This window comes from Ranitomeya imitator, chromosome 10 (assembly GCF_032444005.1).
Source record: "Ranitomeya imitator isolate aRanImi1 chromosome 10, aRanImi1.pri, whole genome shotgun sequence".
In the NCBI taxonomy this organism is placed as follows: domain Eukaryota; kingdom Metazoa; phylum Chordata; class Amphibia; order Anura; family Dendrobatidae; genus Ranitomeya; species Ranitomeya imitator.
In genome coordinates, this window is record NC_091291.1 from 118921692 (window position 1) to 119161224 (window position 239533).

The 239533-nt window shown below is 48.1% G+C and overlaps 3 protein-coding genes across 14 annotated transcripts; 1 reads left to right on the forward strand and 2 right to left on the reverse strand.

Annotated features, from left to right (window-relative positions):
• Nucleotides 1-1142: 1142 nt before the first annotated feature.
• Nucleotides 1143-74416, forward strand: MMP23B (matrix metallopeptidase 23B). Of its 4 annotated transcripts, none has more exons than XM_069742462.1 (9): nucleotides 1143-1428; nucleotides 1509-1648; nucleotides 9120-9235; nucleotides 13361-13500; nucleotides 70652-70819; nucleotides 71274-71438; nucleotides 71523-71633; nucleotides 71925-72051; nucleotides 72641-74416. In XM_069742462.1, the coding sequence occupies exons 2-9, from the start codon at nucleotides 1514-1516 to the stop codon at nucleotides 72813-72815; spliced, it is 1137 nt and encodes a 378-aa protein (XP_069598563.1). In that variant the 5' UTR covers nucleotides 1143-1428; nucleotides 1509-1513; the 3' UTR covers nucleotides 72816-74416. The 4 variants fall into 4 exon arrangements, with proteins under 4 accessions (XP_069598563.1, XP_069598562.1, XP_069598564.1 ...); XM_069742463.1 differs by having other exon boundaries at nucleotides 1292-1428; nucleotides 9124-9235; XM_069742461.1 differs by having other exon boundaries at nucleotides 1185-1648.
• A 12610-nt stretch (nucleotides 74417-87026) lies between these two features.
• LOC138651646 (cyclin-dependent kinase 11B-like) lies at nucleotides 87027-161448 on the reverse strand. Of its 8 annotated transcripts, none has more exons than XM_069741991.1 (22): nucleotides 161316-161448; nucleotides 149897-150022; nucleotides 149140-149255; nucleotides 141125-141258; nucleotides 140371-140509; nucleotides 123066-123116; nucleotides 115979-116106; nucleotides 114421-114531; nucleotides 112551-112673; nucleotides 111940-112035; nucleotides 110744-110884; nucleotides 109767-109832; nucleotides 108856-109046; nucleotides 108679-108769; nucleotides 104974-105095; nucleotides 91641-91746; nucleotides 91064-91185; nucleotides 90558-90665; nucleotides 90123-90239; nucleotides 89491-89639; nucleotides 89185-89374; nucleotides 87027-87362 (listed from the first exon to the last, which is right to left on the reverse strand). In XM_069741991.1, the coding sequence occupies exons 2-22, from the start codon at nucleotides 150005-150007 to the stop codon at nucleotides 87270-87272; spliced, it is 2505 nt and encodes an 834-aa protein (XP_069598092.1). In that variant the 5' UTR covers nucleotides 150008-150022; nucleotides 161316-161448; the 3' UTR covers nucleotides 87027-87269. The 8 variants fall into 8 exon arrangements, with proteins under 8 accessions (XP_069598092.1, XP_069598093.1, XP_069598091.1 ...); XM_069741992.1 differs by having other exon boundaries at nucleotides 109767-109829; nucleotides 110744-110887; XM_069741990.1 differs by having other exon boundaries at nucleotides 110744-110887.
• Nucleotides 161449-162639: 1191 nt separating this feature from the next.
• On the reverse strand, nucleotides 162640-229924 carry SLC35E2B (solute carrier family 35 member E2B). 2 transcript variants are annotated; one of them, XM_069741712.1, is made up of 9 exons: nucleotides 229848-229924; nucleotides 192880-193340; nucleotides 185452-185587; nucleotides 184272-184399; nucleotides 183460-183580; nucleotides 172597-172650; nucleotides 170989-171061; nucleotides 169362-169507; nucleotides 162640-167637 (listed from the first exon to the last, which is right to left on the reverse strand). In XM_069741712.1, the coding sequence occupies exons 2-9, from the start codon at nucleotides 193199-193201 to the stop codon at nucleotides 167406-167408; spliced, it is 1212 nt and encodes a 403-aa protein (XP_069597813.1). In that variant the 5' UTR covers nucleotides 193202-193340; nucleotides 229848-229924; the 3' UTR covers nucleotides 162640-167405. The 2 variants fall into 2 exon arrangements, with proteins under 2 accessions (XP_069597813.1, XP_069597815.1); XM_069741714.1 differs by having other exon boundaries at nucleotides 166914-167637; nucleotides 229645-229871.
• Between the last annotated feature and the right edge of the window lie 9609 nt (nucleotides 229925-239533).

A 239533-nucleotide genomic window follows, 5' to 3' on the forward strand; every position in this document is an offset into this window, starting at 1 on the left:
GCATGCCAAAATTAAAAAAAAAAAAAGTTTAAAAAAATAAAAGTTCAAATCGCCCTCTTTCACCCGAATCAAAATAAAACAATAAAAAAAAAAATCAAACCTACATATATTTGGTATCGCCGGGTTCAGAATCGCCCGATCTATCAATAAAAAAAAGGATTAACCTGATCGCTAGTCAGGAAAAAAATCAAAACGCCAAAATTACGTTTTTGTGGTCGGCACGAAATTGCATTAAAATGCAATAAAGGGTGATAAAAAAAAACGTATCTGCACAAAAATGGTATCATTAATAACGTCAGCTCGGCGCGCAAATAATAAGCCCTCAACGAGCCCAGATCACAAAAAATAGAGACGCTACGGGTATCGGAAAATGGCGCAATTTTTTTTTTTTTTTTTTTAGCAAAATTTGAATTTTTATTTCACCACTTAGATAACAAAGAACCTAGACATGTTTGGTGTCTATGAACTCGCAATGACCTGGAGAATCATAATATCAGGTCAGTTTTAGCATTTAGTGAACCTAGCAAAAAAGCCAAACAAAAAACTAGTGTGGGATTGCACTTTTTTTTGCAATTTCATCGCATTTGGAATTTTTTCCCCGTTTTCTGTTACACAACGTGGTAAAACCAATGGTGTCGTTCAAAAGTACAACTCGTCCCACAAAAAAATAAGCCCTATTGACGGAAAAAATAAAAAAGGTATGGCTCTGGGAACGAGAGGAGCGAAAAACGAAAAAAAAAAAAAAAAAGCTCCGGGGTTAAAGGCTTCTTTTTGTGCATCCTTTCATGATACTATTTTAGAAAAGTTTAGAACATGTTTGGGGGTCTTCCTGTGATGTTTATCCAGGCGCCACCTGTGCATCATATTATTAAAAGTTGGCAACAATAATATATATGGTAGACACAAGTATCTAAGCATGTAATTCACAACTATGTATCACACGTGGTAGATTACATAAGTCATATATCCGTCACATTTCATCGTCTGAGGTTTTTTTTTTACCATTTCTGGGTCTCTATACAGTGAACTGTCAGGAGCAGATTTATTCCTCCTGTTACAGAGAAGTAGACTGTACAGATCCTGATCCCCCCACTCTCGCCCCAACTCGGTCCCAGACCAAACCCTCCATTGCCTGTGAAAGAGGAGAACATTTGGCTTCAATTAGAAGGATAGTTGGCAGCTCTGACTCCCAGCCGGCATTTTAACGAAAGTAGGAGAAAGAAAGTACTTACAGGGAAACTTAGAGAGAGGATGATGAGGCAGGAACTCCAGGCAGTGCCCTGTACTGTCCCATCTCCAGACAGAATCATCTGAACCTACAGGAAAGGGAAGAAGACGACCCAACGAGGAGACACAACATTAGGGTGGAGGAAATCGGAGGAATGCAAGAATAATCAACCTGCAGGAGACAAGGGGGAATTAGGCAGCGTATGTAGCCGGGGTCCAGCTGCAAACCTGCTCCTAGAGGAACCAGAAACCATTCCTAAATTTTGGAATCTCTCAACCAGGTGCCATGGACTGTCAGAGAGATGGAGACGTCGGCGGCAGAGGAGGCAGATTCGCCTGGCCGCTGCTCGGATTACTTGGCGTCCTCGTATTGGTGGCGGGAATTGTCACTGCTTCATCACTGGTGTCATGGAAGACCCAGGTAAGAGTCAAACCCCGGGGTGTCCTTAAAAAAAAAAAAAAAAAAAAAATCAAAATTTGAGTAATTTTATTTTTCCAAAATTTTACAAATTTTTCAAATAATTTTTTTTTATTTTTTATTTTTATACATTTTTAGTTTTCAAGATCCTATTATATTTTACTCCCACCGGATTGTGATCTGTCCTGGCCATGTGATGGGACAAGGCAATATATATATATATATATATATATATATATATATATATATATATATATATATATATATATATATATATATATATATTACATGATAAGGACAGATCGTTATCCGCCGGGAGTAAAAGACAAATCCGCGTTCACACACGCTATAAATATTGCACTTTTTTTGAGCAGAAAATCCACTGAGGATAACAATCCCTGCAAAGTGGATGTGATTTCATGCAAACTCCTGTCCTCCTGTGTGCTTAATGAATGTGTAGAATTGCGCTTTTTTTGGTGCATTTTTTTTCCTCTATAAGCTTCTATATGGAGCTAGAAAAAAAATGGAAGTAAAAATCGCATTTTTAAGAGGAGAATGAAAAGTGCATAAAAAAAAAAATTCTCCGATTCTGCACTAAAAACGCATCAAATAAGAAGGAAAACGCATAAAAGAAACAGCAAAATGCAATAATCAAGAGAATATTCTTATTGCATATTATGGTGCAGACAACTACAAAATGCATGAAATAAAATGCAGCATTTATGTTACATGTGAACACTGCCTAAAAGTTCCCGCGGGGAGCGCAGCTGCAGGAAATGACATGCCTGCCTGGCACCAGCGGCACATAATGCATAATAGATGTGTGTTCTGCCACCTTTGTTCCGAGGCGCTGCTGTCACAAACTCTTATAAACTATTCACTGACTTAACTCACAATTAAGTATGAAATTCGCAACCAGAGATCATCCAGCTATGACGCATGATTGCAAATTTATGCCCCTCTGGTTCAGTAGCAAGGGTGTATCTATAGGGAATGCAGAGGTAGACCTAAATTCGATGGGAACTGTACTTTCAACAAACTTTGCAAGCTAATATAAGAAACTTTGTAATATACCTCATCAGAGAAATCTGCTTCCATCCCAACTTATGACATAATTATTCTTGTCCACTCTAAACCAGAAAAAAAAAACAGCTGAGAATTGTTGAGGACTTCCAACACAGTGAAGTGTCAGGTTACATAGACCTTTATACTCTACAGAGAGGGGAGGAGCAGACTGAGAAACCAGGTAGAGGAAGATGCTGAAAAAATCGTGTTGAGCTTTCTAGCAAGTCTTTTATTTCACTCCAGAGCTGGATTCACATCTATACTGCTCAGTACTGCTGTGTAATGTCCTCCATGCTGCTGCTGCATCTCTCCATTTGCTTAAAAAGACTTTTCAGCACGGAATGAGTCTTCAAACAAAGAATGGTGCACCATGGTGTAGCCAAATATGTAAGTGCACCTTCCCATTTGCTTGTTTTTCATGTATTTCTGCTCTTCTCTGGTTCTATGAAGTCAAAGCTGTCAATCAAAGAAGAAGGGGTTGGAGATAGGAGAAAACAAGCAGGTGGGAAGGTGCACTTCAATGTATGGCCACAACAGATTACCTGTACTTGGTTTGCATAGTCATTCTGTGCTCTTTTAGTACACATAGAGAAGCAGTAGCAGCATGGAGGACGTTATACAGCAGTACTGAGCATTGTAGATATGAATCCAGCTCTGGAGTGAAATAAGACTTGTTAGAAAGCTCAGCACAGAGTCTCTTTAAAAAAAAGTGATGAACAGCAGGCATCCACCTCTGTGTGCTGAGTTGTGTTGTGCGTTGTAGTCTCTTCCCACCATCTGAAAGTGGATTGCATATTAAAGATAACCATAAAATCCCGATGGGGCGGGCACCACCTCTATAGACCCTGTTTCCTAGGGCAAAAACTAGGACTGTGACACAACCCAAATGACCGGCATGATGCCCCATGTAAATATGATATATGATATCTGTAGCGGGTACAAGTAGTCACCGCTCCTAGTGATGTAATGTAATAGTCAATGATGAAGAGCGGGGCAACGCAGATTTGTGTTTGCTACATGATATTTATATTGTTAAAATTTAGAAATTGCAATTTGTCTTTTTTTGTGTATTTCCTCTTTTTTTGTATTGCAAATTAGAGAAACTGGAGAAAATGCAGATTATAATGGTCAGGTACAGATCTCTTCTTCGTGTGCACACACAGGGTTTACATTTTAAAGCAAATCTGTCATCAAGTTTTTGTAATCATAGAGCAGCATAATGTAGGGACAGAATCCCTGATTCAAGTGGCTTGTCACTTACTGGGCTGCTTGCTGTCATCTTGATAAATCAAAATTTTCTCATGCAGATCTAGCAAAGTTCATAGCCCTGTATAACCCCACTCACAATTATGATTGGCTGCGTTGTATGTACTTTAACAGAAGACGCCAATCAGTGGTAGGGGCAGGATTACACAGAGCAAGTTGACTAGGAGGCACCAGACAACTATTCCTGTAGTGATAATCTCCTGCTGATAAAACACTGATTTTATTAAGACTGCAACACACAGGCTGGTAAGTGATACATTACTGAAATCAGGCTCTCTGCGCCTACATTTTTTTAAAATCTCAGATTACATAGAAAACCTGCTATTGGATTCCATTTAAAGCCCCCTAATCCACATAAGATGAGAGTAGAATTTAACATTGCATATTGTAGAGGGTCATAAATTGAATATTCCAGCAGAATTGTGCCCATGTTCCTGGAGATGTCATTATTTTCTTCAGATGCTGGAGAACATGGACTGTAGTGCACAGCCTCGCGGCGTTACTGACCGCCGAGTTACGGGAGCATGAAGGCCTCTTTTCAGGAATAGGTCCGCACATATTGAGAACATTAGTTTTATAGGATTGCTCAAGTGTCGGACTTGTTTTAAAATCCCCGAGAGACCATTGCTGCACACTGAGGTGGTATCCCTGACCATAAAACTGTCTCATGATCGTTTTTTTTTTTAGTACTTTTAGAATCGACGTATATATATGACGGGTTCCTACTTGTTTGACTGACCATGGTGTGTATCTATACAATGGGGAAAATAAGCATTTTTATACACGGACAATTTTGCAAGTTTTCCCACCTACAAAGAATGGAGAGGTCTGTAATGTTTATCGTAGATACACTTCACCTGTGAGAGACAGAATCTAAAAATAAAAACCAGAAAATCACATTGTAGGATTTTTACATAATTAAATTGTATTTTATTGCATGATGTAAGTATTTGATCACCGACCAACCAGCGAGAATTTTGTCTCCCACTGTCCTGTTAGTTCTTCTTTAAGAAGCCTCCTACTCTGCACTCATTACCTGTATTAATTGCATCTGTTTAAACTCGTTACCTGTATAAAAGACCCCTGTCCACACACTCCAACCTCTCCACCATGGCCAAGACCAAAGAGCTGTCTAAGGACACCAGGGACAAAATTGTAGACCTGAACAAGGCTGGGATGGGCTACAGGAAAATAGGCAAGCAGCTTGGTGAGAAGGCAACAACTGTTGGTGCAATTGTTAGAAAATGGAAGAAACACAAGGTGACTGTCAATCTTCCTCGGTCTGCGGCTCCATGCAACATCTCGCTTCGTTGGGATAAGGATGATTCTGAGAAAGGTCAAGAATCAGCCCAGAACTACAATGGAGGACCTGGTCAATGACCTGAAGAGAGCTGGGACCACAGTCTCAAACATTACAGTTAGTAAAACACTATCCAATCATGGACTAAAATCCTGCTGGGCACGCAAGGTCCCCCTGCCCATGACAGAACATGTCCAGGCCCGTTTAAAGTTCACCAATGACCATTTGGACGATCCAGATGAGGCTTGGAAGAAGGTCATGTGGTCAGATGAGACCAAAATAGGCCTTTCTGGTATCAACTCCACTCGCTGTGTTTGGAGGAAGAAGAAGGATGAGTACAAAACCAAGAACACCATCCCAACCATGAAGCATGGTGGGGGAAACCTCATACTTTGGTGGTGCCAACAACCTCCTTCCCTCAGTAATAGCAGTGAAGATGGGTCATGGCTGGGTCTTCCAGCATGACAATGAGCTGAAACATATAGCCAGAGCAACTAAGGAGTGGCTTCATAACAAGCATTTCAAGGTCCTGTAGTGGCCTAGTCAGTCTCCTGACCTGAACCCAATAGAAAATCTTTGGAGGGAGCTGAAAGATCTGGAGCAAATCTGTATGGAGGAGTGGGCCAAAATCCCTACTGCAGTGCGTGCAAACTTGGTCAACAACTACAGGAAAAGTCTGACCTCTGCAATTGCAAACAAAGGTTTCTGTACCAAATGTTAAGTTCTGTTTTTCTATTGTATCAAATACTTATTTCATGCAAATTATGTAAAAATCATACAATGTGATTCTTTTTTTTTTAATTTTTAGATTCTGTCTCTCACAGGTGAAGTGTACCTATGATAAAAATCACAGACCTCTCCATTCTATGTAGGTTGGAAAAGTTGCAAATCGGCAGTATAGATAGATAGGTAAAACAATTGGAAAAACACACTTAATATCAGTATAGTGGGTGCAATGGGTGATGTCACAGCTCACCTCCTCCTCCTGTACAATGACTGATAACACCTCTATATACAGTAGATAACACAGGATCCACCATTCACAATAGGTGATATCACAGCTCACCTCCTCCTCCTGTACAATGACTGATAACACCTCTATATACAGTAGATAACACACGATCCACCATTCACAATAGGTGATGTCACAGCTCACCTCCTCCTCCTGTACAATGACTGATAACACCTCTATATACAGTAGATAACAGTGGGCTCAAGGCAGCTAAAGTCAGTGATTGGCTGCAGCGCTGTCAACATGACGTCAGCGCTGCAGACAATAGCAGACTTGGGGAAGGGAAGTAAACAGACTACAGGAGGGATGGTGGGGGTGTTCCTAATAACCTGACCTACAGGGTCTTCTCTGCTGACATATTCCCTGTAACTGCTCGGTGTGAACATCTAATACACGGTCACCCAGAGATCGTTGTACAATATATTGGCACAGTATTACACACCAATATTACACGTTATCCAGTAATCCGCTATCACTGTATGGTAGATCTCCTGTGCACGATGTGGCGGTATAGTATTGTTGGCGCTCGTCAGGCAATTAGTCCATATTAGTGGGATTCCGCCATCTGTTTCCGCACAGACGATTACGTCATCTCCTTGTAGGAGAAATCGCAGCTGGATGAGACCGCGCTGACCGGGACGTGTTTACGTTAGTGTAAAATTGCAGAGCTGGAGATTTGTGTCAGTGTAGCGGCAATTATTACTTATTATCATAGAGAGGAAGGAAAATGGAGATGACTGCCTGACAGGTGCGGTAATATCCACAGGAGAGCGGTGACCTAATCGTGTGATCACACCGGCTGCAAAAAACATCCGACGACATGTCTGATCTCTGGATATGTCCGATAGCTGGGGGTCTCGGGGGTCTCACTCTTAGACATATTCCCATTGAGAAAATGGCGTCGTAGGACCGTGCGATCCCTCCTTATGGGGTGCAAGAAATCTCAGGAGTGTCAATGGTTAGGATACCCATTTAAAGGGATTTTTCTGGATTTTCCCATGAATGATATCACCTACCCACAATGAGTAAATGTTGGATTGTGCACTGGGACCCCCACAGGACACAAGAACAGGGGTCCCAATCACCTATCCTTCCTTACTGTTTTTGGGTGCACTTATTGGGATGATGTATTCTGGTTTCTCGGTCGGCCCCATAGAATGACAGCAGTTATGCACAACCTGCTGCTAAGAGGAAGAACAGGGGATCGGGACCCCCAGAAAACAGAGTATGACGTATCCTGTGGATAAGTGATAAATGTCTGCTATGTCTATAGTGAAGCTCCTTTTTCAGTGACCAAATGCCCATAACTTTGCAGATTCTGCGTCTTGCAATGTCCTATAAAGTACCATGCCAGATACGTGAGCAGCAGCAGCCATCATTAAGCTTTCTATCTGGGTGACCGGCGATAGGGGCAGGCAGACCAGGCAGCTGCCTAGGGTCTCCACTTTTCCAGGGGCCCCCTGCTAGTGGCGTGCCTATTTCAGTACATGGTACGTTCTGGTCACAGAAAGTTCATCCTGTCCTATACTGCCTTTCCAAGTGACAGACTTGTTTTAGGACTTCCAGAAAAAATTTTACAAGAATTTCTGTTCCGAAGTTGGTTTTCTTCAAAATTGTCTGATATCGCTAATAAAGCATGTTTATGGGGGAGGCTTGTATGTAAGGAAAGTCACTAGTACAAGCCCCTGCATGGTTTCCCGATCTCTGCTCTGAGCGATATTCCAGATAGGAAGATTTATGCTGAGTCACGATTTCCCCGGAATGAAAATCTCAGCTTCAGCATCACACGTTCTGCAAGTATGGGATTATTCCCAGATCTGCCATAAATACAAGACAGCCTGGCTACAGTCAAAGCAAAAGCTGGAGAAAGGCAAACGGAGATCTCTGCAAAACCACAATGCCACGCGTTATATTTGGAAGATGCAGCGCGCCAGTAACAAGCAGATATAGGCATTTACAGATAAGGTTTTTTTACGTGGCACCCAAACTAGTCATTTAGCGTATATGTAATTTTATTACCCAATGTAAATCCCGCTGTTCTCCTGAATCCGATGTTGTTTTTCTTTTCTTTCTACGCCTCTCCGTTCCTGAGATATGGCCCTTTCTTCCCTGTATAAAAATCTAGTCGTTTATGCAAAGTGGGAGTGGTCAACAACTCTTCTTCTTTCTTTAGGACCACACCCAGTTGGATAAAATTCTTACTTTTCTATACAAGGAAGAGGAGGCCATATCTCATCAACTCTTCTCTATGGGAGCTTTCTTTAGGACCACACCCAGTAGGATAAAATTCTTACATTTCTATACAAGGAAGAGGAGGCCATATCTCATCAACTCTTCTCTATGGGAGCTTTCTTTAGGACCACACCCAGTTGGATAAAAATTTTTACATTTATATACAAGGTAGAGGAGGCCATATCTCAGGAACGGAGCGGCACAGAAACAAGAGAAAAACAACGTCGGATTCAGGAAAACGGCGACATTTACAATAGGGGAAAAATTTACGGTAAATATTTATGGCAAGTGGAAGATTCTTTTTAAAAGGACAATCAAGTTTAAAAAAAAATAAAACAAATTCTAGTAGCAACACTTGCCTTATTGCATTCCCTTTTTCTATAAGTTTCCCAAAATGAAGAAAAATCGCAGCAATACTCCAAATGTTGGTGAAGGAAAATTCTTAGTCTTTTATTTTACAAAGCGTTGCATGGACAAGGTTGTGCGGGCAAGGACAAGTGCAGATTATGCAGAAAAGAGAAACGGGACGATGGCCGTTTCGCGTTGTTCACCCTTCCACGGGTCCAGATCTTGTATCTGACATTTTAACTCTTTCTAAGGTAGATTCTGTGGTGGCTCCAGTCCCGGTTCTTCGCTTGCCGTATCACCTGAGGGCGAAACGTTACACTCTGACACCAGGGCTGCTGAAATGGGACCATTACAATCTGACATACAGGTGAGTGAACAGTTGTATATGTTCTTACATCAGCCCTACACACACAGAATGACTGCAAAAATGTAAAGATGATAATCGAGATACAGTGGCTTGCAAAACTGTTCACCCCATAGGCATTTTTTGTGTTTTGCTACTTCACAACCTGTAATTTCACAGTTTATTTTGAGGTTGGATCAGTTCATGTAAAGAACATGCCTACAACTGTGAACATTTGGGTTTCAACTTTTTGTAAAGCAAATAATAGGACAAAATAACTGTAGGGTTCAGTGTGCATAACTATTTACCCCCCTAAAGTCAGTACTTTGTAGAGCCTCCTTTTACAGCTGCACAACGCTTTGGATAAGTCTCTATGAGCTTTCCACATCTCACCACTGGGATTTTTGCCCGTTCCTCAAGACAAAACTGCTCCAGCTCCTTGATGTTCGATGGTTTCCTCTGGTGAACAGCAATCTTCAAGTCTGATCACAGATTCTCAATAGGATTAAGCTTTGTTTTGAGTAGGCAACTCCTAAACATTTACATGTTTCCCCTGAAAAACATCCCCACAGCATGATGCTGCCACCATATTTCACTGTGGGGATGGTGTTCTTGGTGCGGTAAGCTGTGCTGGTTTGGCGCAAGACACAGCATTTACCTTAGTGATCCAAAGACCCACATACGGCATTAGGGGAGCTTAGGGATAGGCACAGGTCATTGTTAGGAGGTGCCCCATCCCTCGTTCCCAATTGTTAGGGCCTTCCTCTCCCTTTTTCCATCCCATTGTGTGAGTGTTGTGCCGTCCGCTGGACCGACCCCTGTTGGGTCATGACATCTTGTTAATGGTGCTGCAGCCTCTGTTGGCTTTCAGAAAAGGTAAAGTGTATATACTGACAGACGTGTTACTCTTAGATTGCACACAGATGGATGTCCTGTAACTAAACATCGGACGTGTGAAGGTAATTGCTTGCGCCAGAAACTTTTAGGGGCTTCATAGCTAAGGTGGTAAATACATATGCACATGCAAATTTATAGTTAATTGATCCCATAGATTCCAATAAATTTGATTTATTGTACTTTTCGGACGCTTCGGATTATAAGACGCACCTCAAATTTTGAGGAGAAAAATATATTTTTTTTTTAATAAAATGGTGGTGCTTCTTATAATCCTTGCATCTTATTGCTTACCGGGGGTGGAGGTGGCTGCGGTGAAGCGTGGTTCCAGGGTCGCTGCTGGAGGAGGCAGGAGTGGGGTGATGCTGCAGGCCGCAGGCAGGGATTAGGGGGGCTCAGATGTGCGGTGCGCTGCTGCGGAGGTCTTGTGCTGCTGCTGGGTGTCCGGCGCTGCCCGGGGCTCTGCTGACATTTTGCGACAGGCCAGAGTCCCGGCACTTCCACGGTTCCATGTGCGGTGGTCTCTGGGAATATGGCCGCCGCAGATGGTGATCTCGGGATCAAGATCTCGAGAGATGAGATTTCAGCGCTGAGATCTCATCTCTCAAGATCTTGGTCCCGAGATTACCATCTGCGCATGCGCCGCCCCCGGCGGCTGCCATATTCCCGGAGACCACCGCACTTGGAACCATGGAAGTGCCGGGGCTCTGGCCTGTCGCAAAATGTCAGCAGAGCCCCGGGCAGCACCGGACACCCACACAGCACCGCTGGGCACCGGAGACACCCGCAGCACCAGCCAGCAACCGCCGGATACCCGGAGACACCCCCTCATCCCAGCCTGCGGCCTACACACACGGTATCGGTAAGGCATGTTCGCTTTCTAAGATGCACCCACCATTTTCACCAAATGATTGGGGGGAAAAAGTGCATCTTGCAAAGCGAAAAATAAGGTATATTTTTCTCACTTCACTTCACCAACTTAGACTATTTAGCGCTGATGTCACACACACAAAACAGATTACAAAAACATTTAAACACAGGTGATAATATAACAAAATAGGTAAAAAGCCAAGGGGGTGAATACTTTTGCAAGCCACTGTAAATTACATTAGAACTATATTATCCGCAATCGTTACACGTTACATCTGTGTGAGGGTTACACACTTGCAATAAATCCCAACATATGACTAACCCCTAATTGTATTTAATGGGGTGAAGCAACAAGTAGCTGCCATGGTTCGGATGATGGGCAGTGGTGTTCCAGCAAAAAACTCTGTGGCTTTGTCAATTATAGGGGTTCTGTTACCGCAACGTCTGACCTTAAAGGGACCACAGGTGCTAAAAGGGATTTTGCATTGGAAGCATTTAGTCGAATATCTAAGTGATGGGGGTCCGAGAACAAAGTCACTTTTGTATCTCCAGATTGCTTCCCACATGTGGAGCTCTACCTTGGAATTAGGGTCCAGGTTCCCCCAATATTTTGGAGACTCCGTGGTCAGACCCTCACTCATTAGAAAGACTTGTCAATCACTACCTGTCGGTGTGGAGCAGCCGAGGATCCTGAGCAGGGGACACCCCTGTATTAAAGGGGTTGTCAATCTTGTCCCTCCCAGCTTGCGGTTTGCCCGGGCATCAATGCGCTCCTGAAGATTGACCGTTCGGACCAGCGGCATGGATGCACCAATGGTCCGTGCTGTGCATCAGAGGAGCGCAGTGTCTAGTGATCCTGAGCGGTAAAGTAAGCACAAGCTCTTTATGCCTAATCTCTATTTCCACCCAGAGTCTGCCATCATTTGACTTTGACACATGGTTGTCGGAGTATCCTGCCACAATTTCCAGCATCTACCAATGGTCTAATGGGACCTGACTGGTTTACTTTGCTTTATGTGCGTGTAAGGAGATGCCCTGTTCCCCCCTGAAGACATCAATGTTATTATGATATGTCTTGTATAATGTGATAAGTGTTAATGATGTGCAAGGTGAGTTGTAAAATGTTCTGTTAGTGATAGATTGCGTTTGCCTTGCAATATTTTTGCACTGTACTGTGAGGAAACGGTTCTGCCCAGCAACAGACAGCAAATAAGGTAAGAAAGAGTTAATGTCTGGGAGTAGCCCATAGTGGGAGGGGTAGCAAGGCACAGAGAGAGTTTCCATCTAGAAGATCAGACAGGGCCTTGTAGTGATGTGCAGTTCGGCTCTTTTTGGTGATCCGACTCACTTGGTTCCGCTGATTAAGAGAGCTGGCTCGTTTGGATCCTAAATGGATCCCTATTAAATATGTGTTCACCGTGACTTTAATGCTGCCAAGATCCTGCCTACTTGCAAGCAGCCAATTAAAATGATGAGTGGGCGAGGTTTGGTTCATGTGGGTGGGTTTACATCTGCCGAACACGGTTATTTTACACCCAGTGAAAGCCATTAAGAGGATTTAGTGGCTCTCTCTGAGGTGCCAACTCCCGTCGTTCACACCAGGGAGCCATAGCTTTGTCTCAGGTCGTTCATGAACGACCCATCACTACTAGCTTGCCGTTAGAGCAGACATTTGATCTGAGTGCTCAGCAAGGCCATATGCAGTGGGTGACTTGTGGCAAAAGAAGGAGAGAGGAGACCAGATCTAAGATGGCGTGATCCTGAGGTGCTGCCTGAGACAAGAAACCTGGAACATTGTTGAGTCTAGAGACCGACCTTCTAACAGAGTGTTTCCCAAACACAAGGGTCTTGAGTATGAGACTTTTGAGGTTTGGGGCCCTGCCACTAAAGTAACGGGTCGAGACAGACTGGTACGTGAACTGAGCCGACTTTTCTGGGCAGATTCTCTCTAAGCTAAAGTTGATGATGCGGAACTGTTGAGTAAAGTACTGTTGTCTAAAGTGAACTGGTGGACTCATTGTGGAAAGTAGTCGTCATCAGGTCCTGGCCAGCCAAAGCCAATGGCAACATGTGTGGCCTACACAGGCGTAGCGCCCCCACAGCACAAGTCTACACACCCAGCCAGGACCGTGTCTTTCATGTAGCGTGCCCGGGCACTTGAAGTCAATCTCTCGCCCATGAAGAGTTGCGCCCCCCTTACAGCTGCACTTTCTCTTTTGGGTCAGCACAATGGACCTGCCATTAACCCTATTTGAATCAGAACGATTTGCAAATTTGCTTCATGTTTATTTTTTTATTTGGCAGTTGCAGACTCGGACATAAACGTTCAGATTTTTTTTTTCTAATATTCATCAACTTTTTTTTTTCTGCATTTTTTTTTTTCAGAATTGTGTCATTTCCAAGGAATTTAATTAATGAGAGCGATACCAGAAAAGGCATAGCGGAAGCGTATCGTATGTGGAGCGACGTGACGCCCTTCTACTTCAAGGAGGTTCCGGCGGACCAAGAAAGCGATATGAAGATTGGTAAATTGGCAGCTCGTTCTTGTAATTCACATAAATCTAGGAGCGTAACGTTCGTATTCTTTAGATGAGCTCTCTGATAAAATCATGGGTGATTTATTTGATCATTAAAAGGGTTATTTCCATTATATTAAGTTACAATAGGCAACGTTTGGGGTCCAACCCCTGGGACTCCCGGCAATTCCGAGAACCTTGAATGGAGCTGAGGTGGACATGCTCGATCTCCGCTCCATTAAAATAAATCCTGTTCTGATGGCTCGTCTTCATATGGGAAAATATCACAGAATAAAAGTCGAGACAGAAAAATTTGACATCCACTGCTTGAAGAATTTCTCTCCTAGGATTAGCGACGTTCAATAGAAAAAAACATGTGTCCGGCTTTGTCTCTCCCCAAATAAAAGCAAAACTCTTGTTTATATTATACTAGATGGTGGCCCAATTCAAACGCATCGGGTATTCTAGAACAGGGGTCCCCAACTCCAGTCCTCAAGGCCCACCAACAGGTCATGTTTTCAGGATTTCCTTTGCATTGCACAGGTGATGCAATTATTACCTGGGCAAGACTAAGGAAATCCTGAAAACATGACATGTTGGTGGGCCTTGAGGACTGGAGTTGGGGACCCCTGTTCTAGAATATGTATGTAGTTTATTTATGAAGATTTTAGAATAATACATTGAATACACAGGATTCGGCTGGCCGCGACCAATAAGTGAAGCGTGGTTCAAATCCCGCGCCAATTTGCGGCTGGACTGCGCCTGTCGCTGATTGTTCGCGGCCAGCCACGTAGTATATAGCACAGCCACATAGTATATAACAGCCCACGTAGTAAATAGCACAGCCATGTAGTACATAGCACAGCCACGTAGTATATAGGATAGCCCACGGAGTATATAGCACAGCCTCGTAGTATATAACACAGCCCACGGAGTATACAGCACAGCCACGCAGTATATAGCACAGCCCACGGAGTGTATAACAGCCTACATAGCATATAACACAGCCATGTAGTTTATAACAGCCCACATAGCATATAACACAGCCACGTAGTTTATAACAGCCCACGTAGCATATAACACAGCTCACGTAGTATATAACAGCCCACGCATGCAGTATAAGAGCCCACGTAGTGTATAACACAACCCACGTAGTGTATAACACAGCCCACGTAGTGTATAACACAGCCCACGTAGTGTATAACACAGCCCACGTAGTGTATAGCACAGCCCACGCAGTATATAACACAGCCCACGTAGTGTATAACACAGCCCACATAGTGTATAACACAGCCCACGTAGTGTATAACAGCCCACGTAGTATATAGCATAGCCCACGAGGTTATTTCCATTATATTAAGTTACAATAGGCAACGTTTGGGGTCCAACCCCTGGGACTCCCAGCAATTCCGAAAACAGGGCTCTGGAGCCCGAGAACCTTGAATGGAGCTGAGGTGGACATGCTCGATCTCCGCTCCATTAAAATAAAGCCTGTTCTGATGGCTCTTCATATGGGAAAATATCACAGAATACAGTAGTAGTATATAGGACAGCCCACGGAGTATATAGCACAGCCACGTAGTATATAACACAGCCCACGGAGTACAGTTAGGGCCAGAAATATTTGGACAGTGACACAATTTTCGCGAGTTGGGCTCTGCATGCCACCACATTGGATTTGAAATGAAACCTCTACAACAGAATTCAAGTGCAGATTGTAACGTTTAATTTGAAGGGTTGAACAAAAATATCTGATGGAAAATGTAGGAATTGTACACATTTCTTTACAAACACTCCACATTTTAGGAGGTCAAAAGTAATTGGACAAATAAACATAACCCAAACAAAATATTTTTATTTTCAATATTTTGTTGCAAATCCTTTGGAGGCAATCACTGCCTTAAGTCTGGAACCCATGGACATCACCAAACGCTGGGTTTCCTCCTTCTTAATGCTTTGCCAGGCCTTTACAGCCGCAGCCTTCAGGTCTTGCTTGTTTGTGGGTCTTTCCGTCTTAAGTCTGGATTTGAGCAAGTGAAATGCATGCTCAATTGGGTTTAGATCTGGAGATTGACTTGGCCATTGCAGAATGTTCCACTTTTGGGCACTCATGAACTCCTGGGTAGCTTTGGCTGTATGCTTGGGGTCATTGTCCATCTGTACTATGAAGCGCCGTCCAATCAACTTTGCAGCATTTGGCTGAATCTGGGCTGAAAGTATATCCCGATACACTTCAGAATTCATCCGGCTACTCTTGTCTGCTCTTATGTCATCAATAAACACAAGTGACCCAGTGCCATTGAAAGCCATGCATGCCCATGCCATCACGTTGCCTCCACCATGTTTTACAGAGGATGTGGTGTGCCTTGGATCATGTGCCGTTCCCTTTCTTCTCCAAACTTTTTTCTTCCCATCATTCTGGTACAGGTTGATCTTTGTCTCATCTGTCCATAGAATACTTTTCCAGAACTGAGCTGGCTTCTTGAGGTGTTTTTCTGTCTATTTTTGGTATTGATGAATGGTTTGCATCTAGATGTGAACCCTTTGTATTTACTGTCATGGAGTCTTCTCTTTACTGTTGACTTAGAGACAGATACACCTACTTCACTGAGAGTGTTCTGGACTTCAGTTGATGTTGTGAACGGGTTCTTCTTCACCAAATTAAGTATGCGGCGATCATCCACCACTGTTGTCATCCGTGGACGCCCAGGCCTTTTTGAGTTCCCAAGCTCACCAGTCAATTCCTTTTTTCTCAGAATGTACCCAACTGTTGATTTTGCTACTCCAAGCATGTCTGCTATCTCTGATGGATTTTTTCTTTTTTTTCAGCCTCAGGATGTTCTGCTTCACCTCAATTGAGAGTTCCTTTGACCGCATGTTGTCTGCTCACAGCAACAGCTTCCAAATGCAAAACCACACACCTGGAATCCACCCCTGACCTTTTAACTACTTCATTGATTACAGGTTAACGAGGGAGACGCCTTCAGAGTTAATTGCAGCCCTTAGAGTCCATTGTCCAATTACTTTTGGTCCCTTGAAAAAGAGGACGCTATGCATTACAGAGCTATGATTCCTAAACCCTTTCTCCGATTTGGATGTGGAAACTATCATATTGCAGCTGGGAGTGTGCACTTTCAGCCCATATTATATATATAATTGTATTTCTGAACATGTTTTTGTAAACAGCTAAAATAACAAAACTTGTGTCACTGTCCAAATATTTCTGGCCCTAACTGTATATAGCACAGCCACGCAGTATATAGTAGTATATGATTTGAACCACGCTTCGCTAATTGGTCGTGGCCAGCCGAATCCTGTGTATTCAATGTATTATTCTAAAATCTTCATAAATAAACTACATACATATTCTAGAATACCCGATGCGTTAGAATCGGGCCACCATCTAGTACAATATAAAGGTGATACTACAACTATGCACAGCAGTCGCAGTATCCACTATATATTGTATATACAGTAGTTTCAATGTGATATGTATTGAGCAGTCGCAGTGCCTCCTATGTGATATATGCATCATACAGTAAATGCAGTCTTAATTATATTGCAGATTTGTCTGTATATATAGTGTAGAAATATGTATATAGTATGGTGCTGTGTATATAGTGTGGAATTCACACTATATTCACTGCCACATCTCTACACTATATAGTATATACACCGCTCTATATTCCTTACCACGGTATATAACATGGAGCTGTGTATATAATAGATTCTAGCATATATTGTGGAGCTGTGTATACTTCTGTCCTGTATAAATGGTGGAATTCTCAGTATCTATTCTTATTATGTATGTATATATATCCTGTCCTGTATATATGCACTGCACGGTACCACTCCTCCTGTATATATACACTGCACGGTACCACTCCTCCTGTCCTGTATATATACACTGCACGGTACCACTCCTCCTGTCCTGTATATATACACTGCACAGTACCACTCCTCCTGTATATATACACTGCACAGTACCACTCCTTCTGTCCTGTATATATACACTGCACAGTACCGCTCCTTCTGTCCTGTATATATACACTGCACAGTACCGCTCCTCCTGTCCTGTATATATACACTGCACAGTACCGCTCCTCCTGTCCTGTATATATACACTGCACAGTACCACTCCTCCTGTCCTGTATATACACTGCACAGTACCACTCCTCCTGTCCTGTATATACACTGCACAGTACCACTCCTCCTGTACTGTATATACACTGCACAGTAGCACTCCTCCTGTATATATACACTGCACAGTACCACTCCTCCTGTATATATACACTGCACAGTGTCACGATTCCCCTGACCGCTGTCACAAATGGGTCAGGATTCACACCGTGACCGTCACCCCTACGTCACGGGTCGGGGCGACTTTAGGCCAACAGACGGCTATCACATGTGCAGGGGGGCTTATCTTAGTTATCCCTCCACTCCACGATGTGATGAAAAACCACACACAAGGCTATTGACCTCTTAGTTTACAGCAGGGGCTTATTCTAGGTATCCCACTGCTTTTCTATATACCACGAACTGCAGGGATTTATGTATATCCCGCTTACAGTTCCACTTAACACTTGCAGCTCTCTGGCGCCCCCCCTTACTCTCAGGTCAGATTAGGTACTGCACCCTGGGTAATTAGTCGCCAGGAAGGCTGCCTGCTATGTACTGGCTATTGGGCACGCTGCAGCGACGCGGTAAACTACTCCCACTCGGGCAGGAACAATAATTATCAAACCCGCAGTTGCTTCAGCATAATCCAACAGTCAGCGCACTTTCGCTGCCACCAGCTTCGATTAAGCGGGTCCGAAGCTAACCCAACACAACAGTAACAGTAGCGTATTTCCCTTCAGAAGACAGGGTAAGTTTAGAGCATGGATGAACGAACTAATATATAATAGTATATTCCATTGAAATTAATTAGGCAGTGCTTTATCAAAAATATTTTATAAAGAAGTTACAAATGAGACAATTGCAAATATGTACAAGGGTAATTATAACATAAAGGGAATAAATGAGAAAAAGCAACACTTACATGTTCAAAGCATGACAGGCAACCAGGCTAGGGCAGTTTTTCCCATACGTCCCAGCTCATTTGGACGTGAGCAGGGCTCTTCCAGGACAAGACAAGAAATCAAGCAGCAAGTGCCTCCTCAGAGCCTTCCAGACACTTAAAACATTAAGGCTGTGACATCACAGAAAGGCTGGCTTATCCAGACCCTCCTCTCTCTACATTCTGCCTAAACTTTAAACTATTCTCTCTGATTTCTATAACTTCACTACAAAACATGTCAGAGTCAGACCAAACCTATCATTCATCTCAGATTAACGTGAGCATTCTAATGAGATCAAATATGTCCTATCTGGGATACATATTTACAGAGAAAACCCTACTTCTTTACCAGACGGAGTTAGAAACCCGAGTTTCATGGGAGGTGTAGATACACCGAGTGAGACTACGAATATATATTTTCATGTTCCTAGCTTAAATCGTTTGCCTAATATCTAACAAAAACTAAACAAAGAATCTTTCCTGAATCCTGGAGCCACTTTTCCAGTTTGAACTAGAGAATGTGGGAGGGGTGAGGGACTTTCCTCTGAGCCTGGAATTTACGACCCCAGAGCAATAAAACCCCCTTCTAGCATCCAGTCCGTACCCCAGAGAGAAACAAGTAGAGTCAGCTAGTGAAGGGGGGGGTTTAGCCCACCTCATGGGCTGACGAGCAACTAAACTTATGTGATATTTCATACCATATCGTGACACACAGTACCACTCCTCCTGTCATGTATATATACACTGCACAGTACCACTCCTCCTGTCCTGTATATATACACTGCACAGTACCGCTCCTCCTGTCCTGTATATATACACACTGCACAGTACCACTCCTCCTGTCCTGTATATATACACTGCACGGTACCGCTCCTCCTGTCCTGTGTATATATACACTGCACAGTACCACTCCTCCTGTCCTGTATATATACACTGCACAGTACCACTCCTCCTGTCCTGTATATATACACTGCACAGCACCGCTCCTCCTGTCCTGTATATACACTGCACAGTACCACTCCTCCTGTATATATACACTGCACGGTACCGCTCCTCCTGTATATATACACTGCACAGCACCACTCCTCCTGTCCTGTATATGTACACTGCACAGCACCACTCCTCCTGTCCTGTATATATACACTGCACAGTACCACTCCTCCTGTCCTGTATATATACACTGCACGGTACCAATCCTCCTGTATCTATATATATAATTGTCTAAGGGTTTTTCCGTCTGTCTGTCTGTCTTTCTGTCTGTCCTGGAAATCCCGGCTCTCTGATTGGTCGAGGCCGCCAGGCCTCGACCAATCAGAGACCAGCACAGCATCGACGTAGAAATCCCGCGTCTCTGATTGGTCGAGGCCGCCAGGCCTCGACCAATCAGCAACGGGCACAGCGACGATGATGTCATAAAGGACGTAGACATCTCACGTTTCTGATTCAGCGACGGGCACAGTATCGACGTAGATGTCATAATGGTTGCCATGGCGACGATGATGTCATAAAGGTTGCCTCGACCAATCAGCGACTGGCACAGTCTGCCGCGAATTCTGGAATCATCATTGTCCATATACTACGGGGACATGCATATTCTAGAATACCCGAGGCGTTAGAATCGGGCCACAATCTAGTTGTATATATACACTAAACAATAACACTCCTCCTGTCCTGTATATATACACTGCCCGGTACCACTCCTCCTGTCCTGTATATATACACTGCCCGGTACCACTCCTCCTGTCCTGTATATATACACTGCCCGGTACCACTCCTCCTGTCCTGTATATACACTGCACAGTACCACTCCTGCTGTCCTGTATATACACTGCACAGTACCACTCCCCCTGTCCTGTATATATACACTGCACAGTACCACTCCTCTTGTCCTGTATATATACACTGCACAGTACCAGTCCTCCTGTCCTGTATATACATTGCACAGTACCACTCCTCCTGTCCTGTATATACACTGCACAGTACCGCTCCTCCTGTCCTGTATATACACTGCACAGTACCGCTCCCCCTGTCCTGTATACACTGCACAGTACCGCTCCCCCTGTCCTGTATATATACACTGCACAGTACCACTCCCCCTGTCCTGTATATACACACTGCGCAGTACCACTCCCCCTGTCCTGTATATATACACTGCGCAGTACCACTCCCCCTGTCCTGTATATATACACTGCACGGTACCACTCCTCCTGTCCTGTATATATACACTGCACAGTACCGCTCCTCCTGTCCTGTGTATATATACACTGCACAGTACCACTCCTCCTGTATATATACACTGCACAGTACCACTCCTCCTGTATATATACACTGCACAGTACCACTCCTCCTGTCCTGTATATATACACTGCACAGTACCGCTCCTCCTGTCCTGTATATATACACTGCACAGTACCACTCCTCCTGTATATATACACTGCACAGTACCACTCCTCCTGTATATATACACTGCACAGTACCACTCCTCCTGTCCTGTATATATACACTGTACATTATCACTCCTCCTGTCCTGTATATATACACTGCACAGTACCACTCCTCCTGTCCTGTATATATACACTGCACAGTACCACTCCTCCTGTCCTGTATATATACACTGTACATTATCACTCCTCCTGTCCTGTATATATACACTGTACATTATCACTCCTCCTGTCCTGTATATACACTGCACGGTACCACTCCTCCTGTATTGTATATATACACTGCACAGTACCACTCCCCCTGTCCTGTATATACACTGCGCAGTACCACTCCCCCTGTCCTGTATATACACTGCACAGTACCACTCCTCCTGTATATATACACTGCACAGCACCACTCCTCCTGTCCTGTATATACACTGCACAGTACTGCTCCTCCTGTATATATACACTGCACAGTACCGCTCCTCCTGTCCTGTGTATATATACACTGCACAGTACCACTCCTCCTGTATATATACACTGCACAGTACCACTCCTCCTGTATATATACACTGCACAGTACCACTCCTCCTGTCCTGTATATATACACTGCACAGTACCGCTCATCCTGTCCTGTATATATATCCTGCACAGTACCACTCCTCCTGTATATATACACTGCACAGTACCACTCCTCCTGTCCTGTATATATACACTGCACAGTACCACTCCTCCTGTCCTGTATATATACACTGTACATTATCACTCCTCCTGTCCTGTATATATACACTGCACAGTACCACTCCTCCTGTCCTGTATATATACACTGTACATTATCACTCCTCCTGTCCTGTATATATACACTGTACATTATCACTCCTCCTGTCCTGTATATACACTGCACGGTACCACTCCTCCTGTATTGTATATATACACTGCACAGTACCACTCCCCCTGTCCTGTATATACACTGCGCAGTACCACTCCCCCTGTCCTGTATATACACTGCACAGTACCACTCCTCCTGTATATATACACTGCGCAGTACCACTCCCCCTGTCCTGTATATACACTGCACAGTACCACTCCTCCTGTATATATACACTGCACAGCACCACTCCTCCTGTCCTGTATATACACTGCGCAGTACCACTCCCCCTGTCCTGTATATACACTGCACAGTACCACTCCTCCTGTATATATACACTGCACAGCACCACTCCTCCTGTCCTGTATATACATTGCACGGTACCACTCCTCCTGTATTGTATATATACACTGCACAGTACCACTCCTCCTGTCCTGTATATATACACTGCATGGTACCACTCCTCCTGTATTGTATATATAAACTGCACAGTACCACTCCTCCTGTCCTGTATATATACACTGCACAGTACCGCTCCTCCTGTCCTGTATATATACACTGCACAGTACCGCTCCGCCTGTCCTGTATATATACACTGCACAGTACCACTCCTCCTGTCCGGTATATATACTGCACAGTACCACTCCTCCTGTATATATACACTGCACAGTACCACTCCTCCTGTCCTGTATATATAAACTGCACGGTACCACTCCTCCTGTATATATACACTGCACAGTACCACTCCTCCTGTCCTGTATATATACACTGCCCGGTACCACTCCTCCTGTCCTGTATATACACTGCACAATACCACTCCTCCTGTCCTGTATATATACACTGCACAGTACCACTCCTCCTGTCCTGTATATATACACTGCACAGTACCACTCCTCCTGTCCTGTATATATACACTGCACAGTACCACTCCTCCTGTCCTGAATATATACACTGCCTGGTACCACTCCTCCTGTCCTGTATATACACTGCACGGTACCACTCCTCCTGTCCTGTATATACACTGCACGGTACCACTCCTCCTGTCCTGTATATATACACTGCACAGTACCACTCCTCCTGTATATATACACTGCCCGGTACCACTACTCCTGTCCTGTATATACACTGCACAATACCACTCCTCCTGTCCTGTATATATACACTACACAGTACCACTCCTCCTGTCCTGTATATATACACTGCACAGTACCGCTCCTCCTGTATATACACACTGCACAGTACCACTCCTCCTGTATATATACACTACAGAGCACCACTCCTCCTTTCCTGCATATATACACTGCACGGTACCACTCCTCCTGTATATATACACTGCACGGTACCACTCCTCCTGTCCTGTATATATACACTGCACAGTACCACTCCTCCTGTCCTGTATATATACACTGCACAGTACCACTCCTCCTGTATATATACACTGCACAGTACCACTTCTCCTGTCCTGTATATATACACTGCACAGTACCACTCCTCCTGTCCTGTATATATACACTGCACAGTACCACTCCTCCTGTCCTGTATATATACACTGCACAGTACTACTCCTCCTGTCCTGTATATATACACTACACAGTACCACTCCTCCTGTCCTGTATATATACACTGCACAGTACCACTCCTCCTGTCCTGTATATATACACTGCACAGTACCACTCCTCCTGTCCTGTATATATACACTGCACAGTACCACTCCTCCTGTCCTGTATATATACACTGCACAGTACCACTCCTCCTGTCCTGTATATATACACTACACAGTACCACTCCTCCTGTCCTGTATATATACACTGCACAGTACCACTCCTCCTGTCCTGTATATATACACTGCACAGTACCACTCCTCCTGTCCTGTATATATACACTGCACAGTACCACTCCTCCTGTCCTGTATATATACACTGCACAGTACCACTCCTCCTGTCCTGTATATATACACTGCACAGTACCACTCCTCCTGTCCTGTATATATACACTACACAGTACCACTCCTCCTGTCCTGTATATATACACTGCACAGTACCACTCCTCCTGTCCTGTATATATACACTGCACAGTACCACTCCTCCTGTATATATACACTGCACAGTACCACTTCTCCTGTCCTGTATATATACACTGCACAGTACCACTCCTCCTGTCCTGTATATATACACTGCACAGTACCACTCCTCCTGTCCTGTATATATACACTGCACAGTACTACTCCTCCTGTCCTGTATATATACACTGCACAGTACCACTCCTCCTGTCCTGTATATATACACTGCACAGTACCACTCCTCCTGTCCTGTATATATACACTGCACAGTACCACTCCTCCTGTCCTGTATATATACACTGCACAGTACCACTCCTCCTGTCCTGTATATATACACTGCACAGTACCACTCCTCCTGTCCTGTAAATATACACTGCACAGTACCACTCCTCCTGTCCTGTATATATACACTGCACAGTACCACTCCTCCTGTCCTGTATATATACACTGCACAGTACCGCTCCTCCTGTCCTGTATATATACACTGCACAGTACCGCTCCTCCTGTCCTGTATATATACACTGCACAGTACCGCTCCTCCTGTCCTGTATATATACACTGCACAGTACCGCTCCTCCTGTCCTGTATATATACACTGCACAGTACCGCTCCTCCTGTCCTGTATATATACACTGCACAGTACCACTCCTCCTGTATATATACACTGCACAGTACCACTTCTCCTGTCCTGTATATATACACTGCACAGTACCACTCCTCCTGTCCTGTATATATACACTGCACAGTACCACTCCTCCTGTCCTGTATATATACACTGCACAGTACTACTCCTCCTGTCCTGTATATATACACTACACAGTACCACTCCTCCTGTCCTGTATATATACACTGCACAGTACCTCTCCTCCTGTCCTGTATATATACACTGCACAGTACTACTCCTCCTGTCCTGTATATATACACTGCACAGTACCACTCCTCCTGTCATATATATATGCACTGCACAGTACTACTCCTCCTGTCCTTATATATACACTGCACAGTACCACTCCTCCTGTCCTGTATATATACACTGCACAGCACCACTCCTCCTGTCCTGTATATATATACACTGCACAGTACCACTCCTCCTGTCCTGTATATATACACTGCCCGGTACCACTCCTCCTGTCCTGTATATACACTGCACAATACCACTCCGCCTGTCCTGTATATATACACTGCACAGTACCACTCCTCCTGTCCTGTATATATACACTGCACAGTACCACTCCTCCTGTCCTGTATATATACACTACACAGTACCACTCCTCCTGTCCTGTATATATACACTGCACAGTACCACTCCTCCTGTCCTGTATATATACACTGCACAGTACCACTCCTCCTGTCCTGTATATATACACTGCACAGTACCACTCCTCCTGTCCTGTATATATACACTGCACAGTACCACTCCTCCTGTCCTGTATATATACACTGCACAGTACCACTCCTCCTGTCCTGTATATATACACTACACAGTACCACTCCTCCTGTCCTGTATATATACACTGCACAGTACCACTCCTCCTGTCCTGTATATATACACTGCACAGTACCACTCCTCCTGTCCTGTATATATACACTGCACAGTACCACTCCTCCTGTCCTGTAAATATACACTGCACAGTACCACTCCTCCTGTCCTGTATATATACACTGCACAGTACCACTCCTCCTGTCCTGTATATATACACTGCACAGTACCGCTCCTCCTGTCCTGTATATATACACTGCACAGTACCGCTCCTCCTGTCCTGTATATATACACTGCACAGTACCGCTCCTCCTGTCCTGTATATATACACTGCACAGTACCGCTCCTCCTGTCCTGTATATATACACTGCACAGTACCGCTCCTCCTGTCCTGTATATATACACTGCACAGTACCACTCCTCCTGTATATATACACTGCACAGTACCACTTCTCCTGTCCTGTATATATACACTGCACAGTACCACTCCTCCTGTCCTGTATATATACACTGCACAGTACCACTCCTCCTGTCCTGTATATATACACTGCACAGTACTACTCCTCCTGTCCTGTATATATACACTACACAGTACCACTCCTCCTGTCCTGTATATATACACTGCACAGTACCTCTCCTCCTGTCCTGTATATATACACTGCACAGTACTACTCCTCCTGTCCTGTATATATACACTGCACAGTACCACTCCTCCTGTCATATATATATGCACTGCACAGTACTACTCCTCCTGTCCTTATATATACACTGCACAGTACCACTCCTCCTGTCCTGTATATATACACTGCACAGCACCACTCCTCCTGTCCTGTATATATATACACTGCACAGTACCACTCCTCCTGTCCTGTATATATACACTGCCCGGTACCACTCCTCCTGTCCTGTATATACACTGCACAATACCACTCCTCCTGTCCTGTATATATACACTGCACAGTACCACTCCTCCTGTCCTGTATATATACACTGCACAGTACCACTCCTCCTGTCCTGTATATATACACTGCACAGTACCACTCCTCCTGTCCTGAATATATACACTGCCTGGTACCACTCCTCCTGTCCTGTATATACACTGCACAGTACCACTCCTCCTGTCCTGAATATATACACTGCCTGGTACCACTCCTCCTGTCCTGTATATACACTGCACGGTACCACTCCTCCTGTCCTGTATATACACTGCACGGTACCACTCCTCCTGTATTGTATATATACACTGCACGGTACTACTCCTCCTGTCCTGTATATATACACTGCACAGTACCACTCCTCCTGTCCTGTATATATACACTGCACAGTACCACTCCTCCTGTCCTGTATATATACACTGCACAGTACCACTCCCCCTGTCCTGTATATATACACTGCACGGTACCACTCCTCCTGTCCTGTATATACACTGCACGGTACCACTCCTCCTGTATTGTATATATACACTGCACGGTATTACTCCTCCTGTCCTGTATATATACACTGCACAGTACTACTCCTCCTGTCCTGTATATATACACTGCACAGTACCACTCCTCCTGTCCTGTATATACACTGCACAGTACCACTCCTCCTCTCCTGTATATATACACTGCACAGTACCACTCCTCCTCTCCTGTATATATACACTGCACAGTACCACTCCTCCTGTATATATACACTGCACAGTACCGCTCCTCCTGTCCTGTATATATACACTGCACAGTACCACTCCTCCTGTCCTGTATATACACTGCACGGTACCACTCCTCCTGTATATATACACTGCACGGTACCACTCCTGTCCTGTATATACACACTGCACAGTACCACTCCTCCTCTCCTGTATATACACTGCACAGTACCACTCCTCCTGTCCTGTATATATACACTGCACAGTACCACTCCTCCTGTCCTGTATATATACACTGCACAGTACCACTCCTCCTGTCCTGTATATATACACTGCACAGTACCACTTCCCCTGTCCTGTATATATACACTGCACAGTACCACTCCTCCTGTCCTGTATATATACACTGCACAGTATCACTCCTCCTGTCCTGTATATATACACTGCACAGTACCACTCCTCCTGTCCTGTATATATACACTGCACAGTACCACTCCTCCTCTCCTGTATATATACAGTGCACAGTACCACTCCTGCTGTCCTGTATATATACACTGCACAGTACCACTCCTCCTGTCCTGCATATACACACAGCACAGTACCACTCCTCCTGTCCTATATATATATACACTGCACAGTACCACTCCTCCTGTCCTTTATATATACACTGCACAGTACCACTCCTCCTGTCCTGTATATATACACTGCACAGTACCACTCCTGCTGTCCTGTATATATACACTGCACAGTACCACTCCTCCTGTCCTGTATATACACACAGCACAGTACCACTCCTCCTGTCCTATATATATATACTGCACAGTACCTCTCCTCCTGTCCTGTATATATACACTGCACAGTGCCACTCCTCCTGTCTTGTATATATACAATGCACAGTACCACTCCTCCTGTCCTGTATATATACACTGCACAGTACCACTCCTCCTGTCCTGCATATACACACAGCACAGTACCACTCCTCCTGTCCTATATATATACACTGCACAGTACCACTCCTCCTGTCCTTTATATATACACTGCACAGTACCACTCCTCCTGTCCTGTATATATACACTGCACAGTACCACTCCTGCTGTCCTGTATATATACACTGCACAGTACCACTCCTCCTGTCCTGTATATACACACAGCACAGTACCACTCCTCCTGTCCTATATATATATACTGCACAGTACCTCTCCTCCTGTCCTGTATATATACACTGCACAGTGCCACTCCTCCTGTCTTGTATATATACAATGCACAGTACCACTCCTCCTGTCCTGTATATATACACTGCACAGTACCACTCCTCCTGTATTGTATATATACACTGCACAATACCACTCCCCCGTCCTGTATATATACACTGCACAGTACCACTCCTCCTGTCCTGTATATACACTGCACAATACCACTCCTCCTGTCCTGTATATACACTGCACAGTACCACTCCTCCTCTCCTGTATATATACACTGCACAATACCACTCCCCCTGTCCTGTATATACACTGCACAGTACCACTCCCCCTGTCCTGTATTTATACACTGCACAGTACCAATCCTCCTCTCCTGTATATATACACTGCACAGTACCACTCCTCCTGTCCTGTATATATACACTGCACAGTACCACTCCTCCTGTCCTGTATATACACTGCACGGTACCACTCCTCCTGTATTGTGTATATACACTGCACAGTACCACTCCTCCTGTATATATACACTGCACGGTACCACTCCTGTCCTGTATATACACACTGCACAGTACCGCTCCTCCTGTCCTGTATATATATATATACACTGCACAGTACCACTCCTCCTGTATATATACACTGCACGGTACCACTCCTCTTGTCCTGTATATACACTGCACAGTACCGCTCCTCCTGTCCTGTATATACACTGCACAGTACCACTCCTCCTGTCCTGTATATATACACTGCACAGTACCACTCCTCCTGTCCTGTATATATACACTGCACAGTACCACTCCTCCTGTCCTGTATATATACACTGCACAGTACCACTTCCCCTGTCCTGTATATATACACTGCACAGTACCACTCCTCCTGTCCTGTATATATACACTGCACAGTATCACTCCTCCTGTCCTGTATATATACACTGCACAGTACCACTCCTCCTGTCCTGTATATATACACTGCACAGTACCACTCCTCCTGTCCTGTATATATACAGTGCACAGTACCACTCCTGCTGTCCTGTATATATACACTGCACAGTACCACTCCTCCTGTCCTGTATATACACACAGCACAGTACCACTCCTCCTGTCCTATATATATACACTGCACAGTACCACTCCTCCTGTCCTGTATATATACACTGCACAGTACCACTCCTGCTGTCCTGTATATATACACTGCACAGTACCACTCCTCCTGTCCTGTATATACACACAGCACAGTACCACTCCTCCTGTCCTATATATATATACTGCACAGTACCTCTCCTCCTGTCCTGTATATATACACTGCACAGTGCCACTCCTCCTGTCTTGTATATATACAATGCACAGTGCCACTCCTCCTGTCCTGTATATATACACTGCACGGTACCACTCCTCCTGTCCTGTATATATACACTGCACAGTACCACTCCTCCTGTCCTGTATATATACACTGCACAGTACCACTCCTCCTGTATTGTATATATACACTGCACAATACCACTCCCCCGTCCTGTATATATACACTGCACAGTACCACTCCTCCTGTATATATACACTGCACAGTACCACTCCTCCTGTCCTGTATATATATATCCTGCACAGTACCACTCCTCCTGTCCTGTATATATACACTGCACAGTACCACTCCTCCTGTCCTGTATATATACACTGCACAGTACCACTCCTCCTGTCCTGTATATATACACTGCACAGTACAACTCCTCCTGTATATATACACTGCACAGTACCACTCCTCCTGTCCTGTATATACACTGCACAGTACCACTCCTCCTGTCCTGTATATATACACTGCACAGCACCACTCCTCCTGTCCTGTATATATACACTGCATGTTACCACTCGTACTGTATTGTATATATACACTGCACGGTACCGCTCCTCCTGTCCTGTATATATACACTGCACGGTACCACTCCTCCTGTATTGTATATATACACTTCACGGTACTACTCCTCCTGTCCTGTATATATACACTGCACAGTACCACTCCTCCTGTCCTGTATATATACACTGCACAGTACCACTCCTCCTGTCATATATATATGCACTGCACAGTACTACTCCTCCTGTCCTGTATATATACACTGCACAGTACCACTCCCCCTGTCCTGTATATATACACTGCACAGTACCACTCCTCCTGTCCTGTATATATACACTGCATAGTACCGCTCCTCCTGTCCTGTATATATACACTGCACAGTACCACTCCTCCTGTCCTGTATATATACACTGCACGGTACCACTCCTCCTGTCCTGTATATATACACTGCACAGTACTACTCCTCCTGTCCTGTATATATAGACTGCACAATACCACTCCCCCTGTCCTGTATATACACTGCACAGTACCACTCCTCCTGTTCTGTATATATATCCTGCACAGTACCGCTCCTCCTGTCCTGTATATATACACTGCACAGTACCACTCCTCCTGTTCTGTATATATATCCTGCACAGTACCACTCCTCCTGTCCTGTATATATATCCTGCACAGTACCGCTCCCCCTGTCCAGTATATATACACTGCACAGTACCACTCCTCCTGTCCTGTATATATACACTGCACAGTACCGCTCCTCCTGTCCTGTATATATACACTGCACAGTACCACTCCTCCTGTGTATATATATATATATATATATATATATATATATATATATATATATATATACTGCACAGTACCACTCCTCCTGTCCTGTATATATACACTGCACAATACCACTCCTCCTGTCCTGTATACAGTGGGGCAAAAAAGTATTTAGTCAGTCAGCAATAGTGCAAGTTCCACCACTTAAAAAGATGAGAGGCGTCTGTAATTTGCATCATAGGTAGACCTCAACTATGGGAGACAAACAGAGAAAAAAAAATCCAGAAAATCACATTGTCTGTTTTTTTAACATTTTATTTGCATATTATGGTGGAAAATAAGTATTTGGTCAGAAACAAAATTTCATCTCAATACTTTGTAATATATCCTTTGTTGGCAATGACAGAGGTCAAACGTTTTCTGTAAGTCTTCACAAGGTTGCCACACACTGTTGTTGGTATGTTGGCCCATTCCTCCATGCAGATCTCCTCTAGAGCAGTGATGTTTTTGGCTTTTCGCTTGGCAACATGGACTTTCAACTCCCTCCAAAGGTTTTCTATAGGGTTGAGATCTGGAGACTGGCTAGGCCACTCCAGGACCTTGAAATGCTTCTTACGAAGCCACTCCTTCGTTGCCCTGGCGGTGTGCTTTGGATCATTGTCATGTTGAAAGACCCAGCCACGTTTCGTCTTCAATGCCCTTGCTGATGGAAGGAGGTTTGCACTCAAAATCTCACGATACATGGCCCCATTCATTCTTTCATGTACCCGGATCAGTCGTCCTGGCCCCTTTGCAGAGAAACAGCCCCAAAGCATGATGTTTCCACCACCATGCTTTACAGTAGGTATGGTGTTTGATGGATGCAACTCAGTATTCTTTTTCCTCCAAACACGACAAGTTGTGTTTCTACCAAACAGTTCCAGTTTGGTTTCATCAGACCATAGGACATTCTCCCAAAACTCCTCTGGATCATCCAAATGCTCTCTAGCAAACTTCAGACGGGCCCGGACATGTACTGGCTTAAGCAGTGGGACACGTCTGGCACTGCAGGATCTGAGTCCATGGTGGCGTAGTGTGTTACTTATGGTAGGCCTTGTTACATTGGTCCCAGCTCTCTGCAGTTCATTCACTAGGTCCCCCCGCGTGGTTCTGGGATTTCTGCTCACCGTTCTTGTGATCATTCTGACCACACGTGGTGGGATTTTTCGTGGAGCCCCAGATCGAGGGAGATTATCAGTGGTCTTGTATGTCTTCCATTTTCTAATTATTGCTCCCACTGTTGATTTCTTCACTCCAAGCTGGTTGGCTATTGCAGATTCAGTCTTCCCAGCCTGGTGCAGGGCTACAATTTTGTTTCTGGTGTCCTTTGACAGCTCTTTGGTCTTCACCATAGTGGAGTTTGGAGTCAGACTTTTTGAGGGTGTGCACAGGTGTCTTTTTATACTGATAACACGTTTAAACAGGTGCCATTACTACAGGTAATGAGTGGAGGAAAGAGGAGACTCTTAAAGAAGAAGTTACAGGTCTGTGAGAGCCAGATATCTTGATTGTTTGTTTCTGACCAAATACTTATTTTCCACCATAATATGCAAAAAAAAATGTTAAAAAAACAGACAATGTGATTTTCTGGATTTTTTTTTCTCAGTTTGTCTCCCATAGTTGAGGTCTACCTATGATGTAAATTACAGACGCCTCTCATCTTTTTAAGTGGTGGAACTTGCACTATTGCTGACTGACTAAATACTTTTTTGCCCCACTGTATATACACTGCACAGTACCACTCCTCCTGTCCTGTATATACACTGCACGGTACCACTCCTCCTGTCCTGTATATATACACTGCACAGTACCACTCCTCCTGTATATATACACTGCACGGTACCACTCCTCCTGTCCTGTATATATACACTGCACAGTACCGCTCCTCCTGTCCTGTGTATATATACACTGCACAGTACCACTCCTCCTGTATATATACACTGCACAGTACCACTCCTCCTGTATATATACACTGCACAGTACCACTCCCCCTGTCCTGTATATATATACACTGCACAGTACCACTCCTCCTGTCCTGTATATATACACTGCACAGTACCACTCCTCCTGTCCTGTATATATACACTGCACAGTACCGCTCCTCCTGTCCTGTATATATACACTGCACAATACCACTCCCCCTGTCCTGTATATATACACTGCACAGTACCACTCCTCCTGTCCTGTATATATACACTGCACGGTACCACTCCTCCTGTCCTGTATATATACACTGCACGGTACCACTCCTCCTGTCCTGTATATATACACTGCACAGTACCACTCCCCCTGTCCTGTATATATATATACACTGCACAGTGCCACTCCTCCTGTCCTGTATATATACACTGCACAGTACCACTTCCCCTGTCCTGTATATACACTGCACAGTACCACTCCTCCTGTTCTGTATATATACACTGCACAGTACCACTCCTCCTGTCCTGTATATATACACTGCACAGTACCACTCCTCCTGTCCTGTATATATACACTGCACAGTACCACTCCTCCTGTCCTGTATATATACACTGCACGGTACCACTCCTCCTGTCCTGTATATATACACTGCACGGTACCACTCCTCCTGTCCTGTATATATACACTGCACAGTACCACTCCCCCTGTCCTGTATATATATATACACTGCACAGTACCACTCCTTCTGTCCTGTATATATATATACACTGCACAGTACCACTCCCCCTGTCCTGTATATATATATACACTGCACAGTACCGCTCCTCCTGTCCTGTATATATACACTGCACAGTACCGCTCCTCCTGTCCTGTATATATACACTGCACAGTGCCACTCCTCCTGTCCTGTATATATACACTGCACAGTACCACTTCCCCTGTCCTGTATATACACTGCACAGTACCACTCCTCCTGTTCTGTATATATACACTGCACAGTACCACTCCTCCTGTCCTGTATATATACACTGCACAGCACCGCTCCTCCTGTCCTGTATATACACTGCACAGTACCACTCCTCCTGTCCTGTATATACACTGCACAGTACCACTCCTCCTGTATATATAAACTGCACGGTACCACTCCTCCTGTCCTGTATATATACACTGCACATACCACTCCTCCTGTCCTGTATATACACTGCACAGTACCACTCCTCCTGTTCTGTATATATACACTGCACAGTACCACTCCTCCTGTCCTGTATATATACACTGCACAGTATCACTCCTCCTGTCCTGTATATATACACTGCACAGTACCACTCCTCCTGTCCTGTATATATATCCTGCACAGTACCACTCCTCCTGTCCTGTATATATACACTGCACAATACCACTCCTCCTGTATATATACACTGCACAGTACCACTCCTCCTGTCCTGTATATATATCCTGCACAGTACCACTCCTCCTGTCCTGTATATATACACTGTACAGTACCACTACTCCTGTCCTGTATATATACACTGCACAGTACCACTAATCCTGTCCTGTATATATACACTGCACAGTACCACTCCTCCTGTCCTGTATATATACACTGCACAGTACCACTCCTCCTGTCCTGTATATACACTGCACGGTACCACTCCTCCTGTCCTGTATATACACTGCACGGTACCACTCCTCCTGTATTGTATATATACACTGCACGGTACTACTCCTCCTGTCCTGTATATATACACTGCACAGTACCACTCCTCCTGTATATATACACTGCACAGTACCACTCCTCCTGTCCTGTATATACACTGCACAGTACCACTCCTCCTGTCTGTATATATACACCGCACAGTACCGCTCCTCCTGTCCTGTATATATACACTGCACAGTACTACTCCTCCTGTCCTGTATATATACACTGCACAGCACCACTCCTCCTGTCCTGTATATACACACTGCACAGTACAACTCCTCCGGTATATATACACTGCACGGTACCACTCCCCCTGTCCTGTATATATACACTGCACGGTACCACTCCCCCTGTCCTGTATATACACACTGCACAGTACAACTCCTCCGGTATATATACACTGCACGGTACCACTCCTCCTGTCCTGTATATATACACTGCACAGTACCACTCCTCCTGTCCTGTATATACACTGCACAGTACCACTCCTCCTGTCCTGTATATATACACTGCACAGTACAACTCCTCCGGTATATATACACTGCACGGTACCACTCCTCCTGTCCTGTATATATACACTGCACGGTACCACTCCTCCTGTCCTGTATATATACACTGCACAGTACCACTCCTCCTGTCCTTTATATATACACTGCACAGTACCACTCCTCCAGTCCTGTATATATACACTGCACAGTACCACTCCTGCTGTCCTGTATATATACACTGCACAGTACCACTCCTCCTGTCCTGTATATACACACAGCACAGTACCACTCCTCCTCTCCTGTATATACACTGCACAGTACCACTCCTCCTGTCCTGTATATATACACTGCACAGTGCCACTCCTCCTGTCTTGTATATATACACTGCACAGTACCACTCCTCCTGTCCTGTATATATACACTGCACAGTACCACTCCTCCTGTATATATACACTGCACAGTACCACTCCTCCTGTATTGTATATATACACTGCACAATACCACTCCCCCTGTCCTGTATATATACACTGCACAGTACCACTCCTCCTGTATATATACACTGCACAGTACCACTCCTCCTGTCCTGTATATATATCCTGCACAGTACCACTCCTCCTGTCCTGTATATATACACTGCACAGTACCACTCCTCCTGTCCTGTATATATACACTGCACAGTACCACTCCCCCTGTCCTGTATATACACACTGCACAGTACAACTCCTCCTGTATATATAAACTGCACAGTACCACTCCTCCTGTCCTGTATATATACACTGCACAGTACCACTCCTCCTGTCCTGTATATATACACTGCACAGTACCGCTCCTCCTGTCCTGTATATATACACTGCACAGTACCACTCCTCCTGTCCTGTATATATAGACTGCACGGTACCACTCCTCCTGTCCTGTATATACACTGCACAGTACCACTCCTCCTGTCCTGTATATATACACTGCACAGTACCACTCCTCCTGTCCTGTATATACACTGCACAGTACCACTCCTCCTGTCCTGTATATACATTGCACAGCACCACTCCTCCTGTCCTGTATATATACACTGCATGTTACCACTCGTACTGTATTGTATATATACACTGCACGGTACCACTCCTCCTGTCCTGTATATATACACTGCACACTACCACTCCTCCTGTCCTGTATATATACACTGCACGGTACCACTCCTCCTGTCCTGTATATATACACTGCACGGTACCACTCCTCCTGTCCTGTATATATACACTGCACGGTACCACTCCTCCTGTCCTGTATATATACACTGCACGGTACCACTCCTCCTGTATATATACACTGCACAGTACCACTCCTCCTGTCCTGTATATATACACTGCACAGCACCACTCCTCCTGTCCTGTATATACACTGCACAGCACCACTCCTCCTGTCCTGTATATATACACTGCACAGCACCACTCCTCCTGTCCTGTATATACACTGCACAGCACCACTCCTCCTGTCCTGTATATATACACTGCACAGCACCGCTCCTCCTGTCCTGTATATACACTGCACAGTACCACTCCTCCTGTCCTGTATATATACACTGCACATACCACTCCTCCTGTCCTGTATATATACACTGCACAGTACCACTCCTCTTGTCCTGTATATATACACTGCACAGTACCAGTCCTCCTGTCCTGTATATATACACTGCACAGTACCACTCCTCCTGTCCTGTATATATACACTGCACAGTACCACTCCTCCTGTCCTGTGTATATATACACTGCACAGTACCACTCCTCCTGTCCTGTATATATACACTGCACAGCACCGCTCCTCCTGTCTTGTATATATATACTGCATATTACCACTCCTCCTGTTCTGTATATATACACTGCACGGTACCACTCCTCCTGTCCTGTATATATACACTGCACGGTACCACTCCTCCTGTCCTGTATATATACACTGCACGGTACCAGTCCCCCTGTCTTGTATATATACAATGTACAGTACCGCTCCTCCTGTCCTGTATATATACACTGCACAGTACCACTCCTCCTGTCCTGTATATATACCCTGCACAGTACCACTCCTCCTGTCCTGTATATATACACTGCACAGTACCACTCCTCCTGTCCTGTATATATACACTCCACAGTACCACTCCTCCTGTCCTGTATATATACACTGCACAGTACCGCTCCTCCTGTCCTGTATATATACACTGCACAGTGCCACTCCTCCTGTCCTGTATATATACACTGCACAGTACCACTTCCCCTGTCCTGTATATACACTGCACAGTACCACTCCTCCTGTTCTGTATATATACACTGCACAGTACCACTCCTCCTGTCCTGTGTATATATACACTGCACAGTACCACTCCTCCTGTCCTGTATATATACACTGCACAGCACCGCTCCTCCTGTCTTGTATATATATACTGCATATTACCACTCCTCCTGTTCTGTATATATACACTGCACGGTACCACTCCTCCTGTCCTGTATATATACACTGCACGGTACCACTCCTCCTGTCCTGTATATATACACTGCACGGTACCACTCCCCCTGTCTTGTATATATACAATGTACAGTACCGCTCCTCCTGTATATATACACTGCACAGTACCACTCCTCCTGTCCTGTATATATACACTGCACAGTACCACTCCTCCTGTCCTGTATATATACCCTGCACAGTACCACTCCTCCTGTCCTGTATATATACACTGCACAGTACCACTCCTCCTGTCCTGTATATATACACTCCACAGTACCACTCCTCCTGTCCTGTATATATACACTGCACAGTACCGCTCCTCCTGTCCTGTATATATACACTGCACAGTGCCACTCCTCCTGTCCTGTATATATACACTGCACAGTACCACTCCTCCTGTCCTGTATATACACTGCACAGTACCACTCCTCCTGTCCTGTATATATACCCTGCACAGTACCACTCCTCCTGTCCTGTATATATACACTGCACAGTACCACTCCTCCTGTCCTGTATATATACACTCCACAGTACCACTCCTCCTGTCCTGTATATATACACTGCACAGTACCGCTCCTCCTGTCCTGTATATATACACTGCACAGTGCCACTCCTCCTGTCCTGTATATATACACTGCACAGTACCACTCCTCCTGTCCTGTATATATACACTGCACAGTACCACTCCTCCTGTCCTGTATATATACACTGCACAGCACCGCTCCTCCTGTCCTGTATATACACTGCACAGTACCACTCCTCCTGTATATATACACTGCACGGTACCGCTCCTCCTGTATATATACACTGCACAGCACCACTCCTCCTGTCCTGTATATATACACTGCACGGTACCAATCCTCCTGTATCTATATATATAATTGTCTAAGGGTTTTTCCGTCTGTCTGTCTGTCTTTCTGTCTGTCTGTCTGTCCTGGAAATCCCGGCTCTCTGATTGGTCGAGGCCGCCAGGCCTCGACCAATCAGAGACCAGCACAGCATCGACGTAGAAATCCCGCGTCTCTGATTGGTCGAGGCCGCCAGGCCTCGACCAATCAGCAACGGGCACAGCGACGATGATGTCATAAAGGACGTAGACATCTCACGTTTCTGATTCAGCGACGGGCACAGTATCGACGTAGATGTCATAATGGTTGCCATGGCGACGATGATGTCATAAAGGTTGCCTCGACCAATCAGCGACTGGCACAGTCTGCCGCGAATTCTGGAATCATCATTGTCCATATACTACGGGGACATGCATATTCTAGAATACCCGATGCGTTAGAATCGGGCCACAATCTAGTTGTATATATACACTAAACAATAACACTCCTCCTGTCCTGTATATATACACTGCGCAGTACCACTCCCCCTGTCCTGTATATACACTGCACAGTACCACTCCTCCTGTCCTGTATATATACACTGCCCGGTACCACTCCTCCTGTCCTGTATATATACACTGCCCGGTACCACTCCTCCTGTCCTGTATATACACTGCACAGTACCACTCCTGCTGTCCTGTATATACACTGCACAGTACCACTCCCCCTGTCCTGTATATATACACTGCACAGTACCACTCCTCTTGTCCTGTATATATACACTGCACAGTACCAGTCCTCCTGTCCTGTATATATACACTGCACAGTACCACTCCTCCTGTCCTGTATATACACTGCACAGTACCACTCCTCCTGTCCTGTATATACACTGCACAGTACCGCTCCTCCTGTCCTGTATATACACTGCACAGTACCGCTCCCCCTGTCCTGTATACACTGCACAGTACCGCTCCTCCTGTCCTGTATATATACACTGCACAGCATCACTCCTCCTGTCCTGTATATATACACTGCACAGTACCGCTCCTCCCGTCCTGTATATATACACTGCACAGTACCACTCCTCCTGTCCTGTATATATACACTGCACAGTACCACTCCTCCTGTCCTGTATATACACTGCACAGTACCGCTCCCCCTGTCCTGTATACACTGCACAGTACCGCTCCCCCTGTCCTGTATATATACACTGCACAGTACCACTCCCCCTGTCCTGTATATACACACTGCGCAGTACCACTCCCCCTGTCCTGTATATATACACTGCGCAGTACCACTCCCCCTGTCCTGTATATATACACTGCACGGTACCACTCCTCCTGTCCTGTATATATACACTGCACAGTACCGCTCCTCCTGTCCTGTGTATATATACACTGCACAGTACCACTCCTCCTGTATATATACACTGCACAGTACCACTCCTCCTGTATATATACACTGCACAGTACCACTCCTCCTGTCCTGTATATATACACTGCACAGTACCGCTCCTCCTGTCCTGTATATATACACTGCACAGTACCACTCCTCCTGTATATATACACTGCACAGTACCACTCCTCCTGTATATATACACTGCACAGTACCACTCCTCCTGTCCTGTATATATACACTGTACATTATCACTCCTCCTGTCCTGTATATATACACTGCACAGTATCACTCCTCCTGTCCTGTATATATACACTGCACAGTACCACTCCTCCTGTCCTGTATATATACACTGTACATTATCACTCCTCCTGTCCTGTATATATACACTGTACATTATCACTCCTCCTGTCCTGTATATACACTGCACGGTACCACTCCTCCTGTATTGTATATATACACTGCACAGTACCACTCCCCCTGTCCTGTATATACACTGCGCAGTACCACTCCCCCTGTCCTGTATATACACTGCACAGTACCACTCCTCCTGTATATATACACTGCACAGCACCACTCCTCCTGTCCTGTATATACACTGCACAGTACTGCACCTCCTGTATATATACACTGCACAGTACCGCTCCTCCTGTCCTGTGTATATATACACTGCACAGTACCACTCCTCCTGTATATATACACTGCACAGTACCACTCCTCCTGTATATATACACTGCACAGTACCACTCCTCCTGTCCTGTATATATACACTGCACAGTACCACTCCTCCTGTCCTGTATATATACACTGCACAGTACCACTCCTCCTGTCCTGTATATATACACTGTACATTATCACTCCTCCTGTCCTGTATATATACACTGCACAGTACCACTCCTCCTGTCCTGTATATATACACTGCACAGTACCACTCCTCCTGTCCTGTATATATACACTGTACATTATCACTCCTCCTGTCCTGTATATATACACTGTACATTATCACTCCTCCTGTCCTGTATATACACTGCACGGTACCACTCCTCCTGTATTGTATATATACACTGCACAGTACCACTCCCCCTGTCCTGTATATACACTGCGCAGTACCACTCCCCCTGTCCTGTATATACACTGCACAGTACCACTCCTCCTGTATATATACACTGCGCAGTACCACTCCCCCTGTCCTGTATATACACTGCACAGTACCACTCCTCCTGTATATATACACTGCACAGCACCACTCCTCCTGTCCTGTATATACACTGCGCAGTACCACTCCCCCTGTCCTGTATATACACTGCACAGTACCACTCCTCCTGTATATATACACTGCACAGCACCACTCCTCCTGTCCTGTATATACATTGCACGGTACCACTCCTCCTGTATTGTATATATACACTGCACAGTACCACTCCTCCTGTCCTGTATATATACACTGCACGGTACCACTCCTCCTGTATTGTATATATAAACTGCACAGTACCACTCCTCCTGTCCTGTATATATACACTGCACAGTACAACTCCTCCTGTCCTGTATATACCCTGCACAGTACTGCTCCTCCTGTCCTGTATATATACACTGCACAGTACCGCTCCTCCTGTCCTGTATATATACACTGCACAGTACCACTCCTCCTGTCCGGTATATATACTGCACAGTACCACTCCTCCTGTATATATACACTGCACAGTACCACTCCTCCTGTCCTGTATATATAAACTGCACGGTACCACTCCTCCTGTATATATATACTGCACAGTACCACTCCCCCTGTCCTGTATATATACACTGCACGGTACCACTCCTCCTGTCCTGTATATATACACTGCACGGTACCACTCCTCCTGTCCGGTATATATACTGCACAGTACCACTCCTCCTGTATATATACACTGCACAGTACCACTCCTCCTGTCCTGTATATATAAACTGCACGGTACCACTCCTCCTGTATATATACACTGCACAGTACTACTCCTCCTGTCCTGTATATATACACTACACAGTACCACTCCTCCTGTCCTGTATATATACACTGCACAGTACCTCTCCTCCTGTCCTGTATATATACACTGCACAGTACTACTCCTCCTGTCCTGTATATATACACTGCACAGTACCACTCCTCCTGTCATATATATATGCACTGCACAGTACTACTCCTCCTGTCCTTATATATACACTGCACAGTACCACTCCTCCTGTCCTGTATATATACACTGCACAGCACCACTCCTCCTGTCCTGTATATATATACACTGCACAGTACCACTCCTCCTGTCCTGTATATATACACTGCCCGGTACCACTCCTCCTGTCCTGTATATACACTGCACAATACCACTCCTCCTGTCCTGTATATATACACTGCACAGTACCACTCCTCCTGTCCTGTATATATACACTGCACAGTACCACTCCTCCTGTCCTGTATATATACACTGCACAGTACCACTCCTCCTGTCCTGAATATATACACTGCCTGGTACCACTCCTCCTGTCCTGTATATACACTGCACAGTACCACTCCTCCTGTCCTGAATATATACACTGCCTGGTACCACTCCTCCTGTCCTGTATATACACTGCACGGTACCACTCCTCCTGTCCTGTATATACACTGCACGGTACCACTCCTCCTGTATTGTATATATACACTGCACGGTACTACTCCTCCTGTCCTGTATATATACACTGCACAGTACCACTCCTCCTGTCCTGTATATATACACTGCACAGTACCACTCCTCCTGTCCTGTATATATACACTGCACAGTACCACTCCCCCTGTCCTGTATATATACACTGCACGGTACCACTCCTCCTGTCCTGTATATACACTGCACGGTACCACTCCTCCTGTATTGTATATATACACTGCACGGTATTACTCCTCCTGTCCTGTATATATACACTGCACAGTACTACTCCTCCTGTCCTGTATATATACACTGCACAGTACCACTCCTCCTGTCCTGTATATACACTGCACAGTACCACTCCTCCTCTCCTGTATATATACACTGCACAATACCACTCCCCCTGTCCTGTATATACACTGCACAGTACCACTCCTCCTCTCCTGTATATATACACTGCACAGTACCACTCCTCCTGTATATATACACTGCACAGTACCGCTCCTCCTGTCCTGTATATATACACTGCACAGTACCACTCCTCCTGTCCTGTATATACACTGCACGGTACCACTCCTCCTGTATATATACACTGCACGGTACCACTCCTGTCCTGTATATACACACTGCACAGTACCACTCCTCCTCTCCTGTATATACACTGCACAGTACCACTCCTCCTGTCCTGTATATATACACTGCACAGTACCACTCCTCCTGTCCTGTATATATACACTGCACAGTACCACTCCTCCTGTCCTGTATATATACACTGCACAGTACCACTTCCCCTGTCCTGTATATATACACTGCACAGTACCACTCCTCCTGTCCTGTATATATACACTGCACAGTATCACTCCTCCTGTCCTGTATATATACACTGCACAGTACCACTCCTCCTGTCCTGTATATATACACTGCACAGTACCACTCCTCCTCTCCTGTATATATACAGTGCACAGTACCACTCCTGCTGTCCTGTATATATACACTGCACAGTACCACTCCTCCTGTCCTGCATATACACACAGCACAGTACCACTCCTCCTGTCCTATATATATACACTGCACAGTACCACTCCTCCTGTCCTTTATATATACACTGCACAGTACCACTCCTCCTGTCCTGTATATATACACTACACAGTACCACTCCTGCTGTCCTGTATATATACACTGCACAGTACCACTCCTCCTGTCCTGTATATACACACAGCACAGTACCACTCCTCCTGTCCTATATATATATACTGCACAGTACCTCTCCTCCTGTCCTGTATATATACACTGCACAGTGCCACTCCTCCTGTCTTGTATATATACAATGCACAGTACCACTCCTCCTGTCCTGTATATATACACTGCACAGTACCACTCCTCCTGTATTGTATATATACACTGCACAATACCACTCCCCCGTCCTGTATATATACACTGCACAGTACCACTCCTCCTGTATATATACACTGCACAGTACCACTCCTCCTGTCCTGTATATATCCTGCACAGTACCACTCCTCCTGTCCTGTATATATACACTGCACAGTACCACTCCTCCTGTCCTGTATATATACACTGCACAGCACCACTCCTCCTGTCCTGTATATATACACTGCACAGTACCACTCCTCCTGTCCTGTATATATACACTGCACAGTACCACTCCCCCTGTCCTGTATATACACACTGCACAGTACAACTCCTCCTGTATATATACACTGAACAGTACCACTCCTCCTGTCCTGTATATACACTGCACAATACCACTCCTCCTGTCCTGTATATACACTGCACAGTACCACTCCTCCTCTCCTGTATATATACACTGCACAATACCACTCCCCCTGTCCTGTATATATACACTGCACAGTACCACTCCTCCTGTCCTGTATATATACACTGCACAGTACCACTCCCCCTGTCCTGTATATACACACTGCACAGTACCACTCCTCCTGTATATATACACTGCACAGTACCACTCCTCCTGTCCTGTATATACACTGCACAATACCACTCCTCCTGTCCTGTATATACACTGCACAGTACCACTCCTCCTCTCCTGTATATATACACTGCACAATACCACTCCCCCTGTCCTGTATATACACTGCACAGTACCACTCCCCCTGTCCTGTATTTATACACTGCACAGTACCAATCCTCCTCTCCTGTATATATACACTGCACAGTACCACTCCTCCTGTATATATACACTGCACAGTACCGCTCCTCCTGTCCTGTATATATACACTGCACAGTACCACTCCTCCTGTCCTGTATATACACTGCACGGTACCACTCCTCCTGTATTGTGTATATACACTGCACAGTACCACTCCTCCTGTATATATACACTGCACGGTACCACTCCTGTCCTGTATATACACACTGCACAGTACCGCTCCTCCTGTCCTGTATATATATATATACACTGCACAGTACCACTCCTCCTGTATATATACACTGCACGGTACCACTCCTCCTGTCCTGTATATACACTGCACAGTACCGCTCCTCCTGTCCTGTATATACACTGCACAGTACCACTCCTCCTGTCCTGTATATACATTGCACAGCACCACTCCTCCTGTCCTGTATATATACACTGCATGTTACCACTCGTACTGTATTGTATATATACACTGCACGGTACCACTCCTCCTGTCCTGTATATATACACTGCACACTACCACTCCTCCTGTCCTGTATATATACACTGCACGGTACCACTCCTCCTGTCCTGTATATATACACTGCACGGTACCACTCCTCCTGTCCTGTATATATACACTGCACGGTACCACTCCTCCTGTCCTGTATATATACACTGCACGGTACCACTCCTCCTGTCCTGTATATATACACTGCACGGTACCACTCCTCCTGTATATATACACTGCACAGTACCACTCCTCCTGTCCTGTATATATACACTGCACAGCACCACTCCTCCTGTCCTGTATATACACTGCACAGCACCACTCCTCCTGTCCTGTATATATACACTGCACAGCACCACTCCTCCTGTCCTGTATATACACTGCACAGCACCACTCCTCCTGTCCTGTATATATACACTGCACAGCACCGCTCCTCCTGTCCTGTATATACACTGCACAGTACCACTCCTCCTGTCCTGTATATATACACTGCACATACCACTCCTCCTGTCCTGTATATATACACTGCACAGTACCACTCCTCTTGTCCTGTATATATACACTGCACAGTACCAGTCCTCCTGTCCTGTATATATACACTGCACAGTACCACTCCTCCTGTCCTGTATATATACACTGCACAGTACCACTCCTCCTGTCCTGTGTATATATACACTGCACAGTACCACTCCTCCTGTCCTGTATATATACACTGCACAGCACCGCTCCTCCTGTCTTGTATATATATACTGCATATTACCACTCCTCCTGTTCTGTATATATACACTGCACGGTACCACTCCTCCTGTCCTGTATATATACACTGCACGGTACCACTCCTCCTGTCCTGTATATATACACTGCACGGTACCAGTCCCCCTGTCTTGTATATATACAATGTACAGTACCGCTCCTCCTGTCCTGTATATATACACTGCACAGTACCACTCCTCCTGTCCTGTATATATACCCTGCACAGTACCACTCCTCCTGTCCTGTATATATACACTGCACAGTACCACTCCTCCTGTCCTGTATATATACACTCCACAGTACCACTCCTCCTGTCCTGTATATATACACTGCACAGTACCGCTCCTCCTGTCCTGTATATATACACTGCACAGTGCCACTCCTCCTGTCCTGTATATATACACTGCACAGTACCACTTCCCCTGTCCTGTATATACACTGCACAGTACCACTCCTCCTGTTCTGTATATATACACTGCACAGTACCACTCCTCCTGTCCTGTGTATATATACACTGCACAGTACCACTCCTCCTGTCCTGTATATATACACTGCACAGCACCGCTCCTCCTGTCTTGTATATATATACTGCATATTACCACTCCTCCTGTTCTGTATATATACACTGCACGGTACCACTCCTCCTGTCCTGTATATATACACTGCACGGTACCACTCCTCCTGTCCTGTATATATACACTGCACGGTACCACTCCCCCTGTCTTGTATATATACAATGTACAGTACCGCTCCTCCTGTATATATACACTGCACAGTACCACTCCTCCTGTCCTGTATATATACACTGCACAGTACCACTCCTCCTGTCCTGTATATATACCCTGCACAGTACCACTCCTCCTGTCCTGTATATATACACTGCACAGTACCACTCCTCCTGTCCTGTATATATACACTCCACAGTACCACTCCTCCTGTCCTGTATATATACACTGCACAGTACCGCTCCTCCTGTCCTGTATATATACACTGCACAGTGCCACTCCTCCTGTCCTGTATATATACACTGCACAGTACCACTCCTCCTGTCCTGTATATACACTGCACAGTACCACTCCTCCTGTCCTGTATATATACCCTGCACAGTACCACTCCTCCTGTCCTGTATATATACACTGCACAGTACCACTCCTCCTGTCCTGTATATATACACTCCACAGTACCACTCCTCCTGTCCTGTATATATACACTGCACAGTACCGCTCCTCCTGTCCTGTATATATACACTGCACAGTGCCACTCCTCCTGTCCTGTATATATACACTGCACAGTACCACTCCTCCTGTCCTGTATATATACACTGCACAGTACCACTCCTCCTGTCCTGTATATATACACTGCACAGCACCGCTCCTCCTGTCCTGTATATACACTGCACAGTACCACTCCTCCTGTATATATACACTGCACGGTACCGCTCCTCCTGTATATATACACTGCACAGCACCACTCCTCCTGTCCTGTATATATACACTGCACGGTACCAATCCTCCTGTATCTATATATATAATTGTCTAAGGGTTTTTCCGTCTGTCTGTCTGTCTTTCTGTCTGTCTGTCTGTCCTGGAAATCCCGGCTCTCTGATTGGTCGAGGCCGCCAGGCCTCGACCAATCAGAGACCAGCACAGCATCGACGTAGAAATCCCGCGTCTCTGATTGGTCGAGGCCGCCAGGCCTCGACCAATCAGCAACGGGCACAGCGACGATGATGTCATAAAGGACGTAGACATCTCACGTTTCTGATTCAGCGACGGGCACAGTATCGACGTAGATGTCATAATGGTTGCCATGGCGACGATGATGTCATAAAGGTTGCCTCGACCAATCAGCGACTGGCACAGTCTGCCGCGAATTCTGGAATCATCATTGTCCATATACTACGGGGACATGCATATTCTAGAATACCCGATGCGTTAGAATCGGGCCACAATCTAGTTGTATATATACACTAAACAATAACACTCCTCCTGTCCTGTATATATACACTGCGCAGTACCACTCCCCCTGTCCTGTATATACACTGCACAGTACCACTCCTCCTGTCCTGTATATATACACTGCCCGGTACCACTCCTCCTGTCCTGTATATATACACTGCCCGGTACCACTCCTCCTGTCCTGTATATACACTGCACAGTACCACTCCTGCTGTCCTGTATATACACTGCACAGTACCACTCCCCCTGTCCTGTATATATACACTGCACAGTACCACTCCTCTTGTCCTGTATATATACACTGCACAGTACCAGTCCTCCTGTCCTGTATATATACACTGCACAGTACCACTCCTCCTGTCCTGTATATACACTGCACAGTACCACTCCTCCTGTCCTGTATATACACTGCACAGTACCGCTCCTCCTGTCCTGTATATACACTGCACAGTACCGCTCCCCCTGTCCTGTATACACTGCACAGTACCGCTCCTCCTGTCCTGTATATATACACTGCACAGCATCACTCCTCCTGTCCTGTATATATACACTGCACAGTACCGCTCCTCCCGTCCTGTATATATACACTGCACAGTACCACTCCTCCTGTCCTGTATATATACACTGCACAGTACCACTCCTCCTGTCCTGTATATACACTGCACAGTACCGCTCCCCCTGTCCTGTATACACTGCACAGTACCGCTCCCCCTGTCCTGTATATATACACTGCACAGTACCACTCCCCCTGTCCTGTATATACACACTGCGCAGTACCACTCCCCCTGTCCTGTATATATACACTGCGCAGTACCACTCCCCCTGTCCTGTATATATACACTGCACGGTACCACTCCTCCTGTCCTGTATATATACACTGCACAGTACCGCTCCTCCTGTCCTGTGTATATATACACTGCACAGTACCACTCCTCCTGTATATATACACTGCACAGTACCACTCCTCCTGTATATATACACTGCACAGTACCACTCCTCCTGTCCTGTATATATACACTGCACAGTACCGCTCCTCCTGTCCTGTATATATACACTGCACAGTACCACTCCTCCTGTATATATACACTGCACAGTACCACTCCTCCTGTATATATACACTGCACAGTACCACTCCTCCTGTCCTGTATATATACACTGTACATTATCACTCCTCCTGTCCTGTATATATACACTGCACAGTACCACTCCTCCTGTCCTGTATATATACACTGCACAGTACCACTCCTCCTGTCCTGTATATATACACTGTACATTATCACTCCTCCTGTCCTGTATATATACACTGTACATTATCACTCCTCCTGTCCTGTATATACACTGCACGGTACCACTCCTCCTGTATTGTATATATACACTGCACAGTACCACTCCCCCTGTCCTGTATATACACTGCGCAGTACCACTCCCCCTGTCCTGTATATACACTGCACAGTACCACTCCTCCTGTATATATACACTGCACAGCACCACTCCTCCTGTCCTGTATATACACTGCACAGTACTGCTCCTCCTGTATATATACACTGCACAGTACCGCTCCTCCTGTCCTGTGTATATATACACTGCACAGTACCACTCCTCCTGTATATATACACTGCACAGTACCACTCCTCCTGTCCTGTATATATACACTGCACAGTACCGCTCATCCTGTCCTGTATATATATCCTGCACAGTACCACTCCTCCTGTATATATACACTGCACAGTACCACTCCTCCTGTCCTGTATATATACACTGCATAGTACCACTCCTCCTGTCCTGTATATATACACTGTACATTATCACTCCTCCTGTCCTGTATATATACACTGCACAGTACCACTCCTCCTGTCCTGTATATATACACTGCACAGTACCACTCCTCCTGTCCTGTATATATACACTGTACATTATCACTCCTCCTGTCCTGTATATATACACTGTACATTATCACTCCTCCTGTCCTGTATATACACTGCACGGTACCACTCCTCCTGTATTGTATATATACACTGCACAGTACCACTCCCCCTGTCCTGTATATACACTGCGCAGTACCACTCCCCCTGTCCTGTATATACACTGCACAGTACCACTCCTCCTGTATATATACACTGCGCAGTACCACTCCCCCTGTCCTGTATATACACTGCACAGTACCACTCCTCCTGTATATATACACTGCACAGCACCACTCCTCCTGTCCTGTATATACACTGCGCAGTACCACTCCCCCTGTCCTGTATATACACTGCACAGTACCACTCCTCCTGTATATATACACTGCACAGCACCACTCCTCCTGTCCTGTATATACATTGCACGGTACCACTCCTCCTGTATTGTATATATACACTGCACAGTACCACTCCTCCTGTCCTGTATATATACACTGCACGGTACCACTCCTCCTGTATTGTATATATAAACTGCACAGTACCACTCCTCCTGTCCTGTATATATACACTGCACAGTACCGCTCCTCCTGTCCTGTATATATACACTGCACAGTACCGCTCCGCCTGTCCTGTATATATACACTGCACAGTACAACTCCTCCTGTCCTGTATATACCCTGCACAGTACTGCTCCTCCTGTCCTGTATATATACACTGCACAGTACCGCTCCTCCTGTCCTGTATATATACACTGCACAGTACCACTCCTCCTGTCCGGTATATATACTGCACAGTACCACTCCTCCTGTATATATACACTGCACAGTACCACTCCTCCTGTCCTGTATATATAAACTGCACGGTACCACTCCTCCTGTATATATATACTGCACAGTACCACTCCCCCTGTCCTGTATATATACACTGCACGGTACCACTCCTCCTGTCCTGTATATATACACTGCACGGTACCACTCCTCCTGTCCGGTATATATACTGCACAGTACCACTCCTCCTGTATATATACACTGCACAGTACCACTCCTCCTGTCCTGTATATATAAACTGCACGGTACCACTCCTCCTGTATATATACACTGCACAGTACTACTCCTCCTGTCCTGTATATATACACTACACAGTACCACTCCTCCTGTCCTGTATATATACACTGCACAGTACCTCTCCTCCTGTCCTGTATATATACACTGCACAGTACTACTCCTCCTGTCCTGTATATATACACTGCACAGTACCACTCCTCCTGTCATATATATATGCACTGCACAGTACTACTCCTCCTGTCCTTATATATACACTGCACAGTACCACTCCTCCTGTCCTGTATATATACACTGCACAGCACCACTCCTCCTGTCCTGTATATATATACACTGCACAGTACCACTCCTCCTGTCCTGTATATATACACTGCCCGGTACCACTCCTCCTGTCCTGTATATACACTGCACAATACCACTCCTCCTGTCCTGTATATATACACTGCACAGTACCACTCCTCCTGTCCTGTATATATACACTGCACAGTACCACTCCTCCTGTCCTGTATATATACACTGCACAGTACCACTCCTCCTGTCCTGAATATATACACTGCCTGGTACCACTCCTCCTGTCCTGTATATACACTGCACAGTACCACTCCTCCTGTCCTGAATATATACACTGCCTGGTACCACTCCTCCTGTCCTGTATATACACTGCACGGTACCACTCCTCCTGTCCTGTATATACACTGCACGGTACCACTCCTCCTGTATTGTATATATACACTGCACGGTACTACTCCTCCTGTATTGTATATATACACTGCACGGTATTACTCCTCCTGTCCTGTATATATACACTGCACAGTACTACTCCTCCTGTCCTGTATATATACACTGCACAGTACCACTCCTCCTGTCCTGTATATACACTGCACAGTACCACTCCTCCTCTCCTGTATATATACACTGCACAATACCACTCCCCCTGTCCTGTATATACACTGCACAGTACCACTCCTCCTCTCCTGTATATATACACTGCACAGTACCACTCCTCCTGTATATATATACACTGCACAGTACCGCTCCTCCTGTCCTGTATATATACACTGCACAGTACCACTCCTCCTGTCCTGTATATACACTGCACGGTACCACTCCTCCTGTATATATACACTGCACGGTACCACTCCTGTCCTGTATATACACACTGCACAGTACCACTCCTCCTCTCCTGTATATACACTGCACAGTACCACTCCTCCTGTCCTGTATATATACACTGCACAGTACCACTCCTCCTGTCCTGTATATATACACTGCACAGTACCACTCCTCCTGTCCTGTATATATACACTGCACAGTACCACTTCCCCTGTCCTGTATATATACACTGCACAGTACCACTCCTCCTGTCCTGTATATATACACTGCACAGTATCACTCCTCCTGTCCTGTATATATACACTGCACAGTACCACTCCTCCTGTCCTGTATATATACACTGCACAGTACCACTCCTCCTCTCCTGTATATATACAGTGCACAGTACCACTCCTGCTGTCCTGTATATATACACTGCACAGTACCACTCCTCCTGTCCTGCATATACACACAGCACAGTACCACTCCTCCTGTCCTATATATATACACTGCACAGTACCACTCCTCCTGTCCTTTATATATACACTGCACAGTACCACTCCTCCTGTCCTGTATATATACACTGCACAGTACCACTCCTGCTGTCCTGTATATATACACTGCACAGTACCACTCCTCCTGTCCTGTATATACACACAGCACAGTACCACTCCTCCTGTCCTATATATATATACTGCACAGTACCTCTCCTCCTGTCCTGTATATATACACTGCACAGTGCCACTCCTCCTGTCTTGTATATATACAATGCACAGTACCACTCCTCCTGTCCTGTATATATACACTGCACAGTACCACTCCTCCTGTATTGTATATATACACTGCACAATACCACTCCCCCGTCCTGTATATATACACTGCACAGTACCACTCCTCCTGTATATATACACTGCACAGTACCACTCCTCCTGTCCTGTATATATCCTGCACAGTACCACTCCTCCTGTCCTGTATATATACACTGCACAGTACCACTCCTCCTGTCCTGTATATATACACTGCACAGCACCACTCCTCCTGTCCTGTATATATACACTGCACAGTACCACTCCTCCTGTCCTGTATATATACACTGCACAGTACCACTCCCCCTGTCCTGTATATACACACTGCACAGTACAACTCCTCCTGTATATATACACTGAACAGTACCACTCCTCCTGTCCTGTATATACACTGCACAATACCACTCCTCCTGTCCTGTATATACACTGCACAGTACCACTCCTCCTCTCCTGTATATATACACTGCACAATACCACTCCCCCTGTCCTGTATATATACACTGCACAGTACCACTCCTCCTGTCCTGTATATATACACTGCACAGTACCACTCCCCCTGTCCTGTATATACACACTGCACAGTACCACTCCTCCTGTATATATACACTGCACAGTACCACTCCTCCTGTCCTGTATATACACTGCACAATACCACTCCTCCTGTCCTGTATATACACTGCACAGTACCACTCCTCCTCTCCTGTATATATACACTGCACAATACCACTCCCCCTGTCCTGTATATACACTGCACAGTACCACTCCCCCTGTCCTGTATTTATACACTGCACAGTACCAATCCTCCTCTCCTGTATATATACACTGCACAGTACCACTCCTCCTGTATATATACACTGCACAGTACCGCTCCTCCTGTCCTGTATATATACACTGCACAGTACCACTCCTCCTGTCCTGTATATACACTGCACGGTACCACTCCTCCTGTATTGTGTATATACACTGCACAGTACCACTCCTCCTGTATATATACACTGCACGGTACCACTCCTGTCCTGTATATACACACTGCACAGTACCGCTCCTCCTGTCCTGTATATATATATATATACACTGCACAGTACCACTCCTCCTGTATATATACACTGCACGGTACCACTCCTCCTGTCCTGTATATACACTGCACAGTACCGCTCCTCCTGTCCTGTATATACACTGCACAGTACCACTCCTCCTGTCCTGTATATATACACTGCACAGTACCACTCCTCCTGTCCTGTATATATACACTGCACAGTACCACTCCTCCTGTCCTGTATATATACACTGCACAGTACCACTTCCCCTGTCCTGTATATATACACTGCACAGTACCACTCCTCCTGTCCTGTATATATACACTGCACAGTATCACTCCTCCTGTCCTGTATATATACACTGCACAGTACCACTCCTCCTGTCCTGTATATATACACTGCACAGTACCACTCCTCCTGTCCTGTATATATACAGTGCACAGTACCACTCCTGCTGTCCTGTATATATACACTGCACAGTACCACTCCTCCTGTCCTGTATATACACACAGCACAGTACCACTCCTCCTGTCCTATATATATACACTGCACAGTACCTTTCCTCCTGTCCTTTATATATACACTGCACAGTACCACTCCTCCTGTCCTGTATATATACACTGCACAGTACCACTCCTGCTGTCCTGTATATATACACTGCACAGTACCACTCCTCCTGTCCTGTATATACACACAGCACAGTACCACTCCTCCTGTCCTATATATATATACTGCACAGTACCTCTCCTCCTGTCCTGTATATATACACTGCACAGTGCCACTCCTCCTGTCTTGTATATATACAATGCACAGTACCACTCCTCCTGTCCTGTATATATACACTGCACAGTACCACTCCTCCTGTATTGTATATATACACTGCACAATACCACTCCCCCGTCCTGTATATATACACTGCACAGTACCACTCCTCCTGTATATATACACTGCACAGTACCACTCCTCCTGTCCTGTATATATATATCCTGCACAGTACCACTCCTCCTGTCCTGTATATATACACTGCACAGTACCGCTCCTCCTGTCCTGTATATACACACAGCACAGTACCACTCCTCCTGTCCTATATATATACACTGCACAGTACCACTCCTCCTGTCCTTTATATATACACTGCACAGTACCACTCCTCCTGTCCTGTATATATACACTGCACAGTACCACTCCTGCTGTCCTGTATATATACACTGCACAGTACCACTCCTCCTGTCCTGTATATACACACAGCACAGTACCACTCCTCCTGTCCTATATATATATACTGCACAGTACCTCTCCTCCTGTCCTGTATATATACACTGCACAGTGCCACTCCTCCTGTCTTGTATATATACAATGCACAGTACCACTCCTCCTGTCCTGTATATATACACTGCACAGTACCACTCCTCCTGTATTGTATATATACACTGCACAATACCACTCCCCCGTCCTGTATATATACACTGCACAGTACCACTCCTCCTGTATATATACACTGCACAGTACCACTCCTCCTGTCCTGTATATATATATCCTGCACAGTACCACTCCTCCTGTCCTGTATATATACACTGCACAGTACCACTCCTCCTGTCCTGTATATATACACTGCACAGTACCACTCCTCCTGTCCTGTATATATACACTGCACAGTACAACTCCTCCTGTATATATACACTGCACAGTACCACTCCTCCTGTCCTGTATATACACTGCACAGTACCACTCCTCCTGTCCTGTATATATACACTGCACAGCACCACTCCTCCTGTCCTGTATATATACACTGCATGTTACCACTCGTACTGTATTGTATATATACACTGCACGGTACCGCTCCTCCTGTCCTGTATATATACACTGCACGGTACCACTCCTCCTGTATTGTATATATACACTTCACGGTACTACTCCTCCTGTCCTGTATATATACACTGCACAGTACCACTCCTCCTGTCCTGTATATATACACTGCACAGTACCACTCCTCCTGTCATATATATATGCACTGCACAGTACTACTCCTCCTGTCCTGTATATATACACTGCACAGTACCACTCCCCCTGTCCTGTATATATACACTGCACAGTACCACTCCTCCTGTCCTGTATATATACACTGCATAGTACCGCTCCTCCTGTCCTGTATATATACACTGCACAGTACCACTCCTCCTGTCCTGTATATATACACTGCACGGTACCACTCCTCCTGTCCTGTATATATACACTGCACAATACCACTCCCCCTGTCCTGTATATACACTGCACAGTACCACTCCTCCTGTTCTGTATATATATCCTGCACAGTACCGCTCCTCCTGTCCTGTATATATACACTGCACAGTACCACTCCTCCTGTTCTGTATATATATCCTGCACAGTACCACTCCTCCTGTCCTGTATATATATCCTGCACAGTACCGCTCCCCCTGTCCAGTATATATACACTGCACAGTACCACTCCTCCTGTCCTGTATATATACACTGCACAGTACCGCTCCTCCTGTCCTGTATATATACACTGCACAGTACCACTCCTCCTGTGTATATATATATATATATATATATATATATATATACTGCACAGTACCACTCCTCCTGTCCTGTATATATACACTGCACAATACCACTCCTCCTGTCCTGTATACAGTGGGGCAAAAAAGTATTTAGTCAGTCAGCAATAGTGCAAGTTCCACCACTTAAAAAGATGAGAGGCGTCTGTAATTTGCATCATAGGTAGACCTCAACTATGGGAGACAAACTGAGAAAAAAAAATCCAGAAAATCACATTGTCTGTTTTTTTAACATTTTATTTGCATATTATGGTGGAAAATAAGTATTTGGTCAGAAACAAAATTTCATCTTAATACTTTGTAATATATCCTTTGTTGGCAATGACAGAGGTCAAACGTTTTCTGTAAGTCTTCACAAGGTTGCCACTCACTGTTGTTGGTATGTTGGCCCATTCCTCCATGCAGATCTCCTCTAGAGCAGTGATGTTTTTGGCTTTTCGCTTGGCAACATGGACTTTCAACTCCCTCCAAAGGTTTTCTATAGGGTTGAGATCTGGAGACTGGCTAGGCCACTCCAGGACCTTGAAATGCTTCTTACGAAGCCACTCCTTCGTTGCCCTGGCGGTGTGCTTTGGATCATTGTCATGTTGAAAGACCCAGCCACGTTTCGTCTTCAATGCCCTTGCTGATGGAAGGATGTTTGCACTCAAAATCTCACGATACATGGCCCCATTCATTCTTTCATGTACCCGGATCAGTCGTCCTGGCCCCTTTGCAGAGAAACAGCCCCAAAGCATGATGTTTCCACCACCATGCTTTACAGTAGGTATGGTGTTTGATGGATGCAACTCAGTATTCTTTTTCCTCCAAACACGACAAGTTGTGTTTCTACCAAACAGTTCCAGTTTGGTTTCATCAGACCATAGGACATTCTCCCAAAACTCCTCTGGATCATCCAAATGCTCTCTAGCAAACTTCAGACGGGCCCGGACATGTACTGGCTTAAGCAGTGGGACACGTCTGGCACTGCAGGATCTGAGTCCATGGTGGCGTAGTGTGTTACTTATGGTAGGCCTTGTTACATTGGTCCCAGCTCTCTGCAGTTCATTCACTAGGTCCCCCCGCGTGGTTCTGGGATTTCTGCTCACCGTTCTTGTGATCATTCTGACCACACGTGGTGGGATTTTTCGTGGAGCCCCAGATCGAGGGAGATTATCAGTGGTCTTGTATGTCTTCCATTTTCTAATTATTGCTCCCACTGTTGATTTCTTCACTCCAAGCTAGTTGGCTATTGCAGATTCAGTCTTCCCAGCCTGGTGGAGGGCTACAATTTTGTTTCTGGTGTCCTTTGACAGCTCTTTGGTCTTCACCATAGTGGAGTTTGGAGTCAGACTGTTTGAGGGTGTGCACAGGTGTCTTTTTATACTGATAACAAGTTTAAACACGTGCCATTACTACAGGTAATGAGTGGAGGAAAGAGGAGACTCTTAAAGAAGAAGTTACAGGTCTGTGAGAGCCAGAAATCTTGATTGTTTGTTTCTGACCAAATACTTATTTTCCACCATAATATGCAAAAAAAATGTTAAAAAAACAGACAATGTGATTTTCTGGATTTTTTTTTCTCAGTTTGTCTCCCATAGTTGAGGTCTACCTATGATGTAAATTACAGACGCCTCTCATCTTTTTAAGTGGTGGAACTTGCACTATTGCTGACTGACTAAATACTTTTTTGCCCCACTGTATATACACTGCACAGTACCACTCCTCCTGTCCTGTATATACACTGCACGGTACCACTCCTCCTGTCCTGTATATATACACTGCACAGTACCACTCCTCCTGTATATATACACTGCACGGTACCACTCCTCCTGTCCTGTATATATACACTGCACAGTACCGCTCCTCCTGTCCTGTGTATATATACACTGCACAGTACCACTCCTCCTGTATATATACACTGCACAGTACCACTCCCCCTGTCCTGTATATATATACACTGCACAGTACCACTCCTCCTGTCCTGTATATATACACTGCACAGTACCACTCCTCCTGTCCTGTATATATACACTGCACAGTACCGCTCCTCCTGTCCTGTATATATACACTGCACAATACCACTCCCCCTGTCCTGTATATATACACTGCACGGTACCACTCCTCCTGTCCTGTATATATACACTGCACGGTACCACTCCTCCTGTCCTGTATATATACACTGCACGGTACCACTCCTCCTGTCCTGTATATATACACTGCACAGTACCACTCCCCCTGTCCTGTATATATATATACACTGCACAGTACCACTCCTCCTGTCCTGTATATATACACTGCACAGTACCGCTCCTCCTGTCCTGTATATATACACTGCACAGTGCCACTCCTCCTGTCCTGTATATATACACTGCACAGTACCACTTCCCCTGTCCTGTATATACACTGCACAGTACCACTCCTCCTGTTCTGTATATATACACTGCACAGTACCACTCCTCCTGTCCTGTATATATACACTGCACGGTACCACTCCTCCTGTCCTGTATATACACACTGCACAGTACCACTCCCCCTGTCCTGTATATATATACACTGCACAGTACCACTCCTCCTGTCCTGTATATATACACTGCACAGTACCACTCCTCCTGTCCTGTATATATACACTGCACGGTACCACTCCTCCTGTCCTGTATATATACACTGCACGGTACCACTCCTCCTGTCCTGTATATATACACTGCACAGTACCACTCCCCCTGTCCTGTATATATATATACACTGCACAGTACCACTCCTCCTGTCCTGTATATATACACTGCACAGTACCGCTCCTCCTGTCCTGTATATATACACTGCACAGTGCCACTCCTCCTGTCCTGTATATATACACTGCACAGTACCACTTCCCCTGTCCTGTATATACACTGCACAGTACCACTCCTCCTGTTCTGTATATATACACTGCACAGTACCACTCCTCCTGTCCTGTATATATACACTGCACAGCTCCTCCTGTCCTGTATATACACTGCACAGTACCACTCCTCCTGTCCTGTATATACACTGCACAGTACCACTCCTCCTGTATATATAAACTGCACGGTACCACTCCTCCTGTCCTGTATATATACACTGCACATACCACTCCTCCTGTCCTGTATATACACTGCACAGTACCACTCCTCCTGTTCTGTATATATACACTGCACAGTATCACTCCTCCTGTCCTGTATATATACACTGCACAGTACCACTCCTCCTGTCCTGTATATATATCCTGCACAGTACCACTCCTCCTGTCCTGTATATATACACTGCACAATACCACTCCTCCTGTATATATACACTGCACAGTACCACTCCTCCTGTCCTGTATATATATCCTGCACAGTACCACTCCTCCTGTCCTGTATATATACACTGTACAGTACCACTACTCCTGTCCTGTATATATACACTGCACAGTACCACTCCTCCTGTCCTGTATATACACTGCACGGTACCACTCCTCCTGTCCTGTATATACACTGCACGGTACCACTCCTCCTGTATTGTATATATACACTGCACGGTACTACTCCTCCTGTCCTGTATATATACACTGCACAGTACCACTCCTCCTGTATATATACACTGCACAGTACCACTCCTCCTGTCCTGTATATACACTGCACAGTACCACTCCTCCTGTCTGTATATATACACCGCACAGTACCGCTCCTCCTGTCCTGTATATATACACTGCACAGTACTACTCCTCCTGTCCTGTATATATACACTGCACAGCACCACTCCTCCTGTCCTGTATATACACACTGCACAGTACAACTCCTCCGGTATATATACACTGCACGGTACCACTCCCCCTGTCCTGTATATATACACTGCACGGTACCACTCCCCCTGTCCTGTATATACACACTGCACAGTACAACTCCTCCGGTATATATACACTGCACGGTACCACTCCTCCTGTCCTGTATATATACACTGCACAGTACCACTCCTCCTGTCCTGTATATACACTGCACAGTACCACTCCTCCTGTCCTGTATATATACACTGCACAGTACAACTCCTCCGGTATATATACACTGCACGGTACCACTCCTCCTGTCCTGTATATATACACTGCACGGTACCACTCCTCCTGTCCTGTATATATACACTGCACAGCACCACTCCTCCTGTCCTGTATATATACACTGCACAGTACCGCTCCTCCTGTCCTGTATATACACTGCACAGTACCACTCCTCCTGTCCTGTATATATACACTGCACAGTACCACTCCTCCTGTCCTGTATATATACACTGCACAGTACCACTCCTCCTGTCCTTTATATATACACTGCACAGTACCACTCCTCCTGTCCTTTATATATACACTGCACAGTACCACTCCTCCAGTCCTGTATATATACACTGCACAGTACCACTCCTGCTGTCCTGTATATATACACTGCACAGTACCACTCCTCCTGTCCTGTATATACACACAGCACAGTACCACTCCTCCTCTCCTGTATATATACACTGCACAGTACCACTCCTCCTGTCCTGTATATATACACTGCACAGTGCCACTCCTCCTGTCTTGTATATATACACTGCACAGTACCACTCCTCCTGTCCTGTATATATACACTGCACAGTACCACTCCTCCTGTATATATACACTGCACAGTACCACTCCTCCTGTATTGTATATATACACTGCACAATACCACTCCCCCTGTCCTGTATATATACACTGCACAGTACCACTCCTCCTGTATATATACACTGCACAGTACCACTCCTCCTGTCCTGTATATATATCCTGCACAGTACCACTCCTCCTGTCCTGTATATATACACTGCACAGTACCACTCCTCCTGTCCTGTATATATACACTGCACAGTACCACTCCCCCTGTCCTGTATATACACACTGCACAGTACAACTCCTCCTGTATATATAAACTGCACAGTACCACTCCTCCTGTCCTGTATATATACACTGCACAGTACCACTCCTCCTGTCCTGTATATATACACTGCACAGTACCGCTCCTCCTGTCCTGTATATATACACTGCACAGTACCACTCCTCCTGTCCTGTATATATAGACTGCACGGTACCACTCCTCCTGTCCTGTATATACACTGCACAGTACCACTCCTCCTGTCCTGTATATATACACTGCACAGTACCACTCCTCCTGTCCTGTATATACACTGCACAGTACCACTCCTCCTGTCCTGTATATACATTGCACAGCACCACTCCTCCTGTCCTGTATATATACACTGCATGTTACCACTCGTACTGTATTGTATATATACACTGCACGGTACCACTCCTCCTGTCCTGTATATATACACTGCACACTACCACTCCTCCTGTCCTGTATATATACACTGCACGGTACCACTCCTCCTGTCCTGTATATATACACTGCACGGTACCACTCCTCCTGTCCTGTATATATACACTGCACGGTACCACTCCTCCTGTCCTGTATATATACACTGCACGGTACCACTCCTCCTGTCCTGTATATATACACTGCACGGTACCACTCCTCCTGTATATATACACTGCACAGTACCACTCCTCCTGTCCTGTATATATACACTGCACAGCACCACTCCTCCTGTCCTGTATATATACACTGCACAGCACCACTCCTCCTGTCCTGTATATACACTGCACAGCACCACTCCTCCTGTCCTGTATATATACACTGCACAGCACCGCTCCTCCTGTCCTGTATATACACTGCACAGTACCACTCCTCCTGTCCTGTATATATACACTGCACATACCACTCCTCCTGTCCTGTATATATACACTGCACAGTACCACTCCTCTTGTCCTGTATATATACACTGCACAGTACCACTCCTCCTGTCCTGTGTATATATACACTGCACAGTACCACTCCTCCTGTCCTGTATATATACACTGCACGGTACCACTCCTCCTGTCCTGTATATATACACTGCACGGTACCAGTCCCCCTGTCTTGTATATATACAATGTACAGTACCGCTCCTCCTGTATATATACACTGCACAGTACCACTCCTCCTGTCCTGTATATATACACTGCACAGTACCACTCCTCCTGTCCTGTATATATACCCTGCACAGTACCACTCCTCCTGTTCTGTATATATACACTGCACAGTACCACTCCTCCTGTCCTGTGTATATATACACTGCACAGTACCACTCCTCCTGTCCTGTATATATACACTGCACAGCACCGCTCCTCCTGTCTTGTATATATATACTGCATATTACCACTCCTCCTGTTCTGTATATATACACTGCACGGTACCACTCCTCCTGTCCTGTATATATACACTGCACGGTACCACTCCTCCTGTCCTGTATATATACACTGCACGGTACCACTCCCCCTGTCTTGTATATATACAATGTACAGTACCGCTCCTCCTGTATATATACACTGCACAGTACCACTCCTCCTGTCCTGTATATATACACTGCACAGTACCACTCCTCCTGTCCTGTATATATACCCTGCACAGTACCACTCCTCCTGTCCTGTATATATACACTGCACAGTACCACTCCTCCTGTCCTGTATATATACACTCCACAGTACCACTCCTCCTGTCCTGTATATATACACTGCACAGTACCGCTCCTCCTGTCCTGTATATATACACTGCACAGTGCCACTCCTCCTGTCCTGTATATATACACTGCACAGTACCACTCCTCCTGTCCTGTATATACACTGCACAGTACCACTCCTCCTGTCCTGTATATATACCCTGCACAGTACCACTCCTCCTGTCCTGTATATATACACTGCACAGTACCACTCCTCCTGTCCTGTATATATACACTCCACAGTACCGCTCCTCCTGTCCTGTATATATACACTGCACAGTACCGCTCCTCCTGTCCTGTATATATACACTGCACAGTGCCACTCCTCCTGTCCTGTATATATACACTGCACAGTACCACTCCTCCTGTCCTGTATATACACTGCACAGTGCCACTCCTCCTGTCCTGTATATATACACTGCACAGTGCCACTCCTCCTGTCCTGTATATATACACTGCACAGTACCACTCCTCCTGTCCTGTATATATACCCTGCACAGTACCACTCCTCCTGTCCTGTATATATACACTGCACAGTACCACTCCTCCTGTCCTGTATATATACACTCCACAGTACCACTCCTCCTGTCCTGTATATATACACTGCACAGTACCGCTCCTCCTGTCCTGTATATATACACTGCACAGTGCCACTCCTCCTGTCCTGTATATATACACTGCACAGCACCACTTCCCCTGTCCTGTATATACACTGCACAGTACCACTCCTCCTGTTCTGTATATATACACTGCACAGTACCACTCCTCCTGTCCTGTATATATACACTGCACAGTATCACTCCTCCTGTCCTGTATATATACACTCCACAGTACCACTCCTCCTGTCCTGTATATATACACTGCACAGTACCACTCCTCCTGTCCTGTATATATACACTGCACAGTACTACTCCTCCTGTCCTGTATATATACACTGCACAGTACCGCTCCTCCTGTATATATACACTGCACAGTACCACTCCTCCTGTCCTGTATATATATCCTGCACAGTACCACTCCTCCTGTCCTGTATATATACACTGCACAGTACCACTCCTCCTGTCCTGTATATATACACTGCACAGTACCACTCCCCCTGTCCTGTATATACACACTGCACAGTACCACTCCTCCTGTCCTGTATATATACACTGCACAGTACCACTCCTCCTGTATATATAAACTGCACAGTACCACTCCTCCTGTCCTGTATATATACACTGCACAGTACCACTCCTCCTGTCCTGTATATATACACTGCACAGTACCGCTCCTCCTGTCCTGTATATATACACTGCACAGTACCACTCCTCCTGTCCTGTATATATAGACTGCACGGTACCACTCCTCCTGTCCTGTATATATACACTGCACAGTACCACTCCTCCTGTCCTGTATATACACTGCACAGTACCACTCCTCCTGTCCTGTATATACATTGCACAGCACCACTCCTCCTGTCCTGTATATATACACTGCACAGCACCGCTCCTCCTGTCCTGTATATATACACTGCACAGTACCGCTCCTCCTGTCCTGTATATATACACTGCACACTACCACTCCTCCTGTCCTGTATATATACACTGCACGGTACCACTCCTCCTGTCCTGTATATATACACTGCACGGTACCACTCCTCCTGTCCTGTATATATACACTGCACGGTACCACTCCTCCTGTATATATACACTGCACAGTACCACTCCTCCTGTCCTGTATATACACTGCACAGCACCACTCCTCCTGTCCTGTATATACACTGCACAGCACCACTCCTCCTGTCCTGTATATATACACTGCACAGCACCGCTCCTCCTGTCCTGTATATACACTGCACAGCACCACTCCTCCTGTCCTGTATATATACACTGCACATACCACTCCTCCTGTCCTGTATATATACACTGCACAGTACCACTCCTCTTGTCCTGTATATATACACTGCACAGTACCAGTCCTCCTGTCCTGTATATATACACTGCACAGTACCACTCCTCCTGTCCTGTATATATACACTGCACAGTACCACTCCTCCTGTCCTGTGTATATATACACTGCACAGTACCACTCCTCCTGTCCTGTATATATACACTGCACAGCACCGCTCCTCCTGTCTTGTATATATATATACTGCATATTACCACTCCTCCTGTTCTGTATATATACACTGCACGGTACCACTCCTCCTGTCCTGTATATATACACTGCACGGTACCACTCCTCCTGTCCTGTATATATACACTGCACGGTACCACTCCCCCTGTCTTGTATATATACAATGTACAGTACCGCTCCTCCTGTATATATACACTGCACAGTACCACTCCTCCTGTCCTGTATATATACACTGCACAGTACCACTCCTCCTGTCCTGTATATATACCCTGCACAGTACCACTCCTCCTGTCCTGTATATATACACTGCACAGTACCACTCCTCCTGTCCTGTATATATACACTCCACAGTACCACTCCTCCTGTCCTGTATATATACACTGCACAGTACCGCTCCTCCTGTCCTGTATATATACACTGCACAGTGCCACTCCTCCTGTCCTGTATATATACACTGCACAGTACCACTTCCCCTGTCCTGTATATACACTGCACAGTACCACTCCTCCTGTTCTGTATATATACACTGCACAGTACCACTCCTCCTGTCCTGTATATATACACTGCACAGTATCACTCCTCCTGTCCTGTATATATACACTCCACAGTACCACTCCTCCTGTCCTGTATATATACACTGCACAGTACCACTCCTCCTGTTCTGTATATATACACTGCACAGTACCACTCCTCCTGTATATATACACTGCACAGTACCACTCCTCCTGTCCTGTATATATACACTGCACAGTACCACTACTCCTGTCCTGTATATATACACTGCACAGTACCACTCCTCCTGTCCTGTATATATACACTGCACAGTACCACTCCTCCTGTATATATATATATACACTGCACAGTACCACTCCTCCTGTCCTGTATATATACACTGCACGGTACCACTCCTCCTGTCCTGTATATATACACTGTACAGTACCACTACTCCTGTCCTGTATATATACACTGCACAGTACCACTACTCCTGTCCTGTATATATACACTGCACAGTACCACTCCTCCTGTCCTGTATATATACACTGCACGGTACCACTCCTCCTGTCCTGTATATATACACTGCACGGTACCACTCCTCGTGTCCTGTATATATACACTGCACGGTACCACTCCTCCTGTCCTGTATATACACTGCACGGTACCACTCCTCCTGTATTGTATATATACATTGCACGGTACTACTCCTCCTGTCCTGTATATATACACTGCACAGTACCACTCCTCCTGTCCTGTATATACACTGCACAGTACCACTCCTCCTGTCCTGTATATATACACTGCACAGTACCACTCCTCCTGTCCTGTGTATATATACTGCACAGTACCACTCCTCCTGTCCTGTATATATACACTGCACAGTACCGCTCCTCCTGTCCTGTATATATACACTGCACAGTACCACTCCTCCTGTCCTGTATATATACACTGCACAGCACCACTCCTCCTGTCCTGTATATATACACTGCACGTTACCACTCGTACTGTATTGTATATACACACTGCACAGTACAACTCCTCCGGTATATATACACTGCACGTTACCACTCCCCCTGTCCTGTATATATACACTGCACGGTACCACTCCTCCTGTCCTGTATATATAAACTGCACGGTACCACTCCTCCTGTCCTGTATATATACACTGCACAGTACCACTCCTCCTGTCCTGTATATACACTGCACAGTACCACTCCTCCTGTCCTGTATATATACACTGCACATACCACTCCTCCTGTCCTGTATATATACACTGCACAGTACCACTCCTCCTGTCCTGTATATACACTGCACAGTACCACTCCTCCTGTATATATACACTGCACAGTACCACTCCTCCTGTCCTGTATATACACTGCACAGTACCACTCCTCCTGTCCTGTATATACACTGCACAGCACCACTCCTCCTGTCCTGTATATATACACTGCACGGTACCACTCCTCCTGTCCTGTATATATACACTGCACGGTACCACTCCTCCTGTCCTGTATATATACACTGCACAGTACCACTCCTCCTGTCCTGTATATACACTGCACAGTACCACTCCTCCTGTCCTGTATATATACACAGCACAGTACCGCTCCTCCTGTCCTGTATATATACACTGCACAGTACCACTCCTCCTGTCCTGTATATATACACTGCACAGCACCGCTCCTCCTGTCCTGTATATACACTGCACAGTACCACTCCTCCTGTCCTGTATATACACTGCACAGTACCACTCCTCCTGTATATAAAAACTGCACGGTACCACTCCTCCTGTCCTGTATATATACACTGCACAGTACCAGTCCTCCTGTCCTGTATATACCCTGCACAGTACCGCTCCTCCTGTCCTGTATATATACACTGCACAGCACCGCTCCTCCTGTCTTGTATATATACTGCACATTACCACTCCTCCTGTATATATACACTGCACAGTACCACTCCTCCTGTATATATATATACACTGCACAGTACCACTCCTCCTGTCCTGTATATATACACTGCACAGTACCACTCCTCCTGTCCTGTATATATACACTGCACAGTACCACTCCTCCTGTCCTGTATATATACACTGCACAGTACCGCTCCTCCTGTCCTGTATATATACACTGCACAGTACCACTCCTCCTGTATATATACACTGCACAGTACCACTCCTCCTGTCCTGTATATATACACTGCACAGTACCACTCCTCCTGTCCTGTATATATACACTGCACAGTACCACTCCTCCTGTCCTGTATATATACACTGCACAGTACCGCTCCTCCTGTCCTGTATATATACACTGCACGGTACCACTTCTCCCGTCCTGTATATACACTGCACAGTTCCACTCCTCCTGTATATATACACTGCACGGTACCACTTCTCCCGTCCTGTATATACACTGCACAGTACCACTCCTCCTGTCCTGTATATACACTGCACAGTACCGCTCCTCCTGTCCTGTATATACACTGCACAGTACCACTCCTCCTGTCCTGTATATATACACTGCACAGTACCACTCCTCCTGTCCTGTATATATACACTGCACGGTACCGCTCCTCCTGTCCTGTATATATACACTGCACGGTACCACTCCTCTTGTCCTGTATATATACACTGCACAGTACCACTCCTGTCCTGTATATACACTGCACAGTACCGCTCCTCCTGTCCTGTATATATACACTGCACAGTACCACTCCTCCTGTCCTGTATATATACACTGCACAGTACCACTCCTCCTGTATATATATATACTGCACAGTACCACTCCTCCTGTCCTGTATATATACACTGCACAGTACCACTCCTCCTGTATATATATATACTGCACAGTACCACTCCTCCTGTCCTGTATATATACACTGCACAGTACCACTCCTCCTGTCCTGTATATATACACTGCACGGTACCACTCCTCCTGTCCTGTATATATACACTGCACAGTACCACTCCTCCTGTCCTGTATATATACACTGCACAGTACCACTCCTCCTGTCCTGTATATACCCTGCACAGTACTGCTCCTCCTGTCCTGTATATATACACTGCACAGTACCACTCCTCCTGTCCTGTATATATACACTGCACAGTACCACTCCTCCTGTCCTGTATATATACACTGCACAGTACCACTCCTCCTGTATATATATATACTGCACAGTACCACTCCTCCTGTCCTGTATATATACACTGCACAGTACCACTCCTCCTGTATATATATATACTGCACAGTACCACTCCTCCTGTCCTGTATATATACACTGCACAGTACCACTCCTCCTGTCCTGTATATATACACTGCACGGTACCACTCCTCCTGTCCTGTATATATACACTGCACAGTACCACTCCTCCTGTCCTGTATATATACACTGCACAGTACCACTCCTCCTGTCCTGTATATACCCTGCACAGTACTGCTCCTCCTGTCCTGTATATATACACTGCACAGTACCACTCCTCCTGTCCTGTATATATACACTGCACAGTACCGCTCCTCCTGTCCTGTATATATACACTGCACAGTACCACTCCTCCTGTATATATACACTGCACAGTACCACTCCTCCTGTCCTGTATATATACACTGCACAGTACCACTCCTCCTGTCCTGTATATATACACTGCACAGTACCACTCCTCCTGTCCTGTATATATACACTGCACAGTACCGCTCCTCCTGTCCTGTATATATACACTGCACGGTACCACTTCTCCCGTCCTGTATATACACTGCACAGTTCCACTCCTCCTGTATATATACACTGCACGGTACCACTTCTCCCGTCCTGTATATACACTGCACAGTACCACTCCTCCTGTCCTGTATATACACTGCACAGTACCGCTCCTCCTGTCCTGTATATACACTGCACAGTACCACTCCTCCTGTCCTGTATATATACACTGCACAGTACCACTCCTCCTGTCCTGTATATATACACTGCACGGTACCGCTCCTCCTGTCCTGTATATATACACTGCACGGTACCACTCCTCTTGTCCTGTATATATACACTGCACAGTACCACTCCTGTCCTGTATATACACTGCACAGTACCGCTCCTCCTGTCCTGTATATATACACTGCACAGTACCACTCCTCCTGTCCTGTATATATACACTGCACAGTACCACTCCTCCTGTATATATATATACTGCACAGTACCACTCCTCCTGTCCTGTATATATACACTGCACAGTACCACTCCTCCTGTATATATATATACTGCACAGTACCACTCCTCCTGTCCTGTATATATACACTGCACAGTACCACTCCTCCTGTCCTGTATATATACACTGCACGGTACCACTCCTCCTGTCCTGTATATATACACTGCACAGTACCACTCCTCCTGTCCTGTATATATACACTGCACAGTACCACTCCTCCTGTCCTGTATATACCCTGCACAGTACTGCTCCTCCTGTCCTGTATATATACACTGCACAGTACCACTCCTCCTGTCCTGTATATATACACTGCACAGTACCACTCCTCCTGTCCTGTATATATACACTGCACGGTACCACTCCTCCTGTCCTGTATGTATACACTGTACATTATCACTCCTCCTGTCCTGTTCTCGGAGAAGCGACATTGGACTTTGTGAAGGTCAATACTGGTTTATTATTTTCAGTATTCCAATCGGAAAATAAAAAAAAAATTGTAAAACCTTAAACTAGATTATCCCAAGTAATTGCCTATCCCAAGAACTGTCCAATCGCTGGGGTCCAACCGCTGGGACCCCCATGATCCCGAGACCTGGAGCTCTATAGAACACCATGTAAACGGACCTGTGGTGGATCATGCGCACTGTGGCGCCATTCACATGCTGCTCTTCAAATATCGCCTTTAAGAGCATTGTTGAGGGGCACGAGAAAGTATAGCAAAACCCGCTGATCGGGGGTGGGGAGTGTGAGTATGTGGGCTGGTGGGGTTTGTGTGGCAGGACTGATTTTTTTGCCCCAGTCCGGCCCTGGCATTGTCACCAAGATGCCCTCACCCACATGGGGCAAAAAGACTAAATTTATATTCAGGGAAGAAGGGGCCACATCTCAGGAATGGAGCAGGAACAAAAGAAAAACATCGCCGGATTCAGGGGAACAGCGGCATTTACATCAGGTAAAAAAATACTATTTTGGGGGCAAATCACAGATTTCCTTTAATTATGAAATTGTGCCTTGTGAGGCTCCTACAAGGATGTAACCCACACGGTAGCCTTACTATACCTGATATGCACTTGTTTTATATTTTTGTGTCAGGGTTTTATGGTATAAACCACACGGATTGTCTGGAGTCTCGCATTCATTACTGCTTTGATGGAACCACCGGGGAGTTGGCTCATGCTTACTTTCCACAGACTGGGGAGATTCACTTTGACGACAGTGAATACTGGATTTTGGGTAACACCAGATTCACCTGGAAAAAAGGTACCAGTTATGATTTATGGTTGAGCCTTGGAATTGCGACACTTTCTTAAAGAAAAAAAAAATGTCCAGTGGTCTTCAACTTGTTGCTCCTTAACTGACATCCAGAGGACATTCTGGTATTTATAGTTCAGAAGCCACAGATTGGAGACCATGAATGTAGATCTTGTTGAATAGGGCAGATCTCTTGAGCAATATTGGAATCGGATGACACAAATATTTTCGCCATCTTGCTTAGTATGGATGTGGCGGCGGCGACATTTACATTGATTGCTTTGTTCAGTTCAGAACTATTAAGGGCACTGTAGAAATTTGGCCAAAAGGTGACCCCTCTAACAGTAATGGCCTACGGTCACCATATGGGGAATCATCGATCTGACCCTGAACATTGGCTGCTTATATGTTTTCTACCAAGTGTAAAGATTGTAAATCTAATTACCAAGGCCTTTCTTTGCAGGGGTATGGCTCACAGACCTGGTGCACGTAGCCGCTCATGAAATTGGGCATTCCCTAGGATTGATGCATTCTCTCAACAGCAATGCCCTGATGCACATTAATGCTACATTGACAGGGAAGAAAATAATCTCCCAAGATGACATGTGGGGCATCTACAGTCTGTACGGTAAGTACCAAGTTGTACAAGTTCTATTCATTTTCTTTTTCAATTTTGGATTATGTAGATTATTCTATTTTTTTTTTCTTGCAGGGTGTAGAGACAGATACTTAGTGTGTGCCAGCTGGGCACATAAAGGGTACTGTGACTCCCGGAGGAAACCTATGAAGAAGTATTGTCCGTACAGCTGTGACTTCTGCTATGGTATCAATATGATATTTATTGGGAGTTCATAAAATATCAATATGGCGCAAAATGTATGTGTGTCTAGAAGGTGGGTCAGTATGAATGGGGCATCACAAAACCTATCACACCCAAATTAAACTTGTGGGTGCACATCAACAGAAGATTGGAAAAGTCTTATATTTACTCCAAACTTTCAGGAAAGAGCGTACACATAATGAAGAATTCTCATAGTGTCATTCTATAGGCTTTACACCAATTTCCCTTGTAGATAGTCTGCACCTGACGGGTCTTTATTATTGTATCCTTTAGACTTTCCTTTCCCAACGCGGATGCCAACCCCGATACCACCCAGAACCAAAGTGCGACTGGTTCCAGAGGGCAGAAATATGACCTTCAGATGTGGAAAAAAGATTATCCATAAGAAAGGCAAAGTGTAGTAAGTATAGTACAGAATAGTTGGTTTATCGTAGCAGAGGGATGTGACCATATTTCTCCCAAGGAAATGAGAAATGTATAAATGTATTTTCTCCTACCCCAAGCCAAGATAATCATCTCCCATGAATCTTTGGATTTCATTCTGGTGCCCATGGCTTCCCTTGTCAAACTAAAGACTGGAAGGGAATTTTGGACTTCACTGTGGTGCCCATGGCTGCCCCTATCACATTAAAAATTGGAAAGGAAACTTTTGATTTATTTCTGGTGCCCACGACTGGTGCCATAGCTGCCCTTGTCCCAATGTTTATTTTAAGGGTAGAAGTTCCCCCCATATGCCAGCTGTGTCCCACTGGACTGTTGTAGGGCAGGTGAAAACCGGTATAAGCCATGGCAAGTGCTCTTTGCTTTACTGCTCATGCACAGGACTGTGTAACTATTCAGAGAAATGGCTTCACCCAGATGACTAGTTGGAGAGGGTTATATGTGGTTTAGAGTGCAAAAAGCAGCCAACAAGTTCCCTTTAGTCGTGCAGTCCAGTTAAAAACACAAATTCATTGTGTTGTATAATGATTATTGTATTCTGTCCACAGCTGGTACAAAGACAACGAGCTCCTCGAGTACTCCTATCCTGGATACCTATTCCTCAATGACGACCACATGAGTATCATCGCCAATGCCATAAATGAAGGCCTCTATACCTGCATAGTGAAGAAGAGGGAGCGGGTGCTGACGACCTACTCCTGGAATATAAGGGTACAGATGTGAGGAACACAGTGGTTATACAGAATTTCAGACACCAACTGTGGGCCGACCACACCATCGTTTCTCGACCCGAGACATTTTGCTATGTTAAGTTGACCTCTCAATGCTTGGCGATGATGCAATACGCTTCTGTCTACTGAGGGCATCGTCACATTGTTGAATTTTGCACATATAACCCCATTACAAAACCCCTAATTGGGGTGGATAGATGAAATATGGATGACTTAGACCAGCGGCTTTGAGCTGTAGTGAACATCTGGATTTGGATTTCACAGTTTCCCAGAAGTGCAAGACTGCGGTAAAGAAATGCAGAATGTAAGCATTATTGGATGGGGACACGATAGGGCCAAAAAGTCCATCATGTGCCTTGTATTACTTTTGCAGAACTCTAGGGCAGATTTATCATGGCTGGCTAAAATAAAAACTGTCTTTGTTGCCCAGATTTTTTTTTTGACAGTTTTGAGAAATAAGGCCCCATTTTTAAGGTCCAGAAAATAACAATTTGTGGATTGAAATCCCCATCCTCATCAAGTTTAGACCCTTGGATAACCCCAGGTATTGGTGAGATATACAGGTGCTTCTCACAAAATTAGAATATCATCAAAAAGTTAATTTATTTCAGTTCTTCAATACAAAAAGTGAAACTCATATATTATATAGTCATTACAGAGTGATCTATTTCAAGTGTTTATTTCTGTTAATGTTGATAATTATGGATTACAGCCAATGAAAACCCAAAAGTCATTATCTCACTGTATGTAGCTGTTACCTTGCAGCAGAGTGCAGGTGGATAGGGTATTATTGTGACCCACAGCGACCACAGCAAGCAAGTTACAAAAACTCCAACTGGTTTCTGATTTGCTTGTGGAGGTTGCAACCCCATTCTCTTGTATTATGCTGCAATGTAGCACCTGAGTCACAATGTATCCCCCGACTAAATCGTCGTTTTTATTATATAATAATTTGCCCTCTGAAAAACGTTTTCCACCTTCAAAAGATAATTTTGTCTTAAGCCTAAATTATATGACAAAACAAGCATTTTCTCATATGATCGCTTGGGCCATGCCAGTAATCGGTGGACACTGGATGGGAGTCTTGAGAAATGCTTCTGAGACTCTTCTTTTCTTAGCTGGCCTGGTGTGATATCGCTTGTGCGTCACGCTGTAACGATGACGTTGCGCCAGACCAGTTAATCAAAACTAGAGCCACCTTTTCCAGGAGGTAATGTGCGTTTCTCAGGGCTCCTGTCTAATATCCCCAGATACTACAATAACTATCTATAATGCCACAACATTCCTTTAAATAAGGCAGAACGGGTGGGAGATTTTGTAACGAAAGCCAGGCATTAAGGGCAGTGCTTTTCGACAAATTCAGGATAAAGGTCCCTAAAACCAAACGGTCATGATGTCCGCGGAGCCGCAGAGGACATCCTACGTGTAAGGTGAGGGACGGGTCGGCCCGAGCTGCCCCGCTTACCTTCCATACGGTGCTACATTTTTATATATTGTGCAGTAGGATCATTATTATTTTAGGCTTTGCTGTTATCGTTTCTGGCAAATTTTTGTGAAAATTTAAATGTAATAAATGGTTTGTAATTAAAAACATTTCAGGATTTGTATTTTTTTTTTTAAAGTAAATATATAAAAAGTAAAATTGTTATGAGCCATCCATCCATAGAGTTACATTGGTCTGAGAGGTACCGCCCGCTTGAGCCCCTCTGTGGGATACATCCGTCTCGTTATTTTAACTTTACATCTAATGTTACCATCACCACTAATTATAGAGAAGCCATACCACCGTTCAACTTCAGATGAATTGTAAAAACAAAAACGAATATTGATACTTAGATGCTTTTGAAAAAAAACAAAACATGGGTGTTACATACCTGGTAATGTGTTTTTTCATGAGACATGACGGCACCACGAGAGAGGGGATCCGCCCATCAAGGACAGGAAACCTTCAAGATAAAAGGGGCGGCTCCTCTCTCCACATCAGTTGTTTTACAGAGTACGAGAGGAACTCCGCCGGTTAGTGTACACATAAATAATACATCCTATACGGTTCTATTCACTGACACCCGAGGGAGTGTATAATACAAATAACGCTAATAATGCACCCAACTAATGACGTGATCAAAAGGGGGGGAATATAAGGGTGCCGTCATGTCTCATGAAAACACACATTACCAGGAGAGAGTTACAGAGATTTGTATTCTCTTTAGGGAGGGATCACTGCTTGTAACACTCTTCTCCCAAATGTGAGATCAGAGGTAGCAGATAGGTCTAGCCTATAATGTTTACAAAATGTAGACGGAGAGGACCAAGTGGCCGCCTTACAGATTTGGTCGATGGTAGCATCTGCTCTCTCCGCCCACGACGTCACCATGGCCCTCGTGGAGTGGGCTTTCAGACCCTGTGGAACAACCCTGCCTGCACTACTATATGCTAGAATAATGGCCTCTCTCACCCATCTAGCGATATAGGGATTTTTGTGTACTCACCGTAAAATCCTTTTCTCCGAGCCATTCATTGGGGGACACAGACCATGGGTGTATGCTGCTGCCACCAGGAGGCTGACACTAAGTAACACAAAGAAAGTTAGCTCCTCCCCTGCAGTATACACCCTCCTGCTGGCCCCCAGCTAACCAGTTCGGTGCAAAAGCAGTAGGAGATCAATAGCAACATATAAACATATAGCATGTCACATTATATAAGAGAGTATAAAAATATCAAAAGATAAAAACAAAGCATAAGCTAAGGGTGGGAGCTGTGTCCCCCAATGAATGGCTCGGAGAAAAGGATTTTACGGTGAGTACACAAAAATCCCTATTTCTCCTTCGCCTCATTGGGGGACACAGACCATGGGACGTCCCAAAGCAGTCCCTGGGTGGGGACATCATCAGATCAGGCCGTGTAACCGCTACTTACAAGTGCGCCACCGCGGCCTGCAAGGTCCGCCTGCCCCGACTCACATCTGTGGAAGTATGTGAATAAAAGTGCTTCAAGAATGTATGCGGACTGGAGGAGTTCACAAGCTTGCGGTCGTGCTTGCCGAAGTCTGGAACCTAGAGCCCTTAGACAGGGAGATAGGCTGACATCTAGCTCGGAAGGACTCCTGGATGGAGAAAACAATCCACCAGGCTAACCTGGCCGAAGAAACGGTTAGACCCTTCCTGCGACTGTCAGGAAGCCTACTTACCATCGAGAAAGCTAAGTAAAGCGTCCAACCCTTGGCAGGACGCCATTCTCGATACGTACCCACTCGAAGCACTCACTCCTTCCAGGTTATAGAGGATCCCTTCCGAGGTGTGTAGATTGGAGCCGAAAGAGATGAGAGAACAATTCCCCTGCAACAGTGGGAATACAATACCACCTTGGCAATGAGGGAAGGGGATGTCCAGAGGGCAACCCTGCCTTGAGGTAATAAGGAAAAAAGACAAAGAACAGAACGTCGAGTTCCAAAGAATCATCAGGAGTACAAGAACGCTAAGAAAGAATGGAAGAGACCTTCCCTGATAGTGAAGGTTGTCCGGGTCCAAAAAAGGAGTCCACTGTAAAATGCCGAGGATCATTAGGGTCCCACGGATCTAACGGTACGCGGTAGGGAAGAACTACAGGTTAGGGCTCCCTGCAAGAAAGTCCATCTTCCCAGATTTGTCGCAATAAGACGGAAAGCTAGAAGAACAGCAAGCGAGAAAACCCTGACATGGACAGTGCGGTACTCCCGAGATCCCTGGAGCCCTTCCTGCTTCCGAAAAGATCTCAGAAGAAGTAGAAGAGGAGTTATAGAAATTGGTCCCATGGAAGAGCAGAGCATGCACTGCGATGGTCTTGAAAGTCAAGGCCAAACCAAGAACCGGAGCACATAGGCGTTCAGCTTGGACGCCATCTGACCTACATCTGGAGAAGTCTAGTGAAGGCAGATCCGATGGAAGACTTCCGAATGAAGTTCCCACTCACTAGAGGAGGAACCCTGACGGCTGAACATGTGTTCTGCCCAGAGCACTACTCCAGGGATATGTACTGTTGAGATCCCCGAATGAAAGATCTCGGCTCGTCAGAGAGAGAGAGGTGCCTGGGCCATGGCGCTTGACTGTGGGTAGACCAAAGACCCGCCTAAAGTCAGTGGGCCTGCTGCAGGCTTAGACGTACCGTTCAGAACTCCAGGGAAAAGATCGGAAGAAGACTGGCCTTGGAATTCCCCAATGACCATTGGACCAGGAGAAGGCTCTGGGAGAGGAAGGAGCTCAGAGAATACTCTTTGAAAGCCTGATAGATCTGCAGAAAAAAAGGGCGCAGCGAAGGAAACTGCTTCCATTGTCGTCCTTTTCCTCAGAACCCTCCTAGCGAATTGAATGAACGGAGGGAATGAGATATGAAGTGCGCAAGCTCTCTGTTGAAGAACCACGAGCTTGACTCGAGAGAGAAAAAACCATCCTGCTGGGCAGGATCATCCTGAAAAAGGGATCTGCTGAACTGGGAAAGAGGAAAAGAAACTTGTCTAAGTTTAGCTGCTAGCCCAGAGAAAGGATATTGCAAGATATAGACCACTCAGCGTAGTCCTAGAAGAGCAGCTACAAAGTCTACCAAAAAGAGCAGGACGACCATGCTTCTATGATGGAAGAAGTACACGACAACCGACATGACCCTTGCGACCACACTGGTGTGGTAGCCAGGCCGGAGGACAAGGTCGTGACTAGAAAATGCTGTTCGCAAATGGAAAGGAAGAAATTTACTTTCACTGGGGATAGAACCCCTGTTTCCCACTCAATAGTCAAAGAGCTTAACCACTCAGCCATCAGCTGACCTTGAAGAGATTGTTGTAGCGGGGAGAAATAGGCATGTGAGGGTAAGACTCCCGAATGACTAAGGATGCCAGAAAAATCCACCTCTTTCTGATGAAGTAATGGCTGAGCGGAGAAACTCCATCGGAAAAAGGGGAGGACCTTGACAAAGGTTGTTAGAAGTTTGAAGTCCAGGAATGGTGACACTTTACATTCCCTCCATTTTGGAACCAAGATCCCTAGATCTAGACTATCCTGGACAATGCTTCCACTGCTGGTTGGGTCTGTAGAGGAGATACGATCCCTGCTAGTCTCCCGCTCAGAAAATTAGATTGGCCAGCTATACTGTTGAAAACAAAGTAGCTAAGGTCTCTGACCAGGAGACCATTGGTCAAGCCACCCGTGTGGTGGCTAAGGAAGGGAAAAGCGCTGAACCCGAAACGACAAGACGGAATGAGCTAGGTTTGCTATCCGACCGTCTGTGGTAAATGATACATCGGGCAGGAATACCAGTAGGTATACCACAAGAAATACAACCCGGGTAGTCTGCCAAGAGACAGAATACGGGACTGCGACCAGCAGGTCTCTAGCCATCGACGTGCAGAGCAGAAAAAAAGGAACCCTCAATCCACCGTCCTCTTAACAGGGGCGTGGAGAGGAATCGTCCGCTTTCTTGCATCATCCGCTAAATAGTGATGATACAAAGGGAGGGGTGCTTGGACGCCAAAAATGTGTGCCTCCGTACATCCTCAGAGAAGAAGTCCCCGAGTGGACAGGGCAGATGTCTGGCAATAGGCCTAAATGCAGAAGAGGATACACGGAGGCGACAATCCATATGCTCGTCTGTTGAAGGTGTGGGCGGAAATCGGAGCCCCTTAAAGGACCCGTTGCCATAAAAATCCGACCCGGTATGGCATCCAGCTTAGAGGCTTCTGTCCAGTGCATCGCCCGTCCCACTGTTGATGATATAAAGAGAGAGAGAGAGAGAGTCCCTCTTTCTCAGAAGCTCTGGCAAATCAAGGCAATATCCTATCCATATTTCGCATTGTTCTCAACCAAACATGGGGGAGAGATCAGGAAAAGAAAACTTCCATTTTGTAGAACCTGTACGTTATTCAAGGATACTTGCGGCCCCTGCTAGCCGGCGACTCCTAATGTAGAAGAGGGAGCATGTTGAGTGCTCCAGAGTTCAGTTAGGGAGACCAGTTTAGGATTGCTGATGTGCTCTTAGGACCAGTCAATACTGGTCATGCGCCTTTAAGACCAGGGAATACTGGTCCTGTGCCTTTAAGAGGAGGACATACTGTTCATGTGCGTCATGTGCCATCAAGAACCAAGGCCTGTTGGTCATGTGCCTTTAAGAAACAGGACGTACTTGACATGCACCTTTAAGTCCAAGACATACTGGTCATGAGCCCTTAAAACCCAGGGCCTACTGGTCATTTGCGTTTAAGACCAGGGCATACTGGACATGTGCCTTTAAGACCAGGGCATACTGGTCATGTGCCTTTAAGACCAGGGCATACTGGTCATGTGTTTATAAGACCAGAGCATACTGGACATGTGCCTTTAAGTCCAGGGTATAATGGTCACGTGTCTCTAAGACCAGGGCATACTGGTCGAGTACCTTTAAAAGCAGGAGAGAAGTCCCCGTGTACTGGTCACCTTTAAAAACCACGGCATGCTGGACAAACGCCTTAAGACAAGGGCATACTGGTCATGTGCCCTTAAGACCAGAGCATACTGGTCATGAGCGTACTGGTCATGGGAGATTAAGACCAGGGCATACTGGTCACTAGCGTTTAAGACCGAAGAGTACCGGTCACGTGCCTTTAAGACCAGGGCATACTGATCATGAGTCATTAAGACCAGGAAATACTGGTAACGTGTTTTGAAGGCCAGGGCATACTAGTCACGTGCCTTTAAGACCAGGGCATGCCGGTCATGTGCCCTTAAGGCCAGGGCATACTTGTCATGTGTGGTCGTGTGCCTTTAAGACCGGGAATGCTGGTCATGCTCCTTTAAGACCAGGAATGCTGGACAAGACCGGGGCATCTTTTAAAAGGATAATGCCAGAGATGGAATCCCAGGAGGGGAACTAGGTACTCTGGGAGGAGCCGGGATAGGCGCAGCGAAGGCTCCTGAGCTCAATTGATTAAGCACTATGAGAAATGTGACCGGCTCCGCTGGTAATGTGCTCCTTTTACACTAGGGAACTCTTAAGACCAGGGAATCTGGTGAAGGGTTTATGAGAAAAACCATGGAAAAAAACTGGGGATGCACCTATAAGCCCAGCGACTACTGGGCATGAGACAAGCCCAGCGGCTACTGGGCAAGAGACTTAAAGACCAGGGGACCTGAGCCCCAGAGAATGCGGGTCCCAAGTATTTAAAACCGTGATGTTAGTCCCTTTATGCTGCCGGACGTGCGGATTTGCGGGGGAGGGGAGCGATTCACCTTACCGGGATTCTGAGTCCCCCGTCTGGAATAGCGCTGACTTCAGCGCTGAAAACCGCCAGCAGCAGCCCCTTCCAGAAGAACTAGGGGCCGGAAACTCCGCAGCCCTTTCCTGAGGTCAGCCGAGATCTCGTCCTGCACGAGAAGCGCCAGAATAGGGGGGCGGAGCCGCTAGAGTGAAGTCGGCGGGGGGCGGGGCTTCCTGGAATGCGGCCTAAACAGGGCCGAAGTCGGGGACTAAATTTATAGAGTCGGCCGGCGCGCACCCGCGGACTGAAGGGAAAGGGACCGCGAAGCTCTGTGGGGACCCTGCCGCTATGGAACCCACCTATGACTGCCAAAAAAGTCAATTATTAACGTGCACTTATCCCGTACAGGTAGGAGCTGTGCCCGGGAAGATAGGACGGTGCAGGGTTGGGGAGCCTCCATCCCACCATACCTGCAGAAGAGGGGTGGAGAGGAACCGTCTGCCTCCTTCCATCATCCGCTTTTTCAGTGGTGATGCAGTGGGGGCTGCTCGGACGCCACGCTGGAAGGTGCCTCTGTACAGCCGAGGGTAAAACCTGGTGGACAGGGCTGAATGTCCGGCAATAGGCCTGGCTGCAGAGGAGGATACTGAAGGTGAAACTCCAGTGCTCGTCTGATAAGGGAGGGGGGAGATCGGTGCCCATGAAGAGGCCCGTCGCCCCTAAAATCAGCTCAGGCAGTGGCTTCCCACGTCGCAGGAGAGGATACGGAGAGGTGAAACTCCCGTGCTCGCCTGTTGTTGGTTCGGGGGAGATCGGACCATGAAAGAATCCGTCGCCCCCTTCGTCCGTTGTAAAAGGTAAAAAGGTAAAATCTTTGGGTCTGAATAGCAGACCCGTCCGTGTGCCTCCTACGGACACTAAGCAAGAACTGGTTAGCTGGGGGCCAGCAGGAGGGTGTATACTGCAGGGGAGGAGCTAACTTTCTTTGTGTTACTTAGTGTCAGCCTCCTGGTGGCAGCAGCATACACCCATGGTCTGTGTCCCCCAATGAGGCGAAGGAGAAAGTTTGTTTTGAGGCTTTAAGGCCTTTCCTTGACCCCATGGAACGAAACAAATAAAGCCCTCTGCTTCCTCCAGGATTTTGTCATCTCTAAATACTGTAGGATACATCTCCTGACATGTAGGCAATGGAGTCTCTCCTCTTTCTTGTTGCTAGGATTGGGACAGAAAGAGGGTAGGGTTATATCCTGAGCTCTATGGAATCTCGATACCACTTTGGGGAGATATGCCGGATCTAATTTTAATACAACCCTACCGTCCATAATTTGTGTGTAAGGGGGGTCAGCTGACAACGCGTGTAAATCCCCAACCCTACGGGCCGATGTAAAGGTACCGTTACACTAAACGACTTACCAACGATCACGACCAGCGATACGACCTGGCCGTGATCGTTGGTAAGTCGTTGTGTGATTGCTGGGGAGCTGTCACACAGACAGCTCTCTCCAGCGACCAACGATCCGGGGAAAGACTTCGGTATCGTTGAAACGGTCTTCAACAATGCCGGAGTCCCCAGGTAACCAGGGTAAATATCGGGTTACTAAGCGCAGGACCGCGCTTAGTAACCCGATATTTACCCTGGTTACCATTGTAAAAGTTAAAAAAAAAAACACTACATACTGACATTCCAATGTCTGTCATGTCCCCTGGCGTCAGCTTCCCGCACTGACTGTGTCAGCGCCGGCTGTAAAGCAGAGCACAGCTGTGACATCACCGCTGTGCTCTGCTTTACGGCCGGCGCTGACAGTCAGTGCAGGGAAGCTGACGGCGGGGGACGTGACAGACATCGGAATGTGAGTATGTAACATAGTTAGTAAGTAAGGCCGAAAAAAAGACATTTGTCCATCCAGTTCAGCCTATATTCCATCATAATAAATACCCAGATCTACGTCCTTCTACAGAACCTAATAATTGTATGATACAATATTGTTCTGCTCCAGGAAGACATCCAGGCCTCTCTTGAACCCCTCGACTGAGTTCGCCATCACCACCTCCTCAGGCAAGCAATTCCAGATTCTCACTGCCCTAACAGTAAAGAATCCTCTTCTATGTTGGTGGAAAAACCTTCTCTCCTCCAGACGCAAAGAATGCCCCCTTGTGCCCGTCACCTTCCTTGGTATAAACAGATCCTCAGCGAGATATTTGTATTGTCCCCTTATATACTTATACATGGTTATTAGATCGCCCCTCAGTCGTCTTTTTTCTAGACTAAATAATCCTAATTTCGCTAATCTATCTGGGTATTGTAGTTCTCCCATCCCCTTTATTAATTTTGTTGCCCTCCTTTGTACTCTCTCTAGTTCCATTATATCCTTCCTGAGCACCGGTGCCCAAAACTGGACACAGTACTCCATGTGCGGTCTAACTAGGGATTTGTACAGAGGCAGTATAATGCTCTCATCATGTGTATCCAGACCTCTTTTAATGCACCCCATGATCCTGTTTGTCTTGGCAGCTGCTGCCTGGCACTGGCTGCTCCAGGTAAGTTTATCATTAACTAGGATCCCCAAGTCCTTCTCCCTGTCAGATTTACCCAGTGGTTTCCCGTTCAGTGTGTAATGGTGATATTGATTCCCTCTTCCCATGTGTATAACCTTACATTTATCATTGTTAAACCTCATCTGCCACCTTTCAGCCCAAGTTTCCAACTTATCCAGATCCATCTGTAGCAGAATACTATCTTCTCTTGTATTAACTGCTTTACATAGTTTTGTATCATCTGCAAATATCGATATTTTACTGTGTAAACCTTCTACCAGATCATTAATGAATATGTTGAAGAGAACAGGTCCCAATACTGACGCCTGCGGTACCCCACTGGTCACAGCGACCCAGTTAGAGACTATACCATTTATAACCACCCTCTGCTTTCTATCACTAAGCCAGTTACTAACCCATTTACACACATTTTCCCCCAGACCAAGCATTCTCATTTTGTGTACCAACCTCTTGTGCGGCACGGTATCAAACGCTTTGGAAAAATCGAGATATACCACGTCCAATGACTCACTATGTAGTGTTTTTTTTTGTTTTTTTTAACTTTTACAATGGTAACCAGGGTAAATATCGGGTTACTAAGTGCGGCCCTGCGCTTAGTAACCCGATATTTACCCTGGTTACAAGTGAACACATCGCTGGATCGTCACACACGCCGATCCAGCGATGACAGCAGGTGATCAGCGACCAAAAAAAGGTCCTGATCATTCCCCAGCGACCAACGATCTCCCAGCAGGGGCCTGATCGTTGGTCGCTGTCACACATAACGAGATCGTTAGCGGGATCGTTGCTACGTCACAAAAAGTGTGACGTTGCAACGATATCGTTAACGAAATTGTTATGTGTGAAGGTACCTTAAGTGCCACTAACAAAGCTGTTTTTAATGTTCGTACCATATCTGAAGTTGTATTTAACGGCTCAAAGGGGCTTTCTGACAGAGCTGTCAACACTAAATTTAGATCCCATGGTGGAGGACTAGGGGATGGGACAGAGTCAGCTCTACTACAGGCTCGGATAAACCTCACCACCCATCTATTGCTTGCCAGGTCACCGTTGAATAAGGCTGCTAAGGCTGAAATGTGTACTTTGAGGGTACTAACAGCTAATCCCAGATCTAAGGCCTTCTGCAGGAACTCCAGTATTGCCACTATCGGGACCTCCCCTTCCCGTATTGGCCCTGAGCTGGACATGAATTTCTTCCATATTCTCCCATAGATCTTGGTCGTTACTGGTTTTCTGCTACTGAGCAAGGTGGATATTAAACCAGCTGAGATCTCTAACAACGACCGTTCAAATGCCAGGCTGTCAAATGTAGCCTGGAATTCTGCAGGTGGTTTAAGGGACCCTGCGTTAGGTCCTGGTCTTCCGGGAGTACTCACGGGTCTGTCACGGACATCACTCTCAGCCAGTAAAACCATGGTCTTTTCGGTCAGAAGGGAGCTATTACAATTACCCTGGCCTTGTCCTCCCTGATCTTCTTCAGAACTGATGTGGAGAGAGGAGGCGCCCCTTTTATGTTGAAGGTTTCCTGTCCTTGAAGGGCAGATCCCCTCTCTCGTGGTGCCGTCATGTATGATGGAAAAAAAACTCACTATGTAAGAAAATGGATATGTCTGAAGTGTATAGCAAAATCCATTTAATATGCCAACTGGCGGTGGTCGCACATGCTCAGTCCCTCTTCCCGCAGGCAGGTGATTGCATAGGGCGTCAATGTTCACGGCAGCCAATAGGAATAGCTTCCTGGCTTCCATTACGCCCTTCCTTTCATAGGAAGCGATAGCACATCCTAAGACGGGTCCACGTGTATGGCACCAAACGTGCATCGTACCCTGCAGATGCCAGCTGTATTACACAGCAGCCACCGGATCTAGCTGCTGTTTAACCATTTAAATGCTGCAGTCTAGGACAGGAGGCATTTAAAATGGACACATTCAGATTGTGTGGTGCCGAGTCATGGAAGCCATTTCTTTAATCTCTATAAACTGCAATAACATACTATTGCAATACTTTGAATAACGATCAGACATTTTAACTTCCCTTTGGGGACTAAGAGTTAAAAAAAAAAATCATATAAAAGAAAAGTTTGAGTCAAGTAGACTTTTGCTTTTTAAAAAAAAAAAATAAGAAAGAATAGCTGTATTGTTATGTCAGTAAAAGTGCGATCTATTGAAATAAATTAAGCCAAATGCAGTAAACAGGGAAAAAAAGTCAAAACGGTCGGAGAAAGAAAGCAATCAAACCGTTTTATATACTATGCATTTGTCTATATATTTGCCCCCTTCTCGCATGTAAAGCGCCATGGAATTAATGGCGCTATAAAAATGTATTATAATAATAAATAATAATACTCTAGAATGAGATGAATCCCAAGACAGAAAAATAAAGTTATGACTTTTGGAAAGAAAGGGAGGAAAAGTGAAAGTTCAGTAGTGAAAATGGTCTGCAAAGGGAAGGGGTTAAAACAGATATCAAAAACCTGACAGTGGGAGCATGATGGTACCAGTACATCTGACCACTATAGGGTTACATGTTCCCATCCGCGTTCCTTCCAGCGTTTCCCAGATTCGCAGCGAGACTCATCAAATAAACTCCTTGTGTGGATCAGAAGATCTATAAAGAATCTGCAGCGTCGGCATTAAGCATCTGCCTACCACATTGTCCGGGGTCTTTGTTGTGGGTTGTGATCACATTTTTTCAATAGCGATGCTTGTATTTAGTGATCGATCAGCAGAATAAAAGGGGACGGGGTCCCAACCCTGAAACCTCTATAAACCAAAAACTGGCGGAGCAACATATACACAAGCAAAGGCCCCTATACACATCACACTAAAGTCGGCGGGATTGGCTGATGTTTATAGGGGCCTCCTGATTTTACCCCGACACAATGTGTCAGGGATGAGAAGGATCTGCCTTGCTCAATTTCAAAGGAGATCCCTTTTTTCTGCACAGAGGAGTGCGGCAGCGGCGAGCCGAAAGTTCCTGTGTATGGGGGGAATCGAGACAGCTACCTAATGTGTATGGGGTCTTAAAGCTGGCCATACACATTAGAGAACGATTCTTTGGACGACAGCCATCTCTACCATACACAGGAGCGATCCTCTGAAAAAGCTGACGGCGAAACATCTCTGCCAGCGGCTTATCTCCAGGAAAACAAAATGTTCGGTAGTCTGAAATCAGACATGCTCAACTGACATCTTAGATCCCTGATGATCAGTGTCGCCGAACCAATAGATATGACCAATAATAATCTAATGTGTATAGGGGGTTGTAAAAGGTCTCTAGAAGCAAAACTATTACATACATACAATAGTATTTACTATCAGACATGGAAATAATATGTTAATGATCTGGGCTCAAGCTGTCGGTAGCAGCTGCTGTATCAGAAAGCTTCTCCCTCTGCTGCAGAAAAAGCTGCAAAACCCTCTCCCGCAGCTTGTACACAGACAAATATAGCAATGGGGGAGTCCTTGTTTCTTTTAGGCCACGTTCACATGTTCAGTATTTCTTCAGGATTTTACATCAGTATTTGTAGCCAAAATCAGGAGAGAAACAATCAGAGGAAAAGTATAATAGAAACATGTCACCACTTCTGTATTTATCACCCACTCCTGGTTTTGGCTTACAAATACTGATGTAAAATACTGACCAAATACTGCTAGTGTGAATGTGGCCTTATACAGGATTATTTCACATCTTTAATTTTTTTTTTAAAATTCCGACTATATAATAGATCCCACAGTCTGGCACAAAGTGCACAGATAAAAATGGTAAATAATTGATGTCCACGGTGAACTGTTTTGTACATATAACACCACAGTAATATCCTTTTATGCCCTTCGATGACAATCTCACCTGTACACGCAGCTAGGGGCTGCTGCGTCGAACAGCCGACGCCTGCCTGCAACTACCAGGATCTCAGAAAATTTTACAGAAATCACTAGTACAGCACATGACCGCTGCAGCAAATCATTGAACTCAGCATTGTAGATAGCACAAAGTCTACTAAGCCTGTGATTGGCTGCAGCGGTCAAGTACTGTCGTAGTGACATCACTGTTACAGCCTGTCAACAACGATCGGGGCAGTAGTCTGGCGCCATGCCTCCGGCTGGCTCTTCTCAGCGCTGCTAGAGGTGAATGACAGCTCATTCCCATAGTGTCAGACCTGACAATCACCTGCAGCGGTGCTGGGAGTAGCCGGCTGGGTTCTATGAAATATATGCTCTCTGAAAAATCATAAAATCAGGAATCTAACAGGCGTTATTGGTAAAACGGTCTTACGTCAAACGGTATCCATCAGGCCACTGCAAGCTCCATGGGAGGACTTTCCGTTATGGGCCCGGCTGCAGACCTTTGACCTGTCTCGAGCTTTCTAATATCACTATCGCAGCATCAGATCTGAACCTGTTCCTCCTACTGACGACTGAAAGGGAAATTTGTTAAAAAGAAAAAGGATTTAAACTATTAAAAACTGCATTTTATTTCTACAAATATATAATAGAGAAAAATAAATATGTCAAAGACGCCAGTCCCTGCTCATGTGTGATGGTCCTCCACTGGAATACAACGTTCATGATGTGACGTAGTGGTGGACGCGTCTGTATTGTACAGTGTTATGGTTCCTGGGACCCGAATCCTCATCGTCATTATTATTGTTTGTAAATTGGAAAACCGAAGTCTATTTCATGTCCAGCAGACTTAGAACTTGAGGCTGAAGCCGGGTCCGGCCGCAGATGCCCCCTGATTGGTGGTGGTAAGGTGAAACCCTGTGTCCTTGAGATCATCGTCACCCTGGAATAAAAGAGAGAATATGACGATAGAGGTCAATACACACGAGCACAGAAGGGAAAGCCCATCATAGACATGGTCATGTATAGTGATCGGATGCAGAAAACTAACTGTATGGTTGCATTGTGAGACCTTGAATCAGTGTCTGGAGTAAGGCCCTGTACACACTGTGTTTTATGCCTCCATCAATGCTTGTGGAATGAACACCGGGAACGTTTCCTTCAAAAGCAAGAACAGATTTACTAAGCAAATCTGGAAATCTGCCGCATATTACAGATTAACCCCTTCACGACATGCACAGCACTAGTACTACGCATGTCTCCCCCTTTGATGTGGGCTCCGGTACTGAGCCCACATCCTTTCCGGCACATGTCAGCTGTTTTGAACAGCTGACATGTGCCTCTAACAGCTGCGGGTGGAATCGCGATCTACCTGTGGCTGTTAATCTCCGACAGTGGCATTTAACGAGCACTTCCGGCAAGTGTGCCGGAAATCTCACCCATCAGTGACCCCGTCAAGTGATCGCGGGTCACCAACGGGTTGGCATGACAACCAGAGGTATCAAGCAGACCTCTATGGTTATCATAGCCAGATTGCTATGGTCGACGCTCACAGCAAGTCAGCTATATACAGAAGATCTGATCATCGCCTGTGTGTAGCAGAGCCGATCGGGTTAGGGCAGCTTCTAGTCTTCCATGAAGGCTATAGAAGCATGCTAAAAGTAAAAAAAAAAAAATGTTTTTAAAAATATAAAAAAAACAATTATAATAATAAAAGTTCAAATTACCCCCCATTTGGCGCATTCAAAGTAAAACAATAACAGTTTAAAAAAACCACATATTTGGTATTGCCACGTTCAGAATCACCCGATCTATCAAGCTATAACAAGAATTAATCTGATCGGTAAACGGTGTAGCGAGAAAAAAAAAAAAAAAAACGACAGAATTATGTTTTTTTTTGTTCGCCACAACATTGCATTAAAATGCAACAACAGGCGATCAAAAGATCGTGTCTGCACCAAAATGGTATCAATAAAAACGCCAGCTCGGCACGCAAAGAATAAGCCCATACCCAACCCCAGATCACAAAAATTGGAGACGCTACGGGTCTCAGAAAATGAAGCAATGTTTTTTGTTTTTTTTACAAACTTTGGATTTTTTTTCATCACCTAAATAAAAGAGAACCTAGACATGTTTGGTGTCTATGAACTCGTAATGACCTGGACAATCAATGGCAGCTCAGTTTTACCATTTGGTGAACATGGTAAAAAACAATCCAAAAAATAGTTGTGGAATTGCACTTTTTTTTTCTTGCAATTTCACCGAACTTGGAAGTTTTTCCCCGTTTTTGAGTACAAGACATAGTAAAACCAATGGGGTCGTTCAAAAGTACAAATCGTCCTGCAAAAAAAACAAGACCTGTTGATGTAAAAATTAAAAAAAATTATGGCTCTGGGAAGAAGGGGAGCGAAAAAAAGAAACGCAACAACGAAAAAGGGCTCCGTCTTGAGGGGGTTAAGGGTAGGGTTGTTTTGGATGAGATTTTACCAAATGTCATCCATGTGCTACATAAAAAATCCACAGCATTAACTTGACTCATGGTGTGTAATTTTCACTTATTTCACTCTTTGCTGGGTTGCAGCCAATCCATGGCATTTCTGCAATAAAATCCGTAGTTTGATTCCGATTTTGGCACATTATTCCTACGTTCCACATTAATGCCCCCACTACTAATAATTAGCTCGGGTCTTCTAATGCTGCATCATCCTTCCTCTGTGGCAGAAGATCAGTACTAATGAATATAAGTCCTGGATGGACAAACTTACCAACTGACTGTATCCGAGTCCACCCTCTGGGGGCCGAGGGCTTGTGGCACGTTTCACTCTCGGCTGTTCGCTTTTTGCCGGCCACGTAGGAAACATGGACGGGTCAATTGGCAGAGGCGTCTCACCAAAGTATTCGTGCTTTAAGCCGTCTTCTGCGGTAATTCGTTTTGCAGGACAGTAGGTCAGGAACCTGGGGAGGGGGACGCAACACAACATTATTAGGGGGATAGCAGAACCAGTCACAGCTGTTTTCTAATCATTCCCTCCTCTATAGACCAAGATCATATGCAGCCGTGAAATACTTACTTGTTCATGAGGTCAAATCCTTGGTCTGACAGCAGAGCCCCAAATCTCTTTCGGAGGTTGTTGTAAGGATATTCGGAGAAGGTCATTTTCTTTATTGCTGGAAGCTCATTGTAACCGGGCCAGATCTTCTCACTTGGGGTTCCGAGATCCTGGAAACAGAAATACGGTACAGCTGACTGATAACTACATACAGTATCCAGAAGAGCCTGGTAATATTGATAATACATGAGATAATCTTCCTCCCCCGGTAACTCATCCCACCAGATCACCTCCAAGCACTTTGAGAAGTTTGGACTCACTAGGCTTCCATAAAGGTTGACATAGAAGAGTGTGGACTGGCCAAAAAGGCAATAACCCAATTGCCAAATATTCTCCTTGATCTATTAGTGAGCAGATTACCATCTTCTGTCCGGGATCCATATTACAATGCGATATTGCCGATATACACATTATATTGTTTGTATACCATTTTACTCCTTTTCTGTGCTGTGCACTGACGGTAGCAGCGGCAGAGTACTGCGGTGTGTGCACCCTATAGTGTGATATTACAACTACACCCATCGTGTGATCCTTTATATAATACTTTAGCTCAAGGATACTTCAACAAATGACAAAAAAAACAACAACTTTACCTTAAAGACCTTATTGATTTGATCAATCTCAGATTTCCCTTGGAAGAGCGGCTTTTGGGTCAGAAGTTCTCCAAATATACAGCCAACTGACCACAAGTCTATGGCCGTGGAGTATTCCTGGCAAGAAGATATTGAAAAGAATGAAACTATAAAAGACTTGAAAACCAAGTCCAACCAGGCAACACTTTATGTAATGCTTATAAATGGAAGCATGCACACCATCCTGACCTATGTAGGGACCTCCACATAAACTACAAGGACACCCTGTGTAGTCCGATCCTGCCGCATACCATCCATGTTCGGTAGATTAGTAAGAAGTGGCGGCGTACAATGGAGAATTTACATAGCTGTCTCGTCTGATTTTAGATATATTACAGCATTAAAAAAAATGGTTGTAAACGTGACAAAGTCTATCAGTCTTTCAGTGACATGTACCTTAGCACCGAGCAGAAGTTCTGGAGCTCGATACCATAAGGTGACCACGATGGGAGTATAAGGCTTTAGAGGAGAGCCATATTCACGAGCCAAACCAAAATCTCCAACCTGTTAAAATAAAACACAACTAAAGCCAATGAATTAAGCAAATCATTGGGTGCAAAAAGATAAATGGATTTAATATACCAGCACTCTTAAATGAAAAAATGGAAATAGCCCATCCCAGTAAAGAAAAGCATAATGTCTGCACCTTATGTCTTTGAGATAAAACACTACTGCACTTTGCTATCAAGGTTTATCTCTTCATCTACACATAAAACTCCATAAAGAGCAGCGTCCGACGTTCCAAACCCTGAAACCCCTAATTACTACGATATGTCACCAACGTGTAATTGCCAGAGGTCCGAGTGCGGTGACCACCGCTGCTCATTAGTAATACCATACAGCTTTCCCTTCTTTGGCTTCTTCCAGGAGGCCGGATGGAGACGAGGCAGAAGACGTCGTACCTTTAATATTCCAGCATGACTGAGCAGTAAATTCGACGTCTTGAGGTCCCTGTGAAGAATCCAGTTATCATGGAGATGTCGGACGCCCCTTAACAGCTGAATCATAAGTGTCTTCACTTCACCTGCGGAGGGAAGAGATGGGCAAAGGGTTTTATAGTCACTTTTTACTTTACTAAAATAGTTGGAATAATCTGTCCTCCACTAATAAGTAACAGACGTCAGCTGGAAAAAGAAGAGAAGACAGAACTTACTGCAGCGATTAATTCATGTTCAACAGTTTTAGGAATTAAATTCCAATTCCGAGAAGTTTAGGACTTTTAAAAACTTGTTCTATTTCTTACATCAGGACTGAATTGTGGGACGTTTTATCACTAAGCAATCAGTGACAGATGACTACAACCTCCAGTACAGAGGCCATGGCTATTCAGGAGGGTATGAATATAAATGGTCACCATTTAGGGATCTGGCTGCAGGGACGGACATTCAGTAGAAACAAGATTTCCCAAATGACAAAGTATATGTATATGTACATATACTTATTATATATAATAAATGACTCCGTGTATTCATCACTCACCTGGTAGGAAAGGCTGTTTCATGGTTTCCATGAGGCTTTTCAGATCATGCTCCACATAGTTCATCACAATGTAGATTTTGTCCATATTGCTCCCAACAACGATTTCCTGGAAAAAAAGAGAATCAGGTCAAGTATCAGCGGCAGAGAAAAGGAGATTTTTGTGTACTCACCATAAAATCTCTTTCTCTTAGCCTCTAATTGGGGGACACAGGATCATGGGTGTTATGCTGCTGTCCACTAGGAGGCGACACTATGCATAATCTGAAAAAGATTAACTGTGGCTCCTCCTCTGCAGTATACACCCCTGGGCGGCGTCAGCCTTCTCCAGTTTTGTGCAAAAGCAGTAGGAGGAATGTAACATGAATAACATAGGAATGCCTATAAGAAGGCCACTATGTACGAGCTCAAGAAAACAATATGAGAACTCAACAGTAACAACGGCCCGGAAGGGCAACATTGTGGGAGCTGTGTCCCCCAATTAGAGGCTAAAAGAAAGATTTTACGGTGAGTACACAAAAATCTCCTTTACTCTGTCGCCTCATTGGGGGACACAGGACCATGGGACGTCCCAAAGCAGTCCCTGGGTGGGAAGCAATGGACGAATATTGAGCAGACAGGCCCCTATACTTGGGGCACCGCCGCCTGCAGAACACATCTACTCAGGCTCGCATCCGCTGAGGACTGGGTATGAACCCTGAAGTGTTTAGTAAACGTGTGTAGGCTAGTCCAAGTGGCCGCCATACACACTTGTTGTGCCAAATGGCCCAAGAGGCCCCTACCACCAGTGTAGCGTGTGCCGTAATGTCAGCTGGAACAGTGAACAAATAATGACTATCAGGAACTTAGCTTCTGCAGGAGAAGGCAGGTCACCAGAGAGATCCAGGAGCGAACTGAACCAATGCAAAAACATTGACAGCTGGCATGGAGTAACGATCTGAGAGGAGTTAAATAGAGCAGCCAACCAAAGGATAAACCACGTCACCTGTGTAAGGAACCTCAGAAGCAGCCGCTTCACTCACAGCCACCAGAGGGAGCCCATAGACAGAACTCGCTGAAGTACCATTCACGACCACAGGAAGGAGTTCGACAACAGAAAAGAGAATTCACAACAGTACCCCCCCCCCCCTTGAGGAGGGGTCACCGAACCCTCACCAGAGCCCCCAGGCCGATCAGGATGAGCCAAATGAAAGGCACGAACAAGATCGGCAGCATGAACATCAGAGGCAAAAACCCAGGAATTATCTTCCTGACCATAACCCTTCCACTTGACCAGGTACTGGAGTTTCCGTCTCGAAACACGAGAATCCAAAATCTTCTCCACCACATACTCCAACTCCCCCTCGACCAACACCGGAGCAGGAGGATCAACGGAGGGAACCATAGGCGCCACGTATCTCCGCAACAACGACCTATGGAACACATTATGGATGGCAAAAGAAGCTGGAAGATCCAAACGAAATGACACAGGATTAAGAACTTCAGAAATCTTATATGGTCCAATGAAACGAGGCTTAAACTTAGGAGAGGAAACCTTCATAGGAACATAACGAGATGACAACCAAACCAAATCCCCAACACGAAGTCGGGGACCAACACAACGCCGGCGGTTAGCGAAACGTTGAGCCTTCTCCTGGGACAATGTCAAATTGTCCACCACATGAGTCCAAATCTGCTGCAACCTGTCCACCACCGCATCCACACCAGAACAGTCCGAAGGCTCAACCTGCCCTGAAGAGAAACGAGGATGGAAACCAGAATTACAGAAAAAAAGGAGAAACTAAAGTAGCCGAGCTGGCCCGATTATTAAGGGCGAACTCAGCCAAAGGCAAGAAAGACACCCAATCATCCTGATCAGCAGATACAAAGCATCTCAGATAGGTCTCCAAAGTCTGATTAGTTCGTTCGGTTTGGCCATTAGTCTGAGGATGGAAAGCCGAAGAAAAAGACAAATCAATGCCCATCTTAGCGCAAAAGGACCGCCAAAACCTCGAAACAAACTGGGAACCTCTGTCCGAGACGATGTTCTCTGGAATGCCATGCAAACGAACCACATGCTGGAAAAACAATGGCACCAAATCAGAGGAGGAAGGCAGTTTAGATAAGGGTACCAAATGGACCATCTTAGAGAAGCGATCACAAACCACCCAAATGACCGACATCTTTTGAGAAACAGGGAGATCAGAAATAAAATCCATGGAAATATGCGTCCAGGGCCTCTTCGGGATCAGCAAGGGCAAAAGCAACCCACTGGCATGAGAACAGCAGGGCTTAGCCCGAGCACAAGTCCCACAGGACTGCACAAAAGAACGCACATCCCGTGACAAAGAAGGCCACCAAAAGGATCTAGCCACCAAATCTCTGGTACCAAAGATTCCAGGATGACCAGCCAATACTGAACAATGTATCTCCGAGATACTCTACTAGTCCATCTATCAGGGACAAACAGTTTCTCCGTAGGACAACGGTCAGGTCTATCAGCCTGAAACTTTTGCAGCACACGCCGCAAATCAGGGGAAATGGCAGACAAAATTACCCCTTCTTTAAGAATACCCGCCGGCTCCGGAACACCCGGAGAGTCAGGCACAAAACTCCTTGACAGGGCATCAGCCTTCACATTCTTAGATCCCGGAAGGTATGAAACCACAAAATCAAAACGGGAGAAAAAGAGCGACCATCGAGCCTGTCTAGGATTCAACCGTTTGGCAGACTCGAGATAAATCAAATTCTTGTGATCCGTCAAGACCACCACGCGATGTTTAGCTCCTTCAAGCCAATGTCGCCACTCCTCGAATGCCCACTTTATGGCCAACAACTCCCGATTGCCCACATCATAATTGCGCTCAGCAGGCGATAATTTTCTAGAAAAGAAGGCACAGGGTTTCATCACCGAGCCATCAGAACTACTTTGCGACAAAACAGCCCCTGCTCCAATTTCAGAAGCATAAACCTCCACCTGAAAAGGGAGCGAAACATCTGGCTGGCACAACACAGGGGCAGAAGAAAAACGACGCTTCAACTCCTGAAAAGCCTCTACAGCCGCAGAGGACCAATTGACCACATCAGCACCCTTCTTGGTCAAATCAGTCAACGGCTTAGCAACACTGGAAAAGTTAGCGACGATAAAAATTAGCAAAGCCCAGGAACTTCTGCAAGCTCTTCACAGATGTCGGCTGAGTCCAATCGTAAATAGCCTGAACTTTAACAGGGTCCATCTCGATAGTAGAAGGGGAAAAAATGAAACCCAAAAATGAAACCTTCTGAACTCCAAAGAGACACTTTGACCGCTTCACAAACAAGGAATTCGCACGAAGGACCTGGAACACCATTCTGACCTGCTTCACATGAGATTCCCAATCATCCGAAAAGACCAAAATGTCATCCAAGTATACAATCATGAATCTATCCAGGTACTCTCGGAAGATGTCATGCATAAAGGACTGAAACACAGATGGAGCATTAGAAAGCCCGAATGGCATAACCAGGTACTCAAAATGGCCCTCGGGCGTATTAAATGCCGTCTTCCATTCATCACCCTGTTTAATTCGTACAAGATTATACGCACCACGAAGATCTATCTTGGTGAACCAACTAGCCCCCTTAATCCGAGCAAATAAATCAGACAGCAGCGGCAAAGGATACTGAAATTTGACTGTGATCTTATTAAGAAGGCGGTAATCAATACAAGGTCTCAAAGAGCCATCCTTCTTGGCCACAAAAAAGAACCCTGCTCCCAATGGTGACGACGACGGGCGAATATGACCCTTCTCCAAGGATTCCTTTATATAACTCTGCATAGCGGCGTGCTCTGGCACAGATAAATTAAACAGACGGCCCTTAGGAAACTTACTACCAGGAATAAAATTAATAGCACAGTCGCAATCCCTATGAGGAGGTAGGGCACCAGATTTGGGCTCTTCAAATACATCCCGGTAATCTGATAAAAACTCGGGGACTTCAGAAGGAGTGGAAGGTGAAATTGAGAGCAATGGAACATCACCATGTACCCCCTGACAACCCCAGCTGGACACAGACATAGATTTCCAATCCAATACTGGGTTATGGACCTGTAGCCATGGCAACCCCAAAACGACCACATCATGCAGATTATGCAACACCAAAAAGCGAATATCCTCCTGATGTGCAGGAGCCATGCACATGGTCAGCTGGGTCCAATACTGAGGCTTATTCTTGGCCAAAGGTGTAGCATCAATTCCTCTCAATGGAATAGGATACTGCAAGGGCTCCAAGGAAAAACCACAGCGCCTGGCAAACTCCAAGTCCATCAAATTCAGGGCAGCGTCTGAATCCACAAATGCCATAACAGAATAGGACGACAGAGAGCAAATCAGAGTAATGGACAAAAGAAATTTAGACTGTACCGTACCAATGGTGGCAGACCTAGCGAACCGCTTAGTGCGCTTAGGACAATCGGAGATAGCATGAGTGGATTCACCACAGTAAAAACACAGCCCATTCTGACGTCTGTGTTCTTGCCGTTCAGCTCTGGTCAAAGTCCTATCACACTGCATAGGCTCAGGCCTATGCTCAGAGAATACCGCCAGATGGTGCACAGCTTTGCGCTCACGCATGCGCCGATCGATCTGACTGGCCAAAGACATAGACTCATTCAGACCAGCAGGCGTGGGAAATCCCACCATGACATCCTTAAGGGCTTCAGAAAGACCCTTTCTGAAAATTGCCGCCAGGGCACATTCATTCCACTGAGTAAGCACAGACCACTTTCTAAACTTCTGACAGTACACCTCCGCTTCATCCTGACCCTGACACAAAGCCAGCAAGATTTTATCTGCCTGATCCACTGAATTTGGTTCATCATAAAGCAATCCAAGCGCCTGAAAAAACGCATCAACATCACGCAATGCCGGATCTCCTGGCGCAAGGGAAAATGCCCAGTCTTGAGGGTCACCACGCAACAAAGAAATAATGATTTTTACCTGTTGAACGGGGTCACCAGAGGAGCGGGGTTTCAAAGCTAGAAACAGTTTACAATTATTTTTGAAATTCAAGAACCTAGATCTATCCCCAGAAAATAAGTCAGGAATAGGAATTTTAGGCTCTAACATAGGATTCTGAACCATAAAATCTTGAATGTTTTGTACCCTTGCAGAGAGATGATCCATACAAGAGGACAGACCTTGAATGTCCATATCTACACCTGTGTCCTGAACCACCCAAAGGTCTAGGGGAAAAGAAAGACAAAACACAGTGCAAAGAAAAAAAAATGGTCTCAGAAGTTCTCTTATCCCTCTATTGAGATGCATTAATACTTTGGGCCAGCTGTACTGTTATGACCTGGTGGTTAGGAGCGCCCGGAATGACCTGATAGTTAAACCGCATACAGGATGAGCTCTGGGATGTGGGAGCTCTGCTGACCGCAAGCCCTAATCCTATGACACACTCTAGAAATAGCCGTGGAGCGCTCCTGACCAGACGTAGGCGCCTCGTCACAGCCTAAGAACTATCTAGCCCTAGAGATAGAAAATACAGCCTACCTTGCCTCAGAGAAATTCCCCAAAGGTAAAGGAAGCCCCCCACATATATTGACTGTGAGTAAAGATGAAAGTCACAAACGCAGAAATGAAACAGGTTTCAGCAAAGGGAGGCCAGACTTACTAAATAGACAGAGGATAGGAAAGGTAACTTTGCGATCAGCACAAAAACCTACAAAAGACCACGCAGAGTGTGCAAAAAAGACCACCGCACCGACTCACGGTGCGGAGGGGCCACTCTGCATCCCAGAGCTTCCAGCTAGCAAGACAAAATCATGAAAACCAGCTGGACAAGAAAACAGTGAACAAATAATGACTATCAGGAACTTAGCTTCTGCAGGAGAAGGCAGGTCACCAGAGAGATCCAGGAGCGAACTGAACCAATGCAAAAACATTGACAGCTGGCATGGAGTAACGATCTGAGAGGAGTTAAATAGAGCAGCCAACCAAAGGATAAACCACGTCACCTGTGTAAGGAACCTCAGAAGCAGCCGCTTCACTCGCAGCCACCAGAGGGAGCCCATAGACAGAACTCGCCGAAGTACCATTCACGACCACAGGAGGGAGTTCGACAACAGAATTCACAACACACTGCGTAGCGAGGTGATTGCCACCAGGAAAAAAAACACCTTCCGGGAAAGAAGGCGGAGTAAGACCTCCTTAAGGGGTTCGAAGGGTTCTTCCTGCAATGTTGTCAGGACCAGGTTGAGGTCCCACGTTTCTAGTGGTCGTCTGTAGGGGGGAAACAATCGAGGAAAACCCCTGAAGAAAAGTCCTTACTCGCAGCTTGGTAGCAATGCGCCTTTCAAAAAAGGCGCTGAGAGGGCTGACACCTGGCTCTTAGGCGAGCCCAGGGACAGCCTGGCCTCCAGACCCGATTGGAGAAAAAAAACAGGTAGTTCGGGGAGGGAAGAAGGGAATGGAGTCTGGCCGCGAGATTTGCACAAGGTAAAGAGAACTTTCCAAGCACGGTCATGGATCTTGGCAGAGGCTGGCTTCCGTGCCCTGATCATGGTCCTAATGAAGTCCGTCGAGAGCCCTGCCTGGGTTAGAACCTAGGTTTCAAGGGCCACACCGTCAAATTGAGAGCCCCTGAGTTCTGGTGGTAGAACGGGCCTTGTGATAGAAGATCCGGGCGGTCCGGTAGGCGCCGGGGACGTCTGCTGAAAGTTGTACGACGTCAGCGTACCGTGTACGTCTGGGCCAGACCGGTGCGATTAAGATGGTTGGAACTCTATCTTGCTTGATTTTTCTCACCACTGTGGATAACAGGGGGAGAGGTGGAAAAATGTACAGAAGCTGGAACTGGGTCCAGTCCTGAACCAGAGCGTCTGCTCTGAGCGACCGCGGATCGTGTGTTCTAGTTGGAGACCTTGGCATTGAAGTGGGATGCCATTAGGTCCACATCTGGGGTCCCCCAGCGGTGTCAGATCTGGCAAAAAATTTCGGGATGAAGAGACCACTCTCCCGAATCTATTCCTTGTCGCCTGAGGAAGACTGCTTCCCAGTTGTCCACATCCGGAATGTGGACCGCCGAGAAAACCGAGCCTGTGTCCTCCACCTAGTGGAGCATGTGCGACACTTCTCGCATCGCCTGGGTACTGCGGGTCCCCCTTTGGTGATTCACATATGCCACAGTCGTGGCATTGTCCGATTGTATTCTGATGTGAGAGGCTGCCATTAAGTGATGGAAGGCCCTCAATGCCAGGAGTATGTCACTTCCACTGGGGACCACTTTCCCTGTGGTGTAGGTGCACTGCACCCCCAACCCGTCAGGCTCGCATCGGTGGTCAGAACCTTCCATTGACATGTGAGAAAGGATTTCCCCTTTGCTAGCGAGGTTGGCTTGAGCAACCAGTGCAGGGACCTCCTGGTTGACGACATTAGCTGGAATTCCCTGTCGAGAGGAAACAGGATTCCTGTCCCAGGACTTGAGAATGGCTAGTTGGAGAGGCCTGAGGTGAAACTGGGCCAAATGGGACCGCTTCTATTGCTGCCCCCATCCTGCCGAGGACTCTCATGGCAAACCGGAGAGATCGAGGGGGTTTGCGGAGGAGGATGCGAACCACTAGGCAGAGAGCCAGTGCCTTGTCCCTGGGAAAGGGCCCTAGACCCCTGGAGGTGTTGTCTAGCATTCCCAGGAAGGTCAGTGACAGACTCAGGGTTGGTGATGACCTTTGTAGGTTGACTAACCAGCCCATGCGACTCAGAGTGTCGTTTGTGATTGAGACGCTGAGCTACGACTACGAATAGATTGGAGTAGAACCCTCGGAAATGCTCGGCCGTGAGGACCGGTACTATGACTCCTGCTTGAAGAAGCGAGGAAACCGCTTGGTGGAAGGCACGAGCCTTGGCTGACGGTTTTGGGGGAGCCGAGAGGAAGAATCAGTTCGGTGGAATTTGAACGCTATCTTGTATCCGGAAGACACTAGTTCCCCGACCCCCTGTCTTCTGTAGTAGGCATCCAGACTTGTTAAAAAAGCAAAGTCGCCTATGGGCGGGGTCCGTGAGTCATGAGGAGGAAAAGGTCTGAGGTTTTCCTCCTTTGGGCTTTGACTGGCCTGCTTTTAACTGCTAGGTCTTGTCTGACCTTTGCGTCGACCGTGAGTTGTCCCTGCGTGGGGAACGGTTACATGCTGGACGCGAGACGGACCAGCCCGAGGAATTCCGAAGGGATCGGAATCGGGTTTGTTGCACTTCTTGTAAGTGCGTCTAGGTTTCAGTTGAGGGAGAGAAGTACTCCTACCCACGGTGGCGTTGGATATCATTGTGTCCAACTTTTCACCGAAAAGGTCACCCACTGAGATACGGGAGGTGCGTGAGGGACTTCTTTGAGGCTGCGTCCACTTTCCATTCCGCAGCCAGAGGATACGCCGAGTCGTGATGGCGTTTGATGTTATCCCCGCTACGCCCCTTGCTGAATCCTGAGCTGTATGAAGCATGTAATCTGCTACAACTGCTATTTGAACCGCTTGGTCCGACAGCTCAGGAGCAGATGCTTGGAGGCCAGCTTGTAAATTTTTGGCCCAAGCCAGGATGGCCTTGGCAGCCCAAACAGAAGCGAACGCGGGAGCAAGGGAGGCCCCTGCTGCCTCGAAAAATTGAACGAGCCATGCGTTCTACCTGCTGGTCTGCTGCATCCCTGAGGGTTGAGCTATCTGGCAGTGAAAAGAGGGTCTGTGCTGCTAGTCTGGAGACTGGGGGGTCCACTTCGGATGGATCTGTCCATTCCTTGGTGTGGGAAAAGGTACTTTGCCTCCAGATATTTGCGATTAGCGAATTTTTTCTCAGGCTGTGAGAGCCGCTTTTTAAGTATCGCTTTAAACTCTGGGTGGTTAGATAAAACCTTAGGCGGCTTCAAAGGTCTTTCAAAGGAGATCTTGGGGCCTCTGGTGGCAGATTAGAAATGTCCAGCACCCGATGGATGGGGAGATTATGTCCTTGATTAGCGCTGTATTGCTAGGGGGGATTGGGATCAGGGACCCCTCCGCTTCCCTGTCTGAGTCGGAGTCACAGATGCCTTCCGAATCCAGTGTATCACTGAGGCGTCCCCTGCTGGGTGAGCTGATGAGGAGGCTTTCACTGGTCAGGGACTGCGGAGATCTGCATTGTCTGCCCCTGGAAGGGGACGGTCTAGATAACCTGGAACTACGGTGTCTCTCCCTAGAAGGGAATGACCGTGCTATAGGATGACGCAGATGGACTTGACCTGTGGGTCCGCTTGCGTCCTGACCTAGAAGTGGATGTGCCAGGTCGTTCTGTTCCTGAGTCAAGATCTCCCTTTGCTGGGTTACGGTCATAGCCGAGGCATGACGCTGCAGAGCCTGAAGCAATGTGGAGGTTTGTTATCTATAGACCGTCATAGATTGCGACCTCTGAGTGACCCATTCTGGCGTGGCATTAGACACCGAGGCATTGGCAGGGGCTTCTTGGGGCTCTGACGCAGTAGTCTGGATGCAGTCCTGGCAATGCGGGTACATGCTGCCGCTGGGGAGAGCGGTCCCGCAGGCTGTGCAGAATGCATAATAGCAGTCCTGCCTGGTTCTCCTGGACCGTGAGCCCAGCATAGTGCACAGAGTGCAGAAGGGCTGGCTGCAGGGGACCTTACAGGGGTAGCTATGCAAAGGACCCTATAGGAGAGCCTTATAGGGAATATGGATTCACAGCCGAGTAAAACAACCCAGCTGTGATCATACCCCACCAGTTTGCCACTAGGTCCAGCGCCGAAGAACCACAGTCCTGTGCCCCCCGGAGACTGGCCGGCCTGGTCCTGCTGACCGGGAGATGCAGGGTTAATCCTTGCTGCAGTAGAAATGGCTGCCAAGGAGGAGAGGCAGGGGGAGAAGGGGGACAGAGAGCAGAAAAAAAGGCGGCAAAGCTGTGTAAAAATGCGCCCTTTCTGTCTCAATCCGCCCCCTCTATGACACTGTAGAGTGTCATATTTGTCATCTGGGGGGAAGAGAGGAGGCGGCGGTTTCCGCTAGGCCGAGACCTAAATTAGATGCCTGATGCCCAGAAAGGCTCCAGGCCGGCGCGGAAGTCCGGGGGGGTCGGATCTGTACCGGACAAACCCCCCCCCCCCCGGATTTAAAAGCAGGATAGCGGTGGGGCTATAAGCGGAAAGGGGGCCTGTGAGGGGTCCCCCTGAAGAAGTATAGAGCTGGTGCTGCCGCAGATACAGGGCGCAGGGAGCCCTGTGTCTCTATTGTGCCATTCCTGCCTGCACTCCCCCCGGCCCCGACAGGAGCCTGCAGCTGGGCTGGGGTCCCTGGATGCAGGCGCAGTGTGCTTGCCCATTGCTGGGAGCTGCAGAGTGCTGCCTATACAGGCCCTACCTGAGGCGTCTCAACCTAATGCCCCCAGAGGGGGAATAGGGAGGGTGCTGCTGTCACCATCAGGGGGCTTTATCCTCGCCTCAACCTCAACCCAGAAACCAAAAGGAATTGGGGAAGGAGGGGGGGTCTCGACTTCGAACCAGTACACAAGGGACTGGGGAAGGAGCGACATGGGGAGAAAGCCATCTCGACTTCAACCGGGCACCCCGTAATAGGGGGCCGAGGAAGGAGCCATGCCGGGAGTCTCACAGGACCCACTTTTCTTCATCTGTAATCCGTCGGAAAAAACTGAGTAAAAAATCTTAGGTGTGCCTCCTATGCGACACGAAGCAAAAACTGGAGAAGGCCGACGCCGTCCAGGGGTGTATACTGCAGAGGAGGAGCCACGGTTAATCTTTTTCAGATTATACATAGTGTCGCCTCCTAGTGGACAGCAGCATAACACCCATGGTCCTGTGTCCCCCAATGAGGCGACAGAGAAAGTTAACATTTTCTAGCTAGATCTCTGAATAGTACATTGCTGCTGAGGTTTCGCCGATGATCGAGCCTGTAACCCCAGCCTAAGGGAACAATAAAAAACACATACAGTACCAATTCTACCTCCGACTGACTAAGTTAAAACTGGATTAGCTCGTCGGCTGCAGAAGGATTGTATCTGGCGAGAAACCAAAGTCGTGTGTCCCGAGAAAGAGAATATTAAAGGAGTCATCTTCTGGTCTCGCGAAACCCCTGTATAACTCAGCTGCAGAAACCAAAACACTGTTCTTACTCACCCTCCCCTGGTTCCAGGGCTGAGTCTCTGCTGATGCTCCTGGTGTCTGTCATTGTCTGCAGCGCTGACAGCTGCAACCAATCACCAAACTCAGCGGCTCATGTTGTCAACTCTGGAAGAGCCAATGAACTCGCCGATTAGCTGCAGTGCTGTCAGAGCTGCAGGCAGTAACAGCAGAAGTGGAGGCTCAGTGAGGCACCCAAGGAGGGAGAGTTAAGCGCAATTTGTCTTTCCTAAAATGGTTTCTCCACAACCAATCTTTATACTATGTTTGGCAAAAAAATCGAAACAGTTGAGATCTACCAACTAGTCTCCTACTGTTCCCTGGAGGCCTCGTCAATGGGAGCGCGGAGGCCTCGTCAATGGGAACGCGGAGGCCTCGTCAATGGGAGCGCGGAGGCCTCGTCAATGGGAGCGCGGAAGCCTCGTCAATAGGAGCGCGGAGGCCTCGTCAATGGGAGCGCGGAGGCCTCGTCAATGGGAGCGCGGAGGCCTCGTCAATGGGAGCGCGGAGGCCTCGTCAATGGGAGCGCGGAGGCCTCGTCAATGGGAGCGCGGAGGCCTCGTCAATGGGAGCGCGGAGGCCTCGTCAATGGGAGCGCGGAGGCCTAATCAATAGGAGCGCGGAGGCCTCGTCAATGGGAGCGCGGAAGCCTCGTCAATGGGAGCGCGGAGGCCTCGTCAATGGGAGCGCGGAGGCCTCGTCAATGGGAGCGCGGAGGCCTAATCAATAGGAGCGCGGAGGCCTCGTCAATGGGAGCGCGGAGGCCTCGTCAATGGGAGCGCGGAGGCCTCGTCAATGGGAGCGCGGAGGCCTAATCAATAGGAGCGCGGAGGCCTCGTCAATGGGAGCGCGGAGGCCTCGTCAATGGGAGCGCGGAGGCCTCGTCAATGGGAGCGCGGAGGCCTCGACAATGGGAGCGCGGAGGCCTCGTCAATGGGAGCGCGGAGGCTTCGTCAATGGGAGCGCGGAGGCCTCGTCAATGGGAGCGCGGAGGCCTCGTCAATGGGAGCGCGGAGGCCTAATCAATAGGAGCGCGGAGGCCTAATCAATAGGAGCGCGGAGGCCTCGTCAATGGGAGCGCGGAGGCCTCGTCAATGGGAGCGCGGAAGCTTCGTCCCTGGGAGAACGGACGCCTCGTCCCTGAGAGCGCGGACGCCTCATCAATGGGAGCGCGGACGCTTCGTCCCTGGGAGCGCGGACGCCTCGTCCCTGGGAGCGCGGACGCCTCGTCCCTGGGAGCGCAGACGCCTCGTCCCTGGGAGCGCAGACGCCTCGTCCCTGGGAGCGCAGACGCCTCGTCCCTGGGAGCGCGGACGCCTCGTCCCTGGGAGCGCAGACGCCTCGTCCCTGGGAGCGCAGACGCCTCGTCCCTGGGAGCGCAGACGCCTCGTCCCTGGGAGCGTGGACGCCTCGTCCCTGGGAGCGTGGACGCTTAGTCTTAGTCCCTGGGAGCGCGGACTCTTAGTCTTAGTCCCTGGGAGCGCGAACGCTTAGTCCCTGGGAGCGCGGACGCCTCGTCCCTGGGAGCACGGACGCTTAGTCCCTGGGAGAGCGGACGCTTAGTCCATGGGAGCGCGGATGCCTCATCCCTGGGAGCACGGACGCCTCGTCCCTGGGTGCGCGGACGCCTCGTCCCTGGGTGCGCGGACGCCTCGTTCCTGGGTGCGCGGACGCCTCGTCCCTGGGAGCGCGGACACCTCGTCCCTGGGTGCGCGGACGCCTCGTCCCTGGGTGCGCGGACGCCTCGTCCCTGGGAGTGAGGACGCCTTGTCCCTGGAAGCACGGACCCCTCGTCCATAGTAGCAGGCAAACCATATAGCCCATTTGCCAAATGCCTCATTGATTTTTATGGAGAAGGACGTTAGGTGACCACGTCTATGTTTTCGGGCTGAGGGACCATGCCAGCAGTTGCACTATAAAAGTCTATCAAGGGCTAAAATATAACCTTTTAGCTAAATGTAGCTTAGGGATAAGCGGTGAAGCGTTCATGTATATGTGACAGGGTCACCACAAAACCAAACCCACTCATTACATTCTGGTACATTTCATTCCAGCTGTCTCAGGAAATGGCGAGACTAGAGAACAATATCTATGATTAAAATGTGGGCAAGGGAGAGGAAATAAAAATAGCAAGCTGAAAACCACCAAACCATTCCTGTAGTCTGACATTGACTACCATGGATTCTTCAGCAGTGCTGTTTCTGATGCTTACCCGCACCCTGACAATATTCTCATGCTGGGCTTTTAATATGGTATTGATCTCCCGGAGGGAAGTTATAGGGAATCCTTCCTTCTCTTTTTCCATTTTTAATCTTTTAAGGGCAACAATTTCATCTAGACAATAGAAAAAAAAAAGAAAACAAAAAGGAAAAAAAAAAAAAAGGACTTTTAGCATCTGTGTAAAATGTCCGTGTCAGAAAACTGAGATTTCATATCTTGTCCACCGGGAGCACTGTTCGAAAAACATTCAGTATCTTTAGGTCAGAAAGGCGGCGTATCCGATCATTGTAAGGGGTGGCGTACGTACTGGTTCTGTTTTCGGGCACTTCACTGGGGAACACAAAAAACATGGCTACTGACATGAAGATAGCCCAAAATGTCATCTTCCCCTCTGCTGGCTACACCAAAAACAGGTCAAGAACCCACAGCCTGGATAGTAAGACTTACCCAGACTCTTAAGGTACCTTCACACATAACGATATCGTTAATGATATCGTTGCTTTATGTGACGTTGCAACGATATCGTTAAGGAAATCGTTATGTGTGACAGCGACCAACGATCAGGCCCCTGCTGGGAGATCGTTGGTCGCTGAGGAAAGTCCAGAACTTTGTTTCGTCGCTGGACTTCCTGCAGACATCGCTGGATCGGCGTGTGTGACACCGATCCAGCGATGTCTTCACTGGTAACCAGGGTAAACATCGGGTTACTAAGCGCAGGGCCGCGCTTAGTAACCCGATGTTTACCCTGGTTACCAGCGTAAAAGTAAAAAAAACAAACACTACATACTTACCTACCGGCGCTCTGCTTCTCTGCACTCCTCCTTCACTGGCTGTGAGCGTCGGTCAGCCGGAAAGCAGAGCGGTGATGTCACCGCTCTGCTTTCCAGCCGCTGTGCTCACAGCCAGTGCAGGAGGAGTGCAGAGAAGCAGAGCGCCGGGGACAGACAGCGGTAGGTAAGTATGTAGTGTTTGTTTTTTTTACTTTTACGCTGGTAACCAGTTAAACATCGGGTTACTAAGCGTGGCCCTGCGCTTAGTAACCCGATGTTTACCCTGGTTACCGGGGACTTCGGGATCGTTGGTCGCTGGAGAGCTGTCTGTGTGACAGCTCTCCAGCGACCAAACAGCGACGCTGCAGCGATCGACATCGTTGTCGGTATCGCTGCAGCGTCGCTGAGTGTGAAGGTACCTTAAGTGCCCATCAGTCAGATCCTTTAGAGATCTAGCACCTGCAAATAGCAAGGGGGTAAACTTAGATAACCAAGACCAACGTGGCTACCTTGGGGAAAGAAGCCCCAAAGGCTAGAGAATAAAGGCTAGAGCATATCCAAGTGCTGAGGTCCATGAAAGCGTTTGTCCAGGTTCTTTCACTCCCTGGTCAGAATTTTGTCCAGCTCAGAGTTGTTACAGAAGTTCTTCATGGTGCGTTTGGCTTTCTTAAGGGAGTCGCCTTCTGCCAGAGAGAAGATGTAGGTTTCCTTTACCTGCAAGCAGTCACTGACCAGCTGCATTAGACGGTCAGCCATGTCTCTTAATTTGGAGGACTGGTCAGTAATTAACCCCTTCATGACCTTGGGATTTTTCGTTTTTCCGTGTTCGTTTTTCACTCCCCTCCTTCCCAGAGCCATAACTTTTTTATTTTTTTCGTCAATTTGGCCATGTGAGGGCTTATTTTTTGCGGGACGAGTTGTACTTTTGAACGACATCATTGGTTTTAGCATGTCATGTACTAGAAAACGGGAAAAAAATTCCAAGTGCGGTGAAATTGCAAAAAAAGTGCAATCTCACACTTGTTTTTTGTTTGGCTTTTTTGCTAGGTTCACTAAATGCTAAAACTGACCTGCCATTATGATTCTCCAGGTCAGTACGAGTTCATAGACACCTAACATGACTAGGTTATTATTTATCTAAGTGGTGAAAAAAAATTCCAAACTTTGCTAAAAAAAAAAAAAAAAAAATTGCGCCATTTTCCGATACCCGTAGCGTCTCCATTTTTCATGATCTGGGGTCGGGTGAGGGCTTATTTTTTGCGTGCCGAGATGACGTTTTTAATGATAGCATTTTGGTGCAGATACGTTCTTTTGATCGCCCATTATTGCATTTTAATGCAATGTCGCGGCGACCTAAAAAACGTAATTCTGGCGTTTCTAATTTTTTTCTCGCTACGCTGTTTAGCGATCAGGTTAATGCTTTTTTTTAATTGATAGATCGGGCGATTCTGAGAGTGGCGATACCAAATATGTGTAGATTTGATTTTTTTATTGATTTATTTTGATTGGGGCAAAAGGGGGTGATTTAAACTTTTATATTTTTTTTATTTTTTTTCACATTTTTTTAACTTTTTTTTTTTACTTTTGCCATGCTTCAATAGCCTCTATGGGAGGCTAGAAGCAGGCACAACTCGATCGCCTCTGCTACATAGCAGCGATCTGCTGATCGCTGCTATGTAGCAGAAATGGAGGTGTGCTGTGAGCGCCGACCACAGGGTGGCGCTCACAGCTACCGGCGAACAGTAACCATTGAGGTCTCTAGGACCTCTATGGTTACCATCCTGATGCATCGCCGACCCCCGATCATGTGACGGGGGTCGGCGATGACGTCATTTCCGGCCGCCCGGCAGGAAGCGGTAGTTAATTGCTGCTGTCTGCGTTTGACAGCGGCATTTAACTAGTTAATAGGTGCGGGCAAATCGCGATTCTGCCCGCGCCTATTACGGGCACATGTCAGCTGTTCAAAACAGCTGACATGTCCCGGCTTTGATGCGGGCTCACCGCCGGAGCCCTGCATCAAAGCGGGGCTTCTGACCTCGGACGTACTATCCCATCCGAGGTCAGAAAGGGGTTAAAGGCAAGCACCGACCGCCTTAGAGGAGAAGAGACCTGTGACATAGTCCATAGTGTTCTGGCCTGAAGAGAGAAAAAAAAACTAGGTGCAACCAGATCTGGTATCCCAGATTTCTGTCTGCCTCTGACATGACACTAATGTGGATTGTGACAGCTCGGAGCCTACAGAGAAGGAGAAGACTTCTGTGGTGCCGGCAGCCAACAGCTATGGTTCCCATGTCCCGTAAGTTAGAGACCGAGAAAAACACAGATGAGAGCACAGTGTCCTCCCAGTGAATGAATACGGATACGCTGCCTTCCCGATCTAAATACTTACAAGCCGTTGCCTACACTAACAGAACAGTGCCCCCACTGGAGAAGAGATTAAATCACACTTTTAGGACACGATTACATACATGTGCCAACACAATGAGGCCGATTAACTAAGCTAAACTGTCTTACCAGGGGTGCCCAAACTTTTACATGCCACTCTGTTTATCCATAGAACTGATATAAGGGAGCGTCCTATGATGTCATAAAACTTGGTCAAAGTAAAGCAACTAAAAGTTGGGGTAAACTCTGACAAGACAGCCATACGGATGAGCCACTTTGACAAATACATATCACACTGTTTAGACCAACGTTTCCACTGTCGGAGTGTTCTTCCCATGAGGGTATTTTTAGTCCGTGTGCTCCTGTGTGCACACAGACCAACTTTATACCACGAGTTAGCGCACATTGCCAAATTCCACATGAAACTTAGGTCCACGTGTAAAAGAAAAATAGCAGAATGAACTCGTCTGTTCCGATTTATGGACAAGACTAATAGCAGCATGCTGCAACTCTAAAACCACAAAAAAAAAAGCTTTACTGACCTGTCTTTTTGTCCTTCGCCCTGTACACAACTCCATAGGTCCCTTCCTCGATTCTATTCAGACACTGAAACTCCTCCACACTGCGGCAGCCCTGGAAAAAAAGCGGAAAAATGGGTTAAATGATTATTTCAGACCAAGAACGCTGTGTTATTAATGCACGTGTGACCTTCATATTACCTGTAGAGCCGGAAGATATTTAGGCAATTCTTGCTTCAACTCGAGAGGTGTCATGACGGGAGAATTGGGGACAAATTCACCTTCTGTCTGAACATTTAAAAGCGGGCTCGCAATCCTAATTTCTTCTTCATCATCCTCCTCCTCCTCCTCTTCTTCCTCCTCACTCTCATGATCAAATCTGGACTCTGTAACTACAAAATAAGGAAAGGTTCTGATACCGAGAAAGCTGCAGATAATTCCCTGAACATTTGGTTCATATTCTTAAAGGGGGTCTCTGGTTTTACCGTTCAAACGCTTGCAAATAAATGCAGCGTTGATTATCCACTACCAAACCCACCAGCGTTTCACTGATGCTCCCTGACGGTCCTCGGTCACATGGCCGTGGCAACAATGTCATGGCTACAGCATGATGGTTGAGCACGGTGATTAGCTGCAGCGGTCACGTGAAGAAAGGATGTCTCTGCTGCAGCCATGTCAGCAAGGTCAGGGGCAGAGCAGCAGAGGGAACGACATGGCTAAAAACAATGCTGGATTTGTTATTTATTTTCAAACAGTTCAAGCCATTCAGCAAATGAACCGTAAAACCAGAAAACCCATTGATTATCAATTTTGATGACCAATAGAGGACAGATGATGTTCTCCAGGTTAATGTAGCTCAGGCAAGTGAAATTTGTTTAGTGAGAAGAGCTCCTTAAAGGATATCAAATCGTGAGGGTCTGACACCCGGAGACACCCCCACTGCCAGCGACATGCTGTAAACACTGAACAGGAACCATTTGGGCAGCCAAACCCTTGGTTGCCCAATGTGCCCACTACTGGAGATATACAGGGTATGCAACCACTTATTTCATTGTCCTCCAATGGGGGCGATCACATCTACTACAACAAGGAGATCAATATAGGACTCTTACCAATAGGAACGTGATTCCCATTCTCTCGATCCTCTTCCTCACTCATCTCTTCATCGCTCACTTCTTCTGCAAAATAATCACTAGTTATGTATATGATGAATGTACGGTAATTTCTTTAGCAAAAAGATTTCCAGGGAAAGATCTGATGGTGAACGCAGAAAACGATTAGTCAATGTACTTTACTTTGATGAGATCAGATTCACACGTCCGACATTCACAATCTGAGTTCACATCGTGATGTCTGGACCGACCAACCTTAGGTGAGTATGAGCCTGTAGAGCTTGAGGCCAGTCCAGAAATCATGGTGTGAACTCTGATCGTAAATGTCGGACGTGACTGATTATAATTAGTGAGGAGCGAACGTGCTGGGATAAGGTGTCATCTGAGCATGCTCGAGTTCTAACCGAGTGTCTTCGTCGTGCTCGAAAAATATGTTTAAGTCCCCGCGGCTGCGTGTCTCGTGGCTGTTCGACAGCAGCAACACATGAAGGGATTGTTCGCTTGCTGGGGGCAGCCGGGAACAGCAAATTCGCTCATCACTAATTATAAACTATATTAATCCCAAATCGTTACCCCCATTTTTTTTTTTTAATATTCCTCTTCTTCTACCCCCACAACAAATTTTATTCTCCTATATTCTAGAAATGACAGGTACATGGAAACATGACAATGGTTCTCTCTGGAATGTTGGGATTCGGGTTAAGGGAGGGCTCGGGAAGTGACGGTGTGATGTTTTGTCTGCGTTTTCTAATATCGAATATGGAATTATTATGTCATACATGATCATTGAAAATGGAAACTTTGTGTTTGGAGTTATCAATAAAAATGATGTGAATAAATAAAAAAGAAAATCCAGCCTGAGAATTATATTTCAAAACAGACAATTTGCTCCCTGGTACATACTTGGAAAAAATTTGGGGCCGTATGTAGCCGTGTAATTCATGGGTGTAGAGCGATTACAGTGACAATATTACTACCTGCAGTCTGTTCTGATGCAGCCTCTGAGTTGCTTTCAGTCTCTTCCTCTTCATCATCTTCCTCCTCATCATCATCCTCTTCTTCTTCAGGCTCTTCTGACTCCTCAGAGCTGGTCTCCTCTTCCGTCCCAGATCCAGAAGCTGCTGAAATCATATTACAAAAAAATGTTCAAGGCTTAAAAATAGCAAATATTAGCTCCTGGAAAATAAAATAAAATGTAAGTCTCTCTCTTAATTTTGCGCATAAACCTCTGGAACTTTAAAAGGGAGACTTAAGTAGTCTCTTTGCTATCTCACGATTGTGACAGATCTGCGATTTTCCGCTGGTAAATACTACTGTGAGGAAGCGAGTGGAGTGTGCAGCATGTAAACACATGTGAGATCTGTGCTGTTACATTGCCTCTCATATACGTTTATCCATCATGAATATCCATAGTATAGATTCCTGTGTATTGTGGTGCAGACACAGGAGTAGTGGTAAAGCCTTCTCCTCTGTAGGATGTCGGATTGTGAATCTTTACAGCAAGTAGTAAGAGACGCATAATTCATTTACTACCTTTTCAGCACACTAAGTCTTTGGAAGCTGTAATGCTTTCCTTCTGCAGACTAATCATTTAGAAGCAGCTATGTCCTCTCCCTCTAGGCCAAAAAATACACTGATATTATTACATGCCAGACAAATAATAATATTCTGAATGTAGTGAAATTCAGGCTCCTGGTTAGAGGAAAGCTGCGTTCCTGTAATATTGAGGGAAATTATCTAATTTACCAACATAGGTGAGAAAAGTTTTAAAATTTCAAATTCTATCACTTTTGTTCCCTCTTACAGGAACTGATAGATCAACTTTAATACATATAAGTGGAGGGTATCAGATAAATACATAAGGGCTGATTCATTAGGAGTGGAGTAGCGCTCACCAGTCTTAACGAAGGGCTCGCTGGAGTACAATGTGCCGATTTAATTAAGAAGCGCATTTTCTAGGTGGGGTGCGTCTCGTCAGTTTGGCAAATTTTTCAAAGCGCTTACGCCAGTTTTCTGGCCATCCCACTTGTCAGTAGGTTGTGTCCCAAGTATGTCTCAATCTGCCAGGAATGGTTGGATAGTGATAACAGTATGTAGGGACACAGCCCAATAACAGACCAACTTCTTAGCTTATGAATCACTAACAATTTGTACAAGAATTACTCTCCATTACCTGTCGAGGAGGCGGCAGAGCTCGTTTTCCGTTCACCATCGCTGATATCCTGCAGGTCAGACAGCAGATCCCGCACGTCCGGTCTGTCTTCTTTCACTGAAAAAAAAGCATAGCTAGTGGTTGTTATACGACATCGATCTAGAGCAGTGTTACTCTGCAGCGTCTGTTCTCAGTAGTACATAAAGATGGGTACGACCAACGATCAGGAATTGCTGCGGGTTCTGATGCTGTGTATTTATGCAGCGTCAAACCCGCAGTTGCCAGATGTTACAGCATCCCATAAATCCCATGTCCACTATGTGTGTATAGTTGCCTGCAGATCACCCACGGACACTGACATGTGGCGCGTCTTTCAAGACCGCAGCATATCAAATTCTTTTGAAGAGATACTAGTCTCCGCAACAGAAATTTAATCAATACAATGTATTGGATGCGGTAAATCCACACAGTTCAGTGATTTACCAACGATCAATAGAAGGCAGCGTTTTGGACGCAGTGAACATACACTACATCGAAAGCGCTGCTACTTCCGGATTGTGGGCACGTACCCTAATGGACAACGGGAGCAGGAGAGGACTCAATATTACATCTATAAGATTAGTACGGCTCACCGTGTTTCCGCAAGTCTCCTCCCTCGACTCTTTCCCGTTGTTGGCGTATGGGACTGCGGCTGTGGTAATTGGCTTTATTTTTGTCGCCATGCTCCTCTCTGGCAGTCCTGTGATGAGCGGATACTACGGAGGAGAAAAACGAAATTAGGGCAATAAACGGAAATCTTTTTGTACGTGTCGGGTACGGCCTAATATATCCTACAAAGATGAGGCTCTTTCTAAAATACTTTGCGTTTCCCTCCCTCTCCTTTCTTCTGCTTACTGTCAGAAATTGGAAACTTTCTTAGCCAAATAATCTGTCCTGATTGTATACACAAGAATGCTTGCGGTCAGTGACTAGACATAGATGGTGACGGCACTGAACAATACAAAGTACAGAAGCTGTGGAGTTTGGGGGAGCCCAGGCTGAGCCATGGACGAGTGCTCCATGTCTTACACGCGGCGCTTATCTGATGCAAAATGTCTACTACCCGGGGTCATGTTGCAGAAGTGGCGCAAACAAAGAGGAGAATATCCCACCATAACATGACGTGCTGAGAAAATAAAAATTGCAGCCCCGAACATTTGCCGCTGTGGATGGATGAGATTTTGTGACATTCGGCAGGGTGTGCATGGATTTCTGCAAGCCCTAGTCAGGTTTATGAGGCAATCACAGATATTTCTACAAATCCACAGCTTGTGCACATTATCCAAACAAGTCTGCGGCATCCGGACACCTTTATGGATGTTTAAGGGTTGCACACGCAGACTTTACCAGAAGCACCGGACAATGGAAGTGTTAGGAGGAAAAATATATAAAAAGCTGTATAGAAAACAACAAAGAAATTAAAGACAATAACTGCAGTGGAGAAATCAATGCTCCAAAAGAGGGACTAGAAATAGAAACTACAAGCGGCGGCAAAGTCAAAGTTTAATGCTTGACCGCACGCTGCAGGCTCTTCTTACATGGGAGAGCTTTTTCTTGCAAAAGTCTCCAGAGCTGTAAATGAAAAAAAGTGCAAGCAATAAAAAGAGAAGCGGTGACAAGCGAAAAGCAAGGCAAGAAAAGAAGCCGTGGCACTGACAAAGCTGTTCTCCTGCAAAGTCGTGTGCCGGTTTAACCATTTATTGAAAAGCCACAAGTCCCTGAGATCTACGCTCGTAGTGCTATCCGTAAGCCAAATGATTTCCGCCAGGCTAGAGAATGATGTGCGTTCTCCAGGAAATAGTAACACACCCATCATAGAGTAATACTAATGACGGTAAAGCTCAATGATTGGATAAAACATTGCTGCAGTGTAAAGCTAATGGATTAGGTGGTCATATAATGCGTCCGCAGAAGCCAAGTCCACGCATGGGACCAGAGGTATGGGACAGAAGAACCGTTTCAATAGTAAGCATATAACTGTGTTGTTATTTCTTTTGGCCATTCCTAAAAGTTCATCGCAAAAAGCCAAGTGTCAGAAAAAAAACCCTTCCGTGCCGTGTCGCATCAGTGACCATTTTATTTGACTGTGTACAGCAGGGCACAGAGGAACTGAAGTTGACATAATATCTGTGGCTGACTCCACAATACCTAGTTGGCTCCATCAGTGATTCTGTCATATCAGACAGCAAAAAGGGCACAGCGATGGGCACGGTGAGGGACCCCCGAAAGTTATAGGCCTTGTTGACATTATTCATAACAAAGAGCTCACATTATTCTGCCCTTTGACCAGAGAGATGTCAGAAGAGTCACTATTTTGATCTCTCTAGCTGCCAAACGAGAAATTATGAAACATTAGTTGGAGCCAGCTTGTCCAGCTGAGAAAGGGTTACGGGGATACAATGCAGTACAGAACTGCCACAAAAGTTAATGTCATACAAATGGTTTTAAAAAGCCAAAACTTACTTTGAGTGCTAAACTCTACAAGTATTCTTGACTCTGCACTGTACTGCATTCTCTCAGTCTCCTGCAAGAGCCCTGGCTTCCTGCGTTCAGAAAGCGCAGATCCTGCGAGCCCTAGAAGGCATGTTGTATAGGTTGGCAAGTGCATGACTAGCAATTACGAGTATTAACACTACCAATTGATTGCTACCAGTTCACTTTAGGAAGAGACACAATACACAATGCTATTGAAATCAATGAGCTGCCAATGTAGTCCCAGTAGTTGAAGTAATAAAAATGCCTTAAAATATTCTCTCTCTCTCATTATTCTGGCATTTGGCAAATATTAATAATTATGGTAATCCTAACTGACCTAAAACGGGAAAAGTTTATTCTGATTTCATGTCAGATACTGAGAAAAACATGCAGATGTGTCGTTTTATATAGTGTATGTAAACTTTCAACTGTATAAGAGGCCATTCACATTGTGTTCTGCCCCTTCCATCAAACGCCCCATCTGAATCCTCAAAAAGTTCTGAAAAAGCCACAAAGTAAAATGAGGGAATGCTCAAATACATTGCGTTTTTTTTCCTTTTATTTTATGGAGACACTATTACAGGAAGGGGCCCTGGATGGAGAACGACTGGGTAACTAGTGGCTTTGCCGTGGGATCCGTCTCAGTACGGTTTTCCCAGAAGGATCAGCTTCATTCTTAGGCTACTTTCACACTTCCGTCGCAATGCGTCGGCCCGACGGACGTTGTGAAATAACTGCAAGAAGTGGGCAGCGGATGCTGTTTTTCAACGCATCCACTGCCCATTCTGCAGTCCGGGCAGGAGGGGGCGGAGTTTCGCGGTCAACAATGGCGGACACGTCGCACAAAAAAAGTTACATTGAACTTTTTTTGTGCGTCGCGTCCGCCAAAACACGACGGATCCGTCGCACGACGGATGCGACGTGTGGCCATCCGTCGCTAATACAAGTGTATGGGCAAAAAACACATCCTGCAAGCACATTTGCAGGATCCGTTTTTTGCCCATGACGGATTGCGACGGAGGACAAAAGACGGAAGTGTGAAAGTGGCCTTACTAACTTTATTTTGGTCAGTATTTGGAAGGTAAAATTAAGCTTGGAACCTACAGAGAGAAAGGAGACGGCAAAAAAAAATGGACTTCTGTGTTTGGGACCAACTCCTGGTTAATTGTTGCTTATTTCCCAATATATTTGTATGCCTCAGCCGTCACTAGGGGAACGTTCTCATGGGACGTTTCCGCAGCAGAATTTCATTGGGGAAATGCAGCAGAAATCAGCAGTATATATTGACAGGCTGGGGATTTTAAGTCCAGGTTGGGAACTTTCTGCTGTGGATTTTATCCACCACGTTCATAATGTTCCTACGGTAATATACAACTATGTGGTGGAAAATCCCCTGCGTATATGGCTCGCTGGAACATACCCTTAAGGAAGGCAGGAAAATGGGACAGAAAAAAAAATAAGTTGGAAGTTTTGATTCCTAAAAATAAAACAGCATTTTCAAAGAGCCCAATACCAAAGTGACAGGACCGGGTGCAGGTAGCAGTACCTTCTCTCCTGGCCTCCCGTCCTTTACGTCTCTCCTCGGCTCGCCTATGACGTTCTTTCAGTTCTTTCTGCTGTTCCCTCTGTTTCCTCTCGCGCTCACGATTACGTTCCAGTTGTTCCAGACGGTCGCTGCAAGAAAGAAAAAAAAAAAAAGTTCCACTGAAGTTAAAGGAGCTGAAATATCTGGTGTCTGGCCATAAGCTGATCACGGGGTGTCATACTACCAGGATCCCCAGCAATCAACTGCAAATTATAAGCGAACCTGACATCACAGGAGAAACAAAGCATTACACAGTTCACACTAGGATCTAAGTCAAAACTGCACAACATGTGGACCGCAGCAGTATGTAGTGCAGCCCACGGAGCTGACTGGGATGTGCCGCTCCTTCCTTCCTAAATTCAAATGTATTCGAGTCTTTCAGACGCACAGACATTTGAAAAGGGGCGGAGAAGAGCCGGGACAAGGGGCGGAGAAGAGCCGGGACAAGGGGCGGAGAAGAGCCGGGACAAGGGGCGGAGAAGAGCCGGGACAAGGGGCGGAGAAGAGCCGGGACAAGGGGCGGAGAAGATCCGGGACAAGGGGCGGAGAAGAGCCGCGACAAGGGGCGGAGAAGAGCCGCGACAAGGGGCGGAGAAGAGCCGCGACAAGGGGCGGAGAAGAGCCGCGACAAGGGGCGGAGAAGAGCCGCGACAAGGGGCGGAGAAGAGCCGCGACAAGGGGCGGAGAAGAGCCGCGACAAGGGGCGGAGAAGTGCCGGGACAAGGGGCGGTGAAGAGCCGGGACAAGGGGCGGAGAAGAGCCGGGACAAGGGGCGGAGAAGAGCCGGGACAAGGGGCGGAGAAGAGCCGGGACAAGGGGCGGAGAAGAGCCGGGACAAGGGGCGGAGAAGTGCCGGGACAAGGGGCGGAGAAGTGCCGGGACAAGGGGCGGAGAAGTGCCGGGACAAGGGGCGGAGAAGAGCCGGGACAAGGGGCGGAGAAGAGCCGGGACAAGGGGCGGAGAAGAGCCGGGACAAGGGGCGGAGAAGAACCGGGACAAGGGGCGGAGAAGAGCCGGGACAAGGGGCGGGGAAGAGCCGGGACAAGGGGCGGGGAAGAGCCGGGACAAGGGGCGGGGAAGAGCCGCGACAAGGGGCGGAGAAGAGCCGCGACAAGGGGCGGAGAAGAGCCGCGACAAGGGGCGGAGAAGAGCCGCGACAAGGGGCGGAGAAGAGCCGCGACAAGGGGCGGAGAAGAGCCGCGACAAGGGGCGGAGAAGAGCCGCGACAAGGGGCGGAGAAGAGCCGCGACAAGGGGCGGAGAAGAGCCGCGACAAGGGGCGGAGAAGAGCCGCGACAAGGGGCGGAGAAGAGCCGCGACAAGGGGCGGAGAAGAGCCGCGACAAGGGGCGGAGAAGAGCCGCGACAAGGGGCGGAGAAGAGCCGCGACAAGGGGCGGGGAAGAGCCGGGACAAGGGGCGGGGAAGAGCCGGGACAAGGGGCGGGGAAGAGCCGGGACAAGGGGCGGGGAAGAGCCGGGACAAGGGGCGGGGAAGAGCCGCGACAAGGGGCGGAGAAGAGCCGCGACAAGGGGCGGAGAAGAGCCGCGACAAGGGGCGGAGAAGAGCCGCGACAAGGGACGGAGAAGAGCCGGGACAAGGGGCGGAGAAGAGCCGGGACAAGGGGCGGAGAAGAGCCGCAACAAGGGGCGGAGAAGAGCCGGGATCAATGGGCGGAGAAGAGCCGCGACAAGGGGCGGAGAAGAGCCGGGACAAGGGGCGGAGAAGAGCCGCGACAAGGGGCGGAGAAGAGCCGCGACAAGGGGCGGAGAAGAGCCGCGACAAGGGGCGGGGAAGAGCCGGGACAAGGGGCGGGGAAGAGCCGGGACAAGGGGCGGGGAAGAGCCGGGACAAGGGGCGGAGAAGAGCCGCCACAAGGGGCGGAGAAGAGCCGGGATCAATGGGCGGAGAAGAGCCGCCACAAGGGGCGGAGAAGAGCCGGGATCAATGGGCGGAGAAGAGCCGCGACAAGGGGCGGAGAAGAGCCGCGACAAGGGGCGGGGAAGAGCCGGGACAAGGGGCGGGGAAGAGCCGGGACAAGGGACGGAGAAGAGCCGGGACAAGGGGCGGAGAAGAGCCGCCACAAGGGGCGGAGAAGAGCCGGGATCAATGGGCGGAGAAGAGCCGCCACAAGGGGCGGAGAAGAGTCGGGATCAATGGGCGGAGAAGAGCCGCGACAAGGGGCGGAGAAGAGCCGGGACAAGGGGCGGAGAAGAGCCGGGACAAGGGGCGGAGAAGAGCCGGGACAAGGGGCGGAGAAGAGCCGGGACAAGGGGCGGAGAAGAGCCGGGACAAGGGGCGGAGAAGAGCCGGGACAAGGGGCGGAGAAGAGCCGGGACAAGGCGCGGAGAAGAGCCGGGACAAGGGGCGGAGAAGAGCCGGGACAAGGGGCGGAGAAGAGCCGGGACAAGGGGCGGAGAAGAGCCGGGACAAGGGGCGGAGAAGAGCCGGGACAAGGGGCGGAGAAGAGCCGCGACAAGGGGCGGAGAAGAGCCGGGATCAATGGGCGGAGAAGAGCCGCGACAAGGGGCGGAGAAGAGCCGGGACAAGGGGCGGAGAAGAGCCGGGACAAGGGGCGGAGAAGAGCCGGGACAAGGGGCGGAGAAGAGCCGGGACAAGGGGCGGAGAAGAGCCGGGACAAGGGGCGGAGAAGAGCCGGGACAAGGGGCGGAGAAGAGCCGGGACAAGGGGCGGAGAAGAGCCGGGACAAGGGGACGGAGAAGAGCCGGGACAAGGGGCGGAGAAGAGCCGGGACAAGGGGCGGAGAAGAGCCGGGACAAGGGGCGGACATTATGAAGCAATGAGGAACATTGTGGGGCAATGAGGGCCATTGTGGAGCAATGAGGGACACTATCGAGGCCATTATAGGGACATTATGAGGCAATGGGGAACCTTATGGAGCAAAGGACACTATAGAGGGCATTATGGAACACTGTGGGACATTATGGGGAAATTAGGGGGGTTGTGAATGGGATCATAGCATAGTGTACGGTGGGGAGGACTGTATGCAGAGAGGCAGTGTGGGGGAGATATTATGGAAAGGTGCAATTTGTGGGACATTATGGAGAAGGATAGCATTGGGGATACTATGGAGAAGGGCGTTGTGGGGGGACACTATGGAGAATGGCCTTGTAAGGGGAATATTTATTTATTTATTTACATGAAACAGTGATGGGCAATTATTTATTCAAGGGCGCAGTATGGGAGAAATTTATACTTATGGGGCAGTGTAATGATACTTTTATTTAGAAGGGCACAGTGTGGGGAAGTGCTGCTGAAAACGGAGAAGAGGGAAATCTGTGGAGATGAGCTCTGGGTGTAAAATCTCAATATGGCGTCTGTACTACACAGAGACAATATGAATGGAAACCACTTGAATCAGAGAAGATGTTACCTATAAGGTACCTTGATGCAAACATTGATTTGTGATACTGCCCTGGTCTCTTCAGTACTGTGGTTCCTGTATAGTCCGCAGTCTGATGATGGCTGGTAAAAACAACTCCCAGCATCTCCTTACCATCGTTAAGGACATACTGGGACAATTATATATGGGGCTGATCTGACATTACATTTGATCGCTGTACTAAGCTTGGTGCTGTATACATGTACTGACTTTGTTCCTGGCGCTGAATGCATGTACTGACTTTGGTTCTGGCGTTACATTCATGTACTGACTTTGGATCTGGTGTTGCATTCATGTACTGACATTGGTTCTGGCTCTGCATTCATGTACTGACTTTGGATCTGGCGCTGAATGCATGTACTGACTTTGGTTCTGGCGTTACATTCATGTACTGACTTTGGATCTGGTGTTGCATTCATGTATTGACATTGGTTCTGGCTCTGCATTCATGTACTGACTTTGGATCCGGTGTTGCATTCATGTACTGACATTGGTTCTGGCTCTGCATTCATGTACTGACTTTGGTTCTGGCGCTACATACATGTACTGACATTGGTTCTGGCTCTGCATTCATGTGCCGACAGTGGTTCTGATCTTGTACACATAGTTATCCATATTGAGCTTCATGGTTATGTTAAAATTTAAAAAAAAATCCTCTAAGGCCGATTTGGCGAATTTCTGCTGCAAAAACTCAGTTTAAGCTAGTGTGTATTCATACTGCTTTGTTTTTTGGAACACAAACGCTCCAAATTCTCCTCAAATACTGAAAACGTGGTTCTCGTGATGTATTGTTTTTATGGCCCTTGGGATTGTTTCTGTGTGGTAATGCGGCTCATGGACCAAAAACTGGTGTGCAGCCCTGGTCTAAGTGGTAACATCTCTCCTTGTGGAGAGTAACATGACTGTGTAAGGAGACTTATATGCCATGCAATGCTCCACTGGGAAAGGAGAGGAAGAGGACCCAATAGCAATCCTAATAGTCCATATTGACCCTTTAATGAGCCTTACCACATGACTTAGTACAAAAACCAAACTAGAATCTCTGTTTGCAGACACGTGTTTCAGGGTGTTGCCCCTCCTCAGTGCAAAGCATGACATCTGATTTGGCTGTGTATTTAATTTCCAGGAGCATTGTATGGCCTATAAGTCTCTTTACACTGGCATGTCACTCTCCAATAGGAGAAGTCATGTGGCAAGGCTCATTAAAGGGATGATATTGATTTTTAGGACTGCTACTTATAATAGATGGCTTTATACTTCAGGTCCTCTTCCTCTGTGAAGAGGCAACTTGCACAGTTCACACTGACTTACAGTATTTGCAGTCTATGTAAAGTATGAATGAGAATGTTTCTTCATAGCTGCTTTATACTGAAGCAACGGATAAAGATTTTCTCCATAACCTCAAAATTCCCAAATAAGTTACCGAATATACTCGAGTATAAGCCGACCCGAGTATAAGCCGACCCCACTAATTTTGCCACAAAAAACTGGGAAAACTTATTGACTCGAGTATAAGCCTAGGGTGGAAAATGCAGCAGCTACTGGTAAATTTCAAAAATAAAAATAGATGCTCCATACCGTTCATTATTGCCCCATAGATGCTCCATATACAACTGTGCTATATAGAATGCTCTGCACCGTTCATTATGGCCCCATAGATGCTCCACATAAAGCTGTGCCATATATATATTGCTCTGCACCGTTGATTATGGCCCCATAGATGCTGCTTATAAAGCTGTGCCCCATAGATATTGCTCTGCACCGTTGATTATGGCCCCATAGATGCTCCTTATAAAGCTGTGCCCCATATATATTGCTCTGCACCGTTGATTATGGCCCCATAGATGCTCCTTATAAAGCTGTGCCCCATAGATATTGCTCTGCACCGTTCATTATGGCCCCATAGATGCTCCTTATAAAGCTGTGCCATATAGAATGCTCTGCACCGTTGATTATGGCCCCATAGATGCTCCTTATAAAGCTGTGCCCCATATATATTGCTCTGCACCGTTGATTATGGCCCCATAGATGCTCCTTATAAAGCTGTGCCCCATAGATATTGCTCTGCACCGTTGATTATGGCCCCATAGATGCTCCTTATAAAGCTGTGCCCCATATATATTGCTCTGCACCATTGATTATGGCCTCATAGATGCTCCTTATAAAGCTGTGCCCCGTATATATTGCTATGCACCGTTGATTATGGCCCCATAGATGCTCCTTATAAAGCTGTGCCCCGTATATATTGCTCTGCACCATTGATTATGGCCCCATAGATGCTCCTTATAAAGCTGTGCCATATAGAATGTTCTGCACCTTTGATTATGGCCCCATAGATGCTCCTTATAAAGCTGTGCCATATAGAATGCTCTGCACCGTTGATTATGGCCCCATAGATGCTCCATATATAATGCTGTGCCCCATATAGAATGCTGCTGGTGTTGCAATAAAAAAAAAAATCACATACTCACCTCTCTTGCTCAGGATGCCAGCGCTTTCAATATTTACCTGCTCCTCGTGCGGCTCCGTCTCCAGCACTGACGCTCAGCAGAGGGCGCGCACTGACTACGTCACCGCGCCCTCTAACCTGAGCGTCACTGCTAGAGGACGCTGGAGACGGAGCAGCACCGGAGCGAGGAGCAGGTAAATATAGCGCTGCGCTCCCCGTATACTTACCTGCTGCGGCGCGGTCCCTGCAGTCCTTGCTTCCCCGGCGCTGCAGCTTCTTCCTGTATTGAGCGGTCACAGTTACCGATCATTTACAGCAATGAATATGCGGCTCCTCCCCTATGGGAGGTGGAGCCGCCTATTCATTTCTGTAATGAGCGGTGCCATGTGACCACTCAGTACAGGAAGAATCTGCAGCGCCGGGGAAGCAAGGACTGCAGGGACCGCGCCGCAGCAGGTAAGTATAACTACACAGCCCCCGCTCCCCCTCCCCTGCCGACCCCCGGGTATATGACCCGAGTATAAGCCGAGAGGGAGACTTTCAGCCCAAAAATATGGGCTGAAAATCTCGGCGTATACTCGAGTATACGGTATTTGATGTTATAATTTAAATTATTTTGGCAGCAAAACCCGCTCAAAAAAATCCAGTCAAATTGCAACAAGTAATTCACTTTCAAAGGAAACATATGTAAAAGGGATGTGCCATCAGAAATTTTTTTAAATAAAGTTTTTGTGTTAGCATGTAGTTAAAGGGGTTTTCCCATGAACAAAAATATATTTAAATCAATAGATCTTGGAATAATAATGATTTCCACAATTGGATAGATGTAAATAAAATCTTCCTGTGCTGAGATAATCTTATAAATGTGCCCCTACTGTGTCCTCTGTAATGGCCGTGTCTGACTGCACAGGAACATGGTCTGATCATACTACATCTCCTGGGCAGGGGAGGAAGCAAAAGAGAATAGTCATTACAGCACGGGGCCATTCTACAGTCATACTTCCTGTCATTACAGGAAACATTACATGTAAATTAGCAGCAATGAACAGACCCCTGACCCTACCGTTTGTACGGAAGCATCTAATGAGCATGTGCAAAGATCATTGTGAAGTGAGGGGTTGCGGGGGTAGGGTCAGCTATGACATTGCCTATTGATATTGGTGGATCCTGTGTTTATCAGCTGTGCATAGAGGTGTTACCTGTCATTGTAATCCTGCCTCTGATGATAATGAGCCTGCTGAAAACTCTCCCTGAAAAGACAGGTAGTATGAGTCTACAAAAATGCACCAGTAGCCAGAGTGAGAATTTTAAGATTACCAATTTAGTTTATGAATACAGATTGTGATATAAAGAAAAAAAAAACACAGTTACAAAATGTTTTAAAATTACATGTAACAAAAAGAGGGATTTTTGGTACTTACCGTAAAATTTCTTTCTTGGAGCCTTCATTGGGGGGACACAGACAACCGTGGGTGTATGCTGCTGCTGCTGCTAGGAGGCTGACACTATGCAAAAAAGGAAAAGGCAGCACGGTGGCGCAGTGGATAGCATTGCAGCCTTGCAGCGCTGGGGTCCTGGGTTCTAAGCCCACCCAGGACAACATCTGCAAAGAGTTTTTATGTTCTCCCCGTGTTTGCGTGGGTTTCCTCCGGGCACTCTGGTTTCCTCCCACATTCCAAAGACATACTGATAGGGATTCTAGATTGTGAGCCCCATCAGGGACAGCGATGATAATCTCTGTAAAACTGTAAAGCGCTGCGGAATATGTTAGCGCTATATAAAAATAAAGATTATTATTAACCCCTTCCCGACCCATGACGCCACGTAGGCGTCATGAAAGTCGGTGCCAATCCGACCCATGACGCCTATGTGGCGTCATGGAAAGATCGCGTCCCTGCAGATCCGGTGAAAGGGTTAACTCCCATTTCACCCGATCTGCAGGGACAGGGGGAGTGGTAGTTTAGCCCAGGGGGGGGTGGCTTCACCCCCTCGTGGCTACGATCGCTCTGATTGGCTGTTGAAAGTCAAACTGCCAATCAGAGTGATTTGTAATATTTCACCTATTATAACGGGTGAAATATTACAATCCAGCCATGGCCGATGCTGAAATATCATCGGCCATGGCTGGAAATACTAGTGTGCCCCCACCCCACCCCACCGATCGCCCCGGTACACTGCTCCGGCTCCCCTCCGTCCAGTGCTCCGCTCCCCCCCGTGCTCTTGTCCGCTCCCCCCGTGCTCCAATCACCCCCCCGTGCTCCAACCACCCCCCCTGCACTCCGATCCACCCCCCCCCCCGGTGCTCCGTTCCACCCCCCCGTGCTCCGTTCCAGCCCCCCCGTGCTCCGATTCCCCCCCCCCCGTGGTCCCCCCCCACCCCATCATACTTACCGATCCAGCCGGGGTCCCGTCCGTCTTCTCCCTGGGCACCGCCATCTTCCAAAATGGTGGGCGCATGCGCAGTGCGCCCGCCGAATCTGCCGGCCGGCAGATTCGTTCCAAAGTGCATTTTGATCACTGAGATAGATTATATCTCAGTGATCAAAATAAAACAAATAATAAATGACCCCCCCCCCTTTGTCACCCCCATAGGTAGGGACAATAAAAAAATAAAGAAATTTTTTTTTTCCACTAATGTTAGAATAGGGTTAGGGTTAGGGTTAGGGCTAGGGGTAGGGTTAGGGGTAGGGTTAGGGCTAGGGTTAGGGGTAGGGTTAGGGCTAGGGTTTCGGTATGTGCACACGTATTCTGGTCCTCTGCGGATTTTTCCGCTGCGGATTTGATAAATCCGCAGTGCTAAACCGCTGCGGATTTATGGCGGATTTACCGCGGTTTTTCTGCGCATTTCACTGCGGTTTTACAACTGCGATTTTCTATTTGAGCAGTTGTAAAACCGCTGCGGAATCCGCACAAAGAAGTGACATGCTGCGGAATGTAAACCGCTGCGTTTCCGTACCGTTTTTCCGCAGCATGGGCACAGCGATTTTTGTTTCCCGTAGGTTTACATTGAACTGTAAACTCATGGGAAACTGCTGCGGATCCGCAGCATTTTCTGCAGCGTGTGCACATACCTTTAGAATTAGGCTATGTGCACACGGTGCGGATTTGGCCGCGGATTCGCAGCAGTGTTCCATCAGGTTTACAGTACCATGTAAACATATGAAAAACCAAATCCGCTGTGCCCATGGTGCGGAAAATACCGCGCGGAAACGCTGCGTTGTATTTTCCGCAGCATGTCAATTCTTTGTGTGGATTCCGCAGCGTTTTACACCTGTTCCTCAATAGGAATCCGCAGGTGAAATCCGCACAAAAAACACTGGAAATCCGCGGAAAATCCGCAGGTAAAACGCAGTGCCTTTTACCCGCGGATTTTTCAAAAATGGTGCGAAAATATCTCACACGAATCCGCAACGTGGGCACATAGCCTTAGGGTTAGGGTTGGAATTAGGGTTGTGGTTATGGTTAGGGGTGTGTTGGGGTTAGGGTTGTGGTTAGGGGTGTGTTGCGGTTAGGGTTGTGTTTAGGGTTATGGCTACAGTTGGGATTAGGGTTAGGGGTGTGTTGGGGTTAGTGTTGGAGGTAGAATTGAGGGGTTACCACTGTTTAGGCACATCAGGGGTCTCCAAACGCAACATGGCGCCACCATTGATTCCAGCCAATCTCGTATTCAAAAAGTCAAATGGTGCTCCCTCACTTCCGAGCCCTGACGTGTGCCCAAACAGTGGTTTACCCCCACATATGGAGTACCAGCATACTCAGGACAAACTGCGCAACAATTACTGGGGTCCAATTTCTCCTGTTACCCTTGTGAATCAAAAAAAATGCTTGCTAAAACATAATTTTTGAGGAAAGAAAAATGATTTTTTATTTTCACGGCTCTGCGTTGTAAACGTCTGTGAAGCACTTGGGGGTTCAAAGTGCTCACCACATATCTAGATAAGTTCCTTGGGGGTCTAATTTCTAAAATGGGGTCACTTGTGGGGGTTTCTACTGTTTAGGCACACCAGGGGCTCTGCAAACGCAACGTGACACCCGCAGACCATTCCATCAAAGTCTGCATTTCAAAAGTCACTACTTCCCTTCTGAGCCCCGACGTGTGCCCAAACAGTGGTTTACCCCCACTCATGGGGTATCAGCGTACTCAGGAGAAACTGGACAACAACTTTTGGGGTCCAATTTCTCCTGTAACCCTTGGGAAAATAAAAAATTCTGGGCTAAATAATTATTTTTGAGGAAAGAAAACGTATTTATTATTTTCACGGCTCTGCATTATAAACTTCTATGAAGCACTTGGGGGTTCAAAGTGCTCACCACACATCTAGATAAGTTCCTTTCGGGGTCTAGTTTCCAAAATGGGGTCACTTGTGGGGGGTTTCTACTGTTAAGCCACATCAGGGGCTCTGCAAACGCAACGTGACGCCCACAGAGCATTCCATCAAAGTCTGCATTTCAAAACGTCACTACTTCACTTCCGAGCCCCGGCATGTGCCCAAACAGTGATTTACCCCCACATATGGGGTATCATCGTACTCAGGAGAAACTGGACAACAACTTTTGGGGTCAAATTTCTCCTGTTACCCTTGGGAAAATAAAAAATTGCAGGCTAAAAGATCATTTTTGAGAAAATATTTTTTTTTTTTTTCATGGCTCTGCGTTATAAACTTCTGTGAAGCACTTGGGGGTTCAAAGTCCTCACCACACATCTAGATTAGTTCCTTTGGGGGTCTAGTTTCCAAAATGGTGTCATTTCTGGGGGATCTCCAATGTTTAGGCACACAGGGGCTCTCCAAACGTGACATGGTGTCCGCTAATGATTGGAGCTAATTTTCCATTTAAAAAGCCAAATGGCGTGCCATCCCTTCCGAGCCCTGCCGTGCGCCCAAACAGTGGTTTACCCCCACATATGGGGTATCTGCGTACTCAGGACAAACAGGACAACAATATTTGGGGTCCAATTTCTCCTATTATCCTTGGCAAAATAGGAAATTCCAGGCTAAAAAATCATTTTTGAGGAAAGAAAAATTATTTTTTATTTTCATGGCTCTGCGTTATAAACTTCTGTGAAGCACCTGGGGGTTTAAAGTGCTCAATATGCATCTAGATAAGTTCCTTGGGGGGTCTAGTTTCCAAAATGGGGTCACTTGTGGGGGAGCTCCAATGTTTAGGCACACAGGGGCTCTCCAAACGCGACATGGTGTCCGCTAACAATTGGAGCTAATTTTCCATTCAAAAAGTCAAATGGCGCGCCTTCCCTTCCGAGCCCTGCCGAGTGCCCAAACAGTGGTTTACCCCCACATATGAGGTATCGACGTACTCGGGAGAAATTGCCCAACAAATTTTATGATCCATTTTACCCTACTGCCCATGTGAAAATGAAAAAATTGAGGCGAAAAGAATTTTTTTGTGAAAAAAAAGTACTTTTTCATTTTTACAGATCAATTTGTGAAGCACCTGAGGGTTGAAAGTGCTCACTAGGCATCTAAATAAGTTCCTTGGGGGGTCTAGTTTCCAAAATGGGGTCACTTGTGGGGGAGCGCCAATGTTTAGGCACACAGGAGCTATCCAAACGCGACATGGTGTCCGCTAACGATGGAAATAATTTTTCATTCAAAAAGTCAAATGGCGCTCCTTCCCTTCCGAGCCTTACCATGTGCCCAAACAGTGGTTTACCCCCACATGTGAGGTATTGGTGTACTCAGGAGAAATTGCCCAACACATTTTAGGATCCATTTTATCCTGTTGCCCATGTGAAAATGAAAAAATTGAGGCTAAAAGAATTTTTTTGTGAAAAAAAAGTACTTTTTTATTTTTACGGATCAATTTGTGAAGCACCTGGGGGTTCAAAGTGCTCACTATGCATCTAGATAAGTTCCTTGGGGCGTCTAGTTTCCAAAATGGGGTCACTTGTGGGGGAGCTCCAATTTTTAGGCACACGGGGGCTCTCCAAACGTGACATGGTGTCCGCTAAAGAGTGGAGCCAATTTTTGATTCAAAAAGTCAAATGGCGCTCCTTCCCTTCCAAGCCCTGCCGTGCGCCCAAACAGTGGTTTACCCCCACATATGAGGTATCAGCGTACTCAGGACAAATTGGACAACAACTTTCGTGGTTCAGTTTCTCCTTTTACCATTGGGAAAATAAAAAAATTGTTGCTAAAAGATAATTTTTGTGACTAAAAAGTTAAATGTTCATTTTTTCCTTCCATGTTGCTTCTGCTGCTGTGAAGCACCTGAAGGGTTAATAAACTTCTTGAATGTGGTTTTGAGTACCTTGAGGGGTGCAGTTTTTAGAATGGTGTCACTTTTGGGTATTTTCAGCCATATAGACCCCTCAAACTGACTTCAAATGTGAGGTGGTCCCTAAAAAAAATGGTTTTGTAAATTTCGTTGTAAAAATGACAAATCGCTGGTCAAATTTTAACCCTTATAACTTCCTAACAAAAAAAAATTTTGTTTCCAAAATTGTGCTGATGTAAAGTAAACATGTGGGAAATGTTATTTATTAACTATTTTGTGTCACATATCTCTCTGGTTTAACAGAATAAAAATTCAAAATGTGAAAATTGCGAAATTTTCAAAATTTTCGCCAAATTTCCGTTTTTATCACAAATAAACGCAGAATTTATTGACCTAAATTTACCACTAACATGAAGCCCAATATGTCACGAAAAAACAATCTCAGAACTGCTAGGATCCGTTGAAGCGTTCCTGAGTTATTACCTCATAAAGGGACACTGGTCAGAATTGCAAAAAACGGCAACGTCTTTAAGGTCAAAATAGGCTGGGTCATGAAGGGGTTAAAAGGCGTAGCTCCTCCCTGGTAGTATACACCCACCGACAGGCACCAAGCACCTCAGTTAGTGTAAAATGCAGTAGGAGAAGCGACAGAACTCAAAGTAAAAGTACCAACACAACTAGGGCCCCCAGGCCCCAAACACGGTACCAGAACAAACAAGTAGGGAGGGTGCTGTGTCCCCCAATGAAGGCTCCGAGAAAGAGATTTTACGGTAAGAACCAAAAATCCCTCTTTCTTTATCACTTCATTGGGGGACACAGACAACTGTGGGACGTCCAAAAGCAGTCCCAGAAAAGGGTGGGTAGAAAGAATTTAAGAGAAATGCTCAGGTCAGCCGCTGCGCAACTGCAGCCTGTAGCACCTTCCTACCAAAACCTGCATCAGACGTGGCTTGGGTATGAACCCTATAGAACATTGTAAAAGTGTGCAAAGACGACCAGGTCGCAGCCTTGCAAATCTGCAAAGCGGAGGTCTGGTGACGAACAGCCCAAAGCTCCGACAGCTCTGGTGGAGTGGGCTCGCACCCCCGGAGGAGGCCGTGTCTCATGAACACGGTACGATTCTGAAATTGCCGAACGAATCCAACAAGAGATCGTGGATTTTGACGCTTGAAGGCCTTTCCGACGACCCTTGGAAACAACAAGGAGAGAATCGGATTGATGGAAGGGGGCGGTTCTAGAAAGATAGAAGATAGACCCAAATGGCCCTGACCACGTCCAGCTTGTGAAGAGACTTCTCCAAGGGAGGAGCCGGAGAAGGGCAAAATGATGGAAGAACGATGTCCTCATTGACGTGGAAAGCGGAGACCACCTTGGGAAGAAATTCAAGAACCGGTCTAAGAACGACCTTATCCTGATGAAGAATCAGGAAGGGGGAACAGCAGGATAGGGCTGCCAACTCGGAGACCCTCCTAATAGATGTGATAGCAATGAGGAAGGCAACCTTCCAAGAGAGAAGGGAAAAGGACACGTCTTGTAGAGGCTCAAAGGAAGCGGCCTGAAGAGCACAGAGAACCAGGTTAAGGTCCCACGGTTCCAGAGGGGAACGGAAAGGAGGGGCGAGATGCGCAATTCCCTGTAGAAATGTCTTAACATGGGGAATGGAGGACAGGTCTCTCTGGAAGAGAATGGACAGAGCGGAGACTTGACCCTTAAGGGTGCTGAGGGACAGACCCGAATCGAGACCAGACTGAAGGAAACCAAGGAAATCCGGAAGGGAAAAAGACATTGGAAACACTTCGCTTGTGTCACACCACCGGAAGAAGGCCTTCCAGTACCTATGGTAGATGCGAGAAGACACCAGCTTTCTAGCTCTGATCATAATCTGTATGACCTGCGGAGAAAGACCCGACTCCCTCAGGACTGCGGCCTCAACGGCCATGCCATTAAACTCAGAGACTGAGAACTCTGGTGGTAAAGAGGGCCCTGCGAAAGAAGGTCTGGTCGATCCGGGAGTCTCCAAGGAGTATCCACGAGCATGTGTACGAACTCCGCGTACCAAGGGCGCCTTGGTCAGTCCGGTGCTATGAGTATGACCGGAATTCCCTCTAACTTGATCTTCTTTACCACCCTTGAATTCAAGGGAAGAGGAGGGAACAGGTAGGGAAACTGAAACTGGAACCATGGTATTACCAGTGCGCCGTGGCCGACGGCCAGAGGGTCCCGGGATCTGGCGACAAACTAAGGGACCTTGTGGTTCATCCGGGACGCCATAAGGTCGACGTCCGGAGTACCCCAGCGAAGACAAATTTGGTTGAAGACTGCGGGATGGAGAGACCATTCGCCGGAAGACTGCTCCCCACCCGAGCAGGCTGGCATCGGTGGTGATGACCTGCAACTGAAGGGGCAGAAAGGATCTTCCTCTCAGGAGAGAGGAGGACAGAGTCCACCAGGTTAGGGACTGACGAACTTTGAGAGGAAGGCGAATAGGCTGGTCCAGGGAAGTCATGGACCGGTTCCAGGTGGATAGGAGAAACCACTTGAGAGGGTGCGTGTGGAACTGGGTGAAGGGTACCGCCTCCATGGAGGCCACCATCTTTCCTAGGACTCCCATGCAGAACCAAAGCGAACAGGGCACTGGGCGCTTCAGAGAACGGACCGCTTTGAGGAGAACGGTGAACTTGTCTTTCGGGAGAAAGACCCGAGCCAAGTTCCTGTCGAACTCCATGCCCAGGAAAAACAGGCACTGGGACGGAATCAGGGAGGATTTGGATCGGTTGATAATCCAGCCGAGACGAGTCAGAGTGTCCAGAGAAGCCTAGAGACTCTGAGCACACTCTGGGAAAGACGACTCCTTGATCAACAGATCGTCCAGGTAGGGGATAATGAGAACCCCCCTGGAACGAAGGATGGCCATGACCGCCACCATGATCTTGGTGAAAACCCTGGGGGCAGACGCCAAGCCGAAAGGAAGGGCCGTGAATTGGTAGTGATTGTCTTTTTTTTTTTTTTTTTATTCGTTTATTAATTTCAGAATAAAACAAACATTACACAGATTGCATTTGTCATTGTCAGTTATACCACAGGATACAGATAATTACAGAGATATATCCTATCCAAAATTTACAGGGGTAATACATTGTGCATGTTAAATCACTAGTACCTTATGAAATACCTATTATTAACTTTAACTACTTTAACCATCTATAGTAAGTCGCCAAAAGGAAAATCATACGCAAATCCTGCTCTGCAAACGATGTCCCCAAAACCACCCATCCATCTCCCCGCACACACATCTAGCAAGTATAGATTATATAGTATGATAAGAGGAGTTCCATCTACCCCAGATCTTTTCAAATTTACCTGGACATCCTCTATTTTGGTATAGTGTTTTTTCATACGGGATAATCGAATTCACCAAATCCATCCAAGCTCTAAGAGTCGGGGGGGAACCACCCATCCATCTTAATGCCAACACCTTCCGTGCCATGAAGAGTGTCTCACGAAGGAAGATCCCAGTATAGTGATCCCACGTTTCCGCATCCCATACCCCGAATAAACAGGTCAATGGCTCAAGTGGGACAGGAATCGACAATAAAGATGTTAGTAGTGTCGTCACCTCTTTCCAGTAATGTAGAACTACCGGCACCTCCAAATCATGTGAATAAAATCTGCATCATGTGTACGACACCGTAAACAATCTGACGAGAGGAGGCGACCCATTTTGAAAAGTCGTGTCGGGGTCAAATATGTCTGGTATATAATATATACCTGGGTCATCTTATTGTTTACTGAAGGAGAAACTTTAGTTGGAGATTCCAAAATTTCCTCCCATTCCTCCCCCAGTACATCAGGAAGAAGTTCCTCCCATTTCCCTTTGATAGAATTGATGGTGGACCCATCTCCGACAGATAATAGATATGTATACAAAGAGGAAATCAGTCCTTGGGGTCCCTGCGATTTGAGAATGCCTATCAGAGGTAAAGATGAAATCGCTCGACCTGTACCAACACTTCGCATGTGCGACTGGAAAGCTGACCTTAGCTGTAGATACCGGAAAAATTGAGATCTCGGGATGTTATAAGTTTTTTGCAGTTGTTCAAATGATACAAAAACCCCTTGGGCATGTACGTCACCTACCGAGAGAACACCACATGAGATCCAGAAATCAGTAGATGGGTGATTCAGTAGCTCTGGGATACAACTATTATTCCACAATGGCATTTCAGCTACTATATCTACAAATTTAATAACTCTTTTAATTTGTCTCCATATTAATCTTGCCAATCGGAGTAAAGGTAGTAAACGAGGAGTACTGACTTTCTCTATCTCCAAGAACCCCAGTGGGCAATCAATCCGGGCAGAGTGAAGTAAATGACTCTCAGAGTTGGGCAGAGTTATTGGGCATCCATTTATTTATCGCCTTAGCTCGTCCAGCAAGATAGTACAAATAAAAATTTGGTAAGGCCACCCCACCCCCTTTTTTCGGTCTCTGCAGAGTAGATAATTTAAGTTTAGGCCTAGTCTTCCCCCATATAAAGGATGTGATTAAGGAATTTAATTTTGTAAAGAAAGACTTAGGTATTGACATAGCACTATGTTGAAAGCAGTAATTAAGCTTGGGAAGCAATATCATTTTGATTAAATTAATGCGGCCTGCAACAGAGAGAGGGAGTTTGCTCCAAGTTATGAATTTAGATTTGACCATATCCAGTAACGGATAGATGTTAAATTGAAGGTCCAGCCGTATACATTGAGACATATGGATACCTAAATATTTGAAATTAGAAACGATAGGCAGAGGCGATAGAGCCTCGAGATCGGGCATCGGAGTGTGAGATAGAGGCATCAGGGCAGATTTATCCCAATTTATATAAAGACCAGAGAATTTACTGAATTTATCTATGGTCGCTATTACTTGTGGCAATGTTTCTTCCATTTTATCCATAAATATTATCATATCATCGGCATAGAGTCCTATACTGTCCACACGGTCCGCAATATTTATTCCCTTAAGATCCATAGAGGATCTTATGCGTATTGCCAAGGCCTCTATTGCAAGGGCAAAAAGGGCCGGGGACAGAGGACATCCTTGGCGGGTTCCTCTGTGCAGGGTAAAAGAATCAGAGATGGAGTTATTCACAATTATACGCGCCTTGGGATTCTTATATAATGTGTCTATCCCTCTAATAAATTTATCCCCAAAACCGTATTTCCGTAGGCACGCAGATAGGAAAGGCCACTCAAGAGAGTCAAACGCCTTGGCCGTGTCTAGCGATGCTAATGCCCAATTATTATCTAACTCCAGAGAACTGTATTGAATCACCGATTGGACCCGCCTGATATTGATGGAAGTGCTTTTTCCAGGCATAAAGCCGGTTTGGTCTGGGTGTACAAGGTCCAGTATGATTGTGTTCAGCCTAGTAGCTAAAATTTTGGTGAAGATTTTGTAATCTACATTTACAAGAGATATGGGGCGATACGATCCACACTCCAGAGGATCCTTTCCCTCCTTCTTAAGTACAATAATATTTGCATCGTAAAATGTTTCGGGCATGAGTTCTCCCTCCCATATATTCCGAAGTACCTTCAGTAAAAGTGGTGCCAAGTGGCCTCGATATTTCTTATATAACTCAATGGGAAATCCGTCAGGTCCCGGGGCCTTCCCAGTGGCCATATCCGTGATAGCTTGCTCTACTTCCTCTAAGGTAAACTCAGCCTCCATAAAGGCTTGCTGGGCTGGACTCAGTGAGGGGAACGCTATATCCGATAGATAGTCTAAACATTCTGGGACACCAAGATCACTACTAGCCCTATATAATGATTTATAATAATCATGAAAACACCGGAGAATCCCTTCAGTAGAGGATACCAATGTACCGTCAAGTGCCCGGATTTGTAATATTGTATTAGAGGTGTTATGTTGGCGTACTAAAAAAAGCTAGAAATGTACTGGCCTGGTTCCCCAATTCGAAGTAGGATTGACGGGTAAAGAATAATTTGCGTTTTGATTTAGTGTCTATATATTGAGTATATAACCTCTGGGAAGTAAGCCATTCCGCCCTGTTACCACTAGTTTGGTTAGCCACATAGGCGGCCTCCGAGTCTCTCAACCGTCGCTCCATCTCCCCATCTTCCCCCGCCGTTATCCGTTTGATATAAGAGATCGTGGAGGATAGACATCCCCTTAAGTATGCTTTTAGAGTATCCCAAAATAAACCAAGATTTGGAGGGTCTGGATGAGTGTAGATAAAGCATTTCAGCTGATCAACCGTTCTATCACTAGAATCTATTAATTTCAACCAAAAGGGGTTCAATTTCCAGGGTATATTATTATTTAATTTACCGTATTTAAGTTTAAGAATCACTGGACTATGATCCGATACCCCCCTATTGCCATGTTCAACACTATCCACCCATAATGCCAGGCCGCAAGATCCAAATATGTAGTCTATACGAGATAGAGACCGCTTAGTTGATGAATGGCAAGTGTATTCCTTTACCTCAGGGTGATAATTTAGGGAGAAACCCATTGCCATGCGAAGAATCGATATATTAGCCGGGGGGGGGGGGGGGGGGGATTATAGACACATAATATCACATATTCCTGTGTGTTAATAAAGGCGTGTACAAAAACAAAGCGACCCTCTGGATCTCGTCGTGCCTCTCTAGCTTCCCATCTAACATTCCTATGTATCAGCAGTGAGACCCCTCTTGAATAACTGGTATGGAATGCGTGAAGGGACCATTGCACCCAGGGCTTTTGTGTACATTTAACTGTGTCTCTGGTCAGATGTGTTTCTACAAGAGCTACCACATGGGGATGATAGCGTTTAATCTGCGAAAAGACCTTTATTTTCTTTCGGGGAGTCTTAATACCCCGTATGTTCCACGTCATGCATATAATCTCAGACCCCATATCTACACTTAGAAAAAGGAAAAATATACACCATAACCTGAACAGGAATCAGGGACATACCGCAGAGCACAAAATTACCAATGGCGACTAACAAACTTATCAAACAATCAAAACTGGTATAAAAACCCATACAAAACAAAACTTGAACAGTAGAGGAGTATAATCCTACACTCCTACAGTCAGATAGCAAAGGGGATACCCTCACTGAAACCAGCGTCCGGTATTTTTTGATAAGCTCAGCACCTATACAGAGAGCTCCAATTTGTGTTGCCATTGAACAATTATAACAGCTCAGGAGTCCGGTACACCAGACACCTTGTATGACCGCAACCATTCGGCTGCCTCCGCCGGATCTGTAAAGAACAGGGAAGAACCCTCATGGACAACGCGGAGCCGAGCCGGATAAAGCATGGAGTAGACAATGTTTTTATCCCTGAGCTGCTTCTTAACTTCCATGAACCGAACCCGCTGCTTTTGGAGCTCCATGGAGAAATCAGGGAAGATTGAAATTGCAGCATTATTGAACTTAATAGGGCCCTTCTGTCGCGCCAAGCGAAGAATCGCATCTCTGTCTCTGCAATTGAGGAGACGCGCCAAAAAAGGCCGGGGCGGAGTTCCGGGGGGAAGAGGTCTGGTTGGGACCCTATGAGCCCTCTCCACAGAAAATGTTGAGGAGAATCCATCTCCCAGGGAGGTTTTAAGCCAATCCTCTAGAAATTGCTCAGGTTGCTGACCCTCCGAACGTTCCGGTAGGCCGATGATTCGAATATTATTGCGGCGCAGTCTGTTTTCCAGGTCATCTGCTTTGTGTTTCCAGGCATTTACAGAACCGGCAGCCTTTGACAACTTAGCTTCCATAGGGGTAATGGCGTCTTCTATATGAGACACTCTTGTTTCAATTTCCGAGATACGTCCTCTCATAGCTTGCATATCGTGGCGCAGACGGCCCACTTCTGTGTGTACGTCTTCTATCTTTTCAGTAAGAGAAGATCTAGTGAGGGATATGGCCTGCATTAATTGCTCAGACGCTTGTTTAAGAGTCAGATCGTCTTGCTCTCCCTCCTCATTACTGTCAGAGAGACGATTTTTCCCCCGTTGGTTCTGTGTAGGATTATTTCTGAGAGTGCGTATATTATCAGGGGCATCTTCTCTGGCATATTTCCTTAATTTGTCAGCAGCCCCAGCACCTTTGGAATGATGCATAGTGATCAGCAGAAGGGCCCCACAAAAGGATCACCTTTATAGTTATGGCTAGTCTATTCCACAGCAACAGTCCCAGCAGAGTTAAATATCCAAGCAGATCCTAGAAGGGTTACTGGCCAGGCAGAAAGATTGTCAGGGGTTAATGAAGTAGCAACTGAGGATTCGTCCAGGCACTGCGCCTTGAAGCAGCCTCACAGCCCCCACAGGCAGAGCAGCAGGGAGGGGGTTAATCCCTCCAGAGTTATGGCGCCAGCAGGGGTTTATCTGATAAGGGGGATGCAGGGCCCAATCTTCCAGGGCACACACCGCACCACCCCCCTACTATTTCAGGTTATCAGCTCACTCCTCAAGCTGCACCGCTGATGAACTGTAAAGCACCGCTCTCCTTGCTGCTGGAGTGCGCGCTATGATAAGGTCTGCTGCCTCCCCGGGCACTGCCGACCACTCCAGACCCCGCACCTGTTATCCGGCGTTCCCCAGCGCTCCTTCACTGCAGCGCAGGCATCTGCTGTGTCTCAGGGGAAGAGACACCCGGCTGGTGCTGCGTCCTGCCCGCCGAAGCGTGTGCACAAAAATGGCCGCTGCAGCCCAGGGATTCTGTCGCCCTTCCAGGCCGCCTCCACGTCTGTCCCCCAGGACTCCAAAACTGCCAGTCAAAGAGACCACCGGGCTCCTGAGGTCCTGAGAGTACCGTTCCGGCCGGTACAATCAGTGGTTTAGGGTTTTTTTATGGCAGGATACGAGTCAGGATGGCCGGAGCTCCACGAGGTGCGACTTCTCTCTAAAGTTACATAGCCACGCCCCCGGTAGTGATTGTCTTTGATCGCCAACCGAAGGAAGCCTACCGTACTGCAGAGCAGAGTAATCCGTGTCCCCCAAGCTGCAAAAGCAGGAACTCTCTGCGGTGAGAAAGAGGCGTGTCTAAAGAGTTGATGCGCTGAAGAGAATGAGCCGAGGCCCCTGATAGGGTCGCGCAGTAAAGGGGGTGTGACTGTTTGCAAGAGCGATCCTGAGTGGAGAAAAAGAGAGCCGAGAAAGCGCGCCCAAGGCGGGGGGTGTGGCCAGCCGGAGCGGTAAAAATGAAAGTAAAATGCCTGGGGAAAAAGGAGAAGGCGGCGGGCGTGGCCAGCCGGAGCGGTAAAAATGAAAGTAAAATGCCGGGAAAAAGATCCGGTGACACAGGGGAGTGAAGAACAGACTGGAGGAGTGCAGGGGCACCCGGTATGCTAGAATAGTCCTGTGAGGAGCGGGTAGTCTGGCGGGAGTAAATTCTGAGCGCTGTGGACAGTAAAGGGGGGATGATGATCCTTTACCTTTCTTTAATCCGGCTCCATAAGATCAGAGGATCATCCAGGGGCCCGTTCAAGAAAGGGTCGCTGGATCAGGAATCCTTCATCCAGAAGACGGCCTCAACCCCTACGACAAGGGGGAGGGTCACCGTCGGTGACCACCATCTTCCTCTCAGCCCGCTCCGAGGAGATGGGTGAGGGGGACATTTTTGGCTAGGACCGCCACCGATTAGACCCTGGGGCACCTGTGAAGGTGACAGGGGATAATGTCCTGCCGGCGGACTGAGGGTTGCGATGCGGGCGACACCGCACTGCTCACTCAGCCGCCCTCCAGGGGAGGCAGGGTGAGAGATTACACCCTGATTCCCTGAAATGCTGTATCTGAAAGATAAAAAAGAACGTTAATAAAAAACTATAAAAACCTGTAAGGGAAACCCAAGGTTAGCAGCGGATCTGAAGATCCAGGTCCGCCTCCTACAGACACTAAGCACAAACTGAGGGGCTTGGCGCCTGTGGGTGGGTGTATACTGCCAGGGAGGAGCTACGCCTTTTCCTTTTTTGCATAGTGTCAGCCTCCTAGCAGCAGCAGCATACACCCATGGTTGTCTGTGTCCCCCAATGAAGCGATAAAGAAACACTATTAAACATAAGGTGATTTTCTGATTACACAATCCCTTTAAGCGATATGACATATAGCGGGTGAAATAAGTATTGCACATCACCAATTTTCACCAAAAACTGCCAAAGTAAGAATATTTCTAAAGGTAAAATTCCCATACAATTCTCACCAGATGTCGGTAACAACCCATCCAAGCAAAGAAATCAAACCAGAGATATTCATAAATTATGTGTAATATTGAGAAATGACACAGTGAAAAGGTATTGAGTACACTTACTGTAATGTAAATAATACTTTGTAGAAAAGCCTTTGTTGGTGATGATCACTTCAAGATGCCTCCTGTATAGAGAAACTAGTTGCAGACATTGCTCAGGTGCGATTTTGGCCTATTAATCCACTCTTCACATACTGAAAGTCCCGTGGGCTCCTTCAATGAACTCTGAGCTTTAGTTCCATACATACATTTTCTATTGGATTCAGGTCCGGCGTTTGGCTCGGACATTCTAGCAGCTTTATTTTCTCTGAAACCAATTGAGAGTCTTCTTCGCTGTGTGCTTGGGATCATTGTCTTACTGAAATGTCCACACTCGTTTCATCGTCATCATCCTCGTAGATGGCAGCAGAGTGTTATTAAGACTGTCTCGGTACATTTGTCCATTCATCCTTCTTTCAATTACATGTAGTTTGCCAGTGAGGTAAGCTGAAAAACAGCTCCTCACCATGATGTTCCCAGCTCCAAACTTCACTGCTGGTATGGTGTTTTTGGAGCGATATGCAGTGCCTTTTGGTCTCCAAACATAATGTGTATTATGGCATCCAAAAAGTTCAATGTTGGTCTCATCTAACCACACTACATTTCCCCAGTATTTCATAGGCTTGTGTAAATGTTGTTGAGCAAACTTTAAACGTTTCTGAACATGCTTTTTGTTCAGCATTGGAGTCCTGCATGGTGAGTGTGTGCATGCAAGGTTGAGTGCATTACTTACATTTTTCTTTGAAACAACTGTACCTGCTGATTCCAGGTCTTTCAGTAGCTCTCCACAGGTGGTCCTTGGCTCTTGGATAACTCTTCTGATAATTCTTTTTACTCCTCTATCTGAAACCTCGCGAGAATCACCGGATCATAGCTGGTTTATGGTGAAATGATGCTCTTTCCACTTCTGGATTATGGTTCCAACCTTCAGTAGTTTAGAAATTCTTCTGTCAATGCCATCAATATGTTTTGCAACAATAAGGTTGTGAAGGTCTTGAGATATCTCACTGGTTTTACCCATCATGAGATGTTTCTTGTATGATACCTTGGTAATGAGACACCTTTTTATAGGCCACCAGTTAAACCCGCAGATAGTGAAAAATAATAAGTTTGTGCCTGTCGGTGGGAGTATACTGCAGAGGAGCAGCTATTTTCCTTATTTTTGCATAGTGTCAGCCTCCTAGCAACAGCAGCATACACCCATGGTTACCTGTGTCCCCCAATGAAGTGATAAAAAAAATAAGTGACAGGATTGCTCTCTAATTACTGACAGATTTCAGCTGGTGTCATGACTTTCCATGGCTTTTTGCACTTTTCTGTCTTCATTTGTTCAATATTTTTCCCTGTGTTATTTCTCATTATTACAAATAACTTAATTTATGGACATCTCTGGTTTGATTTCTTTGCCTGTGTGGATTGTATGGGTTGTTACCGACATCTGGTAATAATTTCATGTCAATAGCACCATTAGAATAGATTTACTTAGAAAATGAGTGACGTGTTCAATACTTATTTTAATACTTATATTACACCTGGGTACTACACATCCGCCCCTATTATAATGAATATGAGTGGGTCTACAGTACCCCCTCTGTGGGTATGTTGCATAGTTATATAGGTTGACAAAAAGACCTAGGTCCACCAAGTTCAACATTTCTCCACCAATTATATATTTTTTGTCACTAAATTATCTACAGGCCATCAAAATAAACCCCATTTAACTGCACCAACCCCAATGATGGTCACAAGTGTCTATAATGGGATTATTGGGTGCACCTGTGCTCTGGACGACCGGTAGGGAACATGTCGATCACCACTTTTCCCTTTGCCATATTACACACAGCCATGTATGAGACGGTTCCCATTGACTTGAACATGTCATTCTCAAGGCTGCAGTTAGAACGTGCATTGTCCTGATCCCTTTAAATGCAGCTGATGGAGGCTCTATAAAGCAGATCATACATAACACACATCGCTCGGCTCTCCTTACCGTTCCCTCCTAGAATGCTCCCGGGCCAGCTCCCTCCTCTTCAGTCGCTCCCGCTCACGGCGAACTTTATCTTGTTCTTCTCTGTGTCTTTTCCGCCTGTCGTGCTCTCGGTCCTTTTCCTTCACACGTATATATTTACCTGCTCCGTAATAAGTAGAGGACTAAGGTCAGTACATGGTATAAAAAAAAAAAATTAAAAAAAAAAAGCAAACTGGGCTTTACTCACCCTCCCCGGGTCTAGCGGTGAGTCACTGACCATGCTAACAGTGTCTATTCCGCTGACATCACGACGACAGCGCTGCAGGCAATCAATGAGTTCATGTAATCTGAGCAGCTCGTGCTGTCAACTTTGGAAGAGCTGCTGAGCTTAGTGATTGGCTGCAGTGCTGTGGACATGATCTCAAGGCTGCAGGCAATCACAGACCAGGAGAAGGTGGAGATTCAGTGCTAGACCTAGGAAGGATTAGCAAAGTGTTTTTTTAAACCGCAGCCTGGGGACAGGGGGTTTTGGAAAATTTACTCCTAACATGTCTGTTTAGGAATGTCCACTGGGCGGCATAATTCTTACATTTTGGACACTGACATGCGCTCATTAGCTATAGCTATTAACCATATGTGAACATTCCACAATCACAGCAGTAAGGTAACATGGCTCCAAAAATAATTGGTCGGGTTGTAACAAAGAATAAATTAGAATTAAATCCTAAATTGTAACAGCGGAACCCTTTTCCCAACATGGATTATATAGACGTACCCCCGGCACCTTCGGCAGAATGGCTGCGGTGTCGGCGTTTCTCTTTTCTCTTCTCTTCTTTTCTGTGATGAGACTTTTCTTTTCGTGACACTTGCTGTGGAGGTTTAATAGCCAAGGAGTCGTCTTCTTCACCTCTAGGAATAAAGAAGTCACCAAGAAAAGAAATGAAAACACAGGATTCTTTTTTTTTTTGCCAGTGGGCAGTAATATGTGTCTATTTTAGCAGCCTCATTCTTACTCAGCCAGGCCTAAATCTCTATAGGATCGTATCCACTCGTCTGCTGACAGAGTGCAAATGCTCCGCCGGCAGGTCTCTGACTGCAGGCTGTCAACATGTGACCGCTGCAGCCAATTACTTGCTGTACGGCTGGCTTTACCACTCAACATTGAGACGCTACTGCATATGGCTGCTGGGGAGAGAGAGGGAGGGGGAGAGAGGAGAGAGGGGGGAGAGAGAGAGGAGAGAGGGGGGAGAGAGAGAGGAGAGAGGGGGGAGAGAGAGAGGAGAGAGGGGGGAGAGAGAGAGGAGAGAGAGAGGGGGGAGAGAAGAGGGGAGAGGGAGGGGGAGAGAGGGGAGAGAGGAGAGAGAGGGGAGAGAGGGAGGGGGAGAGAGGGAGGGGGAGAGAGGGAGGGGGAGAGAGGGAGGGGGAGAGAGGGAGGGGGAGAGGAGAGGGGGGAGAGAAGAGGGGAGAGAGGGAGGGGGAGAGAGGGGAGAGAGGAGAGAGGGGGGAGAGAGGGAGGGGGAGAGAGGGGAGAGAGGGGAGAGGAGAGAGAGGAGAGAGGGGGGAGAGAGAGGGGACAGAGAGGGGAGAGAGGGAGGGGGAGAGAGGGGGGAGAGAAGGGGAGAGAGAGGGAGGGGGAGAGAGGGGGGAGAGAAGAGGGGAGAGAGGGAGGGGGAGAGAGGGGGGAGAGAAGGGGAGAGAGGGAGGGGGAGAGAGGGAGTGGGAGAGAGGGAGGGGGAGAGGAGAGGGGGGAGAGAAGAGGGGAGAGGGAGGGGGAGAGAGGAGAGAGAGGGGAGAGGAGAGAGAGGAGAGAGGGGAGAGAAGGGGGAGAGAGGAGAGAGAGGGGAAAGAGAGGGGAGAGAGAGGGGACAGAGAGGGGAAAGAGGGAGGGGGACAGAGAGGGGAAAGAGGGAGGGGGAGAGAGGGGGGAGAGAAGGGGAGAGAGAGGGAGGGGGAGAGAGGGGGGAGAGAAGAGGGGAGAGAGGGGGGAGAGAAGGGGAGAGAGAGGGAGGGGGAGAGAGGGGGGAGAGAAGAGGGGAGAGAGGGAGGGGGAGAGAGGGGAGAGAGGAGAGAGGGGGGAGAGAGGGAGGGGGAGAGAGGGGAGAGAGGGGAGAGGAGAGAGAGGAGAGAGGGGGGAGAGAGAGGGGACAGAGAGGGGAGAGAGGGAGGGGGAGAGAGGGGGGAGAGAAGGGGAGAGAGAGGGAGGGGGAGAGAGGGGGGAGAGAAGAGGGGAGAGAGGGAGGGGGAGAGAGGGGGGAGAGAAGGGGAGAGAGGGAGGGGGAGAGAGGGAGTGGGAGAGAGGGAGGGGGAGAGGAGAGGGGGGAGAGAAGAGGGGAGAGGGAGGGGGAGAGAGGGAGAGAGAGGAGAGAGAGGGGAGAGGAGAGAGAGAGGAGAGAGGGGAGAGAAGGGGGAGAGAGGAGAGAGAGGGGAAAGAGAGGGGAGAGAGGGGAGAGAGAGGGGAGAGAGGGGACAGAGAGGGGAGAGAGGGAGGGGGAGAGAGGGGGGAGAGAAGGGGAGAGAGAGGGAGGGGGAGAGAGGGGGGAGAGAAGAGGGGAGAGAGGGAGGGGGAGATGGGGGGAGAGAAGGGGAGAGAGAGGGAGGGGGAGAGAGGGGGGAGAGAAGAGGGGAGAGAGGGAGGGGGAGAGAGGAGAGAGAGAGGGAGGGGGAGAGAGGGGAGAGGAGAGAGAGGAGAGAGGGGAGAGAGGGAGGGGGAGAGTTGGGAGAGAGGGGAGAGAGGGGGGAGAGAGGGAGGAGGGGGAGGGGGAGAGAGGGGAGAGGAGAGAGAGGAGAGGGGAGAGAGAGGGAGGGGGGAGAGGGAGGGGGAGAGATGGGAGAGAGGAGAGAGGGGGGAGAGGGAGGGCGAGAGAGGGGAGAGGAGAGAGAGGGGAAAGAGAGGGAGGGGGAGAGAGGGGGGAGAGGGAGGGGTAGAGGGAGGGGGAGAGATGGGAGAGAGGAGAGAGAGGGGAGAGAGAGGAGAGAGGGGAGAGAGAGGAGAGAGGGGGGAGAGAGGGAGGAGAGGGAGGGCGAGGGAGGGGAGAGGAGAGAGGGGAAAGAGAGGGAGGGGGAGAGAGGGGGGAGAGAGGGGGGAGAGAAGAGGGGAGAGAGGGGGAGAGGAAAGAGAGGGGAGAGAGAGGGAGAGAGAGAGGGGGAGGGAGAGAGAGAGAGGGCGGGGAGAAGAGAGAGAAAGAGAGACATAAAACAGGATTTTTGGATGCTTACCGTAAAATCTGTTTCTTGAAGCCTCCATTGGGGGACACAGGAACCATGGGTGTATGCTGCTGCCACTAGGAGGCTGACACTATGCAAATAAAAAAGTTAGCTCCTCCTCTGCCAGTCTCCCCACCGACTGGCATTAAACTCTTCAGTTAGTGAGAAAGCAGTAGGAGAAAAAACAAGGTTGAAAAACCATAACCACAAACTTGAGAACTGTAAACGTGAGAACAGTCAGAGAACATATAACAAAAACATTGGGAGGGAGCTGTGTCCCCCAATGGAGGCTTCAAGAAACAGATTTTACGGTAAGCAACCAAAAATCCTGTTTTCTTTAGCGCCTCTCATTGGGGGACACAGGAACCATGGGACGTCCCAAAGCAGTCCCTAGGGCGGGAAAACAGACTTCCATCAGGTCAGAGGACTCACCACTGCCGCCTGCAGGATCCTTCTGCCCAGGCTGGCGTCCGCCGATGCGTAGGTGTGGACCTTGTAAAATTTGGCGAACGTGTGGATGGAAGACCAAGTTGCCGCTTTGCACAGCTGTAGGGCGGAAGCCCTGTGGTGCACCGCCCAGGAGGCGCCGACTGCCCGGGTAGAGTGAGCCTTAATCCCAGGAAGGGCACTCTGTTCTTGACCCGGTAAGCCTCCAAAATTGCCATTCTGATCCATCGAGCAATAGTCGCTTTAGAAGCCGGCTGGCCTCTGCGCGTGCCATCAGGAATGACGAAAAAGGAATCCGTCTTCCGGAAAGTGGACGTTCTGTCCAGATAGATCCTCACAGCCCTGACAAGGTCCAGCTTGTTCAACGATCGCTCCAGAGGATGAGTCGGAGCTAGACAAAAGGAAGGTAGAACGATGTCCTCGTTGAGGTGGAAGGTGGAAACCACCTTAGGAAGAAAAGAAGGTGGGGGCCGGAAGACCACCTTGTCCTGGTGAATGACCAAAAACGGAGGACGGCAAGACAGGGCCGCCAGCTCGGAAACGCGGCGAATGGACGTGATGGCCACAAGAAAGGCTACCTTCCATGATAAAACTGATAGAGGAATCTCCCTAAGAGGTTCAAAGGGAGAAACCTTCAGAACGTCCAGTACCAGGTTTAGGTCCCATGCCTCCACAGGGGCCCTGTCTGGATCCGGACTGGAAGGCCCCTGAGGATCCTTTCCCAGTGGCGGAGGGACAGAAAGATGGCCCGAATTTCGAGGACGTTGATTGGCAGAGATGACTCCTGCGGCGACCAACGGCCCTGAACCGTCAGGTGGCGAAAAACCGCACCCCAGCCGATCAGACTGGCGTCCGTTGTCACCACCTGCCAGTGAACCGGAAGGAAGGACCTGCCCTGGGAGATGAGAGGTGACGTCAGCCACCAGTTGAGAGACCGCCTGACCCGAAAGGAGAGTTTGATCGGTCGATCCAGGGAGAAGACCGACCTGTCCCACTGAGACAGAATGGCTTGCTGAAGGGGTCGCAAATGGAATTGGGCGAAGGGAATCGCTTCCAATATAGCTACCATCCTCCTCAGAACCTTCATGGCCGAACGGAGGGAGGGAGGTCGAGGACCCTGGAGCAAGCGTATGTCCCGACAAAGAGTGGATCTCTTGTCTTTGGGAAGGAAGACTCTGCTCTGACGAGTGTCGAAAAGCATGCCCAGAAAGATGATGCGCTGAGAAGGAATAAGGCAGGACTTCTTCCGGTTTACCAGCCACCCGAAACGGGCTAAGGTGTCGAGAACAATGGACAGGCTTTCGTGGGCCTGAGCGAAGGACGGAGCCTTGATGAGGATGTCGTCGAGATATGGAAATAGGACCAAGCCTCTGACTCTCAAGATGGCCAGCAGCGCCGCCATGATCTTCGTGAACACTCTTGGCGCGGTTGCGAGACCGAACGGCAGGGCGACGAACTGAAAATGATCTCGTTGCACTGCGAAGCGCAGGAAACGGTGATGTCCGGGAAATATCGGGACATGGAGGTAGGCGTCCTGGATATCTATTGAGCATAGAAACTCCTGAGCCTCCATGGAAGCAATTACTGAACGAAGGGATTCCATCCTGAAGTGTCTCAGGCGAACCCTCCTGTTCAGCAATTTGAGGTCCAGAATGGGGCGAACTTTGCCGTCTTTTTTCGGTACCACAAAAAGATTCGAGTAGAAACCCGTGAAGCGTTCTTTTTCTGGGACGGGAACGATTACCCCGGATTTGAGCAGAGAAGCGATGGCTGAGAAGAAGCCCGGAACTAGAGCGGGGTCTCTTGGAGGACGGGATTGGAAGAAACGATCCCGAGGTCGGAAAGCGAACTCTATTTTGTATCCCGAGGATACAACTTCCCTGACCCATGCATCCTCTACTGCGGAAATCCAGACGTCCCTGAAAAGGAGAAGACGGCCGCCCAATCTGGGAGTTGGGCTGGAGTCTTGCCGAGAGTCATGCCGAGGTGGATCTTCCAGTCCTGGGCCTGGAGGATCTACCCTGGGAGAAACGAGGACGCCAGGACGGAGTGGGCCTAAAGGACACCGCCTTCTTCTCTTGACGTGCCTGTGGCCTCTGTTGCTGCTGGGAAAAGGAGTTTGACGCAGCGAAGCGACGAAAAGGCTGAAAAGAACGAAACTGTCGTCTAGGAGGAGGGCGACGAAGCTTAGCCTGGGGGAGAAGAGAACTTGTACCCCCGGTGGCGTCCTTAATTATTTGGTCCAGCTGGGAACCAAAGAGGCGAGAGCCCTGGAAGGGCAGACTAGTGAGGGACTTTTTGGAGGACAAGTCCGCCTGCCAGGCCTTGAGCCAAACGGTCCGGCGGATGGCAACGGCATTGCTGGAAGCTTGAGCCGCACAAGACGCGACATCCAGGGAGGCGGAAACCAGGTATTCACCAGCGTGGGAAATCTGGTTGGCAAGTTCCGCTAATTGCGCGGGAGGCGCCCCGTCCAGGATACCTCGCCGAAGATCCTTGGCCCATTTTGAAATGGATTTTGAAGCCCAAGTGGACGCAAAAGCTGGTCATAGAGCCGCTGAAGCCGCTTCAAAAGCAGATTTCGCGAAGGATTCTATAACTCTATCGTTAGAATCCTTCAGAGATGCTCTGCCGGACAGTGGAAGCACCGTGTTGGTGGACAGCCTGGATACAGGTGGATCCACTGAGGGAGAGACCGTCCAATTGGCGGTAAGTTCTGGAGAAAAAGGATATAGCACACCCAGGCGTTTTCCCCTCTGAAAACGCCTAGTGGGGTTCTCTCTCTCTCTGGACAAGATTTCCTCGAATTCAGGATGAGGAGCGAAAAATTTAGAAGGTGGTTTGGCCCGTCTAAACGAAACCGCCTGATCTGCGGGTTCCGTAGAGGGATCCTTGATGCCACAGGTTTGGTTTATTGCCCCAATGAGGTTCTGTACTGTCTCACTCATGGTGGCGATTTGGTTAGGATCCAGCTCTGAAATATCCTCCGAAGGCGCATCAGATAATGCCTCGCCCGACTCAGGGGAGGAGGATCGGTGGGACACCAACCGCGGGGGAGGGCCAAGCGGCGAGATGGAGCGCGAAGAGGACTCAGACCGACGTTCCTGTCTGGACCTTTTGTGGCTTATCAAGGAGGGCTCGGGCGGCGGTTCCTGCGACCCGCTGGCCACTGCAGGGGTCTGCAGGGGTAACCGATCCAGCGCGGACACTAGGGTTTGAGATACCCGTGTTAAATCGGCCACCGATTGTGACAGAGAGGCGGCCCAGCCTGGGATGGGGGGATCACTCTCGGGCGGAACAGCCGGGGGATCCTGGGCGGTGGGAACAATCAGGTTGCTGCAAGACTGACACAGCGGGGAGGACTGACCTGAGGGAAGTTTGCTGTTACAGGACGAACATGTAAAGTACGTGACTAAGGCAGAAGATGAAGAAGTCGGAGGACGAGAGCGGCCCCCTTTAGAGTTAGACATTTTGAAGAGGTCCCTGAAGAAAATGCCAGTAGGTTGAGGGACAGTGGGGCAGAGGAGGGTGTCAGTCTGCAGTGCAGAGCTACTCACGGCAGACGAAAAACCCCGGATACCAGGAGCTGCAGGCCTGGAGGAAGATGCTGTGGATCCCCAGCGCAGATGGCGTGCTGTGTTCCCAGAAAGAGCGCTCTGCGAAGTTCCCCCGGCGCAGGAGCGTGGCACGATGAAGAGAACTCGTGCCCTGAGCGTCCAGCAGCGGCGTGGAGGAAGGGGCGGAGCCAGCCGAGATGGCGCCGGTGGGTGGGGAATGCCGGGTAGAGTTTGTCGGGCGGGAGATGATACCGGAAGTGACAGAGCGCGTCACCGGAAGTAGACCCCGGGGGAAGCCGGGGCCTAAATTAGCAGCCGGTGACCGCTGAAATGGGTGCCGGCGCCGAGGAAAAGGTGCAGGCGTCCCGTCTGACAGGCGCGGCAGCCGCCGCATGAACAGCGGAGCGCCGGTGTCGGCGCCGGAAGTAGGCCCCGGGAAGAGCCGGGGCCTACATTAAAAGCCGGCCGCCGCAGGAGACGACCGTGGCCGCTGAAAAAGAGGGACTGCCGTGGAGATAAAAACAGAGCGGCTGTCTGTAGTGGGGCCGCGCCGCAGAGGAAAGGGTCTGGGGCACCGATTAGAGGTGCAGAGCCACCGTGGGAAGGTAGCGCGGCCGGAATTAAGAGCCGCCGCGCAAAAGATGGGCCCCGGAAATTGTCCCTAATTGATAGTACAGGAAGGGTGCTGCCTCAGGAATAGCAGTGCGGCCGCAGAAATGCAGGAAGTAGGGAATCCCGAGGCCCCCCAAATACTCACCTAATATCCCACGCCGTCTACTAACCTTAAAAACGTGGAAGATATTAGACGTCCTTGGAGCTGATGGACGTCCTCGTCTCCTCCGACCGACAGGCTCTGGAAGGCGAGTGGGTGGGGGACGGAGCCAGGACCGGACTTCTAAGCACGCTTGTGTGCTAGGATCTTGGTCCTGGAGAGGGATCTATGAGGATACGGGGTGGCAGTACACGCCGTACTCATAGTCCGCTTTGTGGGACTACAGGTGTGACTGTTCACCCTGTATCCCTTCCGAAAACCTGAAAAAGAAACGACGCACATTGAGGTAGATAAGGGTCTAATGAAAGACCCGTGTCCACCTCCTACTGACACTAAGCTAAACTGAAGAGTTTAATGCCAGTCGGTGGGGTGTACACTGCAGAGGAGGAGCTAACTTTTTTATTTGCATAGTGTCAGCCTCCTAGTGGCAGCAGCATACACCCATGGTTCCTGTGTCCCCCAATGAGAGGCGATAAAGAAAAAGAAAAAAAAGAAGAGAAAAGATGGAGTGAAAAAGAAAGAAAAAAAGAGACAAAGTGACTAAATTTTGGTCAAAATGGACGAACATAAACTTGCACAGGTCCGCTCAGCCCTACCAGTGACCACCAAACCATCTACACTGTATGGCAAAGTATTGGATATGTGACTGGGTTTTTCTCTTTCTTATATAGAAACCCGGCTTTCTCGGTCTCTAACAGCTAGTATTACAGCCTCTGAGCTACATTTAAAGTTTGGAGATCACTAAATCATAATGATAAAATCACAAATGAGATGCATTATGTCCATATACAAAGGACGTCTGGTCTGTACCTGTCTTCCATTGAGTCTTCGCGTCTGTAAGGGGAATTTCTAATAGTAATCTCCATCTTCTGATCTCTCAACTCCCCTTCTTCCAAGGAATCTCTCTTGGAATCGCGATCATCAGCCTGGGAAGGATATAAAAAAATTAAAAGGTAGATTAAGAAACTGGAGAGAAAAAAAAAAAAGACTTTCATATTTGACCTTAAAAGACTCTCTTTGAAAAACACAAAATTATTAAATGGGAAAAACTCCCGCAAAGTGGATGAGATTTATAGAAATCTCGTGCCCACCGTGCTTTGTTTTAGAGCAGTGGATACTGATCTGCAACAATTGTCCGGCAGTAAAAATGTGTTTTTTCTTGGGATTTTCCCCATAGACCCGAATGTGATAAAGAGAAAAAATGCTTGGCGTGTTCTGTAACCCTCATACTGTGTCCGTTCCAAGTCAAGTGGTGAAAAAGGCCATTTACCTACTAACAAGTGGCCATCAGAGTACTCACTATATTGGCTCCCCCCATAAAGAATAACAAGTCTCGACAACTCTGTGTTCTCAATGGGGAGTGAAGCGCTCGCCGCTGTCAGACGCCTCCGTCGGCGGTATAGAAGGACAGAGCATGTTGACATTCAACAGCCCGATCCTTCTTTCCCCCCCAAGATCTGCTGTCAAAGGGAAAGTCAGGACACAAGAAATGGGCGGCCAGTTTTGCCAAAATCGCAGCATTTCGGCCACATTCATCTACAATATCGATCATTCCCTCAATTCTTACATTTTTTGTATGGTTGGAATCTGATTTTTCTTCTTGCTCCTTTCTCCTTTTCTTTTCTTGCAATATTTCGTCCAGCGTTTTCACTTTCCAAGTGTCTTTTTCATCCCCCATTTGGAGTGGGTCAACCTAACAAAATCAAACCTTACTTACATTAACAAGTTTACAACAAGGGGTTTAAAGGGAATTTCTCAGAAGGTTTTTACTATCCGTCTAACAGCAGCATGGTGCTGAGGCTGAGGCTTGGATTCCAGCGAGAGGTCACTTACTGGGCTGCTTAGGGCTTTTTTTTCTATAAAATCAATGATATATTGCTTGTGTTGTCAGTGATGAGCTCCTGCCATGTAGTCCTCCATATCCATGATCTGCACCACTCACCACTAATTGCAGCTTTCTGCCTATGCACAGTGTACACCGAGAGTGTGGTGTTGGCAGGGTTATACAGGGCTCAGTATTGAGAGAACTCCTAGATCTGCAGCAGAGAAAAACAGGATTTTTGGTTGCTTACCGTAAAATCTGTTTCTCGGAGCCTTCATTGGGGGACACAGGAACCATGGGTGTATGCTGCTGCCACTAGGAGGCTGACACTATGCAAATAAAAAAGTTAGCTCCTCCTCTGCAGTGTACACCCCACCGACAGGAAGTAGGATATTCAGTTAGTGAGAAAGCAGTAGGAGAAGCAACGTGTAAAAGAGAAAGAATAATAATAACATAATAATAAACTTTATCTACATAGCGCCAACAAATTCCACGGCGCTCCATAGATTAACAGTTTCAAGCACTCAAAGAGTATTTAAAGAACTCAAACGTATACAGTAAACAGAGCTGTTCAATTTGGGAGGGTGCTGTGTCCCCCAATGAAGGCTCCGAGAAACAGATTTTACGGTAAGCAACCAAAAATCCTGTTTTCTCTATCGCCTTTCATTGGGGGACACAGGAACCATGGGACGTCCCAAAGCAGTCCCTGGGGTGGGAAAAACAGACTTCCATCAAGTCCGAGGACTCACCACTGCCGCCTGCAGGATCCTTCTGCCCAGGCTGGAGTCCGCCGTAGTCCGGCGAAAGGCGTGGATGGAAGATCAGGTTGCCGCTTTGCAAAGCCGTCGGCGTAAGCCCTGTGACATACCGCACTGGAAGCGCCGACTGCCCGGGTAGAGTGAGCCTTTATCTCAGGAGGGGGCACTCTAATCTAGACCCGGTAAGCTTCCAAAATTGCCATTCTGATCGAGCGAGCAATAGTCGCCTTGGAAGCCGGCAGGCCTCTACGCACGCCATCAGGGATGGCGAAAGGAGAATCCATCTTTTGGAAAGCGGCCGTGCTAGCCAGGGAGATCCTCACTGCCCTGACGGGGTCCAGCCTGTACAACGATCGCTCCAGAGGATGAGTCGGAGCTGGACAAAAGGAAGGTAGAACGATGTCCTCGTTGAGGTGGAAAGATGAAAACCACCTCGTGAAAAGAAGGAAGGCGGAGGCCTGGGACCACCTTGTCCTGGTGGAAAAAGAAGAAAGGAGGTCGGCAAGAAATGGCCGCCAACTCAAAAACGCGGCGGATCGAAGAGATGGACCTGAGAAAAGCCACCTTCCGAGATAGAACTGACAGGGGAAAAACTCCCTCAGAGGCTCAAAAGGGGGGAACCCCTAAGAACAACCAGCACAACCTTTAAATCCCATGAATCCACAGAGGCCCTGTACGGAGGAACAGCGTGGGCCACTCCTTGAAGGAAGGTCTTAACCTGTGGCTGAGAAGATCACGTCTTCTTAAAGGGAAGAAGAGCGCAGGAACCTGGCCCTTTATGGAACTGAGAGCGAAGCCCGAATCCAGTCCTGCCTGAAGGAAAACCAAATGGAAGGCAGGGAAAGGACATAGGTGAAAAGCGGTTGGACTCGCATGAAGGAAAGTAAGCCTTCCAGGTACGATAGTATATCCTGGAAGTAGACGAAGGCTTCCTAGCCTGGATTATAGCGTGACCCATCCGGGCCGAAAGACCGGACGCTCTTAGAACTGTGGAGTCCACAGCCACGCCGTTAAACCGAGCGACCGATAATTCGGGTGGCAGATCGGACCCTGAGACAGCAGATTGGGTCTGTTTGGAAGGCACCAGGGGTGTCCGCGAGAAGATTGACGATGTCCGCAAACCAAGACCTCCTGGGCCAATCCGGGACGATCAGAATGACCGGCACCCATCCCGCCTTGATCTTTTTTGACAGCTTGGAAAGCAAGGGAAAGGGGTGGGAACCGATAGGGGAATACGAACTGCAACCAAGGAATGGCCAGAGTGTCAACACCACTGTGAGAGGGACCTTGGGCCGACCCGAGGGACCTTCCTATTCAATCGGTACGCCATGAGGTCCACATCTGGAGTCCCCCATCGAAGAGCAATCCGATAGGAGACCTCCTGAAGTACCAGTCCCCTGCCACAAGGCCCTCGCGGCCGAGGAAGTCGGCGGCCTAAATGTCCACGCTGGGGACATGCACTGCGGAGCTCACCAGGACCGTTGCCTCTGTCCAAAGGAGGATCCTGGAATCTCGGCCGAGGCCAGAGGTGGTAGACATATGCCACTGCTGTGTCATTGTCTGTCTGGATTCAAATTGGCAGGCTGCTGAGAATCCTTACCCAGTGAAGGAAAGACAGAAAGATGATCCGGAACTCGAGGACATTGATCGGCAAAGAGGACTCCTGCGCCGACCAACAACCCTGAAAAGAACAGGTGACAAAGCCCCGCGCCTCCGCCGAGCGGGCTGGCGTCCATCGTCACCACCTGCCAGGGAACTGGGATAAGAGAAGTGACCTCGGCCACCAGTCGAGGAACCGTTTGACCCGGGAGAAAGCCGGATCGGACAATGCAGGGAGAAGACAGACCTGTCCCCCTGTGATAGAATAGCCTGCTGAAGAAGTCTTGAATGTAACTGGCGAAGGGAAAATTGCTTCCGATGTTGCAACCAACCTCCTTAGGACCTTTAAGGCCCATCAGAAAGGAGGGGAGCCGAAAACCCTGGAGCAAGCGAACTTCCTGACAAAGGAGGGATATCCTGTCTTCGGGAAGGAAGATTCTGGTCCGACAAGTGTCGAAGAACATGCCCGGAGATACGAGGCGCTGAACAAGACGGAACTTCTTCCTGTTGACGAGCCACCCGCAACGGCTAGAGTGTCGGGAAAGATGGATAGACTTTCGGGAGCCTGAAACCGAAATTCCTGAGCCTCCATGGAAGCGATTACTGAACGAGGGAATATCATCCTGAAGTGTCTCCGACGAAACCTCCTGTTCAGCAAATTGAGATCCGGGCTGGGACGAACCTTGTCGTCCTCTGTCAGTACAAAAAGCTTCGAAGAGAAGCCTGTGAACCGTTGAACCGTTCCTGTTCTGGGACGGGAACGATTACCCCGGATCTAAGGAGGGAAACAATGGCTGTAAAGAAACCCGGGACTAGAGCGGGGTCTTGGAGGTTGGGATTCGAAGAAAACGATCCCAGGGCCGTGAAATGAAGATTTTGTATCTAGAGGATACAAGTGCCCTGGCCCATGCGTCCTCTACTGAGGAGACCCAGACGTCCCTGAGGAACAGGAGAAACGGGCTAGAGTCTAGTCGTGGGTCATGCCTAGGTGGAACTTCCAGTCCTGGACCTGGAGAAACCACCTTAGGAGTAGCGGGAACGCCAGGAAGGAGTGAGTCGAAGAATACCTTCTTCTCTTAACGTGCCTGTGGCCTCTGTTCGAAGTTGCCGCCTAAGAAGAGAACTGGTGCCGCCAGTGGCGTCCTTAATAATTTGGTCCAGCTTGGAACCGAAAAGACGTGATCCTTGGAAAAGGCAGGCTCGTAAGGGACTTCTTTGATGACTCTTGAGCCAAACAGAACGATGGCTGGCAACAACATTACTGGGTGTCTGAGCGGCAGAAGACGCGACGTCCAGAGAACAAATTATTCCCCGGCGAGAGTAATCTGGGTGGTAACTTCCGCCAGCCAGTCTGGTGGAGCTCCGGCTTGAATGCCCCAACGGGGTTGTTTTAGCCCCTTCGGATACCGACTTAGAAACCCAAGTGCAAGCGAAAACCGGGCATAGGGATGATGCGGCAGGTTCGAGAGCCGAATTTACAAAGGATTCCATGATCGTATCGATGGAATCTGTCAGAGTCGCCCCACCGGACAGCGTGAGGACTGTGTTGGTGGCAAGTCTAGCAGCTGGCGGATCCACAGGGGGAGAGGTCGTTCTCCATCGCCTCTCATTCCGGTTGGCGATGAGATCCGGAGGAAAGAGATATGAGACTCCAAGACGCTTTCCTCTTTGAGAACGTCTGGTCGAATTCGCTCTTTCTCTGGCCAGAAGCTCCTCGATTCAGGATGAGGAGCGAATCCCTTGGGAGGTAGTTTAGACCATCTAAACGAAACCGCCTGATCTGCGGGTTTCGTAGAGGAATCTTTGTTGCCACAGGTCAGATTGTACGCTCCAATGAGGCTTTGAACCATATCCCTCATGTTAAGATATGGTTCGACTCAGGCCCCAAAATATCCTCCGAAGGCACATCAGAGAAAGCCTCGCCTGACTCCGGGGGGAGGATAAGGGGGAACTCGACCACAGAGAAGGACCGTGGGGCGAGATGGACCGAGAAGAGAACTCAGACTGGCGTTCCCGTCTGAATCTTTCGCGGCCTGTATTGGAAGACTCGAACAGAGCTTCTTGCGACCCGCTGGCTACTACGGAAGGCTGCAGGGGCAACCGATCGAGCACGGACACAAGGGTCTGGGACACCCGTGTGAGATCCGCTACTGATAGAGACAGAGGGGAGGCCCAGCCTGGGGTGGGGACTTCGCTTTGAGGCGGAGCAGCAGGGGGGAACAAAATGTGGGTTGCTGCAGGCCTGCCTGAGGGCAGCTTGTGGTTACAAGGCGAACCCTGAAAGTGTTTCACTAAGACGCAGGAAAAGGTAGGAGGCCGGGGGCGACCTCCCTTAAAATTAGACTGAACGGGCCCCTGAGGGAAATGTCAGAAGATTAGGGGTTTGAGTCAAACTGCGGTGCAGAGGTACTCACGGCAGGCGCTGCTGTGTCCAGATGGAAGGCTGCACGGCTTGGAAGATGCTCCTCAGGAAGGATAGCCCCTAGGAGAACAGGTAGACACATCTGGGGCACTCTTGTCCGGAGCTTACTGCAGGCCTGAAGAACAGCAGTGGAACAGAAAGATGGAGCTGCTGCCCTGCGGCCTCTGGTGCAATCCGCGCAGATGATATGCTGTGCCCCCAGGTGAAAATGCGGGCAGGTTGGAATCTCCTGCCCTGTGCTCAGCAGCGACGTAAAGGAAGGGGCGGAGACAGCCCAGATGGCGCCGGTGGGCGGAGATTGCAGGGCACAGTTTGTCGGGCGGGAGAAAGCCCGCCCGAAGAAAGCGGAAGTGGAGGAGCGCGGTACCGGAAGTAGGCCCCGGCGGAAGCCGGGACCTAAATTAGAGGCCGGTGCCGCTGGAAAAGAGGCCGCGGCCCCGGAACAGTGCGCCGCAGAGCAGCGCGGCAGCCTGCCAGGACCGCAGGGAGAAACGGTATAGTCGGGACGCGGCGCCGAAGTAGGCCCCGGCTGAAGCCGGGACCTAAAGTGGAGGCCGGCGCCGCTGGAAAAGAGACCGCGGCCCCGGAACAGTGCGCCGCAGAGCAGCGCGGCAGCCTGCCAGGACCGCAGGGAGAACGGGACGCGGCGCCGAAGTAGGCCCCGGCTGAAGCCGGGACCCAAATTAGAGGCCGCCGCCACCGGAAAGGGGATCACGGCGCCGAAGCCCGCAGGGGGGGTGCCGGAGTCGCCAGAAAAGTGACATTGCGGCCGATGCGCAGTGCGGCCGCAGGGAGGGCACTGCGGCCCAATGAAGGGGATAGCCCATAGTGCAGAGCCACTGCTCGTCTTGGTGCCCCTAGGATCCCTTTTTAAAATAAAATCAGCGCCGCCATAGAAGATAGTGCAGCGTATTTAGGAACTACTACTCCCCCACACTGTGAGAGAGTAAGGGGAAGATCTGGAAATTTAGGGGAAATACTCACCTAAACATCCCACGCAGTTACTAACCTGAAGGGATTGAGACGTCCACGGAGCTGTGATGGACATCCTCGTCTCCTCCAACCGACAGGCTCTGGTGGGCGAGTGGGTGGGGGACGGAGCCAGGACCGGACTTCTAAGCACGCTTGTGTGCTAGGATCTTGGTCCTGGAGAGGGATCTATGAGGATACGGGGTGGCAGTACACGCCGTACTCATAGTCCGCATTGTGGGACTACAGGTGGGACTGCTCACCCTGTATCCCTCCGGAAAAATCTGAAAAGAAACGACGCACATTGAGGTAGATAAGGGTCTAATGAAAGACCCGTGTCCACCTCCTACTGACACTAAGCTAAACTGAATATCCTACTTCCTGTCGGTAGGGTGTACACTGCAGAGGAGGAGCTAACTTTTTTATTTGCATAGTGTCAGCCTCCTAGTGGCAGCAGCATACACCCATGGTTCCTGTGTCCCCCAATGAAAGGCGATAGAGAAACAGGGATTTTATCAAAACTGCAGCAAGCAGTTCAGCAAGTCACACATCGTTGCAGTCTGGGCCTCTGCCCCTACATCATGCTGCTCTCAACATATAAAGCTGGTGATTAATGCCATTTAAAGGTATCAAAAGTATCTGAAATATTATACAACTGCACTTCCAAGTAAGATTTTTTGTTCCTTTGAACACCCGATTCAAGGGATCCGGATGCCCATCATCAGCGCCGCTTCCATTTTGGTCTTGGCACAGGAAGAATGAGGCTACATGCATTTTAGCATCATGATAATGGAAGTGCGTGAAAAGGGGCTGGCTGTCTAAATCAGTTCAACAGCTAAGCCAGCCCCCTTTTTAATCACAGCTTACTCCGAGGCAGATAAGGGGGCTGGCTTACCTCAGAGTTAGGGATGAGCGGACCCGTAGATGTTCAGGTTCCAACAAACTTTTGTTCAAAGTTCGGTTCGAGTATCAGAACTATATGTGGGAAAATATTCTGAAAAGTTCCCAGGCTCGAGTTCATATGAGGACATCCAGCAGAGGGCGCATCACCGCGACTCGAGGTAACTACAGGTCATTCCCCTACATTCCATTCATTCCCCGGGTTTTTACAGCCACATGCACAGCTGCATTAGCAGAGCTCCTGGGTGTAAAATGATTTAACCCCTTCAGATGGATTTACAGCGTGGGACAAGACTGAACGACGGAAGGTATGGCATATTGTTGTTTTTTTTTTTTTAACTTTGTTCCAGGTGACAAGGGTCTTCAGGTGGATTACCAGTATAATAAAATATTAAAACACCCTGTGTCTTTATTTCATTAAAAGACTTTGTAATAATGTGTGTCTGTTTTATTAACCATTTCATGCTATTGGATTAATAATGGATAGGTGTCTTATTGACGCCTCTCCATTATTAACCTGGCTTAATGTCACCTTACAATAGCAAGGTGACATTAACCCTTTATTACCCCATATCCCACCGCTACACGGGAATGGGAAGAGAGTGGCCAAGTGCCAGAATAGGCGCATCTTACAGATGTGCCTTTTCTGGGGTGGCTGGGGGCAGATGTTTTTAGCCAGGGGGGGACCAATAACCATGGACCCTCTCCAGGCTATTAATATCTGCCCTCAGTCACTAGCTTTCCCATTCTGGCGGAGAAAATTGCACGGGAGCCCACGCCAATTTTTTCCGCGATTTAACCCTTTAATTTAATAGCTAGAGCCCCCAAATTTTACACCAAGACACTTCTTACATTACTAAAGAGGAATATGTAATAAAAGAAGGGATATGAGATGGTTTACTGTATGTAAACCATGTCTCATATCATGTCGGGTTTGAGAAGGAGATGGCAAAATCCGGCAATTGAATTACCGGCTTTTCTGCTATCTAGCACTGTATGAAATATTAATACATATATATATATATATATATCTCACTGACATATATATCTATATATATACACCTATACTATGTGTAGACATTTATTTTAGCTATTCTATTCTAACCTGTCAGTGTGATTTTACTGTACACTGCACTGAATTGCCGGCTTTTCTCTCTAACACCGCTGCGTATTTCTCGCAAGTCACACTGACGGCCAGTGTGTAATCCGTATTTTTCTGGCCCCCATAGACTTTCATTGGCATTTTTTTTGCGCAATACGCTGCCAAACGCTGCATGCTGCGATTTTCTACGGCCGTACAAGACCGTATAATACGGATGAGTAAAATACGGCTGATAGGAGCTGGGCCATAGAGAATCATTGTACCGTGTACAATCCGTATTTTCTGCACCTCTCATACGTCCATAAAACTCGCTAGTGTGACGCCGACCTAGGACAGAGGGTGCTGAAACTGTATCATGGGGGGGGGGGGGGGGGGAGAGAGGGGGCACTGAACCTGGATTCATGGGGGACGCCGAACCTGCATTCATGAGGGGAGCAGATCCTGCATTCATGGGGGGAGCAGATCCTGCATTCATGGGGACGCCGAACCTGCATCATTGGGGGGCTGAGCCAATAGTAAATGAAAGAAAAAAAAATGTTCCAGCTCTTCTTGATAAAATACTTGACTTTATTTCATGTGTTTACAATACAAACAGCCCCACGGACAACGCACAGGAGGACATGAGCTACGCAGCAGCAATCGAAACGCGTAGCTCATGTTCTCATGTGCGTTGTCCGTGGGGCTGTTTGTATTGTAAACACATGAAATAAAGTCAAGTATTAGAAAAGAAGAGCTGGAACATTTTTTATTCTTTTTTCATTTACTATTGGATCTTCTCATCAGGACGGGGGTTCCGTGCACCTTCTGAAGATCGGTGAGCTGGCTTTTTCTTTCCTTTATTCATGAGGGACGCCGAACCTGTATTCATGGGGGGCACCGAACCTGCATTTATGAGGATGCCGAACCTGCATTCATGGGGGGCGCCGAACCTGCATTCATGAGGGGTGCAGAACCTGCATTCATGGGGGGCGCTAAACCTGCATTCATGAGGATGCTGAGCCTGCATTTATGGGGGGTGCAGAACCTGTATTTATGAGGATGCCGAACCTGCATTCATGGGGGCGCAGATCCTGCATTCATGGGGGGCGCAGATCCTGCATTCATGGGGGGCGCAGATCCTGCATTCATGGGGGGCGCAGATCCTGCATTCATGGGGGGCGCAGATCCTGCATTCATGGGGGGCGCAGATCCTGCATTCATGGGGGGCGCAGATCCTGCATTCAAGGGGGGCGCAGATCCTGCATTCATGGTGGGCGCTGAACCTGCCTTCATGAGGATGCTGAGCCTGCATTTATGGGGGGCGCAGAACCTGCATTCATGAGGATGCTGAGCCTGCATTTATGGGGGGCGCTGAACCTGCCTTCATGGGTAGTGCAGAACCTGCATTTATGAGGATGCCGAACCTGCATTCATGGGGGGCGCAGATCCTGCATTCATGGGGGGCGCAGATCCTGCATTCATGGGGGGGGGGCACTGAACCTGCATTCACGGGGGGTGCAGAACCTGCATTCACGGGGGGGCGCAGAACCTGCATTCATGAGGATGCCGAGCCTGCATTTATGGGGGGCGCAGATCCTGCATTTATGAGGATGCCGAACCTGCATTCATGGGGGGCGCAGAACCTGCATTCATGAGGATGCTGAGCCTGCATTTATGGGGGGTGCAGAACCTGTATTTATGAGGATGCCGAACCTGCATTCATGGGGGCGCAGATCCTGCATTCATGAGGATGCTGAGCCTGCATTTATGGGGGGTGCAGAACCTGTATTTATGAGGATGCCGAACCTGCATTCATGGGGGCGCAGATCCTGCATTCATGGGGGGGCGCAGATCCTGCATTCATGGGGGGCGCAGATCCTGCATTCATGGTGGGCGCTGAACCTGCCTTCATGAGGAGTGCAGAACCTGCATTCATGGCGGGCGCAGAACCTGCATTCATGAGGATGCTGAGCCTGCATTTATGGGGGGCGCAGAACCTGCATTCATGGGGGGCGTAGATCCCGCATTCATGGGAGGCGCAGATCCTGCATTTATGAGGATGCTGGACCTGCATTCATGGGGGGCGCAGAACCTGCATTCATGGGGGGGGGGGATGAGGGACGCAGAACCTGCATTCATGGGGGGCGCAGAACCTGCATTCATGGGGGGCGCAGAACCTGCATTCATGGGGGGCGCAGAACCTGCATTCATGGGGGGCGCAGAACCTGCATTCATGGGGGGCGCAGAACCTGCATTCATGGGGGGGGGGGAGGGACGCAGAACCTGCATTCATGGGGGACGCAGAACCTGCATTCATGGGGGGGGGGATGAGGGACGCAGAACCTGCATTCATGGGGGGCGCAGAACCTGCATTCATGGGGGGCGCAGAACCCGTATTCATGGGGGGCGCAGAACCCGCATTCATGGGGGGCGCAGAACCTGCATTCATGGGGGGCGCAGAACCTGCATTCATGGGGGGCGCAGAACCCGTATTCATGGGGGGCGCAGAACCTGCATTCATGGGGGGCGCAGAACCCGTATTCATGGGGGGCGCAGAACCCGTATTCATGGGGGGCGCAGAACCTGCATTCATGGGGGGCGCAGAACCTGCATTCATGGGGGGCGCAGAACCTGCATTCATGGGGGGCGCAGAACCTGCATTCATGGGGGGGGGGGAGGGACGCAGAACCTGCATTCATGGGGGACGCAGAACCTGCATTCATGGGGGGGGGGATGAGGGACGCAGAACCTGCATTCATGGGGGGCGCAGAACCTGCATTCATGGGGGGCGCAGAACCCGTATTCATGGGGGGCGCAGAACCCGCATTCATGGGGGGCGCAGAACCTGCATTCATGGGGGGCGCAGAACCTGCATTCATGGGGGGCGCAGAACCCGTATTCATGGGGGGCGCAGAACCCGTATTCATGGGGGGCGCAGAACCTGCATTCATGGGGGGCGCAGATCCTGCATTCATGGGGGGCGCAGATCCTGCATTCATGGGGGGCGCAGATCCTGCATTCATGGGGGACGCAGAACCTGCATTCATGGGGGGCGCAGATCCTGCATTCATGGGGGACGCAGAACCTGCATTCATGGGGGGCGCAGAACCTGCATTCATGGGGGGCAGACATTACAGATAAGCATATTAGTAAGTGTAACATCCCATCTCATACACGATCGCCCCCGGAGGGTTTCCCCCATATAGCACAGAGGGTGTAATATAAAGTGTCGCTTTTTCGTGGCGTTGGTCGTCTGTAATGCCCTCAGAGACTCTGCCCAATTCACCACCCTCCAGGTACAGCAGCACCGGGGCTGCACAGGAATCCTAACAGCCCAGTCAGCGCCTGTCTCCATTCACAGGGAGATTGTATGGGGCCCCGTGGCCACCGCTGTCTGGCCTGCAGAGGAGGGGGCCCGAGAATCCCGGCTATTACCTGAAGTTTCCCCTCTCGCTTCGCCTCCCGACGTTCTGCGGCGCCCAGCACCAGAACGAGACGAGGCCCGACGGCGCCGACTGATGACGTCACATCCTGGCACTGGCTGCTGGACGTCTAGAACTCAGCACTGCCAAGTGTTTTTCCAACTGGCTCCGCTAGGTGGCGCGCGTATAATAAAAATGTATGGGAGCGCTGCGCCCTCTGGAGGACATCGCAGATAAATATCTTGCTCTGACAATCTGCAGCATGGAGCCCAGAAAAAAATAAAATAATACAAATCCTTATTCAACCTTTTACTAGTATTTTACATGGGACCGATGTAGCTGACAACCAATATGACTGCAATTACAGTATCCACAGGAGTTGTCACTCAGCTGTTCCTAAATGGCTTCCACCAAACAATAGTGGAGAGATCATTTGCGAAACTGCCTAGCATTTGACTACTGTTCCATTCATTCTCTATGGGACTGCTGGACAAAGCCAAGCGCAGCCCTCACCAGTCCCATAGGAAATGAATGGAGTGGGGTTCACAGTCGCAGGGGTTGGACCCCAACAATCAGCAGGTTAGTAACCAGATTAGTGGACAGATGATAACTTGCTTTTTTTTATGGACAATTCCTTTAAATCACAATCATGACAGCTAGTTAAAAGTGGGACGGAGTTGTCCACTATTTTTTAACATATTAATTCTTAAAAATTCCCTATCAAGTACATAGAGTAATTTTCAACATCCCTTTAATTGCTCACACCCTTTCCACCCCAGTGCAGTGCCTAGTGATCAGGAGATACCTTTAAAACGTACTAATAAGTCCAGGAAAAACGGGCACTCATTGGTAACTGTACTCCTTCATCTTCAGGCGACTGTGTATGGGGACCTTAAAGGGATAGTCCCATCTTCTAGCACATTTGTAATTTGCTGCCATTCTTTATAAACAATTTTATACATAGCTTGTTGCCTAGGAGACCGACCGCTGCTGTTGTCCTTCTTGCAAGCGCTACTGTGAAGATTAGGAGGTGACAGTGTGCACCAGCCAGCTTCAAAGCAGCGCCTGCAAGCTGAACACAAATACTGTGCATGTGCGGCCACTGCTGCTGGTCAGCAGCGGTGGTCGGTAGTGTAGACAATAAGAAAAAAAATAAAGTCTTGGGTATATCATGTCATTTTATCCTATCACCTTGTCAGCCTGGTATGCATGTGGCAGCCTGGATCCCGCACTGCTATCGTCGCCTATATCTCACTAACATATTCCGTAGCGGTGCACCGACGTGGTCATCAAACACATGGCAAAAAAAAAAAAAAAACTAAACAAAATTCCAAAGAAACAGTTGTTCATGTTTTATTCAGACAGAAGGAATGGCGTCAAACATGGCAAAACTAACAAATCATTTCACAAGGTAACTCATCCCAGAGGGAGATGCGGTCTGCTACGGCGCAATAAAATTAGTAAGACAAAAACAAACAAACAAAAAAAAAAACAATTTTACATTAATAACGTAATCAGAGTCTCTCACGGGCGAGGAAAGGATGGAAGATGGAGGCTGTGGGAGAAACCGGATGAGAAGGATAACATGGAATAAAAGCCGTAGACAAGAGCGAGAAGTGTAAAATGAAGCCCCGGGGTCACCAGAAACACAAAGTCAAGGCGTGGTAAAAAGGTTACATCAGGGCAATCCGATTATACCGTGGCACATGGGCAATGCTAGAGCCCAAGCCTATAACTAAGCCACTTTTTGGCTCTTTGGAATGCTGGAAATTGTAGTTTTTAAAGGGAATCTGGGAGCAGCAGGATGTAGGGGCTGAGACCCTGATTCCAGTGATATGCCACTTACTGGGCTGCGAGGTGCAGTTTTGATACAAATTACAGTTTTCTCTGGTGCAGATCTAGCAGTTCTCTAAATGCTGACATTTATATAACCCCACCCTCACCTCTGATTGGCCGCTTTCTGTGTACACTGCATATAAAGCTGCCAATCAGGGGCGGGGTTACACACGGCAGGACTAGGAGGCAGGAGACAGGTAGTCCTGTAGTAATAATCTCCTGCTGATAAGTGATTTTATTGAAATTATAGTAAATGACACGTCGCTGGAATCAGAATCTCTGTCCCTACATTATGCTGCTCTCAGATTACATATCAAAACTGCTGACAAATTCCCTTTAAGTCATTGAGGCCATCAGTGACTATATAAATCCATCATACAACGTAGCCGTCACAGTGTCGTGGCTTCTGTTTAACAGAAGCTATGATGCCAGTCTTGGAGCGTTATCCCAAAGCTCATAACTATTGCTCTATTGATGATTTTTTGGAATGTTACGGTAACTTTTTTTTCTTTTAACCGATACATATGAAAAAATGATTTGTTTCCGCAGTAACAACAACAAATGATTAAATACTGTAAATGTGCTAATATAATTTGCCAATAATAGGTACAAGTAAAAATTATGTCCGGCAATATTGGAGAAATTATTAGCTCCTACATCTAGGTACACAAGGTCCAAAACTATCCCTACCCAAAGGTAGAGTATGGGCGAAACAGCAGGACCCAGGAGACCAGCGCAGATAGCCAGTGCTTACCTACAAGTAAAGAGAAAAGCGGCAGCAGGTGAGGATGGCAAAATCAGAAGGAAACAAGAAACCGAATCTGTCAGAAGGTTCTTTTGCTATGTAATCTGAGAGCAACTTGATGTAGGGGCTGAGACCCTGATTCCAGCAATGTATTTCTTACTGGGCTGCTTGCTGTAGTTTTGATACAATCCCTGTTTTCTCTGCTGTAGATCTAGCAGAGATCAAGAATGCAGAGCTGTGTATAATCTACCAATCAGTGGTGGGGTCGGGGTTACACAGATTAGCTGGACTGTCCTCTAGCGATCATCTCCTGCTGATAAAACATTAATAGTAATGAAACTACAGAAAGCTGCTGAGTAAGTGACACATTGCTGGAATCGGGGTCTCTGCCCCTACATTTTGCTTCTCTCAGATTACATAACAAAAAAAGCTGCTGACAGATTCCCTTTTTCAAGCCTGCAGTTTTCTGTATAAATGAGTAAAAAGATAAGACGGGAGAAAGTGAAGCTGTGGTTTCCCACCAATGTGGATAATGCGGTCACTCCTCACCTTCGACTTACCGGTTCTCAATGGCCCATATAATGCTGAGGTTACTAGCCCGGTGTTCTTGTCACATTACGGGTGACCGCTCTTTCGGAGTTAACCATTTAGGCGCTGTTCATTAGTGGATTGTGAGACAGATTCCAAAACTAAATCCTCATCTAATCTACATTAAATAAGATTTTCGGAACCTCGTTCACAGGCATTAGTATATTAAAAAAATAATAATAAAAAAAATAATTTCTGCATCCGTGGAAGACATCCATGTGTCGGCTGTGGATTTCTGACGTCAACCAATCACAAGCTCCCTCTAGTGGTGGCAGTAGGCAGCTACATAACTACATCTGCAGGGGGTTTGGAGCTTTGTATTAGGCTGTAGCTGTCAGTAATACAACAGCCTTGTCTGTGACGGTCGTGCTTGCACTGAGCACAGATTCTAGTGGATAAAGACAATGGATTAAGTGATTAAACACCAATAAATCAATACGTTTTCAAGTAATGCCATTCTCTCCCAATGCACCGGACAGACGGAAGGATAAGATGCTGTACATTCAATATACACCTGTTCACAGGTCAGGAATGTAGGTTTTCTACAAAAAAAAATAAAAAATAAAAAGGCTTTACCCATCGTTCATAAAAATAGAAAGATTTCTGTACAATCCACAGGTGCGACGGACAGGAGGTGATGGAGGGGGTCGTTGGGGGTCCTTGTCGTCGGTCATGTAGTCCCCCCGGCGGACAGGACGGACAGAGAATGGTCAGCGAAATCACAAGAATTAAAGGGCGCCATGTAAAATACAGACTGATAGGCCGGTCCCAGTATATGGACGTCGTCTGCGCTCATTCACATCAGCAATATATCATCACATTCTACAAAGATCAATGCATATTTTGGCAATATAAAGTGACTTTTTTTTTTTTGTTTGGTTGGTTGGGGTCTGTCTATGCCAGGGGTGTCAAACTGCATTCCTCGAGGGCTGCAAACAGGTCATGTTTTCAGGATTTCCTTGTACTGCACAGGTGATAATTTAATCACCTACACAAATAATGAGTTGGTGATTAAATTATCACCTGTGCAGTACAAGGAAATCCTGAAAATATATCCTGTTTGCAGCCCTCGAGGAATGCAGTTTGACACCCCTGGTCTATGCCTATACAGGAGCATTTGGCCAGCAGCTTTCTCTCCTGGTCCACTAACATACACCTGAACGTTTGGCTCCGTCAAGCATGGATGTGTTCGCAAGTATGACACTGCCAGACACTTGGGGGTCTCATCTCCCCCGAGAGCAAAAAAGATCAGGCATTGCAATAAAATGCCCATACACATTAGTTGTTCAGCCAGTTCTGAAGGCAGGTCCAATCATTGTCTCTAACGTGTATGGTTGCATTTCAATCACTTTACTCCCCTCCCCAGGTCCAGCACTGAGTCTCTACCGCTGCTTCTGGTCTGCTATTGTCTGTGGCGCAGCCAATAACTCTGCCCAAATTGCCACCGAGCTCACCGATAAGACTGGATCACTTAAGACAATGAGAGACCATGGGCAGTGGTGGAGATTCAGCGCTGGACCTTGGGAGGGGGAGTAAAGCACAGTTTAAGAGAGCGGTTGTAATGGTGGCTCACAGCTGACGTCTGCTGGTGAGGATGGATCTGGATAAAGGGAAGAATCGCCCTACAATGTAGTAACAGGGTGTGATGAACCACCGGAGAAGACTACCGGTGGTCACTGTAACATGGGTGTGACGACGACGCCACTTAAGTGCTACCATTACGTGAAATGATCTCTTGTTGGCATATTACACAAGTAGATAAGGTGTTTGTATACATGTAAAACATTTTCTAAAGTTATTTTTTTCAATGTATTAAAAGACAAAAGGAAAAGTGGAGCTGATAAAGTACAGGAACCAAAACTATGCCCTGAACTCAGCGCGAGCGCTCTAGGTGCTCCTATTACACAGTTCTTGTCCCCAATAACTACTATGGCTCTATGCTTGCAGATTGCTTCAATCTGATCAGCTCTATAATGTTGAGAAATTGGCTTTTAATCCACAGCGTTGCACATATCAATGTGGCAGGACGAGTCCGGCGTGGCGGCTCTCCGCCCAGACTTGTCCTGTCTCCAATCTTCTAGCCATGCCTCTCCGAGTGGCACTGACGAGTATGGTTTGCAGCCTGTCCTGTTGGACTTCTAAGAGGGACTGTTAAGAAGACCAATGGCAGGGCAAGTCCAAGGATAAGGACTGATCGTGCCTCATAAGCACGTGCAACACTCGGACCCCCCGACGACCTGATCACTAATACCAGATCGGTGGGGGTCCAACGCCTGGCAGTGGCCAGATGTAAACTGTAAGGCTTTACCATACACTGCATATGGCAGGTCTCAGCACCTACTCAATACTACATTACACACCGTTAGGCTTCCCCCTATTAGTCTCCCTGCGTCACTTTATATCTGGCCTGGAAAAACACCTTTATTGCTAACGTAAACACTATTAGACCAAGAAAAAAAAGATTTTAGTAATATAAAAATATTGAACACTGGACCAAAAAAAAAAAAAGTTACAGTCAGTACACAGCACATTGCCTGGTCACTACGTAAATCCGCTAGCTCTGCATTGCTGCTTGCTTCCATTTCCATAGTGGTACGTCCCACGTTGCAGCCGCTGGGCTGGAATGTTATTGCACCCACTGGTATGGCTTTACGATAACTATCTGTCCATCAAGGGTCGATTAGGAACACGCGATTAGTCACATAACCGCAAGTGATGCTCGGTAAAAAAACAGCCTGAAAAATCTGGGAAAATGGAAAAAATATCAGGTATTATTTGTACTGAGCTCCTGCGATATCCAACGTCAGAGCTGCAGCCGCTGCAAGATCTTCTACCATTACCTCCGGGTGATGGCGACATGATGGCATCAGAACAACTGTTAATATTAGTGTCAATGGCAGAGGAACAATGGCCGTCATCGCAGCAGATCCCTTGTTATTTCTCATGTGATTTTTGGTCCTGTCCTATTAGTGGTTCGGAGTCCTCGCTGTTGAACGAGGCGGTCATCATTCGGATGGATTCTCGCTGGTGCTGCCGAGCTTTGTTGTAGAGCAGGACGCCGATGATCACCAATACGGTCCCAATGGCAGAAAGGCTGGTGATTTTATTCCCAAAAACAATAATACTGAGCCATATAGAAAGTGCGTGCTTCACAGTGCTGGCGACGCTGAAACAACAGAGGCCACGGGTCAGAAATCAGGGTGTGTGAAAACTTTGATCATATTTTTTTTTTTTCTCAGTTGTATGAGAAAATCTAAGAAGTTTTGTCTTGCTCCCAAAACACTCAGTAAGGCTTCTTTCACACTAGCGTCGGAATCTCCCCGTCGCAATGCGTCGGGGAGAGATTCTGACGCTAGCGTTTAACACACTGCACAACGGAGGCAGCGGATGCATTTCACCGGCGCATCCGCTGCCCCATTGTAAGGTGTGGGGAGGTGGGGGCGGAGTTCCGGCCGCGCATGCGCGGTCAGAAAAAGCGGTCCGTCAGGAGCAAAAAACGTTACATGTAGCGTTTTTTGCTCCCAACGGTCCGCCAAAGCACGACGCATCCGTCGCTCGACGGATGCGACGTGTGGCAATCCGTCGCAAATGCGTCGTCAATGCAAGTCTATGGGGGAAAAAACGCATCCTGCAAGCACTTTTGCAGGATGCGTTTTTTCTGCAAAACGACGCATTGTGACGGATTGCAGAAAACGCTAGTGTGAAAGTAGCCTCACTCCATACAAAAATACCCCAAAACCTAGGACGCCCATGTGAAATGATTTTCCACGTCCATCTTCTGTGTTATCGACAGACAGAACCGATACCCATTATAATCTATCGAGTTGTTCACATGTCCATGCCTTTATTTTTTTTCTCTCTTGCCATTTTTACCATTTAATGGGAAGCAGAAGAGTGACATTTTATTTATTTTTTAAAAGCACCACTCCAGCATTTATTTATTTTTACCAGTGGAGTGGTGCTATCATCTAATTTCCCTGCCCCCGTCTTATACTTATCAGCCGCCATCGTCATCTCTTAATCGGCGCTGCTCCCATCGGTCTCCAGCAGTTTGTGACCCGCCAGATCGCTCTGATATTTGCTGGGCGATCCGGAAGTCACAACTCAATGAAAACCTACGAGAACAAGAACGAGATTCTCATAGACTTACATTACACAGAGAGCTTGTGACCGCTATCTCCGACTCCCGGGGAGTCAGGACTTGTGCAAGAGGGGAGTGCGGGACCTGAGCGACGCTGGGAAGTATAAGACTAGGGTCAGAGAACCTACGTAAATTGTTCTATGTGCACACGTCAGGATTCTTTGCAGAAATTTCCTGAACAAAACCGGACTTTTTCTGCAGGAAATCCGTATGCGTTTTTTTCACGTTTCTTTTGTGCGGATTTTTTCGCGTTTTTTCCCGGAGCTTCCCAATGCATTAAATAGCGGGAAAGCCGCAAAAAATCCACAAAATTAATGAACATGCTGCGTTTTTTTACCGCGAACATGTACATAAGAATTGCAGATTGCATTCTATTAATAGGATGCGTTTTTCTCGCGGTTTTATAGCGAAAAACGCAAAAAAAAAAACACGAAACATCAGGAACGTGTGCACACAGCCTTACAAACAAAAAAAAAACCCGCTGGAGTGATGCATTAAATACAGGAAAACCAGAGGACACAATGTTAGTAAAAACTGACAATCAGACCAAATACCAATGAGAGTGATGGAAGTTGTTTCGGATTTTTCATACAAAAAAAATGTAAGACAAAATGGGGTCTAAATATACTTGTATCTCATTTTTGTTGCATTTTCTACTCCTTCCCATCCACTAATCGTCCAGCTTGTAGATTTGGGTTCTGATCCGGCTTTCCATTACTTAGATACACACAATGTAGTCGGTTTAATACCTGAATGTGACGGGGGATATCTTCCCCATCAGCGCATACGCTGTGACGCTTTGTAAGTGGAACAAGACCCCATCGATAAGAAGTAACACGATGACGTCCCAGTTGTAGCTGAATCTTCTGCCACTTCTCCCAACCAATGGCATGTCCTACGGCAAGCAGAGACAAAGCTAAGAAGACCTGAATGATTGGATTGTCTACACCTACAACCATGCATATAGATGCCATCACTTTAAATGGGAGTCTTCCAGCACACGATGACTGTTCAAACCAAGCACAGGCTGCTCGAGTGGTCGAGCAGTTCAGTGAACCTTCCAGTCTACTTGTTTCCCATCTACCTTCGCCTATACTCTGGCTTCTATAAAGACAAAGCTGACAAACAAGAGCGCGGTGGAGACAGAAGGAAAACAAGCCGGTGGGAAGGGACTCTGGATTACTTCACCACGCCTAGAATGTACAGAGGAGCGTTTGTGCTTGGTTTGAACAGTCATTTTGTACTGATAAGACTGCATTTATCTTCTTGAGGAAGTCCTCAAAAAAATAAAAGAAGAAACAGACCCCAGAGATGTCCCATGTCCTATTTAGGTGGGTCCGGTCTCAAGCTTGCAAACCTATTATTGCATTGTTTTCCCTACCATGGGGGATGTGAAAATGTCAATGCAGAAAATTATTTAAAATGTTTAAATGAAGTTTTTATGTTTTTTTTATATCACTATATTAAAAAGCATACAGAAAAAACTTGCAATTTTCACACTGGCCACTAGGGCACCTTCCTGCACTGATACACTGCCCCTATTAAAGTATTTAATGAGCATGTGCAGGTCAGGACAATGGTAATTATGAAAGGAGGAGGAGGTGAGCTGTGATTTCACCTTTTATGAATGCTTTGTTATCTACTGTGCATAAAACCTTATCTGTCTTATATTTGGAAAAAAAGAATTTCTTCAACATAAAAACCTGATAAACAATAGGTTGCCTAATGCCTTTAGGACACTCCTTAGTTTTTATAAAGGGTGCCAACGAGATCTATCTCCACATCCTTGTGGGACAACACCCAGTCTTGCAAAATAATGATGATATTTATGTAATCCATCCTTAACTATTAGTAATTGCTGCATCAGGCACAAGGAAAATCTCACTTTTTCATGGTCATTGAGTGTTGGGGTTTATGTTGTATTATTTTGTATATGTTGATCTTCTGCTTGGAACGCTCCTCCGATGAAGGGATTCAACTTCTGCCCCTTTAAAGACAGTCTTTTGGGTGACGGCCCAGTGTATAGGTAAATGAGGTCTGTAGTCCGCACCTATCCCTCCACACTGTACCCCAGAGGCCATAAGATGCTCTTTTAGCATCTGTTGAGTTTATCTGGGGGTCCATGGATCAGTCGGTGAACGTGTTGTGGACTTTAGTATTATGAGCGCTAAAAGACAGCAGTAACAACCTCTGTGACAGCAATGAACCCGCTGAACCCTGGATTCTCCGTGTGACTGTACTTCTGCTTTGTACATTACACCTAATTGCGTTATGACACTGTGGCGTGATACTGCAGAAAATGTCGTAAAAGCTGAATTCTGGCCAGATTTTACTGTCGTGATGGTTCACCTGTTTCCACAAGTGTCCATAACTTACCATCAGGAAAATCCATGTTGGGACCAACAAGATCACCGCTGCTGCACTGGTGTAAAACTGCAGTTCAGGCGGTCTGCAAAAAAAGAAAGAAAAACAACTTCACTTACAAAAGACAGGAAAAATGCAATCTTTAAAAAAAATAAAGCTTTGTTGCATTACCAGGAATAGAATGGTATTCTGCATTCATACACCCAGGCAAGAGAAAGAATAAAGGAAAAAAAATAACTGTATATTCCATCGCTTTCAGGAGCACCTACACGTTCCTCCTTTACCTCCATTGTGCTGTGAATCTTCAAAGGACATCAGTCATCTGATCGCACTAGGAAGAACATTAGTCTACAGGGCCGTGTACTTGTCCAAGTGTTTCCTCGGACCAAAACTGGTCCAACGTAGAAAAAAAATTGATGCACGGATGATGCATATTAGATCTGATACTCGGATCACACTCGGCCATGAAAGTCAGCGAGTCCATGGAAAATAGACTGCACTCTGAGGACATCTCAGTGCAAGTTCTGCGCACGTAGAAGATGGAGAAAAAAAATCTCAATTTTCTCATCATCCAAGACACTCCGACCCACACACACTCCGACCCACACACACGCCGACCCACACACACGCCGACCCACACACGCCGACCCACACACACGCCGACCCACACACACGCCGACCCACACACACGCCGACCCACACACACGCCGACCCACACACACGCCGACCCACACACGCCCCGACCCACACACACTCCGACCCACACACGCCGACCCACACACGCCGACCCACACACACGCCGACCCACACACACGCCGACCCACACACACGCCGACCCACACACACGCCGACCCACACACACGCCGACCCACACACGCCCCGACCCACACACGCCGACCCACACACACGCCGACCCACACACGCGCCGACCCACACACGCCCCGACCCACACACGCCGACCCACACACACTCCGACCCACACACGCCGACCCACACACGCCGACCCACACACACGCCGACCCACACACACGCCGACCCACACACACGCCGATCCACACACACGCCGATCCACACACACGCCGACCCACACACACGCCGACCCACACACACGCCGACCCACACACACGCCGACCCACACACACGCCGACCCACACACACGCCGACCCACACACACTCCGACCAGGAGCTGCACCAAGCATAGTGACCATACCTGTCCTGACTAAAAAAAAGCTATACATCTGTTTGCGTGCATAATGATGTAGGGACAAACTGTAACCCATCCTGGCATCCTCCCTTCCCTAAATTCATCAACCTATTGCACCTCATTCAAATAAACAAAAAGCAGGAACTTTCTGCTAGAGAAACCAGAGGGAAAAAAAACTGGAATACTGGAGATTTACTTAGAGGGAATGACAATACTTGAAGCCTTTTCTGCATAGACGCTTTTTAGAAGAGGCCTCCAGAGCGCTTAGCTCGTCCCAGCACTGAACAAGTAGAGGGATACGGAGAGAACTGAAAGGTTTTGCCTTCCTGTATATGATTTAACTTTGACAATGGTGGACATACCCTATTCCCTTGGCTCTTAGGCAGCTAAAATAACTTAGGGTACAAAATACTTACGAAAATTTGTATTTATCGCCACTGAGGAGTTTCTTGGAGAAGACATTCTGCAAGCTGAAATGACAGGTACAATATAATCGTTATACTAAAGAATATAGCAGGAACATCATACTTATATGGGCTGAAGAAGACAAAGGAACATCACAATCAACCTTTCCTAGTTAGTTTTACAATCTTCTTCACTAGAGTTAAGAGGATCTGCCGAAATTTGATTCAGGCAGGTTTTCTCACTTCAGTAAAGAGATTTGAATCACATCGAATAAATTCACGGCAAACCGAGTCTGCCAGGTAGAGGGTAAAGAGATATACTCTTATGCAGACCTCAGCCCACTCAATACTTGTTCTGTTGCGCCTCCGATCAGCCCCACTTCCTTCTCCCATCAGCCCCACTTCCTTCTCCCATCAGCCCCACTTCCTTCTCCCATCAGCCCCACTTCCTTCTCCCATCAGCCCCACTTCCTTCTCCCATCAGCCCCACTTCCTTCTCCCATCAGCCCCACTTCCTTCTCCCATCAGCCCCACTTCCTTCTCCCATCAGCCCCACTTCCTTCTCCCATCAGCCCCACTTCCTTCTCCCATCAGCCCCACTTCCTTCTCCCATCAGCCCCACTTCCTTCTCCCATCAGCCCCACTTCCTTCTCCCATCAGCCCCACTTCCTTCTCAGATCAGCTCCACTTCCTTCTCCGATCAGCTCCACTTCCTTCTCCCATCAGCCCCACTTCCTTCTCCAATCAACTTTCTTCTCCGATCAGCCCCACTTCCTTCTCCGATCAGCCCCACTTCCTTCTCCCATCAGCCCCACTTCCTTCTCCCATCAGCCCCACTTCCTTCTCCCATCAGCCCCACTTCCTTCTCCCATCAGCCCCACTTCCTTCTCCCATCAGCCCCACTTCCTTCTCCCATCAGCCCCACTTCCTTCTCCCATCAGCCCCACTTCCTTCTCCCATCAGCCCCACTTCCTTCTCCCATCAGCCCCACTTCCTTCTCCCATCAGCCCCACTTCCTTCTCCCATCAGCCCCACTTCCTTCTCCCATCAGCCCCACTTCCTTCTCAGATCAGCTCCACTTCCTTCTCCGATCAGCTCCACTTCCTTCTCCCATCAGCCCCACTTCCTTCTCCAATCAACTTTCTTCTCCGATCAGCCCCACTTCCTTCTCCGATCAGCCCCACTTCCTTCTCCCATCAGCCCCACTTCCTTCTCCGATCAGCCCCACTTCCTTCTCCCATCAGCCCCACTTCCTTCTCCCATCAGCCCCACTTCCTTCTCCCATCAGCCCCACTTCCTTCTCCCATCAGCCCCACTTCCTTCTCCCATCAGCCCCACTTCCTTCTCCCATCAGCCCCACTTCCTTCTCCCATCAGCCCCACTTCCTTCTCCCATCAGCCCCACTTCCTTCTCCCATCAGCCCCACTTCCTTCTCCCATCAGCCCCACTTCCTTCTCCCATCAGCCCCACTTCCTTCTCCCATCAGCACCACTTCCTTCTCCGATCAGCACCACTTCCTTCTCCCATCAGCCCCACTTCCTTCTCCCATCAGCCCCACTTCCTTCTCCCATCAGCCCCACTTCTTCTCCCATCAGCCCCACTTCCTTCTCCCATCAGCCCCACTTCCTTCTCCCATCAGCCCCACTTCCTTCTCCGATCAGCTCCACTTCCTTCTCCGATCAGCTCCACTTCCTTCTCCCATCAGCCCCACTTCCTTCTCCAATCAACTTTCTTCTCCGATCAGCCCCACTTCCTTCTCCCATCAGCCCCACTTCCTTCTCCCATCAGCCCCACTTCCTTCTCCCATCAGCCCCACTTCCTTCTCCCATCAGCCCCACTTCCTTCTCCCATCAGCCCCACTTCCTTCTCCCATCAGCCCCACTTTCTTCTCCCATCAGCTCCACTTCCTTCTCCCATCAGCCCCACTTCCTTCTCCGATCAGCACCACTTCCTTCTCCCATCAGCCCCACTTCCTTCTCCCATCAGCCCCACTTCCTTCTCCCATCAGCCCCACTTCCTTTTCCCATCAGCCCCACTTCCTTCTCAGATCAGCTCCACTTCCTTCTCCGATCAGCTCCACTTCCTTCTCCCATCAGCCCCACTTCCTTCTCCCATCAGCCCCACTTCCTTCTCCCATCAGCTCCACTTCCTTCTCCGATCAGCCCCACTTCCTTCTCCCATCAGCCCCACTTCTTTCTCCCATCAGCCCCACTTCCTTCTCCGATCAGCACCACTTCCTTCTCCGATCAGCACCACTTCCTTCTCCCATCAGCTCCACTTCCTTCTCCCATCAGCCCCACTTCCTTCTCCGATCAGCTCCACTTCCTTCTCCGATCAGCTCCACTTCCTTCTCCGATCAGCTCCACTTCCTTCTCCAATCAACTTTCTTCTCCGATCAGCTCCACTTCCTTCTCCGATCAGCTCCACTTCCTTCTCCGATCAGCTCCACTTCCTTCTCCGATCAGCTCCACTTCCTTCTCCCTGTGGTCTTCCGGATGGCGTCGGGACTCATTAAACCCCTCACTGTCATGTAGGGTGTGATGCTGATCATTTATGTAAATGCGCTTCACGTGACAGAGTGGCTAGTAGTCAGTGGCATCGCCCAATGGAAGACCGGTGACAAAAGAAGGAGGAGTGGCGGCTGCAGGGAAAAGTGTGGAGGGCCAAGGAAAGGCAAGTATAAGAATTTGTTGGATTTTCTTAACCCCTGCCAGGCCATCAGGATTCAGCCCGGATGGCTGTGGAAATGTAATCTTCAAAAATTAAAATTCATTAAGAGTCTAAATGTTTGGGGGGAAAGTCATAGTGAATTTGAGTAGTATAGAATGGTCTTGCTCCCCTCAAGTGGATAACATGTATTATGAATTATGCATCCAGGCATTGATTCTGTATCTGTTGCTACTACTTCTTGTGCTATTTCATTCCACAGTCGGATGACCCTTTCCTTTACTAACGCTCATCTTGGCCTCAGGTGCCTTTTTCCAAAGCTGAATAAGCCTTTATTTTTTACATAAATTGTCTTTTATTATCAGCATTTGAACCATTAAACAGGAGGATATAATGTCTTGGTGCAAACATGTGACTATGTTTTCACCAGTTCATGTTTGTACAATAAAAAGGTAAATGTATGTGTGGAAATTTACTGCAGATTTTCAGAGCATATTTGCTTGTGAAAAAGTTGCAGCCTATGAGCAATACCAGGTGGGTAGGTGAGATTTAAGAAGAAAAAAAAATGTCAGACGTGTTTCAGAAAATTTCAGCACAGAAATTGACATGCGGAGCTGATTTTTTATATTTGCAGCATGATAAGTGTTTGCACAGCAGAATTTGCACGTTATTAATGTGGATTATGCAGCAGATTTGCTGCAAAATCTGGAATGGTTTTTGTGAGGATCCAATTTTTACAATGATAATTAGTGCAGCTCTACCACTAAGATCTGTTTGCCTCCTAGCACTGATTTTGGGTAACATTATGGCATGGGTAGCAAGTCAGCGCCACATCATAGCTGCTGATTGGACATTGGGAACTAAAGAAGGTCTTTCACCAAGTTTTTTATGTGGACCTGGACACACCATGTAATTTCAGCTGCAGAGCATGAATACACTTTTTTTTGTCTTTTTAATTTTGCCTCTCTGTTGTGGAGATATAAGAAAGTCAAATATTTGGCGCCTAATGAGTTAACACCCACTTGGACTTAACTTTAGTTATCAGATACTTTTTGTGCATTTCTGCCTCCTCTATGACATTGACCAATCATAGGCAGGCAGCAACATAGAAGTGCAGAAGGACCTGTGATGATGTCATCGGAGTCACATGAAGTGAGTTCACACGTCATGCCAGCCGGAGTGTGAAGCTTACATATAGATTGCACAGCACAAATGCTCCAGAAATATCAACTGGAGTTAATAGCTCCACACTTCAGTGCAATATCTTCAGGGCATACTTAGGCTGCACACTCCGGTTGGCAGGACCAGTGGACTCAAGTGATATGACCATGATGACATCGTCATGCATCCTTTAGCACTTCTATGTTGCTGCCTGCTTCAGATTGGTCAGCATCATACAGGAGGTATAACTGTAGGCCCCCAGTGAAAAATATCTAATAACACCCACATGAGCGTAATTTTAGTTAGCTCATTAAGTGCCATATCTTTGGCTGCTAATCGCTTCCCAAAAGAAACAAAATAATAATAATTAAAAAAAAAAAAGGGAGTGGGGGTATTTGCGCTCTGCAGAAACTTACATTGTGTGTCCAGGTCCACATGGAAAAGTTGGTGAAAAGACCACACCGCAAAAATAGTGAAATGATATACTACTGCAACGCGACAATTTTAATAATCCCGAGTGTTTAATTAATAAAAGACATGAAAATATATATATTAAAAAGTTATTTTCGGGGGCGTGGCTATGTAAGCCAAGAGAGAAGACGCACCTTTTGGAGGCTCCCATTATCCTGATCTGAATCCGGCCATTTATCCCCCTGAACTGCAGCTGCACCGGCTGAGGCGGTGCTCTGAAAGCTCGGGAGACCGGCGACCCCCCCGGGTGGCGGCGGTGGAACGCTGGAGAGCCGATATCTGTGGCGGTCTGGAGGAGCGGCGAGGTCCCTGGGCTGCGGCGGCCATCTTTAAGCGCGGCTCCGACGGGCGGGACGCAGTGCCGGCGGCGGCTGAAGCCGGGTGGATCCCCCGGGGAGCACGGCAGGCACTTACATACAGCGGGGACGCTGTGGAACATCGAGGAGCAGGAGACAGGTGCCGGGTCTGGAGCGGCGGGCGGGCCCTGGGAGACGGCGGCCATTACCACAGCGCACTCTCCAGCAGCAAGGAGAGAGGCGCTATATAGCAAGACTGCGGTGCATTCAGGAGGTGAGCTACCGGCCTGAAACACTAAAAGGGGCAGAGCGGTGTGCGCCCTGGAAAATTGGGCCCTGCACTCCCCTTATCAAAACCCCTGCTTGCACCATTACTTTGGAGGGATCGTTCCCCCCTCCCTGCTGTTCTTCCTGGGGAACTGTGGCTGCTCTGGGACACAGTGCCTGGGCAAACTCCTAAATTGATACATTTGCAGATATCTGAGACTCTTTGCTTGGTTTGCTGCCTCTCGGGGGTGCATCCCGGTGTTTGGCCCTGTCCGGTCTGCTAGTGGAGAATAGACTGCCATAATAATAAATTTGGTCATTTGGTGGGGATCTTCTGCCAATCACCATGCATCATCCTAAAGGAGCGGGGGCTGCTGACAAGTTGAGGAAATATGCCAGAGAAGATGCCCCAGATAATACACGCTCTCTCAGAAATAATCCCACGCAGAGTCAACGCAAAAATCGTCTTTCTGACAGCAATGAGGAGGGAGAACAAGACGAACTGACTCTTAAACAAGCATCTGAGCAGTTGATGCAGGCTATATCTCTCACCAGGTCCTCTCTCACTGAGAAAATAGAAGACGTGCATACTGAAGTGGGCCGTCTGCGACAAGATATACAAACTATGAGAGGGCGTATTTCAGAGGTTGAAACAAGGGTGTCTCAGATAGAGGACACCATTGCCCCAATGGAGGCTAAGTTATCAAAGGCCACTGGCTCTGTGAATGCCTGGAAGCAAAAGGCAGATGACCTGGAAAACAGGCTGCGCCGTAATAATATCCGAATTATTGGCCTACCAGAACGCTCGGAGGGTCAGCAACCTGAGCAATTTCTAGAGGACTGGCTTAAAACCTCCCTGGGAGACGGATTCTCCTCAACATTTTCTGTGGAAAGGGCCCATAGGGTCCCAACGAGACCTCTTCCTCCTGGAACTCCGCCCCGACCCTTTCTGGCACGTCTCCTTAACTGCAGAGACAGGGATGCAATTCTTCGCTTGGCAAGGCAGAAGGCCCCTATTAAGTTCAATAACGCCACTATATCAATCTTCCCGGACTTCTCTATGGAACTTCAAAAGCAGCGAGTTCGATTTATGGAAGTCAAAAAGCAGCTCAGGGATAAAAACATCATTTACTCCATGCTTTATCCAGCTCGACTCCGTATTGTTCATGAAGGCTCCTCCCTGTTCTTCACTGACCCGGCGGAGGCGGTCGAATGGTTACGGTCATACAAGGGGCCTAGTACCCCGGACTCTTGAGTAGCTCTTTCTATCTGATGGCAACACAATCTAGAGCTCTCTATGTGGGTGCTGAGTTTGTCAACTATACCGGACGCTGATTCCAGTGAGGGTATCCCCTATTCTACTCAACTATAGGAGTGTAGGATTACACTCCTCCACTGTTCAAATGTTGTTTGGTTTGGTATTTTACACCAGTTTCAATTTCAATTGTTTGTTATGTTTATTAGTCGCCAGTGATAACCTTATGCTCTGTATGATGTTCCTGATTCCCGCCCAGGCTGTGGTGTATGTTATGCCTTTTCCCGAACGTAGATATGGGATCTGAGATTGTATGTATGACGTGGAACATACGGGGTATTAAGACTCCTCGAAAGAAAATTAAGGTATTTTCACAAATTAAAAGGTATCATCCACATATTGTAGCACTTGTGGAGACGCATTTGACCAGAGACACAGCTAAGTGTACGCAAAAGCCGTGGGTGCAGTGGTCCCTTCACGCATTTCACACCAGTTACTCCAGAGGGGTCTCCCTGTTGGTACATAGGAATGTCAGGTGGGAGGCTAGAGAGTCACGACGCGATCCCGAGGGTCGCTTTGTTTTTGTTCATGCCTTTATTAATATGAAGGAATATGTGATATTATGTGTTTATAACCCACCCCCGGCCGGCATATCGGTTCTCCGCATGGCACTGGGTTTCTCCCTAAATTATCCTAATGCTAGTGTTATCTGTATGGGAGACTTTAATTTAGTCATGGATAATCTTGAAGACAGACTGAGACTAGACGGCGAGATGTCAAGGGGGTCCCTTTCTCAATCTCCCTCTCAATTGGCATCATTTATGAACGGTAGCGGATGGTTAGACCTATGGAGAATACGTCACCCTGAGATAAAGGAATATACTTGTCATTCTTCAACTAGACAGTCTCTATCCCGTATAGATTACATATTTGGATCTAGCGACCTAGCGCTGTGGGTGAATAGTGTCGAACATGGTAACAGGGGGATATCAGATCACAGCCCAATTGTTCTCAAACTTAAATACGGTCAGTCAAATAATAATATACCTTGGAAATTGAATCCCTTCTGGCTGAAACTAATAGATGCTAGTGATAGAACGGTTGATCAGTTAAACTGCTTTGTCTCTACTCACCCAGACCCCTCGAATCTCAATCTGTTCTGGGACACTCTAAAGGCATATTTGAGGGGATGTCTGTCCTCTACAATCTCCTATATAAAGAGGGTGACGGCGGGGGAAGATGACGAGATTGAGCGACGGCTGAAGGACTCGGAAGCCGCCTATGTGGCCAATCAAACTAACGGCAACAGGGTGGAGTGGCTCACTTCCCAAAGATTATACACCCAAAATATAGACACTAAATCAAAACGTAAATTATTCTTTACTCGTCAGTCTTATTTTGAAATGGGGAATCAGGCCAGTAAACTCCTAGCTTTTTTGGTACGTCAGCATAACACCTCCAACACGGTACTACAGATTCGGACACTCGATGGTTCGTTGGTATCCTCCACCGAGGAAATTCTTCAAAGTTTTTGTAATTACTATAAGTCACTGTACAAATCGGGTAGTGGTCTTGGGGTCCCTGAATGTATAGACTATCTATCAGACATGGCATTCCCCTTACTGAGCCCAACCCAGCAAGCTTTTATGGAAGCCGAGTTTACTCTGGAGGAGGTGGAACAGGCTATAATGGATATGGCCACCGGGAAGGCCCCTGGACCTGACGGGTTTCCCGTTGAGTTCTATAAAAAATATCGGGACCACCTGGCACCACTCTTATTGAAGGTGCTTCAGAATATATGGGAGGGAGAAATTATGCCTGAAACATTTTATGATGCAAATATCATTGTACTTAAGAAGGAGGGAAAGGACCCCTTGGAATGTGGATCATATCGCCCCATATCATTGGTGAACGTAGATTATAAAATCTTCACTAAAATATTGGCCACTAGACTAAATACAATCATATTAGATCTTATACACCCAGATCAAACAGGCTTTATGCCTGGGAAAAGTACCTCTATTAATATTCGGCGGGTCCAATCAGTGATTCAATATAGCTCCCTAGAATTGGATAATAACTGGGCTCTGGCATCCCTAGACACAGCTAAAGCGTTTGACTCCCTTGAATGGCCTTTTCTTTCTGCATGTCTGCAGAAATACGGTTTTGGAGATAAATTTATTAGAGGGATAGATACACTATATAGGAATCCTAGGGCACGGGTAATTGTGAATAATTCTATCTCTGATTCTTTTACTTTACATAGGGGAACCCGTCAGGGATGTCCTCTGTCCCCGGCCCTCTTTGCCCTCGCGATAGAAGCATTGGCAATACGCATAAGGTCTTCCACGGATATCAAGGGAATAAGTATTGCGGATCGTGTAGACACCATCGGTTTATATGCTGATGATATGATCATATTTATGGATAAAACAGAAGAAACACTACCGCGAGTAATAACGACTATAGATAATTTTAGCAAATTCTCTGGTCTCTATATCAATTGGGATAAGTCTGCTCTGATGCCTCTGTCTCATGCGCCGATGCCCCGTCTCGAAAATCTCTCGTCACTACCTGTAGTCTCCAATTTCAAATATCTAGGAATACATATGTCTCAATATAGTCAGCTGGACCTACGACTTAATATTTATCCACTATTGGACCTGGCCAAATCTAAATTCATAGCTTGGAGCAAACTCCCTCTCTCCGTTGCAGGTCGCATTAATTTAGTTAAGATGATATTGCTCCCCAAATTTAATTATTGTCTCCAACATAGTGCTGTGCCAATACCCAAATCTTTTTTTGCAAACTTAAACTCCCTGACCACGTCCTTTATATGGGGGAAGACTAGACCCAAACTCAAGCTATCTACTCTACAGAGACCGACAAGGGGGGGAGGGGCAGCCTTACCAGACTTTTATCTATATTATCTTGCTGGGCAGGCTAGGGCGATAAGCAAATGGATGCCTAGCAACTCCCTACCTAATTCAGAAAGCCATATAATCCATTCTGCCCGTATTGACTGTCCACTGGGTTTTTTGGAAATGGAGAAAGTCAGTGCTCCCCGTTTGCTGCCATTGCTTCGACAAGCGAGATTAATATGGAGACAAATTAAAAAAGTTATTAAATATACAGATATAATAGCCGAAATGCCACTGTGGTATAATAGTTATTTTCCAGAATTACTAAATCACCCGTCTACTGAGTTCTGGATCTCATGTGGTGTTCTCTCGGTAGGTAATTTGTATAACCAAGATGTTTTTGTGTCCTTTGAACAATTGCGGGATACCTGCAATATCCCAAGATCTCAATTCTTCCGTTATTTACAGCTGAGGTCAGCTTTCCAGTCACATATGCGAAATGCAGGTGCAGGTCGAGCAATTTCATCTTTACCCCTTATAGGCATTCTCAAATCACAGGGTCCTCAGGGGCTCATTTCCTCTTTATACACATACCTATTATCCGTGGGAGATGGGCTCACTATTAACACCTTAAAAAAGAAATGGGAGGGACTCCTTCCCGATACACTGGGAGAGGAGTGGGAAGATATTTTGGAATCTCCAACTAAAGTTTCTCCCTCAGTTAACAATAGGATGACCCAGCTATATATTACATATCAGACTTATCTGACTCCGACACGACTTTTTAAAATGGGCCGCCTTCAGACGTCAGACTGCTTACGGTGTCACGCACATGATGCGGATTTTACCCACATGATATGGCGGTGCCCGGTAATCCTTCATTATTGGAAAGAAGTCACGACATTGTTAACGTCTTTATTGTTAATCCCTGTCCCACTTGAACCATTGACTTGCCTATTTGGGGTGTGGGATACAGAGACCTGGGATCACCATACTGGGATCTTCCTTCGAGAAACGCTCTTCTTAGCACGAAAGGTACTGGCATTAAGGTGGATGGGTAGCTCCTCCCCGTCTCTCAGAGCTTGGATTGACCTGGTGAACTCGGTTATCCCATATGAAAGAACACTGTACCATAATAGAGGATGCCCAGGTAAATTCGAAAAAATTTGGGGTAGATGGAACTCATCTCATCATACTCTGTAGTCTGCGTGGATTAGATATATGCACGGGGAGGAGGGCATGGGGTTTGGGGACATCGTTGCAGAGCAAACTTGAATCTGTTTTCTTTTGGCGACTTATTACTAAAGGTTAAAGTTGTTTAAGTTGTATAGTAGGTATTTTGTAGGTACTAGTGATTCAACATGCACAGTCTATTGCCTCTGAACTTTGGATGCGATGATGTTTGTAATCATTTGTATCTGATGGTATGTTTAATAATGATAAATGTAATATGTGCAATGTTTGTCTATTCTGAAATTAATAAACGAATTTAAAAAAAAAAAAAAAAGTTATTTTCAACTTTACAAATGAGACTAAATAGATATGATTCTATCATAACGTCACCCGTCGGGATTGCAATGTGGCTATAGGATGCATCGTCACACAGCAATGTGTGCCAGATAAGCTAAAGGAACAGTGAGAAGGTGCCCTAAAGGTTTGTTGTTAAAAACCAGAAAAAAACAAATGTGTTTCACTCAAACTCCCCAGGTCCAGCGCTGAGTCTCTGCCACTGCTCCTGAGGTCTGCTGTTGTACAGTGCTAATGTCACGTCGACAGCACTGCAGCCAATCAGTGGGATCAGCCCATGTAGATGCAAAAAGACACAACTTTTCTGAAAACATAAAACCCCTTTAATGGCGTCTCTCACAATCCAGGACAAGGCACGATGTTAACTTACCAGTCCATGATATTTGTGGATAATGCTGCAGTGAATCCAAGCACATTAAAACTGACTTCGGTTGCAGTACAAAGGGCGAGCCCCGCCATGACCGGTAAGAGGGACAGATTCACCATCATTCCTGTGGAGTCCAAAGGAATCAGGAATTACAAGAAGTCAGAAGCGACACCCAACCCATACAATAAGGAACATGTACCTACACTACAGCCCAAGCTGTGGTGTATAGGGACTGGGGGGACTGCTACGGCTACCAAAAAAGTGTAAAAGGCCTAATGTTAACTACTACGTGGGAGAAGGGCACTGCTGTAACCAAGGGCTCTATTGTGACTACTATGGGGAAAACATGACCTCATATGAACCAGCAAGCAAAGGGAAAACCATTGCTTTGACCCATAAGGCTTCGTGCATACTGAGTTCTTTAGGAGACTTTTGGAACAAGTCAGCACTTTAAAAGAAAAAAAAAAAGTTTGAAGGACTCTTAAGATTTATTTCTATTGTAAAACATCCTCCTGTTCAGCCTTTTAATTGTTTTTCATTAAAAAAAAAAAAAAAACAAGAAAGTGACCGATCAATTTTTATTGGCGGTTATCGTAATAGAAGCTTAAGGTGAGGCTACAAAAAGCCTAAAACAGGAGGAAATCTACACAAAAAAATATTTGCAGAAAATGCGTCAAAACAACAACAAAAAACCCCTACAAAATGCAAAATAGATGGGAGCTTTTTCTGAAGAAGTTTGTGCTTGAACTGTCTCACTAAAACTCCATGTGCACAATGCCTAAGAAGAGGCTGATGGTAAAGCAGCGGAAACTCACCGGTGTACTCTCCTAAAATCAGCCTGGACATTATGACTGTAAAGATGGGGGCTGAGCTTTTAACTGTTTCTGCAAACGAGACGGCTACATTCTTCAAGCTCACCAGCCCCAGGACCACAGTGGAGAACCTGGAATATAAGGAGCGATCATAGTTCAAAAAGCAGACAAATCAAAACTAGCATTATTTTGGACACACACATAATATATAAATATATATATATATATATATATATTAATATTTATTTTTTTATATGGACACACATAATATATAAATATATACTTATATATATATATATACTTATATATATATATATTTATCTAAATATATACCGTATTTATTTTTTTATATATCTAAATATATATTTTTATATATATAAATATATATATATATTTTTTTTTTTTTTTTTTTTGTACACACCATGTTATGAGGCTTATTTTTCTGTGGGTCTCGGTACAGTAAATCAGACTTTTTTTCACTGCTTTTATAGGATAGGGTAGGAATCTTATTAGATGAAAGAGTGCGAACAGTTGTTACACAGTTAATAAAAGATTTTAATGTCCAAACAAGATTTTTTTTGGGGGGTAGGTGCACAGAGGTACACACCACTTGTAAAATGCACCTCTTAATATATCAAGAGCTTATTACTCCAAAACAAAGCAAGTTTTAATGAATCAGGACCTATGTTTTCTCGGAAACACCAGAGCTTTTCAGAGAAACACCAACCTGGCTGCAATCGCTTATTCTTTAGTTTGTGCTACCTGTGATTTGGGCAACATGAATTGATTAGCAGGTGTCTTTAAGGACGCCAAAAAACAAATAAATAATTCCATGTGAAAACTGACGTGGAGGTGTGCATCTGTCAATTCTTCCTGCAAAAATTTGCGGCAAATTTCACTTTTTGCAATGTTTAGGGTGAAATCCAAAGCAAAGCCACCACAAGATATCCAAGTGACACATGCAGTATTCTTCTGCAATATTTTTTTTCCTGCCCTGTGTGGACAAATTCTAAAGATAATAAATACAAAAAAAAACTAAAGTGAAATGGTCCATCCTTGTGACAGATTCCCATCAAAGCATATTCTGACATCAGAAGATAACTTTGGTGGACTCGGTCTTGTAGAGAGTTGGATACTCCCAGTCCCAGTGGCTTTTTCACGATATCTTCACATGGATATTTACCGCATAATCCCCACAAACAGCATTATCATGAGGAAGTTTGAGGGGTAACTGAGACGAGTCTTGTGTTGATATAAGCAGCAGGGAATGAACATCTTGATGCAGCCGATGAACGTCGTTGTCAACATTTGGATGGCACCTGCAGAAAAGAAAAAAAATGTGAATATAATGAAAAATTAGTGTGTATGTAGAAGATGTCATCAATATTGAAAAACTCTTTTCTTTTTTTTGCCTATGAAGGTAAGAAGGGAGTCTACAACACATCAACAAAATATTGAGATACGGCAAAGAGCGGATGTCTAGAGTCACTAAAGGGGTTGTCCACTTGTGAATGGGCCCAAAGCAGAGCTTGGCGAACCCAAACAGTAAAGTTCGGCGTCTGTATCAACATACTGAACACCGACTGTTCGGGCACGGACCCTGAACACGGACTTCACCAGAACGTATGTCATATTGCTCAGGTTCGGCACCCCGAACATTGGGTGTTTCCCAAGCCGTCATCTGCATGAGAGCGTGAGAAACAACAGAGACTCCGATTGGCGGTAAGATTATTACCGCCGGTCAGAGAGCAGCGTGAACCAGCATCTGTGACCGGAGGTAAAAAAAAAAAAAATGTACCTCCGGTCACAGGCAGCGGCTGACTGGAGTATTACTCACATCAGCCTACGCCTGCTGTCACTGATAACAGCGAGAGCAGGCGCCGCTGATGGGAGTATTCATAAATAAATTTAAAAAATGGTGTGGGTTCCCCTGTATTTTTGATAAACCGCCAGGCAAAACTAGCAGCTGCAGATTGAAACCCTCAGCTGTCAGTTTTATCATGGCTGGTTATCAATACAGGGGTCCCCACACCATTTACAAAAAAAAAATTAAGTATTTTTTTAAAATGCCGTGGCTCCCCTCCCATTTTTGACAGCTAGCCAAGCTAAAGCAGACAGCTGGGGCTGGCATTCCCAGGCTGGTAAAGGGTCATGGATATTGCCCCCAGCCTAAAAATAGCAGCCCGCAGCCACCCAAGAAAAGGTGCATCAATTAGACTTAACTTTTTAACCTCCGCTCACAGCTGCTGGCTCATGCAGTCATCTGACAGCGTGGGAACCACAGCTCTCTGGACAGCCGTAATGATCTTACCACCGATCAGAGGCAGCGTGGCAAATAAAGGATGTTCGGGTCCCCTAATCCATCTGAATCGGATCTGGGACTTGGTACCCAAAACAAAACTTTTTTTTTACCTGTTCTGCCGAATCCGAACATCCAGGGGTTCACCAATCACTAGCCCAGAATGCAGCATAAAAATAAATAAATACAAATTGTATACTTTCCTCCTAGTTTGGCGCCGCTCCTCCACTCATGACAATCAGCGCTGACGTCATTGTCCCTGCCTTCTGTCAATTGAAGATGAAGAGGATGTCCAGGTTGCAGTGGATCTCTCACTTCCTCTTCAACAGTGACAGGGAACAGTGACACCAGCACAGATTGGGCACCGGTGTCATTTGTCACAACAGCACGAGAACCCCGGGGAGAACGAGTGCCGACACCACGGGAATGGCGCCAGAACGGGAGGGAAGAAAGTATAAGCTTTATTATTTTATCATTGCGAAGTGAGGAGTATGAAAAAAATTTGTCCAAGTGGTGGACAACTTCTTCAAGTAAAGACCCCTCAATTCTTGAGACAATAAAGTCTTACACATTACATGGCTGTCAGCCAAAAGATCATGCAGTTCACAGCCATCTTTGTCGACTCTCCCATTATACAGGAACGATCGTTTGATCAAACGCTCCTGTGTTCTCTATGAGGAAGCCGCCAGCTGTCATGTCAGCCGGCGGCTTATCTCAGGGAGAACAATGTGATCGTCAGTCTGAGATCGGCCATGTCTGATCGACATCATTCCCGATCATCATTTGGCCGATGCCACCATATAAATTTGATTGTCAGCTGAACCAGTCTAGATCAGCGGGGTCGGACGACATAAGTCTAATGTATATGACCAGCTCACGTAATGCCCTGTTGTCTGGTCATGACAGCAGTAAACTACCACCAGAACTGTTTAATAAAAAGGGGCTGTTAAAGTGAGGAACCCGATATAAAAAAAAAAAAGAATTACACAATTACACAGCAAAAGGGCTACAGTGGCTGGCAAAAGTATTCACCTCTTTGCATTTTTCATATTTCGCTACCGCACAACATGGAATTTCACAGTTTTTTTTTTTTTGAGGGTTTGCATCAGTTCATGTAAAGAACATGGCTACAACTGTGAACATTTGAGTTTATGTTTATTGTGAAGCAAACAACAAATAGCACAAAATGACTGAAAACTTCAGTGTGCATAACTAGTCACCCCCATAAAGTCAGTATTTTGGAGAGCCTATTTTTCTGGCAATTACAGCTTCAAGTCCCTTTGGATAAGTCTCTGTGAGCTTTCTACATCTCACCACTGGGATTTTTGCCCGTTCCTGAATGCAAAACCGCTCCAGCTCTTTCAAGTTTCTTCTTGTGAACAGCAATCTTCAAGTCTGAACACAGATTCTCAATTGGATTAAGGACTGGGCATTGACTAGTTCACTCAAATATTTACACATTTACCCTGAAAAGTTCTCAAATGTTACTTAAGCAGTATGCTTTGAATCATTGTTTTGTTGGAAGGCGAACCTCCGTCCCAGTCTCAAATCACTGACAGACTGATACAGGTGTTGCTCAAGAATATCCCTGTATTTCACACCTTCAATCTTACTCTTAATTTGGACCATTTTCCCTGTCTTAATGCCCAGAGTATGAAGCAGTAACCACCACGTTTCACTGTGGGGATGGTGTTTTGGGGTAATGAGCGGTGTTGGTTTGGCGCCAGACACATGCGTTTACCTTGGTGGTTAAAACGTTCAATTTTGAGGTAATTTGACCATAGCACCTTCCTCCATACATTTGGGGAGTCTCCCACATGCAAAGTCAAAACGGGCCTTACAATTTTTGTGTGCAAGTAAAGGCTTTTTTTCTGCCCACTCTTCCATAAAGGCCACCTCTATGGAGTGTACGGCTTATTGTATAAACAGATACCCCAGTCCCTGTTTGGGAACTCTGCAGCTCCTTCAGGGTTAGCTTTGGTCTCTGTGCTGTCTCTGATTAATGCCCTCTTTACCCACGATGAGAGTTTTGGTGGACGGCCCTCTCCTGGCAGGTTTGTTGTGGTACCATGTTCTTTCCATTTGATAATAATGTACCGTATTTGATGGTGCTCCGGGGGATCATCAGAGATTGGAATATTATTTTGTAACCCAACCCTGACTTGTACTTCTCAACAACTTTGTCCCTGACTTGTTTGGAGCTCTGCTTGGTCTTCATGGTGTTGTTTGGAGAACTCCTTGGTCTTCATGGGGTTGGGAGATCTCCTTGGTCTTCATGGTGTTGGGAGATCTCCTTGGTCTTCATGGGGTTTGGAGATCTCCTTAGTCTTCATGGTGTTGGGAGATCTCCTTGGTCTTCATGGTGTTGTTAGGAGATCTCCTTGGTCTTCATGGTGTTGTTTAGAGATCTCCTTGGTCTTCATGGTGTTTGGAGATCTCCTTGGTCTTCATGGTGTTGTTTGGAGATCTCCTTGGTCTTCATGGTGTTGTTTGGAGATCTCCTTGGTCTTCATGGTGTTGTTTGGAGATCTCCTTGGTCTTCATGGTGTTGTTAGGAGATCTCCTTGGTCTTCATGGTGTTGTTTGGAGATCTCCTTAGTCTTCATGGTGTTTGGAGATCTCCTTGGTCTTCATGGTATTGTTAGGAGATCTCCTTGGTCTTCATGGTGTTGTTAGGAGATCTCCTTGGTCTTCATGGTGTTGTTTGGAGATCTCCTTGGTCTTCATGGGGTTGTTTGGAGATCTCCTTGGTCTTCATGGTGTTGTTAGGAGATCTCCTTGGTCTTCATGGTGTTGTTTGGAGATCTCCTTGGTCTTCATGGGGTTGTTTGGAGATCTCCTTGGTCTTCATGGTGTTTGGTTAGTGGAGCCTCTTGTTAATGGTGCTGCAGCCTCTGTGGCCTTTCAGAAAAGGTAAAAAGTGTATATACTGACCGATATGTGACACGTAGATTGCACACAGGGAGACGTCCTATCACTAAGCATGGGACTTATGAAGGTAATTGCTTACACTGGAAATTGTTAGATGTTTCATCGCCAAAGGTGTGAATACATATGCCAATTTTTATTCCATAAAAGTAATTCATGCCTACATTTTTCTCACTTCACCAAATAAGACTATTTTGCAAAACACGAGAAAAAGAATGCCCATATACATAGGGCTGCTATAGGAAAAAAAAGTGGAGACACAAAGCGCAAAATAGGGTCTTATCCTCTAGATAACCAAGAGAGCTTTCTTAGAATTGCTCACCTGATTTTGTTGAACGAAGAGCATGTAGCGATTTCGGCTGCTGCAGATCCACAAGCCGATCAACGGCCGTATGACAATATAAACTGTGCAGGAGGTGTGGGTTAAATCCGCGCTGCCTTAATGATGAAGTTCCAAGCATAATAAATTTAAAAGGAGGTTTATTCAACGCGTTTCAAGGTCAGTGCGACCTCTTCTTCAGGAAATTCCACATACATCATCTTATACAGGAAAAAATATCAATAAGAGCAGCCCCCATCTATTCACAGTTTTTTTTTGTACAGGACATATATGCATATATATACCCTTTCCCACCACATATTTTATATGGTACTGTGAATAGATGGGGGCTGCTCTTATTGATATTTTTTCCTGTATTTAACATTTATTGTTGAGTCCATGTACACAGCATCGAGCATATTTTTGGTAGTTACGGGATGTCCATGATCCATATTATTGGACATGGCCTTTGTGGATTTTCAGAACTGTTTTAAATGTTTTTAAATGGTTGTGTTTGTAGTGTCATGTTATTTCCATAATAATTTGAGTGTTTAATTTGTTTGGGTGTTCCCTATGTATATGGGCATTCTTTTTCTTGTGTTTTGCATGTTATATTACTTATACTGCCCATGGCATGGGTGAACCCCATTCATTAAAAATCTTCTTCATTATCATATAAGTGGTGCCTTCCACCTCTTCTCTAATTATTGCACAAATAAGACTATTTAGCGCTGATGCATCACACACAAATCAGGTTACAAGAATATTTAAACACAGGTCGCTATGTAACAAAGTAGGTAAAAATCCAAGGAGGGTGAATACTTTCGCAAGCCACTGTAAATTAATGCTCACCCAGAAGGGCATTTGATTATTGGAATCAATGAACACGCAAAGCTGCAGTCATCAACAAACGGGGAAAACACACAGTAGCACCTATTAAAGATAAAAGATCTGCATATGTTTTCCTTGGCAAGAATTATTGTTTTAGTGGCACACAGGCTTCCAGATACACGTAAACAACCCGAGAGGGCATCTTTCCGGTTAGTCTGGTTCTCCTTGGCTATTGCACTCACTTCCTGAGTATACAGGAACAGAGCAGGGCAGCAAAACACAGGGACGGTGACGTAATCTTACAAGGTGGAAATCGCCAGTCAAAGGGATGGTGGCATTGGTATCTCACACCTACACCTCATCCAAAAACTCAGGGACATCCTTATGTGGCGGCCATCCAATAATGCACAATCGGATCATCCAGGTTAGCATTGTGCATGCCAGTCCCAATGAACGGGCTCGCTGGAGTACAATGCGCGTACAAGGCAAGGCAACACTAAATGGATTAGGCACGTTTCTTAACTGGCATACGCCCTCGCCAGATAGGTCCTCCTGTGAGGGACTGGAGTACATTATTAGTGGAAATTGCACTAAATCAGACGGCCTGACCTAGACACGTCCAAGACTGGCCTCAAAAAGCAGAATGTGGTAACATTTTTAAGCAATTTCCAAAATTGAACGAAACATTTGCAACAAATGAAGGTGTTTTACCCCAGAAAATTACCATGAATGTTCATCCCCTGGGGCCTTTGTTTACAAGGCTAGGCGGTGTGGTCAATGGTGACGGGACTATTTGACTGGTCTTCAGATTAATGACAGTAGCAGGTGGGTCAGTCCTCTGATGGTGACTCGATTGTCCCTGCTCCTGAAAAACTAGATTAGGGTATAAAACGTCTCCAATTACAAGTAGATGTCAAGGGAGAGAGTGGATACCCTGCCTAATCCTTCAGGGTAGGTGACGCACCATAGCACCCCCTTTTTCTACTGCTGGCACGTGCGCTCTCAGTTACGTGCATGTGTACAGGAGTAATAATGGTAGGTCGAATGATCGTTCAGCTGACTTCTATGTGAAGTGTATGGACTCCTTAATGCTACCTTACAGATTGTCCAAAATATTACACCACAGGACATCCAGCACCAAAACCGATCAGCTGGTTTCCCCACATGCTGAGTGCACATCTCCGTACCCTGTGTAGTGGTTGTTTACATAGGCAGCATCAATAGTAAAAAGTTGGGGACACACAGGGTTAATAGCGGCGGTAACGGAGTGCGTTACCCGTGGCATAACGCGGTCCGTTACCGCCGGCATTAACCCTGTGTTAGCGGTGACCGGAGGGGAGTATGCGGGCGACAGGCACTGACTGCGAGGAGTAAGGAGCGGCCATTTTCTTCCAGACTGTGCCCGTCGCTGATTGGTCGCAGCAGCCATGACGGGCAGCTGGCGAGACCAATCAGTGAATGAATAACCATGACAGAAGGACAGACAGACAGACGGAAGTGACCCTTAGACAATTATATAGTAGATATATATATATACACATACATATACACACTGTATATTATTTTTTATGATTTTCTACTTTTCACTCTTATGATTAGTCCGTTTATGATTTTAGTACATATTTGTATTGCCCATGTAATAATGACATAGCATCTTTCCTTACACCTCTGCATGGTGTCATTCCCCTGTTATTCGTCCTAAAAAAAATGTATGTTTAACGGCTATTGCCATTTTCTTGCCAAATGGAGTGTCCCTCGCAGTCTATTTTGCACAGATAGGGGTGTCCTGACTATGTTCACACTGCTATCATCCATCTGTCAGTTGTACATTTCCAGAAGGAACAACAGAGATATGACACATTTCAGAGATTTAAAAATATCTTGTAGAATGAGTTTTTCTTTTATTCATATGTGAAACCAAATATTTTCAAAAAGAGAAAAGACGGACAGCTACAATTCTAGACACGGGACTGAGCAGCAATACTAGACGAAACTCGTCGCATTGTTTGTAAAAGCAAATATGTTTTTTTTTTAGGAATCTTTCTCTGAATTTATCTGCAACAATAAATCATGTGTGAACCTGAACAAGTTGGACGGCTCTAGGAGCCGACTTTCATTTCTGTAGAGTGCTGGGGGGGAAAAGACCAAAACACTCCAAAAATTTGACACAGCGACTCACAGCAAGTTTCTAGCTTCAGATTGCCAAAAAGTAAATGCAAAAGAGGCAAACCTACCGAGCATGCTTGGCTCTCCTTCCAGTAAGGTGAGAATGTATTTATTCAGGAAAAGTGTACAGAAGCTGAAGAAAAACCATAGTGAGAGGTAGATGAGCGCCCGGGAATTGCAGACTCCTAGGTCGGACTCGATGACCGTTGTCTCTGTGATGGTGATCTGCAATACGTGCTCTTCGGGAACGCTATCACTGCGGGTGATTATAATCTTCTCGGCCCGGTGAGGGAACAGAGGTCCATGGTGATACGGCACCTTCCCCTTCGCTTTATCCTGAGATACGACATTCTTACAGTCATCCGGCACTTGGGAATTACCAGACGGCATCTTGGTGGTTATAGACAAGTCCAAAGGATCATCTGTCTGACCAGCAAAGGCCCCAGCGATGCAACTCTGCTCAATGCAATGTCAACCCAAAGGCTCCCATGGCTGATCTCCTTTTCTGTGCTGGTGGCCTCAGGAAATCCTACGGAGGTGGCAAAAACAAGATTACATGATATACATAAATAAATATATACGTGCACGGCATATAAACCAAAATTATATATTAAAAAGAGATATAAAAAAAAAATAGTTTATAGCATTGTATCAAAGCAGTAAAGGATAAGAATAGCAACAACATCAGGACAATAAACTCCTAAATAGAAAGGTCATAGTATGGAACAAGCTTTTCCTCTTCAATCATGGATGAGCTAGACAGTAAGTTTGCAGGGGAAAGGTCAGGCGTATGCCACAAAAAACAGACAAAAATAGGTTGTCTGGTCAGAATATACTGGTGACCTATCTGTAGGACATTCAAAACTGCCACTGATCAGCTGTTCTAAGCTGCAGAGGACGGATGTAAACATACTGAATGGTGCTGCACTCAGTGTGTAGCTGCCGCTGTAGAGTACTGGAGAACAGCTGTTCTAAGCTGCAGAGGACGGATGCAAACATACTGAATGGTGCTGCACTCAGTGTGTAGCTGCCGCTGTAGAGTACTGGAGAACAGCTGTTCTAAGCTGCAGAGGACGGATGCAAACATACTGAATGGTGCTGCACTCAGTGTGTAGGTGCCGCTGTAGAGTACTGGAGAACAGCTGTTCTAAGCTGCAGAGGACGGATGCAAACATACTGAATGGTGCTGCGCTCAGTGTGTAGCTGCCGCTGTAGAGTACTGGAGAACAGCTGTTCTAAGCTGCAGAGGACGGATGTAAACATACTGAATGGTGCTGCACTCAGTGTGTAGGTGCCGCTGTAGAGTACTGGAGAACAGCTGTTCTAAGCTGCAGAGGACGGATGTAAACATACTGAATGGTGCTGCACTCAGTGTGTAGCTGTCGCTGTAGAGTACTGGAGAACAGCTCCTATTCAAGAGAACAGCTGTTCTGCTGTACCCGGCAGCGCCCACTATACAATGAATGCAGCTTCATTAAGTACATTTACATCCGGAGCTAGGAGCGGCAGATTGGTAGAGGTGCCGGGTGTTGGATCGCCACAGATCTGATATTGGTGACCTATCCAAAATATATAGGTTATCAACATACTATTACCCGACAACCCTTTTAGTGCAACCGCCCCATAAAAGCGTACGCTCAGCTGAGGGTGTATGGGACTGAGCATTTTCCTCTCGTCTACACACCGCTTTTAGCCAATGTAAGTACTTTAACGATCCAGTAAGAAATTTCCTGCTGATATCTAACACTTTTGAGTTTTTTCTGTCACTGAAGGAGTTCTCATTGTGTCTACCTAATTTTTAAAGTAGTCCAGCAAAATATGTTTTTCTTCCCTTCCCTGCACCCCCAACTGATTGCCACAATCTATACTTCTTACACATAGTGTATGTACATCCCGTTTTGCTTCTTTTCAGCCTTCATCTTGATTCACAAATTTCACCCTCTGATAAAATCTACAAATCTCTGACATTTCAGCACAGCAACCCATGGGCAGCTAGGAACAATGCCAGCCCGGCCTGCAAGGTGGACTGTCCTTTCCTCTAGTCTCCCAAGTAAGAAATTAAATTGTAAATATCCTTTCACACCATCATCCACATTTTTTTTTATCTTTAGGGTAACATAGTAACATAGTAACATAGTTAGTAAGGCCGAAAAAAGACATTTGTCCATCCAGTTCAGCCTATATTCCATCATAATAAATCCCCAGATCTACGTCCTTCTACAGAACCTAATAATTGTATGATACAATATTGTTCTGCTCCAGGAAGACATCCAGGCCTCTCTTGAACCCCTCGACTGAGTTCGCCATCACCACCTCCTCAGGCAAGCAATTCCAGATTCTCACTGCCCTAACAGTAAAGAATCCTCTTCTATGTTGGTGGAAAAACCTTCTCTCCTCCAGACGCAAAGAATGCCCCCTTGTGCCCGTCACCTTCCTTGGTATAAACAGATCCTCAGCGAGATATTTGTATTGTCCCCTTATATACTTATACATGGTTATTAGATCGCCCCTCAGTCGTCTTTTTTCTAGACTAAATAATCCTAATTTCGCTAATCTATCTGGGTATTGTAGTTCTCCCATCCCCTTTATTAATTTTGTTGCCCTCCTTTGTACTCTCTCTAGTTCCATTATATCCTTCCTGAGCACCGGTGCCCAAAACTGGACACAGTACTCCATGTGCGGTCTAACTAGGGATTTGTACAGAGGCAGTATAATGCTCTCATCATGTGTATCCAGACCTCTTTTAATGCACCCCATGATCCTGTTTGCCTTGGCAGCTGCTGCCTGGCACTGGCTGCTCCAGGTAAGTTTATCATTAACTAGGATCCCCAAGTCCTTCTCCCTGTCAGATTTACCCAGTGGTTTCCCGTATGTTCACACGTTCAGGATTTCCATCCTTTTTTTTTTCAGGACAGTTTTTTAAAAAACTGCAGCTCTTGGCAGAAAACGCAGGTCCTTTTTTTGTCCTTTTTTGATGCGTTTTTTGATGCGTTTTTTTATCCTTTTTTTATGCAGTTTTCTATGCAGAGACTGTGTGTTTCCTAGGAAGCTTTTTAGGGCTAAAATGGCTGAAAATACCCTAACCCTACCCCTACCCCTACCCCTATTCTAACCTTAGTGAAAAAAAAAAAAAAAATTCTTAATTTTTTTATTGTCCCTACCAATGGGGGTGACAAAGTGGGGGGGTGTCATTTACTATTTTTTTATTTTGATCACTGAGATAGGTTATATCTCAGTCATCAAAATGCACTTTGGAGCGAATCTGCCGGCCGGCAGATTCGGCGGGCGCACTGCGCATGCGCCCGCCATTTTGCAAGATGGCGGCGCCCAGGGAGAAGACGGCCGGACGGACACCGGGTAAGTATAAGGGGGGGAGATTAGGGCACGGGGGGGGGGCATCGGAGCACTGGGGGGGGCATCGGAGCACGGGGGGGGGGCATCGGAGCACGGGGGGCGGGATCGGAGCGCGGGGGGGCAGCCACACTCCGCCCACGCACTTCCGCCCGCTCCCCCGCACTTCCTGCTGCAGCGGTTCTGCACATCAAATCGCAGTAAAACCCGCAGATATATTTTTGATCTGCGGGTTTTACTGCGATTTTGACCTCACAATGGAGGTCTATGGGTGCAGAACCGCTGCGGTTCAGGAAAAAGAAGTGACATGCTCCTTCTTTTTTGCCGCAGCTATTCTGCGCGGCTTTTTAAACGAAATTACGGATCATGTGCACAGCAGTGACTGTTTTCCATAGGGTTACATTGTTATGTACCCTGCATGGAAAACAGCTGCGGAACCGCAGCGGCAAAACCGCTGCGGTTCCGCAGTAAAAAACGCACTGTGTGAACATGGCCTAAATATGTTTATTGTGTCTTTAACAACACTGATATGAAAACAGAACATTCCAACTACGTTCAATAACAACAACAAAAAAGTTGATGGCGGTTATCAGAGAGGAGCCGTCTAATCATCATCATTAACTGTGATAGGAAATTCTGTCCCCCTGTTAAGAACTTTACTGGTACAGTCCACACCATTGTTTTTTTTTGTTTTTTTTGTTTTTTTAACATACAGGAAGTTCTGCTGATTGAAATACCTATCCCCGTCACAGAACACAAAAGGCATGTAATTAAGTGTAAAAAAAAAAAAAAAAACATATCCGGGTGAAGTGTAACTGGATGCACTGCTGATAATTATATCCAATGAATATTTTCCTTGAAAACGTTATTTTTAGCAGGTTTACAAAGTCAACGCATTTCGAGATCAACGCAAGACGTCATCAGGACAAAAACCGATGAAGAGGTCCTGTGTTGAATTCGAAACGTGTTGCCTTTGTAAACCTGCTGAAAATAAAGTTTTCAAGGAAAATATTCATTGGATATAATTATCAGCAGCGCATCCAGTTACACTTCACCCGGATATGTTTTTTTTCTAAGTCCTTTGGACTGTGTCCTGCAGTAGCTGATATATGCGTTTAATACATGTAACTTTGTTGGAACACCACCAGGTGATCAGCTCCATGATGGTTCCTGTATTGTTTTAACACTTAGGGTACCGTCACACAGTGCAATTTTCATCGCTACGACGGTACGATCCGTGACGCTCCAGCGTCGTAACAATATCGCTCCAGCGTCGTAGACTGCTGTCACACTTTGCAATCTACGACGCTGGAGCGATAATTTCATGACGTATGTGCGATGTAGAAGCCGTTGGTTACTATGCGCACATCGTATACGATATATGTTACACCATGCGATCATGCCGCCACAGCGGGACACTAGACGACGAAAGAAAGTTTCAAACGATCTGCTACGACGTACGATTCTCAGCGGGGTCCCTGATCGCAGGAGCGTGTCAGACACTGCGATCTCGTAACTATATCGCTCGAACGTCACGAATCGTGCCGTCGTAGCGATCAAAATTGCACTGTGTGACTGTACCCTTAAACCCTATTGTGCAATTTTCCTTTTCCCAGTTTTCTCTACCATGTAAAAAAAAAAAAAAAAAAAAGTAATATGGGCTAGTTTTTTTTTTTGTTTGTTTGTCTTTTACATAAGCCCAATCTATATACGGTAGTTTAATTTAAAAAAACAAACTCTGCAAAGATTATATGGAAAATTGAATCAGGCCTTTTATTATTGTTTGATTGCAGATGTAAAAAAAAAAAAAAACAGATGTGAAAAATGGACATACAAAACAGCACATAGACAAAAAAAAATAAAAAAAAATTTGAGCACAAAAACAGACAATTTTACAAATGCTTTTCTGGAACTGGCCTACCACCGTATAAATAGGGCATTAGGGTGCTGCAGCTCGGTTGTTGCCAACCTCAGCCCATTCGCTTTAATTGATGCTGTCCCCCGACAGGGGTTTCATCACCCAAACCCTCAGCAATCTGCAATTAACAAGGGACTCCAATCTTAAAGGGAACCTGTCACCTGAATTTGGCGGGACTGGTTTTGGGTCATATGGGCGGAGTTTTCGGGTGTTTGATTCACCCTTTCCTTACCCGCTGGCTGCATGCTGGCTGCAATATTGGATTGAAGTTCATTCTCTGTCCTCCATAGTACACGCCTGCGCAAAGCAATCTTACCTTGTGCAGGCGTGTACTATGGAGGACAGAGAATGAACTTCAATCCAATATTGCAGCCAGCATGCAGCCAGCGGGTAAGGAAAGGGTGAATCAAACACCCGAAAACTTCGCCCATATGACCCAAAACCAGTCCCGCCAAATTCAGGTGACAGGTTCCCTTTAAATGCCAAGTTTAAAAACATGACAAATTTTCCGAATAATTTAATAGATATATGAGTGGATTTAACCTTTCTTACCAACCCTCCCCAATGGCCAACCTCATTTACCGACCAGTAGACAAACCTGTACTGCCTGAGAGCACACAAAGCAAGTGGAAGGAAAATCACGAGTTTTTCCAAGAACTTTTTCCAAAACAGTTGTCATTAGCAGCAAACCGTGCATGAAAGGAAAAAGGAGTAAGAAATCTTGCCTTAAAAGAAGCTTCCTAAGGACAATGGATGTGAGCTGCTGCTGCTCGGCTTCATCTGTAGGCTGATCCGGACTTAAACGTGGCAGTCGAGCCCTGCCAAGACAGCAATGTATTCTGCAAAGTGCTAGCTGTGAGCGATGGATGAAGCATGACAGATCTCAGCCTCTATTCTTCCCTGCACGCGATCGAGCCCACACCTACTCCACACCGTGGTCAGCCGCCTGCTGCTAATGTCTGCCCTGACATATGGAGAAGAAGACGAATACCTTCCTTATGGCCACTACCCCCAAATTATCAACTTTAAAAAACTTCATTGTGATATTCATTCATAAACCCAGCTTTCTGCTAAACCCACCTCCTGCCGTGCTCACCTGACGATAGATGGGTAGCCGAGACGCAGCTTCCACACGACCGTGCACAGATCACAGCAATATTTACCTACAAGAAAAGCCAGAGTGGCGTGGCACGAGTGCCGAGATCACTCCCACAGAGGCTGCGACACATGAAACTCCCAGCTACACGCACAATCACAGAGGAGACGGACCGTTCCTGCTACGGCTGGACATCAACGTTTGATCAGAGTGTCATCCGATGAGAAGAGGAAACAAATGTCTCCATCTTCTCCATTGTGGAAATCGGGCTGCACTCAGATGTCATCCGAGTGCAGTCCGATGCTTTCCATGGACTCAATTACTTGCATCAGATCACACTCAGGCATGCAGCGATTTTTTCCTCCAACTGCGCCTGACTTGTGTGCGGCCTCGGAGAACAACATTGATTCTAATGCGATTCAATGTTTTGCCAGACTAAAAATACGGTCATGTGCATGAGCCCTTAAACTAGGTTTACACAACTGTATTTTTGGGACAGGTGGTCTCTGAGGGAAAAAAAACTGGACAACGCTCAGCCGACTGTTATTCTTTTACTTTTTTAAGTAAGCGTCGCGATACAGCAGTTATTCCATGGCAGTTAGTCAGGGCAGGAGTCAGGTAACCCACACTCTGCTCTCCCTTCTATCCATGTGCTTTATTCCCATCCTCCTATGTTCTCTTGCCATCCACATTCACTGCCCGATCCCCCCTCAATCACAACTCATATACATCAGCTCCTCTCTCCTTCCCTCTCCCATGTACAGCTCCCATGCACTTCTCACCTTCCTGAAAAACCTCAGTCCATCTTGCCCAAACACACTGCACAAGAAAACTTCATACAATTCCAAAAACTACTTGCTTTTTATCTTCCTACTCCTACTGATTTCAAGGGACATCTCCCCCAAGCCTGGTCCACCATCCACCAACCTCAAATCGAAACCTTAATAATCTTACTAATATTAATTGCACTCCTTCATCTCCTTCTTTTAATTGTGCCCTTTGGAATCCACGGTCTGTATGCAACAAGCTTCTTTTCATACACAATTACTTTCTGAAAAACTCTCTGAATCTGTTGGCCCTCACGGAAACCTGGATTCAGGATTCTGACACTGTCTCCCCTGCGGCCATTTCCCATGGTGGCCTACAATTCTCACATTCCCCGAGACCCACAAACAGACCTGGTGGTGGAGTCGGCATACTCCTCTCCCCACAATGCACCTTCCAGGTCATCCCCCCAGCTCCATCACGCTCATTCCCTTCTTTTGAGGTCCACACCATCAGGCTCTTCCGTCCCCTCTCCCTCAGAGTAGCGGTCATATACCGGCCCCCAGGCTCACCCACCCACTTCCTGGACCATTTCTCTGCCTGGCTGCCTCACTTCACGTTCTCAGAACTCCCAACCCATATCCTGGGAGACTTCAACATTCCCATTAACAGCCCCACTTCTACATCTGCATCCCAGCTTCTATCACTAACCACTTCTCTCGGCCTCTCACAGCTCTCAACCTCTGAAACACACAAAGACAGTAAAGGTACCGTCACACATAGCGACGCTGCAGCGATACCGACAACGATCCGGATCGCTGCAGCGTCGCTGTTTGGTCGCTGGAGAGCTGTCACACAGACCGCTCTCCAGCGACCAACGATCCCGAGGTCCCTGGTAACCAGGGTAAACATCGGGTAACTAAGCGCAGGGCCGCGCTTAGTAACCCGATGTTTACCCTGGTTACCATCGTAAAAAAACAAACAGTACATACTTACATTCAGCTGTCTGTCCCTTGCCGTCTGTTTGCTGCACTGACTGCTGGCCGCAAAGTGAAAGCAGAGCACAGCCACAGCGGTGAGTCACCGCTGTGTGACTCACCGCTGTGCTGTGCTTTCACTTTCACTTTGCGGCCAGCAGTCAGTGCAGGAAATAGACGGCAAGGGACAGACAGCGGTAGGTAAGTATGTACTGTTTGTTTTTTTACGATGGTAACCAGGGTAAACATCGGGTTACTAAGCGCGGCCCTGCGCTTAGTTACCCGATGTTTACCCTGGTTACCAGTGAAGACATCGCTGAATCGGTGTCACACACACCGATTCAGCGATGTCTGCGGGGAGTCCAGCGACGAAATAAAGTTCTGGACTTTCTTCCCCGACCAGCGACAGCACAGCAGGGGCCTGATCGCTGCTGCCTGTCACACTGGACGATATCGCTAGCGAGGACGCTGCAACGTCACGGATCGCTAGCGATATCGTCTAGTGTGACGGTACCTTTACACCCTGGACCTGGTCTTCGCCCAGCTCTGCTCATTCTCCTACCTAGATAGCTCACCGCTTCCCCTCTCTGACCACTACATTCTCTCCTTCACACTCACAAATCCTCGCTCACCCCAGCACCCTCCTACCTACCACACATTCAGAAATATACAAGCCATTAACCCTCATACACTTTCAGACTCCCTACACTCATCATTGTCCCCAATCTCTTCTTTTTCCTGTCCTGATCTGGCTGTACATCACTTCAATGACACTCTTAGAAGCACCCTTGACCAAGTAGCTCCCCTCACCCTCAGAACCTCCACAGAGTGAAACAGCCCTGGCTCACTCTCCACATTCGATCCCATCACAGAAGAAGTCTCCAAGCTCCTCTCCTCTTCTCCTCAGACTACATGCACCACAGACCCCATGTCCTCACACCTCCTCCAGTCTCTCTCTCCAGTTGTCACAACTTACCTAACTACAATCTTTAATCTCTCCCTCTCCTCTGACATTTTCCCCTCCTCCTTCAAACACTATCATTACTCCATTACTAAAGAAACCCACCCTTGACCCATCCTGCACAAACAAATACAGACCATCTCCAATCTCCCCTTCATCTCTAAACTCTTGGAGTGCCTAGTCTACACCCGCCTTACCCGTTACCTCTCCACTCACTCCGTCCTAGACCCTTCTCAGTCCGGTTTCCGCCCCCTGCATTCGACAGAAACTGCACTCATCAAAGTGACCAATGACCTTCTGATAGCAAAACGTAACGGTGACCACTCTCTGCTCATTCTTCTCGATCTTTCGACACTGTTGACCACCCTCTCCTACTCTCTAGGCTCCAGTCACTTGGCATTAAGGACACTGCTCTCTCCTGGTTCTCCTCCTACCTTTCTGACCGCTCCTTCAGTGTTTTGTTCTCTGGCTCCACTTCATCTCCTCTTCCTCTCACTGTCGGGGTACCTCAGGGCTCAGTCCTTGGCCCCCTTCTCCTCTCTCTCTACACGGCCCCAATTGGACAGACCACCAGCAGATTTGGCTTTCAGTACCATCTTTATGCCGACGACACACAACTATACACATCCTCCTCTGACCTTACCCCCGCTGTACTACAGAACGCCACTGACTGTCTGTCCGCAGTCTCCAACATCATGTCCGCTCTCTATCTGAAACTCAACCTCTCCAAAACTGAACTTCTTCTGCTCCCGCCATCTACTAACCTCCCTAAACCTGACATTTCCCTCTCCGTGGGTGGCACCATAATAACATCCCGGCAGCAGGCGCGCTGTCTGGGTGTTATGTTTGACTCTGATCTCTCCTTCACCTCCCATATACAATCTCTTGCGCGCTCGTGCCGCTTACACCTAAAGAACATCTCTAGAATCCGCCCTTTTCTCACCATGGAAACAACAAAAACCCTCGCTGTCGCCCTGATCCACTCCCGCCTGGACTACTGCAACGCTCTATTAATTGTCCTCCCCCTCACGCGACTTTCCCCTCTCCAGTCTATCCTTAATGCAGCATCCAGGGTCGTCCATCTGGCTAATCGTTACTCGGACGCGTCCGCTCTTCGCCAGTCGTTGCACTGGCTGCCCATTCATTACAGGATACAATTCAAAGCACTTGTTCTCACCCACAAAGCTCTCCACAGTGCGGCCCCCCTTACATCTCCTCCCTCATTTCTGTCTATCGGCCTAACCGACCACTGCGCTCTGCAAATGACTTTTGACTAACCTCTGCACTAATCCGTACCTCCCACTCCCGACTCCAAGACTTCTCCTGTGCTGCGCCAATCCTCTGGAATGCTCTACCCCAAGAAATTAGGACCATTCACAATTTGCATAGTTTTAGACGCTCGCTCAAAACACATTTGTTCAGAGCGGCCTATCACGTTCACTAATCAGTCATTTCATGTTTGTGTGTGTGTAGCCCATTCACTATCTCCATCTATCCCCCACCCCCTGAAGATGGCTGGACCATCATTGTAAATACATCATTGTAAATACACACCTGTACTTTGTATCTCCCCCACCTCATTGTAGATTGTAAACTCTCACCAGCAGGGTCGTCTTATTGTGCTTTAATTATTGTATTGTTAACGTTGTTACTTATGACTGTTGTGTTTGAAATTGTTAAACTGTAAAGCGCTGCGGAATATGTTGGCGATATATAAAGATTATTATTATTTTTTCTCATGGCCTAAATCGTTGCATAAAAAAAAAAGAATAAATAAATCGCAGTGTGCACTAGTTTTGTCTGCAGTAAATTAAAAGAAAAATGTATCCCACAGGGGTCATCCGACTTTTACAGAGGCTATGCAATTCTTTAATATAGGAAATTGGATGTGTTAATAACTGCTGATATGTAAAAATGGATGTCTGTCGTATGACAATGCAGAAGAAAAAAAAGTTTGTTTTGTACACCGTACCTTGCGTGTGTAGTGAAGGTTACAGAATGCTAGACTTTAAGGGAACATCCAAAATAAATGCCTGGAGGCTACAGGGCGGATTTACTAAAGCAGTGTTATATATGGCACGGCATAAAATTATTCCCCTTTGGTAAGGCTGCAGGAAATTTAAGGGTTTGTCCCAAGACAAGATGTTTTTCTGAGACTCCTGCTACCTCCTTACTCAGAAAACATTAACACGTGACAATAATCGCACCAGGTGTCCTACTCCTGTACTTTTGTCCTCAGAATCAACCATTCATCTTGTATTCACCAATTAATGGGAATATATAACCAGTGTTTTGCCGCCTGATCTCAGAGCAGAATAATGGGGGGCAGAGACCCCCACTCAAGCAATATGTCACTTACTGGGTTGCTAGTTGTAGTTTTTATAAAATCACATTTTATGATTTTATCAACAGCATGTTTCCTATATTGATCCTGAGTTACATCCTGTATTATACACCAGCACAGCATTCATAATTCTGCTGGTGCAGTCACTGTGTACATACATTACTGATCCTGAGTTACATCCTGTATTATACTCCAGAGCTGCACTCACTATTCTGCTGGTGCAGTCACTGTGTACATACATTACATTACTGATCCTGAGTTACATCCTGTATTATACTCCAGAGCTGCACTCACTATTCTGCTGGTGCAGTCACTGTGTACATACATTACATTACTGATCCTGAGTTACATCCTGTATTATACTCCAGAGCTGCACTCACTATTCTGCTGGTGCAGTCACTGGGTACATACATTACATTACTGATCCTGATTACATCCTGTATTATACTCCAGAGGTGCAATCACTATTCTGCTGGTGCAGTCACTGTGTACATACATTACATTACTGATCCTGAGTTACATCCTGTATTATACTCCAGAGCTGCACTCACTATTCTGCTGGTGCAGTCACTGTGTACATACATTACATTACTGATCCTGAGTTACATCCTGTATTATACTCCAGAGCTGCACTCACTATTCTGCTGGTGCAGTCACTGTGTACATACATTACATTACTGATCCCGAGTTACATCCTGTATTATACCCCAGAGCTGCACTCACTATTCTGCTGGTGCAGTCACTGTGTACATACATTACATTACTGATCCTGAGTTACATCCTGTATTATACTCCAGAGCTGCACTCACTATTCTGCTGGTGCAGTCACTGTGTACATACATTACATTACTGATCCCGAGTTACATCCTGTATTATACCCCAGAGCTGCACTCACTATTCTGCTGGTGCAGTCACTGTGTACATACATTACATTACTGATCCTGATTACATCCTGTATTATACCCCAGAGGTGCACTCACTATTCTGCTGGTGCAGTCACTGTGTACATACATTACATTACTGATCCTGAGTTACATCCTGTATTATACCCCAGAGCAGCACTCAATTCTGCAGGCTTCAGAGCAGAGCCCTTCTCATTTTCAAAAGCGCACAGCCAAGAAGCTCCGCATGTTACTGTCATCATTAAATACAATATTATCCAAATACAATGGTTTTTTTCATTATAAAAATACAGCTATTGCATTTTAAACACAATGGGGTATTCCATCTCCAGTTTTACTATTATATCCCCCAAAATTTACTCCGATTAAAAAAATAAATGTCACCAGGTAAAAAGAGGTCAGTTTGGGCTCTTTATTTTATGCCTGGTGCTCCCCTGACCCCGAAGAATAGCTCTAAACAAAATTTCAAAATGTCTTTATTGGAACAATCCTGAGCTTAGTGCTGCATCAACCATCTAGTTTTCCTTAAGAAACGCCATGTCTAATCTACCGTGCAAAATCAATAATTACACAGAGATGTTTTTGTCATTTTTGGCACAGTAATGTTTCCAGCAAACGCTACGTTCAGGCTATGGACCTATTGGAAGAGGCGTTATTATTAAGGAGTTTGGCTTTTTTTTAATGTCACCATCATGACAGTGGTGTCCAATGTCTCTAACATTCTTTATCACCGTCAATACTCTGCAGTCCTTCCCACATCTCCCTTCCAAAATCCATAGCTTTTGCTAGGCACGTTTCACCCCTCCAAATGTAGGTGGGTCCCTATAACCTCCGGGAAGCATGAATTACGCTCCGCATGCAACAAACAAGCAAGATGAGATTTTTTTTTTATCACCCCCTCCCCCACCTAAGCTTTTCACCTTTGATACAATAGATGTGCAATTTTTTGTTGCTCGATTTGGGTTTCCCCAATCCGTAAACACCTCGAGAAAAACTAAATTTCCTGCGTTTCTCCAAACTTAAAAATCAGGACGCCAATAAGCCAGTTGTTTGGTCCCTTGGCCAGTGAACTATAAATGATTGGTGAATGCTATTATTCTGCACCTATGTTCAAACACTGCGGGCCGGACACAGAGGAGACCTTCACGTGACTCCGGAGATGCACTTTATGGACCGCAGCCGTTAGGAGCAGGATGTTTGCTTACAATCAGCAATGTGCAATGAATCAGATGATGGATTCAGTTTAGGTAAGAATTTCTATTGTCTGAAGAAATGTTTGGCGGCGTGTGATCAGAAGTCAAAACAATTAAGACATTTATATTCCTGTTCTTTTACTAAAAGCCTGAGTACCACAAAGAGTGTCCTTTGCTTTGAAGAACCAGGCATGGGGCCGCACGGGCAGAGGAGGCGTCCGGCGCATGGGGCCGCACGGGCAGAGGCGTCCGGCGCAGGGGCCGCACGGGCAGAGGAGGCGTCCGGCGCAGGGGCCGCACAGGCAGAGGAGGTGTCCGGCGCATGGGGCCGCACGGGCAGAGGAAAAGTCCGGCACAGGGGCCGCACGGGCAGAGGAGGCATCCGGCGCATGGGGCCGCACGGGCAGAGGAAAAGTCCGGCACAGGGGCCGCACGGGCAGAGGAGGCATCCGGCGCATGGGGCCGCACGGGCAGAGGAAAAGTCCGGCACAGGGGCCACAAGGGCAGAGGAGGCGTCCGGCGCAGGGGCTGCACGGGTAGAGGAGGCGTCCGGCGCAGGGGCCGCATGGGCAGAGAAGGCATCCGGCGCAGGGGCCGCACGGGCAGAGGAGGCGTCCGGCGCAGGGGCTGCATGGGGCCGCACGGGCAGAGGAGGCGTCCGGCGCAGGGGCCGCACGGGCAGAGGAGGCGTCCGGCGCAGGGGCCGCACGGGCAGAGGAGGCGTCCGGCGCAGGGGCCGCACGGGCAGAGGAGGCGTCCGGCGCAGGGGCCGCACGGGCAGAGGAGGCGTCCGGTGCAGGGGCCGCACGGGCAGAGGAGGCGTCCGGCGCAGGGGGCCGCACGGGCAGAGGAGGCGTCCGGCGCAGGGGGCCGCACGGGCAGAGGAGGCGTCCGGCGCAGGGGGCCGCACAGGCAGAGGAGGCGTCCGGCGCAGGGGACCGCACGGGCAGAGGAGGCGTCCGGCGCAGGGGACCGCACGGGCAGAGGAGGCGTCCGGCGCAGGGGCCGCACGGGCAAAGGAGGAGTCCGGTGCATGGGGCCGCACGGGCAGAGGAAAAGTCCGGCACAGGGGCCGCACGGGCAGAGAAGGCATCCGGCTCAGTAAGCGCTCAATGGAGGAGCTGAAGATTAAATAACATGTTATTTTAAATGAGAAGGGAGGGTTGTGTTACTATAAGGGCACGTAATGGGGCAATTGGGGGAAGATTGGAAAGTGGGCATATTATAGTGAGAGGCAGTGGGTTTGGAAAAATGGCAGTTTGGGGGAGATATGCAGTGGGGTGTGTGAGGATATTATGGAGGGGGACATTAAAGAGAGGAGTATTCTATGGAAAAGGGCAGCGTTGGTGGTATTATACAAAAGGGAAGGGTGGCGGGGATATTTTGAAGGGTGGCAGTGTTTGTGAGTGGGTATTTTGCACAGGAAGCAAAGTAAGGGGCAATTGTTTATCCAGGGGCAGTAGAATACCATTATATTAAAGGGCAGACGGAGTAAAGGATGTCTGCAAAGTCTGTGGGAGTGAAATCTCATCGTGGCATCTGTGCTACATGGAGACAAAAGGGATCGGAACAACTTCAATCAGAGAAGATGTCACTTATAAAGGTACCTGGATGTAAATGTTTATTTGTGATCAGTACTGTGGTTCCTGTATGGTCAGCAGTCTGATGATGGCGGATAACTCCCAGCATCTCACTGCCACTGTTAAGGACATACTGGGCATTGTAGGTTCATGCAATACAAATGTGTATGAGGCTGACCAGACATTACAACTGATCGCTTGGAGCCGCACTCGTGAGCGCACAGTGGTTTTCATCTTGTACTCATGCAGTAATTCATAACGTGTTTCATGACCATGTTAAAACTTAAAATCTATCAAAACTTCTGGCTTTCATTATCTAGATGTTTGCGGGGAATCCATCTTTGGCTAATTTGGTTGTTTTGCGCCCGAGCAGGTAAATTCACATTGCTCTGGTACGTCAATAACTTGGCCGCTGGACAAGGATCCTGTCAACTGTTTTGCCCAACTCTAAATATAATTGCAAACTAAGAGCACCCAGGGATTGTATCGCTGGAGGCCAAGAAGTGTGCAGCAAAGCCAGAACTGGTTTACTGTGAAAGTTGCCATCACGGTTTTCCTGTGCTTCGCTACTAGCAGAGTTGTACGGGTGCGTGCGGTCTGATTCTCGGATGCACTCGCAGCATGCTGCCACTGCTCAATAATGGCGAATCGGCAGATCTGAGATGCCCCATAGAACAACACTGGTCCGAGCGCTATCCGATAAACCATTGCATAGCATGCGGCCATGCTATACGCTCGTGTGAGCTGAGCTGGATCATAGCGGAAACTGAACTGTTAGGCTACGTTCACATTTGCGTTGTTGGGCGCAGCGTCGTCGACGCATACTGACGCATGCATCATGCGCCCCTATCTTTAACATGGGGGGCGCATTGACATGCGCCGGTATGCGTTGTATTGCGTTTTACGACGCGTGCGTCAATTTGACGCACCAGACAGGGCGTGGAGAACGCTACTTGTAGCGTTTTCCCTGCGCCAAAATCCATGACCATTACTATTTTATGTCAACGCATGCGTCAAAAAACGCAGCGTTGTGTATTGCGTTGTTGGTTGCGTCGACGACGCTGCGCCCAACAACGCAAATGTGAACGTAGCCTTATTGGTCCCTTTTGCTTCCATTTGCATTGGATGAATACTTTACATTAAGTGCACAGTCACAAATAGGGCAGTGCTGGGAACTTGGCCTATGGCCGTGTTCAGACAGCCATTCTCCGGCTAGTCACATCCGCAACTTGCAGACTTGTGCCGGAGCAGCCTGCTATTTACAGGCACTAGTCCGATCGATAAATCAGAAAAAAATTAAAGCATGCTGACACTTTTTACATGCAGACCATTGGTCTAAGGAAAACTGGCCATGTGCATTTGCAAATTGGCTGTAATGGGCGCTTCTTCCCTGCGTGCGGGGGCCGAGGAGCTCATCTGAATGAACCATAAAAGAAAGTTCTATGAAGTTCTATTCCATGTAATAATCCCCCTTATTTTATAATCCAGGCCCCTTAATAAATGTTCTGAAGTTTTAACTGTAAAAAAAAAAAAAAAAAAAAAAAACTCCTAGTGCAAACCACAGGACGAAAGCAAATATGCCTATTAAATGTCTAACCTTCTGCAGCACCTGACTGAAGAGCTCCGGACGCGAGGAGGAACGACGGAGGGAACATGAAGGAGGAATATCATTCGGAACAATTTGCTAATATTTGTCAAGAACTTGCCAGTAAGTACGGCAAATAGCAATACGCTGTGCACAGTGTAATGTCTACCAGAGCAAAGTACAATAAGTCTAAAGGGCAAACTGGCATAATAGCAGCCCAATCAATGGCACAGTAAGGCTGACAGATTAATGGAGCAAAGAAAGTGTCTTCTCCAGAGTGGGTCAAGTGTCCAGGTACATCTATAAGGTACATAGTGATAGGGGAAAGTTACCGATCTGTCCACCACCATTTATTAGCCAACTCCTAAAACTACTAGAAAGTATCACTTGCACTTTAGAGAACCAATCAAGAAAAAGATTCCACCAATGAGGCCATTGAGTGTTCCTTTAAGGGGTTATGCTCAAGTTCTTAAATTGGTCAAGTTGCAAAATGCTTGAAAAACCATCACCTTTGCTTCTTAATAAAAACCCACAATACTGTTATATATCGCACTTTGACCCCAGAAAAATGATACTAGCACTGTGCCTATCACTGGTACAGAGCATGTGGAAACGACATATGCACTCGTGGGGGCTTCAGTGCCCCCTTGGGGCAGCCAAGAATTCGCTGCATTGTTTTGCTGTGTTTTTAGTGAACAAAAAGCCAGTGCAGCAGGATGTGAGGCCTATTTTTCTGTGATTTTTTTCCCCAAGTTTAAACCATAATGTCTTGTTCATGGCAGTTGAGAATGGCAGTTTAGGATTAGCACAATTTAATAGGATTAGTACAGTTTAATTAAAGGGAACCTGTCACCTGAATTTGGCGGGACTGGTTTTGGGTCATATGGGCGGAGTTTTCGGGTGTTTGATTCACCCTTTCCTTACCCGCTGGCTGCATGCTGGCTGCAATATTGGATTGAAGTTCATTCTCTGTCCTCCATAGTACACGCCTGCGCAAAGCAATCTTGCCCTGTGCAGGCGTGTACTATGGAGGACAGAGAATGAACTTCAATCCAATATTGCAGCCAGAATGCAGACAGCGGGTAAGGAAAGGGTGAATCAAACACCCGAAAACTCCGCCCATATGACCCAAAACCAGTCCCGCCAAATTCAGGTGACAGGTTCCCTTTAAATTAGTGAGGTGCACAAAGTAACTATTGGCCGACCAAGGTGTGAAAATGAACAATGCCAGTGGCCAAAGTGTAAAAGTAAACTGTGTCCTACAAACTCAATTCTCTGTCAATGATTAGGTAAACTATTCCCCACCAATTCACCTCCCCTCTACCTGAACATTTTCCAAACATCGTTTTGGGTTTCACATATGTCTTGCATTGATGACCTGTGTTCATGCTTCTGTGTGGTAGCAAAGCTGAACTTTGGGATTCTGAAAAACGCAGCAAAACCTGCTTTTTGTAAGCAACTTCTTTATTGCCAAGAGAGCAGATCTTCCAGCAGAAAAAAGAAAAAACGCAGTAAAAACGCAACTTGTGAACATAGCATTAGTGAAATGTTAGCACCCGGGTCCTATGAATCGACTAGCTCATCTCTAAGGGGCAGATTTGGTAACGGACCGGTCAGTCTTCCTGGACCATTTTTTCTGTAGGGCCTCAGTCAGTCCTAGTATTGACTGATTCATTAGTGGGTGTAGAAATGTGTGTAGCGAGTGTACTTTAGAAAAATTTTTGAAGCGAGAGTAGCTGTCTGCTTAAAGCCGGCTGCAGGCGAGCGTAGGAAAACTCAGGCCAGTCACTTCTGCAAATCGCAGGCATGACGGACTCCGAGTGTTCTACCGAGTACTGAAGGAGTGAGGGAGATGCCAGCCATCTACATGCACTATTCTGGGTCATAAATTGGACCAGTGCAGTGCATGCTGTGATTTTTATTCTTATGGATGGTCTGACCGAGAAACAAATCGTTCATTAAAACCACCCTATCTGTCCGATCAAACATTGGATAGCGCATGTCCGATTTACATACTCGCCTGCATGAGCCCTAAGGGACTTTGAGACTGAGAACTGCGCTGTACTCAAGCTAGTGTAAACGGTGCAGGACAAGACACTAAGGCCTCTTTCAGAAGTCAGTGTATCCAGTACATGTGAAAACTATCACCACATGTACCGGATACACTTTCTCACGTAGAGCTATTCAAATGAATGGGTCTGTGCACGTCAGTGTGTTTCCACGGACCGTGTGACCATGGGCAAAACATGCCGACATGTCTGTTTTTTTACCAGCAGCACGGGCCACAAAACATCCCAGACACGGACACACAGGGAAGTCATCCATGTGACACGCACCGGCGCCTGAGAAGCAGCGGTACAGTTAGCGCTGTTCCCCGGCACTGGGTGCTGAAGACAGCCCACATCATTCTCCCCTGCTCTGCCGGCGATCAGCACGAGCAAGGGAGATGGATGAGAGTAATATTCAAGTGCTAACAATGAGAGCAGGAGGCGGCTGATAGTATTCTTTACGCGCATGCGCTATAAATAAATAACATCTGGTGTGGGTTCCCCTGCATTTTCTTTAACCAGGGCGATCGCATCTGGACGATCTATTTATCCCCCAGACATGGATTACGGCGTGGGACAGAATGACGAACAGGTGAGGGATACTGTTGTTTTTTACTTTAGTTTTATTACAGGAGAAGAGTGATTCAATGGAACGGGCGTTAGGTGAGTATAATGGTGTTTGTTATTTTTAAATAAAAATGGAAAAGTGTGTTTTGTTATATTTCTAATAAAGGACTTTATTCTGGCTGTGCCTTTATTTACCATGTACGGTAACTATAGGATTAGTAATGGATAGGTGTCTTATAGACGCCTCTCCATTACTAACCTGTGGGATTGATGTCACAGTACAATACAAAAGTGACTTCAACCCCATTTGCCACTGCTACAGGGCAAGAGGGAAGAGCCTGGCAAAGCACCAGAATTGGCGCATCTAATAGATGCGCCTTTTCTGGGTGGCTGCAGGCTGCTATTTTTGGGCTGAGGGGGTCAATATCCGTGGCCCCTTACTAGCCTTAGAATACCAGCTCCCAGCTTTATCTTGGCTGGTTGTCAAAAATCAAGGAAAGACTCCACACTTTTTTTTTTTTATTATTTAAATAATTAAAAAAAAAAAAAACTGCATGGAGATCCATCTATTGATAACCAGCCTTGCTGAAGCTGACAGCTGAGGATTGCAGCCCCAGCTGTTAGTTTTGCCTGGCTGGTTATAGAAAATGCAGGGGAACCCACGCCGGGCTTTTTATTTATTTAAAGCACATGCGGCGGGTGAGGAATACTCCCATCAGCCGCTCCAGCGGTCATTGTTATTAGCAGCAACAGGTGTAGGCTGATGGGAGTAATAGTTTCATCAGCTGCCGCCTGCTATCATTGTTATCACTTGAATGTAACTCATCATTCTCCCCTGCTCGCGCTGATCGCCGGGAGGATGATGAGAGCCGTCTTCAGCGCTAATTGTACTGCGTGTTGTAGTGATGTGGCACACGGTTGCCACATGTATTACATGCGGACATCTCCGGTACCAGAAATATCAGGACGTGTGAAGCCGGTCTAAGGCCATGTTCACACGATCCTTTTTTCCATGCGGAATTGCCGCGATTTTCCCGCTGCGGGTCCGCAGCTGTTTTCCATGCAGGGTACATTACATTGTACCCTATGGAAAACAGGAACTGCTGTGCCCACAATGCGGAAAATAAAAAAAAAAAACGCGCTGAATAGCTGCGGGAAAAAAGAAGTACCATGTCACTTCTTTTTTCGGAGCCGCAGCGGTTCTGCACCCATTGACCTCCATTGTGAGGTCAAACCCGCAGTAAAACCCGCAGATGAAAAAAATATCTGCGGGTTTTACTGCGGTTTGTGGTGCCGAACCGCTGCAGCAGGAAGTGCGGGGAAGCGGGCGGAAGTGCGTGGGCGGAGTGTGGCTGCCCCCCCGTGCTCCGATCCCGCCCCCCCGTGCTCCAATCCCACCGCCCCGTGCTCCGATGCCCCCCCCCAGTGCTCCGATGCCCCCCCCGTAACCTAATCTCCCCCCCTTATACTTACCCGGCGTCCCGGTGTCCGTCCGGCCGTCTTCTCCCTGGGCGCCGCCATCTTGCAAAATGGCGGGCGCACACGCAGTGCGCCCGCCGAATCTGCCGGCAGGCAGATTCGTTCCAAAGTGCATTTTGATCACTGAGATATAATCTATCTCAGTGATCAAAATAAAAAAAAAATAGTAAATGACACCCCCCCCCCTTTGTCACCCCCATAGGTAGGGACAATAAAAAAAAATTAAGAATTTTTTTTTTTTTTTTCCACTAAGGTTAGAATAGGGTTAGGGGTAGGGTTAGGGGTAGGGTTAGGGATAGGGTTAGGGGTACGGTTAGGGGTAGGGTTAGGGTATTTTCAGCCATTTTAAAAACTGCATAAAAAAAAGGATCAAAAAAAGGATCAAAAAAAGGATCAAAAAAAGGATCAAAAAAAGGACCTGCGTTTTCTGCCAAGAGCTGCAGTTTTTTAAAAAACAGTCCTGAAAAAAAAAGGATGGAAATCAGGAACGTGTGAACATACCCTAACCTTGTGTTTTTATTTTGGGCGATTAGTGGGCCACACGTATAGTCAGTAAAGTGCTCAGCCAAGCAGGAGTTAATTAGTGCTTAAACGAGCATAATTAAACACCAACGTGCTATGTATAGGAAAATTATAGCATACGGCCCTGTGTAAGGTAATGGCGTACTTCACGTTGCTGGTTTAATTTTCTTGTTGTTTGTCATATGGGAGTAAAAGACTAACACACTGATAACCTACTGATGGCAAATATGGACAATTTTGCAAAGGCTCGTCTGTACCAGGTACATTTATTTTAGATGCCAACAATAAAAAAATAAAAAAAGGGGTCACAACTTCGGTGTCACTGTCTGTCCCATTTTTCCTACCACATTGCAGCTAGTCTTCCACAGTGGCATCGGTCAGGACTATACATCGGCTAATCTGTCTACACCGCTGGTGAAATGCAGAATCAATGCCCCATTCTTTATGTAGCTGCTGTATAATCGTTTCAATGACCCCAATGGCAGAGAAATATTCTGAATAATATAGCGATTAGGATAATATAACCCTTCCTAGGATATAAAGTGGTAAATAACATTTCACAGCAATTAAGGGAGTCTTACCATATACACCCGATTTATACACATGGCTCCTGGAAACCGCAGAACTAGTAGTCGCCAAACACAGTAAATGTCCTGTCATTCAGCCTTAAGTCTTATCGAGGGATATTGCCGTCAGTGATGATCATGAAGCGATGCCTTATCACAATTATTCCTGACGGAGGTGTGCTAACTTATATACAGTGTATTTATACATACATTAGAGTTGGCGCAAATAAATTCTCAGGTCGGTGCGCCGGTCACGTGAGTAATCTGTCGCCATCGGGGGTGTCCTGAAAATCGCGTCCTAACTCCGGATATCTGCAGCCCTTCTTCTGATTAGCCAGCCTGGCACGGTGTCACATGAGCGTCACACCAAGCTAGTCAATCGTCAGATAAGTGGTTCTCTGGGCTCCTGTCTAATGGCCACAGATTACTAACGTGGCCGACGTGATGGGTCCAGCGAATCAATTGCACCAACTCTCATATATTATACGCACGTCCTGTAACGTTCAGGATTTCCATCCTTTTTTTTTCCTGACTGTTTTTTAAAAAACTGCAGCTCTTGGCAGAAAACGCAGGTCCTTTTTTTGGTCCTTTTTTGGTCCGTTTTTGATGCGTTTTTTGATGCGTTTTTTGATGCGTTTTTTTGATGCAGTTTTCTAGCCAGAGTCTGTGTGTTTTCTAGGAATTTTTTTAGGGTTAAAATGGCTGAAAATACCCTAACCCTACCCCTACCCCTAACCCTACCCCTAACCCTAACCCTACCCCTAACCCTACCCCTAACCCTACCCCTAACCCTACCCCTAACCCTACCCCTAACCCTAACCCTACCCCTACCCCTAACCCTAACCCTACCCCTAACCCTAACCCTACCCCTAACCCTACCCCTACCCCTATTCTAACCTTAGTGAAAAAAAAAAAAAAAAAAATTCTTTATTTTTTTTATTGTCCCTACCTATGGGGGTGACAAAGCGGGGGGGGGGGTGTCATTTACTATTTTTTTATTTTGATCACTGAGATAGGTTATATCTCAGTGATCAAAATGCACTTTGGAACGAATCTGCCGGCCGGCAGATTCGGCGGGCGCACTGCGCATGCGCCCGCCATTTTGCAAGATGGCGGCGCCCAGGGAGAAGACGGCCGGACGGACACCGGGACGCCGGGTGAGTATAAGGGGGGGAGATTAGGGCACGGGGGGGGCATCAGAGCACTGGGGGGGGGGCATCGGAGCACTGGGGGGGGCATCGGAGCACGGGGGGGCGGGATCGGAACACGGGGGGGGCAGCCACACTCCGCCCACGCACTTCCGCCCGCTCCCCGCACTTCCTGCTGCAGCGGTTCTGCACATCAAACCGCAGTAAAACCCGCAGATATATTTTTGATCTGCGGGTTTTACTGCGGTTTGGACCTCACAATGGAGGTCTATGGGTGCAGAACCGCTGCGGCTCCGGAAAAAGAATTGACATGCTCCTTCTTTTTTCCGGGAGCTATTCAGCGCGTCTTTTTTTTTACAATTTCCGGACCATGTGCACAGTGTGTCCTGTTTTCCATAGGGTACAGTGTACTGTACCCTGCATGGAAAACAGCTGCGGAACCGCCGCGGTTCCGCGGTAAAAAACGCACTGTGTGAACATGGCCATAAACTCCCCTAAACTCTATATAGCTCTACTGCTATAACACAGCAAGCAGCTAAAGCCAGTCACTACCCGACCTGGCAGCAAACATGGAAATATGGCCTAAAGGTAAGTATATTTACCTCCGAAGACAAAGACCAGTCACCTCCTAGAAAGTACAAACAGCGTCCTCCCCACAGAAGAGAGTGCAAATTCCTCCACGAGTGCAGTGACTGGAGTATTTTGGGCTACACTATTGTAGCCAGCAATCCAGAGGATTCCGTACATACGAAAGGTCAAGAATTCTGCATGATTTACTGACCTTGTGGTCAAAAGATCCCCCACTGGGAACGCTGGAAAGAGATGAGCAGCCACGGGGAAGATGTGAGACTGGAAACTCAGACAATAAAAAAACAAGGAGCCGCGGGTGCCATCACTTAAAGAGACTGTCAGCACAGAATGACTGTTCAAACCAAGCAATGGGGCCAATCATTTATATACCGTACATCTTCCCAGAGCTGTCAAAGAAAAGGGGGGATGGAGAGAGTGAAACCAAGCAGGTAGGAAGCTGTAAGTAAATAATTGGCTCCGCCGTGAAGCACGGAGCAGCAGGACTTAGTTTGAACAGTCACTCTGTGCTGACAGAGTCCCTTTAAGGCCGCACATACACATCAGATGTCTGCCGGCTGTAAGATGCTTCGCCTGACAACCATCTCTACCAACTCTCTCATACACAGAAACCCTCTCTGGGCCGAACGCTCCTGTGATCTTTATGAGGAAGCCGTCGGATGGAGAACAATGTGATCAGCAGTCTGAAACGGACATGTCCGATCAACACACATCTCCTGGCCATCAGTCAGCCGGTGCCCCCGCACACATCAGACTGTTGGCCGAGCTGGTCGGTATCAGCGGCTTCAGCGGACGCTAGTCTAATGTGTATTAGGAGCCACATCTCAGAGGTCACAGATTACTGAAGAGGCCGCTGGACTGAGTCCGGACAATTCATTTACACCAACTGTGATCTCATCTTTTTCTTTCATCAGCATAGCTACCTGCCAGGTGCCACCGCCTTCCAGCAGACCCCCCGCCAGGTGCCAACTCCTCCGCCAGGTTCTGCCACCTACCAGTAGACCCCGTGCCAGGTGCCAACTCCTCCGCCAGGTTCCACCCCCACCAGGCAGTCATCCCCCAGGTGCCGACTCCTCCGCCAGGTTCCACTCCCTCCAGGCAGACACCCCCCCAGGTGCCAACTCCTCCGCCAGGTTCCACCCCCACCAGGCAGTCATCCCCCAGGTGCCGACTCCTCCGCCTGGTTCCACCACCTCCAGGCAGACACCCCCCCAGGTGCCGACTCCTCCGCCTGGTTCTGCCACCTACCAGTAGACCCCGTGCCAGGTGCCAACTCCTCCGCCAGGTTCCACCCCCACCAGGCAGTCATCCCCCCAGGTGCCAACTCCTCCGCCAGGTTCCACCACCTCCAGGCAGTCACCCCCCCAGGTGCCGACTCCTCCGCCTGGTTCCACCCCCTCCAGGCAGACACCCCCCCAGGTGCCAACTCCTCCGCCAGGTTCCACCACCTCCAGGCAGTCACCCCCCCAGGTGCCGACTCCTCCGCCTGGTTCCACCCCCTCCAGGCAGACACCCCCCAAGGTGCCAACTCCTCCGCCAGGTTCCACCACCTCCAGGCAGACACCCCCCCAGGTGCCGACTCCTCCGCCAGGTTCCACCCCCTCCAGGCAGACACCCCCCAAGGTGCCAACTCCTCCGCCAGGTTCCACCACCTCCAGGCAGTCACCCCCCAAGGTGCCGACTCCTCCACCAGGTTCCTCCGCCTCCAGGCAGACACCCCCCCAGGTGCCGACTCCTCCGCCTGGTTCCGCCTCCAGGCAGACACCCCCCAAGGTGCCAACTCCTCCGCCAGGTTCCACCCCCTCCAGGCAGACACCCCCCCAGGTGCCGACTCCTCCGCCAGGTTCCACCCCCTCCAGGCAGACACCCCCCAAGGTGCCAACTCCTCCGCCAGGTTCCACCACCTCCAGGCAGTCACCCCCCAAGGTGCCGACTCCTCCACCAGGTTCCTCCGCCTCCAGGCAGACACCCCCCCAGGTGCCGACTCCTCCGCCAGGTTCCACCCCCTCCAGGCAGACACCCCCCCAGGTGCCGACTCCTCAGCCAGGTTCCACCACCTCCAAGCAGACACCCCCCCAGGTGCCGACTCCTCCGCCAGGTTCCACCCCCTCCAGGCAGACACCCCCCAAGGTGCCAACTCCTCCGCCAGGTTCCACCACCTCCAGGCAGTCACCCCCCAAGGTGCCGACTCCTCCACCAGGTTCCTCCGCCTCCAGGCAGACACCCCCCCAGGTGCCGACTCCTCAGCCAGGTTCCACCACCTCCAAGCAGACACCCCCCCAGGTGCCGACTCCTCCGCCAGGTTCCACCCCCTCCAGGCAGACACCCCCCCAGGTGCCGACTCCTCCGCCAGGTTCCTCCGCCTCCAGGCAGACACCCCCCCAGGTGCCGACTCCTCCGCCAGGTTCCACCCCCTCCAGGCAGACACCCCCCAAGGTGCCAACTCCTCCGCCAGGTTCCTCCGCCTCCAGGCAGACACCCCCCCAGGTGCCGACTCCTCCGCCAGGTTCCACCGCCTCCAGGTGCCGACTCCTCCGCCAGGTTCCACTCCCTCCAGGAAGACACCCCCCCCAGGTGCCGACTCCTCCGCCAGGTTCCACTCCCTCCAGGAAGACACCCCCCCCAGGTGCCGACTCCTCCGCCTGGTTCCACCACCTCCAGGAAGACACCCCCCCCAGGTGCCGACTCCTCCGCCTGGTTCCACCACCTCCAGGAAGACACCCCCCCCAGGTGCCGACTCAACCGCCTGGTTCCGCCTCCAGGCAGACACCCCCCCAGGTGCCGACTCCTCCGCCAGGTTCCACCACCTCCAGGCAGACAACCCCCAAGGTGCCAACTCCTCCGCCAGGTTCCACCCCCTCCAGGCAGACACCCCCCCAGGTGCCGACTCCTCCGCCAGGTTCCACCACCTCCAGGAAGACACCCCCCCCAGGTGCCGACTCAACCGCCTGGTTCCGCCTCCAGGCAGACACCCCCCCAGGTGCCGACTCCTCCGCCAGGTTCCACCCCCTCCAAGCAGACACCCCCCCAGGTGCCGACTCCTCCGCCAGGTTCCACCCCCTCCAAGCAGACACCCCCCCAGGTGCCGACTCCTCAGCCAGGTTCCACCACCTCCAGGCAGACACCCCCCCAGGTGCCGACTCCTCAGCCAGGTTCCACCCCCTCCAAGCAGACACCCCCCCAGGTGCCGACTCCTCAGCCAGGTTCCACCACCTCCAAGCAGACACCCCCCCAGGTGCCGACTCCTCCGCCAGGTTCCACCCCCTCCAAGCAGACACCCCCCCAGGTGCCGACTCCTCCGCCAGGTTCCACCCCCTCCAAGCAGACACCCCCCCAGGTGCCAACTCCTCCGCCAGGTTCCACCACCTCCAGGCAGTCACCCCCCCAGGTGCCGACTCCTCCGCCTGGTTCCACCCCCTCCAGGCAGACACCCCCCCAGGTGCCAACTCCTCCGCCAGGTTCCACCACCTCCAGGCAGTCACCCCCCCAGGTGCCGACTCCTCCGCCTGGTTCCACCCCCTCCAGGCAGACACCCCCCCAGGTGCCAACTCCTCCGCCAGGTTCCACCACCTCCAGGCAGTCACCCCCCCAGGTGCCGACTCCTCCGCCTGGTTCCACCCCCTCCAGGCAGACACCCCCCCAGGTGCCAACTCCTCCGCCAGGTTCCACCACCTCCAGGCAGTCACCCCCCCAGGTGCCGACTCAACCGCCTGGTTCCGCCTCCAGGCAGACACCCCCCCAGGTGCCGACTCCTCCGCCAGGTTCCACCACCTCCAGGCAGACAACCCCCAAGGTGCCAACTCCTCCGCCAGGTTCCACCCCCTCCAGGCAGACACCCCCCCAGGTGCCGACTCCTCCGCCAGGTTCCACCACCTCCAGGAAGACACCCCCCCCAGGTGCCGACTCAACCGCCTGGTTCCGCCTCCAGGCAGACACCCCCCCAGGTGCCGACTCCTCCGCCAGGTTCCACCCCCTCCAAGCAGACACCCCCCCAGGTGCCGACTCCTCCGCCAGGTTCCACCCCCTCCAAGCAGACACCCCCCCAGGTGCCGACTCCTCAGCCAGGTTCCACCACCTCCAGGCAGACACCCCCCCAGGTGCCGACTCCTCAGCCAGGTTCCACCCCCTCCAAGCAGACACCCCCCCAGGTGCCGACTCCTCAGCCAGGTTCCACCACCTCCAAGCAGACACCCCCCCAGGTGCCGACTCCTCCGCCAGGTTCCACCCCCTCCAAGCAGACACCCCCCCAGGTGCCGACTCCTCCGCCAGGTTCCACCCCCTCCAAGCAGACACCCCCCCAGGTGCCGACTCCTCAGCCAGGTTCCACCACCTCCAGGCAGACACCCCCCCAGGTGCCGACTCCTCAGCCAGGTTCCACCCCCTCCAAGCAGACACCCCCCCAGGTGCCGACTCCTCAGCCAGGTTCCACCACCTCCAAGCAGACACCCCCCCAGGTGCCGACTCCTCCGCCAGGTTCCACCCCCTCCAAGCAGACACCCCCCCAGGTGCCGACTCCTCAGCCAGGTTCCACCCCCTCCAGGCAGACACCCCCCAAGGTGCCAACTCCTCCGCCAGGTTCCTCCGCCTCCAGGCAGACACCCCCCCAGGTGCCGACTCCTCCGCCAGGTTCCACCACCTCCAGGCAGACACCCCCCCAGGTGCCGACTCCTCCGCCAGGTTCCACCGCCTCCAGGTGCCGACTCCTCCGCCAGGTTCCACTCCCTCCAGGAAGACACCCCCCCCAGGTGCCGACTCCTCCGCCTGGTTCCGCCTCCAGGCAGACACCCCCCCCCAGGTGCCGACTCCTCCGCCAGGTTCCACCACCTCCAGGAAGACACCCCCCCCAGGTGCCGACTCAACCGCCTGGTTCCGCCTCCAGGCAGACACCCCCCCAGGTGCCGACTCCTCCGCCAGGTTCCACCACCTCCAGGAAGACAACCCCCAAGGTGCCAACTCCTCCGCCAGGTTCCACCCCCTCCAGGCAGACACCCCCCCAGGTGCCGACTCCTCCGCCTGGTTCCGCCTCCAGGCAGACACCCCCCCCCAGGTGCCGACTCCTCCGCCAGGTTCCACCACCTCCAGGAAGACACCCCCCCCAGGTGCCGACTCAACCGCCTGGTTCCGCCTCCAGGCAGTCATCCCCCAGGTGCCGACTCCTCCGCCAGGTTCCACTCCCTCCAGGCAGACACCCCCCCAGGTGCCAACTCCTCCGCCAGGTTCCACCCCCACCAGGCAGTCATCCCCCAGGTGCCGACTCCTCCGCCTGGTTCCACCACCTCCAGGCAGACACCCCCCCAGGTGCCGACTCCTCCGCCTGGTTCTGCCACCTACCAGTAGACCCCGTGCCAGGTGCCAACTCCTCCGCCAGGTTCCACCCCCACCAGGCAGTCATCCCCCCAGGTGCCAACTCCTCCGCCAGGTTCCACCACCTCCAGGCAGTCACCCCCCCAGGTGCCGACTCCTCCGCCTGGTTCCACCCCCTCCAGGCAGACACCCCCCCAGGTGCCAACTCCTCCGCCAGGTTCCACCACCTCCAGGCAGTCACCCCCCCAGGTGCCGACTCCTCCGCCTGGTTCCACCCCCTCCAGGCAGACACCCCCCAAGGTGCCAACTCCTCCGCCAGGTTCCACCACCTCCAGGCAGACACCCCCCCAGGTGCCGACTCCTCCGCCAGGTTCCACCCCCTCCAGGCAGACACCCCCCAAGGTGCCAACTCCTCCGCCAGGTTCCACCACCTCCAGGCAGTCACCCCCCAAGGTGCCGACTCCTCCACCAGGTTCCTCCGCCTCCAGGCAGACACCCCCCCAGGTGCCGACTCCTCCGCCTGGTTCCGCCTCCAGGCAGACACCCCCCAAGGTGCCAACTCCTCCGCCAGGTTCCACCCCCTCCAGGCAGACACCCCCCCAGGTGCCGACTCCTCCGCCAGGTTCCACCCCCTCCAGGCAGACACCCCCCAAGGTGCCAACTCCTCCGCCAGGTTCCACCACCTCCAGGCAGTCACCCCCCAAGGTGCCGACTCCTCCACCAGGTTCCTCCGCCTCCAGGCAGACACCCCCCCAGGTGCCGACTCCTCCGCCAGGTTCCACCCCCTCCAGGCAGACACCCCCCCAGGTGCCGACTCCTCAGCCAGGTTCCACCACCTCCAAGCAGACACCCCCCCAGGTGCCGACTCCTCCGCCAGGTTCCACCCCCTCCAGGCAGACACCCCCCAAGGTGCCAACTCCTCCGCCAGGTTCCACCACCTCCAGGCAGTCACCCCCCAAGGTGCCGACTCCTCCACCAGGTTCCTCCGCCTCCAGGCAGACACCCCCCCAGGTGCCGACTCCTCAGCCAGGTTCCACCACCTCCAAGCAGACACCCCCCCAGGTGCCGACTCCTCCGCCAGGTTCCACCCCCTCCAGGCAGACACCCCCCCAGGTGCCGACTCCTCCGCCAGGTTCCTCCGCCTCCAGGCAGACACCCCCCCAGGTGCCGACTCCTCCGCCAGGTTCCACCCCCTCCAGGCAGACACCCCCCAAGGTGCCAACTCCTCCGCCAGGTTCCTCCGCCTCCAGGCAGACACCCCCCCAGGTGCCGACTCCTCCGCCAGGTTCCACCGCCTCCAGGTGCCGACTCCTCCGCCAGGTTCCACTCCCTCCAGGAAGACACCCCCCCCAGGTGCCGACTCCTCCGCCAGGTTCCACTCCCTCCAGGAAGACACCCCCCCCAGGTGCCGACTCCTCCGCCTGGTTCCACCACCTCCAGGAAGACACCCCCCCCAGGTGCCGACTCCTCCGCCTGGTTCCACCACCTCCAGGAAGACACCCCCCCCAGGTGCCGACTCAACCGCCTGGTTCCGCCTCCAGGCAGACACCCCCCCAGGTGCCGACTCCTCCGCCAGGTTCCACCACCTCCAGGCAGACAACCCCCAAGGTGCCAACTCCTCCGCCAGGTTCCACCCCCTCCAGGCAGACACCCCCCCAGGTGCCGACTCCTCCGCCAGGTTCCACCACCTCCAGGAAGACACCCCCCCCAGGTGCCGACTCAACCGCCTGGTTCCGCCTCCAGGCAGACACCCCCCCAGGTGCCGACTCCTCCGCCAGGTTCCACCCCCTCCAAGCAGACACCCCCCCAGGTGCCGACTCCTCCGCCAGGTTCCACCCCCTCCAAGCAGACACCCCCCCAGGTGCCGACTCCTCAGCCAGGTTCCACCACCTCCAGGCAGACACCCCCCCAGGTGCCGACTCCTCAGCCAGGTTCCACCCCCTCCAAGCAGACACCCCCCCAGGTGCCGACTCCTCAGCCAGGTTCCACCACCTCCAAGCAGACACCCCCCCAGGTGCCGACTCCTCCGCCAGGTTCCACCCCCTCCAAGCAGACACCCCCCCAGGTGCCGACTCCTCCGCCAGGTTCCACCCCCTCCAAGCAGACACCCCCCCAGGTGCCGACTCCTCAGCCAGGTTCCACCACCTCCAGGCAGACACCCCCCCAGGTGCCGACTCCTCAGCCAGGTTCCACCCCCTCCAAGCAGACACCCCCCCAGGTGCCGACTCCTCAGCCAGGTTCCACCACCTCCAAGCAGACACCCCCCCAGGTGCCGACTCCTCCGCCAGGTTCCACCCCCTCCAAGCAGACACCCCCCCAGGTGCCGACTCCTCAGCCAGGTTCCACCCCCTCCAGGCAGACACCCCCCAAGGTGCCAACTCCTCCGCCAGGTTCCTCCGCCTCCAGGCAGACACCCCCCCAGGTGCCGACTCCTCCGCCAGGTTCCACCACCTCCAGGCAGACACCCCCCCAGGTGCCGACTCCTCCGCCAGGTTCCACCGCCTCCAGGTGCCGACTCCTCCGCCAGGTTCCACTCCCTCCAGGAAGACACCCCCCCCAGGTGCCGACTCCTCCGCCTGGTTCCGCCTCCAGGCAGACACCCCCCCCCAGGTGCCGACTCCTCCGCCAGGTTCCACCACCTCCAGGAAGACACCCCCCCCAGGTGCCGACTCAACCGCCTGGTTCCGCCTCCAGGCAGACACCCCCCCAGGTGCCGACTCCTCCGCCAGGTTCCACCACCTCCAGGAAGACAACCCCCAAGGTGCCAACTCCTCCGCCAGGTTCCACCCCCTCCAGGCAGACACCCCCCCAGGTGCCGACTCCTCCGCCTGGTTCCGCCTCCAGGCAGACACCCCCCCCCAGGTGCCGACTCCTCCGCCAGGTTCCACCACCTCCAGGAAGACACCCCCCCCAGGTGCCGACTCAACCGCCTGGTTCCGCCTCCAGGCAGACACCCCCCCAGGTGCCGACTCCTCCGCCAGGTTCCACCCCCTCCAAGCAGACACCCCCCCAGGTGCCGACTCCTCCGCCAGGTTCCACCCCCTCCAAGCAGACACCCCCCCAGGTGCCGACTCCTCAGCCAGGTTCCACCACCTCCAGGCAGACACCCCCCCAGGTGCCGACTCCTCAGCCAGGTTCCACCCCCTCCAAGCAGACACCCCCCCAGGTGCCGACTCCTCAGCCAGGTTCCACCACCTCCAAGCAGACACCCCCCCAGGTGCCGACTCCTCCGCCAGGTTCCACCCCCTCCAAGCAGACACCCCCCCAGGTGCCGACTCCTCAGCCAGGTTCCACCCCCTCCAGGCAGACACCCCCCAAGGTGCCAACTCCTCCGCCAGGTTCCTCCGCCTCCAGGCAGACACCCCCCCAGGTGCCGACTCCTCCGCCAGGTTCCACCACCTCCAGGCAGACACCCCCCCAGGTGCCGACTCCTCCGCCAGGTTCCACCGCCTCCAGGTGCCGACTCCTCCGCCAGGTTCCACTCCCTCCAGGAAGACACCCCCCCCAGGTGCCGACTCCTCCGCCTGGTTCCGCCTCCAGGCAGACACCCCCCCCCAGGTGCCGACTCCTCCGCCAGGTTCCACCACCTCCAGGAAGACACCCCCCCCAGGTGCCGACTCAACCGCCTGGTTCCGCCTCCAGGCAGACACCCCCCCAGGTGCCGACTCCTCAGCCAGGTTCCACCCCCTCCAGGCAAACCCCCCCCCCCAGGTGCCGAGTCCTTCGCCAGCTTCCACCACCTCCAGGCAGACACCCCCCCCAGGTGCCGACTCCTCCGCCAGGTTCCACCACCTCCAGGCAGACACCCCCCAAGGTGCCAACTCCTCCGCCAGGTTCCACCCCCTCCAGGCAAACCCCCCCCAGGTGCCGAGTCCTTCGCCAGGTTCCACCACCTCCAGGCAGACACCCCCCCCAGGTGCCGACTCCTCCGCCAGGTTCCACCACCTCCAGGCAGACACCCCCCAAGGTGCCAACTCCTCCGCCAGGTTCCACCCCCTCCAAGCAGACACCCCCCCAGGTGCCGACTCCTCAGCCAGGTTCCACCACCTCCAGGCAGACACCCCCCCAGGTGCCGACTCCTCAGCCAGGTTCCACCCCCTCCAGGCAGACACCCCCCAAGGTGCCAACTCCTCCGCCAGGTTCCTCCGCCTCCAGGCAGACACCCCCCAAGGTGCCAACTCCTCCGCCAGGTTCCTCCGCCTCCAGGCAGACACCCCCCCAGGTGCCGACTCCTCCGCCAGGTTCCACCACCTCCAGGCAGACACCCCCCCAGGTGCCGACTCCTCCGCCAGGTTCCACCGCCTCCAGGTGCCGACTCCTCCGCCAGGTTCCACTCCCTCCAGGAAGACACCCCCCCAGGTGCCGACTCCTCCGCCTGGTTCCGCCTCCAGGCAGACACCCCCCCCAGGTGCCGACTCCTCCGCCAGGTTCCACCACCTCCAGGAAGACACCCCCCCAGGTGCCGACTCCTCCGCCTGGTTCCGCCTCCAGGCAGACACCCCCCCCAGGTGCCGACTCCTCCGCCAGGTTCCACCACCTCCAGGCAGACACCCCCCCAGGTGCCGACTCCTCCGCCAGGTTCCACCACCTCCAGGCAGACACCCCCCAAGGTGCCAACTCCTCCGCCAGGTTCCTCCGCCTCCAGGCAGACACCCCCCCAGGTGCCGACTCCTCCGCCAGGTTCCACCGCCTCCAGGTGCCGACTCCTCCGCCAGGTTCCACTCCCTCCAGGAAGACACCCCCCCCAGGTGCCGACTCCTCCGCCAGGTTCCACTCCCTCCAGGAAGACACCCCCCCCAGGTGCCGACTCCTCCGCCTGGTTCCGCCTCCAGGCAGACACCCCCCCCAGGTGCCGACTCCTCCGCCAGGTTCCACCACCTCCAGGAAGACACCCCCCCCAGGTGCCGACTCAACCGCCTGGTTCCGCCTCCAGGCAGACACCCCCCCAGGTGCCGACTCCTCCGCCAGGTTCCACCCCCTCCAAGCAGACACCCCCCCAGGTGCCGACTCCTCCGCCAGGTTCCACCCCCTCCAAGCAGACACCCCCCCAGGTGCCGACTCCTCAGCCAGGTTCCACCACCTCCAGGCAGACACCCCCCCAGGTGCCGACTCCTCAGCCAGGTTCCACCCCCTCCAAGCAGACACCCCCCCAGGTGCCGACTCCTCAGCCAGGTTCCACCACCTCCAAGCAGACACCCCCCCAGGTGCCGACTCCTCCGCCAGGTTCCACCCCCTCCAAGCAGACACCCCCCCAGGTGCCGACTCCTCAGCCAGGTTCCACCCCCTCCAGGCAGACACCCCCCAAGGTGCCAACTCCTCCGCCAGGTTCCTCCGCCTCCAGGCAGACACCCCCCCAGGTGCCGACTCCTCCGCCAGGTTCCACCACCTCCAGGCAGACACCCCCCCAGGTGCCGACTCCTCCGCCAGGTTCCACCGCCTCCAGGTGCCGACTCCTCCGCCAGGTTCCACTCCCTCCAGGAAGACACCCCCCCCAGGTGCCGACTCCTCCGCCTGGTTCCGCCTCCAGGCAGACACCCCCCCCCCAGGTGCCGACTCCTCCGCCAGGTTCCACCACCTCCAGGAAGACACCCCCCCCAGGTGCCGACTCAACCGCCTGGTTCCGCCTCCAGGCAGACACCCCCCCAGGTGCCGACTCCTCCGCCAGGTTCCACCACCTCCAGGCAGACAACCCCCAAGGTGCCAACTCCTCCGCCAGGTTCCACCCCCTCCAGGCAGACACCCCCCCAGGTGCCGACTCCTCAGCCAGGTTCCACCCCCTCCAGGCAAACCCCCCCCCCAGGTGCCGAGTCCTTCGCCAGCTTCCACCACCTCCAGGCAGACCCCCCCAGGTGCCGACTCCTCCGCCAGGTTCCACCACCTCCAGGCAGACACCCCCCAAGGTGCCAACTCCTCCGCCAGGTTCCACCCCCTCCAGGCAAACCCCCCCCAGGTGCCGAGTCCTTCGCCAGGTTCCACCACCTCCAGGCAGACACCCCCCCCAGGTGCCGACTCCTCCGCCAGGTTCCACCACCTCCAGGCAGACACCCCCCAAGGTGCCAACTCCTCCGCCAGGTTCCACCCCCTCCAAGCAGACACCCCCCCAGGTGCCGACTCCTCAGCCAGGTTCCACCACCTCCAGGCAGACACCCCCCCAGGTGCCGACTCCTCAGCCAGGTTCCACCCCCTCCAGGCAGACACCCCCCAAGGTGCCAACTCCTCCGCCAGGTTCCTCCGCCTCCAGGCAGACACCCCCCAAGGTGCCAACTCCTCCGCCAGGTTCCTCCGCCTCCAGGCAGACACCCCCCCAGGTGCCGACTCCTCCGCCAGGTTCCACCACCTCCAGGCAGACACCCCCCCAGGTGCCGACTCCTCCGCCAGGTTCCACCGCCTCCAGGTGCCGACTCCTCCGCCAGGTTCCACTCCCTCCAGGAAGACACCCCCCCAGGTGCCGACTCCTCCGCCTGGTTCCGCCTCCAGGCAGACACCCCCCCCAGGTGCCGACTCCTCCGCCAGGTTCCACCACCTCCAGGAAGACACCCCCCCAGGTGCCGACTCCTCCGCCTGGTTCCGCCTCCAGGCAGACACCCCCCCCAGGTGCCGACTTCTCCGCCAGGTTCCACCACCTCCAGGCAGACACCCCCCCAGGTGCCGACTCCTCCGCCAGGTTCCACCACCTCCAGGCAGACACCCCCCAAGGTGCCGACTCCTCCGCCAGGTTCCACCCCCTCCAGGCAGACACCCCCCCAGGTGCCGACTCCTCAGCCAGGTTCCACCCCCTCCAGGCAAACCCCCCCAGGTGCCGAGTCCTTCGCCAGCTTCCACCACCTCCAGGCAGACCCCCCCCCAGGTGCCGACACCTCCGCCAGCTTCCACCGCCTCCAGGCATACCCCCCCCAGGTGCCGACTCCTCCGCCAGATTCCACCACCTCCAGGCAGACACCCCCCCCCCCCCCAGGTGCCGACTCCTCTGCCAGGTTCCACCCCCACCAGGCAGACCCCCCCCAGGTGCCGCCTCCTCCACCAGGTTCCACCGCCTCCAGGCAAAACCCCCCCAGGTGCCGACTCCTCCAGGCAAAACCCCCCCAGGTGCCGACTCCTCCGCCAGATTCCACCCCCTCCAGGCAGACACCCCCCCCCCCAGGTGCCGACTCCGCCGCCAGGTTCCACCACCTCCAGGCAGACACCCCCCAAGGTGCCGAGTCCTTCGCCAGCTTCCACCACCTCCAGGCAGACCCCCCCCCCCAGGTGCCGAGTCCTTCGCCAGCTTCCACCACCTCCAGGCAGACCCCCCCCCCCCCCAGGTGCCGACTCCTCCGCCAGGTTCCACCACCTCCAGGCAGACACCCCCCAAGGTGCCAACTCCTCCGCCAGGTTCCACCCCCTCCAGGCAGACACCCCCCCAGGTGCCGACTCCTCAGCCAGGTTCCACCCCCTCCAGGCAAACCCCCCCCAGGTGCCGAGTCCTTCGCCAGGTTCCACCACCTCCAGGCAGACACCCCCCCAGGTGCCGACTCCTCCGCCAGGTTCCACCACCTCCAGGCAGACACCCCCCAAGGTGCCGACTCCTCCGCCAGATTCCACCACCTCCTCCTCCTCCTCCTCCTCCAGGTTCTGCTGCCTCCCGGCAAACCGCCGCCTCCTCGCAGACCCTAATAAAGTGGGGTTATGTTTATTTTCGATGTGACACGTGTGCTGTGAGTGTACGTCCCTGTACAGACCTAAGGATAGGTTCACTTTGGAGTTTTGGGGGTTTCATACATGGATTTTGCAGCAGATCCACATATAAAAAAACAAACTTACGTACCCTAATAATTTCGGTAAAGGTGCGGTGCATTATGTGAGGGGTACAGTACCACCATGTGGTGGGCGCACACAGTGCTCAGACAAAGGGGCTCCTGGTATCTGCAGCTAGGACAGGGTTAAACTTCACGACATTTACCGTAAAGCTTCCTCGCAGCCACAGAAGGTGCCCTGTGGAGCCAGGCCCGGTGTATACAGCGTATAATGGCCGGGCTGCTGCTGCACACAGCTGAGCTGGCGGCGGCCTGCTACTTCCGGGGACCGTCCTAATTACAAGCCCCCTAACCTCGCCCCACCTGCGGCTGTGTGACGGCCTCTGTGCCGCTATCGGCGGGTACTCACCGCACAGTCCGCCCGGCCGCCCTCACTCTGCCCTCCTCCATAGCGACGCCGTAACCAAGAGCCAGAGAGACTGAGAGCGGCGGACAGGACTGAGCGGCGGGGAGGACTGAGCGCCGCGGCGACACTGACACCTGGCGGTGACTGGCGGCACTGCGGCATCACTGGCTGCTCACTTCTGGCTCTAGAGTTTATTGAGTTGTGATTGAGAAAGAGAAAATGCAATGAAATTAAACCTGGAGAAAGGTTGTTGATTTTTTACTCCTTGTGGATTTTGGAGACTTTCTGCTCAAAAATCTCCTGGAAAAAAATCAGTGTGGACATATCCTTAGGATAACTGCTTGTCAATACATTGAGGCTTCCTCACACGTTTCTATAAAATGTGACCATGAAGCTCCAGCAGCGATGGGATCATCCGTGTGTCACCAGTGTGCGGTCCAGCGTCCATCGCACAGTTATGGCGCAGACGGATACAGACGGGCTCAGAGGGCCGCGCTCCATGTGGGTCACCCCACCACAGTATATGTCAGTGCCATCCTCATCCAGGACAGACGGATACAGACGGGCTCAGAGGGCCGCGCTCCATGTGGGTCACCCCACCACAGAATATGTCAGTGCCATCCTCATCCAGGACAGACGGATACAGAAGGGCTCAGAGGGCCGCGCTCCATGTGGTGGTCTCAGGGTCACAGAATATGTCAGTGCCATCCTCATCCAGGACAGACGGAGGATCCTGTTCACTTGTCATCTGTGTACAATTCGTTTTATCGCTCAGCAGCTATTAATCATTTACAGGAACATTTTCTGTTTCCATCTTACAGAACTGCAATATGTCCATAAAAATCGTATGCCACTCTGATGGTCTGTATACTGATATCTATATACTGATAGTCTATATAATGGTGGTCCGTATACTGATAGTCTATATACTGATGGTCTATATACTGATGGTCTATATACTGATGGTCTATATACTGATGGTCTATATACTGATGGTCTATATACTGATGGTCTATATACTGATGGTCTATATACTGATGGTCTATATACTGATGGTCTATATGCTGATGGTCCGTATACTGATAGTCTATATACTGATGGTCCGTATACTGATAGTCTATATACTGATGGTCCGTATACTGATAGTCTATATACTGATGGTCCGTATACTGATGGTCCGTATACTGATGGTCTATATACTGATGGTCTGTATACTGATGGTCCGTATACTGATGGTCCGTATACTGATGGTCTGTATACTGATGGTCTATATACTGATGGTCCGTATACTGATAGTCTATATACTGATGGTCTATATACTGATGGTCTATATACTGATGGTCCGTATACTGATAGTCTATATACTGATGGTCCGTATACTGATGGTCCGTATACTGATAGTCTATATACTGATGGTCTATATACTGATGGTCCGTATACTGATAGTCTATATACTGATGGTCTGTATACTGATGGTCCGTATACTGATGGTCCGCATACTGATGGTCCGTATACTGATGGTCCGTATACTGATGGTCCGTATACTGATGGTCCGTATACTGATGGTCCGTATACTGATGGTCTGTATACTGATGGTCCGTATACTTATGGTTTATATATTGATGGTCTGTATACTGATGGTCCGTATACTTATGGTTTATATATTGATGGTCGTATACTGATGGTCTGTCTACTGATGGTCCATATACTGATGTCTACACTGTGTTCCAAATTATTATGCAAATTGGATTTAAGTGTCATAAAGATTTAATTGTTTTGTTTTTCAAATAAACTCGTGGATGGTATTGTGTCTCAGGGCTCAATGGATCACTGAAATCAATCTTAAACACATGTGATAATTAGTTTTCCAGGTGATTCTAATTAAAGGAAAACTACTTAAAAATGATGTTCCACATTATTAAGCAGGCCACAGTTTTCAAGTAATATGGGAACTAAAAAGGATCTCTCTGCTGCTGAAAAGCATTAAATAGTGCAATGCCTTGGACAAGGTATGAAAACATTAGATATTCCACGAAAACTTAAGAGTGGTCATCATACTGTGAAGAGATTTGTGACTGAAACAGAGCACAGACAGAGTTCATGCAGATAAAGGCAGAATGAGGAAGGTTTCTGCCAGACAAATTCATGGGATTAAGAGAGCAGCTGCCAAAATACCATTACAAACCAGCAAACAGTTATTTGAAGCTGCTGGTGCCTCTGGAGTCCCTCGAATCTCAAGGTGTATGATCCTTCAGAGGCTTGCTGTGGTGCATAAGCCTACTATTCGGCCACCCCTAAAGAGTGTTCACAAGCAGAAACGGTTGCAGCGGGCCCAGACATACATGAAGACTAATTTTCAAACAGTCTTGTTTACTGATGAGTGTCGAGCAACCCTGGATGGTCCAGATGGATGGAGTAGTGGATGGTTGGTGGATGGCCACCATGTCCCAACAAGGCTGCAACGTCAGCAAGGAGGTGGAGGAGTCATGTTTTGGGCCAGAATCACAAGGAAACAGCTGGTAGGACGCTTTAAGTTTCCTGAAGGTGTGAAAATGACCTCTGCAAAGTATATAGAGTTTCTGACTGACAACTTTCTTCCATGGTCTAAAAAGCAGAAACGTGCCTTCAGGAGCAAAATCATCTTCATGCTGACAATGCCCCATCTCATGCTGCAAAGAATTCCTCTGAGTCATTGGCTGCTATGGGCATAAAAGGAGATAAACTCATGGTGTGGCCACCATCTTCACCTGACCTCAACACTATAGAGAACCTTTGGAAAATCATCAAGCACAAGATCTATGAGGGTGGGAGGTCATTCACATCAAAACAGCAGCTCTGGGAGGCGATTCTGACTTCATGCAAAGAAATACAAGCAGAAACTCTCCAAAAACTCACAAGTTCAATGGATGCAAGAATTGTGAAGCTGATATCAAAGGGTTCCTATGTTAATGGATCGCCCCCCCCCAGTAGGGCAGTGGGGTACTCGGATCCGGGCCCTTCGGTTCTCGTCAGGGATGTCATGGTGGCTGACCCGGCCCGTGGCCCTAGTGGAACATCCGTTGATGAATTGGGGAAAGGTCTTTAAAGGGATAGTGTTCGTGACGCCACCTGTGGTATTCAGTCAGGGTGACCGTCGCTGCTTAGGGGTCCGCTGTGGTGATGTTATGGTAGCTAGATGGTATACCTTCCCACAGGTGAAGTATGTCCCCAGGGCTTCCCAGTGTGTAGATGGAGAATGGTGGATGTTGTAAGGCGCAGTGAATAACAAGGACACAAGTTTGCAGTCTATTTACCTTTACTGAAGGCTTCAGTGTCCACAGGCCAGAGCACCAGATCACAGGGCAGGCAGCGTCCGGCCGGTCTGAAGGCAAATCCAGAGACCCCTTATCCAGGTGGAAATCAGTAGCCTTCCTCTAGCGCCTGAGTGTTGTAGTTCCTCTCTGCTGAGCTCCTCGGTGAGGTCCTCACAACTATCGTAGATGTAATGTCTCTTTCTCTATCCCCATGATGGATAGGACAAACCCGTATGACTGATAGCCTGAGGCTTTTTACAGGGACCCTACGACGCCCCGACCCCCACAAGTTGCCACCGTGCCTCCTGGGTATAAGGTCAGGCAGCCAACGTGGAATCAACTGTCCTGCCAGTCTCTGAAGTAAAGCATAAAGATCCTTACTCCCTCGGTGTTCTGGCTACCGGCTTCTGCGCTTCAGAAGGAAGCAGCCTGCTTCTAGCTGGTCTCCCTCTGATATTCCTCTCCTTTGCTATGACTTCGTTTCTCACTCTCAGCAACGCAATTCCCTTCGTGTCCTTTCCTAGGATGCTGCCGCACGTGGGGCAGGCGCAGCTCCGTGAACCCTCGTTCTCCGCAGACCTCAGTCTGCATCTGGCTCCCTTCCCTCTCACTCCAGCCAGCTTCAGCTTCAGTCTGCATCTACCTTGTTCTGCCTCTTCCTAACTTTCTGTCCAGACTACCAGTTTTACCTAATTGTGAGGAGTGCCCTAATAGATAGAAGCATGGCTCCCCCTGGCGGCCTGGAGTGTGAAGTGTGTTGTGTGGTTTGTGATACCTGGACAGAAGATCTCCTTTATTGCCCTCAGACGTAACATCACTCCCCCTGGTGGAAGAATAACATTACTGCAACGACCAGGACTCTGGGGCGCTGCATTTACATGTAACTTGGCCTGTTAGGATGTTTTGGAGTTAAATAGCTTTTTTTGTTCAGTAAATGTGACCTCCTAATGCTGCAAATTCCACAAATGAGCATTTTCAGTTCTTTAAAACATATCAAATGTATAGAAATTCTACTGTGCCTAATAATTTGGAACAGTGCATTCTGAGTTTTTATTTATTTTGGAGATTATACTGTTATCATTGGGAGGTTTCTTCAATAAACTTCGATATATAATCTAACGGGTGATGACTTTTATTAGACTGACTGTCATTTGCACCGACCATTTAGGAAAATCTGAGAAAAATATAATTTGCATAATAATTTGGAACACAGTGTATATACTGATGGTCCATATACTGATGTCTATAAACTGATGGGCAATATACTGATGGTCCGTATACTGATGGTCCATATACTGGTGACTCATATAGTGATACATATACTGATGATCTGTGTGGAATCTGTTTGTTTGTTTCTCCGGCACCCATCAGAATTCAAAGTCAAATCAGAGCATGCCGTAATTTTTTTCTAATGCCGAATACAGCTGAGAAAAAATACCCGGATCTGCGCTGTCTCACTGAATAACATTGCCCCAAGTGCTATACGATTTTCTTCTTTCATAGCACTTGTTATATGCCAGTGTGAGAGAACTCTAAGGCTGTGTGCACACGATGCGGAATTAGTGCGGATCCGCAGCGGATTTTTCCGCTCAGAAACGCTGCAGTTCCGCACAGTGATTTACAGTACAATGTAAATCAATAGGAAAAAAAAAATGCTGTGCAGATGGTGCGGAAAAATCCGCACTGAATCCTCTGCGGATTGAAAAGAAGTGCATGTCACTTCTTTTGTGCGGAACTGCAGCGTTTCTGCACCCCTCCATGATAGAAATCCACAGTGGTAAAAACCGCAGAAAATCCGCATTAATTCTGCATCAAAACCACACAAAATCCGCTGCAAATCCGCACCTGCGGTTTCTGCCAGGAGATGCGGATTTTGTGCGGAAAATTCTGCACCCCAATCCGCAACGTGTGCACATAACCTTATGGTTCGCTCACACGATGGAGACATAAATCAGACGAGTGCATTCCAAGAAAAACATTGGATTGCACAGGGGGCAAATGTTATTCAATGAGGCATTGCAGATCTGCAATTTATTTCACATGCCGATTCAGCATGAGAAAACAATTGCAGTATGCTGAGAATTCATCCAATGATCGGATTGCACTGGACCATTCAAGTCTGTGGGTGTGAAACATTGGACTACACTCGGATGTCATCTGAGTGCAGCCTAATGTACTCACCCAGAGTCAATGGTGAAGGTTGAGGTTGAGCCCGCTCCACACAGGGCAGGTGTGGATCAGCGCTAGCAGGGGAGAATGTTGAGATTTGGATTCAGCTGATAACAGCAAAAGCAGACGTTGGCTGATGGGAGTATTCATCAGCCGCCATATGCACTATGAATAAATAAATTGAGACAAAATGATGCGGGATCCCCCTGTATTTTTGATAACCAGCCAGGCAAAACAGACAGCTAGTGGCTGATATTCTAAGGCTGGTAAGTTGTCAATATCCGTGACAACTTACCAGCCTAAGAATATCAGCCACCCGCTGTCTGTTTTGCCTGGCTGGTTATCAAAAATACCACTCGCCAAAGCCTAAAAATAGCAGCCCGCAGCTGCCTTAGAAAAGGCGCATCTATAATATGCCTCTTACAGACACCTCTCCATTACTAAGCCGTGGGCTTGATGTCACTAGACAATACAAAGGTGAAATAAACCCCACAAATATGAACCCACTTGCCACCACCACAAGGCAAGAGGGAAGATCCGGGCAAAGTAGGGCGGCTACGGGCTGCTATTTTAAGGCTGGGGGGTAGGCAATATCCATTGCCCCTTACCAGCCTGAGAATACCAGCCCCCAGCTGTCTGTTTTAGCTTGGCTGGTTATCAAAAATGAAGGGAGGGGGGCACACATCGTTTTTTTAAATTATTTAAATAATTAAAACATACGGCATGGGTACCCCTCTATTTTTTATAACAAACCTTGCTAAAGCTGAGAGCCGAGGGTTGCAGCCAGTGTCTGTCAGATTTGCCTGGCTCGTTATCAAAAAATACAGGGGAACCCATATATATATTTTTTTAATTATTTATTTATAGCGTAGGTGGCGTCTGATGAATACCCCCATCAGCCGCTGCCTGCTGTCGCTGTTATCAGTTGAATACTGCTCTCAATATTCTCCCCTGCTAGCGCTGATCACAGCATGAGCAGGGGACAATAATGTGAGTTGTCTTCAGCACCCGGCGACGGGGAACAGCCCGAACAGTACCGCTGATTCCCAGGTGCCAATACATGAGGTACTGATGAGTTTTTTCAGTACCAGATATATCAGGACATGTGAAAGAGCACTAACCGAGTGTCTTCAGCATGCTTGAATAATATGTTGAGTCCCAGCGGCTGCATGTCTCACGTTTGTTAGATAACTGCAAAACATGCAGATATTCCATGTTTCTTAGGCAATCCTTGCCTGTGTTGCACTGTGACACTTGGTTAACACACAAGCATGCTCAAATAACACCTTATCCGAGCACGTTCCCTCATCACTACTGCTAAGGCTACTTTCACACTAGCGTCGTGTGACGGAAGTCGCAATGCGTCGTTTTGGAGAAAAAACGCATCCTGCAAAGTTGCTCGCAGGATGCGTTTTTTCTCCATAGACTTGCATTAGCGACGCATTGCAACGTATTGCCACACGTCGCATCTGTCGTGCGACGGATGCGTCGTGTTTTTGGCGGCCGCGACGCACAAAAAACGTTCAATGTAACGCTTTTTTGTGCGTCAGGTCCGCCATTTTCGACCGCGCATGCACAGCCGAAACTCCACCCCCTCCTCCCCGGAACTCACAGTGGGGCAGCGGATGCGTTGTAAAACTGCATCCGCTGCCCACGTTGTGCTAATCAATCACACTGTCCGTCGGTACGTCGGGCCGACGGTTTGCGATGGCCCATACCGACAGACCAGTGTGAAAGTAGCCTTAGGCTGCCGTCACACTAGCAGTATGTGGTCAGTATTTTACATCAGTATTTGTAAGCCAAAACCAGGAGTGGAACAATTAGAGTAAAAGTATAATAGAAACATATGCACAACTTCTGCATTTATCACCCACTCCTGGTTTTGGCTTACAAATACTGATGTAAAATACTGACCACATACTCGACGGACGTTGTGAAATAAATGAACAACGGGGGCAACGGATGCAGTTTTTCAACGCATCCGCTGCCCATTCTGCAGTCCGGGGAGGAGGGGGCGGACACATCGCACAAAAAAACGTTACTTGGAACGTTTTTTGTGCCGACGGTCCGCCAAAACACGACGCATTCGTCGCACGACGGATGCGACGTGTGCCGATCCGTCGCTAAGGCTACTTTCACATTAGCGTCGGTACGGGGCCGTCGTGCTGCGTCGGCCCGACGTACCGACGCATACTGTGCAAGCGCCGCACAACGGGGGCAGCGGATGTATTTTTCCAGCGCATCCGCTGCCCCATTGTGAGTTGCGGGGAGGTGGGGGCGGAGTTCCGGCCGCGCATGCTCGGTCGGAAATGGCGGACCCAACGCAGCAAAAAACGTTACATATAACGTTTTTTGCTGCCGACGGTCCACCACAACACGGCGCAACCGTCGCACGACGGTTGCGACGTGTGGCAAAGCGTCGCAATGCGACGCTAATGTTAGTCAATGGAGAAAAACGCATCCTGCAAGCAACTTTGCAGGATGCGTTTTTTTCTCCAAAACGACGCATTGCGACGTAGCCAAAACGACGCAAGTGTGAAAGTAGCCTAAGAGGGTTAGTCAGGGTAATCAACGCACCCTCCCCCCCCCCCCCCCCCCACAGTGTAGGAATTTCTACAGTTCTTTATTCTTTAGCAATCATAAGCCTACATCTGTCATGCGACCAAGATTCGCCCGCAATACAGGTAAAAGGGGTGGCGTTGTCACCCAGAGGATGTATGCCCACGATCAGTAAATGCTGCGGTTTTGACATTGCATATTTATGCCAGATGTTACAGCATAGTGGATGGGATTTCTAGAATTCCCATGTGCACTGTGTGTCTGTGTGCACCTGCGGATCACCCGCGGACACTGACATACGGCGCATCTTTCAGATTTGCAGCTTGTCAATTTATCTTGTGGAGACACTAGTCTCCGCAACAGAGATTTCCACAATAAAATGTATTGAATGCGGTAAATCCGTAAACAGAAAATATGCTGCATCCAAAACGCTGCTACTTTCGGATCATGGGCACATTATTATTATTTATTTATTATTATAGCGCCATTTATTCCATGGCGCTTTACATGTGAGGAGGGGTATACATAATAAAAACAAGTACAATAATCTTAATCAATACAAGTCACAGCTGGTACAGGAGGAGAGAGGACCCTGCCCACGAAGGCTCACAATCTACAAGGGATGGGTGAGGATACAGTAGGCGAGGGTAGAGCTGGTCATGCAGCGGTTTGGTCGATCGGTAGTTACTGCGGGTTGTAGGCTTGTCGGAAGAGGTGGGTCTTCAGGTTCTTTTTGAAGGTTTCGATGGTAGGCGAGAGTCTGATATGTTGGGGTAGAGAGTTCCAGAGTAGGGGGGATGCACGAGAGAACTCTTGTATACGATTGTGGGAAGAGGAGATAAGAGGGGAGTAGAGAAGGAGATCTTGTGAGGATCGGAGGTTGCGTGCAGGAAAGTACCGGGAGACGAGGTCACAGATGTATGGAGGAGACAGGTTGTGGATGGCTTTGTATGTCATGGTTAGGGTTTTGTACTGGAGTCTCTGGGTAATGGGGAGCCAGTGAAGGGATTGACAGAGGGGAGAGGCCGGGGAATAGCGGGGAAACAGGTTGATTAGACGGGCAGCTGAGTTTAGAATAGATTGGAGGGGTGCGAGAGTGTTAGAGGGGAGGCCACAGAGCAGGAGGTTACAGTAGTCAAGGCGGGAGATGATGAGGGCATGGACTAGGGTTTTTTGCAGATTCTTGGTTTAGGAATGTATGGATCCGTGAAATATTTTTGAGTTGAAAGTGGCAGGACGTGGAAAGGGCTTGGATATGCGGTTTGAAGGCGAGATCAGTGTCAAGGATTACCCCGAGACAGTGAGCTTGTGGGACTGGGGAGAGTGGGCAGCCGTTTACTGTAATGGATAGGTTCGTTGGGGGGGTCGCGTGAGATGGGGGAAAGATGTTGAATTCTCTTTTGTCCATGTTAAGTTATAGAAATCTAGCGGAGAAGAAGGATAAAATAGCGGACAGACATTGAGGGATTCTGGTTAGTGGGGTGGTGATATCTGGTCCAGAGATGTAATACTTGGACAGAATTTTCAGCCACATATTCCACAGAGAGGGAATGTACCCAAAAGGGTTAAAGCCCTTTTTCTACGCAATTATACCTATATGTAGATTATAAAGGAATGATGCAGCAGTCTGTCATCGTGCAGTATGATTGTATCACTTTATTTTACACT

Bases quoted from the DNA above. Each gene is read 5' to 3' on its own strand.
- SLC35E2B (XM_069741712.1), bottom strand. From the start codon at position 193,201: ATGCCGTCTGGTAATTCCCAAGTGCCGGATGACTGTAAGAATGTCGTA. The intron at 171,062-172,596 runs GTAAGTATTTTG...CTTTTTTTGCAG, and splicing joins GGCGATAAATACAAATTTTC to ACCGCCTGAACTGCAGTTTT. The intron at 169,508-170,988 runs GTAAGTTATGGA...TGCTTGCCGTAG, and splicing joins CAACATGGATTTTCCTGATG to GACATGCCATTGGTTGGGAG.
- LOC138651646 (XM_069741990.1), bottom strand. From the start codon at position 150,007: ATGGGGGATGAAAAAGACACTTGGAAAGTGAAAACGCTGGACGAAATA. The intron at 109,047-109,766 runs GTAAGAGTCCTA...CTTATTTTGTAG, and splicing joins TGGGAATCACGTTCCTATTG to TTACAGAGTCCAGATTTGAT. The intron at 89,640-90,122 runs GTAAAGTTGTTG...TTCTGTTTCCAG, and splicing joins AAATCAATAAGGTCTTTAAG to GATCTCGGAACCCCAAGTGA.
- MMP23B (XM_069742462.1), top strand. From the start codon at position 1,514: ATGGACTGTCAGAGAGATGGAGACGTCGGCGGCAGAGGAGGCAGATTC. The intron at 71,439-71,522 runs GTAAGTACCAAG...TTTTTCTTGCAG, and splicing joins GGGCATCTACAGTCTGTACG to GGTGTAGAGACAGATACTTA. The intron at 71,634-71,924 runs GTATCAATATGA...TGTATCCTTTAG, and splicing joins CAGCTGTGACTTCTGCTATG to ACTTTCCTTTCCCAACGCGG.